Source organism: Peromyscus maniculatus, chromosome 10 (assembly GCF_049852395.1).
Source record: "Peromyscus maniculatus bairdii isolate BWxNUB_F1_BW_parent chromosome 10, HU_Pman_BW_mat_3.1, whole genome shotgun sequence".
Lineage (NCBI taxonomy): Eukaryota > Metazoa > Chordata > Mammalia > Rodentia > Cricetidae > Peromyscus > Peromyscus maniculatus.
In genome coordinates, this window is record NC_134861.1 from 59054882 (window position 1) to 59338346 (window position 283465).

The 283465-nt window shown below is 43.8% G+C and overlaps 3 protein-coding genes across 5 annotated transcripts in view; 2 read left to right on the top strand and 1 right to left on the bottom strand.

Moving 5' to 3' along the window:
* The first annotated feature begins 2102 nt into the window (after nt 1-2102).
* On the top strand, nt 2103-160362 carry Nwd2 (NACHT and WD repeat domain containing 2). The gene is made up of 7 exons (XM_006974590.4): nt 2103-2807; nt 78733-78821; nt 103166-103282; nt 142664-142867; nt 145444-145588; nt 149854-150443; nt 154179-160362. Exons 1-7 carry the CDS (start codon nt 2657-2659, stop codon nt 158109-158111), a joined length of 5229 nt encoding a protein of 1742 aa, XP_006974652.2. The 5' UTR covers nt 2103-2656; the 3' UTR covers nt 158112-160362.
* A 1988-nt stretch (nt 160363-162350) lies between these two features.
* Nucleotides 162351-243479, top strand: Pgcka1 (PDCD10 and GCKIII kinases associated 1). 2 transcript variants are annotated; one of them, XM_042286011.2, is made up of 5 exons: nt 162491-162647; nt 220845-220895; nt 222178-222389; nt 240059-240112; nt 241714-243479. In XM_042286011.2, exons 4-5 carry the CDS (start codon nt 240081-240083, stop codon nt 242627-242629), a joined length of 948 nt encoding a protein of 315 aa, XP_042141945.1. In that variant the 5' UTR covers nt 162491-162647; nt 220845-220895; nt 222178-222389; nt 240059-240080; the 3' UTR covers nt 242630-243479. The 2 variants fall into 2 exon arrangements, with proteins under 2 accessions (XP_042141944.1, XP_042141945.1); XM_042286010.2 differs by lacking the exon at nt 222178-222389 and having other exon boundaries at nt 162351-162647.
* A 15961-nt stretch (nt 243480-259440) lies between these two features.
* The window catches only part of Rell1 (RELT like 1), a 67691-nt gene continuing 43666 nt past the window's right edge, over nt 259441-283465 (bottom strand). Inside the window, exons 4-7 of one of the 2 annotated variants that reach the window (XM_042286013.2) lie at nt 280942-280999; nt 277711-277947; nt 275450-275588; nt 259441-261550 (exon numbers count right to left, since the gene is read on the bottom strand). In XM_042286013.2, the coding sequence (XP_042141947.1) occupies nt 275453-275588; nt 277711-277947; nt 280942-280999 (431 nt within the window). In that variant the 3' untranslated portion in view covers nt 259441-261550; nt 275450-275452. Of the gene's footprint in view, nt 261554-275449; nt 275589-277710; nt 277948-280941; nt 281000-283465 lie in introns of both variants that reach the window. The other variant, XM_006974592.4, reaches the window with a different exon arrangement.

The window sequence follows — 283465 nt, forward strand, 5'->3', positions numbered from 1 at the left end:
GCTAAAAAGAGATAGATTGGGAGACATAGGAAGCGCGGGGGGGGGGGTTGCGAGGGTAGGTGATTCTGTATATTTAAGCAGATGCCTGCCCACTCCTCAAAAGATGTTCAGTTCTAACTCCAGCCAAGGGGGTGATGTGGAGACCGCACTGCCAACAGTGACAAAGCTCTCCTCTGCAGACCAAGTCTGCAGTGACTCGGGCAGATGCTGAACTTCAGTCTGTCTAGAAGTTAATTAGGTTACAAAGGCTGCCAAAAATCCCAAAGTCATTCAAAGAAAATTCAACACCGAAGCCAGATCTGAAACAAAGGTCAGAAGATGCAAACACTAATCTTGATTCTAAGAACAGAGATGTAAATAAGGGGGGTGGGGGGGTCTGGTAGGTGACAATCTGTAAACTTCTAATCCATGTTTTATAACAGCTAGGAGATGAGGCTTAATGTGGTCCTGGCTCCTTTCCTGTCTGTGGTAGATAGGTCTCCACGGGGGCTGGAGCAGAGGCCAACACTCTGTTCGTTACCTGTTTCAGAATTCTCAGTACATAACCAAGGGACACGGAGGGGAGGGTGAGAATCTCGGGACGCGGTTCCCGATTGAGCATCTTCCCACTTGGAAACCGTGATTCTGGAGAAATCATTCGCCACAGGGAATTCATCTAAAAGATGGCTGGGTTACATTCAGGGCTTCTTCGTGGGTTCCTTAAAATGATCACACAGTAGCCAGAGATGTCTGTCCCAGGCTCTCAGGAGTAGCTGGAGCCTTAAAAACCTAGAGACCCATTTCCTCCAAAGAGGTTACCCCAGAATATGTGTTGGGTGTGGGGTGCTCTAAGCCTATAAACGACACTTCACTGCCACCAGCAGGACCCAGAGGAAGTGCAGGCGCTGGGGATGCCAGAGGACGCCTAGCATAGGAGTCTTCAGGTGAGAAGCTAAACTTGTCATAGAGCAAACGTCGTTTGTTGTTGAGACAACGTTGTTTTGTTGAGACAGGACTTCACACTCTAGTTCAGGCTGGCCTGCCCTGGCAGTAGAAACAATCCTACTGCCCCCGTTTCTAAGAGCTTGGTAATTACAAACATGAACCACCACGCCCAGCTAAGCTCTGCACTATCCATCCTCTCCCCAGTCTCCGGGGAGTGGGGGAGGGGGGGGGGTTCCTCTAGCAAAGACTGGTGCTCCTGCCCCAAACTCAGAGTGAGAGAGTTGAAGCCCAGATTCCAACCCAGGCTCCAAATACTCTCTTCTCTCCCGCATTCCCACCCTACCCCCCACAGAATCACACTAATTTCCTCTCTGGGCTTTGCAGGGTTTCAAAGGTGACAGCAATTTTACAACTGGACTGACTTATCTGCATCCCATACCACTTGGGACCTGAAAGTTCAGCTCCCACCCTTGCCCCTGGATGCACGGTTCGCCTCAAGTGAAGCCGACCCAGGCTCCGGCACTGACTTGGTTAAGCAGCTTAAGTGCAAAGACCCCACAACCTCAGGCCAATTTTGATACCGGGACCCCAAACTGTGGCCTCCCTGCACTTGGCGGGTGGTCTCCCTCTCCGGCGTCGTAGCCTCCAGTGGGGCCAAAGCTCACACTCTCTGTGCGGGGGTTCCCCACGTCCTGCAAGCCGCCTGGCTCCTGAGCCCACAGGAGGGCGAACAGCCAGGGAGGGCATCTCAGCGGGAGCAGGAAGGCTTCCCGGGGTCCTTTAGAGAACTAGAGAGAACTGCCCGCAGAGATTTGCTCCCAGAAAGGGTCCCCGACCACGCGGGGAGGACCACGTGAGCGTCGTGGCTTAGCTATAAAAATCCCCTGATTCGCACGAGCGTGGGGAGAGAGCGCAGAGGCGAGACACGGCCTCCCACGCCACGAGAGGCAGGGCGACTGTGACCCTCCTTCCTCAATGCCCGGAGCTCTGATGCTCCAGCCCTTCGTGAGGTGTTGAGGCGCGCTGAACTTTGGGGACTTGGCAAAGGCGTGCAGACGCCCGCGCGACTGGATTCCCGCAAACGCCCAGGGCTTGTTTGACCTTTAGGAGAGTTGGAGGTGGGGGATAGCAGGAATCTCGGGCAGATCGATCTCCTGTCCTTCGCTGAGGGAGCAGCTGGGAGTTCTGGAGCGTGTCCTCGGAGGAAGCCCGGAGGTCCCCGAGCTGCCCCCCAGCCCGCGCATCCACACCGCAGCCGCCCCGTGAGCCGCGTTAATTCTGCGCTACGGGAGAGGCGAGTCCACATCGACTCCCGCCGCCTTCTCCTAAACTTTGACCTGCTCGGGTCGCCCGCCGGGTCCCCGCGGAGGGCGCGGGCGGGGACATGGCTACGAGCTCCAAGAGCCGAATGGGCTCTTCCCAGCGCAACCAGGCGCCGCCCGCGTAGCATCCTCTACGCTGACCTCTCGCGCTGCGGCGCCGAGCCCTGGGCAGGAGCCAAGGCAGTCCTCAGAGGTGCAGGAGGCGACGGCAACCCCAGGACCCGAGGGTCCCTATGGCCACCGCCCGCGGGCGGCTGCTGAGCGCAACGGAGCTTGCGGGCTGCGCCCGGGGCTCCGAGCGGTTCTGAGCTGCGGCGCGGGCCGACCTCGCCCTCCTCGCGGGGCCGCGGAGGTTCAGGGAGCGGAGGAACAGAGGTGGTGGTGGTGGCAGCTGATCCTCCCACAGGGCGATGTGGCCGGCCGGCGCGGGCACCAAGCTGCCCTGTCCCCGGGACTCCGCGCTCCGGCGGGCGGCGTTCTCCGGGAACCTCACCGCCCTGCCTTCTCACCTCGTCCCCGCTGGCCGCAGCGTCAGGGTCTTCATCAGCGCCAACCCTGAAGGTAAGTCCCTTGACCCTGTTTGTCCGTGGGTCGATCCTCGGATCGGTGAGGGGAAAGTGCGTGGGGCCTCACAGCCGGATGCCCTCTACGCTCCCTGCCTCCCCGCTGCAGCCCGGAGCGCGTGGGAATTTCATTCCAATCACTTATTTTTCTTTAACTCATCCGCTTCCCTGTTGACTTCTAGGACACACTTGTCTTCCCCGAGTCAAATTAAGAGATAGCCGAGGCATTGTTAGTAGGCGCTTTCTAGAGAATCCGTTCTGCCTCTTCCACCCAAAACCTTTGCTTTCTTCTATCGGTTTCCTTCGCCTGATAATCACAAACGGTAGCCGAATAGGGGCTACCTGCTGCCGTATGTTCTCACCCAGGCGGCAAGCATGTTCCTTGGAACACAGGTCTTGCAGGTAGGAAGGCGGGTGGAAGTCGAGGGGACACAGACTCTTGGCGGTCCCAGGACAGAGTGGCACTCACCCCAGCATAGAATTAGTCCTGGAACGTTCAGATGAGCTCAACTCTGCTGGGTCTCCTGGGTGGCGTTCCTGCTCCCGGGTCACGCACCTGCTAGGTGCTCCATGGAAAATTGTTGGTTTGGGGTTTTTACAGTTACCATGACAGAAGGAGTCTTCAGTTCTTAAGGTTAATTTTCCTTCCCAGTGGGTGGTGGGAAAAGGGAAGATGCATTTAACAAATTGGGTTAAGACTTTAGGGGGGAAAGTGGGTAGGCTTAACAAGAGGTTTTTTAAGTTTATATGAGACTGGTGTACTCTCACAAGCCTTGGGCCTAATTTAAAAAATTAATAATAATAAAGTTTACACTGAAGAGTTTACTCCGTTAAACATTCAAGGCTCTGGTTGCCTGTAAGTACACTCTAAGAAGACAGAAAAAGTAACTTTCTGGAAACAACCACTTCTAGAGGGGAGGGGTGCATTATTGTAAATTTCTGGTCAAGCTTTTGTGGTCACAATGGAATGAGGAAAGAATCAGATAAATAACACACCGTCATTAATAGGAGAGCATGCTTGGAGGGAGGAGGGCCTGACTGCCCTTCCCTGGATTTACAACTCGCTTTCACAGAACCTAATAAAGGGTGCTTTGAGAGAGAACTGGCAACATTAAAAAAGCATTCTATATCAAGTGTGCCATCCAGGACTTCGACATGAAATCTGAATCAAATAATCATAAATGGGGAGCTTCATTAAAGTTAGGGTGCGAGACATCTGCAAGTCCCAGCAATAATGTCTGAAGGAACTGTACTAGACAGTGTCTAGTCTTGAAATTTTCAATTATCCAAGACTTTCTCAAATGCCACGAGAATTGTTTACCCTGCGGTGGAACCCACTAGAGCATTGCCTTGTCCTTTGAGCAAGTTGCTTCTAAAGTACCACCCTGGGTGTCCTGTGAATGTTATCAGTGGGCAGTTTGTTTCTTGCTTTAAATATGCGGTTTCTAGGATTGCATGATAATGAACCGATGTTGTCAGCTTACTGTGGAAATGGAAGCAAGATTAATCTCATTTTTGTTACACCCGTGAGTGCACATTACTCTCCAAACCCTCAACTGAGTGGCACTAAAAACTTTAACACACACCGAAGCACAGCTTTGAAAGCCAACACAAGGAAGGCATCAGCCATGCCTCTTGGTCACTGATTTTGCTGGATGGCTTCCAGGCTGATCTTAAAGGACCAGAAATGGGAAGATTGCTTGAGAAGCAGGACTTTGAATTTTATCCAGACCGAAGAGCCAAGGACATATTGAAAATAGGCAGAGATGGGCATTTTTAATGCTCTCAACCTGAAGCCTTAAAACTCTGGGAAGTGCTCCATCCGAGGAGGCAGCACTTTACCGTGGCATCTTTATGGATTCAATTTAGAAAGCAAATGCTTGTGTTTTAGTACCATCCAATATTAGATTCTTGGACAATACTAGAGATGAAGAGCCCGTCCACTGTCAAATAAAGACAAAGGACATTATCTCATTATTTCCTTTACAAGCAGAAGCCCAATTTGCATCCTGAATAAAAGCTGTTTTGTGTTGAAGCCATAGTAGTTTTGTTTTCTTCTGTTTTGTTTTGTTTTGAGAAACCCAACAAGACTCTTGTTGGGGTGATTGTTTTTAGTAGGTGCTGCTTTACAAAGCTTGTGTGGAACTGGAATTTCCCCAGTCACAATGATGGCAATATGTGTCTTCAGAATGAGTAATTAGTTTCCCATGCATTAGCTCATGCAACTTTGAGATCATCCTCCAACGCTTCTGAGAGTGGTAAGCAAAGGGATTCTTCCTATTCTACAGGTGAGACAACTCAGGCTTCGTGCAATGAAGTACTGTTCTGAATCCATACAATAGAGTGAAACAGTCAGATCCCATAGAAAACTCAAAATACCTATTTTGCTGCTCTTTGCAAGTCTAGGCAGCATCCAGGTCCCTGTTAATGTCTCATATCTCCATGGCCAAATATGATGGGTAAGTGCTGCCCAGAATCTTCTAGCTCCAAGAATACGAACAGCTAAAAGGGAACACAACTGCCTCTTGTTCCCACTTGTTCCCACTGAGAGATAGTCATGGGACATAGAAGAGAATCTCAGAGCATATTGAACTGTAATGGACTTGTACTTCTTCAAAAATCTATCCACATCTGACCTGTCTTTACTACATGGACGATGCTGGATACTTATCAGGGGAGGCAATTAAGGGGTGTCACTTAAATGGATGGACTTCACTTAGTCTCACTCCCATTCATCTATGCCATCTTTCTAAATCCCTGGAAGTTTTCTAATCATGTAACTGCTGTCTCTGTGCCAGAACAACATTTATACTTCTTTGGAAACATGCCCCCAACTGAATCAGGCCCTCTGAATAAGTGAGACAGTTGATTAGCTTGAACTGTTTGGGAGGCACCCAGGCAGTGGGACCTGGACCTGTCCTTAGTGCTTGAGCTGGCTTTTTTGGAGCCTAGGGCCTATGCTGGGACACTTTGCTCAGCCTGGGTGAAGGGAGGAAGGGACTGGACCTGCTGTGACTGAATCTACCAGGCTGAGCTGAATCCCCAGGGGAGTCCTTGCCCTGGAGGAGATGGGAATGGGGGATGGGCGGGGGCGCGGGAGGAGGGAGGACAGGGGAATCCATGGCTGATATGTAAAATTAAATTAAATTATAAAATTAAAAATAATTAAAAAATGTACAAAATTGGAAAGGAAAGGATCTTTCATGGGTCTCCCGGTTATTAGTATGGAAGAACTTACATATCCCAAACACCCATTCTGAACCAGTTTAGAGTAAAGTAAGTAAAATCTTCATTCAGACAAAAGAGAAAATGTTGCCTTTGTTATTGGCAAAGGTTGATGCAGGCCCATGACCCTTTAACCCATGACCTCCTGGATTAAATGTAAATTGGTAATCTCTCCTGTTTTGGGGGAGGAAACGAGCATTTCCTATTAAATATGTGGTCTCTGGGCTAACAGCAATGCCATGTATGTGTCTCTAAGAACTCACGCCTTCACTTTAGTAAATGTTGTGCAGAGCTTTCCTAAATGCCAGGAATGTCTATTTGCTCTGGTAACATTAGTCATGGGTGAAGGTTGAGTACTAAACAGTGTGACTAAGAATCTAGATTTTATTCATTTTAATAAATTTAATGATATAAACATGACTATCATTTAGTGAATCTAATTATATATGCATGTGGCTACTAAGACAGTGGTTCTCAACCTGTGGGTCACAACCCCTTTGGGGGTCACATACCAGATATCCTGAATATCAGATATTTACATTATGATTCAAAACAATAACAAAATTACAGTTATGAAGTAGCAAGGAGATAATTTTATGGTTGGGATTACCACAGCATGAAGAACTGTGTTAAATGTCTCAGCATTAGTGAAGTTGAGAACCACTGCTCTAAGTAGATAAAGACAATAAGTAGCTTCATGTTAAACAAACTTTTAGTACTGACTTGTGGTCATTTTGGGCTATGCAATCACTCAAACTAGGAACAATCTATTGTTCACTAAGGTTTGGGGATTTTGTACTTTATTGAAGAATGTAGTTTAAACTATGCATATTGAGTTTCCCAAAATCAAATTCACAACTACACAGAGTTCCCAACTCCCAGTCAAGGACAGAGTTGACCCTTTTCAAATCTAAGATATGGATGAGAAGAGGGATTACCGCTTTCCTGGAAATATTAAAAGAAATTTCTGGGCTCCTGTGCTTACATTTTTCTCCCAAACAAAGCCACCCAATGAGGACAGAGTAAGTTATAGCATTGTGTGTCCAGGGCTACTATGCCAGTACACCTCACTTCACATGTGAAAAGAAACTTAGAATAAAGAAGAAATCATCAACATTCATTACTGTACACTTCCACTTAGATCTTCAAAGTGGTCGTCTTTGAGTATTGTGTACTCATATCTAGCTTTGATGGCCAAATAATGCAAGAAATCCACAGGAGTCTGCTTGAGGAGTATAGGGAATTTACTAGGATATAAACTGAGGAAATACACTCATGAATACAGAACCGAGTAGACAGCTGAAGTCATCCTCTAATCTGAAGGGGAACAAATCCACCCGGCAGTTCAATTATACCAGGAAGCAGGAAGCAGGGAGAAGGGACCTCGTGACCCCTCTCCCTTTCTTTTTAAGATGTCACATATAATTGCAAGAAGCACCACCTCCTTTGGGCTATATAGCCCAAGGTCATGGGCAGAGCAAATACCACTACTGTCAAATATTCAGGCCATTCAGACCATTTACTTTTCTTCAGTCAGTGTGACTTTATAGCTTCCCAGACTCTTCATGGCTTAAGACTCTCAGTTGGAAATTTTGTTCTCCATTTTGACAAAGGCACAGAAAAGATGCCGTCCTGCCTCATGTACGCACAGTGTCCACAACCACTGGCCACTCTCATTAGTTTGCATTTCTACCTCAAACAAAGAAAGATCTGGACCAAGATTCAGATGAGACCTGCAAGAATTCTTCCCTACTTTTATTCTTACCTTTCCATCATCCTATCTCATGGCTCCCTTTTTTGCTGTCTTTGTGCACTGCCAAGAAAAAACTATAGCAAAAAGCATATGTAAATCTATATACATACAGACATCTTGATACCCCAAGAATACCTCTAAAAATAAAAAATAAAGAATATTAAATGAGAATATGCCAACTGTGCTACTTCATAATAAGCATGCACAGGACATTCATAATACACAGGCGCTAAAAGTCTCCTGGGTGTGTCTCCTTGGTCCTTAAGCAGACACTGTTGGGGGAAGGGGGAGTATTAGTTACCATTAGACTTTGTAGGCTTATGAGCCAAGCTTTCTGGGTTTGAATTTCTAATTTGCTATTTAATAAACTATTTCTGAGCAACTCCTTTGTTTTGAACATTTAAAGAACTTTATTGGCAATTTGGTTTTCATCTTTTTCTTTTTTAGTTGTATTTTTAATTAAGAAATTTTCTATTCATTTTATATACCAACCACAGATCCTCCTCTCCTCCCTCTGCCGGCCCCCTAGCCTCACCCCCCCAATCCATACCTCATCCCCCCCAACCCATTTCCCAACCCATTTCCCACCTCCCCCAAGGCAAGGCCTCCAATGGGGAGTCAGTAGAGCCTGGTACATTCAGCAGAGGCAGGTTCAAGTCTTTCCCCCTGCACCGAGGCTGTACAAGATGTCCCACCATAGTCACTGGGCTCCAAAAAGCCAGCTCATGCACCAGGGACAGATCCTGATCCCAATGCCAGGGGCCCCTTGAGCAGACCAAGCTACACAACTGTCTAACTTATGCAGAGGGCCTAGTCCAGTCCCATGGAGGATCCACAGCTATTGGTCCACAGTTCATGAGTTCCTACTAGTTTGGTTTGGTTGTCTCTGTACGTTTCTCCATCGTGATCTTAATGCCCCTTGCTCATAGAATCCCTCTTCCCTCTCTTCCACTGAACTCCTGGAGCTCAGCCTAGTGTTTGGCTGTGGATCTCTGCATCTGCTTCCATCAGTTACTGGATGAAGGCCCTATGATGATGGTTAGGGTATTCACCAATCTGATTACCAGAGTAGGCCAACTCAAGCACCCTCATCATTATTGCTAGTAGTCTAAGCTGGGGTCATCCTTGTGGATTCCTGGGAACTTCCCTAGCACCCGTTTTCCCTCTATCCCCATGATGTCTCCCTCTATCATGGTATCTCTTTCTTTGCTCTCCCACTCTGTCCCCGTTCCAGCTTGACCATCCCATTCCCTTATGTTCTCATCCCCCATCCCCACCCTCCATTGGCCCTCCCTCACCCCCAGTTTCTGAGCAACTTCTTTAACTCTTCTGTTCTCAGTTTCCTAACTCGCGAAGGAAGATAACAGCCATAGCTGAGTGGGGTTAGAGAGGAGGGTGAAAAATCGAATACACACAAAGCACTTACACAAGCGCTGGCCACGTAGGAAACAATAAACATGTGCTATGCTTTCATTGTGTCATTTTCCAGCGATATGCAGGTAGTGTCTGGTGTAACTTTGACAGGAATGAGGTCTGTATCTGCCATTAGTTAGAGCTCAGCCTAGAAAAAGAAACCTTTCCACTCCAGAGCTTCCACAGAATTGGGTGCTTCCAAAAATCTTTGCAAAGTTTACAGAACAACAAATAAGGAGTACCACGAGGCATTTGAGTCCCCTTGCAAAAAGCTGCCACCCAGAGGACAGAACGCTGTAGAAGTGCCCCGTGGATACCAAGTAGCCAGCAGCCGCTGCAAAATGACATATCTGCTAGAAAGCAGATGCCAAACGCCATAAGCAGTAGCTGCAGAACCTCCCCATTGTCTTCACGTCATATGCCATGCATCTCCAGGGAGTGATAGCACACGGGTCCAGGGCTACACTATCAGTGCATTGTTCTCCCTGTGCGGAGAGACATAAAGATGAAGAAAAGGAAATTCAGGATTCTTCACTGTGCATTTCTACTTACATTTCTGCACTGGTCATCTTCAAGAGTTTTATTCTCATGCCCAGTTTTGATGGGCTGGTGTGGTGATATATTGTGTACCTTAATAAAATTTACCTGAAGATCAGTGAGCAGAACAAACCACTAGATTTAACATAGAGTTCAGGCAGTGGTGGCACATACCTTTGAGAGGCAGAGATCCTTGGGAGGCAGAGATCCATCTGGATCTCTGTGAGTTCAAACCCACCTTGGACTATATGAGGTTGCTTCACACTAGGAGAGAAACAGAGCCAGACAGTGGTGGCACACACCTTTAATCCTAGCACTAAAACGAAAGTAATATGACAAATCAGATAAAGGTATATAAGGCATGAGGAGACAGGAACGAAAGGCTTTTTAGGCTGGAGCCTTTCTGGTGAGGACTCAGAGGATTTCAGTCAAAGGATTCGTGGAGTTGGCAATGTGAGACTTGGCATGGCAGTGGCTTATTCCTTTGTCTCTCTGATCTTCAGGCAAATTTTATTAGGGAAACAATATATCACCACAGACTGGAAATGCATATGGTCACCTGCAACAGGCAAGGCTAAGAATTTCCATGCTTCCAGCCCATACTCTACAATGGAGAGGATGGAAAGAAGGGGTAATGGATCCAAAAAACAAAGGGGAACACAGGAGAAAGCAGACACAATGCATTCCTTCAACCAAGGAAAGTTCCTGAACGTTCTGTTCCATATGGATGCCATTCCAGTGCTTAACACACAGCTGTAACCATACAGACCAGGTCTCTACTTTGTGGAGTTTATCTAAATACCATAATGTACATGATGAGTGTCATACTAAAGATACAAGCAAAGGAACATCCAAAATGCACCATGGAGAGTTTCATAAACCAGTTTTTTTTTTTTTGGGGGGGGGGTGTGGGTCAGAGTGAAGAGCTGGCAGGTCTCCCCACAGGAATGGATAGAGCCAGAGTACAGAAACCATTCTACATGAAAATCAAAGTGATGATGAGATCTCCACAGAGAACAGAAAGAAACACCCTTTATTACTCAGCAAAGAGCTTCCAGCTCTTTGATTAGGAACAGAGCTGATATCTTGTGATAACACTTAAAAGCATGACTTGGACCATAGAGGTACACTAGCTACAAATCGATCCTGACTTCATGGTTTTATATACCAGCTAACCAATCTTCCAGGATTCTTTTTATACCATGGTATTGGCCTTCTTGTTTTCTGTTTTAAAAGATGTTTGCACGTTTGGAGTCTCTGTTCCAGCTGTCTGTTGCTATTAATCAACCCACTCCAAGACATAAAACCTTAAAACAATGGTTTACCATTTTTCATACTTCTGTGATTGGGAACTCAGACAAGGCTCACTGTTCACAGGTGTTAACACGTGTTCTACCTCATGAAACATGAGTTTGAAGAAGAAGGTAATGTATGCTCTCGGGGCACAGGTCAGCTCCCAAAGGGTAAGAGCGTGCTGGTGTGCTAAGATATCTGCTTTAGTCTTTTCTGGGTTTGCAGTTGTGGAGAAGGGAAATGGGATACAGAGAGCTGAGGAGAGTCAGAGACCATCCGGTTAGGACAGAGAACTGCCTCCACTACCCAGAGTGAATATTTGTTTCCTTTTGAACATTCATATGCCATTACCCAAGACATGTTACAATTCACATGAGAGCTACAGTTTTAAACAGTAAAAATTAAACATTGATGGGTAACAGAAGATTGGGGTATAGCTCAGTGGCTTGGTGTTCACCTTGCAACACAAGTGCTAGAATTCACACTCCGGCAGTGGAAAACTAATATAAAGAAGATGATGAGCCATCAAGAATGTAAGATATTTACGCCAAGAACTACAAACAAATAGCAGAATGGCCTTCAGAATACTCATTCCATCTCTTTAAGTAACTGAAAAATAGAAATTTAAAAAACCTCACAAACATCTTTTTAAATGGCAAGTGTGAGAAGTTCTACACAATAACATGAATTAATTGAATTTAATAAAGTAAGCGAAGTAAGCGTAAGGGTTGATTTAAAAAAAAAATCAGGCTGAGGACATTAGTGTTTGTTGAAATGCTGAAAAATTTGTTGGAAAATTCCTAGCAAGAACTCACATGACAATACATATTTCACTGACTCAACAAGAAAATGTGCACAAGTAATCACGTTTGTGTCTGAATATTACATGAACTCAAATCCAAGGCATCCCAGAAGAGCAGTTATGCAGGCATTTGGACATCAAAGACTATCTGTTGTCAAGCATAGGCCAAGAATAAGAAACAATCCAGCTTCAGGTTGCCTTCCACTAAAAATTTCTTTTAAATTTTTCTGTGTTGTCATGTGACTTAAGCAGATAGAAAAGGTGTGGGTTTGCTCAAAAGTCATGGAAGTGCTGCATTGTAAAATATGTCTAGAAGAAATCAGGGTGATACTGGCATGGAGACACCTTGTATCACTTTACCTTTCCTAACAATAACATGTTGAAGCAAAAGAGTAATTCCTCAAATTAAAATGTGCTGGCTGATGCATAATTGGGCAAAGAAGTCATGTGATAGAAACTTAATAAAAAGATCAGAAACTGCAGCTCAGAATGATAACAATACCTCCTTCTAATTAAATACTTCCCTGAAACCTCGTTTTTAAATCAAAACTATTTCAAAGACTGTGACAGGCACTTTATTCAAAGTAAAGCAGGGGTGACAGGTGTCTCACTCCTATAGGGACTGCAGAAGTGAAACCATCATAAAACAGAAAGAGTATCCTTCACAATGCTGTCACTACAGCAGTATCTTTCAGAGATTCTTGCCACCAAATCCGTTTTTTTCTAATGTTATCCTAAGTATCAGCTACAATGTTTTCTAGATTCCCATTGTGTCCCTGCATAGACACAGTTGGCATGGACAGTCACAAAAGAAACAGGAGATAGGTATTGCTGCCTTCATTTTTTAGACCCGTATGTCTAAGACACAGGGGAAGCACAACTGTCTAAAAACTCAAACACTGCATTTGTAAAAGCCATGCTCACATGAAGAGGCTGACCGAAATGATTGGAAACAAGTGGTTGTGTCTCGTGTCTTCATTAAGCATGAGCCACTCACATTTAGTCAAAAGGAAAGACTTGGGTGAACTGAATCTAAGGATTGACAGTCTCCTCTAAACCTCAGTGGGCAAGTGGTCTGGCTGCAGGTTAGGATAACAAATCCAGATCAAGAAAGGCAAGTTTTTCAAGAAAATGTTGGTTCTATAAGTACCAATAGACTCTAAGGCAACCAACAAATGATCAAGGAATACAACAAAAGTTATTTAAATTTTCCTGAGTGTAAGAAGCAGAATCACAGATTTTACTAAGATAGCCAAGACTCAAAAACTGCAAGTTATAATATGTCAAAAAGTCCTAGAAACTAGTTATAAGGATTGCATGGGAAAGAGAATTACCTGAACGACACCTTTACTATCGTTGTTATTAATAAAATGGGCTTTGGGCACATATAAAGCATAAAGGTGTTGGGAAATACTGTGCTTGACACCCATGATAAAGTAAGGACAGGTAGAAAGGAACAAAAGCAATAAGACCCCCATACTGCAGAAACAAGGGAGGGCTGCCAGGATCGGCACCCACATGCAAGGTTGTTGTGACATTTTGGGTATGCTCTAACTAATAAAGCTAGCCTGAAGATCAGAGGGCAAAGCCAGCCGCTAGTCAGCCATAGAGGCCAGGCAGTGTTGGCACACACCGTTAATCCCAGCACTTGGGATTTCATGCCTTTGCTCCCAGTTCTTGAGAGGCACACATGCCTTTAATCCCGGCACTAGGGCGAGTAAGAGAGGAAGTGATATGGGTGGGCAAGGAAAGGAAATATAAGGCTGGAGGAGACATGAGCTCAGTCCTTTTCCACTGAGGAGTTGGTGAGGTGAGAGGGGGCTGTGGCTTATTCCTTAGTCTCTCTCTCTCATCTTTCAGCATTTAACCCAATATCTGGCTCCAGGTACTTATTAAGACCAATTAGGATTTATGCTACATGAGGTCATAACTGTTCCTTAGCAATGTGACCTGTGAGTCACAGAGAGCTGGGAAAGAAACAATGCTAAGAACTTCCTGGAGAATTTTATGATTGGGCCAATATGCTGGGAACAGCCTCCATTTTACAAAGGAGGTTTGCTTCCAGGTATGTCAGGGTGGATGTAGGAGTTGCTTCCTGGGAGGAATTACTCAGTAAAAATAAGTAATCGTGAGAGGTGAGAAGGGCCTAATTAATAGCCATCTCTGAAGAATAGGAATTATACATACCCCAGAAGTGAAGTGTGCCTCATTTTTGAATCATCAGAGAAGAATCTGGGGCCATATTAAAGCTGAATGAAAAAGAAAGCAATGGTTGATTAGTAATACCTGCCATGGAATGAAGACTAGCATTTATCATTCATTATACTGTACAGTATAATTTTTTAATGTAAACACTGTGGGGGGGGGGTGGGCAAGAAGAGCAGGAAAAAGAGAGTGTTCATTCTACTTCCCTTGGCCAAAGCAGAGAAAACAGGCATACAGAGGGGGGAATTATACTGGTGGGGGAAAAAATAACTGGTAAGAAGTTCTTGCTCAGATGACAGAACTGATAGAATCACAGCTTCCCAAAGGGAGAAAGATGTGTTGAAACTGTTAAATATACTGAAAATGTACTTGCGTCAAGTAGAACCTGCATGCCAGGCTGTTGCTAAGCAGAGTAGCTTCAGCAAAGGATCCTACTCAGTGGATGGCTCTCTAGAAAATGCTAACTAAAATAAGATCCAGACATTATTGAGGTCACTGTATAATAAGAAGATAAACCTTCAAATGATGCAAAAATTCTTTTGTAAGAAAAGTCTTCTAGGAATGCTAAAAATACATGAAAATCCGGAGTTAATTTTTAAGCCCGCCTGCCCTATTCATAAACCTGAATAATCTATTGCTTTAGATCATCTTCTGTTGCTATACAAAGTATCCTACACTGGAGTTTCTGGAGCTCATAGTTCTGGGAATCACGAAACATGGCACCCACATTTGTTTGTCTCTGATGAGGGTCTTCTGTCTACATCACACATGACCTGTCTATTCATGGCAGAAGCTTGTGCAAGAGGGAGAAATCACACAGTGAAATAAAGAATCAGAGTGATCCATGGGCCAGGCTTGTGCATTTTACCATGACTCATTCTCTTGGGACCCAGTGATAATAGCATTAATTTCTTTTGAGGGTGGCACCCTAGTGACCTAGTGACTTAACTACCTCTTGCTAGCTCCCACCTCTTTAGGGGACTACAGTCTCTCAGCACCACCAGACTGGGTCCCAAAGCTTCCAGCAAATCAACCCATGGGAAATTTCTTTATACAAAAACAATGTCGATAATATCGGAATTATGTAACAAAAAGGAAAATGATCCAGACCCATTCCCCCCATGAAAATATTTTTCTGGTATTCTTTTCTGCTGCTATGAGAAACACCATGACCAAAAGCAATGTGAGAAAGGAAGGATTTACTTCTGCTTACAGGTTACCCAGCCCATTAGCAAAAGAAGTCATAACAGGAACTTGAGCAGGAACTGGGGACAGAAACCACTGAGGAGTACTGTTTCTTGTCTTGCTTTCTCACTCACATTCAGCTACCTTTATTCTATGGCTTAGACCCACTGGGCTAGGGATTGCATTGTCCACAGTAGCTGGTTCCTGTGACTCTGGCTCCGTCTTTTCAGAACATGTCCCACAAAAAAGCCCACAGGCTGGTTTCATGGAGGCATTTCTTCAGTTGAAGTTCCATCTTCCCAGATGTGTTAACAACCAAAGCTATCAGAAGTCCACCCTTTGTCAACTTAATACACAACAAACACATTACTGTTAAACCATAACAATTCCTTTTCTTCAAGGTCTCATGTTCTTTAAAAAGTTCAATACTTTGTAAGTCTAAGGTGTCTTTTAAAACTCAAGTCTCTTGTCTGTGGCCACCTGTAACATCAAAAACAAGAGCGAAGAATCGGGGAATAATTGCAGTCAGATGAAAGTGAAACTGAAGTCGAACAGTGTCTATCAATGGCCAACATCTGGGACTTAACCATGCTTTTCTGGTACCAAAAGGCTTGGGTATCACCATTTCTACCCACCACCTGAAACACATGCAGTTTGTCTTACAAGCTTAGGCTAGTTCCAAGCCTGGGGTGTCCTTGGTAGACATTCCACACTCCTGACACCCCCAATATCCTGAGTTTCCACTGCAACTGAGATTGCACCTCCTTTCCTGACCTCTCTTCAGGGACTCTGCACCCTGCCACATGGTGCCAGGCCTCAGCTACTCTCCATGATCCTTCAATCTTGTCTCTCTCATGCCTTTAAAACCAGGTAGGCAACTCTTAGACTTGGCCAAGTTCTGCTAGTAACTTGTTATGTAGCTTTGGTCCCTCCCAGCCTCCATGTGCTAACCTTATGGGAATACTTCCCAGAAAGATTTGACCTGGATGATGCTGATCGCTTACCAATTACAATTGACTCCTCCTGCTGGCCAGAAGATTTCACTTCCACAGTGTCTTAATCCAAATTATCCCATGAATAGCCCTTATGGAGACTTTGTTTCCCCCATGCAACTTCACAAACCAGGCCTTCATTGTCTCTCCAATGTCTCTCCATTGTTCTCTCAACATTGTTATTTACCAGGTTCCCACAGGGTAGCCCACTAACCTCTGAGCATGGCTTTTCCATCCCAATGTCCTAAATGCTTCTATTCTCAAGTCATGGTCAGGTTCATGACAGTAACAACCCGCTCCACTTTCTGATGTAGCTTGTTTTTCTGCTGTTATAATAAACACCATGACAAGAAAAGCAACTTATTTCACCTTTCAGGTTACAGTCCATCATCAAGAGAAGTCTGGGTAGGAACCTATAGTAGAAACTATGATGGAGAGTTGCTTACGGCATTGGTCTCTAGCTCACATTCAGCTACCTTTCTTACTCAGACCAGACCCACATGCCTGAGAAATGCACTACCCACAGTGGGCTGGACCCTCCTACATCAATTAACAGTCAAGAAAATGCCCCCAAAGAAATACCCACAGGCCCCTCTGGCGAAGACAGTTCTTCAATTAATGATCTCTTCTCAGATGTGTCAAGTTGACAACCAAGAGTAACCATCAAAGCTACTACCATTTGCAGGTATCATCTTCACGGTCGTGAGAGAAAGAACATCCTTAAATTAAGCAGTTTTATAACTTAAGAAAAACTGTTCAACAAGAAGTTTTATAGCATGTCAAGAGTTTTGCAAACAGGGCACATTAGGAGGGTGAAGGCTGTGACTTCTCCTTTTGAATTTGGATTCTGTTGACTGTTCCATCTGATAGAACACAGAAGAGGCACAGAACCAGCGTCTGGGGCTAGGCTTTTAGACACCGGCCATTTCCACAATTAGTCTGAAAAGTTAGAACCCTGCCACTTAGTCCAGGGGCCTCAGTAGAGATCCACTAGCAGCCAATACCACCTTCTTCACAGGTAACATGTGTTACATTGGTAGTGGCTCTATACCCCAAGGCAAGATGACTGATGATATACAGGGACTTCCTCTCAACTCTCTGCAAACTGCAGATTCAAGAAGAGAAGAGTGGGTAGTTATTACATAGCAACAAATAAAGCGAGAGTAATAAAAATAAAGCAGATTCATGGGCAGGCTAATAATAAAGAACTGGGCAGTGGGAGTGTCAAAGTCCTGGTTTAAATCTCAAGATTTGTTATAAACTTGAGTACAGCATTTGGTCTCTTCCAGTTCCAATTCTCTTCTGAAAATGGGGGACAATAATAATCACCTTAAAAGGCAGTTGTGGGAAAGAAATGAATGTTGTATAAAGCATCTAAGCCAGTTCCTAAAACATAGTAAGGACTCAGAAATTATATAGCAGAGTGTGTTAAAAGGCCTAGAAGATAGCTAAATTGACTACAAGGGAATGAGGTTTACTTGAATAAATTCTTTCTCCCCCAACTTCTTTTAAATTGTGGCATGAAAGAGGCTGTTAGCCCCCGCCTATATAATCATGAATGCTTTTAGCTGGAAGAGGCCACTTAAAGACATCATAGTTTTAAAATATTGGTTTGAAACATAAATATGACTTCAGCCCAAGCTGGGAGGTATTACATTAATAAGTTATTTCTCTACTAGAGCAGAAACTACCAACTTCCTTTAGAAAAAAAAAATGGGCTGCCAAAAAAAAAATTTAAAGAGACAAGTCTTTGAAATGACAGGTAGCAGACAGAGATCAATAGAATTACATTCAAAGAGAATGAAAAGTTAGCACTTCCACTTTGTAAAGGAAAATGTGCTAATCTCTTCTTCTAAGAGGTATGATTCCTTTCACATGTAAAAAAAAAAACGGTCCCTTTAATGTGGCTTTAAGTCTACATAAAGACTTTTCTGATTTCTGTTAATCTTTTAAACCTTGCTGCACAGTTTGATTACCACCGATGTTCTAAAGCTACGTTTTATGTGAGAAAGACTGTGCCTAATTTAAAAGAAAAAAAAGGCAGCCACCATTGTCTAAGAGGTTTTCGTGCAAATCTCACGCAATATTGAAAAGCTATGTTAATTCCAAGTAGTTACTATTTCAAAAATAACCTAGTCAGTTCTTAATGAAAAGTGATTGTCCTCCTGTGCCTCTGACGGCTGCTGTAAACCCATGTTGTTGTGACAAAAGAACATAACTTTTGTCACAGGTGTGCACGTTTAGGGGTATGTGGACAGGGAATGGGGAGAGGGTTTATAGGCTGAATGTGACCAGGGTCTGCTCAGACACCTGATCATCGACTCTGCTTCGAGAAGCAGAGAGTGAATGAAGGAAGAAGACGGGGCATTCAGGAATTGTGAAGCACAGAGCACTTCTGCTTCTAGCTTTGGAGCTTGGTCTACTTTCAAGCATTGGAAACCGGAGGAGTCCAGCTGCTCTCACAGTCAGGCGGTCAGCATGCCACATCAGCAGGTCATGAGCTCACTCTCCTGTGCAGGTGTGTGATACCTGAGAAAGAGGAAATGTAGAGCTTAGTCAGATGTGTTCATTTTTACTGAGTTTTTAAAAGATATTCAAACACATCAGCCCGTTACTTGTCCTGGGTTCTTATTGTATAATCGTTTTGTTTTTTCTTTACCTGTTTCCTTCTGGAAAATTACTGAGTCTGCCTCCACTAAGTACTCTTTCTGATCACATAAGTGAGAGGGAACAGACCCCTGCTCTGCGAAGGCAGCTGCAATGGAACAGTCAGAAGTGACCCAGTGAACACCCTGTTGTCCTCAGAATGGAGCATTTCCTCTCTGCTGGTGCCTGCATGTGAAGAATGCCAGGGCATGAATTTTATCTGATATCAGAGTATTCTGACTCTCAGCCCCAGGAATCTAGATTCAGTGTTTATCAGCCACGTGACTAAAAGCAGGTGCTAGAATATTCCTCACCAGCAAAACCCAAACCCAATGTGTGTGTTAGTTTCTTTCCTGTTGCTGTGTTCAAATACCCTGACAAGAGCAGCTTGCTGCAGAAAAAACTGAGGCTGCCTCACCGCCCAAGGTGCAGTCAACTGTGGTGGAGAAGGTAAGGCTGCAGGAGCGTGGAGCAGTTAGTCAGTCAAGTGGCACCCACGGTCAAGAAGAAGAAAGCAATGAATGTGTGTGCTCAGCTCACTTTTCCTATTTAAAAAAAAATAAATAAATACCTTTCAAGATAGTAGATATCCTCATGGCATTTTCAAACAAAGCATGTTTTTTAAAAGAATTCTACTTCTCCCTCATTTCCTTTGGATGCAAACCTAAATCCAAACCCTAGGAACAGTGCCACACATAGTAGGCACATCTTCCTACCTCAGTGAATCCATCGAGATAAAAACCCCACAGACACTCTCAAAGGCTAACCTAACCCACATAATCCTTCACAGCCATGCCCTGGGTGATCTAGATCCTTTCCCATTGACAGTTGCCACTAACCATAATATTTATCCTGTCTATCTGGTAGAGTTCTGGGAAGTAAATCCTAATACGGTGGACATGAACCCTAAATAAAAACAACATAGGACTTTTGCGTGGCACTCTTCCAAATGCGTAGTACTTAAGCTCATTAAAATAAAAATAACTAATGAGATTACAGTTTAATTGATGAACTAATATCTACGCACGAAATAGGGGCTAAGAAATGCTTGTCGGAATAGGATGAAAGCGCTTCCTTGTGACTTTATTCCCAGGCAGTCCCAGTCCCGCAGACTCTACTGCATCAAGACCAACTCTAGCTAGAATGTCACCTCCCAACCCTTCATGGCTGAGGAGTTTCCCTGTCGCTTTGCCCCAGGCTGACAGACCTTAGTGTCCTTTGAAATGTTCGCCCAAGGCTGACAGACCTTAGTGTCGTTTGAAATGTTCCCATTGATGTCTTTTTTGAAACCCTGGTTCTTAACAGCTGTTGCTGTTTTAGAAGGTCCTGGAAATGTTAGGTGCTTGTGCTTTCCTAGAGGAAGTAGGTGTTTTTGAAGGGTGTCTTAGATATTTTTCTATTGCTGTGACAAAACACCATGACCAAGGCAACCTATGAAAGACAGCGCTAATGGAGCTTACAGGAAGCCATGGTGGCAGGAACAATGGAGAGTCCACATCCTGATCCACAGGTAGGAGGCAAAGAGAGAGCACTGGCCGTAATGAGCATCTTCTGAGACCTCAAAGCCCATCCCCAGTGGCACACCTCCTCCCACAAGACCACACCTCCTCATCCTTCCCAAGGAGCGCTCTCTGCCAACTGGGGACCACGTACCCAAACATATGAGGCAATTCAATTGGCATTCTCAATCCAAACCACCGCAGAGGGTCTCGTGTTCTAATCCCCTTCTTTTTCTCCCTTTGCATCCTAGCTGTAATAAAATAGGCTGCTTCTCTCTGCCACACACTCTTTTCACCATGAGGGTCTGCCTCACCCCAAGACCACAGGTGACCATGACTGAATCTCCAAAACTATGAGTAAGATTTGTTGTTTAATCTCTCCTCTTGATTTGTTCTCAGGTGTGTTTCACAGAGATAAAGGGAAAAAAAATCTGACTAACCAGGTCCCTAAAAGATAGCCAAAAATATTCAGCCTGAGAGTCTCTAACGCACAGAGGCCATTACTCTCAGCCAGGCACATTCCATGGATGTAGCTTCCCAGTGCTTTGGAGTGGCCACAAGAGGAAGGGGGCAATGAAAAGCAAAAAAAAAAAAAAAAAAAAAAAAAAAATGTCTTTGCACCACCCAAGGAAGCAGGGACTGAGAAGTGAAGTGCTTATAAAATTATGCAGTCACAGTGAATATTAAATCCCATGAATTTCTTATGAAACAGAGAGAGATCAAGAGCTTCCAGTAAACAGCCTGATGACTTCGGGGACCAGTTGAGAACTCTGCTGCTCTCTGTAACATTATTATTATGAAACGCTTCATTCTGTGTAACCATTAAATCACGTACAATTGGGAAGAAGTTGGAGAAGTGACAGCATTTTTTTTTCTCTAAGAGCTTTCTCCTTCTTTTCTCATAGCATTTGTACAGGTTTTATAACATTTTAATTAAGTGGGAGAGGCATAAAACAAATGACTTATACTTCTGGTTTGAACGTTAGCTCTGAACTGTGGGCATTCCCTCTGCATTTGTTTTTCTGCATCTGCAGAATGGAGGGGTTGAAAAGTGGAATCTCCAGGGCAACTTCCAACTGCAATGTTCCATGACCCTGCTTCTGTGAGAGCGGGGATCTCAGTTTTCTTTGTGGAGGGAAAGTGTGCCATCTACCTAACTCTGTAACACACTGTTGCATTGTCTGAAAACAGTAGCAATGTTGCTCTCCTCCTGCTGCCTCAGATGCTCTGCCTGGTTATGGATCAGCAGGTGCCATAGAGACTGCCAAGCAATAAGAGGTAAGATTGAGTTAGTGGAAAACGTTGTTGTTGTTGTTGGGGGTAGGGGGCTTTCTGCATATTTCTGTGAGTAATCTAAATGTAAAGTTAGACTGTGGAAACTAAGCACAGACAATTCTTTTATTACCCCAATTACTGAGACTTTCATTGGGACTTGGAGTAAGGCAGTTTAATATAAACTCCTGGATAGAAGAGATTGTGAGATGTAATCCATTAGGAGAGAGCATACAATACTCAAGACACAAAGATGAGAGAATGCAGAGGCTGAGGGTCAGACTTGGAGTGAAAATGGGGGTCTTGGAGGTCTTGTTCTGTGCCATTTCTGATACAGGAGCCTAAAGAAAATCACTTATCTCCTTGAGTTCCCAACATCTTTGTCTTTGAAACTGAAAACATCATAGGCTTCCTGTGAAGTTGAAATGACACGAAGCTTGTGACATGGGGTTAGCACAAAAGACTGTGCCACGCAATAACTAGATGGCTAAGCATTAGCAGATACAATGCTACTGTAGGTCCCTTTCCTAGGAGATGCTAAAAGTCCAGCTAGAATAAAGACGCCAAGCCTCAACCAACCAGCAGGCTTGAAATAGCCAGGCATCAGCTAGCGGTATCTTTGTGCTATGCCCCATTGGGAAGAGAAAGGCATACAGCACAATGATACCTCGAAGGAACAATTCTAGTCTGTTTGCAATGCAACAGAATGTTTATTGTCACCTATCTATCAAAGATGACATCTTAAGAGGCCATATTTACTACAAATATGTCTAAAGCGCCTTTGAAACCTCACCAGAAGAAATAAGTTATAAACTACTGACGTAAGCATGTCAAACCCAAGTTTTAATGAAACATTCACAAGAGTCATTCAACAAGTATTTACTGAAGGCTTTCTGCATGCAAATTACTATTTCACACAGTTGGGGACTAGAGTTTATAAAGTTCTTTGTGTATTTAAAAATAACTAGAAGAGTTCAAAGGTTCACAGCACCATGAAAGGATAAATGTTTGAGGAGATGGAAATGATTTCAGCATTAGCATCAGGATCTTGAATTCAATATGTGTGGAACTATCACACTCTACCCTATAAATACACAATTGCTATGTGTCAGTTTTTAAGTGGCACCATTAGAACACCTAGTGGTATAGAATGTAAGTGTGTAAATGGCCGCATTAGTAAACAAACATCTTTCTGGCTCCCACCTCACTGTGCTCACTGTCTGGTGAGTGGACAGTTCACAATGTTAATATACAAATACAATGAATTGTGCAGTATTTGTAAAGCTTTTGGAAGCAACAGTAAGTACAATAAAGAGAAATGGAATAAGATAAGGAAGGGCAAATCAGAGTGGGAAATGCTCTTCCCACTTGTTAGGAAGTCAGGGAATGTCTGTCTGATGAGATGAAATTTGAACAGAAAGGTTAACAGTGATAGAGTCAGACAGAAAGATAGAAGACAAACATTTCTACCAAGGGGCCTAGTGAATGCAAAACCAGTTCAAGAACCGTGTTTCAAAGTGTGGCCCCGGATGTTCAAGGAACAGTGAGATCAAATAGAGTAGATAGTAAGTGGAGATGTGGGCGATTTTCAAAAAATTTAATATCCTCTGAGGGCAGACACCAGCCAGCCAGAACAGATGCTATCTGTAAACATCCAGGAAGCTGTATCTGTATATGTCTGCCAGGTATCAGCTGAGATAGGAAATGAGATCAACGGACTAGTGGAGAGCAGATCATCTGAGGCCAGGATGCTATCTCACCATAATTATTAGACAGGCCCAACAGCCAGCTTTATTCACAAAGGATACAGATTTTAATGTTTCTGTAGAAAGTATATTCACCCATTAATTCAACTCAAATTATTTTTATTGTCTTTTTCAAGACAGAGTTTCTCTGTGTAGCCTTAGCTATCCTAGAATTTGCTCTGCCAACCAGGCTGGCCTCGAACTTAAAGAGATCTGCCTGCCTCTGCTTCCCAAGTGCCGGGTTTAAAGTCATGCAACAGCACCTCCCAGGTTAGTTCAACTCAATTTCTAAAGTGATTCTAAGACAAGGTTCCACAATGGCTGAACCAATTCTCACTTCTAGCACTAAAAAAAGGTACTCCACTCTCTCCAATACTTACTTTCTCTGATAATGAAGCCATCCTAACAGATGTGCAGTGACACCTCACTGTGATTGTTTTTTTCACTCACGTTAAGCCCAAACAAATTGTGAGTGCATGCATGTACACACACACACACACACACACACACACACACACACACACACACACAGCCCAGATATCCAACACTTCATTTCACTGTGTGGCCTCATAGCTGTTGAGATTTACTTCTCCTTGTAGATGCCAACCTTTATGAGCTCAAACAGAACCAGATTAATAACATAGTTTTATTTTTCAAGGAAGCAACAGGAAAGTTTCCCTCAAGAACTAGGCTGGAGTCATTGCTCAGTGGTTAAGAGCTCATAATGCTCTTGAAGAAGATCCTAGCTTGGTTCCCCACACTCATGTTGGGTGGCTCACCATCATTTGTTTTCTATGACATTTAGTGAGATGTGGAAAGTATTTGGCACTGTCCTGGCACATAGCTAGTTATTGTCGGCTGTTTTCATGGAAGTAATATCATTGAGGGGAGGAGAGGGAACAGAGTGATAAGGAATAGAAGGAAGGGGAACAAAGGAGGGGAAATGTCTTGTCCTTTATAATCTTTAAAATCAGAGAACTGATTTACAGACAAGGGAGCCAAAGACTGCAATAGTCCCTGAATTATAGGAGGAAGGAAAATGATTAAATGATGTTAAACCAGGGCTTCAGAAGACCACTGGAAGTAACTGGCTCTTGCCTTCTTTCCTGAACATTGACAGAATGCCTTTGTAAGGCTGATGAAGAGCCTGTAAAGAGTGAAGTAAATACTTCCTGGGCATCTTTGGGTCAAGGTAGCAAATTAGTGAAAGCACTAGGATGTATGTGATAGTTACTCAAATGCATAATCCAGTCACTGGCAATAAACAGCTGCTCCATTTATTCCGTATGAGTCCGGAAACCCACTCTAACCAATGAAGACTTCGTACATGGGGTCTTTCAATCATCTGTCCACTCCCAATTAAGCGGTTAAATGTCAGCTTAACTTAGTGCCTGGATGAATTCAAATGGATCGGTGATGCTTTAAAATCAGATCCTTCCTACGTAATAGGAAGATGTGAGGGATTTGAGTGGACTTCTGAAGGTTAAATAATGAGAATAACCCTCTGATTTGCCGAGCTTTTTAGAAGAGATTGCCTTACTGTCCATGGATGTGCCATTTCCAAACTGCCAGTCCCTTGGTGGAAAGATATTTCCTAGCCCCTTCCTCCTGAAGCTGTTCTGTTTATGATTTTGATTTTTGTAACCAGTTGACCTTTTTCCTTAAATAGGTCATTTTATTCCATAACCGGTAAACTTGGTGTTCCAGAGATTTTTGCCTGAGGAAGTTGAATGTATTTATATCTGGATGTGTCCATATGTCAAACAGATATCTCAATCTGTATTTGAAAGCCGTTGAGGGTATAGAACACTGTGAAATTCCCTGCTTCATAAAATCAAATAAAAACCAATGCTCTTGACATGTCACTGGATATTTTCAAAAGATCTAAAGTGAAATATTAAAAGTGAGGTTTTGTCTTATAAACTAAAGTCAGGAACAAAAACAGCAACTAGACTTTTTCACCAATTTGTTTATACTTCAATAATTTGTTTATATGGCATACGTATAAAAATCCTTTCCACGTAAGTTCTACAAAAGACCATATTTGTAGGGAAATTGTATTTTTTTAAATATTTTAACAACATGATAACATTTTCTAGTCAAAATGACAACTATAAGATAGATAAACAAAAGGTGAAATTTTACCTTTGGCATACTTTTTCACTGTACAATTATGTTATCCAGCTATTCTGGAGAGTGCTTAATGTTGTATATGGAGGACGAGAGAAAACAGATGTCCCAGCCGCTAAATGTATAAACTGTCATAAATTTCAACAATATTGAAAAATAGATGATAAGAAATTATTGTTGTATACCAAGCCCAACTCCAACTAGTCCCGTGACTTGATTGAAAGAATTTACTCCCCCCACAATTGTAGAGGGAAAGGAATAATACCTTGTGATAATAATGAGAGCCATGCATAATTATTTTAATAAAAAAGACCTAAAGATCTAGATGTAATGATGTCTAGCCATGTCACTTAAAGACAAGGATATGTTCTGACTAGATTAGTGACAGATTGTGTCATTGTATGAAAAATATAGAAACTAGGATGGTTATGTGTCACTAAGCTATGCATTCTTATGGAACCATCATCATATATGCATTCTTATGGAACCATTATCATATATGCATTCTGTCTGTCACTGGCTGAAACATTAGTTTGAAGCATTAGTGCATTTATGGTTAGTGTGATAAATAATTGAGGTTCATTGATATACAAAGAAAAGTAGGTTACTTCACAGGTTTGGTGACTCAAAGATACAAAGCATTGTGCTGGTTCTGAACCCCTTTCCCTCCACAATATCATGTTTTGGAGAAAGAATTGAGAGAGGACATGAGCACATTGTGAGACAGAAGTCATAAAATGACTCATTCTGGCAAGAGACACCTCAGAGTCCCACAGGAACTGCCTTAAAAGGGCAATACCCCATGAGAGATCAGATGATCTTCCATAACACCCCATTTCATAAAGATCTCACCACCTTTTAGCATGATCACACTAAGGATCAAACTTCCAAAACATAAGCCATTGGTGAACAAATACCAAACCACAGCAGGTATGATGTGACACGTGACACAGCTCTCATAAGATAACCCTAAGTCAATCGTATAAGCTGGCAAGAGTCCGTGGACTTGTACTACACCATCTCTATAGAAAGACACATGAAAATATGGAAAATGAGGTGTATGCAGTAGGATTGTTGACAGTCACATCTGCAAGGTTCAAAGCTAATTACTGAAACTAATAATACACAACAATAAATAATTTTCACTAGTTTCCTGCTGGCAATGAGTGGTTACCAAAAGTTCAGTGGCTTACAGTGTGGATGTATTGACTTGAGGAGGCCAGAAGCCTGAAATGCATTTTATTGGACTGATGAAAACTCAGAGCTGCATCACCTCCAGAAGACGTGAATCAGATCTGGGTCGCTGCCCTTTCTGTCTTCTTCACTCTGTCTGAACTGCTTAGCTCACGTCTGCCTCCTCTACACTCAAAGCCGGCAGCATAGCCTCCACCCTGTGACCTCTTCTGCTTTCATGATTTGCCTCCTGCTCTCACTCTGACCACTTTACATCCCCCAAATAATGCAGAACATTTTTTTTCTTTCCATATACAGATCACTAGCTTAGTCAAATCCGGCATGTCAGGTAACATTCAGAAATTTCAGAAATGTGGTTCTGGCTGATAGTTAGGTTGCCATATATTGGATCCTTTAAAAAAAATGAACATTTTCCACTTTAGATTCAAGGATTTGCAAGGATGGCCCAGACCTCCTCTTCACCTTCATTCCCTACCAGAAGACTTCTAAGTCTATACTTTCTGGCAAGAGTGTCCCACTTTGCATCCTATACTCATGAAACTTCACTCTTCAGAATATTACCTCTCTTTTTAGACCAGTCTCAAAAGAAAAATGTGTTCTCCATTCAGTGAATCTCATGCATTTCTGTATTGGTTAGCTTTCCTGTTTCTATGATTTAAAAAATTAAGACTATTCTGACCAAAAGCAACTTCAGGAGGAAAGGGTTTATTTGGCTTACACTTCTAGGTATCAGTCCATTACTGAGATAATACAGAATATGGAGTAGGAGCTCAAGCCAGAACTAGAGCATAAACCACAAAGGAACACTGCTTCTGGCTCTCCCTGGCTTGCTCAGCTGCCCTTCTTATACATCACAGTCAAACTGTCTAGCAATGGTTCCACAGTCAGAGTGATGGGCTTTCCCACATTAATCATCAATCAAGGCAGTTCTTCACAAACATGGCCCCAGGCCAATATGATTTGAGCAATCCCTCAATTGAGACAAAAGAACTCTAGATTGTCTCAAGGTGATATCTGAAACTAACAAGGACAGTGTCCAGCTTGGATATTGCAATGACATTGTCATCTACAAATGAGCTGGATCACATTCATAACTATCCTAGGACTTATGTGGCTTTCAGGACTCGTGTTAGACAAACCTGACTGGTTGCAGATGATGAAAACTCCAATTACACTCAGTTAAACAAAGAGTTGGAGACGCTGTTAATTCAAGAGACTCAATGGTAAAGGAAAAAGCAATACATGGCCTCAAAAGCAGCTACAGTCAGGAACTTGAAGGACTCACTATCGTCTTTATTTCTTTGAGAACACTGACTAGGTGCTCTCAGACAGACTCTTTAGCAGAAGTGGACACAGCCAAAGATCATTCTAAGCTCACGGTTTTACAGCTTTTAATGAAGTAAAAGGTGTTGTCCCTCAGCTAGAACTTAAAAAAAATTCAGAAGAAAAAAATTTGAGCTAGATGTATCCACTGGGACTGGTTCCCCATTAATCCACTGATCTCTGTGTTGTGTCTAGCTGTGGTTTTATTTGATGGCCTCCATTTTCCATAAAGAGAAGCATCTTGGATGAGGGGTGGTAGCTACATTTAACTATGGGTATAAGGTTAAGATTTATATTGTGCTGGTCTAACAAATTGGGAGTAGTGAATTATTTCCTAAAATTCATGTCACTGGCTCCTGGAAGTTGACTGGGTTTCTGGTAGTAGGCATGACTTTCCCCCATTTGAGTGGACATTAATCCAATTAGACAGATGTTGGTTACCACCCACATGTAAGTGCCATTTCTTGCACCTTTATGCATCACAGTTCTTGTATCTCTGGCTCAGGGAACATCATGAAAGAGGCAACAGAAAGATTGTAAGAGCCAGAATACCAGGAAGTCTGCTGTGAAATGGCATCTCTTAGAAATGCCTACATAAACAAGACCAGAACAATAGCAATAAAGATGGACATGTTAACCCGGAAAGGGAAATTTGGGGGGTCCCACACAGAGACAAAGAACTACAGGCACTTATTGACTACTGGAAGAAGGAGAATTAGCCTATACTGGGATAAGACTCTGTCCAGGGCAGAGTATTCAGGCTTGAAATCATAATAAAAATAAATAAAACTACATACACATAAACAACAAAAACAGATTTAGTAGGTTCTTTTATATATATATATATTTGTTTTATATATATATATATATATATATATATATATATTTGTACACGTGTGTGTGTGTGTGTGTGTGTGTGTGTGTGTAACAAATATAATCAATGAAAAAGAGGTTGTCAATATTGACTTGAAAGTGGGGGGAGTAGAAGTGGTTTAAGGAAGGATAACTGATAGAGATTAGAGGAAGGGAAGGGAGGGATGAAATGATGAAAATCTATTTCAATTAGAATCATTAAAAAACAAAATAACTTTAGCCTAGCCAAGCTCACACGTCCAAACTTTAGATCAGTCGTCATGGCCAGATGATGATATATGGAAGCTAGAGATGAGAAGTGGTAAGCACTATATGACCAAAAAGAAAAAAAAAAAAACTTCTCTGTAGCTATGAATTGGTGTGACTTTTCACACCAACATTGCTGTGGATATCGCTCTATATGTTGTGAATGTGTTGCTCTGATTGGTTAATAAATAAAGTGCCGATTGGCCAGTAGCCAGGCAGGAAGTATAGGTGGGACAAAGAGAGAGGAGAATTCTGGGAAGAGGAAGGCTGAGTCAGAAGTCACCAGCCAGACAGAGGGAAGAAAGATGTAAAGATACTGGTAAGCCACAAGCCAGGTGGCAAGGTATAGATTTATAGAAATGAGTTAATTTAAGATGTAAGATCTAGCAAGCAAGAAGCCTGAGCCATTAGGCCATACAGTTTTAATTAATATAAGCCTCTGTGTGTTTACTTGGGTCTGAGTGACTGCCTGACTGGTGGGTGAGAAAGATTTGTCCTCACCGCAGGCCAGGCAGGACACAGAAAAACTTCAGCTACACAACATACTTATATTTTTCTTAATTTTTACCATTGTTTATTATACCATATCATATTTATTTTATCTTTTCTATTTTTATTTGATGACAGCGATCATATTTTGCTTTATTTCACTCTACTGATGTGCTGAGTCCCTAAATGCTCTGCTTATATCTGTACCCAATGCTCCCACCCAGAACCTTGTGCTGTGCCATACTGATAGATAAATACAGTAAGTGCATTAAATTGGGTTGAAAAGAGTATTTTAGCACAAGAGATATCTCAAGGCAGCTCAAGGTTAATTAAAATAAGTATTAAAAATTCAGAGGAATTAGGTGCATTATGAAGCTTAATGAGTTGAGAAAATTTCATAGCTTAAACTGGCACTTGAAAGATGAATAGAATTCAGGTAGGAAGGAAAGACAGCAGAGGTAATAGTGTGTTCCAAAACCTGTGAGGCAAAAAAAGGAAACAGAAGAAACAGAAAACTGTAGTCTTGGTAGAAGCAGCCTCCGTCCTGGGATCTCTGAGATAACTCTATTACTAGAAGTCATAAATATTTCATGTTCACATTAATTAAAAATTGTCATAGCAGAAGAGCAAATTTTCCATATTTTTCAATGATTCATTCAGTCAGTCATTCACTTAATCACTTATCGGGGGTTTACTGTGCTTGTTTATGCAAATGAAGGGATATGATTCATATTGAATAACTTACTGATTTAAAGACGGCAAGGCAAAAAGATGAAGAAACGGAAAGCTGAAGTAGAATTAGCAGAAATCAGCACCGCTCTAGCCACACCAGGTCCACCAGAGGCAGCAGGTCTTAAAAATGTATGACAGCCTGTCTGTCAGGACACAGGGGCAGCTTCCACCTCTTGTGCAGACTCTGTCTTTATCCTAACTGCCCCTTTTCCAGGCAAAATAGCATCTGTATGACAAGACAGTGGTCCTTGGGTTAAGAACTTAAGGATGTAACTTGCTGCATTCTGTAGGTCATTGAAATTAGAGGCTGAAAACTTGAAATAATAAAACTCCCATGATCAGGGTCCTAAAATGTTTCTTGGACTTAAAGCAAACGTAAGTGTGAGCGCTTGTCAAGCACCAGGACTTGATATTCCTATTGTGACAACATAATTAAAAATAGTAACTGATACAATCGTAACAATATGAAGAAGACTCTGCCTCTAGGGATCTCAAGTCTGATTAGGGAGACCCACACAGAAACAGCGTTTCAACCGGGTGTGACTAGAATTGGGAAGACCGTTTGGTTCTGGTGCTTAGGACCCATGTCGCTGCTCTCAGTCCTCAGTCTTCAAACCTCACCCACTCCTTTCCCACCCTTTCCCACCACTCTCCTTCCCATCACCTATCTGACTGCCTGTTGGCATCTTCTCAGCAGGGAAGAGTGATTTGTATGTGAAAAAACATCCCCTATGTTTCTTATCAACCCAGAGTATCTCAGGACCCTCATCACCTGTGGGATAAAGTCTGAACTCAAGAGTCTGAGGCTCCAAACCTTTCGTAATTTGGCATTATCCTGCCAGATAGATGAGTTCTTTGTATCTGCCAAATATTCATCAAATTAAGCTTTTATGTTTCCGCTCCCTCTCCCAAAGTGTTCTCTTTACTCACTACTCATCAAAACCTGTGGATTTTTCACATTTCTAAGATCTACTTCCTGCCAGAAGCCATCCTGACTTAGCTGTGAAAATCACTGCTTAAGCAATGATTCTTAAACATCAACCTTTCACTCTGCTTTTCCCTCTATCTCTAGTGTCTATGCCTTGTTTCCAAATTCAGTAACTAATGAAGAGCTAGGACTCCACCGTATTCCTTTTTAGATGATCAGCACCCTGGATAGAGCCCTGCCAGCAGGGCTCCATAAATATGCAGTGCTGCTGGCAGCCAGGCCTGAATGTGGATGAGACAATTACACATACAGATTGAAATATGGCACCTTTGTGCAGTACGATTGCTTATTGGCATTGGAGGATGTGCCCTGACATTACTGAGAACCTTAAAAAGCTGTTTCGCAGTATTTACAGAGCAAAAAAAAAAAAAGCAAATAATTTTCATGAAGAAAATGATGCATTAAGAAAATTACTCTGGCAACAACGTACATAGTGGGATCAGAGAGTAGGTAAGATAGGAGGCCAGAAAGAGTCACAAGGCAGATACAGTGAATCAGACATGACAGGTAAGTATCTGAGCCAGAGTTCTCTTAAACACCTAGCATAGTGTAATGGCGTTAAAAATTATCTAAGTATCACCAAAGCTCACTTGACAAATTATATAAATCATCAGGCTGCATTTCCAGTAATTGATCAAAGTACAGTGCAGTCAGGTAATATCTGTAAGAAGGAATTTCAAATTTCCCCCCAGCTTTTAAGGAATCCCTTTGTTATTGAGGTTCTTTCATAATACTTTCATTAGTATTATGCATATGTGTTTAAGAATTAAATATCATACAAGAATCAATGTGATAGCCTATACATTTGTCTATAGCAAAGAGGCCATCATTGCACTACAGTCACAAGAAAGTCTCTTAAATAAAAATCGAACGTATTAAAAATGGCACCAGTTACAACTGGTTTGATTCAGGACATGCATGTGTTTGTCGCTGCCCATACTGCTCTCCATGGTTGCTTGTAATTTATTTCATGAGTGATGCAAGATTGATGTCTACATCAACAAATAGGATGTTAGTCCATAATCCAATAGCTAACAATATTTTTATGAAATAATAAAACAAGTAAATATGTGATTTGTCAGTTTTGAGAATATATTCGTTTGAGTAATGAAACTCCAGTGAAGCTGTAGATCACTTCCGTTACTCAGTCACTACCCAGGAAGTCTACACTTGCCTGGCCATCTTATACAAGGTGCAATCTTGTCATTTCTGTGCATATTGTTTAGTTTTGGTTTTAAGCTTCATTCAAACAGATTGATGCAGTCAATAATATTGTCTTGATCCTGTCATAAAGTTTTCCATACTTACCTGTGGTGGTATTGTGTTCCCCAAAATATTGTGCATGCTAATAAACTTATCTGGGGTCAGAGACAGAACAGCCACAATATTAAACATAAAGGTTAGGCAGTGGTAGCACACGCCTTTAATTCTAGCATTCCAGAGGCAGAAATCCATCTGTTCAAGGATACAGCCAAGCATGGTGACTCACGCCTTTAATCCCAGAAAGCGAGCCTTTAATCCCAGGGAGTGATGGTAGAAAGGAAAGATATATAAGGTGTGAAGACCAGAAACTAGAAGCATTTGGCTAGTTAAGCATTTGGCTGGTTAAGCATTTGGCTGGTTAAGCTTTTAGGTTTTGAGCAGCAAAGTTCAGCTGAGAGCCATTGGGATGAGGACACAGAAGCTTCCAGTCTGAGGAAACAAGACCAGCTGAGAAGTTGGCCAGGTGAGATAGCTGTGGCTTGTTCTGTCTCTCTGATCTTCCAGTGTTCACCCCAATACCTGGCTCAGGTTTGATTTTATTAATAAGAACTTTTAAGATTCATGCTACACTTACCTTTCTTTGCAGTCTGTATCAGTGGCCCAATCATTTTATCACTGTGTTATGCCTAGTTAACACACTGAAAACTATTTCCACATGATCCTATTAATTGATGTTGAGGTCATTTCTAGTTTGGGCTTTACATAAGGGTCAAATTTTTGTTGGTTGTTGATTAAATGGCTATGAGAGGAATTGTTGGCTCAGAAGGTGTATTTAAGCTTGAACCTGTCATTTTCCAAAACTCATTTGTCACCTGATACTCCCATGAAGATATATAAGGAATTCACGAGCTTTACGTCATAAGGTGACAACCAGTCTTCCAGTGAGTAATGCCTTAATTAATATCACTATAAAAGGTACAAATGTTATGCATCCTTTCTGGTGCTTATCAGCCAATCATCTATGTTTTTTGTGAAGTTGTGGGCAAGTATTTAAATCATTTTTAATTAGATTGACTACCTGTATTACTAAATGGTAAATTTGCTAAGTTATTAAAGAGTAGACTGTTAGTCTATAATATTATAACTAACAATCTTTCATAAAACAATAAAAAGCGTAATTGTGTGATTTGATGAGTTTTCAGAATATATTAAAGGTATAAGTTCTGTGTCATGCATCCATGTCTATATTTTCATGCCCTTTTTATTCTCTAAGTGATACCTTTTTAGGAAAAGAAGTTTTTCATTTTGAAGAATAACTTTAATTTTCAGTGCATTTTATGTCCAGAGAACTCTTTTTCGACTTTGAAATAACTATTATTCTCTTCTGCGGCCGCCTGAGTTCACTTTTAGGTCTGTGATTCAGGTTGAGTCGATTAAGGTCAGAGGTAAAGATTTAAGTTCACTTTATGCACGTTCACCCATTTGTCTCTGTGCCACTCTTTGAAAAGACCTTCTTGCCTCCCCCCAAAACTGTTTCGATATCTTTGCTGGATGTCGCTTCACAGTGAATGTGTGGTTCTACGTCTGATTTCATCTTGCTTCATTGATAACCTGTCCCTTACTCATACCACACTGCTTGATTACTACGGTAGAGCTAGTTCACATTGACCTTAAAGATTTTTTTTGTATTTTTATGAAGATAGTTTTAATGGGTATAGAATTCTTGATTTGCAGGAAATTTTTATTAATGACTCTTGTCATTTTGCTTCAAATATTCCACTGGCTCTGGCCTCCATTGTCTCTAAGAGAAGTCAGTAATGGTACTGATTTGGTATGTGGGATTATCTGCTTTCCTTTCTGTGTTCAGTGTTTTCTTTTCTCATTTTCATACTTTTGCTATGATTTGTCAGATGGTTAATCTGTTTGTACTTATCTTGCATCTTACTAAATTTCTTGAATCCATAAACTAATATGTTTCATCAGCTTTGGAAAGTGTTGTCTTATTTATCAGGAAAGAAAAGTTTTCTGCTCTTATCTCCTTTTCCCTCTTCTGGGACTCTCGAATTTTCTGCTGTATTTCATGTAATATTTCTCAGGCTCTGTTCCATCTGCTTTTATTCTCAAGTTTTCAGTTTGGATAAAGCTACTGATACATCTTTCATGGATTCTTCTGATATCTCAAATTTGCCACTAGACTTCCTAGTAAGTTTTATCCATTATTATAATTGTCAACTCTAGAGATTTTAGATAATTTTGTCTCATAATATCTTGTATTTTCACTCACATTTTTCATACTTCAATAATTCTTTAAACATCTTTACTTTTTTACTTTTGTACATACTAGCTTCTTTGAAGTCTTTGCTGTGACACCGGAGATACAGGAAACAATTCTTTCTCACTATTTTCTCCCTGAAATATATTTCCTCACACCTCTCAAAAATTTTATCCAAAACTATATATTCTAGATAACATATTGCAACAATGCTATAGTTTTTCATCACCATGAAGATCATTGTTTTTGGCTTTCTGTTTATTTAATTGCTTAGTAGTAAACTATCTAAGTTAATCTCGTGAAACCTGTGTTCCTGCAGTGTGATTATGATATCGCTGCTTCATTTGCAAACAAAGAGAGATAGATGTAGATATTTTCTTGTTTAAATATTAACTTTTATTTCCTAAGGGTCATCTTAACTGTGTTCATTGCTTGGTGCTAAGAGGTTATTTAGTCTCACACACACATACACAGACACACACACACACACACACAGTATGTTCTCTGCCATCTGCTCATCCTTGCATACATACAAGTATTTCATTTAAAGCTCAAGATATTTTAAATTTTGATCCACCTTTTCACCTCAAAAACCCCAACCTTGAATCTGGACTCTTTAAGGTCTTACTTAGTATACTTACTTACTTCCTTACTTCATACCCACTACATTCAGCTCTTTTGGACAATATAAAAAAATAATGACCACAAAAAAAATATGATGTGGTGCAAAGGGGGACGAGAAAAAAAGCATAACTTAAATATTCAGTTGGCAACTAGCCATATCTTAAACAGAGAAACCAATTTGACCTCTGGGTTTCAGGTCTGTTTGTGACTAGGACATGTATCATTACCTTGCTTTACAGTTTTCTGGTTCCATGTTCCTGTTGTATTCCCCTTCTCTTTTCAACATTTGGGCTTTGGGGAGCTAAAGTAAACTTTAGATGTGGAACAAAGCTTTGATTTTAAAATACTGCCTCACCAAATGGAAAGGTTAATTTATGAACAAAACCAACAAAAGAAAAACAAACAAACAAAAACAGTTCTGTAGTGATACAGCTAGATCTGAAGAAGAAAACAAAACCAACAGAACTGGCAATTTGTTGTGATACAACACAGTAGCATCTTGAAAAATCAGAATTGCACTGTAGTACGTGTTTTGTAGTATAATAACTGGACTACATTGTAAGAAATGTGCAGTGTTCCGTGCTCAAAAGTAAAAACATCTCTATTGGTATTATCTTGGAAATAACATTTACCCCATGTTTTTGTCAATTATATGCTGGTAAGCCTAAGTTTGTTTACTTATACACAGGAAATAAAATGAGTGGTTACAAAGTAAAATTTCTTCTGAAAAATGTACTGGTTTATATGCAGATTTTTTACCTGTTGCTACCTTTAAAGTGTACTATAATTGGTTGAAACAATGCCTCCAAACTCCCACAAGTAAATCTAAAAATAAGAAAGGCAAATAAACGAAGTGTTTTATGCTTATGTCTACAATTCTAACACTCAGGAAGTCAAGGCAAGAAGACTTCTGTGAGATCAAGATCAGCTTCGGCTATACAGCAAATGTCAAGCCATTCATAGTGAGACTTTGTCTCCAGCAAAACAAAACAAGAAATAGGAAATTATGCTTGTTAAGTTACAGTGGTTTTTTTCATTTAAAAGAATTAATTCCTTGGAAGGTAAGAAAGGTGGCTCAGGGGCTAAAAGGCTTGCTGTGAAAAATTCGAAGACCAGAGTTCAGATCCCCAGAACCCACATAAGTCAACTGCAGACATGTGTGTCTGCAATCCTCGTGGTCCCAAAGTGAGATGAGAAGTAGAGATATGGGTTCAGGCCAGCCACTCTGGCTTATGCAGCATGGCGGAACAAGAGACTCTGTCTCAAACAAGATGGAAGGCGAAGATGGACACCCAAGGTTGTCCACTCGCGCGCGCGCGCACACACACACACACACACACACACACACACACACTGTAAACATAACAAGAATTCTTGAAGGACAAGAGTGAATTTAAAAAGTCTTTATCGTTTCGCCGGGCGGTGGTGGCGCACGCCTTTAATCCCAGCACTCGGGAGGCAGAGCCAGGCGGATCTCTGTGAGTTCGAGGCCAGCCTGGGCTACCAAGTGAGCTCCAGGAAAGGCGCAAAGCTACGCAGAGAAACCCTGTCTCGAAAAACCAAAAAAAAAAAAAAAAAAAAAGTCTTTATCGTTTCAGAATTCATAGAGGGATTTATAAGAACTTAGGAGAGAGCGTGCCAAGTCCAAGTGAATAAAAAAAAAAAAAAGAAGGGGAATGTGGGGGAGGGGCTGCATAGCCAGAGGAAATGCAATGCTTGGCATGACTCCTCTTTGATCAACAGTCCTTCAGAGTTCCAGCAGGAAAGGTGGGGCACAGGAAGGGCTGTTTCTCGATGCTCTATGAAAGGGGACAGGCTACCAGGCTACGTGATGAAGAGAAAGAAATGGTATAATAAGAGTGCAAAGCATAGCACACTGCCCTAGGGATAACTGCTAACCAGCCACGCCAGGTTCCAAGGACCCAGAAGAAAGAGCATTCTCAACCCCAGAATGGAAGCCCCATCACGGGGCGTAGCACAGTCAGTCAGAGATGGACAGAATCTGGAGGATAAAACTATAACCACTCCTATCTCTCCCTCCCTCTCCCCCGCTCTCTGCCCCTCTCCAATCCTCACTGTGGCTCACAGTGTCTAAACATCGCAGGAAGCCAGAGGACTTGGCACTCACGGATCTCGCTTGTGAAGGTCAGCATCCTAGCTGGTGGAGAGAGAATCAAAAGAGTAGGAGCTTGTCTGGAGGTGCAAGTGTCAGGAAGAAGGTCTGTGCTGTCTTAGAACTCACTGTTATGGATGTCAGTCCAGTGAGAGACACGATTAAAACATCATCGAAGTTAATCAGGAACACAATGGAGTCAGATAACAATGCCAGTTGCAGAACTCTGATCCGAGCTTTGTCCGCAGATCTCCATCTTCTGTGAACTTTCAGTGTGTCCTTATGGGACAGTCCATGGTCCCTCTCTTTTAACCATGTAGTCTTCCTGAAATATGCCCAGAAGGTTTAAAATAGAGTTAGACAATTTCTTTTTGATGAGCCATTCTATGTCACAGAGTAAAAATATTCAATTCCAGCCTTCAAGCTCTTTCAAAGTCCCCATAGGGTAAATGGAACTAAGAACACTCTTGAACGACGTCTTGTGGACTTGTTAATTAAGACTGTGGTGGACAAAGGGGGCAAGGATAGAGGGATTGGCCTTCTTTCCACCCAACCTCTTCATTTATGAACCATTCATCTTGTTCTCAACTGTAAAGCTGTCGTTTTAGGAGCTCCATTCTGTGTATGAGAAACATTGAGGCTCAGAAAACTTAATCTGCCCAGGCTCACATCCTAAGTAACTTTGAGGGGTGCTATGTGGACTAGACATTGTGACTTTAGTCCCATAATGGTGACTTCCCACATATGTCCTAAATCCCAAACAGCAAAGAAAGAGCAGGTGGTCCCAGCATTGCGTTAGCCACTTTTGGACACTTTCTCTTACCCAGCAAGAATCTGCCTTAGACACCATTCTGTTCCTATGACAAACCACTCAGACCAAAGCCAACTTACAGAAAGAAAAGGTTGGTTGGCTTGCAGGTAACATCTCATCAATGAGAGAAGCCAGCACAGGAAGTCAAAGCAGGAGCCTGGAGGCAGGAACTGAAGCAGAGACTGTGGGGAATGCAGCTCACTGGCTTGATTTCCAAGGCTTTCTCAGCTCACTTTCTCATACCACTAGGGACCATCTGCTCAGGGTTGACACTGCCCACACTGACCCAGGCCCTCCTTCGTCATCATTAACAGAGCAAATGTTCTACAGACATGTCCACAGGCCAATCTTGATGGAGGCCATGCTTCTGTTGAGACTCCCTCTTCTGAGATGGCAAAAACCAGCACAGGGTCTTTCCACAGCAAAGCAGAAACTGCCTCTACCATAAAAGGGCATGGAGTAACAATGTTCTCCATTCTCTCATACAATTTTCATGAACATTTAGAAATAGGGACCCCCCTGTCATCACACATGATATACAGTGAGAGTAAGCTTTATTTGGAATTAGAAGCAACGTTAAGTAACAAAATAGGCACAAAAGATATCAATATGAAAGTATTTGCATTTCCTTATAGATTTTTATTCCATCCTATAGCACTGTAACCATCATAATTATTATGAAAACACTCAAGTTAAAAAACTTATGGATATAAAATTATAAATAATTTAAACACCATTCTTTTTACAAATACAATATTGTTCTCGTATCTAAAACAAGGTAGGGTGAGGAGACGGCCCAGGGGCAAAGTGCTTCCTGTATAAGGGTAAGGGCTAGAGTTCAGATCCCCAGAAACTGCACAAAACCCTGACAGGCATGGTGGCCTACCTGTGCCCCGCCGTGCTCAGGAGGCAGAGACAGCAGAGTCCCAGGGCAAGCTGGCTAGCTATCCTAGAGCTAAGGCTCAGGGAGAAGCCCTGTCTTCATAAACAAAGTAGAGAGCTCTCAAAACATATGCCAACTGCTGAATTGTACACATATGTGCACACATATGCACATGTACATTCACATACACATGGAGAGAGAGAGAGAGAGAGAGAGAGAGAGAGAGAGAGAGAGAGAGAGAGAGAGAGAGAGAGAGAGAGAATAAAAATAAGTAAAGGTTTCCAGGTTCCTAACTCAACGTAACTTCGTAGAACCTCCAAGACCATTTTGATTCCCCACAGAACAAAGAATAAGATGTGTCTTTTCCAAATGGACCCCATCTTCTCTACAACATATACTGTTTTCTTTATCTCAGCCATTTCTTGAACAAGGAATGTAGTTGTGGTTATAAAAGTAATGTCTCTTCTGGTAAACACCAGTAATTCAGTGAGTCCAACCATTGACCTTCAGATCCATAGCAATCTCTGCACAGTCTGAGTTGTGAATAAAAACCTCAAATGCAGCTCTATCATTCTCATTTACTCTCTGTTGGTTTGGCGTTGGGATCTGGCTATTATTATACTAGGCATGTTTGCAAAGCCTGTTGCTGGTTTTGAGTCGTTCAATTCCCCTTACCGGAGTCTCACTCTCAAGACACTTAGTCAAGATAATGAGCCAGGTAGTGGTTGTGCACAACTTTAATCCCAGCACTTGGGAGGCAGAAGCAGGTGGATCTCTGTGAGTTCAAGGCCAGCCTGGTCTATAGAGTGAGTTCCAGGACAGCCAGGGTTACACAGAGAAACCCTGTCCCAAAAAACAAACAAAGTAAGATGATGAGTAGGTCTACCATGAATGTCCTTGGAAAGTTTCCTTAACCCTTCCATGTCCCCATTTCCGCAAATGTCCAAGTTGTGCCATAGCTCTTCCCTTTAGAGTCATTGTTCATAAATGTCATCTGCCACTTACACAGGATGCACCGTGAAAAATTCGTAACTCGGTAATTTTATCACAATGAGCAGGACATGATGCTCTTTAGCCATCTTCATTATGGTTTATAGTATGAGGAGTATCCACTAAAAGAAAGAAACCCATATTAATACATAATCCAGTAAAATGAACACTGGCTGTCCTTGTCAAGTCTTATGTGCCATACATAATTTTGTGCTGGGCTTCTAAAGGAACATCAGTACACTTTGAACACACCATCACCATCACAAGCATGTGAGGAATGTGCTACCACAGTATCACAATGGCCATAGTGCTATATGAATTCTTCAGCCTCATTAGAATCTAGGGCATGACCAAAAAAAAAAAAAAAAAAAAACACATCGTGCATGGATGACTGTAGTTTATAGATGTGAATACCAGGAAATATTTAACAGGCACCCAGGACCTCCCATAGTTATTACTATTCGCAGATTAGTCAGAAGGTGTAATTATGAGCCCTATTTTGCTGATGTGAAAACTGAAGCTTCTGGGTGTGGTGGTTGCTGGGACTCATCTTCTGTCTTCCCTGCCATCCTGAGACTGGAGCTTGCAGTCATCAGCTGTACCAACTCAAAACTACCACAGCATTATCTTTTGTCACCAGTGAAAAGCTTTCTCCAACCCCAAATGTGGAAATGATCAGCGTTCAAATTGGTAATATTTTATTACATTTTTACCTAATTATAGAAGAACAGTAGGCTCAATATGTAATGGGTATAAAAATCAATCAAGCACCGGGTGGTGGTGGTGGTGCATGCCTTTAATCCCAGCACTTGGGAGGCAGAGCCAGGCAGATCTCTGTGAGTTTGAGGCCAGCCTGGTCTACAGTGCGAGATCCAGGACAGGCACCAAAACCACACAGAGAAACCCTGTCTCGAAAAACAAACAAAAAAAAAATCAGTCAAGCTTTTTTGACAGACAAATAATAATATTCTCCTCACTGTGGAGATCAGTCAGCTAGGAAGTCAAAAATCAAAAAGTGCCAGCAGATTTGGTGTCTGGTGATAACCCTTGCCTTACCTCCTTCATGGCTGTCTTTATATTATATCCTTGTATGGTGGAGATGACAAAGGATGTCCCAAGGTCTCTAACATAAGGACCATCCCACGCAGAAGAACGCTATATCCATGCCCTAATTATCTCCTAAAGGTTCTGACTCCTAATACCATCACCTGGGGAGCTGGAATTTCTGCATACTAACTTGAAAGAACATGAATACTCAGACTTTCACACATCCAGTCTGAAGCGCATAGCATTCCACTTGCCTCAGGACCTTATAGCCCATCTTAAGGAGTGTCATTCCTTAGCTACATGAGAGCACCATGAAGTTTCAGAGAGTTTAGACATCCAGTTTCTCTTTCATCTTGATGATCCCATATATCTGACTGTCCTGTCTCTACAGCCCATCTGTAAGAAACTTTCTTTAGCATGATTTACATAAAACTAGGGGTGAAGAAAGACAGTTCAGTGTGGATGAGTAAAGCAGAGGTAGGGAGCACCTACCTCTATGCTGTAGGGAGCACCTACCTCTGTGCTGGTCCATAAGGATATGATTCTGACAGTGTAGTGGTTTGAATAAGAATGGCCCCGGTAGGCTCATAGATTTTAATGCTTGGTTATTAGGGAGTGGCACTACTTGATAAAGAATAGGAGGTGTGGCCTTGTTGGAGTAGGTGTGGCCTTGTTGGAGGATGTGTGTCGCTGAGGGTTGGCTTTGGAGTTTCAAATGCTCAAGCCAGGCCCAGTGTCTCACTCTCTTCCTGTTACATGCCCATCCAGATGTAGAACTCTCAGCTACCTCTTCAGTACCATGTCTGCCTGCACACTACCATGTTTCCCATCATGATGATAATGGACAAAGCTCTGAACTGTAAGCCACCCCCAATTAAATGTTATCCTTTTTAAGAGTTGCCACGGTCATGGTGTCTCTTCACAGAAATAGAATATTGACTAAGACAGACAGTATTGCCATAGCCATTTTGGATGACCGTCCCCTAGAGCCAAGATTGCACATCTGCACTGGGGTAGCTATGTGTTTTCACACGTCCCTTCAGTGGATGGAGTTAGAGAAGCTGGAAATGATGGGAGAGAGTTGTTGACAAAAGTGCTGAGAAAAGGCTGTAGCATTCATCACTCGTTTGTCTTTAGAGATGACACTGTTGTCACCACTTCACCAGGAAACTGTCCCTCACAGCTCTGCTCCACCATCAGACACTCGCCTCTATGTTGAAGAATGGGCAGGACTGTTGCTGGAGGGCTTCTCTCCAGGTTCCACCAATCCCCGCAGTCCCACAATCCATGTATAAAATAATCACTCAGACAGTTATATTACTTATAAACTGTATGGCCGTGTCAGGCTTCTTGCTAACTGTTCTTATATCTTAAATTAACCCATTTCTATAAATCTATACCTTGCCATGTTGCTTGTGGCTTACCGGCGTCTTTACATGCTGCTTATCCTGGCGGTGGCTGCAGTGTCTCTCTCCCTCCTTCTTCCTGTTTCCCCAATTCTCCTCTCTCTTTGTCCCACCTATACTTCCTGCCTGATCACTGGCCATCAGTGTTTTATTTATATAGAGTGATATCCACAGCACAGGACTGACCAGAATCTTAGAACTGTAAAAAACAAAACCTTGGATTGGATAATTTTAACAGTCCTTTTTATATTCCACTCCCTCCTCACTTTTCCAGTGAGGGACAAAAGCCTACTAGAAACACTAGCTACCATCCGAACTTAAATTTGGTTTACCTGGTCCTTATCCTGATGAACTTTGCAGAATCGTATGTAATGTTAATGGAAAGAGAACCATTTTGTAAATTATCTCTCCCATGTGTTTCCTGGAATCAAACAACTTTTGCCTGTTTTCTCACAACTCTTGAATTGTTAGAAGAAACCATAGGGCTGAAAAAACATATTTGTAAACAATTATCATAAATTTCCTATGTACTTTTAAGATAACTGACCTCTAAGGCCTTCTGGTGATACACAAAATATATTGACTATATATATGTTTATAAGATAAAAAAGAATATACTACAACTGCCCTGTGTAGATGTAACAAACCGTCTTATTAAATAAGAAACACAGAAACAATGTAAAAGAGAAAGCCGAGAAGTCAGAGCTCAGAGCTAAAATCTCACCCTTCCTCCTGCTGTCCCAGCTTCGCGAAAAGAGACCTACTTCCTGTCGGTTCGTATTTTTAAAGTATGTTGTTCTGCCTTCTCATTGGTTGTAAACCCAAACACATGACTGCCTCGTCACTGTCTGAATGTACAGCCCCCTAGGTCTTAAAGGCATATGTCTCCAATGCTGGCTGTATCCCTGAACACACAGAGATCTTATGGGATTAAAGGCGTGTGCCGCCACCGCCACACTCTTGCTATGGCTCTAATAGCTCTGACCCTGAACACACAGATATCTATGGGATTAAAGGCGTGTGCCACCACCGCCACACTCTTGCTATGGCTCTAATAGCTCTGACTCCCAGACAACTTTATTTATTAACATACAATCAAAATAATAATTCAGTACAATTAGATTATCACCACATTTCCCCTTTTCTATTTTAATAAAAAGAAAAAGAAAGCAAAAGGTTATAACTAACAAAAGAAAAACTATATACAAAAGTACAATAACTATATACAATATATACAAGTAATAAATACCTAAACAGGTATTTGACAAATCAGAGAAAATAATTCCATTATCTATCCTATTTTGGTAAATCCAAGATGTATCTAATGCACTTTCTATCCTAATTAATTTTCAACTATAACTAACTAATCTTCAACCATAACTAACTAATCTTCAACTCCCTCAGAGACCCAAGAAGGGAATAATAGTAGCTAACAAAAATAAAAACAGGAAGTGCATGCAAGCAACTTCCAAAAAATTTTGTGAGTTGACAGAAACAGCCAGCTGCCTGGGCAGTCACCTGAGGTTTCTCCGCAGTGTTGGGGCATCATCTTCAGCCTATAGGCTTAGTGTATCTGACAGACTCATTTGTGAAGTAGGATGTACACAAGGTCAACAGTTCAACCTCACATTGGGTGAGAGCAGTCCACGTACCAGAGACACCTGAATTCCACTAGTGTCCTGTCATGATTCAGGATTTTAAATTCTGGAAATTGTTGACAGTTTTTTAATTCAGCTGTCCATTCTTCTTGGCTGTGTATATATGGCTTCATCTCAGCATCCCCTTCTTCTCCACATCCCTCTATTAAATGCCAGTCTACTTTTGAGAGGCATGAGCTTTCAGCTGCTCCATTGTACAACAGAATCCATCGGCCCTCTGCCTGTTAAGCTGCCTTCGAAGAAAAGGGCACCGTACCTTTTCCGGATGCGAAGGCCACTTCAGGGATGGGGCCATATTGTCCTGGCCTCAGAAGATGCCTTTTGATAAAGCCATAACCACACTTGTTTTGGCAAGAATCAGTAGTCCCTTGTTTCGTGATCTGTCTGTCCATTTTGTCCTGTTGATTCGAGGATACTTTGTTGTCCAGTGGCTAACTTTTGCCAGAATGAAAGTTGACTCCATATGCAGTTTCTTCAATGCCCATATTTTCTCTAAAGTAGATTGGTACTGCCAGGAGCCGACATGTCTCAAAAAAGAAAAATTTCTAAGTTATTAAAACATTTTAAATGCCATATTCTGTAGATCTCTGAAGGGTTTGAAGATGACCTGTCTAAAACATCTCTGCTCAATTTTTAAAACATATCTAATATGACTACAAGTTCTATGATAATGTCTAACTACTAGCTTTCATTTCTTTATATCCTAATAGTTGATAATAATAACATTCAAGGATCAGAAATTTGCATTACATTGTTAAATGGATGGAATAAATACAATTAGAAATATACATATAGCATTTTCTAACAATATCAGTTTCAAATTTGTGTACAATATAAAACAATTCAATCCAATGTAAAGTATTTAAAACTAGTAATTGTCTTTTTCTTTTCTTTCTTTCTTTTTTTTTTTTTAAACAAGAACCTTAAATCTAATCTCCTTTGCTTAGCCTTTTTCCTAACCCTTGACAATAACTTGTAACCAACCCCCCTAAATACTGAAAATTATCCCAGACCCAAAACCCATTAAAAAGACCAAAAAACCACCCGCCCCACACCACCTCTTTGGGAATGTGGGCGTCGTATTCTTAAAATTGCTTCCTGCTGGGTATGGGCGAAGTTTTCTTTATCCTGAAAGAAAAATTTTAGGTTAATTGTCAAATTCTAGGAGAGGTAACTATATCCTTCATTATCCAGTCTGTGTATAATGCCAAAGTTGAGGGTTTATCTCAAGTCCTTATTCAAGTAGTCTTTGAGACTGGATCATCTCAGCTAGTCATCTCAAATTTGCTCTGAGCACCTTGTAGTTCAAAGCTGATCTATGGATGATGTTTGTCAGCTTAATGATATTATTATTGTCCACGTGGAATTGTTGTTGTTGTGGGGCCCCATCTTCTTTCTGGAGACTTCAGTTGATGTTAGGCCTGGCCATGATTTCCTGCAGAAAACTGATAAGAGACTCGAACACAAAAACATATATATGCAGCTAGCCTTTTTTCTAGAATTAGTTAGTACTCTATGTGACCATTCATATCTTAACAAAGTTTAAAATGTATATATATATACATATATATATTAATCTTGTAAATTTTGATATAAAATTTATACTTTGAGAAAAGTTTAAAGAATCAGAATAGAATCAAAGAGTTGAGATTAGTAATAGAATAGTCCCTTAATTAATTTTGCTTTTGTCCTGTACCATAGCAGAAGATGGCTCTTATTCTGGCATGATACAGGGAGTTTGCATTTTCCTTTTAACAACATGCTTGATTTTAAAGAAGGAGAGAGCCATTCTCCAACTCCAAAGTCAGCTTTAAATTTTAATTGAACTGGGACTATTAGAAAACCAAGAGTGTTAAATCTTTAGAGAAAAGCAGAAACAAACATTTAGGAAGACATAAAATTTTTTTAGATAATATATACCCATACACCGTTTCACTCTGTTTCTTGGGATAGATGATTTGTCCCTTTTCTTCAGTTGTCTCATTTGTCCAGTGTTCTTCAGATTCCTTAACCTTCATTCTCCTAAAAGACAAAAACAAAAACCTTTCCCCAAGACTAATTTTGGGGATGTTCCTTTTTGGCAAGTTATTATCTGATGAAATGAAAAGGCATGTTTTATTGATACAAGTTAGTTTAAATTGGATGTTCATGCTGGTTGATGAACTATCACCTCCTCTAATTAAGAGGTCTCTCTTGTTCAAATCGAACCTTTATCAATTTTGATGGTACCCACAGCTTATCTTCTCCTGTAGAAACAAAAGCAAAACCACGTCCCCAATGTAATACATACCCTGGTTTCCATTCTGAGGTCAGCACATCCTTAAAGTATATAGGCTGATTTAATTCTGTAGTTTTTTCTATTATCCAATGTCTCTCTGCAGCTGTTGTTCCTTTCTCATTGGCATTCAGAAAATTCAAAGTTAGAAGAGCATTATGCAGTCTATTTCTGGGGGTTTTTGTTACCCATTTCTGTTTATTTAGCATATCCTTTAGAGTTCTGTTTGATCTTTCTATAACTGCTTGACCTGTAGGATTATGTGGTATGCCTGTAATATGCTTTATATTGTAATAAGCAAAAAACTGTTTCATTTTAACAGAGACATATGATGGAGCATTGTCAGTTTTGATTTGTGCAGGTATACCCATGATGGCCATAACTTCTAGCAAATGAGTGATTACAGAATCAGCTTTTTCAGAACTCAAAGCAGTTGCCCATTGAAATCCTGAATAAGTATCGATAGTGTGGTGTACATATTTCAATTTTCCAAATTCTGCAAAGTGAAACACGTCCATCTGCCAGATTTCATTTCTCTGAGTACCCTTTGGGTTACATCCTGCTGGTAATGGCGTCTGATTGTAGAAGGAACAAGTAGGACATTTCTTTACTATTTCTTTGGCTTGTTGCCAGGTTATGGAAAAATCCTTTTTTAAACCTTTACTATTAATGTGATGTTTTTTATGAAATTCTGAGGCCTCCAGCACATTTCCTATCAATAATTTATCAATTTCATCATTGCCTTGTGCTAGAGGGCCGGGCAGACCAGTATGGGATCGAATGTGAGTTATATATAAAGGATGATTCCTTTTCCTGATTGTATCTTGTAATTGAATAAATAGTGAAGTTAATTCTGAAGCATCAGGGATAAATTCTGCAGTCTCAATATGTAACACCACTCTTTCAGCATACTGAGAGTCAGTTACTATGTTGAGAGGTTCTGAAAAATCCATTAATACCAACAGAATAGCATACAATTCTGATTTTTGAACTGAATTATACGGACTTTGAACCACTTTACTTAAATTTTCTGATTTGTAACCTGCCTTTCCTTCTTTGTTGGCATCTGTATAAAATGTACGAACTCCAGATATGGGTTTTTGCCGTACAATTCGAGGCAAGATCCAATCAGCTCTCTTTATAAGATCAATTCTATTGCTTTTGGGATATTTGCTGTTAATTTCTCCCAAAAAATTACTGCAAGCTCTTTGCCAAGGTTCACTTTCTGTCCATAATTTTTCAATGTCCTCCTTAGTTAATGGTACGACAATTTCTGCTGGGTCTATGCCTGCTAATTGACGAAGTCTCATTTTTCCTTTGTAAATCAAGTCAGAGATTTTTTCCACATAAGTTTTTAATTTTTTATTTGGTTTATTTGGTAAAAATATCCATTCCAATATAATATCTTCCCTCTGCATTAATATTCCAGTAGGAGAACGCCTAGAAGGTAAGATAACCAAAATGCAATCCAGCTTTGGATCAATACGATTCACGTGTCCTTCATGCACTTTTTTTTCTACCAAGGCTAATTCTTTCTCAGCTTCAGGTGATAATTCTCTTGGACTATTTAAGTCCTTGTCACCTTCTAAGGTTTTGAACAAATTAGTCAGTTCATCATTTTTTACCCCAACAATAGTTCGTAGATGAGAAATATCTCCAAATAATCTTTGAAAGTCATTAAGAGTCTGTAGTCTATCTCTCCGAATTTGCACCTTTTGGGGTCTAATTTTTTGTAGCTCTATTTTATATCCTAAATAATTAATAGAATCTCCTCTTTTTATCTTTTCAGGAGCAATTTGTAATCCCCAGCGAGGCAAAATTTTCTTTACTTCTTCAAACATTATTTCTAAAGTATCTGCATTTGAGTCAGCTAGTAAAATATCGTCCATATAATGATAAATTATAGATTTAGGAAATTTTTTACGTATCACTTCCAATGGCTGTTGTACAAAATATTGGCACAGAGTTGGGCTATTCAACATTCCCTGTGGGAGGACCCTCCATTGAAATCTTTTAACCGGTTGAGAATTATTATAAGTAGGCACTGTAAAAGCAAATCTTTCTTTGTCTTTTTCTTGTAAGGGTATTGAAAAGAAACAGTCTTTTAAATCAATAACTATGAGAGGCCATCCTTTTGGTAACAGAGTAGGCAAAGGCATCCCAGATTGTAGAGAACCCATTGGCTGAATTACTTTGTTAATTGCCCTAAGGTCTGTTACCATTCTCCATTTACCAGATTTCTTTTTAATAACAAATACAGGAGAATTCCAAGGGCTGGTTGATTCTTCAATATGCTGAGCATTTAACTGTTCTTCTACCAGCTCTTCTAAAGCCTGGAGTTTCTCTGTTGTTAAAGGCCATTGCTGGACCCATACAGGCTTGTCTGTTAACCATTTTAAAGGTAGAGCTGTTGGTGTCTTTGGAAGATCATCAGTTATTGTGCCCTGTTCTTGTATAATATGGATGGCTGGTGACCACTCATTAGAACAATATCTTCTAATATTTCTCTCAGTAACATGTGCTAGTTTATGATTTGTTTCTGAGATTGGAGGGATGTTAATCTGAGTATTCCATTGTTGCAACAAGTCTCGACCCCACAGGTTCATAGTTATGTTAGCCACATATGGTTTTAATTTTCCTCTCTGTCCTTCTGGACCTATACATTCGAGCCATCTTGCACTCTGTTTCACCTGAGATAATGTCCCAATTCCTAACAGTTGAACGTTTACCTCCTGAAGAGGCCAAGTTGGATGCCAAAATTCTGGTGCAATTATGGTAACGTCCGCACCTGTGTCTACCAGACCAGACAACAAAACACCATTTATTTTTATTGTTAATTTTGGTCTTTGTTCATTAATAGAAGTTTGCCAAAAAATTTTCTTTATGTTTTCTCCTGAATTTTCTATTCTCTCTGTTTCATCATTCTGACCAGCATGATTTATTCCAATAGGCATTTGGTTATTTAATCGCTCTCCAGAGCAGGCATTTCCTCTATGGCTGCCGGAAAGGTTTGAACTGGATTTGCACTGGGGGCCTGCCTGAGGCCCCTCTGGGAGTTTCCCGAAGACTGAGGCAAAGGATTACCCTGTCTGTCCTTTGTTGATCTACATTCGTTGGTCCAGTGTTTTCCCTTACCACACCTTCTGCATACTCCAGAAGGAAGGGGCATTCTGTTGCCATTGTTCCTTGAAGAAACATTGTTTCTGGAAATGACCTGTCTACAGTCCCTTTTCAAATGTCCTTGCTTTCCACATCCAAAACATCTAACACTCCTCAAACCTTTTGAAATTACTTCTCCTACCCATGTATCATCATGCTCATCAGCTTCAACATTAATTGTTTCTCTAATCCAATCTTCCATAGGTGCAGATCTTGCCCTTAATGGCCTGATTATTCTTTTGCATGCTGCATTCGCATTCTCAAAGGCCAAAGATTCAATTATTGCCTTACCAGCTTCTGAATCCGAGACCGTTCTCTTTACTGCTGAAGCCAGTCTTTGTAAAAAATCTGTAAAAGACTCTTTTGGGCCTTGCTTCACCTTTGTAAATGACTCAGATTTTTTTCCTGGTTCCTCAACTTTGTCCCATGCATTCAAGGCTGCCGTTCGACATAAAATTAGGGTTTGGACATCATATAAACATTGTGCTTGTGCTGAAGCATATTGGCCTTCGCCCATAAGCTGATCTTGGCAAACTTGTACTCCTTTATCCCTCCATTGTTTTTCTATGTTTTTAGCCTCCTCCTTAAACCAAGTCAGAAATTGAAGTCTCTGGCTGGGTTCCAGAACACCTTGTGCGAGGTCCCGCCAGTCCTGTGGTACTATCCTATTATATGTTGACCAAGTGTTTAACATTTGCTTTACATATGGGGAATGCATGCCATAAGATACTATTGCCTCCTTAAACCTTTTTAAATCCAACATTTCAATTGGAGCCCAAGTATTTTGTGTAGCCATTTGATCAGGCATCTGCTGTACTGTTACAGGATAAATTAAGGGTGACTGTGTGAAAACAGGCTTTCTTTCTGCAACCTTATGATCCCGACTTGAAACAACTTCACTGTTAATTTCTTCTGTCTGAATTTTTACAGGTTTAACAAGTTCTTCTAACGCTGTTATCCTGGCACTTAAATTGACTATCTTTTTAAATATTAAAATGTGGATTATTATAGTGATGAGGTGCATAATTCCACCAATACTAATATTATATAGTTGTTCCATTGCCAGACTGCCTAAAATTTCGAACAAAAACCAATTTTCTTCCAATGTACACATAAAACCCATTTGTTTTTTAATGTGGAAAAAAATTCTCTTTTAGATAGTTTCCTTTAAAATATCTGATATATTATGACTTACCAAATCTGCGTAGAACAGTAGAAATCCGAGGGGATTTTCAAAGCAGCCACCTAGTGTCCCAGGTGTAAATCCAGAGAGAGAGAGAGAGAGAGAGAGAGAGAGAGAGAGAGAGAGAGAGAGGAAAGAGAGAACGCACAAGAAAGCGTAGCCGGCTAAAGCTTAAATGCAGCCACGTGTTCCCTCTTGTGCCGAGTCAAGGCTTGGGTCTGGCTTCCTTAAGCTCCGACCACGTGCGTTGGCTTTACAGGCAGGGCCCTGTTCGGCAGGGCAGGTCTGAGTTGTTTGTAGCACCGGCTTTAGGCAAGCTGCTCACAGACCTAGGCCTGGGCTAGAAGTTGCTACCCGGACTAGGACGCCAGCAGCTCGGACTAAGAAGCCGAACGCTGCCGGCCGCCGTGTGCCGCCGCTGCCGCCGCCGCCGCCGCCGCCGCCGCGGGCCGCCTGCCGCCCTTGCGGGAAAGCGGACCTGCCGCCAAGCCAAGCAGTTTTTAATGGATTCTTGTCACGTTGGGCGCCAGATGTAGATGTAACAAACTGTCTTATTAAATAAGAAACACAGAAACAATGTAAAAGAGAAAGCCGAGAAGTCAGAGCTCAGAGCTAAAATCTCACCCTTCCTCCTGCTGTCCCAGCTTCGCGAAAAGAGACCTACTTCCTGTCGGTTCGTATTTTTAAAATATGTTGTTCTGCCTTCTCATTGGTTGTAAACCCAAACACATGACTGCCTCGTCACTGTCTGAATGTACAGCCCCCTAGGTCTTAAAGGCATATGTCTCCAATGCTGGCTGTATCCCTGAACACACAGAGATCTTATGGGATTAAAGGCGTGTGCCGCCACCGCCACACTCTTGCTATGGCTCTAATAGCTCTGACCCTGAACACACAGATATCTATGGGATTAAAGGCGTGTGCCACCACCGCTACACTCTTGCTATGGCTCTAATAGCTCTGACTCCCAGACAACTTTATTTATTAACATACAATCAAAATAATAATTCAGTACAATTAGATTATCACCACAGCCCTGACCAATTATTTTTCTATCTACCCAAGAATCATAAAAAATACCATTAGGAATTGTTTTCACAAATTGTATTCTTATTCTACCCTATTGAGTGCTTCCAATCCACATAAAAGGTGCTGCTTCCTAATATTTGCTTAATTTTCCTTGAGAAACCCTATAAACTTTTTGTTCATTTGGGCTGGGTAATACATTCTCAGTGCTTTTGGGTTAACAATGTATTTTTACTTCACTTGGGGTTCTGGTTATAGTTCTGCAAACTTTATCGTCACATGATTATGTTGAAACTTTTTATGTAAAAGAATATAATAGCTTCACTTCTTGATTGGACATGTATTGTTTTTATTAGTAGTACATGTTTATTGTGTGAAATAACAGGTTTTATTATAACATTTTCATACATGCATATTATGTACTTTGTTTGTATTCAGCACCAATACCTCCTCTTGCAACTTTCCCCCATAAAATGATTCCTTTCCTTGTCCCAAATAATCTCCCTTCTGCTTACATGTCTTTTATATGCATATAGAAGAAGATTAGATATTTGTGTTTCTGAATTGGGCTTATTTCACTTAACAGCATAATATCCAATTTAATATATTTTCTTGCAAAAAATATTTTGGCATTTTCATGGCTGAATAAAACTCCACTGTGTGCATATGCCGCATTATCTTTATCCATACATCTGTTAGCGAACCTCTAGACTGATTCCATGATGTAACTTGATTTTCTTATATCAAAAATACTTAGATGCTATGTTAATTACACTTTTCATTGCTCTGACAAAAATATGTACCAGGAGCAACAACTTGAGAGAGAAAGGACCCTCCATCATCTTAGAGAGTTCAGTCCGCAGTCCTGAGTTCCACTAATTTGGGGTCCTGATGAGGCAGAACATCGTGGCAGTGAGAGCACATGCCAGATGCTACTCCATCATGATAGACAGGAAATAGAAAGAGGACCCTGCCTGAGACAGGACATGCCCACACGTAGTGACTGCCTTCCAGATCCCACTTCCTAAAGTGTGCAGGATCTCCCTCAGTAACACCTCAGGCTGGGGATAAAGCCCTTAAAACATGAGTCTTTTGTGGGGAAGCTTCATACCCAAACTACAACCAGCATAAAATGATCTCCCCTTTGACGTTCACCTGGGTAAACTCTTCAATGCAGTAAGAGTTTATGCCATTCAGACTACTGCCCTTTAGACTGCTACAGTGTCACACTTAGATGGAAGAGAACTTTGCCCTGAATGGTTTTTAAATTATCTATGACTATTTTATGTGCATTGGTGTTTTGCCTGCAGGTATGTCCATGTGAGGGAGCTGGTTTCCCTAAAATAGAGTTACAAACAGTTGTGAGCTGCCATGTGGGTGTTGAGAATTGAACCCGGGGTCCTCTAGAGAAACAGCCAGTGTTCTTAACCTCTAAACCATCTCTCCAGCCCTGCCCTGAATTTTTTTCAAGATTCATCAGAAACATGAGTTTTTTGTTTTGTTTGTTTGTTTGTCTTAACATCTTGGTGTTGAAATAATGGCATTAACTGACCTTAAGCTGTATGTATGTAGGTACCTTGAAAATTTTGACAACAGAAATCTATACAATTGTCTTCTGTGTTTAGTGCATGACACAAATAAGATATTACACATTGCAGAGTATGGCTTATGATGCATAATGGTTATTTTAAAATAACATTGTATTGCCATCTGTAAAAAGAACTTAATTCTTTTATGTGACTGGGTATATGAATCATTTTTATGTGGTGTTCATGTTGTCTAGGATCAGCTATAGACATTCATCTTTATTTATCAGGCTTGTTAATGATAATAGTAGTGATGGTGAGATTCCCAAGATAGCATGGAATTGAAATACTATCCAAATTACCCTTGTGCTTGCTGAATCAGGATTCCCTTGGTGCCTGAGTTGACTTGGAGAAGAGCAATTATTGCCTTGCATCACTACATTGCAGTAAATGGGGCCATGCAGTCCCAAAAATAAGTGGGACTTCACATGACACTGACTTTCGAGATTCATCAGACAGAAGTCCAGTTTTACTGGAGTATGCAGGAGCAAGGACAATTGCATGAGGCAATAGAAGGGTAAACTCTTAAGATCAATGTTTGGAGAGATAGAAAGAACTTGGACTTTGGAGTACACCTACTAGATTAAATCAAGAACTGAGTAGCAGCGATGTTTGTAAGTTTGGACAAGCTACTTAGTAACTAAGATTCCTCAAGGGTAAAATGGAGTGCATTGGACAGCTTTCACACTGTCAGTGGGAGATGTAGTGAGTCAATGTATGTGAAGATACTGAGAAAGCACCAGGGGAGGTTTTAAACGTTAACTATGAATCTTTACACACAGACAAATGTTGAATATGATCATTATTCTCACAAAGCTTAACTTAGTGGCCTTAAAAGGAAAAAAAAAAGATCAATATGAAAAAGAGAGGCAGTGTTTTAGTGTGAAATGTTTTATGTGGAGCCTTTATGTCAACAGGAATAAAGCCAGAGCAAGGAAAATTAATTTCACACTCCGGCCTTCTGTGAATGCCTCTTGTTCCAGGCGCACTTTTAGCCAGTATCACTTAACCCCAAGGTGAAAATGAATACAGCAAGAGAGAGAGAAGCAGTTGTTAAATTTATTACAGTAGCCAAGCTATCAAATTAAACTTGTTATTTATAGTGTATCTAATTGTCAGCCTAATTTATGGATTAATATTTCAAGACAGTGTGTGCAGAAATTTAATCAGCAGACCATTATTTCCATGAAGCTTTAGTGGTTACATTCTAGAATCTCTGCTGCCTTCTTTCTTAGGGGCCACATACACAAATGGGGGGACTGTAGAAGTGGCGATGTAACCCCAAGTTACCTGTTGGCCTCCAGTTTTATTTCCTGAACAATACAACTGGGTAGCTGATGGTTGGTGGATTTTCAGCAAAGTAACTACACCCAAGTGCTTTGAGTTATGTGTGAGAATAGACCAGTTTCCCTAAATAGTCATTTGAAACATCAAATAAGGCTGAGCTCTAAGCAAAAGAGAAGAAAATTGATAATCTGAAAATGACTTAACATTAATTTTCATTATTTGTTAATTCCATCGATGTTTTACACTCAGCATTTTAAATTTAACACAGTGTCTTTTTGACCCCTGGGGTGTTTGTGATTTCATAGTGTGTTTTTGCAGCTTAAATCCTGTTGGAGTTTTAAACAAATGCTCCACTTGGGTGGCATTATTCAGAGTTTACTACACCAAATGTTCAGGTAGTCTGGAATGCTGTGGGTTGGGAATTTCCACGTAACTTCTGCATTTTTCTGCAAGTCAGCAGCAGCCACTCTTTGAAATATATATGATCAACCTCTCTGCCCAGAGGCATCAGTTTGTCAAAAGTAAGCAATTTTACTGTTTAATAAGCTAATTAAATCAAAGGGTTAGTGTGTGTCGGCACCTGTGGTACCAAGGAGCATTATTTCCAAACGATTCGTCGTCTCAGGGTATTGTTTCACATAAAGAAATAAGTCAATTTATCAGGTATATTTTTATTTTAACAACTCCTTTTCCCTTTCATCACCTGCTCTTGGGAATGCATTCTAGAAAACTCCATATTGTCTGTTGTGAATTGATACCATTGGCACTCTCAAATTAATTTATTGGCTCTTTTTCTTTAGTTGTGAGAATTTTTAATTTGCAACAGCTTTTAAAACCCACGGGGGGGGGGATCACTCCTAAATTTAATAACTGCTTTACCATAAATGCTTTAGAGTTTGTTTTTTTTAAAAAAAGAAGTCATTGTTTGTGCAGCATCCCAACTGTCACACCCCCTCTCCCAGAGGATGCAGGCCCTCTATCCAGGGCCTTCAGTTGCAGCACGGAACTCTTCTGCTCCTTGCACTTGGTGCATGCTGCCAGGGCGAACTGAAACATGAGATAAGAAAACCAAAGATGCCAATTCTGCATTGGAAAGCATGTTAATATGCAATCATAAACTAAAAGCCGTCTCAGCTGAAGATGCTATGCCAGAAGGCCATTGTCCTCCATTCCACTGCCACAGTCCATTTAAAGCTGGTGATATTATTCATTATCCCTTTGATGTTATTATATTTATGTTATGTCTTTATAAGAAAAGTCTTAGTCCTGAAACAAATACAGAATCACAACCTTGTATAGCTAGATTTTTCCTGCCTTGCCCACAATCAGGACAAATCTTTGTCACCCGCCAGTCCCACAGCCGCTCAGAACCAACCAAGTAAACACAGAGACTTATATTGCTTACAAACTGTATGGCCATGGCAGGCTTCTTGCTAATTGTTCTTATATCTTAAATTAACCCATTTCTATAAATCTATACCTTGCCACGTGGCTTGTGGCTTACCGGCATCTTCACATGCTGCTTGTCCTGTGGCGGCATCTGGCAGTGTCTCTGACTCAGCCTTCCTGTTCTTTCTTTTTTCTTTTTTGTTAGTCCCGCCTATACTTCCTGCCTAGCCACTGGCCAATCAGTGTTTATTTATTGACCAATCAGAGCAACATATTTGCCATACAGAACATCCCACAGCAACCTGGTCGGCTGCTAATCCTCCCCCTTCCACGGCTAAACACTCCCATTGCCACCTCTTCTCTGAAATTATCATGAAAAGCTACACTCCTGAAACATCAGACTTTTTCCTATGTTCTTCTGTTTCTGTTATTTTTTAATATTTATTTTATTGTTTGTGTTTTATGTGTATGTGTGTGCATGCTTGTTCACACATGTGTGAGGATATATGTGGAGGGCATCAGCTAACCCTGGAGTTGTGAGCTGCCCAGTATGGGTTTGGGAACTGAACTTGAGTCCGCCATAAGAGCAATACATGTCCTTAACCACAGCCCACTGTTGTTGTTTGAGACACCATTTTCTGCATAAATGCAAATGTAGTCCTGAGCTAGCCTTGAACTCATGATCTTCTGCCTCCTGTGTGCTCAGGCTATAGTCTTGAAACACGACACATGACTCTTGGCTGATGTATTGAAGTCAATTTCTATACGTCTAGTAATTCTATAGGCATTCTCTGAATTAGTGAATTAACCCACCAATAAGAGATAATAGGACTTTCCTTGTTCTGACATTTTTAAAATCATTTCATCCTAACCCTTCATTCATGATGGAAACTCTGACTAATTAAAACTGAAGGAGAATTCAGCTCTTAGCTTTTAGGTGCTAATGTACCTTCATCTAAATGAGGCCAAGCAATCATTTTTATAACATTTTATGTTGAAGATTTTCCAACATCCATGAATGTTGAAAGAATTTTACGGCAATCACTTACATAACCTGCTACCCTGATTCAATAATTAACATTTTACATATTTGTTTTATCATAGGTCTGTCTCTCTGTCCAATTTGTTTTTGTTAAATGCATTTTGAAGCAAATTGCAATTATCACTACCCACCACACTTTGAATTTCCATTTGCTTATCATTAGAATTCCATGTACATTCATGGTTCTTGTTTGTGAGGTCAAATTTACATACAATGAAATATGCAATTCCTAAGTATAAAACGTTTTGCCAAATGCTTACATCAGCATAACCCAAAACAGAATAGCCCAAAGCTAAGGATAGGATGTCTTAATTGCTCCCAAATTCTTTCTGGTCTGTTGCCTGTGAGTCCTATCCTCACTCTGAGAGATAATCACTGTTCCCTTTCTTCCCAATGTTCATTAGTTCAAGATACTAGATTTCATTTAGTGCTTTTCCATGGAGTTATTGATTGTATTGATGCACACCAAGGGTATCTTACCTAAAGACTGAACAAATAAACCATTTTCTTTTTTTTTAATTCAAAAAGTTTTTTATTATTTTACACATGAGCACTATATTTGTAACATTTGTACTTTTTCCTCTTATCCTTCCAACTTCTCTCATGTAGCCCCACTTACCCTCTCTTATTCTTTAATTAATATTGCTGCATACACATAACTTATGTGTGTGTATCTGTTTGTGTGCGTGTGTGTAACCAGCTGAGTCTACTTAACATTGTTCACAGGCAAGTACTTCTAGATGACCACTTGGGACAACAACCTATTGGATGGCTTGTCCCTAGAGAAGACTTATTCTCTCTTTCTTGGGCAGCCATTGATTGCCTATAGCTCTTCAATCTACGAGTGGGACCTCACAAAGTTCCTACCATCCATGCTGAGGTGCTGACTGGTTTTGTCATTGTGACTGTCTTGTTAGCCAAGCATACTGTTGAGATTTAATGGGTGTAGCTTCTCTGTCATGTCTAAAAGACACTGTAGCAGCAGGCAGACAATTTTTCCACTGCTTCTTCCTCAACATTCCTTGAGTCTTAAGTGTAGGGGTTTCATTGTAAATATATCAAGTGGGCCTGGGCACCCCATATATTTTTGCCAGTTGTAGATATCTGTAATAGTCTCCTTCTGTTGCAAAAAGAAGTTTCTCTGATGAGGGGTAAGAGCTACACTTATCTGTGAGCATAAGGATAAGTATTTTAAAATATAGTTAGAAATCATATTGGTTTAGGAAAATGACAGGAGTCTGTTCAAGTGTCTATGACATCTACAGCCATGATTAGTTAGTCAGGCCTACAGTACCAAGCATGAACTTTCTCCTTCCAAGTAGACCTTAAGTGCAATTAGGCATCTGTCAGTTACCCCCAAGACAAAAGTGTCACTACTGTAGAATTAGGAATATCTTGTTATGCTGGTTGTCTTAGTTAGGTTTTATTGCTATGAAAAGACACTATAACCACAGCAACTCTTATATAGGAAAACATTTAACTAGGGCTGGCTTAAAGTTTCAGAGGCTTGGTCCATTATCATAGCAAGAAGCATACCAGCATGCAGGTAGATATGGTACTGGACAAGGAGCTGAAAGTTCTACATTTTGATCCACAGGCAGCTGAAGGAGACTGTGTCTCACACTGAGCATAGCTTGAGCATATGTAACCTCAAAGCCCACCCCCACAGTGACACACTTCCTCCAACAAAGCCACACCTACTCCAACAATGTCAAACCTACTAGTAGTGCCACTCCCTATGGGCCAAGCATTCAAACACATAAGTCTATGGAGGACATACTTATTCAAACCACAACATTCCATTCCCTGGCCCCCATAAGCTTGTAGCCATAACATGATGCAAAATTCACTTAGTCCAACTTCAAAAGTACCCATGGTCTATAAAAGACTCAAACTTGTTTTAAAGTTCAAAGTTCAAAGTCTCTTCTGAGATTCATGGAATCTTTTAATTATAATCCTCTATAAAATCAAAATCAAAAAACAGGTCACATGCTTCCAACATATAATAGCACAGGATATACATTACTATTCCAAAATGGAGGAAAGAGAGAATAGTGAAGAAATACTGAAACAAAGCAAGACTGAAAAACAGCTGGGCAAACTCCAAACTCTCCATCTCTCAAAATGCCCTGGATATCCAACTCCTTTCAGCCTTGTTGATTGCAACACACTTCTCTCTTGGGCTGATTCCACACCCTGTTAGCAGCATTCCTTGGCAGGTATCCCATGATTCTGGCATCTCCAACACCTTGGGGTCTCCAAGGCAGTCCAGGCTTCACCTTCATAGCTTCGTACAATAGACTCTCTGAGCCTCTGTGCAAGGACACCCCTGCCACACACCTGACCGCAGCGACTTTCCTTAGTCACAGAGGGAGATTCCATAACCCCTTTCTTCTGTCCTTCACTCAAAAGCCAGAACCACATGACTGAAGCTACCAAATTATGCTGCTTGCTGGTACTAAAACATGGCCCCCTTGTTCAATTACATCTTAATTAGCTTCCTGGTTTCAATGGTTTCCTTTACTGCCTAAAGTTGGCTGTCCTGGAATTTGCTCTGTAAACCAGGCTGGCCTTGAATTTAGAGATCTGCCTTCTGAGTGCTGGGTTTAATGGTGTGCACCACCACACCCAGCTCTAAGCTCTTCTTTAATTCCTTTTCACAAGTCGGGAAACTTGGGTTGTGTCTTGTCCTGAAGTCACCACTCCCTTTGTTCCACTTAACATCTGGCTCTTCTTTGATCTGTTAATCTCCTTGAACACAGAATTCAGCTCCATTCCATTTCCTGGTGCCCCTTTTCTCCTCCATCTGTACATTGTGTATTTTTCCTTGTTCAGCTTGCTCCTTTTCATTACATCTTCCTAAGAGTGAACACTAGTAACCACATAACAAAATCTATATAAAACTGTTTTGAGATTTCTTTTGAGAAAGCAATTAATCCAAATCTCTTCACTTTAGCCTCAGGCAGACTCTTGTATAAGGGTAAAGAGCAGTCATATTCTTTACCAAAATATCCTAAGAATGATCTCTAGGCAACATACTAAAATTCTTCTCCTCTGAAACCTCTTGAGCCAGGCCCCTACAGTACAAAACACCCTCAGCACTACTGTCTTCCATGCTTCTACTAGTATGTCCCATTAAGCCTCACTTAAAGCATTCAACTGCTTTTCTAGTCCAATATCCCAAAGTCCTAATTCCTCCAAATAAAAACATGATCAGGCCAAAAACAGCAATACCCCAGTCCTTGATACCAACTTCTGTCTTAGGGTTTTATTGCTGTGAAGAGACACCATGACTAGTGCAACTCTTATAAAGGAAAACATATAACTGGGGCTGGCTTACAGTTGCAGAGGTTTAGTTCATTATCACATGGCAGGAAGCACAGCAGCAGGAAGGCAGACACGGTGCTGGAGAAGGAGCTGAAATTTCTACATCTTGATCCACAGACAACAAAAGGAGACTGTGTCTCGAATTGGGAATAGCTTGAGCATAGGAAACCCCAAAGCCCATGCTCACAGTGGCATAATTCCTCCAACAAGGCCACACCTACTCCAACAAGGCCACTCCTCCTAATAGTGCCACTCCCTAAGGACCAAGTATTCAAAAATATGAGTCTGGGGTCGGGGGTGGGGGGGCATACCTGTTCAAACAACCACATTGCTCATTGTGGTTCACAGGCTTTACAGCTGGGTAGGATTATTGATTGCTTTTCAGCTTGCATAGTGTCTTCAGCTCCTACAGGAGCTAGTTCTCAGGTAGGAGACTTCTAGGTCAGTTCCATCTCAATTCCTCCAAGTCCTGCATTAGAGATGTGTGGTGTCTTCAACAATAGGGCCTTCTTTTCATTTTCCGGGAAAGCAATGGGAATTTGCTTACGCTTTTGGGAAGTGTTGTGAATCATCCTGACCAATAACTCAAAAGTAGGTTTCCCATGCTTAGAACTGGAGTTTGGGGCATATAGTCTATGGCCCTTTCAGGAAGCATTATCACCCTGTGTGTGGTAACACCATTTAAACTACACACACACACACACTTACATATACATACCTATGGATTCATTTTCTATTTTCACTTCAATGTAACTTTCTGAGCCTGTTTATGGAGCTATTATAACAACTTAGATGCCTTTATCTCTTATAACCCAGCTACATTCTAAAACCTTTCACACAGGTGAAGGTGGGTAAAAGGCAAAGAATGCCCTCAAGTATCTTCATGCATACATGTTCTTGGGAAGCTTGATATATTGATATACAACATTTTGGAAATAAATTCATCCAGCATCTCTTAAATGCTTACTGTATGCCAGGTTCTAGACTAGATGCAGCATACCAAGACAATTAAAACATGCACAAGTTCCAATAAAAAAAAAAGAAAAACACACAAGATAAAACTGTTGATGAAATAATATGCATTGAGCTGTATTTCGGCTAGCTTTCTACCACAGGTTTTTGGGGAGGGCTATTGCTCTGAGAGAGATGACCATGATTCCTGTTCTCAAGAACTGCAGGCTGGAAATGATGGAGATGGTTGGTAGTTTTGAGTGCTCTGAGCAGCAGTACTTAACAGCAAGTGCAGTAATTGAGTTTATGTGGGCAGACATAATGCAAGCCACAGGGGTAACTGTATGTCTATGTTTATTGAAATGCCATTTGTAGTAGCTAAGATGTAGAATTAGCCTGGATGCCTGTCAGTGGATGACTGGAAGAAGGTAATGAAATTTTACACACACACGAGGGGTTAGGGGAGGGGGAGTATTATTCAGCCGTAAAGAAGAATGAACTCATGAAAAATGAAATTAATGGAAATGGAGATCATTATCTTAAAAGAGGTAAGCCAGACTTAAACAAGCATCCCATATTTTAACTCTTTTGTAGAAAAAGAAAAAATATGTACAAGAAGGAGCTATAGCTATTAATGAATAGAGAGGGAACAAGGCAACAGAGAGGTAAGTATAGGTAATAGAGATGGCCCAAGTGCCTTATACACATGTATGAAAATGTCATGATAAAACACACTATTGTATTTGATTAACATATGCTGATACAAATGATAGCATATTGGAACAATGGGAATAAAATGCATGGAAAGAGGAGAGAGGTGAATCTGCAGAGGGTGTTGGCTCATCAAGAAGGTTCCATGTTTCTGTCCAAAGGGTCAGTAGTTGAACATCATCATTTCCATGACTTGGAGAAATCCCTAACTTGGGTTTAGCATCTGACTGTGACCCAATGTTGAATGTGTTGTTATTTCAACAAGAAGCAATTCTAGAGTTAAGAAGTCTTAGAATCAACAATGTGGAACACATGATTCTGACGTCATGGAAATTCATCCATCAGCACCTCTGGTTACAATGAAATCCTGAGGCCAAGCCTGAAAGATACCCTGGGGAAACTGGGACCAATCCAGAAATCAGCCCAAAGCATTAAGTGGAGACCAGCATATTCATGAGGAGTTCAGTGACTCACATGAATGTGGGGAGTTGAGGAGGTGGTTCGGGGTGGGGGGGGGGGGAGTACTTGTATCACAAGTGAGAGGACTTGAGTTCAGATGCCCAGCATCCATGTAAAAGCCAGGTATGTTGGTGAATGTCTGTAACCTCAGTGCTGATGGAGTTGAGGGTGCAGAAAAACAAGCAGTTCCCAAGGGTCAATTCAACAAGCCTAGCCAAAGCATCAGTGAGCTCAAGGTTTCACAAGAGGCACTGTCTCAAAGAATGGTGTGGAGAGCAATCAAAACAGCAGACATACAGCTCGGGCCTCCACAAGAGCACACACCTTCGCCAATACACACACACACATGTACACACACACACACACACACACACACACACACACACACATGCACACACACACACACACACACACACACACACACAGACCACATGCACACTCACACTAAAATCAAAGAATTACAAAATAAGTGTGGACAAATTCATTCTTACCTTGTATCTCTTTACTATTCTTAGGCTTTTAAAATAATTTGTGCCTGGTGGTGGTGGCACACGCCTTTAATCCCAGCACTAGGGAGGCAGAGGCAGGAGGATCTCTGTGAGTTCGAGGCCAGCCTGGATTACCAAGTGAGTCCCAGGAAAGGCACAAAGCTACACAGAGAAAAACCTGTCTCGAAAAACCAAAAAAAAAAAAAAATTGTGATAAAATTATTAATTAGCCCAAACAAAAAAAATAATAAGCTTAAGAACAACTGTTGGAATTAAGAAAAAAATCAAAAACTTAAATGTTAACATTTTGTTTATTCCAGATAAGATTATGTGAGGAAAAATCCACAGTGAACCAGCCACTATTCACTGTGGCTGACATAATCTCCATTACCTTTTTGTAAATATATATTCTAATTACATCAGTCTAGTGGTCTACATGTAGATATTTACTTTTAGCATAATGGGTTTTTAAGGGAAAATGCTCCATGAAAGCACTGAGTGTTGAATATTTTATTTGAAAGAAAATGCTAAAAGTATTTTTATATCATTCAATATTGATACTTTGGGGAAGGTGAGGTGAGAGCATCTTTTGATGGCTTAAGAGGAAACCTTTGCAACCTTTAGCTGTGAGTAGAATTTAGAAGTTCACACTGATAATAATATGTATTATTTATAAAGGCATTAGAGTGGAGAGCTTTACCAAAATTTTTGTTTGCTTTTGCTGTTTTCTTTTGTGCAAAACGGAACCAGTGTTCTTTTTTAAATTTTTTTTTAATTTCATTTTACATACCAACCACAGATCCCATCCCCTCCCTCCTCCCACTCCCCCATCTGACCTACCCCCTCATCTCCTCCTCCAAAAGGGTAAGGGCTACCATGGAGGGACAGCTAAGCCTGGTATATTCAGTTGAGGCAGGTCCAAGTCGCCCCGCCCTGCATCAAGGGTGAGGAAGGCGTCCCACCATATGTAATTGTAAGACGAATTACTAAATGTTCTTATTAATAAAAAAAACCTGGAACCAGATATTGGGGTGAAAACTGAGAAATCAGAGGAATAGAACAAGCCACAGCCAACCTCACCTGATGCCAACTCCTCAGCCTCCAGAGAGAGCTATTTCCCATATACCCACTCCTATATGCCTTTCTGTGCCCTGCCATCTTTCTTCCTCTCTCTGTCCTGCTACATCACTTCCTCCTTCCACCCAGCTCTATCACTTCCTGTCTGTCTATCCAAGCCTCCAGACATCTATGGTTAACTAGCACTGGGATTAAAGGTATGTGCCACCATGCCTGGCTCTGTTCCCAGTGTGGCATTGAACTCACAGAGATTCAGATGAATCTCTGCCTCCCAAATACTAGGATTAAAGGCATGTACTACCACTGCCTGACCTCTATATTTAATATAGTGGCTGGAATTTTCCTCTGATCCCTAGATAAGCTTTATTGGGGTGCACAAATAAAATATCACTACAGGTAAATGGGATCCACAATGCCAATTCATGCACAGATCATGATCCCACTGCCCGGGGGCCCCTCAAAGAGACCCAGCTACACAACTGTCTCCCATATGCAGAGGGTCTAGTCCTATCCCATGCAGGTTCACAGATGTCAGTCTAAAGTCCATGGTTCCTATGAGCTTGGTTCAGTTGTCTCTGTAGATTTCCCCATCATGATTTTGACACTCCCTTGATCATATAATCCCTCTTCCCTCTCTTCAACTGGACTCCCTGAGCTCAGCCTGATGCTTGGCTGTGGATCTCTGCTTCTCCTTTCTTCTATCAGTTAGCCTTCTATGAAGGCTCTATGATGACAGTTAGGGTATTCGCCAATCTGATTACCAGGGTAGGTCAATTCAGGCACCGTCACCACTACTGCTAGTTGTCTAATCTGGGGTCATCCTTGTGGATTACTTGGAATTTCCTTAGCACCAGGTTGCTCCCTAACCCCATAATGTCTCTCTGTATCAAGATATCTCTTTCATTGCTCTCCCACTTTGTCCCTCCCCCAGCTCAACTATCCCATTCCCTCATGTTCTCATTCACCATCCCCTCCCCTCTATTGCCCCGCCTCATCCCCAGTTTACTCATGGAGATCTCCTCTATTTCCCCTTCCCAAGGTGATCCATATGTCCCTCTTAGGGTCCTCCTTTTTAACTAGCTTCTCTGGAGCTGTGTACCAGTGTTCTTATGTGGTATATGATATGTATCAGGTGACTAGATCTTCCTGGCTTGAAAACATCCATATATATGAATAAGGTGTTTAAAGTTGCCCTAAACATTAAAATTAAGGCACTGTAACTATATATAATACCTTCAATGATAACTTTAAAAATAAAAAATAATAAACAAATTAATGCACCGTTATCATGCACCATTGGTACAGGACACTTCTTGAGGTCTACTGCAGTTTATGACATTTTGGGAAGATATGAAAAAGACAGAAAGTGAACAGACTCCTCAGACCCAGACATTTTTCTAAGAAAAAAGAATTTGGCTAATTGTCTGAATCATCACGTAGTATTCAGGTCTTTTTAATGGTGCCAAAGCCACACTTAATGATCCTTAAATAGGATGGGATCATCTTGGACTTTAATGAAGTTCCCCATAGTCCCACCCGCAAGTGTCTTCCCTCAATAGATGCACTTCCAGGACAGGTCCCCAGAGACCCTCAAGTCCCATGCAGGGAATTAAAGCCAGTGAGTCTGGTGTGACTGTTAAATGCCCCCAAATCCACATATTGAGACTTCATCACCACTGTGACGGTAATAAAAGGTAGGACCTTTAGGAGGTAAATAAGTCATAAAGCCATTAGTGACCCTATAGAAATTTCAAGAAAGTGCTTGGCACCTCTGACCTCTTCTTCTATGTGATCATATAAAGACAGCTTAAGTGTGAAACAGAGAACAGGTCCTTACTGGTCCCTAAATCTATTGTCACCTTGATGATGGATCTCCTACCCACCAGGCTATGAGAAATAACTTTCTAAATCTGGGAAAATGTTTCAATGGGTAAAACACTTGCTATGAAAGCATGAGGACCTGAGTTTGAATCCCCAGTATCTGAATGAAAGTTAAATGTGGAAGCATCTGTAACCCCCATGCCCCCTGGGGGAAGTGGAAGGCAGAGACAGGAAGACCCTTGGATGCACACAGGCTAGCTGTCCTGGCACATGCATCAGTAAACAAGGAGACTCTGTCCGAAACAAGGTAGGAAACAAGCATCATCACCTGAGGCTGTCCTCTGACCTCCATATGGGTGTTGTGACACACGTATGTCTGTACTCACACACATGAACCTGTTTGTACATGCATGTCCAACACACACACACAATGCTCTGAAAAATAAGTAGCTTTCTATTATATCATTCATTTTTATTGTTTCTAAATTTTACCCAATCTAAAGTATCTTCTGCAGCACAAATGGACTAAGAATTTTAGCCAGCTCACCCTCTCCTCCAGGCTCCTATCAGAACAACTGGGCAGACAAAGACGTTTCAAATTTCATTCTCTATTATTTCTATATCTGCTATACATATGAAATCTGGCATTTGAAAATATCATAAGCAGGTCAGGAGTTCATGGGTTGGCATAGAGACCAATATGTTTTTGTTTTCACTAAATTGATTGTTTTGAACAAACAAAGACCTTTTTTTTTGGTGTGTGGTGTGTAAGATGCATGAATGTAAGTGTATAGACGTAAGTGTTATACACGCCCATGCAGAGGCCAGAACAGGACACGGGGTGCTTTCCTTTATTGCTTCCCACCTTATTCCCTTGAGACCTGGCCCTTCACTGAATCTGAAACTCACAGTTTCCTCTTGACTGGCTGGCCAGTGAGCTCGAGGGATCCACCTGTTTCTTGCCTACTCCCACAATGGGCTCACTGACACCAAGTAGCCATGCTTGGCTTTTTATATGAGTGCAGTGATTTGAACTCAGATCCTTACGGTTATACAGTGTCCTTGATCACTAATCATCTCCCCAGCCCCTACAGTTCAATATTTACTGAGGGTTTTTTAATCCATTAAGTTTCCCCATTGAGTCAGTTTCAACCTATCTCTCTCCATTAAAACCAACGACTTGGACACAGTGTGCGTCTTCCCCTGCACATGCTGTGTCATAGTCTGCCGGTGTGTTAGACACTGCTGAGCCTAACTGTGAAGACGAGGCAGACTTCAAGGGCCTCAGCTTTGCTGGGTCAGGACTTTTAATGTGGCAAGCATGCAAAGCACAATTGCTAATAATCTTATCTAACAAATTAAAGCCATGGTTGTTCCCCAAAGCAGTTGTTATAGAAACTATTTTAATGCCTATCTGTATCTTCTTCAGAACTTTTTTTTTTTTTTAGAACAGGAATGCCAAGTTTCATATCATCTCATTTGCCAATTTGTTAAAAAGCATTAACTGTGACATATGGACATTTACTATGTCAGAATTCATACTGCCAAAATGAATTAATTCCCTTTCCACTAGCTGGTGCAATATTTTATGTGAATTTCTTTAAAGTGCATCTCTAAGTAATCTACACGTTTTAGATCCTTTTGTAACTGATGGTGGGTGAATTATTTAATTAGACAATTGTGTTGACAATTGTGTAGCGAAATGAATTTACATAAAAAATGAATTAACAATGTCTTCATTAACAATGTCTTCATTAACAATGTCAAGGTTCTAAAGTGCTTTCTTATTAGTGTGGAAAAGTCATCCAGCTATTATTCTTCCTACCAGTCATTTAGTATTGGTTTATAATAACAAATGCTAAGCTCAAGATCCTCGACATGTTAAACAAAATTGGACCTCAGCTCACTCATCCCTGTTGTTGGACATTTATTGAGCATTTCCAGTTCTAAACCCAGCAAAGGCAGTTTTAGGTAAATGACAGAATATGGGTCAAAACTCTTGCACGGGAATCGCAGGTTGCTTCAACCCCATCCACACACCTTAGGAAGAGGATGCTTTCTGTGATGCTGAGTGAGGAAAAGTCATGGAAGACTCAGAGAGTAGGTGCAGTGTGACAGATGTATTTCCAATTTAGTTATCGCCATCTTAATGTCACTTGGGCTTCCAACCGCCATGAGAAGACCATGCATGCAATGGCTTAAGAATTGTCATTTGTTCTCTTGATATTTTCATCTTTGGTGTGCCAGTCATCAACAGTGGGTGCTAGGTTAGTTTAGAAAAATCATTAGAAGATGGCCAAGCAACACAGCTCAGCACTTTCTGTACAAGCCTGGAGACCTCAGTTTGATTCCCCTGAACCACATAGGGTAGAGGGGAGAACCAACTCTTCAGAGTTATTCTCTGGTCACATGAGCCCTGGCACATGGGCCCTACCCTTCCCCCCCCCACACACACACTAATAATAATAACTATTATTATTACTATTACATATTATATAATATATCAAACATTATTATAATTGTGTGGTTATATGATGTTATATGAGATATTATCATTTATTATTTATTTTATTTCTTAGAACAAAGAGCACAGCCTAGAAGGAATTCCAGAATCACATTTTTCAGAAGTCCCACCCTTAAGCTCCAGTTGCTTATTGTCTGGCCTGGTAAGACTGGCTGTAGCTGCCATTGAAGCAGCTGGGAAGGGGGCATCACAGCCCTAAGTGTCCATCCACCCCCCACCTCTTACCCACTAATGAGATACTAGGAGGAGGAGAAAGGGGGAACACACTGCAGCTCTTGCCTTCTTTTGTTCCAGATACTACAGTGGAACCTGCTTTGGTTTTGTCTAGACAAACTCTGGAAGCAAACTAAAAGGTTATACTAATCTGGATCTAGTTTTTTTACTATTTTAGTATTTTATTTTATTGTGTTTTTCCTAAATGCACGTCTGTGCACCATGTATATATGGTGCCCACTGAGTCTAGAAGAGGGCATTGAATCTCCTGGGACTGGTATTATTGACAGTTGTGAGCTGCTGCCATGTGGGTGCTTGGAATAGATCCCAGGTCCTCTGGAAGAGCAGCCAGTGCTCTTAACTGCTAAACCATCTCTTCAGCCCTAGTCTTAATTTTTTTAACCTTTAGATTTTATTTTTTTACTTTATTTTTTATTAAGGAAATTTTTTATTCATTTTACATACCTATCACAGATACCCCCTCCCCTCCCTCTTCCTGCCCTCCTGCCTCTTTTTTAAGGACAACATGAAAACTACTTCCAGAGTGATGACATATACCAAAATAATTTGCTAAGACTCCCAAGTAAAAGGTCATTAAAAACCAAGCAAAAAAAAAATAGAATGATCATGTAGCCAAATATTCCTTAAATGCTTTGATTTCAGTAAGCAACCTTGTACTCCACATATGAGTGTCTCTCAGGGCAGCAGAGACATCTCACAAAGGAACCAACCTTGTGTAAAGCTCTTACTGTGGCTTATTTTCCTCCCATTTCAGTTGGGGTGGTCTCATTGAGAACCATCTGATGCCACCCTCAGCTCCCCACATATGTGCCTGAGAATCCATGCTAGGATGGAGGCAGGATATGCTGTGATCAGTTAATCACCTGTCCACCAGCTTTTGCCACTACAAAGTCAATGGTGTCCAATAGCACAAACCCCACCCTTCAGCGTGCTCCTTGGTGAAACAAAGTCGGGTCCTGCGCTCACTAAAAAGAAGCAAAGACCACATCACATAGAACCAAGATGCATCTCACTGTGAGGTATTAGGGTGCACATGCTGGTGTTGAGCCTGTGTTTGGTTGTTTGAGGAAACCTCAAGGAAATATGGTTTTACTCTACAGATGGTATGGGCAGAACATACACAATTTCATGGTTTCTCATTTCAGTTCTTATTGACCAGGTGACAAGAGTAGAGAGAAATTAAACATACATCTGGCAAAGAAGAGAGAGGCACTGTGTCAGCCAGGAGAGATGGGTGTCTACCCAGTGGGTGTGCTTCACATGGTGTTCTTATTTCACTTTGGCCAGATGTGGCTATGGAGTTGGCTTGGTTTTGTTTTTGTTTTTGTTTTTTTCACTCCACTGTCTTGGAGTGACCTTACTCAGTATTGCTGTTGCATGAAGTTGCATGGAGCTGCAGCAGGAGAGCAGCATCAGGTGACTTTTAGAGTCCAGTCCATTCGATCATAGTCAGGAACTGATTTCTGTCATCTTGTTGGTTAGTTACTGTGGTTTTATTTTTCCCTTTTGTAACTGATTTAAAATCCCTACTGAAGTGGGTACATGGGCATGAATATATACAGGTAAGAGGATGGATAGACAAGTTGAAAGTAGGTCAGTTGATGGTAGAGAGCTCTTTATTACAATTTAAAGTCTGGTAATGAAAAAATATGAAAGAAATGGTAGAAATGAAAATTACTTGGCAACTTTCATAATTTGACCAGATGAGGATCATCAAGGAATGACTGAGAAGCAATAGTTATAGAGTCCCAAACTCTGCAAAAATAAATATCAATTACAAGGAAAAGTAGTTACAAGGAAAGCATCCACCAGTCTCATATGACGTTGGATAGGACTGTGGTACGGCAGCCACCCTTTGCCTAGAAGTTACATGAGGAATGCATTATGATGATATGATAATTATGATAATTGAGTGAAGTACAGGAGGTAGACATCTGCATAGGCTTATAAAGGCTTAGAAAGTGGTCCTGGACATTGGAATTATTCCACCCAAGGCTCAGGTAATATCGCAGGAGAGGAAGCAGAAAGAATTTAAGAGCCAAAGGAAAAGGTGGAATGTTGTAGAACGCTGTCTTCTGGCATGGACCTTGCACCCTTGGGCCCTCGGGAATTGTGCACAAGACCTGCACGAGAATGGACCCCTCAGCATCATTCCTTGTAGGTTCTTTCCCTTCCTGGGGATTTATAGGCTAGTGGTTGCTGGATGATGGAGTTGGGGAGAAGACATTTTCTTCAGTGGTATAGCCATTGGTAAGTTACCCAGTGTGCCTATAAATAATCCCTCACCCATATTCCTGTAAGTAATCCTAATGAAACCCATTAGTTCACACACCAAGAAAAAAAATGGTAGGAACTTTGTAATTAATTGTTCAGTCATCTTCTATGCTGGCTAGTTTTATGTCAACTTGATACAAGCTAGAGTCATCAGAGAGGAAGGATCCTCAGTTGAGAAATGCCTCTATCCAGCTGGGCTTTAGACAATCCCACAGGGCATTTCCTCAATTAGTGATAGATGAGTGAGGGCTCAGCCTATTGTGTGTGGTTCCACTCTGTGCTGGTGGTTCTGGCTTCCATAAGAAAGCAGGCTGAGCAAACCATGGGGAGCAAGATAGTAAGTGGCACTCCTCCATGACCTCTCTATCAGCCCCTACCTCTGGATCCTTCCGTGTTTGAGTTCCTGTCCTGACTTCCTTTGATGATGAACTGTGATTTGGAAGTATAAGCCAAATAAACCCTTTCTTCTGCAACTTGGTTTGGTCATGGTGTTTCATCACAGCAATAGTAAACCTCACTAAGAGATCTTCCTACAAGCCAAGCTACACCATCTCTTTCTTCCTTCTTAGATCTACCACTTTTTTTAGCTTTGAACTCATTTTGCTTTCTTTTTATACTTCTTAAGATGTACACCTACATTACTAGTTCTAGATTTTACATTTCTGGTGTATTTTGAAGTTCTAATTTTTATTTTTCTAGCCATTATCTTCTCTGCCTTTCATAGCCCTTGATGTGTACTTTTATTTCATTGAATTTAAAAAGTTGACCTTATCTCAAGTGTCCTTCTTTGATGTCTGGGTAATAGCATCAAGTATTTAAAGTTTTATTGAAATATAGAAGTATTTTTGATTAATTTACAACTTCCCAGAGTTTGAACTGTCAATTTCTATTTTAATTATGCTTAGAGGATGTACTTGCAGTGATTTCAATACTGTTAAATTTATGAGGCTTGTTTGTAATGTAGCATATGGCCACCATGGGAAATGATCTGGGCGTACCAGACAGGAATGTGCTGTCCTTGAGTATCTTCTGGGTTATATGAGTGCCAGTTCCTTCATAAGCATCTACAAATGTTAGGTCCTACTTCTGAATAGAATGACATTAAGTCTCCTCTGGCCATGTTGATTTAGAATTCAGTTTTTTTTTTTTCAACAACGATTAAGAGTCAGCCATTATAGTTAGGTTACCAAGCTACCAGGCTGTTATTAGAACATTTGTTCCTCCTTTTAATTCCTTAACTTTTTGCTTTTTATTTTTAAATCTTTTACAAATTGCATTTAGTTATGGGGTGGGGTTCACGCACATGTGCATCTGTTCCTGCCACAGCACGTGTGTGTAGAGGTCAGAGGTCAACTCTAGGAGTCAGTTCTCTCCTTCCTACATGTTACCCTAGGAAATCAAATTCAGATCAGCAGGCTTGGCTGTGAGCTCTACCTGCTGAGCCGCCCCACCAGCACAGTTTCTGTAGTTTAAGTAGTTTGGATTTGTCTCTGTGAATGTGTATTCACTATAACTGCCATGTCACATGTCCTTTGGGCTCCAGGAGTATGTATCAAAGCCTGTTTTGATAGTCCAGGTAGCCAATCTGCTTTTAGGTAGTGAATACTGCGTCTTTTCCAATTCTTTTTACTTTCAATTTCTGTTTCTGAACCCCAAGTGTATCTCTTACAGATTGCAGATAGTTGTAGATTATATTAATAAGTTTTTGATTGGGAACCAAACCTTTCACACACAAGCCTCTTATAAAACACTGTCTAAGCCACGGCTACTCTATATTCTTTAAAGCACATTCGGTACTTGCTTTTCCTGAGTTCTTCATTTCGGTGTGCAGATTCATACTGGTGCCTAATGTTGCATCCTTTCAGTTTATAGGCGTTTCTTTGGTTGACTTACTACATTTTAAGTTGTTTTCTTGATAACATTGTCAAGTGTGATTATTGCTGATTAGAAAGAGGACCCACTGTGGTCCTCGTGATGCCATCCTATCGTCTACTGGGTCATATCAGCCCAGCTCCATGAATGATTAATAATACCATCAATGTAACCTGCTATTACTCAGAAGTAACATGAGAGTTTTATCTATGCTAACTTTTCCAAGGAAAAAATTCTAGTTTATTTTAACATTCTTATTATAATAACATCTATTTGTACAGTCATTTATCAAGTATTGATTGTGCCATGGAATCTGCCCTAATTTCCAGAATGTGAACATGAATGAGAAATTCACTGTCTTTGAATTCACAGTTTAATGGAGGGAATAGCTAAAAATATTAATTATAGTAAATTATAAGAGATCAGTATGTGATGTCTTACAGGGTTAAGCAAGGTGCTGCGGGTGCTCTGGAGAAGGTCTGTCTGACCCTAGCAAGAAGTAACAAAGTGTGTTGTCTTTAATTGGTACTCATAAAGGCCAGCCACACAAAGAGGGTGTGATAGATATGAGCTTCTGAGCAGGAAAAGCAGCTTGTGTGAGGACAGAACTCAGGGTCAAGTAGCATGAAAACATGTCTAGAAGACACACGGTAAATGGCAATAGAAAATGAAACTCAACCGGAAGACACATTTTCAAATGCTAAGCATTCTACTCTTCAGCCTCTGGACCACCGATGTCCATTAAGGCCTTAGATGATCAGTGTAGCTTTTGCTTTTGTTTTGCCTTGGGCTTTATCTCTGTTTGTTACATAGTGCATCAGGAAATGGTACCAAAGAAATGCAGGTAACAGTTTAGAGACGTGGGAGGCTTTGGATTCTTCTGGTTGAAAGAAGGAAGGTGTGGAACAGATCAAATTCAGAAGACATTGATGGCACAAAACTGACATGGTGTATTAACAGTGGCAGAAGAAGGGCTGAGTGATGGCTTGGGTGTGGACGATTTATTAGAAGGCCACCAAGAAAGTACAGTACTTGAGGAAGTTAATATAAACTTCCCTGAAGAATCACCAGCCAATGAGCTAGGATACAAGAGAGAATCCAGGAGACAGCCTATGTACAGAATGCTTGAAGACAGGAAACCTTTGGTGACTCAGTGGTAGAATTCTCACCTGCCAGAGACATTGGAGCCAGGAGTCTCTTAGCCCAGTATGTGTGGTGGGTCCTGAACAGATATTCTGATCTCTGGCAGGGTTGGAAAAATGACCTGATCTAATGTCCTCAGACTCAAGTTTGGATGAGGTAGGAACCAGGTGAGGTTCCCATCCAGGATGGTCATTTCAGCACTCAATAAGCCTGGAAATAAATCTTACCTCTTATTGGGGTAAAATCAACATGGTCCAAAGATCATAAAACTTGATTAATAATTCTCCCCAACTAATGTGCTTCCTGTGGATAATTCAAACATTGCACATAGGCCTCTATTAGCTCCGAAGTCACCCAGGAACTATTTAGTAAGAAGCTTCTCAAACCCTAATTGTTATTGGAGCCACAATATAAATGCAGCTTTTCAAAGAAGTGATGAACTAAGCAGAGGCCTAGGGAACCTAGTGACTATGTATGAAAAATAAATCACAAAGCACCTTGCCTCTGATCTACACTTTGAGGTCTCTTTTGATCCATGAGATTCTGTGCATTCCTTTTTCCTGTCTGTGACATTCAAATATTTTTAATTACTAACCCTCCAGATTTGCTGTTGGTGTGAATCAGGGCCTTTTTATTTAATTAAGCGAGCTTATCTGTCAACCCTCATAATTAATCCATCCTATCTTAATTACTTTTCCATTTCCGGATTCAGTCATCATATATTAATATAAATGTAGGAAAATCTGAGTCATTTTAGTGATAGAAGGATGTGGAATGCCTATTAGATACATTCACACACTTCCTTCACATATTTAGAAAGGTTCAAAATAACTTAGCAAAAACACATTCATATCCCACCAGAAACTCACAAATCAGAAAGGAAATCCATATTTCAATTTATTTATTTACCTGATGACATCAAATATTTAAACTCTGCCATAGAGTTTACAAAATTTCACATTCTCTTGCTTTTACATCTGCCCAACAAAGACTTGTAAAGCAGGAAGCCTTTCTAGGGATAATTGCAGGGTCACGGTACCCATTAGTTTACTTTTGTACTGATTTATGTGTGAATTCATAGTCATAATCAGTTATAAATCACTGCAGAGATGAAGCAAAACAAAGTCCAAAGAATACACATTGGCTTCTGTAGTCCGTGAAGGAAGGTAACCTGAGGATCATGGGTAGATGCTGCTGCTCCCAGAAGCTATAAGTTATTAAACAGTGCCAGGTATGAGATTCCTTCTAGTGAGTTATTGGTCAGTGAGACTCCAGACTCCCTGAAAAACAGTACAGGCTGTTGTCATGGCTATTGATTGCCCACTAGAATCAGATGGTAAGACCTTATTGCCAAAGACAGTACATAGGACAGAGAAATCAAGCTGTAACTGAGCTCAAATGCTGTGGGATGTTCTGTATGTCCTGTGGGAGCCCGTTCTTGGGTTCCTCGTGGCTTTACCAGCAGTTCCACATAGAGGATGATTAGGACCATGGGCCTGAGTGCAGGTGTCTGAGATGGTCTGCACTCGGCTGTGCTGTGGGATGGTCTGTATGTCAAATTGCTCTGGTTGGTCAATAAATAAAACACTGACTGGCCAGTAGCTAGGCAGGAAGTATAAGCAGGACTAACAGAGAGGAGAAATAAAAGAACAGGAAGGCAGAAGGAGACACTGCCAGCCACCATCATGACAAGCAGCATGTGAAGATGCCGGTAAGCCATGAGCCGTGTGGCAAGGTATAGATTTATGGAAATGGATTAATTTAAGATATAAGAACAGTTAGCAAGAAGCCTGCCATGGCCATACAGTTTGTAAGCAATATAAGCCTCTGTGTTTACTTGGTTGGGTCTGAGCAGCTGTGGGACTGGCGGGTGAAAGAGATGTGTCCTGACTGTGGGCAAGGCAAGAAAACTCTAGCTACACTCAAAGGTTCCACCCTGCCAGCTAGCTTTTACCACAATAAAGAGTGATATGCAGGCTGTTGGGGGAGAAAAGTCATCAAGGGGCCAACCAAACTATCACACACTTATGGGTGACAACACCAACCTGCCAATCATGATGAGACCCCTGGTGCAGCAATGCATAATAGTTACGGGGGTAACCTACCACTTCCTGGTTGGATTTTAGGCCTGCTGACTCCAAAAGAGAAAGTCATACTCTAAACTTGACATTTTTTTTTACTGTTGTTCTTGGAGGGACTGAGGCTGAAACCAGGGCCTTATTCATGGTACGCAAGGTCTCTAACTTCAGTATTTTTTTTATTTCCCACCTTCCTTAACCATAAAGTACCACAGGGATTATATTCAAAAGTCGATTCTTTTCACCGATGTCTATTTCTGTAGTTAAAGCAAAGTAACCCTTGGTATGGCTGCCTGAATGCAAGTCTGAGTTTGACTACTTAAAGACCATCTAACCTAGGGCACCTTCCTTAACCCTTCTACCATTTGGTTTCTTCTAATTAAAACAGGAAAACCCACACATGTTGCTTTTCCACAGAACCATCATTAGAAATTGCTTAAGAAAATGCACACAGAATTAGTCAGCACACTAACTGACTGTCATAAGCACTCAATAAATGTTAGTAAGTAGCTCCTACATTACTCTTTTCTTCCTGGCTATTGCACATCAAACTCTTAACACCAAGAAATAAGAATTACAATAACAGTTTTTTAATGTTCCTCATATCAAACCATAGTTATTTCATTCATCAAACATCAATTTTTAAAATTTTAATGGCAATAACCCCTATTTAATAATAGCTCCAGACTTCCATGAACTGTAGTATTTGTTTATATTTTGGATTTGGGGGACAGGGTCTTTCTTTGTAGCCCTGGCTGTCCTGGAACTCTATGTGTAAAAAGATCATACTGGTCTTGAGTTCACAGAGATCCACTTGCCTCTGCCTCTCAAATGCAGGGATTAAAGGCATAGGCCACCATACCCAGCTAGGATTTATTTTTTTAATGACCTTTCAGTGATTTGATTTTTAAAATCTACTAAGGCTTTTAAGAGATATTGACTATTATCAGCTTTATTACAAAGTTAATGTTTTCAGCTTTCAAAATGGGTCAAGGGATAGTGGGTTTCTGATCCCAAGATTACATAAATCATACAAAAGCTTAATGTGCTGCCTCCAGCAACGCTGTGACACCACAAGACTTGCTCAGCGTGGTCCTCCTGCATTCTCTTTCCCTTTAGGCTCTGGACCCCATTGACTCTAAGGTGGGAAAAGATCCTATTTGCCCAGGTCACAATTTATCTGAAAACCTTGTATTCCTCTGCTTCCGACTTCCCTGTAAACACTGGCTTCTGCCATGTTGCAGAGCTACAGCTGCATTTTAGACCCATAATTGGTTATTTGCTTCTCAAAATAGGCTTGAGAACAGTAGGAAAAATAGGGTAGGTCAGCACAGCATATGGCCGAGTTTTCATGGACAGATGTGCTGGAGAATAACAAGGATATTCTTTTAAGTTATTATCTTTGTTATAAATGAGATCTGTGGACAGTTTGTATTGTAGCTGGGATTGAGGTACATTTAGCAAATATGCTTTCCATGAGATACCACATTAACCCAGTTCTTGAAGAATGGTTCTTGTGTTTACTGAAGTCAGGCAAGCAAGCAACAGACTCTTGGCAGCAAGAATCTCAAGGAGGTCATCACTAATGGCAGAATTTTGGCGTTTAGCAACACAGAAAGCTTTGGAATCTATCTATCATCTATCATCTATCATCTATCTATCTATCTATCTATCTATCTATCTACCTCTGTAAAATGTTTAAAATTAATCACATAATGCTTATTGAGCAACTCTTCTGGTTTCAGGTTCTCTATGCTTCCTGCATTTTTTAATAACTGGGAATAAAAATATTTTATTTCAGAGCTCTTTTGTGATATAGCATTTATAAAAACAGTTTCTGTCTGTGATACAGCAGAACATCCCTAAGCTCCGGTGAGAGATGTCATCCTGTTGAACAGCTGGACTACTGACTCTACAGACAGTGAGATCTGATAGTTGTTAATAGTGGTTTCCATCATGTATTATTCCTAAATATTGTACTGATTACATGGATTCTGCGCTTAAGTGTGTAAAAAGCTGATTTATTTCTAAACACTATAGGACATAATAGTATAGTCCATATATTTGCATATTTATAACTAAACCAATCAATCTGTATAATTTCAAATGCTTGTGATGTATTAAGCTCACACATCTGTTAGCCCAACAATGTTTCCTTCTCCTTCCTCCAAAGACAGTGGGGGCATGGATATGGAAAAGTGTAAACACCTACCTGGGCCATGAACAATCAACTCTAAGTTTACAGCCTTGCTGGCCACACAGAGCTGGCAGGTGAGGTTTTCAGCCATCCCTTGGGCTTTTTTTGCACAGGCATAGTGGATGGATCTCTGTAGAAACAGTCCAGCAGCCAAAGATCATATCGCACCTGAGGCCCCCATCTTGATTACATTTATATTATTGTTTAGTCCTTCATTTTCCAAGCAATATGTATTGGCATACTCATTTGTTTTGTCTGTTTTCTGTTATAGATACAGGAGCAGAGCGGCAGGCATTAAGAGAAACCGTGTATCCCAAACTGCGAGAATTCTGCAGAGAAAACTATGGGTTGGAATTTCAGGTAACAGTCACCTCTTTTTCTCTCATCAGGATAGGCAATGTTTGCTTCTTATCACAGTGCAGGTGCTACAAAGACATCTTTTTCTTTCTTTAAATATGAGAAAAGAAATGCATGAAAAAATGGAAATGACTTAGTTAATTTTGACAGTTTCATATTTATGCATCTCTTTCTTGGACTCTGCCTGGTATTTCTCATATTTTCCTTCAAAGCATTTTTTTTTTTATTTTCCCTAGTCTCTCTTCTTACCAACAAAGAAAAGTTGCTGAAACTTAAGCTATTGTCCACAGGAATATGTTGCATCTAAAATCAGGATCAACTTTTACAGTACTTCCTTTCAGCAAGCAGACATCCCTCCCCTCCCTTATCCTAGCTACCAGTCTGTGCTTGCGTGGGGATTGTCTTCTTCCCTACATATTTCATTGAGGTACCTTTGGCTAAGCCCACCCCTGTGTGTGTGTGTGTGTGTGTGTGTGTGTGTGTGTGTGTGTGTGTGTGTGTGTGTTGGTCCTTCAACGACAGTAACTATGCACCTCGTTACTAAAGCTCACCGACCCCAGCAATTTTGTTTATTTTGCCGCATGACAGAAAAATGCTGGAAATATCTTGGACACTCAAAACCTGAAGTCAGTGGCTTCTAAAGCAAATAATATTACTTATTCAGAAATGTTCGCCTCATTTGCCATGGAAAGCTTAACTGTCAGGTGCTCTCAACTTGGTGTTTACGTGTCAGGTGATGAATATGTAACAGGGCTTCGAGGGAGAAGAGTACATCACATGCCATTGTTCGAGGAAGAAAATTTCACCCTCCATTTGTTACCTCCTGGATAAAGAGCTTATCTCAGTACACCTCATGATGGTTTCAAATATGGTTTCGGAAGTAATCAGCTCTGAATGGCTTCAATCTTGGTGAACATTGTCAGTCAGCAATGAGCCATTATGACACACACTGAGCAGTTACCCATAAGTCACCATTTCCTTGATAAATGGGAAACCTAAATTAAATCCTTTGACATGACTTCAGCAGTGCCTTCTCTGGGGATTCTGGCCGTACTGATAACAGCTCCCCCAGTCCTTACAAACGCCCCAAACTGTCAAGATTCCCAAGGACTTAGGCATTCTTTGGGGGACTCAATTACTCCAGGGAGAGAAAAGTATCTGGGCCTGTTAACTGGGGCTTTGAGTTTGCGGTGCATCATTTCTGTCAGCAGAGGGAGGAAGGTGTTGAGTATGGAACAGCCTCCACAAAAAAAAAAAAAAACCCGAGGCACCAACCGGGATCAGCAAAGGAAGAAAATAAAAGGAATAAAAGTGTGTTTTGTAAATTAGAGCTAGCCATGGGCAGAGACTGAAGTAGCCAGAGGAAGACTTCAAAAGGACCCACAATAAACTGATGGCTGGTGGGCGGCAGCCCTCAGTGAGGTGTAGGGTGGAGGTGAGTGCACACAGCAGTGAGCACACAGCGGACGTGAACCCCAGAGTGCCTTTGCCCGCCCATGCTAGAGTACAGCATCTACACCAGGCATGGGCATGGGGTACCTGTGAGATGGTGCTGAGCTTAGAGCCAAATACACCAAGTAGCGTCTGCTTCCCAGCTGCTAGCGTAGCAGAAGCCCAAACGCATGTTAGCTGAATCTTCCAAGAATGTACCTCGTGCCGCCGCTCTCTGTGGGCAGTTAATTATACATCTTCTCCTGGAAGGTATGTTTTCTAGGGAACTGTTCTCTTTCCTCAACTGCAACAAGATACGGTCCCACGGAATTCATGAGAAACTGGCTCTTCTTCAGTTATGCAGTGAGCCTAGGAGAAACACAGCTTGGAGTCCTCTGGACACAAAAGCCTCGTCTGCTCCCACGGTCCTTTGCTTTGGATGTTCTTTCCCCTGGCCACATTTCTCTCCCACCCACCCCTCTTTCTTGGCTGGTTCTTCCCATCTTTGCCTGCTGGATCCTGCTCTTCCAATCTAATCTCAGATCTCTCTCCCCTGCTTTCTGACTACAACTCTATGTGCCACTTTGTAGTTCTCAAACCTTGAAGACCACCCCCCCCCCTCTTAAGTTGGCCCTGGCTATGTTCTGTGCCATGAATTCTCACCCCTTCCTCTTCACAGGAATGCTTTCTTTCCATTCCTCTGCCCTCCACTTTTTGGAGGCACATACTTCAGGACCTAAAGTCAACCCCGCATATCCTTTTAAAGTCACATTATTTTAGCTCTCTCCATAGTGTGTGCCACTATCAGATATTTTTCTTGTTTTCTTATAGATTGGCTTTCTTATCTCTTTCCAACTAGATTCTGAGTCCCACAATAAGAAGCCCTGGCCTGTCCTCATGGTGGCTACATCCCTCATGCTAGGATGGTGCCTGTTATCAGGAAGACCCAATAGAAACTTCAGGCATAAATGTGAATGGAGAAAGAGAAAGTGTAAACTTTACCCCATTAAGAAAAACTTCTCAGCTCACCCTGACCCTGACAAGACATGCCACATATCCACCCTGCAATCTTCTGGCTGTTGTACACTGGTTTAATAAAACTCTGATTGACCAGCAGCCAGGCAGGAAGTATAGACACAGGGCAAGCAGACTAAAGGAATGCTGGGAAGAGGAAGAGCAGACTCAGGAGTCGCCAGCCAGACACAGAGGAAGCAAGATGTGAAGGCAGAACTGAAAAGAGGTATCAAGCCACGTGGCTAAACATAGACAAGAATTATCGGCTAATTTAAGTGTAAGAGCTAGTCAGTAATAAGCCTGAGCAAATGGCCAAGCAGTTATAATTAATATTAAGCCTCTGTGTGATTATTTTATAAAAGGCTGCAGGACTGTGGGTGAGAGATTTGTCCTGACCACAGGCCAGGCAGGACACAGAAAAACTTCCAGCTACACCTGTGCATAATAATCATGCACTGAATTCATTCAAAAGGAGTGTATTGAACACTGGTCATGCACTGGTTGACATTCTAAGTGCTAGAAACACAGAAACTGAGCAAACAATCCCCCCTCCATAGAAGGGCCAATATTGGTGAGGGAGGCAGGTGATAAGCAAATTCCAGGGGTAATAAATGCATCTTATTGAATTAAAGCTGTATGAAAAGAAAAAAATGAAGATGGCTTAGGGGACTTAGAGAAGGCCAGGTGGCCAGAAAGGACTTGGTGACAAGATGATATTTAAGCAAATATCTGCAGAGAGTGACAGAGAAAATCATGCAGATGTCTGGAGGAGGAGTCCAGACATAAGGAACAAGAAACGAGGCCTCACGAGGGAAAGGGAATGTTTAGAATAGTCCATGAACAGTAAAGAGGATAAGTATGCCTGGAGTGGGCAAGAGGACTAATTCGAGAAGACATCAAAGTCAGATCACAGATGCTATGGGGCATGATCAAGGACTTGGAATTTTACTACGTGAGAAAGGAAAGGTTCAGAGAAATGCCTCAGTGGGTCAAGGCACTTGCCATCCAGGCTGGCAACCTGAGTTCGATCCCCGGAAACCGCATGGTGCAGGGAAAGGAATGGCTCCCACAAGGAGTCCTCTCACTGCCACCTGTGCACATGGCGTGTGTGTGTCCACATCCACACATGCAGGTGCATATATGAAGTGGGAACGACGACAGGAAAGGCGGCTGCGATGTGGGGTACTGTGCAGAGCTTTGCTCGGAGGTAAAGAGGACGGCAAAGGGAGATGGGGGAGAAGGAAGAAGGTAACACAAACAGTGATCACGGCAGGACCCACAGTAGCAGTAGAGAGAACAAGACAGCGGCCACTTAGATCAGTTCCTTCCACGGCTAGAAGGGCACCCAGCTTCCCCATGCTCAGACAAGTAGCTCACCATAGTAAGCAATTGAGTAAAATCTTTACTGCGATAGATTGATAGACCACGGGACTCTGCTTCAAACAAGACAGAGAAAGGTGGTAAGAATCTTCTATTTCTCTCCATGCCTTTTATCTGTTAGCCTATGGGGCCAGGTATTATTTTTTCATCTACACTGAGATGTCTAATGTAAAGGTGCAAGTGTGTGTCTAAACAGCCGGCTCATTGGATCTGTCAGCATTCGAGCAGTGCCGTAAGCTACTGAAAACTGGGTGGATGCAACTGGAGAGAGGTGGGCTGGGAGGAATACAGGCATGCTGGGGCAAAAGTAAGTGCTGGGGACTCATGCTTCTGCAGGTGGACACCCCTGTTCTCACTGTCACATCTCTCCACTCCCTCTCCTCCAACCCTGGTGTAACTCAGGAGTAAACAGCAAGCACCCTCTCCGGTCTCTTTTCTCCTTACCCGGAAGAGGTCAGAGGTCTCTGAGGAAGAGACTCACTCTTACTTGTTCTTTTGAGGTGTGCAGAATCTGTTTGACATGAAAGGTGTTATCAGAAGTGCATGCCGCAGAGCTACATGGTCATTCTCCTTGAGTGTGTCTACGCACCGTCTGTACCTCTGTAAATGCTTTATTATTAACTCCCTGTTGCTTCAAGTTTTTAATGAACCTGTGGGGGGTTCTCTCTTTAAATGGGCCCATCTCTCTCTCCAACTTCAGCTCCCCTGCTTTCCAGTGAAGCAATCTCTCATGACTCCAAAGCATCCCTCCCGGCTACTCTCTGAACTCATTTAAAGATGCCCACACCTCCCAGGCCGACCGAGCCAAAAATGAATCTGGTTATGTCAGGATCTCTGGAGGAGGTTTTTAATGGACCCGGGCACTGAGGGCAGTTAAAGGCAGGTTTCATGTGAATCCAGCCACTTAGCTTAGGATCACTCCTGAAGAATGTCTTCTCAAAGCCAGTTTATTAGTGAACATCCAGTATTTGTCTTTGTTCACTGGAACAGCTAAAGTTTGTAAACTACTGTTTCCAGTATGTCTACCATCCAGTAAATGCCAAAGACTTGCCAAGTCTACCTCCTTAAATATTTCTCCAGTCATGCTCCTTTGTTCAAGTCTGTGTGACTGTCATCTTGAAATCTCCATAGCTACCCGGTTTGCCTCCAGCCCTTCCACCTGTCTACCCACCTTACCCGCTTAATTCACATTCCACAGAGTTGCTACAGTGGTAACTCTGAACCGTAAACCTGACTCTTTCACCTACAAGACACACCCTACACTTCTTAGCAGGATGTTCAAGGTTTTTCCTTTCATCCTGCCCACCCTGATGTCTTGTCAATTTTCCCCACTGGCAGGTTATCCAGGGCTTTCTAAATTACATTCACTTCCCCAGACTCCTCCCAGAACATTCACACTTGCTATTCCTTCTGACTGCATGCTCTGAAATTACCCCCTAGGAAAATGAGTAGAAAATGTGGATTGATTGATTGACTGTGTGTGCGCGTGTGCGTGTGTGCGTGTGCGCGTGTGCGTGTGTGCGTGTGCGTGTGCGTGTGCGTGTGTGTGTGTGTGTGTGTGTGTGTGTGCGCGCGCGCACATACATGTGCATGTGTGTACAATGCATACATGTCAGAGGGTTGGCTACAATGCAGAGGCCGGAGAAGGACACTGAGTATCATATCCTCTTCTATTTCTCTCCATGTTATTTTTTGATACAGGGATTCTCATTGTCCTGATTAGTTTTGGTGTTTTGTTTTGTTTTGTTTTGTTTTGTTTTGTTTTGTTTTGTTTTGTTTTGTTTTGTTTTGTTTTGTTTTTGTTTTGTTTTGTTTTGTTTTGTTTTGTTTTGTTTTGTTTTTGTCAACTTGAAAAAAGCTAGAGTTTGAGAAGAGAGAATCTCAATTGAAAAGATGCCCCCACCAGACTGATCCATAGGCAAGCCTGTGGGGCATTTTCTTGATTGATGATGGATGTGTGAGGGCACAGACCACTGTGGGTGGTACTACACCTTCATCAGGCAGGCCTGAGCTGTATAAGAAAGCAGACTGAGCAAGCCATGAGGAGAAAATCAGCAAATAGCACTCCTGTATGCTCTCTGCTTCAGCTCCTGCCTCCAAGTTCCTGCCCTGCATAAGCTCCTGCCCTGATACCCTTAGTGACAGACTTTATCTGGAAGTGTAAGTTGAAATAAATTCTTTCCTCTCCACGTTATTTTGACCATGGTGTTTTAGCCCAACAATAGAAACCCTAATTAAGACACTCGCTGAACCCAAAGCTCACCATCTCAGCTAGCCTGCCTGGCCAGCAAGCTCCCATGATGCATCTGTCTCCACCCTACAATGGTCAAATTACAGGCATGCGTGGTTGGCTCTCAGTCAGGTGCTGGGTACTAGAACTCAGGTCCTCTTGCTTTCACGGCAAGTGCTCTTAGCCACTCTCAACCCAAGATCCATTCTTTAAGGGTGTATAGTGCCTTGTTCCTGACTTTTAATAGAATGCCACACATGAAACTTCAATCATGTTTGTAATTCCCCTCCTCCACTAAGTGGGAGCTCTCAGAAGCCAGCAACTGTGTTATTAGAGCCTCATATTATCACCTCTTACAATATCTGGCTTATAGGGCCTGTATAATAAATGCTGGTCGACTGAGCTGAGTATGTGGAGAAAAGGGTGAGACACAGAAATGGAGAATCTCTGCAGAGGTATAGAAAACAGGAGTCACCCTACACATTTCCTGATAATGTATTTAATCCAGATAATGTATATTTAATATTATACTTGAAGCCAACATATCCAAAACACATTATCATTGTAAAAAGTGTTCATGAGATACCTTACATAATATTTTTATCCTAAGTGTTGAATCCCAGTGTATAATTTACACCAAAGCACATCCCAGTTTGGACTGGCCTCTTATCAGGGGTTAGACAGCTGCATATGGATAGTAGAGCTTCCAGGCTGGGCAGTGCAATTTTAGATGGTAATGAGCTCCTGGTGGGATATCCTGACGGGAAGAGGTCAGGCTGCCCAGTGACAGACTTCCAGCTGACAGCAACAAAAATAGCAATTAGGTAGATGAGCAATAGATGGAATGAAGCTCATTTATACTTGATAAGGATCCAGAAAAATTAGAAAGAAAATAATTGTCCACCAACCAAAATAGTAATTTAAAATTTCCCAATTCTGTTTTGTCATCACATTGATAGAACGTATCATCTGAAGTGGTTGATGTAGTTAATTCGACTTTCAAAGGCACTGTTTTGTCTTGACTTAGTGGCTATGGACCATGATGCAAAAGGACTAAACCTTAGCGAGTCAGAGGATTATTGCTTGAAATTATCTCAAGTCAAAAGAAGCACCGGATGGTCACACTAGCCCCTCTTATTTCTAAGTCTTAAGTTAATATCCCCTGTCTTATGAATGCCATTGGCTACCTTTTGCACTATTACTAAACACTGCTGCCAAGGTAGATTTCCCCACATGCCTTTGCCATTAAGTGGACTGATTTGTTCTCCCAGAAGAACTCCTCCCCATGTGCTGGCTCTAGCCTTTCTTCACTTCCTGGGACCAGGTGGCTTCCCAAGAATGCTAGGAAATCATGAGTGGAGCCATCCCCTGCCAGCAGGGAGATCTTACCCCCATGCCTGCTTTTTGCCTGGGGATGACATTGGGTTGGCACTCAAAGACACATATAATGGATGTTCATCCCTGGTGTAGGTTCCACCTTGGTGCCCCTGGCAGCACAGGTCTAGATCTGCCCTCTTGATGGCCTTCTTTCCTCAATCTTTATCTCTTTAACCTTCTGTCAGCATAGAACTGTTTTTTTTTTTCACAGCATCATGCAAACCATCATGCAACCATCCATAGTTGCATGAGGACATTTCTGTTTTGAATATTCTATCTTCAAAACAGAACCCATTCTTTTTCTTTACCTAGTTTTCCAACTGCTACTATTTCCCAGTCTCTTAAGACATAAATACCTTGCTCGTAGTCAGTCTACTCTTCCACCTTTCTAAGCCTAGCTCTAAGCTGCTAGTGCTCCCTTTGACTCATCTGCTATGGTACTCCCAGAAGGTCATCTTCTTTCCATTTCATAAGTCCCTGCCTGGCTTGGGCGTGAAAGTCCAACAGCTTTTTCCCTGACCTCTCTCTGCCTTTGTCATTTTGTTGATCGTGTCTAGACTGTACACAGCTGCTCAGACAGTCTTCCTTGAAACAATACTCACCAGATTTCATTGATTCTCAGATGCAGGGCTTTGCACATTTATGACATTTGAAATTAGAATTCAAGACACATGTAGCATCTTTTAACTGACAACACATTTCTTTGTTACTGACATATATGATTCCAGAGCTGCCTGCATTGATGCTACTGTGCGGTGCAGCCTGTTACATCATGTACAAACTATAGAAGCAGCAGCATGGATTTTTTTCTGTTATATATACAAAGGTTGAAATGCCAAATCTGCAGATTTCCAGTCTTGTACTCTAGGCACATTGCTTGACATATGACCCGTGGTTGAGTCCTGCATAAAATGAATGAGTCAGTGTCTACCTGCCAGCAGCCTTGTGGGAATTAAGTGGAAGAACACCGAGTGCCTGGCCCATGATGACACTTGAGCAATGCTAACTTCCTTGTCTTTCACACTCTTTGCTCTATCTCTTCACTAGGAACCAAGTATGGAGAAGGGGCATACAGTCCTCTCTTGGCTTTTTGAGTATCGTAAAAGAACTTTGATCTAGTTATCTCAAGGCATTTGTCTCTCTAAGGCAGTAGTTCTCAACCTCCCTAATGCTGTGAACCTTTAAGATGTTGTGATGATCCCCAAGCATAAAATTATTTTCAATGATACTTCATAACTGTAATTTTGCTACTGTTATGAATCATAATGGAAATATTTGATATGCAGGATATCTGATATTCCACCCCTGTGAAAGAATCATTCAACAACCCCCAAGGGGTTATGACCCACAGGTTGAGAACCACTCCTCTAAGGGTTATGTTGTATCCAGTGTAGAAGGAATGTTGATGGAAAGAATTTTCATAAAGCATTTATTACATCAAATACAAGAAGGCTTGATGCAGCAAAACAAAAACTACTGTAGCCTGTCCTGGTGCGACAGAATACCTAAACAGACTAATTTATGAAAGATAAAAATATTTCCTTGCTGTTATATGATCTGGAAAAGCCAAAATCAAGAATGTAGCAGGTTTGGTTCCTGGTAAGGGTGCAGCTTCTGTCTCCAACATGACACCTTGATGCCTGCATCCCCTGGGGAGGAGGAACACTATGTCCTACATGGTTAGCAGTGGAAGAGCAAAGAGGTACCTCCCCTCTGCCAGTGCCATTTTAAAGCTTTAACCTATCCAAAGAAATGGAGCCCTCATGGCCTGCAGACCTCTCAAAATCCCGCTCCCCGCAGCAGTCATGGTGGGAGTGAGTTTTCAGCACGCAAACTCTGACCTTTATTTCTAATCTTCTGAACACTCTTTAGCAGGTTGGCCAGTCCTGTGAGATGCTGCCTCTGGAGCTCTAATTTACAGAGGAGAGGGTGGAGGGTTTTGTTTGTGTTATTTTATTGTAAGAAGGCAGAGCTAGGATCTACCCAACATGGCTATTGAAGGAATAGAAGGAGATGAGGGGCTGAGTTCAACAGACTTGCCCCATTTCCTTTCTGTGAGCTTTCCTTCAGAAGGGAGGTGAGTTAGGTAAGTGAAAGTAAACATATAGGTCAGTAACTCCCTGCTCTGTTCTCTACAAAAGACACTAGAAGGAGATCACCCTACAACACTTTGCCCCTACAATGGGCACACCAAAGTCTTAGTCAAAAATGACAGGAAGCTGTATAGTCAAACTCTCCCGAGATGCCCTCAGGTACTAAGTATCAAATGGGATAAAATGACCTGGGGTGAGTCAGATGAGAAGGGCGAATGGAGCGTGATCCAAAGGCTTGGAGGCTCTTTATCCAGGGCAGAAGTGGGGGCTGGTCAGATGAAGAACACCAGCCCCTACCAAGCTGACGGGAAATGGCCAGTTCATAATCTCCCCCTTCCCCAAACACAGTCCTGACTATCTGCATCCAGATATGCACTTGGCATCCACTGCAGCTGTGCCCAAGAACTCCCATGTTTCCCCTTCAGGAGGTGAGGTCCCCTGGACGTCATCTTAGTGAGCAACGGGGAAGTCAAGGCTTGCCACAAAGGCTCCATGAATATGTCATTCTTAACTAAGTTTTAACAAGACAGAACTAAAAGCCCTCTTTATCCTACTAAAGCAGGGCATGGAGATTTGGGCAGGAAGCCCAAACTGGTTTTAAGCAAAGTAATTAAGCAGCACTGTCTATGTACATCAAAGTTGCAGGCTGCATTAAATTTTGTGAGCCTCAGATTAGCATGGCCTTACAGATGCTTAATGTTTTTCTCCCCTTGCTTCCACATTCTCTCACCAAAGCCTTCAGGCTCCATCAAGACAGTCTCTTCTACACACATTTTTCTTGTTTTGTTTTTTAACTACTTGTTCCATATACAACATTTATTTGATGTATCTTGGTCATATTCATCTCCTACTCTCTCCAGCCCCACTTTACCCCCAACATATCTCCTATATCCTCCCCAACTTTGTGTCTTTTAAAATAACCCACTAAATGTGATTAGTTCTACCCATACATTCACGTGTATGGAACCAGGCACTGAAGTGTAGGAAACCGACCACCGGCCAGCCGGAAGAATTTCCTGATCCATCCAAGACTTATTTCTCTATGTCCTAAAGACTCATGGTGTCTTCAGCCATAAGGTCTTTTCTAGCAGCAGTGGGAAATTCAGAGCAAGAGCAGAAGCCTGTCTTATTTGGGGTGACATCTTCATGTAATAACCCATGTCTTCAGGGATCAGCGTTGTTTACACTTGTGGGACATCTCTGCTCAAGCTCCTTCTTTTGTAGTGCTTTAATTAGCTTAAAAACTCACGGGGTTTCACATGGCTTCTTCATACATCCTTAATGTTTGGGCATCTACCCCCTACCTCTCATTTCTCTCACCTCCTGCTCCCATCTCCACTTAAAACTTTAGCTCCCAATACTCACAGATGATCTACTAACCTCTTTTATTATAATTTTTTTTTTCACTTTGGTTGCAAGAACATAGATTCCCATGTCATTTCTTCATGCACACTTCATTTCTGTTAACCTCTCCCCATATCCCACCACCAACTGCCTGCTCGGGAATCTCAAGATGTGCTTTGTCCCCAGAGTTACCAACAGTCCTTGCAGGCTTTGTAATTGACACAATCTGTTATGGTGCCCTTGGTCTCCACTGCACCTTGTCAACTAATCACCTTTCTCTATTTCCTATTTATCTAATGGATGCTTCTGTCTACCGGGAAATGCACAGCTCTTCATTGAATCGCATCACTCCACTCGGGCCAGAGGTCTAATTTGTTTAGTCACTTCACATTTTGGTGCTGTCCATCAGAGCCGAGCCAGACCTTCCCAAGTTGATATTCTCTGGGAGTATAAATGTGTTCCATCATCCATCTCCCATCATCGCGAGAGAGCCAGCTTATTAAAGAGAAAATAAATAAGGATGACAACAGGCAAGGGGAGAAGGAGAGTGTGTGTATGACCTTCGTTGTCTAGATTTAATCACAGTTTCTGCAGCACACAGTGGCTCCTCGGCATGGTCAAGCCTGACTTCTTATACAATATTAATACTGCTCATTTTTGTTTGTGCTTAGGGGCAATCTTGATATTTCTCCTAAACATAGAGTTGTGGCATTGTGGGAGATTCAGAAGAGCAGTTATTCCTTGCTAAGCATTCATTTCTGTTAAACTGTGACTGACTCATTTATCCCCAGCAGTGGAAATCCCCCAAGAGAATTTGTCCTTCGGTAAGCAGAATGAGAATAGTCCCCAATTTTCAGATGACATTTAAGTGTCTCAATGGGATGCACTCACCACAAAGCCTTCTGCAAATCCTAAACATGTAGTCATCATGTTTTTCATTGTTACTTTTCCTATGTTTACAGGAGGACACTTTAACAAACACTCAAAGAGTAAAACTTGTATGAAAGGTTCACTTTGTCAATAACTAGGTAGAGACCACTGAGAAGCAGCTAACTCCACTTGGCTTACCTATGAAGTAAAGCACTGCTTCTATCTGATCCTTACGCTCTTCTGACCCCCCAAAGTTTATATCATGATCTTAGTATCTGTACACATGCAGGCTACCACACAGACTTGTGTCTTTACATCGCTGTCATGTGTATTAAAAAAGTCCATTCAACCTCCAACCCTCTTTAGAGAAGAGGCTACGTAGCTGTCCTTTAAGGCCAAACATGCACATGCGAGCACACACACAAACACACACACACACACACACACACACACACACACACACACACACACACGATATATCGATACATCTATATATTACCTCCTCGCAAATGTCTACTCTTGATCCCATGAGTCAGGCTTCTTTGGGGGGGGGGTCCTCAGAGCCCTATCCTCATACCTTTGGATACTTACTCTGATGATTAATATTGTCAACTTGAAAGAATCTAAAATCCCATAGGAGACAAATCCCTAGGCATGCTTGTGAGGGATCTAGATTGGGTTAATTAACATGGAAAGATCTACTGTAACTGTGGGTGGACCCATCCTCTAGGCTACATTCCTGGACTACAGAAAAAGGAGAAAAGCCTGCTGGGCACCAGCATTCATCTCTACTTTCTAACTATGTAATGCAATGTGAGTAACTGTCTCAGGCTCCTGCCGTGATGGATTTCCCCCTGAACTGCAAGCAAAACTACACCCTTCCTTCCTCCCTTCAATTGCTTTGGTCAGTTCTTCTGTCACAGCCACGAGACAAGTAACTAAGACCTTTAGTGAGCCCACGCTGCCTCAGGAAGAGTGATAAGTATAGCAGTGCTAGTGTCAAACAGTGTCTGACCCAGGGTCGCTGAATCTCACAGGGCATGGAGTCATGAGCTGGCACTGACCCATATGAGACTGCCAGGGAGATTCAGGTGCTGTGGGCATGCATCATGGGTGAAAAAGGCCAGTGCATACTGTCTAGAACTATCAGAAAGGCCTGCCTATGTCAAACCCTAAAAGTTGGGTGGATGAGGAAGATAGAAAAATACTACAGAAAGAAGAAACACATTCTCATGGGCAAATTTGGAGAATGACAGAGAGTATACTACTTATCATGGACTCACCCTGTATGTTGTGCATTAATTTGCTTAATCCTTGCTAAGAGCCTGGACATAAATTCCATATTTCTTATATTTGGGTGAAGAAACCTAGAAATATGAACATAAATAGTGGCTGAGGACCTGCTATAAATAAGAAGCAGAGTCAAGTTGTAAACCAGTCGGGCCATGCTCTTTCTCTCCCTGCGCCCAGCAACCTCTCCCACCCTAACATTCATAGGAACTTGCGTATAAACCTACCTAAGTATACACGGAGTAGTTTGCCAAACACGTTAAGAGCCCCAGCTCAAATCAACCCTTGCTACCTCTCTGACTCAACAAGTTTCTTAACTGATCTATCCTTCCACTTTTCCTCTCTGAAGCAGGAAGCCATTCTAGGCTGTGTTTGGTAGTTACAGTTTGGATATAAAACGCTGTGCTTTGGTTTGTGTGCTTGAAAACTCGGCCTGTAGCCAGTGGGACTACTTGAGGGAGGGTGTGGAACCTTTAGGAAAAAGGTTTCTACCATGTAGGAAGAGCCTACATGGTAGATGTCTGCCACTAGCAACAGACTTTGAGAGCTATAGCTTGTTACTCTCAGCCCCCTCCCCGGTCCCACCCCCTCTGCCTCTCGCTGCCATTTAAGAAGCCACTGCAAGATCCTGCAGCCATAGACTGACCCAATCCAATGTCTTCCCCACTACTGTGTCTCCTAGTCTGTGAGCCAAAGTAAACTTCCTCTCCTTTAAGTCGTTCCTGCCGGGCATTCTGTGACACTGACAAGAAAAAACAGCCCATCAATGGCCGAGTCATGTGATTTTGATCCTCAAAAGCTCATCTGCCTGTAGAATGGTCAGCGGGCTAGAGGGCGTGGTGGTGCAGAGGCAGGGAGAGAGCTTTGGGGGCTGCAGTGGTAATGCAGGTGTTTGTGCAGTCAGGCAGAGTCTACGAAAACCCCAATGATGAGCAGGAACACAGCCAACTTTGGGTTTTTCTTTGGGGTATGTCGGTGTGCTCCAACATCCTGCCATTTGAAGGAGGGTAGTTCCTGTTTGCAGCCAGCCCAGCTTAGACACAGCACACATGCTTAAAGCTCCCATTTTGTTCCTTCCCTAGCCCGAGAAAAGTCGAGTCTCTTGCCTGTTACCAGGTCCAAAGAGCTCTCACAGTTGTGGGCTTCTCATGAGTTTAGGCTGAGTTCTTCTTAACACACACACTTGCTAAAGCTGTCCAGAGGCTCCACCCCTCAGGATGTGAGTGGTCTGTTTTGCCAAGAAGTTTTGATAGAAGTAGCCTCCACCTCCACCCTCACACTGGTGAACTCTTTCTTTCTGGTGGTCACAGACACAGCCAATGGAGGGTAATAAACTTAAATTTTGGGGCCTGCTTTTTTATAATCACCCATTTTTATCATTATAATATAATGACCCTTAGTCACTTACCTCATGACCAAGAACCTAATTGCAGGTGATGAAAAGTAAGTTTTCTCAATAGTTCTAGGAAGAGCAAAGCCATTGCTGGTAACTACCTCGCGTTGTCTTATGGCCACTGCAGCTACACGTCATTCTACACAGAGGATTATTATGTAACTCATAACCCACCATTGCTAAGAGGGTCCCATAAACCTAGTCTGAACTTCAAAACTCTCTTCCGCCTATTCTCGTCTGTGAGATAAGTACTCTGGAAATGGGACGTAAACTCGAAGCCAGCTCCAAACCATGTTGCCTCCCGCACTGTGGCTCTCCTAACATGGTAATGCTGGTCCCATTCGAACTTCCCACACCTGCTTTGTCTTCTTTGAATACTTGAGTTGTGGCAAATGTTAATGCTTTTAAGAATAGATGTGTGTGTGCACACACAGAGATCTTTTTAAGATACTAACTTTTTAGTTAATGTGGAATAGTGGGTCTCGTCGTGCCATTTCATAAATATTTGCTCATATTTACCTTGTCACAACCCTCACTCTCCTCTTCCTCCTACTTCCTCTCTTAAAATGTTTCTGTTCCCATATCTCTCTCAGACACACAAACACACCTAGCAATATATATTGCTGAATCTATGTAGCAGGAATCTTAAAGAGTCTTATTATTAAAATCAAACCTGAGGCCAGTTGTTGGGGTGAATGCTGGAAGGTCAGAGAAGCAGAACAAACCACAGCTACCTCACCTCATCAGTTCCTGTTTCCTCAGACTGGAAGCCTCTGAGTCCTCATCCTGAATAGGTCTCAGCTGAACTGCTGCTCAAAAGCCTGAAAGCTTAACCAGCCAAAATGCTTCTAGTTTCTAGTTCTCACGCCTTATATACCTTTCTGCTTTCTACCATCACTCCCTGGGATTAAAGGCTCGCTTCTTGGGATTAAAGGCGTGTGTCACCATACCTGGCTGTTTCCAATGTGACCTTGAACTCATAGAGATCCAGAGGGATTTCTGCCTCTGGAATGCTAGGATTAAAGGTGTGAGTGCCACCATTTTCTAGACTTTGTATCTAGTGGCTGTTCTGTCTCTGGCCCCAGATAAGTTTATTAGGGTGCACAACATTTTGGGGAACACAATACCACCACAAATCTAGATTCTACAAGATAAAATATGCTATCTTCTCTTCATACCATTACTCTGTCTTGTTCCCCCTCCATTTCAACTCCCTCCACCTTGTGAGTTCATAAGATGACAGATAGATAGATAGATAGATAGATAGATAGATAGATAGATAGATAGATAGATATACATAGATAGATACATAGATAGACAGATAGGGAGAGAGAGATAGGTAGATAGATGATAGATAGATAGATGATTGATAGATAGATAGATAGATAGATAGATACATACATACATACATACATACATACATACATACATACTTACATAGAGATAGAGAGATAAAGAGATAGAGAGATAGATTCTTCATATGAAAAGAAACATAGAAACATGTAATAGTCAGCTTTGTGAGTCTGGCTTATTTCATTTAATATCATTTCCCTAAAAATGGCATAATTTCATCCTTTATAGAGGAATAAAACTATATTATGTATGTATACCACATTTTCTTTGTTTGTTCTTCTGAGAAGGAGCAGCCCAGGCTGTTTCCCTATCTTGGCTGTAGTGGATAATGCAGCAGTAAACATGGATGTCTAAGTATCGCTGTGGTGCACCTGCCCAGCTTCCTTCAGTTGTATTCCCATGACTGGTATAGCTGGATCATGTGCTAGTTCTGCCTTTCATTTTTTGAGGAGCCATCATACTGATTTCCAAGGTGGCTGTACAAGATTTAATTCCCAAAGACAGTGCACACAGATCTCCCTTTCTACACACCCTCACTTTCATGTGTCATTAGTTTCTTTGCTGTTCTGACTAAAGTGAGACAGAACTTCAATGTAGTTTTCATTTACATTTCCCTGAGGTCTAAAAGGGATGAGCATTTTCCCTAGTTTTTTGGTCATTTGCATTTCTCCTTCTGAGACTGTCTATTCCCTTGATGTACTCAGTTATTGGTAGGGTGATCTGAGGAGTCTGGTCTTTAGTTTCTTAATTCTTGCCAGGTTCAGGCATTGTCCCGTCTGATGTACAGTTGGCAAACATTTCCTCCCATCCTCTACACTGTTCCCTCCGCTGTTGGTTTCCTTTGCTGTGCAGAAGGTTTTTTAATTTCATGTGCTCCCATTTGCCAAGGTGTAATTGCTGTAATTATTTCCTGAGCTCTTGGAGTCCTTAAAAAGAGATCCCTAAAAACTGTGTTTGATGCGTGTAAAGGCCAAGAAAGCTAGAGACAACCATTTTTAAAATCCAAACTAACTACAATGTAATAAGATTGCTTTTAAGTGTAAAATGACATCATTCCCAAGGAGGAAATGCCCGAAGCAATACAGATCCACCAGATGAGTGTAGAACCTCCCCCTATGACAAATAGCAACAGTTTTCCTTCTGTTTGGAATTTGTTTTAAAAATAATATAGGAGTGGGAGACATGGCTCAGTGGGTCAGTGCAGGCATGGGGACCTGAGTTCAGATCCCAGCATCCACGTTAAAAGTTGAATGTAGCTACAAGCATGTCTATAATTCCAGTGCTGTGGTGGGCAGAGGCAGGAAAAGAATCAGGGCTTACTAAGGCTGCCTAACCTCCCAATTTAGTGAGTGACCCTGTCTCAAGGGAACAAGCCAGGAGGAGTCCTCCACCGGTCTCCAGCCATGCACAGGTATGCACACCCACACATACTAACTCACACACACACACACGCACACACAACACCATATACAAACAATATCAGTCACGTAATCTCTGACTTTTGTGTTTTATATCCAGATAATGCTCTATAATGTGGAGAGTTTTGTCAAGAAAACATTTTGGTGAACATTTTCTCAAAGGCTCTTTGCAAGTGACTGATAGTGTTAGGGCACTGTAAATTCCAATTTGATCGTTCTCCTTTGGAAGGCGGATAGCAGTTGAAACATTAGGTTACTAACTGTTTCTTACAAGTTGCTTGATAGTTTTATAATGCTAGTGTTTAAATTAATTTTGTCTTATTGCTAGGGAGGATTTTTAAGGGCTTTCTTGGTGATTATTTTGTTTTCAGGTCAATTGAGTGTATTATCATTAGCAGGATAAATCAGCCTCCCTAAGAATTTAAAAAACCAAATGAGATGGTTTTAAGTAAAAAAAAAAAAAAAAAAAAAAAAAAAAAAAAAAAAGATAAAAGTCGAATAACTTCTCTAAGTTTTCCACTTAAGTGATTCAATAAATAAAGGCACATAAACGTGCTGTTGACGAGACAGTCAGGCAGCAAGTGCATTATGGGGGCTGCAGCACCTGGGCATGAAGCTCAAAGCTCAACTTAATTTCTTTAAGTGTATAATAAATCTTGTCTTGTCGAGCACTTTAGCTCCAAGTGGTTTTTCCCAGTTATTGATCATGTAGATAGACGGCAGGTCTGTTGGCCCAAAATGGAGTTTTGCATTGCATAAGCTCAATGTTTTCATGTATTTATTCCCACCCCTCATCTTTGCAGTTGCTTGATTTTATCTTTTGTTCATCATTTAACGCCTATGAAGACACACGGGAAAGCACAGTTTAATGGAGAAAAATTGGAGGCAGGAGAGTATTTCAACAAAGCTACTGAAGTGAGAAGGGGGGCAGCTTGTGAGGGCCTGAAAGAGGGTACCAGTGAGCAGACTGTCAGGATAATAGATGCGAACACTGTGACAAAGACAAGGTGACACCTAAGTCATGGAATGCTCTACCTCCTACAAGGCATGAGACAATGAAAGGAAGACCCCTGTTGGACTTTTTTTCCTGGTCATTTGCTCCACACCTCCTTAGATCCTAATATTTATCCTTTAATAGTCTAGGTGCTTGGCTTAAACATCTATTATTCTTGCACCCAGCTACACTATGGGCAGGGAATATAAAAACAGTAGAAAACTACAATGTAAGTAGATGTACAAAGAATGGTTTTGAAACAGCTTTATTGAGGTGTGGTCTTCAACTGAATGACTCGAATGGATGTTTTTGTATGTTCACAGTTGTGTGGCAATTAGGAAAGCCAGTATTAGAACACTTATGTCACTCCAAACAAAACCCTGTGCCTGTGATACAGGCACACCTCTTCCCCCTCCCCACTGACCCTAAGGAACCACTCTTTTGCATCCTGTCTGTATGTGCCGACTGTTCACATAAGTGGATCATGTAATCTGGAGCCAGTGTAACTGGCCTCTTTCCGTTAACGTTTTCCAAGTTCACCTGCACTGTAGCCTGTAACCATATCTCATTGCTCCACTTGCTGCCGAACAATCGTGTGGTAGAATGCCGGTTGTCTCTGCATTCTGGCTGCTGTAAATAATGAATGCCCCTATGAACATCAGAGTGTGCGTTCTCATGTGCACACATGTGGCCACTATTCTCGGGTTTGTTTCTCTGGATAGTGGGTCATGTGTTAACTCTGTTTGACTTCTTCACTAGTTGCTAGACCTTCACAGTGTCTGAGCCACTGTGTTTCCACCCAGAATGCACAGAGATTCCAGTCTCTCCTCATCTTCAGTCTTTTTGGTTACAGACACCCTGCTAGATACATAATTGTGATCTTCTCTTGGCTTTGACTTATGTTTCCCTGATAATAAATAATACCGACTATCTCTTTATAATTGTCAGAAATGCATATATACTCTTTGGAGAAGCATCTACTCAGAATTTCTGCCCACATTTAATTATTGTTTTTCTATTGTTGTAGAGCCATCAACATTCTTTATGTATTCTTGATATTCTGATTTATGATTCTCTTCTTTTTCGTGAGGTTATTATTTTTATTTCTTTGTTGTCTGTTGCTGTTTCGTTGGTGTGTAGTTATCATACATAGTACTGAGTTTTCTTAAGGATATTGTCACACAACCACATAACATATCTGAACATATTGCCCCATATGCTCCCATCCTCCCCCTTTGTCCTCCCATCAGTCATTCCCACTCCCTAGATAGTTTTGCACATCATATATACATGTGTGCTGTGAGATGTCTTGTGTGCTGTAAAAATATGTTGCTATGATTGATTGATAAATAAACGCTGATTGGCCAGTAGCCAGGCAGGAAGTATCGGACAGGCAGGACAAACAGAGAAGAGAAGCTGGGAGGTGGAAGCCTGGGGGAGACACCAGCCTGTCGTCCAGGGAGCAACATGTAAAGGCAACAGGTAAAGCCACGGAACACATGGTGACATATAGATTAACAGAAATGGGCTGAGTTTAAGTGTAAGAGCTAGACAATGGTAGGCCTGAGCTAATGGCCAAGCAGTTTAATTAATATGAGCTTCTGAGTGTTTATTTTATAAACGATTGTGGGGTCGGTGGGGCTGGGCAGGACTGGAGAAAATATAAAAATAATCAAGTGGTCAGCCAGATGGCTCAGCAGGTAAAGTCATTTGCTGGACAAGTTTGGCAACACGTATTTGATCTCTGAAGTCCACACAGAAGAGGCAGGAGAGAACAGACTCCACAAATGTGTCCTTGAATCTCCACACAAATACCATGGCATGCCCATGCCCATAGCCACCTTCACATTTTAGCAGATTCCTCAGTATTTCATTTTACAAAAGTATGTCATGTGTATGTATTTTATTTCTTTTCTAATTATCCTGGTAGATACTCCAGTAGAGTACTGAATAGAAGTGGTGAGCGTGAACATCTTCTCTTCTTTTTCATCACAAGAGGAAAACTTTCAGTTTTTCTCCATTAAGTGCAATGTTGACTGTGGAGTTTTCACAAATGTGTTTTACCTAGCTGAGAAAGTCTGTTTCTGTTTCTACAGTTTTAGGTATTTTATCATGAAATGTACTTCAATTTCATTATGTTTTTCCTCTGTCTATTGAGATGATCATCTCAATAAATGTCCTTTATTCTGTTAATGTATTGCATTAACCAGTTTGTCTAACATTTTAACCAACTTTGGATTCCAAACAAATCTTACATGGTTGTCTTGTATAACCACATTTCTATGCAGCTAGATTGGACTTTCTAATACTGTTTGTTGAGGACTTTTGCCTTTAGTCAGAAAAATATCAATCTATAATTTCCTTAGGATTTTCTGTCTGATTTTTGTACTTGAGTCATACTGTACTTAGAAAGGGCCCCCTCTCCTTCACATTTTTGGAAATACTTGTGAAGAATTGATATTAATTCTTCTTTAAATGTTTGACAGACATTACCAGCATATCTATCCGGAGCTGGGCATTTCCTTTTAGCAATATTTAATGCATTATTTACTATTTTATCCTTTTTAATTAATTAAATTTATTCATTTATTTTACATCCTAACCACAGTGTCCCCTCCCTCCTCTCCTCTCATCCCCTCCCCCCACCTCCCTTCTGCCACCCCCAGAATCCTTTCCTCCTCTGTTTCTGTTCAGAAAGAGGCAGGCCTCCTATGAATATCAACAAAGCATGACATATCAATTTAGGGTAGGACTAAGCTCCTCCCCTCATATTAAGTCTTGCTAAAGCAACCCAGTATGAGGAATAGGTTCCCAAAAGCCTGCCCAAGTGTCAGAGACAGGCCCCGCTTCCACTGTTAGGAGTCTCACAGATAGATCAAGCTACACAAGTGTCACACATATGTAGAGGACCTAGATCAGTCCCACGCAGTCTCTTTAGCTGTCAGTCCAGTGTCTCTGAGTTCCTAGGATCCCAGGTTAGTTGTTTCTGTGGGTTCCCTTGTGATGATCGTGAGCTCCCCACCCCAGCTTGTACAATCCTTCCTCTCTCTCTCTCTCTTCAACAGGATTCCTGGAGCTCTGCCCAGTGCTTGGATCTCTGCATCTGCTTCCATCAGTTACTGGACGAAAGCTCTCTGATGTCAATTAGGGTAGTCACCAATCTGATTACAGGAGATGGTCAGTTCAGGCACCCTCTCAACCATTGCTAGGAGTCTTAGCTGGGGTCATATTTGATCTCTTCTTAAAGATGCCTGTGCATTGTATATTCTGTCTGAGTCAGCTCTGCTCATTTGTGTCTCCTTGGCAATTTTCTCATTTCATCTCAGTTCTAACTTAATGACGCACGGTTGTTTCTAGTATATTCCTTTGTACTTGTTATTCGTCTAGGTTGGGTAATAATAACATTCCACTTCTGGTGTTAGTGCTTTGAGTCTCTTTCCTTTAGCGTCATTGTAATTTTCACTAAAATTTTATTCCGTTAACCTTTTCAATGACGCTTTATTTTGTTGATCCCCTCCATTTTTCTGGTTCCTAAATTCCTGTGATGGGCTGTTCTTTCCTCTTTCTGATTGGTTACATTGTTGGTGTTTACTCTTCTTTTTCTAGTGGCTTCAAAGGGAAACTTAGGCACTGACTGGGGAGGTGGGGGAGTGAGAAGAGTGGGTGGGAGAGCTGGGGTCAGGATGCATTGTGGGAGAGAAGAATCTGTTTTCAGTTTAAAAGACAGAAAACTTTAATATAGTTCTTCTTAGCTGCAATTTCTTTCTCAATGCTACGTCGACTGCCTCCCATAACCTTAGTATGCTATGTCTTTATTTTCATTGTCTGAATTTTTTTTTATTTCCCTTGGGATTTCTTCCTTGACCTGTGTGCCTTTTAAAAGCGCTGTCCTTCTCATGTGTCACCAATTTGGGGAGTTTTCTTACTAGTTATGTTATAGCATGTGCATCTCTACACGGTGCGTCGTCCACTGTGACGTTGTCCTGCAGTGAATGACTTCATGTCCCGCCAGCGTCACATGGTCTGTGTGTGATTGTCACGTTGTACGAGGCACGGTCAGGAGTATCATCCACACAGCAATGAATCTGAGTGCTTTTGATGCTTGGTTGACTGATAGCTGAAAATGCCCTGTCCTAGAGGCTGAGAGTTGAGTCAACAACTGAGAGCACTTGTTGCTCTTGCAGAGGACCTGAGTTCAGTTTCCAGCACCCACATTGGCAGCTCACAAGCATCTGTTAGCTCCAATCCTTGGGAATCCAACACCCTCTTCTGACCTCATGCCTGTGGTACACCAACATACATTCCAGCAGAACACTCACACACAAAATAATAAAATACATAAATTTTAAAAGTAAATAAAAACCATTTTTAAAATTTCCTGTTTTGACATTTATTTTATATATTTTATATGTAACAGTTTTTTATATTGTAACCATTTTTTACATTGTAACAGTTTTTTGGCAACGGAAACTGAGATGTCTACAACAGAGGCACTTTCTAAATCACACAGAAGGAATAAGATCAAATTACTTATCAGTGACTGACTTTACAGCCCTGTCCGTTCTATTTTCTTGACAGATGAATTCTGTGCCCTCCTGAAACTCAGTAACGTACAGAACTGTTCTCTGGAATTTGGTGATGGGGCATATGCTGTTTCTCCCCTGGCCAGCCTAAGAGTCAGCAGCTGCAAGGAGCCAGAGAGCCCTTGAGAAACTGAACTTTACATCTTCGTTTATTTGTCTTTAATTTTCAGTACCCCCCGGCTAGAGAGTCTCCAATTGGTCAGTCGAGTTATCACCTCATTGCCGGCTATCCCCCGCTAACACTGAGTGGTTAAACCTTACAATGTAGTGTAAGTAGAAGAGGTCCCCAAGTTAGCGCGGGGAGTTTCAGATATGCTAGAAGTTCTGGAATAAACTGGGAACATTTTTTTTAAGATTTATTGTCTGTATGTCTTTCTGTGTGAGCTTTGGAACTGGAGGTACAGGTGTTGTGGCTCATGAGTCATGGTTGCTGGGATCCTAACTCTGCGATCCCCTAGCTTGAAGAGCAAGCATTCACTACCAATGAACCATCTCTCCGGATCACTCCCCCCTTTCTTCCTGGGAATGATTTTTAAAGATATTATCATGGGTCTGTCAGGCCTTCTGAGAACTTAAATTCAAGAAGTCAGATCTCTAGTAGACGCCCAGGCTGTGTGGGAGCCACAGGCGAGAACTGGGATGCACACATAGTCGCTGGAGTCCGCCTGCATCACAGAGAACTGCCATTCTCCTGGCTGCCTCTCACCCGAGGCCAGCCAAACTACAAGGAAGGCAGGAAGCTTCTCTTTCCCGATGTGAGGAACTCAAGGGAAAAGCAGCGACCTTCCAAGCCTCAGGCGGGAACAGTTACATTATGCAGTCTGTGCTGAGTAAAGGGAGTGGGCCCCTGCTGCTCTCCGTGGATCTTTTCATAGAACTGCCTTCTGAAAGTTTTGACAGACTTACAGAATCTTCCCAGGGAGTGTTTGAAGTCGGGAGATAGAGGGCCCTATTATCCTCCTCTCTCAGGAAGGCACACCTTTCTGTTTTCCAATAAGGTTCTTCAGATATGCATTGATGAAAGCCAAATTGTTCATAGATAAAACAGACATAGCCACAATATCTATCCTCTGTAATAAAATGTGATATTAACAGAAGGGAGGTTTTTTTTTTTAAGTTTCTTTTCCTTTTCTAAAGAAATAGCATGTTTGATGTCAGATCAGCATCTTTTTTTAGATTAGTATGTACAGTAGATAATATCTTACAGTGTGATTTGTCATGAGTAATATGGTAAGTTTAATCCCAGACACATCCAGTTTTGCTGATTCAATGTAATTAAATCCTACACTCCAGAACCTCCTACATTCAGCATTTCCATTTCTCTGGGCTCATGTGAGTCCTATATTAGAAAAAATAAATTTAAAAAATTACAGTGCTCATTCCCAAACCATCACGGTATAAAACCGTGTCGCTTTAGATAGATCTTGAAAATCGGTGTCCCTCTCTAAGGGAAAGCATGCGGCAAAGAGGAAAGTTGAAAGTCACATTAACTTGACATTGTGAGCGAGACTGAAGCCCACAGGTAAATTTAATTTCCCTGCAAGGGAATTAAAGCTGCTTCATCCATTTGTCTGCAGGTCATAGATCTGTACTGGGGAGTTGATGAAGATGAATGGGACAGCCCCGAGCTGCAGAAGATGCGCATGAAGCTGCTGGAGGAGTGCTTGAAAACTTCTGCAGGTCCATGCTTTGTTGTGGGTATAAAAACACTAATGTTCTCTATTATGTCGTAAGAATGTGAGAATAGTATGTGCTGATTTGTGGGGGTTGGGTTGTTTTTTTAGTGCCAATGGAAAGACTTCTTACGTATCTATTTTAAAAAATGTTAACTGTCTCCTTACCCACATCTGTGGGGGAAAATAAAATCTCTTCAGGTTTTCATGAGACACATTGCAAATTAATGATGAATATTTTGAAATGTTAATGGACGAAATGACTTGGAGTCAACCAGTTTTCCAACTTACCGTAGGCAATAAGGATGACTGTCTCTGTCCTACAGTAACTAACATAGTTCTTTCCTCATCCAGCTGTATGATGTATTCCATCACTGCATCTTTTTATTCCCCTAATACTAAATGTCTGGCATTTTTTTAAACACAATGGCTGAAACATTTGTTGTAAAGAAAACCAAATGTACTAGTCAAACCCAGAAGGAAATGGTGCTTCTTGAGAATATGTCTACAGTGATTTCCAGCCAGAGGCTCACTATAAGCATCAAACATGTCAACAGAGTCTTTTCAAGAAGAACTTCACTATTAGCTAGGTGTGTTGCTCTGAAAATGGTACCTTCTTCTATGTGAGCATAGTGGAAGTGATGTAAGGGAATGGTTCTGTAGTGGGTAGTTGTGCAAAATCACTTCCACGCCTTTGTAAGAAAGCCATGTCTTGAATTCAAACCATGTCTACCCATCCGTGGGAGCTGAAACAGAGGATGTTCTGAAGAATGACCATCATGGTTGAAAGGACCATGGCAGCAAGAAGACAGATATGGTGCTGTAGAACTAGCTGAGAGCTTACACATTGAGACAACAACCACAAGAAAAAAGAGAGAGCCGACTGGAATGGATGAGGTTTTGAAATCTCAAAGTATAACCCTCCCAAGTGACACACTTCCTCCAACAAGGCCACACCTCCTCCAGCAAGTCCACATCTCTAATCCTTCCCAAACTGTTCCAGCTACAGAGGACTAAGCAGTCAGACATATGAGCCTATGAAGACCATTCTCACTCAAACTACCACTGTCATATATGTGTAAGAGAGTTTTTAAGTATAGTTTGCCTGTCCATCCTTACTCAGCTCCACATTGTAGGTCCTGCAGCAATGATTTCAGACCTGACTAACTGGTAGGACATTCTTCCCAAGGACAATAAATTAAATCAAGGTCTGTATGGGTCATAGGTCACTCTTAGTGTTGGGCACATGCCAGGGTATAAAGCGTGTGGGAGTGCCATTTGGGGTGCCAGCTTCTTTTGATTCAACCTTTGCAATGAGCTATGGCAATATATATTTCCTCACCCTCTTGGAGCTTGCATTCTTCTGTGGCTGGAAGTGGAAAGGGGCACGCAAAATAAATAAAATAGGAAGTCAGATGATGATGAGCACAATGGAGGATGTATTCAGGAAGAGGAAAGGGAATACACAAAAGGGGAGAGATGTGCTATGTTTAATAATAGGTGGCCATTAAAGGAAAATGGAGTAGGTAACAGGGTGGGAAAGAACTGGGCAGATATTCTAGATCAGAGCCCTCTAAGGAGTGGGTGCCCAGGCATGTCCTTGGCTTGTTCAGGGAACAGCAAGCAGGCCAGTGTGCCTGGAAGAGTGGGGACAAAGGAGGATGCAGAAGTGAGGAACACCTCTCAGGCCTTTGGAATTCATTTTCACATCATTATGGTCAATGTAATTGAAAGCCGTCAATTGGGGGAAGAAAATTTTATTAAAAGAAACAAATCTTTCACTTTCACTCTGGGTAACAAAGGAAGTCAAAGAAAATATACTGAAGAATGGAGAGAAATGATCCTGCTGGCATCTTAAGAACCATCTTGCTGTGGGTCCAGGGTGGGCCTGGGACGTGCAAACCTTGGAGGGGGGGCTGCAGTAATAGGGAGGAGAAGCATTACCTGGTTCAGGAGTTTGCAGGACTGATTACGAAAACAGTGACCTAAATCCGGGGGAAACCTATCACCAGCCACACCATCGTCATGGTTCCAATGAGAAATGCCCCCCAGAGGCCCCCTTGGCCCCCTGTGGGAAGTGCTGTTTGGGGATGTTCTACAACTCTTGGGAGGTGGAGACTTGTAGAGGAAATACGTCACTAAGAGCCATCTTGGAGGGTTTATAGCCTTAGCCCCCTTCCAGTTCACTTTCTCTGCTCCAGCGTGTGACTGAGACGTAGGCCCACAGCGGCCTGCTCCTATCACCCTGCCAACTCCCTGCTGCCATGACTCCCCACCAGGATAGACCTTCATCCCTCTGGAGCCATCAGCCAAAATAAACTCTTCCTTCCCTGAGCTGTTCTTGGCCATGGTATTTTTCACAACAAAGTACCTAGCGTGCCTGTCCTCAGAGCAAATAACAGAAGCCTCTCAAGCAGCGGAGGTGTGAGAGAAATTCACACCCTGGAACAAAGCTCAGTCAAATTCCTTCATGCTCAGAGAGCTGGATTTGAGAAGCCCATGGCTGTGTCTACCTCTTGGCAACTCAGGGGCCATGTTCTCAACAGCTCTGTCTCAATCCAGCCTAGGAAATTCAGAAGTAACAGACACCCCCCCCCCATTTCCTAACACTCTAGAATGTTGTGCCTAAACTAAAACTACTTGTAGCTGTTAGTTTCAATAGATTACTAGTGGGAGAATGAATAATTTAAGGACTGGAAGTTCAGCAGGTTCTGAGAGCAAAAGTTGACTGACAGGACATCATCAACAACATTCCTGGGTCTGAACTGATCATGTATCCCTCCTTCATTCCCCTGTTACATATTTAAACTCACAGCAGCCGCAAGGAAGCCCTGCAGACAAGTGGATTATTTACTCTAATGCTCCTAAATTATACAAGGCTGGCCTCCGTGTTTATAGGCAAGAACATCTCATAGATTTTCCTGTTGTCACTATGGTAACTCCAGTGGTAACAACAGGCTTATGTCACTCATAAGCTACAGTTTCTTTGCCTCATACTTCCTTCAGATATCTCCACAAATCCTGGTGCCGCTGTGGGATACAAAGCTTAACATGATAGTTCTCTGAATGGTAAAGACTTTGTCGAGGAAATTCACCATTGTTGAATAAAGATGGCTTTACGTGAAATACAGAAAAATCCAGGGCCAGGCAAAGCTTTCATTTGAAATAGCCAGGGAATGAGGAGGCCCAGGGGATAGGGGCCCAAAATATTAAATGTGTTTGACTCTTTAAATTTTATGTTCCAATGACATGTAGGCTATGCTTCTGATAGTAGATAGTCATTTTTACATATTTTTATTACAAAGAGAACAAGAGGCTAGAGCTGGAAGACTGAACACAGGTCTGTTCCTGCCCTTAGAGATTAACTCAAAGACACAGTAGAGAGCATACATCAGCGCTGAAGGAAATGGCATTCGAATAATGAGTAAGGGGGAAACAGCCCCCAAAGCTCCATTTCCGCTGAGGTTCCCCTCTGGTTCAGACAGGTGAGCACAGGCCTCGCTGTGTTTATTATCTCCATAAAGATGGGGAGGTAATAAGAGAAAGAATTAACTTCAAAGTTTTATGGTGAGGCTTAACCTGCTAATACTTAATGCCTGGATTCTTTGGAAAGTATAAAGCTTTAGAGAGTCTATTATCAAACTCTGAGCTCCTGTGTGGTGAACAATTATGTCATACTGAACATTTTTCTTTTTGAAGATGTTACTGATACACGGTATTTAGACTTTATTCCCAGGATGATTGTGTAGCTCACAAGGTCCATGGTTAATCCTTGCGCCATAAAAGCAAACAAATGAAAGAAAAATTATATAGAATAAAAGCAAGAATGGCAATGAGATTATATCAGATTAGAAGTTTCTGCACAGCAAAAGAAAGTAATAGAAAAAAAGATACTATATATAGAATAGTAGGAAAATGTTTCCCTGCTATTAATTCAAAACAGGATTATCAGTCAGAACTCGATTTTAAAAATCAAGACAGTCCAAATAAAATGTTAAATGATCACAATAGATACTTCTTACGAGAAAAGAAAATTCACATGACTAATAAATACATGGAAATGCTCAAGACCATTAGCCACTAATGGGCACAAATCAAATCTACAGTGAAATTTCATCTTATCTCAGTTAAAATGTCTACTATCAAAAGTAAATATATAAAATTACAAATGCTGGCATCAGCTTGGAGAGGAAGGAAACCTAAACATTGTTAGTGGGAAAGTAAACAGGCCCAGCTACTAAGGAAACCGGCAAGGGAGTTCAGTTATAGGCGGCAGGGAGAACTCTTAAAGAACTACAGACAGAGCTTTCATAGGTGACGTCTGCCTGAAGTGGGTTTCACACATAAAATACTCATTAAAGCCCAGTGAGATGTCTCTATTGGTAAAGCTCTTACTGCACAAGCCTGACTTCACATAGCTGTCCCCGGCCTCCATACATGCATCATACTATGTGTGTGTCCATACACGTGTATCATATACATGCACATACAAGGGGCTAGCTGTCAGTCAAAAAATAGGAACCTTGTCAGTTGCAACAAGATGAGTAAACCCGTTGGACGTTATGTCAAGTAAAATAAGCAAGATACAGAAAAAATCAAACCTTGCTCGTTTTCTTTCATATGAACAAATTTTAAAAACACAGAAAAACAGAAAAAGGAAGAGTATTTGAAGTAGAAAGTGTTGACTACTGCCCTTGAAAGGGGAAAAGAGGAGACCAGCATAAAAGAATAGATCAGTGTGACCATCTCACCATGTACGCGTGTATGGAAATATCAAAGCAACTTTCACTAATTCGTACTTTATAAATGTTAATTCCCATCATAAAATAGGATGCATCAGGTGGTGGCAAGATGTCTCAGCAGGTAAAGGCAGTTGTCTTCGACCTGAGCTGGATTCTCAGAATCCACATGGTGGACGGAGACAGCTGACTCCTGAAAGTTGCCCTCTGTCTTAGTTAGGGTTTCTATTGCCATGGATGTGGCAACTCTTACAAAGAAAAACATTTAATTGGGGATGGTTTACAGTTTTAGAGGTTTAGTCCATTATCATCACGGCAGGAAACATGGTGGCATACAGGCAGACATGATGCTGGAGAGGTAGCAGAAAGTTTTACATCTTTATATGAAGGCAGCAGGAGTCTGTATGCCACACTGGGTGTAGCTTAAATTTATGAGTCCGCCTCCACAGTGACACACTTCCTCTAACAAGGCCACACCTCCTAATTGTGCCACTCCCTCTGGGCCCATGGAGGCTATTTTCTTTCAAACCCCCACATCCTCTGACCCCCACATACAAGCTATAGGGTATACCAACACAATAAATAAATAAATGGTGTTCATGGAGTAGCATTCATTCTTATCTATTTGAAAACTGTAAAATATATGTAATAGATATGACTTTGCTAGGTATAAATTCACGGTAATTTTTAAATTTTTTTTTTATTTTATGTGTATGAGTGTTTTGCTTGCATATATATGTGTGTGTGTGTGTGTGTGTGTGTGTGTGTGTGTGTGTGTGCACCACATGCATGCCTATTGCCAGTGGAAGTCAGAAAAGGGCATTGGGTCCCTTAGAACTAGAGTTAAGGATGGTTGTGAGTCACCATATGGGTGGTCGATTCCATATCCAGGTCCCCTGCAAGAACAGGTAGTTAAGAGCACTCTCTCCAGCCCTGATTTATCAGATCTGACGATGTAAAATCCTCAAGTTTCCAGAGAGTAGCAGAGCTAACAGGGAGACAGCTCACAGTTGAGACCACAACTATCATTTTCCTCAGCTTTTAAGGATAGAATATATTGTTTTGCCTGTGCCAAGTGTGACACATTCAGCAAAACTTGTCCTCCCCCATCTATTCCACCCATAACATATCCTGTGGAAACAGGAGCGGAGGCCACACACTGCTAATAACTCACCCCTAGCCTTCTTCCTGGTATGCTTCCAGAGAGAGGGGGGCGTTTTCTTCTTGTCATCGTACAAACTTGGGGTTGCACCAAAAGCTACCCACAGTGTTTCAATACTGACACTGGACCCCCACATCAGGACCAGCTTCTTAGCAAAACGAATGATTTAAATTCCCCCTCAAGATGCCAGGAAAGGAAGATGTACCAAACCAATGGAGATCAGAAGAACAACAACAACAAACAAACAAACAAAAAAAAACATAATTATCAACTGGAACAGACTTTTAAATACTTCCAGAAATTCTCTGCTTTATGTGTGTCCCGAAAAATACAAGGCTGACAGGAAAAGGCTGAGGTACCAAAACCAGATAGTACCTAAGCAGTTTACAAATCTTGATTTTACATAGATGGAAACTGAGATCCAAAGAAATAGAAGAAATCAGTCTTTCCCAAATTCCTGCCATCTGCTGGGTGCTATGCAGAGTTCCTTGCTAATCTTCTGAGGCTGTGGCTTTCCAGGTTTGTCATTGAGAATGCTGAGGTATAAGTGATTTTTGTAAAGAACTAATAAAGGATATAGTCAAGATCAAAAACCTCCCAGGTATGTGGGAAGGTGTGGGGGTGGGGTGTGCATGTATGCAAGTGCATATGTGTGTACACATGGAGACCGGAGGTTGATTTCAAGGTTCTCCCTCAGTCATTTCTCTACCTTATTGTTGGAGACAAGGTCTCTCACTGTACTTGGAGTTGACCAATTCTGTGGACTGGCCAGCAAATCTCAGGGACCCTCCTATTCCTACCTACCAGTAGTGAGATTCCAGGTGTGTATTGCCACACCTGGTGTGCTGGCTCATTTTCTGTCAACTTGACACAAGCCAGAGTCATTGAGAATGAGGCATCCATGGTTGAGAAAGTGCCCCGCCAGAGTGGCCTGTGGGTACACCTGTGGCGCATTTTTCTGATTGATGGCTAATGTAGGAGGACACAACTCACTGGGGGTGGCATCCTCCCTGGGCTGGTGGTCCTGGGTGCTGTAAGAAAGTGGGCTGAACAAGCTATGAGGGGCAAGCCAGTACGCAGCACTCCCCTGTGGCCTCTGCTTTTGTTCCTGCCTCCAGGTTCCGATGGACTGTTGTCTGGAAATGTAAGACAAAATAAACCCTTTCCTCCCAGGTTGTTTTGGGGGGAGTTGTATTTATCATAATAGAAACCCTAATTAAGACATCTAGCCTTTGTGGGGGTTCTGGGAATCAAACTCATGTCCTCAGAGTTGCATAGTAAACACTTTACCAATGTATCTACCTCCCCAGATCCCACAACCTGGTCTCTTTAGTTTTTATATGTGTGTGGTGTGTGTATGTGTATGTGTATATGCATGTTTGCATGTGTGTGGGTCCACATGTGTGCATGTGTGCATATACCTGGAATCCTGAAGAAGGTTGATTGCCATGTGTCTTTCATGATCGCTCTCCACCTTATTCTTTGAAACACAATCTTTCCACTGAACTCAGAATTACAGGCAGGTCGCCATGCCCACCTAGCATTTATATGGGATCTGAATATTCAAGTTCCAGACCTCATGCCAGGCAAGCACCTTATCCACTTGAGCCATTTTTCTAGCCCTAACCGAAGTCTCTTCAACTCCAAAGCCCACATCTTCCTACTCCAAGTTCCTAATGGTTTAATGAGACTCTGTTTAGTTTCAAAACCCACGTTCGTTTCCAGCAATCTGCTGCTGCTTCCTCTACAGATGTATAGGAAGTTTATCATAATGTCCCGTCTCAGCTTACTTCGTGGTGTTCTCTCCCATACACTTGAATGATTTAGACAAAATATCCACTAGTCTAATGAGAAAAATATCTTTCTCTAGTAGAAATTGAAGCTGTGTTGCCCATGGACTTATTAAGATTATTTGAATCAACTATTACATTTCATAATTAACTTGGACATTTCCATCTAATGTCCCTGGGAAGAGAAACTTGAAGCTTCAAAAAAACCTATACTAGATAATGCCAGAGATTCAAATTACAAGAACATAGCAAAGATTTCTTATATATGCCCAACTCCAACCCCCTGCGTACTTCTCTCGTATCTCCTTGCAAAACATAAGTCAACCAACCAGAAGTCTATATATGATTCTTGACAAACACATTACACAATGGTGTTCATTAGAACACAGTTGGTCATATATAAGACCCTGTTAAGTTCTCTGATCTAAAACCGAGTAGTATACCAAAGTCCTCTTATGCACTGGCTAAATGTAGAGGGAGTACGGATTGAAGTTAGTGGGATAATGCAGTGTTTTACTGATGCTGTGATGAAAAGTAGAGATAAAAAAAAATGTGTTCTGGCCCCATAGTTCTGAGGATTCCCCAGAGGAACCAGAGCTTGCATTGATACTGAAATGATTAAGAGCAAGCCCAGATCTAGAGCAGAAGAAAGGAAATATTGATTCTCCAAAGACCAGAAATTCCTGGATGGAGGCAGTATATGGAGCACAGTGGAACAAGAAATGTAGTTTCAGGCCACTCCCTGTGTATTCGTTACTTTTCTGTTGCTCTGATAAACCCCATGATCAAGGCAGCTTAGACAAGAAAGAGTTGACTGAGCTTGGGTTCTTATCCAGAGGGATAAGAACCTATCACGGCAGGAAGACATTACAGGCAAAGGCAGGCATGGCAGCAGACACGGGAAGCTGAGAGATCACATCCCCAACAGTAATCATGAAGCAGAGCGTGAACCCCAAGTAGGATGAAGCTGTGAACTCTCACAGCCCACTGCCAGGGACATGTTTCCTCCAGCAAGGCCTCAGCTCCTAAACCTCTCCTGACAGTGCCACCTGCTGGGGACTAAGAATTCAAATGCCTGAGCCTATGGAGACATTTTGAATTCAAACCAACACACCTCATAAGGAAACTCCAGCATCAATTTGTAACGTGGAAAAGCTGAAGATGAGGGCCCTAACTGGGAACATTACCCATATTCCCAAGCCACAGGCATGATCTCGTGGAATAAAAAGAGCTGAAATAGAGAGGCAGGCACATATGAGAGATATTTCACAGAGAAAGCCAGTGAGAATTTAAATCTAGTTGAAAAGCTAAGGTTGAGTCAAGAAGACCATGCTAATACCTCAGGGATTAGCTCTATCTCCCATCCCACCATCACAGATGCTTAAAACCACACCAAAGCATGTGTGGTGGCGTGAGTTGCAATTGAAAATTTATAAAACATAATTATTTGCTGAAAGTAAAGTCTATATTATCTGACATGAAGCATGCGTAAGGTTCCTTACCACTCACACTATCTGTGTTCTCTTCATAATTCTCTTGAATGAGAGGGAAGTGGAACCAAGTGTGCAGAACTCCCCCGCCCTACCCAGTTCTGGTCCATAGTTTGGGTCCTTTCCCTTTGGTTCCTGTATGACTTTTTTATTGCTGTAATAACATGCCTGACAGAAGCGAGTTGAGGATGGAAGAGTTTCTTCTGACTTATGGTTTGAGAGGACATAGTCTGTCAGGCCAGGGGAAGTTATGGCAGTGTAAGCATGTAATAGCTGGTCATATTGTGTCTGCAGTCAGGAAGCAAAGAAAGATGAGCGCTGGTGCTCTGTTGACTTCCTCATGAAGTATAGAAACCCATGAAGTATTCATAATACAAGCCTGAGTATAGTTCCATTGTTTTTTTTTAACATTTTTCACATTTTTATGCAGTCCAGGATACTGATGCATGAGATGCTATCCACTCAGGGTGAATCTTTCTTCCTCAACTAAACCTTTCAAAATATGCCCAGAGGTGTATCTCCTAGGTGATTCCAAACCCGGTGAAGCTGACAATAACTCAGAGCTCTGTGTATACTTTTCATAATCCCTTGAGGGTTTATGGACTCTCAGAAGAGATCATATCTCTGTCTTTTATTCCTCAGACCAAGAATAAAGCTTGAACCACATTAGACACCTGTGCCTACTGAAGTGGGTACCCTATTGGTTTTGCTGTTCTTCTTTAAAACTCCAAGGAAGGAATAGTTTTGTGCATCCACATCATGGGTTCAGTGTGAAGAAAATGCTGGAGATGGAGGTCAGAGCAAGTGATCTCACCCTGGGGAAGTATGTGCAAACAGGGGGTGGAGCTTGTGAGGGGTTCTTACTCTACAGACTTTTATTTAGAGCTGCCTGTAGAAGCCCCAGAGTGCTAAAAAGCCCCCTCTCGCTCACGCGCATGCTTCTTTAAATAGCACCCTGGTTGCACAGATACAACTGCAGGAATGCAAATGGCTCCCCACCTCTTTCTAGAGTTGGTGTGAGACATCCTGCGTCACCTGCAAAGCCACTCTGTAGATAGGAACTGCACAGTTCAAAGCAATTTGAATTTTTGAATATTTTGAATTTCTTACCCCAAAGTTAGACCAGGCTCATGGATTTTTATCAGCCTTAAAGGAGACAGCTGAACAAGCATCTGGAAGAGTCTGGATTATATTCCTGTGAAAATAGTCATTAATTGGCTCCCAACTTGAATCGGTTATAAATACAGAGGTGACCCTGATTAGCCAACAGCAGGGAAGCAATTGTATCTTAATTGACTATGGCAGTCTCAGTGAAGTACTGTACTCAGCTTCCTCCATAATGTAGTAGATGAGACAAGCTTTAAAAGAGTATCTATTAGTCATCATATCTGTCTCCATACCTCATTTCTTCAAGGCAGAAAGAATAATGAGGCTAAATCCTGACAATACAATGTTCAAGCTAACTTTCATTTTTACTTAGTTTTATAACTACATTACCTGAAATGAACCTGCCACAAATTAAATTCAGGAGACATCCCACTTTAGTCCACCTGTCTCTAATGGTGGGCACTACACAGTGCAAGCCATACCCAAGGTCTTGGTAACATATAACTTTGTCTACACAATCATTACACAACACAGTAGAATAACCCAGAAGCCCAAATTTACTGAAGGCCAGTGACTATACACACACAGACACAGACACACACACACACACATACACACACACACACACACACACACACACACACACACACACGTTTGATATTGCAATCAATAAGTAAAGCTTTACTTTTTATCAATTTGTTTTCTAATCATCTCTGAATATTTGACCAGTAAACTCTTAACTTGTTTATTTAATAAAGTTCAAAACCCAGAAGGCTATTCCTAAGAATTTTATCTGACACAGTGTGCCACCCTGCCCTTCTTCTAATTAAGTCTGTTGAAGTTTCTCGGGAAAATTAGGAGACGGTGAGTCTCATTTTTCTGCATAATCCATGAATACGGTGACACCAGCAAGCCCATGTCTCTGCTGGTACCAAACAGCTCCTTCAGTTCTCCTTTTGATATCACAGAAAAATGGGAAGTGTTATCTGCTTCTTCGCTCCAGTAGATAAAATGTAAAATGTATATTCAGTTTCCCTGCTGTGTAGAATAATGTTGTTTGAAAAGTTTTCTTAGGGCAAAGAAAAAATTCTTACAATAGCAAGGTTTTTGTGTTTTAAGAATTTTCTTTTATAGTTAAATAGATTAGTAATCATGGCATTATACTCACAAAATAAAAAAAAAGATTGCACGTAAATTTTAGATCAACAGGTCAGTTCTGCTTTTGAAATGCTATGCATTTTACTAAGGCAATTAGAAATGTCATTATATAGCATATACTAAAATATGAAACTATGGAATCTTGAAATGACTAAGATTAAATTAAGTTTTGTCTGGATAATTTGCATTTAAATACCTTTTATTCATATCTCATTTTACTTAGTACATTTATTTTCTCTATCTCAACACTATATGAAAACTAAGCACACTTAATTTCTCTGATTCCTTTATTTAAAAGGAATTCTGGCTTCTCGTGTTTGAAGTTCTGAGAATTTTTACAAACATAAAAAGTGAATGGGACACTTATTTGGATTGTATTATGAATATTTTATGTTGATTAATTCATTTTTTCCAATAATTTATGAGCAAGTTACTGTTATAATAGCCAGTGTCGAGATAAAGTAACTATGTGGAAAGGAAGATTCCTGCCTCTTGTCAGTACCCACAGCTAATGAGAATTAGTTCAAGACATGATCCCAGGTAGCGGACTGCTAAGATTTATATAGTCACATGCTATAACATTGCTTCCCAATTCCTCTTTACTCAACTTCTGTTTTCACTGGATTAAGATGTATTTATTTCAACATATGAAGTTCTCTGAGTCAATGTATCTTGATTTCTCTTTTGAGCAGCAATGTGTATACTAGTAACTCACATACATAGAATGACTTCTCTCATGCATGGCAAAGTCAAGGATACAGAAACTAAACACCAGGAGGTTTTTTGATACGCAGAAAGGAATGAAAATAAGGAACAATATAAACATAGGGGAAATCCAAGCCTAGGATTGGCAGTTAATTCTATGAAGGGAAACACTATACACTATAGTCGGAAGCAGTAAATAACGATACCTAGATGGCTCAGTGGGTAATGCCACTTGTTGCCAAGACTGATGACCTGAGTTCAGTCTGCAGGGCTCATGGTAGAAGAAGAAAACTGACTTCCATAAACAGTCTTCTGACTTCTACATCCATGGCATGTACACACCACACACACACACACACACACACACACACACACACACACACACACATTATAAAAGTAATTTTTAAGATACCGAGAGAAAGGGATCTAGACAACTTTTAATAATGATGAAGCATCACTGAAGAATCCAACAAAATAGAGGAAAACATATGAGCAAAATTGTAGGCAAAGGGGTTACTTAGCCAGAGCAACAGAAATAACATTGATAACACATACACCAATAACCATGCATCATCTGTCTGACTCAAATATATAGAATTTGAAACATGCAGTAAAGATAGACTTGAAAATTGTAAGTACCTACAAAACCCCATGCTGGGCAAGTTTCTAAGCCAAATGATATGAATACATTTCTGGGGGAAAATGTTATTATCAAAGTCAGTTCAAGAAAATGTGGATAAATTGGTATTTGTAAAGGAAAGGAATGAAAGTCACCAGAGCATAGCTCTGAAACTTCAGCTTCCTCTTGTTTCCAAAATGCTGGCAGAGATTTTCCCTGTACATTCTTAGTCTTTAGGTCAGATACGTAGTACTCCATTGCTTTGCTGTCGATATGGAACAAGAGAAGAGGGGCTGGAGAGGAGGCTCAGCAGTCGAGAGCACTCACTGCTCCTCCGAAAGATCCAGGTTTCGTTCCCGGCACATATCAGGCAGCTCACAGCCACCTGTAACTCCAGCTCCAGAGAATGTCAGGCCCTCCAGCCTCCAAGGATGCTTGCGCACATCTGATGCACATTTTCTTTGTTAAATAACTGACTCAAAAGAATATACACAAAATATACAAGGATTTAAGTGGTAATGTTTCCAGACAGAGCTCCATGCTTTTTTTTTTTTTTTTTTTTTTTGCCACTTACTGAGAGTCTACACAGACTAATACCAGAGCTCTATGTGTGCTTATAACAGTCCCATGGGGGGCTGTGAATCCTCAGAAGGGATTATATTTCTGTGCTCTATTCTATGACCAAGAATAAAGCCTGAACTGTCTGAGAAACATGCGTCTACTGTAGTGGGCTTGAATGTGAAGTAACTCAACTTCCAGAGGACATTTAGGGATGTGAGCTGGTACTCCATCCCAGTAGCCTCTAAAACGTCGTCATTTTCCTGTTATAGAATTTGTCCTGTTTTCTTGTTTCAGATTTTTCTAACAGGAACATTCAAATTTAGGTTCTTTTTTAAAAAGCATTGTGTGTGCGTGTGTGTGTGTATGCGCGCGCGTATACCACAGTGAGCATGTGGATGTCAGAGGACAACTTTCAGGAGTCAGTCAGTTCTCTCCTTCCACCATGTGGGTCCTGGGGATCCAACTCAGGCCATCTGCCTTGACGGTGCCTTTACACAGTGAGCCCTCTTACCAGCCTGTCCCCAATCTATAAATGAAATTTTCAGAGGTGTCCTTTTGCAATCTCTCAAGTGTTCACAGATAGTAAATGATGGAGCTGGAAAGTGAGCCCCGGCAGATGGAATTCAGAGCGTTGTCGGCATTGCTCATCAAATTTGACAAATGAGTTCAGGCAGACAGTCCCCCGGGTCTTGATGGAACCCAGAAACTAAGGGCTCAGAGGAGGCTCTTTCTCGTCCAGCTTAAAATTCAAAATCAGTTCAGGGGTTAGGATGGCTGTGGCCGGGGGGGAGGGGGGGTGGTATTCTCTCTCTGTGACTTAGTACTTTAGATTGGGTTAGGTTCTAAGCCATTTCCCATGACAGCTCTATCATGGAAAAGGTGGCATTTTAATCTCCCTGATGCCTCTGAACTGTTTTTTTATCTTAATTTTCAAATAGACAGATGTGAAGTCATGTGTACTGCATTTTCATATAACAAAATAGGAAACACGGCCTCCCTGAACTTGTTACTGTTGAGGGCTGAGGACCACTTCTCTGTGAAACTTTCCCTTTTTAGGGAGATGTGAGTGAATTTCTTCACTGTTTAACCTAAGCCTTGATTTCTTTCTTTTTCTAGTGCTCATGAGACTAACTCTGTTAATGAAATTTGGAAGGCATTTTCCTCTTCTCTTTATAACCAAAATAATTGGTTTCTAAGATACCTCTTTAGTTCTCATCATGCGAGACTGCCCCTGGTTTAAAAAAATAAAATAGAAGTTCTTGGCACGCCAGCAACTTCTTGAACAAGTCTCAAATATCTCTAAGCTAGAGAATTCCACATGTGTGACATTCTCCCCTCAGAAACTGAGGAATCTGAGACGAGTTCCATCATTGTCCTGTCTGTCCACAGACCACATCACGACTCCACCTTGTCTTAGAGTTTTAACCTCATAAATTGTTTGAACATAACCCTCAGAAAATAAGAAGTACTTGCATGCTGCCTTACATGTATCTATCACTTAAATTTGCTAAGTATTTAATGTTGCTTTTGACCACGTCTATCCACCCATGAAATCCATCCCCCAATTTCATCCATATGAAATCCACCTACCAGTATGACTCCAATACTTTCTATTCCAACCCAAAGCATCAGAATATGGATGAGTGTAGCCTTCAAGCATTTTTTTAAGTGTTTGCAGAACTTTTCTGGATTCTAGCATCCTTTGGAGAAGTGATTCTGAGATCTTGCCTTCTGGTCTAGGTTAGATTCCATTGGCCCAGGTCAACTTTTCTGATCAAACAACAGTTTAAGGCCTTTCTCACTTTGCCAACCTTTCTATTAGGAGCAGGTATACATAGGCACATCTCATTTGTTCCATTTATGTCTCTTCGGGCCTTCAAAGATTGTGTGTGTGTCATGACCTGTCTTCTAAGATGTCAGCCTATCTCTCGTGGAGACCTTTCTTTCCTTCAAGTTTTGATGGGTTTGCCTTTGCTGATTTCCTTTCAATCTTCCCCTACCATGATGAGGTTCTTTATATATATATATATATATATATATATATATATATATATATATATATATATATATTATGCTTATATTTCCATTTGCAATTAGTATGCAATCTCTCCAGGGGTGACATTTCAGATACAAAATTATACAGTTATAACAAGTTACCATATTAATTCCCTTTTCTCAAAAGTCCATCCTGGATTCTGAGGCAATCAAAAATAATACTGCCTTCCTGGGCCTGGTAAACGAAAGTTAGAAGGTTGTGAATGGAACTCAGCAAAACCTGCTTTGCAACAGGCCAAACTGGAAAAAAAAAAAAAAAAAGGTGAGAAGTCATCAGCCAGCTGCTGTCCATCCTTCCCCCAAAAGTTTACTTTGCACATCTTGGATTCTATTTTGACACTCTTCTAAGACAGACAGCTGAAGCCCTGCCCGCTCCTAGTAGAGACATGGCCACTGACCTACAGACAAAACCACCATCAATCAGAGGAGGATTCCCACAGGTTTCACATTTGCCAATGACTGATGTCTCCTTAGCCACACCAGTTAAAATCTAATAATAAAGCCTCTAGAGACCGATTACTCCACTTTGAAGAGGATTCATTGTTAAGTGTCAAAAGGGGCTAAAGATGGTTCAAAAGTTGAGAGCATTGGCTGCTCCTCAAGAGGACCAGGGTTCAGTTCCCAGCACCGACACGAGGACTCACAACCACTTGTAACTCCAGTTCCATGAGATAAGACACCCTCTTCTGGTCTCTTCAGGGACTACATACATGTGGTGCATATACATACATGCAGACAAAACATCCATATATATAAAATTAAAATAAATAAAATTTCAAAAAAATAAAGAAAAGATGAAGAAACCAAGTATTACTTTGAGTCCTTCCACATGGAAACAACAGGAAGGAAATTTCCACCGCTAAGTGGAGGACATACAAAGCTGCATTCCTGTCATGAGTACAAAGGGACTCAGGGAACAGCACTGACATGTTGCCAATGACATAATTGTCTATTAGAAACTAGCCAGTTTGGGGAGGATATCTGATTTTTCTAACCATGTCAACACCTATCAGAATGGCTACCAAGGTGAGAAATACATTGAGCAAGAACAGTAATTGTCTATGTATGCGTTTACGTTGCTCTTGGAAGAAGGGACACTAATACACACACACACACACACACACACACACACACACACACACACACACACACACACACGATAGCCACCATGCCAGGAACTCTTAACACCTCCACTCACGCAGACGTACCTGACCACAGAATTTAAGCTCTCAGCTGTAGGTCACTGGTCAGGGTGGTCCTAAAATAAGAGTCCTATTAAGAAACACTTCATGTGGGGCTTAAATGAATTTTTAAAAATCTGAGAAAACCTTCCCTTGTCTCCCCCTCGCCCTATCCAGCAGTTGCCATAGAGATTGCCCCACCGGATTCAAGAGGCTTTTTATCTTCTCTTGGTGTTGGACATGTGGGGATTTGCTGAGATTCACCCACAGGACTTGCTTATCATACTCAGTTTTGTCATTTTCTGAATGAAGAAAGCTTTTCAGGGATTTCTGCAGCTTAACTGTGCTGTCTATACAGAAGGAGGAAAAAGTGATCCTCAGAAAGGATTGAAATAAAATGGGGTTGGCACCCAAGAAAAACTAAAACACATGAATTCCACCAAGACATAAAGCCAGAGGAACGTACAGATATTTCCCTAGGTTGATAATTGAACATGGAAATATTGGGTGGTATCTAAAACACTTGTCCTCCCTTTCTGTCTTCTTCTGAATGGAGGGTCTTAGAGTTTACTCTCCGGTGCTGACTGGTGTCTCCCTAAATATACGCTCTCTAGAGACCCCTTGTGAACTAACTCTGCCACTCTGGGCATGGTAAGCCACCTGAGCATGCCCCTCCCAGCTCACAGCTCTGCTTTGATGTAGCTCTGCTTGGATCTCCTACCGGCATCTCTAATTCTGCCCATCCAAACCAGAATGGTTATTTTCATCCTCAGATGGGCCTTTGCCCCGTCTTTCCCAACTCAGTAAACAAGCTGTCATTAGTTACATTTTTCAAGCGAGAACCCACACCAGCCAACAGAAACGTGACAAGGAAGCACACCGGTCATTTATATGTTTTCTAAAGGTTGCGTTAAAAAAAGATGGAATTAATGTAATAATATTTTGCATTTAAACCCCTCCCCATGCAAAAAAAAAAAAAACAAACATGCTACATACACATAAAAATTGAGGATTGGTGAGATGGCTCAGTGGGTAGTTACTTTCATCTAAGCCTGAGTTCAATCCCCAGGAACGTCGTGGTAGAATAAGAAAACTGACTGTTGCAGGTTACCCTCTGACCTCTACATTCATGCCCTGGCAAGCCATACATACACACGCACACACACATACACACACACACACACACACACACACACACACACACACACACACACATTAAATAAATAGGAAAATGTTATAAAGATTTCTTTACTTGTTTTATGTGTATGTTTTGCCTGCACACATAGTTGTGGACCACGTGGACCACATGCATGCATTGTCCTTGGAGACCAGAAGAGGGCATCGAAACTGGAATTACACAGGGTTGTGAGCCACCGCGTGGGTGCTGGGAACCTAACCGGGGGTCCTTTAGAAAAGCAGCCAGTGCTCTTACCTGCCAAGCTGTCTCTCCCAGACCAATAAAAAAAAACTACTCAAGTGTGATTTTTACCTTCTTTGTATATGAAGTCTTAACATCCACAATCTACTTTAGATTCAACAGCATGGTCTAGACTCGTGAAATGTGGATGGAAATGGTACCACAGATGATCAAGACATAACTCACTGTGCAAGAGACCCTGGACCACAAAGGGGACTGATGTGACTGTGTTGCCTATAAACACGGTGCCCTTTACATATTGAGTCCCTGGGGGACCTTCCACTTTAAATGAAATAAGCACCATTCTCATCAAAGCCATGGTCCCAAGCCTCTTTGTCTCTTTCTTCTCCTAATTTACCTTTCCTTTTTTTTCTTTATATGTTTATATTTAGAATCTTACATTCACTGGAAAGAGAGAGAAAATGTGTGTTCATTTTGTCCACACTGACCCATACTAATGTGATGAGCCTCAACTCTTACACCATGACTAGCTGCAGGAGCCCAATGCGTTGGGATTTAAGTTCTGCCTCCGTCTCTTGAGAATTCAGGGTGACTCAATTTGAGATGCATCCTTCCCTCGGCTGCCTCCACAGTGACAATGGCTGCACTTTTCTGAGTGCTTTACACATTCTCCGACCTTCCTGGGACTCAGTTTCCTCAGAGGGGAAAAATATGAAATGCCTGCCTCTGTGTGTGTGTGTGTGTGTGTGTGTGTGTGTGTACAGGGGCTCACTACTACTGTTACTGAAGTTCTCTCCTTTCCAAAGGCCATGCCCTTTTTTTGTAACATAAATAGCTCTTTGGGCGTAAAATTAACACTAAATAGATGCATGTTAAGTTTTACTGAGTTCAAAACCTAAACTTGCGTTCACTTTTTTTCAAATGTGAGAGCGCCACCTAGTGGCCAAAGAGCAGAACATAAACCTGTGGCTAAGAAATGCTTTTCAATTTTGTGGGTCATGAATTTAAATGTGGGGGGTGTTTGAGGGAGATAGAAAAATAAGAAGGAAGGAGGGATGAAAAAAGACACACAGGCCTCATAAATTCCCATAGACTCTAAAAACTGGAGCATAAGTTAGCCCGAAGCAGAGCACTGGGATCAGTTTCACAGCTCAGCTCTGTTCATCTCCCAAGCTGGATGGGCCTTGATGGGTGCCCAGCAGAATGACTGCCAACATCTCTTGTTCCCATCAGGGACCAATGCCAGCCCCTCCACCACCACCATGTGCTGTTTCATTTTTATTTTTATTTTCTTACTCTTTTGGCTCCTTGTGGGGGCCACCATCCAGCTCCCAAATAAATGCTCAGAGTCTTTGTCTTACTTATAAATGCCTGACCTTAGCTTGGCTTATTTCTAGCCAGCTTTCCTTAACTGAAACTATCTTGTCTAGCTTTTGCCTCTGGGTTTTTACCTTTCTCTATTTCTGTATATCTTTTCTTTCCTTCTTATTCCATATCTGGCTGTGTGGCTGTCTGGCTGTGTGGCTGTGTGGCTGTGTGGCTGGCCCTTTCTTTTCCTGATCCTCCTTTTCCAGCTTCTTGGTCTTTCCTTCCCAGATTTCTCCTCCTATTTATTCTTTCTGCCTAGCAGCCCCGCCTATCCTTGGCCATTCAACTCTTTACTAGACCATCAAGTGTTTTAGGCAGACAAAGCAACACAGCTTCAGAGGGTTAAACAAATGCAACATAAAAGAATGCAACACATCTTTGCATCATTAAACAAATATTCCTCAGCATAAACAAATGTAACACATCTTTAATATTGTACAACAACCATGTGTTCTGGAAGAAAGAGTTCCCCTTCCCCCACTGAGAAACATGGGTAGAAGCCATTAAGACCGTCTTGGACATCCAGATCAGTTCTTTCAGCCGAGAGGAGGTGGTGAGAAGGGAGCAGGGACAGCCAGCAGCGTTCCTCTGAACTGTGATGCCAGCTCTGTATAGCTTGAACTTAGGCTTCCCAGTAATTGCTCTCACAGAGCTTTGTGCTCAGGAGGACGCCCAGCAGCTGGCAGCCTATTCACCTTGGTGTTGTCCTGCTGTGTCCACCAGGCCCAGCTGTCTCACACTTCTAGTCTTCTTTTTCTGTTTTGTTTACATTTGTTTGGTTGTTGTTATTATTGTTTTGTTGTTGTTGATGTTGAGAGAGGGTCTCGATGTGTAAACCAGGATGGCCTTGAACTCCCACAGATGCACCTGCCTCTTGCTCCCAAATGCTGGGATTAAAGGTTTTGCCACTACACCTAGAATTACACACCTGGTCTCACTCTTGCAGAATCTCCAAGAACCATGTCAAGTCTTTTTTGCCCTAGGCTAGTTGTGAACCTCTGGACCCATCCAAATCATCCTGACCCCAATATCACTCCAACATAAAAGCATGTCCAGCCATTGTCAAGGAAAGAGCTAACCCCCATGACCAGCTGGAGGTGAGCAGGCACTGACTTCCCTTTCTGGAACCATTGGCTGTGACCCACAGAATCCTGGGAAGTAAGAAGGCCTGGCCGAGAATGTTGGCCTTGTTTCTTAGAAAATAAAAGGCCCACTTCAGGCTGGTAGCAGCATCCTGGGAAAAGAGCTCTGACCTTAATTATCATCAAGTTAGATGGAATTCGGAGAAAACTGTCATTCATGTTGTGAAGAATCAGCATCGCGCTGGGCTTTTGCTGTAACATTTCTCTATCATAAATTCTACAAAACAAACTGTCAGCCACAAAGCAAAATTTTGGAAACCATTCTCCAGGAATTCCAGCCATCTTTAATTTTTCAATCTAAGCCTTTTGTTATTTCCTGCGCTTTACATTGTCGTAAGAAAAATAACATCTGAAATTTGTCAAACAATAGAGAAAAATCTGTCAATAGAGATGTAACGTGAAAATTCCCAGAGAAGAAAATGCCAGCATATATAAAAACACAGAGCGGATGTGAATACCACCACAGAGGTGAGACGAGCCTCTGGGCTTCTTAGCAGAGGCCACTGCGTTTTCGTCTCTCTTTCAAACTTCACAGCTGGCACTCCTCTGGCTTGAGTCTGGGGGTGCTGACTTCCTAACTTCCCTTTGTCTGGACTCTTTGCAGCTCCCAACATGACCAGGACTCTGTGAGCCCCTAGTCCTTCTGTGGTTGTCCTCTTTGCCAACATCTGACCCCCCTGTCAGGCCTTGTGTCTCCATAAAGGTTAGATCCATGCCCAGGGCTGCTTAGAACTAACGGGATTCCTTTGTTCCTTTAGGCAGACAGAAGACTTGCTACATCTTGAAAATTAATCCATTACTTTGGGAAAGAACTATGGAAAGAATAGTCCTTCAAACATACGATTCCGTTCAAATATCCTCTGATGAAAAATAAAATAAATGTGACGTGAGGGAGAAAAGCATGCCATGCTACCATGGAAGCCTTTGCAGTTCTAATATGGCATTGTGCTTTCTCAGTACACTACTCAAGCGAGTGGAGTGTATGCTCTCTCCTCTTTGTTATTGGGTCAGTATCTGCCTGCATTCTGAGATTCCCCTTCTTAATATTTTCCTTTTCTACTCTCTGCCTTATTTTCATCTGATTAAACAAGAAGTCTCAATAGGGACAGCGAAGCATTGCAAATGGTTAAATTATTTAATGGCTGGCCGGTTCAGTACAGACGCTAGACGTGAAAACCAGTTATTGATACATAGAAGCTGATGAAGCATCTCTATGGTATAAATGGACATGTGACCACTTATTGAAGATACTCTCAAATTAGGATACGGTGAGAGGGGGAGATTCTCCCATTTCAATTAATAGCAAGGCTCTGTACTAGTCAGAGCACTGATATTAAGTGTTCTGCAATCATCACAAATTCACTTTTCTCCTTCACTTACCTGAAAGTTAATGCCGGAACAATCCCAATAGTAAGTATGGATCTGGGAGTGTTCTCTCTGCCTTCATGCGCTCATTTCCTCGGAACATTATACAGAGTGGCTTGTGTTCCTCCAGCGAAGCCTTTACTTTAATTCTCCCCAGACACCCCCCACCCTTCCTCCTCCTGGACTTTGTGGACAGAGATAGAGTTTGTGCATGACCATCAGGTTCGTGGCTGCACACAGGGAGCTCTCTCTTTAAATTTGCTTAGCTGGCACACTGATGATGGTAGCTCGGCTTTTGTCAGGAAGGGGGGTGGGTTCGCATCATTACCTGTCAACCTACTTTGCTGGGTTCCTTCTGCCCCACCCTAGCATCTCTCACAGGGAAATCCTGTCATCACCTGCTCCTAAGTCTCAGAAAGCCCAGGCCATCACCCCCAACATCCAGTCTACCTCTCATGGGTTCAGGCTCTCAGATCTGCCCTGGTGAAGGGGCCTGGACAATTCTTATGCTAGCCCCTGTGGTCTTCCTTCACCCACTCCTAGCCGCTGGTCCTCGTTGCTTCTGCATCCTTCAGATCGGAGAGGGGAATGGAGAGAACGGACCAGACACTGAAGAGCCTAAGCCAACCGCCCGCCACCTTGTACTCATCATGTCTGCTGACAAGTAACGGCTCTTCCCTGGAGCTGATTGTGAAGAGCCCTCTTTCGGATTCTCCACTCTGACACAAGCAATGTTCTCTAGTGTCTTAACTGGAACTTCTGCCCCAATTCCTCTCTTCTACCCTGTTGTTCACCGCATGTCCATTGACTGGTAGAATCCCTGACTCCGGCCGGCAGCAGTGGTTACTGGGCAGACGACTGGAAATGGAGGACTATTAACTAGAGACCAGAGGTACGACACTTGCCCAGCTCGTGGGGGGGCCCTAGGAGCTGTCCCCGGCCCTACACATGCTTCCCCTGGTACTTGGGGTCTTTCAGTCTTTCTCTTAAGGTCCCCTCCCCACCATGCGGCTGCTTGCCTACTATGTGGCGGACCTCCATTCCTGCTTAACTCACATGACTTGATCATCTCCCTTCTCTGAACAGCTGTCGAGATTTATAGCTTGTCTGCCCTGGGATTTTTCTTTTAAAGTGTAATAAAATTGTCCTCAAGCTTTAAAAAAAAATTAATTAATTTAAAAAAAAAGCTGCCTGGAGATGGGCTGCTTGTTGGAGCAATTTATCTGAATACTGAATACTTACGCCCATGAGAAGCTCACACTTCCCATGTCCCTTGCCATGTAATTGCCCGTCAGCAATCGCCAGTCACTGAGCGTGTTGTGCTTTCCAGGCCTGTCCAGGACAGAGCTGTCCCCAAGGCCACTGCCTTCACGAGGTCTCTAGAGTCACACAACCTTCCAGAGCTCCTGGGGCTACATCTGTTTCAACATCCCACCCCACCTCCATGCCCCACCACCTCCACCTCACCCACACCCACTGCTGCATTCATTTGAGAGGATTCTGGGAATCTCTTTAGCTCATCAGGTAATGAAACCTCCCCTTAGTCTCCACATGAAGTCTCTCCTGTGACTGAGTTGAAGATGGGGTGGGGGGCGGGGGGCATTCCATTCGGGAAAGGAAAAAAGTGAAGGGACTTCTCCGGGTACCCACACACGCTCCCCACCCCAGCCAAAGTCCCTTTAGAATGTCTCATCTCCTGTTAAGCTGGATGGATGGGAAAGGATGGAGATGGCAGAGTTGAGGATAGGGTGTGCAGTTATCATTCAGGGCAGCCGCTACATCATGTCCCAAGATCCAATTTCCCTTGCTGTGGGTCCCAGCAAAAATCCTGATATATCACAGAGACCTTGGAGTGTTTAGTTTTATGTGTCACACTGGCCAGGTCATAGCAAGCACAAGGCATTGATTCCGTTTCTTTTTTCTTTTCTTTTTTCTAATGTACCGAACAAAGTACCGAAATATTTGTTCAAACAGTAGCCCAGCCAACATTACGAAGGTATTGTTTAAGTATGGGTAGCATTTAAGTCAATAGACCTTAAGTTTCACAAATTACCCTCTGTTAACTTGAGCCTCATGCATCAGCTGGGGCCTTGGAAGACAAAAAGCTGAGGCCCCCACGGATATGAGGACCTGCCTTCAAATACCTCCTGAGCAAGCCAGCTCTTACCCCTTGGAGTTCTAGCCTGCCCACCCACCCTCTGGTTTTGCTGTCCCCCAAATCCCAGAATCGTGTTAGCCAATTTTAAAAAAAAAAAAAAAGATTTTTAAATACATGAATGTACACTTCCCATTTGTTTCTCAGGGGAACCTTGAGGATCACAGCCCTATCGGCATTTCACATGAGCCCTTCCAAAGACTGGTTTTGCTCGGTGTAGGCACTGTTATTTTACCTCAGGCAGGCAGCGGATTCCATCCGTCATGAACAACATCCATTTATCAGTACCTGGTGTGTTTCTCGGGACTTGATAAATAAATCAGAGCTGCCACGGTGGGGACAACACACAGGAATGAGGAGACTTTAAATACAGCCACATGCACTGTCCATCTGATTGTGAAAGGAGTCTCCAAGGTGCCCTCCCCAAACTGGAAATTAAATCTATCACGCTCAGCCCCGATTTCCTCTGGTGTCACCCAGACCAGTAGTGTGGGCGGGCGCGAGAGTAAAGTAGCTGGAGAAAGTGACTTCAGAGCCCTTATTACCAATACCCCAACATCCGCAGTCTCTCACACTGTCTGCAGCTCACTGTAAGCACAGAGTATTTTCATTAACTGTTGTTCAAAGAAATTGTGATTCTCCGGCATGCTTTGCCAAATGTTTGTCCCTAGCAACCAGTTACCGTGGGAACAGCCTCTGCCTCATCACCGTACTGTATCTTTCTTTTCCTTTGCTTCTGTGTTGCCCATCGGCCACACTGCGGTCCTAGAAGGACCTCATCGCCAGCATCCATCTGGCGGAAGCCTGTCTTCCCAATTAATCCCAAATTGAAGATAGAACTCCCCTTACCCATAAGGACAGCCCGTTGATAGAAGCACTCCTACATGTAATTCCATAATTGAGTGAATGGCACAATTTCATCGCCACTGTGTCTAATTAAAGTAGTTCACATTTACTAAATGTTTGCTATGAGCCAGGCTTTGTTCAGATCACTCCATTCAAAGTACTTAGTAATCCTCATAAGCCTTGAGAGACTGGTGAGGGCCTGACGCCGCTGCTGGGAAGACCTGGCACCAAGAGAGGCTGGCACTCAGCCAGGGCCACCCAGCCACTGCGGACAAGCTTCGGTTCCTAGCAGTTGGGTTTCAAAGCCCGTATTCTTTACCATAACACGTCACCCTCCCGAAAGAACAGCCTGTCTGGGAAGCCACCTTATCTTCATTGCCTGTGCTTCTGTATTTTTTCAGTTTTTGGTTTTTTGACTGATAAACTGACACTAAAACAGACAGAAGCTTCCTGGCTAAACTACAAGATGCCGAAGGCGAATGGCTATCTCAGATACATTCGAGGAATGTACTCAGACTGGAGCCGAGAGTTGTTGTTTTATTATTATTATTTAAATTTTTTTATTCGTTTTATATACCAATACAGATTTCCCTCTCTTCCTACTCCTGCTCCCCTTCAGCTCCCTCTCCCCCCACCACCACCCACTCCTCATCCCCCTCCTCCAAAAGGGTAAGTCCTCCCCATGGTGAGTCAGCAAAGCCTAGTACATTCAGTTGAGACAGGACCAAGCCCCTCCCCCCTGCATCAAGGGTGAGCAGGACTTCCGACCATAGGTAGTGGGCTCCAGAAAGCCAGCTCATGCACCAGGGATGGATCCTGAGCCTACTGCCAAGGGACCCTCAAACAGAACCAGTTACACAACTGTCTTCCATATGCAGAGGGCCTAGTCCCATCCCATGCAGGTTCACAGCTGTCGATCTAAAGTTCATGAGTTCCTAATATCTTGGTTCAGTTGTCTCTGTAGATTTCCTCATCATGATCTTGACTCCCATTGCTCATATAATCCCCCGTCCCTCTCTTCAACTGGACTCTGCCTGATGCTTTGGCTGTGGATCTCTGCATCTGCTTCCATCAGTTACTGGATGAAGGCTCTATGATGACAGGGTATTCACCAATCCAATTACTGAGGTAGGTCAGTTCAGGCACCCTCTCCACTATTGCTAGTAGTCTAATCTGGGGTCATCCTTGGGAATTTCCCTAGCAGCAGATTTCTCCTTTATCCCCTAGTGTCTCCCTCTATCAAGATATCTCTTTCATTACTCTCCCTCTCCACCCCTCCCCCAGCTCGACCATCCTGTTCCCTCAGGTTCTCATCCACCATCCCCTCCTCTCTATTGCCCCACCTCATCCCCAGTTTACTCATGGAGATCTCATCTGTTTTCCCTTCCCAAGGCGATCCATGCATCCCTCTTAGAGACCCTGGATTGACCTTCAAGCTATAGAATCCAATGCTCTGGGAACAGCTCTGCCAGAGATGCGGAGGCAGGAGCTACTTTGAGCATGCCTGCTTCAGGGCTGCCTCCCTCTAGCTTCAAGACACCTCTCTTCAGTCCCTTCCAGATCAGCATGTAGTGGGTCACTGGAACTAAGCCTGGTGCTAGAATCAATACCCTCAACCATCTCAAAGCTTGAAGCTTTGGAAATGGAATCTAAATAGACACATAGAGGCAAATTGCTTCTCATGAAGCTTTTATTGCTCTGCTTCTTATCTATTTTAACACTGCTGGCATTTGTCTCCAGACATGTTGCTCCCTGTCCTGTACATCTTACTCAGTGAAGAAGCCCAATGCTAACAATTCAGTTTCCCTTGCCAGTCCTTTCAGTGGGAAACAGAGAGAAATCACCTTTCTGGGTTGTGTTTGGGGGCATCGGGTTCATTCCGCACAGATTTTTCCACTTTCCTTTGGCACTTAACCAGAGCACAGCGGGAAGGAATTGCCCATCCATAGTCAGAAAATTGGAGTGGTGGCACTTGTTTCCTCCCTCAAATGGAAAAGAGTTCTCCATCATCATCAATTCACTGGGAAGGACCTTTTTTTTTTTTCAATGAACATTCCTGATGCTTGCCAAGGTTTAGAAAGCTAGCTGAGAATTCTCAAACACTTCAACTGATTTCCCTGTGTGCTCACTTTTGACAAATGGCCATTTCAAAGAAGCCCCCACGGAGTGTTTTTCTTTGTGACTATTAATGCATCATAAACACAGTGGGCTGTGCATGCAGTGAATCTCAGTCAGTTTGCATTTCTTGAAAAGGAAATTAGAAAAATCCCTTCCCTAAAGAACAATAGCTTTAATTTTTTATTTTTTATTATTACTTTATTTTTGCTGTTGTTCTGTTTCCTGTAGCTACGCTTAAAAGTGGGACCGCATGAGCCTTCTAGGACAGATGCCTGAAGGAGTACATCATCATCAAAAGATGGGCATTACACCTTTCGGAAGTGGTTGCCCTCATAACCCAGGCACCTTTTGGAGGCCCCTCCACCTCCCAGTGCCATTACAATGGGAGCCCTCATCCAGGATGAGTGTTCATGGAGGCAAACCGTAGTCAAACATACCGGGATGCTCTCCCTCTTTACTGAGGAATGAAAGAAGTGGCTGTCATCCCCACTTGAGGCAATCCCTTCACCTTCACTTAGCCCAGTTTGCTGACAGTCTTGGTGTCAGGGAAAGCATAGACACTCGCCAAAGACACTGCCTCGGCCTTGAGCAGTGCTGATTTGCTGAGAAAAATAAAAAGTCTAGTGTCGTCTTGCCATACTTCTTGCTGCCTGTCAAAGGCACTGCCTGCTTCTCTGAAGTTTTGCTAGGCTACTGACTTTCACCTAACCAGGTCCGTCTCCATCCCCAAGCCCACCCCAGCGGGCCCAATTAAATACTTCTCTGTAGTGGGTAGCCATTTCAGCTTTGATCTGGAAGTTCCAACCCCCATTGAGGCTTCGGTAACTGTCACGCCTACAAGGCGGGGCCAAGAGAGGACCCCTGAAGACCCGAGATCCGGATGCTCCAGCTCTCTTGGTTTCTGGACCCAGGATGCTGGAGGTAGACCGAGCAGAGTTCTCCGGAAAACTGCACAACACCTTTCCCAGACCCTGTAGCCTGTCCCTTCACTTGTAAGTTACCCCACAAAATAAACCTCCCTTTTAACTACATGGAGTGGCCTTAATAATTTCACCAATACTTCTCATCCCATGAGGCCACTTCAAGTTTTACTTCTTTCCCCATCCTTCATTTCCCCACAGACAGCGTGAAACTTCAGTGACTCCAGAATGTTCTTTGTCTCTCGTGGCTGCTTGTCTTTCCTCTCTTCTTTCCCACCCACACCTGCATCCCCACGGGTAACGAGAATTATTCACGAATAAATGTGTGACATCCTGCTCACAGGGGGGAGCCTTGCTGGGGCCTCTCGCTCAAATCAGCGGCTCTCTACCTCCAGAAGCCTATTCTATGATGCCATCACTCCCTCCCAGGGCAGCTCACTGTGTGGCGGGGAGCAAGGGGCACTTGCCTGCAGCAAACAGAACTGTAAGGGAGAAGCGATCTTAGGGGAGTGACTGTAATCTCTGTAAGAGAGGTTTTTGTCTTTGAAAGATTACACCTTTTTGAACATGAAATCCTTTTTATCCAGCAGAGGCCAGTTCGTTTTGCAATCTAATAGCGGATCAAGAAATCATTCTAGCCTAGTGGATTGCCACCAGAATCTTTTTTATTCCATTAAAATGTAATTACATCATTTCCTCCATCTTAACCTTCCCTTGCCCCATCCCCAATTCCCTCACAAATCTGTAGCCTCCTCTTCTTTAACCATTGTTGTTATCTATACATATAAATAAATAAATAAATAAATAAATAAATAAATAAATAAATAAATAAATTCAACGTGCTGAGTCAGCTCAGTGTTACCCATACGTAATATGCACAACCATGAAGACCTGAGTTCAACTCCTCAGAACCCATATACAAAATAAAATAGCCAGGCGATGGTGGCACAAGCCTTTAATACCAGTACTTGGGAGGCAGAGGCAGGCGGATCTCTCTGAGTTCGAGGCCAGCCTGGTCTACAAAGCGAGATCCAGGAAAGGCTCCAAAGCTACACCAAGAAACCCTGTCTCAAAAAAATAAAATAAAAAGAAGAGAGAGAGAGAGACAGACAGAGAGAGAGAGAGAGAGAGAGAGAGAGAGAGAGAGAGAGAGAGAGAGAATAAAGATAAATTACTTCGATACCCTAAAGGTAACTATACTAAAGCCACGGGTCTCACCTTATAGGTGTCACTCATGTTCAACCTCCAACTCTACAAAGCTGGTACGTTGAGGTTCTCTTCCCCTGTTTGATCTTGCAACGGAAGACATCTAACATGAACACAATGACAGAGGGGAGGGTGACAGCTCGCAGCTTGACATTTATAGAACAAAAACAGCATACAAAAGAATTGGATCAACATATTATGTAATAATAAATTATTGACTAAGTCATCAATAATAAAAAAATAAAATAAACCTGGTCCTACAGCATCTGTGCATCGGTCTCCATTCTGAGTCTCTTGTTTGTACTGAATCTGCCGATCCACGTTAGGACCCTCCACCTGGCTCTGTTGCCATCAGCACACTGCAGACGAGGGCCCTGGAGGACGGAGCGGTTAAGCAGCTTGCCTAAGCTCACACTGCAGAGAGCTTTTGCTTTAACCCCTGTAGGTACCACCTTGTTTGTGAGAGATGGACTATACACAATGTCTTCTGCTTAAGAGACAGTACACAAGTGTCAGCATTTACAAAAAAAAAAAGGTTGGCTTTTTCTTTAATAGGAATTCATTTTAAGTGTTCCCAGAGTGCATAAAGTGATCCATCGTCTAGAGATCTCCCTAGAGAAGGGCTGCTCTGGAAGAACTCGGACTTGAGAATGACAGAGATCTGGTTCTGTACCTGGCTCCATGCTTCACTACCTGTGGGTTCTCAGCTATGCTGCTGATCCTTAGAGATCTCAGTCCGATGTGTGAGCGGCAAATCACAGCACTGTTATAAGGATCAAGTAAGTTAATGGTATATCCATAGTTCATAGCCTCCTCGTGGGCCAAGTCCAGAACAGCAGAGAAATGGTTTGTTACTTTATAAGTAGGCAGAAGATACTCAACATCCAGAACTCATAAATGTGAAATTTCAACTGAGATTAGGCTTATGCTAAAGGGAACACTTGTCAATTGCGGCAGGCCTTCGTGAGCCCTAGATGTAGTTAAGAATACCTTTTAGTAACACTGCTGTCGTTAAAGACAGTGAATACTCAGTAAGCCAATTTTCCCTGTACCAAGAAAAGCCTTTCCCTCTGGGCCTATATGATCCATACCTAGCTGCAAAGAAGAAAATGGCTCTAAGATCTGTGGACCAGTGTCATGCTTGGTCAATCCAACTTTCTGTTCAGCTTTCAAAGCAATGAGATGGGCCCCCATAGCGCCCATACACACAGACCTGTTGAAAGAATCCTTACAAATGATGAACAGTGCTGACCCTTTAAGGCAGCAGGATGAGAAGCCAGAGCCTGCTGTGGGCCAGATGTGCCAGGAATCTGATTAGGGATGACATGTGCCACATAACTGTACTAGGACAGGAAACAGAGAAGCCAGCTTCCATGGGCAAGAAGTCTGTGCTAATATGTATGGAATTAGAAACTAGGATATAGTATAAGACTTCAATTTTGATGTCTGCTGGGTATGATAGCTCATGCTTTTAATCCCAGCACTCGGGAGGCAGAGGCAGGCAGATCTCTATGAATTCCAGCCTGGTCTACATAGTGAACTTCAGGTCAGCCAAGGCTACATAGTGAGACTGTGTCCCAAAATAAATAAACTGAGGAGGATGTGGGGATCGGAGGGAGACTCTAACCATCATAGAGTCCCTGTTCCCACCTCCAAGAATAATTTTTGTTTGTTTTTCTAATTTTAAAAATCATCTGAAAATGCAACAAGATATTGAATTACCAAACTGGTCTATGGAGACATAGTAAATCCTTTCATTGATTTGTTTTGTTCTTTGGGGTTTTTTAAAATTATTATTGTTGTTGTTTTGCTTCCTTTTTATTTTTTTTCTTTATTGTTTAATTTCCCAGAAATTAGAAAACCGCAAAATTCTGTCCCACAAACTCTGAGAGCTGTAATCACAGTGAGCGATTTCCTCCCCGTTTTCTCATTTATAACAAGTAGTAAATCAGAGCTCCCATAGAGCAAAGCCAAGATATAAGCAAAAAATTGTCTGACATGCTTGTACTCAAATCTGTACACCAGCAGTAAGATGAATTTCCAAAAGTAGAAATGTATAGTGCCTGCCAAACTACATGCTCAATGTGGCTATACCCATTTTTATTAGCTCTCTCTCTCTCTCTCTCTCTCTCTCTCTCTCTCCCCTTTCCTGTTGCCAGGAAACCTCTAGGTATTCTCATTGTGTCCTTAGTTGACTTAATCATCAACATGATCCTGTCTTGCCAGTGTTTTCTTTTGCAGTTTTGTGGTTGCAAATAGAGGTGACCATTATTATTTTTCCTGCTTATTGGAATTTTGTTTTGCTTACACAAATGGTCTATTTACAGCACGGATCCATTTTTCTATTTCCTTATTATAGTTCTGCCTCAATTTTTTTTCAGTCTTAGTTTCTTCTTTCATGTCCTCTACGAGAGAGACCACGCCACACATTCTATGTGGCTACCACAAAGATTGCTAGCTCTGAGCCCTGCATCCATGCCATCATCCCCCTGCCTCAACTTTGGACTCTCAGTCTGTACACTTAGTAATATGTGAAAGGAAAGGAATCACGGCAGTTCTGTTAGCATAGCCAACTGCCCTGGTGTGCCAGGATCTGAAGAGGGTCCTGAAACGTCAGTGTTCAGAGTAGGAGAGCTCTGAGAAAACCAGAACTATCGGTCACCTGCAAGGTAAATGGCACCTTCAGTAAATATTGATTGAATAAATATTTTCTGGCTTCCAAGACTACTTTTCTAGCCAGATTCCTCATCTGACCTACATTTCCACATTCCTAACTGCTTCCTGGGTGCACTTGAATCCACAGAGAGACTTCGCTTCTGATAGGTCCCAAGAGCTCTCCCTGTGACCTCTCAAAAACCTTGGCTCCTGGTCTGTAGCCACTTCCTTGATTATCTTTCTCTAGACTTTGGGATTTCAGTCATCCCCTGTCCTGCGGTTCTCCATGGCTAAGGTTAGGACTGTGATCTGTACTGCGACACTGAGAACTCGGAGATGACTCCACCCCACATGGTTCTACTAGCCAGCTCGTCCACCCTATGACCACTAAGTACCCTTCTTCTGATGCTCTTGAGAGCAAGGGCCATTTTCAGCACTGTCCAAGGAATGAAGCTGCCTTCCAGACAAAAGCACCCTGCAACAAGCAAAACATAGCAGAATCATTCCTGATAAAAGTTGTTCCACAGTGAGTGGAAGTATGTAAATTTAATAACCATAATTAAATGATGAATGTCAGCTTCCAGAAAGACTATCATGTGATTCTGAGAAAGCTAAGAATTGTTAGCTGTCAAAGAATTTTTACTGAAACATCAATTTAATTATTCTACTCTGCCAAATGTGTTAGCAAATCATTTAGTCTTTGACTTCGCTCCCATCATGCTACAATTACCTAGCATGTCTCATCTTATGTTAATGCTTTCCTGTTCATTGTGTGCTTTGTGCCTGCATCACTCATGGTATGTGTGAGCGAATGTCTTTGTTGCTATTATCTTGTTTCAAGGAATTACACTGTGGCATGTGAAATCATAGGCTCACTATATATAAATTGTAAAAAAAAAAAAATGAATTTTTTGCTGTAGACAGTGACAGCAAATATGTAATCATTATAACTATCAAGCCCATCATAAATTATCAGTTACCTGGATGATGAAATACTTTGAGATGAAAAGTACGTACATTCATGTACTAAACATATCCAGTACCACCCATTCTTAACATAGTTAATCTTCATTGCCATCCTGACTGGATTTAGAAGCAAATCCTCTGGGCATGGCTAGGAGAGTTTCCAAAGAGGTTTTCCTGAGGAGCCAAGCAAGACCCAGCCTGAACGTGGGTGCCCCCATCCCATGGACTGGGCTTCTAAACCGAATGGAAAGGGAGAAGGAAGAAAGTAAACTGAGAAGCAGCAGCAGTCAACCCCTCCTGCTTCCTGACTGGGCACAATGTGGCCAAAGGCCCCCGTGGTCAGACCTATTCTCACCACCACACGGTGCCTGCTCTGATGGACTATGTCCTCAAACCGTGAGCCAAAACAAATCCTGCCTTCCTTAAATGGCTTTTCTCGGGCATTTTGTCAGACTATGGAAAGAGGGTTCAGCTATTAAGAGCTTGCACTGCCCTTGCAGAGAACCCAAATTTGGTTCCCAGCACCCATGACCGGCAGCTCACCACAGCTCCAGGAGATCTGACACCTCTGGCCTCTGCTGATACCTGTACTCCCATGCACATACACCCATGCAGACATACGTGCATACACAAAATTGAAAATAAATCTGAAAAAAAAGAAAAGAACTCTAATATAGAAATACGGACAACTTTCAAGACATTATCCTTCTATCAATTGGTGCCTGTGGTAGTTGGAATGAAAGTGACCTCCAATGGCTCATGTTTGAATACTTGGTCCCTAGTTGGTGGAATTGTTTAGGAAGGATTAAGAGAGGTGGCCTTGTTGGGAGAGGTATGTCATGGGGGGTGGGCCTTGAGACTTCAAAATCCCACAGCATTTGCAGTTAGCTTTCTCTGTCTAGTGATTGTGTCTAAAGATGTAAGCTCTCAGCTTCTGCTCCAGCGCCGTTCCTGCCTGCCTGCTTCGCTCACTGCCATCATGGTCATGGACTCTCTCTTGAACTGTGAGCCCCAAGTTAAATGTTTTCTCTTACAGGATGCCTTCATCGTGGTGTTTTAGCACAGCAGTAGAAAACTAACTGAGACGGTGATGGCAATCTGGCCTTTTTACAAGGTTACATCTGGATTGTCTTTGATGTGGACATGATTTAGTTTGTAACTAATTTTAGTCACTTGTCATTACTTCCCAATTCACTGCCACTTTCCCACAACCCCTGTGCTAGGTCACAATTCTCCAAAGAAACAGAATGAAGTGTGTGTGTGTGTGTGTGTGTGTGTGTGTGTGTGTGTGTGTGTGTGTGTGTGGTGTGTGTGTGTGTGTGTGTGTGTGTGTGTGTTTGGTTTACTATAAAGAATAGGCCCTTGTCTTGTAATTACGAAAGCTGAAAAGACTCACAACTGCCATGTGTGAGCTTCATGAAGCTCGGGAAAGTGGGTGGTATGATTCTTGCCCAAATCTGAAGTTCTGAGATCCAGGAGAACCAACAGTGTAGGACCTAGTCCAAGGATAAAAGAAAGTCAGTGTCTCAGCTCAGGAGAACAAATTCTCCTGTCTCTGCCATTCAGTACTCTTCAGTTCCTCAAAGTACCAGGTGGGGCACACCCAGTTAGGAGAAGACAATCTGTGTTCATCAGTATACCGATTCCAGTGTCAGCCTTGTCCAGATACACCCAGGAGTGATGCTTAGCCAGGTATCTAGGCTGCCTGTGATTCAGTGAAACTGACACCCAGAATTACCCATCCACTTACTTCTTCTTCTTGGAACCTATGGTACTTTTACAAAGTTTGAGTAAGCTGTACTTCTTCTAAGCCTTACCTTTTATTAGAAATTTAAATTGTTGTGTAGATACTTTTCTATTTTCCCATCACTCAGAACATTACATTAAGAAGCTGCTGCTGGTAAGATTTGGTTGCTCCTCGGCCAGGCGACGGTGGCACACACCTTTAATCCCAGCACTTGAAAGGCAGAGACAGGAGGATCTCTGTGAGTTCGAGGCCAGCCTGGTCTACAGAGCAAGATCCAGGACAGGCACCAAAACTACACAGAGAAATCTTGTCTCGAAAATAAAAATAAAATAAAAAAGTTTGGTTGCTCCACAGTGAAGCACTAACAAGAAACATTAGTTGTGTGTGCCCGAGAATTCACCAAACCACATTGTCCCAACCCTCAACCGTATATTGGATTGAAAGAATACCAAATCCAAGGCCATAGACCTCATAGACTGTGCAGCGCACAAACCTCACTGGGTGACCCCGTGAAGGGCACTGGCTAGCAGAGCCATCACAAGGAAACCAACCAGTCAAAGTCACTCTGAGAAGGGAGAGCATGCCTAAAGCCGGATGAACAGGAAGAATGGGGTGATTAAATGTAAAGTCCCCTGGTGCTGCCGTGTCTTCCGAGAGAAGTGGTCTGGGGTAAACGACTGGAGGCCTGTGAACCCTGGGGATCCTTTTCAGCCACCCTCCCCAGCTTACAGCCTCAAATGCTAATGAGACCTCCTGGAAGGGAAAGTTACATTTAAAGTGGGAATTTTTCTCCTAAGAAGGAGAAGAGACTCTTATGAAGGAGGGGGTTTGTCCTACCAGTGGTGATTGAGGCGGGGAATGGGGCATTTGCAGAGTATGTGTTTTTGCCAGCACAGGGGTCAGGGTAGGGTAGACACCTCTCTTCTTCATTCCTGCTACTCTCACGAGTGCTGGCTCATGAGCAGCAGCCCAGGGAGCACCTGCTGCCTCCCTATAAAGAATGAAGCCCATAACCCCATAAAGGGTCTGTTTCCAGACACATAGTTCATCAAACCTTTCAAGGATCCTTCAGTCTCTCTACTGTCTGCTCCAGTAAAAACTCCATACCCTCATACCCAGGCCCATACCCAAACGTGCTCAAGCCCAGGCAGAGTGAATCATACATACAGAGCCATGGGGAAGGGAGATCAATATTTGCCCAATGGAACAGAAATGTCAATCAATGGAGAGGAAAGAAAATGTTATCTCTAAGCCTTTGAAAGCAGTGGCTTAGATGTGTCCATACCACCAGGTACAGAAGGAAAGGAAGGAAGAAAAAGAAATCCTTTATCTTTATGCCCTGAAGCTCATAGTTAGGAAGAGCTCAGTCTTCGGGGGCCATTTCTTTCTCCTTTTTTTACCTGTGATGAGATTCGCATAGCATAAAATGAGCCATGTAAGGGGCCTGGAGAGATGGCTCAGCAATTAAGAGCACTTGCTGCTCGTCTAGAGGACCAAAGTTCAGTTCCCAGCTTGCACATGGTGACTCACATCTATAATTTCATCTACAGGGTATCCAAGGCCTCTTCTGTGCACCACATCAGGCACACATGTGGTGCACATGCATGCATGCAAGCAAAACACTCAGGTACATAGTATAAAAATAAAATACTGGGCTGGAGAGATGGCTCAGCGGTTAAGAGCACTGGCTGCTCTTCCAGAGGATCCGAGTTCAATTCCCAGCAACCACATGGTGGCTCACAAACACCTGTAATGAGATCTGGTGCCCTCTTCTGGCTTGCAGGGACACATGCAGGCAGAATACTGTATACATAATAAATAAAAATTTTAAAAAAATAAATAAAATAAAATACTTTTAAAGGAGCCATTGTAAAGCAAACAATCCAGCGGCATCCGATACATTTCAGTGTTTTGTAATCACCACCTCTGACAAATGCCAAAGCATCATGATATATTTCTTACACTAGCATTGCTTGTGCCAAAACTATGCCTGAAAGTGCTCAATTTTTTTTTCTTACACTTTTCTAGATTGCATTTGAACCACCAAATTCTTGCTCCCCACCTAACTTACATAAGTTACCTTCAGTGTTTAAAAATGGGCCAACATATATTCTACATTTGATGGGGTGGGAGAGAGAGGTGATCATGGTGTTCTGCATGCAGGAAAAACTCATGTTTCTGCTCCTATGTATACGGACAGACTGCTTACACCATGCAGTGAGACACTAAAATTTATTTTCTTCCTATGCATTTCTTCTGCTTCATTGCTAATAAAAATGCAAAATGGCACGAAGTCCCTCGGTTCCTCAGCAAATGTTTGTCTAGACAAAACAAACTTGGTGTTTGGAGCCAGAAGGATGCAGAACATGGGAGGTGGAAGGAACCAGTAGGTAGAGAAGCTGCCTTCTGTTCATCATGTCTGCAGCTACCTCAAGGTCACTCGTGGGTATTTCCCATGGCTGCTTAATCACAAAAAAGCCTCACTGGGACTCCATTTTGCCAGAGAGTCTTCCTGCAAAGCTTGTGATGATGTGGCTTCCTTGCCTGCTCCGCCCTATTGATCACATTAGACTTGGTAACTGTGTTAGGCTGGCACTCTACACCGAGGCTCTCCATCCCTGATAAATACCTGTGCTTTACAAACAACTTGTGTGTTACCTTAGACCTAGAAATACAAAGAATCCAAAATGTCTTCCTCAAAAATGTACCAGCAAAGTTCTTTTTTTTGTTTGTTTGTTTTTTTTTGTTTTGTCTCTCAAATAACAAGATAAAACGATGGTAGACTCTTGTCTTAGATTCCTGAAAAAAATAACTAACTCGTGATCTATAAGCATTCCACCTAAAAGAATAATCAATAGATGAAAGGGACGAGGGCAGAACAATCCAATAAGTAATTTTAGACCTATCCAGCCTGCTATTACTTCTATAAAGTTCTGTGTTACCACTCTGTAGTAGGCTCCCAATATACACTTATTATTTGAACTGAATACGGAAATTTTTCCATTAGTCATCTTTATGGTGCATTTAGCCTTACTCTATTGATCAAATAACTATATTGTTTGGTGCCAGGTGCTCCACTCAAAGAAACAATTATTTTTAAATAGATTTCGATTTTTGTAATGATCCGCTCTGTTCCCAGCTCCTCTCCTTCAGTACCTGCCAAACATCGTTCATGAGACCATTGATACTCCCAGTGCACACAAGCATGGCCTCTTGAAACTGAGACTCGCTCGAAAATCTGAGTTCTGGTAGGAGTCTTAGCTGGGGTCATCCTTGTGGATTCCTGGGAGTTTCCCTGGCACCAGGTTTTTCCCTAATCCCGAAATGGTCAGCTAAGACTCCTAGCAATGGTGGAGAGGGTGCCTGAACTGGCCATCTCCGGTAATCAGATTGGTGACTGCCCTAACTGTTATCATAGAGCCTTTATCCAATAACTGATGGAAGCAGATGTGGAGGTCCACAGCCGAGCACTGGGCTGAGCTCCGGGAACCCTGTTGAAGAGAGGAAGGAAAGATTATCCAAGCCAAGAGGGTCAAGGTCATCACAAGGGAACCCACAGAAACAACTTATCTGGGCTCATAGGAGCTCACAAGACACTGGACGGACAGCTAAGGAGCCTGCACGGGACCAACCTAGGCTCTACATATGTGTGACAGTTGTGTAGCTTGATCTATTTGCAGGACTCCTAGAAGTGAGATCAGGGTCTGTCCCTAAACCGTGAGCTGGATTTTGGGAGCCTATTCTCCATACTGGGTTGCCTTTCCCAGCCTCAATTCAAAGGGAGGAGCTTAGTCCTACCTTAACTTGATATGTCATACCTTTTTGACACCCATGGGAGGCCTACCCCTTTCTGAACAGAAACAGAGGAAGAGTGGATGGGGGAGGCAGAGGGGAGGCGAGGGAGGGAACAGGAGGAGAGGAGGGAGGGAGAGGAGAGAGGGGAAACCGTGGTCAATATGTAAAACAAATGAAGAAATTTAATTAATTAAAAAAAACAAAAGAAGGAAAATGTGAGTTCTAGACTGGTTATCTTGAGAAGCCTGCCCTGCTCCAGGGTATGCGCTGCCTTCCTCTTCGTCGATGTCTTCCTCCCATGCTTACCGCCTGTGCTTAAATTTAATTCCATATTAGTCTTTGGTTAATAAACTCTAGTTTTGCTTTTTTAAAAAAAAAAATCCAAATTCCTGAACTTCCCCCATGTTCTCCTGCAATGTTTTATGTCTGAGAAGGGACTAGGAATCTCCATTTCAACAAGTATGCTGGGTGACGCTAAGGCACATTATCTTCAGAGCCAACATTAGAAACCAATCCACGGATTTGACTGCTCTCAAGTCCAATGGGCGAGTCCGAGAGCCCAGGAAATCGTGGCTTACTTTACCTGTCCATTTGCACTGCGTGGTTATTTCTTGCCTTCGGGTGGCACTAAGGGGATTTTTTGCTTATTTGTCTGTGGGGATTTTTGCCAGTCTAGTAGGGGCAATGCTTTCCGTGTACATTTGAGTTGTATAGGGGACTAGTGGTAGCACTGTGCCCAGTGATGCTGCCTTCTGGTCCCCCTGGCGGTGTGGATCTGGGGCTGAGAGTCACACCATCATTCTTGGCAGAGCAATTCCTGTGTTGGAATTTTTTTTCCCCAGCAATTCCTGTGTTTGAAACTTTTGTAAGGCTCAGCATGTTTCTTTGGCACCAACAAACATCAGCATAGAGCAGCTTCTGTTTTGTTATATAAACTGAAGAAATTGCCATAAAACTTTCGACCTTGTCATCTAAAAGAATATGCAAACTAATTGTTCAGTATATTGAGTAACTTATTATACTTATAGTTGATCTAATTGTATTTGTGAAAACAAGCATACACCGTGATGATATGGAAGAAAAACCGACCTAACAACGTGTCTTGCTGCTTATTACTATTTCCTGAGTGTCCCCATGCTGTGGGTATAAAATGAACTTTCTTGTTGATACACAGGGACTTTTAGGTGAAAAATATGGGAACATTCGAATCCCGGGGGAAGTCGAAGCTTCGGAGTTTGAGATGATTTTGGATGCTGCTGTAGAGGCAAAATTAGAGACGAAGCTACTGGAAGATTGGTACTGTCGAGATGAGAACTCTGTGCCGGCAGCATATTACCTCAGACCCAGGCTAGAGGTGACGAGAAGCAACAAGAACTCAGTAAGTCTGCCTTCTCTGACTGTCCTCTAGGGTAATTTTCCTTCCCTCTGGAGTCTATCTATTGTAAATTATACTAATGAAAGTCTATCGGTTATGAACTCTCTCAGGGGATAGGAGAACATCATGATTTAAGTTGCTCTGGTTGGCATATGTCATGCCTATCATCTGTAAGTTCACATACCCTATTAATTCTCAAAATGATTCCACCAATATTTTACCAAATGCTAACTCCCCTCTTTCCTGGTTAGTTCATATGGTCAACTTGGCCCAACCTAACATGGCCTGGAAAGAAGGAATCTCAGTTGCAAGATGCGCCTCCATCAGATTGGCGTCGGTGCAGATCTGTGGAGCATTGTTGTAATTGCTAGCTGATACATGAGGGTTCCATGCACTGTGGACAATACCACCCTAGGCCAGGGACCCCAGGCTATGTAAGAAAGCTGGCTGAGCATAAGCCAGGGGGCAGCGTTCCTCCGTGGTTTCTGCTTCCGTTCTTGCCTGAGCGTCTGCCCTAACTTCCTTTGATGGTGGATTGCGACCTGGAAGCGTGAGCCAAATAAACCCTTTCCTGCCCTAAGCTGCTCCTGGTCATGGTGCTTATCACAGCAGCAGGATGCACACTAGAGCACTTCATATTTCCCTTTCGGTTCCTCAATCAGATTTCCACAGGGCAGTCTCAGTCTCTCTCGGTATCTCAATTCTCCCTCACAGTGTTAATTTTCTCCCCCCTCTCTCTCCTGCTTTCCAGAAAAGTACTTCGGGTCTTTATTCCAATTTACTAATATTTTTTTAGCTGTTTCTACTCTATCAACAGACCGATTTCCAAATTCAACAGTTGTATTTTCTTTCATGAAAGTTTTGTGTGTGTGTTTGGTTTTTATTGTTCTTTGTGTGTTTGTTTCATGGATCCTTTTAAAAAATATGCTTCACTATTTTATGGACCCTTTGATAGTACATTTTTAGTGCATTTTTGATAGCACATTTTTAGTAAATTGTGGATGGTTTTCCTTGAACGGTTCCAACAGTACATGTTCTCGTAGCTTGTGTAGAATCAGAGAGTAAACTGCTTTATGCTTCACTCTCTCCTCCTGTCCAACTTGGCTTCTAAGTAGATCTATTATTTGTCTTTTAAAACTGAGCAAAGGACAAAGAGGAGCACAGTGAGTCTGTTTGTTCCTCTGAATGCTTAGAGGGATTTTAAGAAGACGCATATCCATCTGTCCTCCAAAGCAAGCATCCTGGATATAACTGGTACCCAGACAGCTTCAAGAGGAGAAGAGTGATAGGTTACCCACGGATCTTCATTCTTGTGTGTTTGTCTTTCTGATATGGCCTTTGTGCTGAAGAAATCAGGTCAAAGTCCCTGATTTACACACACACACACACACACACACACACACACACACTGCCATTACTTAACATATCTCCTAGATGGGGCTATTAGAGTAAACTCACAGCATCCCAGAGCTGAATAGACAGGAGTAAATGTAGAGAGCATGGACAGTGAAACCACAAGGAGCTGTTTTACACAGTGTTCTGGGGACTCTTGCTCCTATGTGACTATTTAATTGTTTGTTTGCTTTGTCTCCATTTATGTCTACGGTCCTCCAGGGAAATGTAAATCAATCTCAAAATGTCCAAAGCTTTTTATGCATAAATCATTCATAATTATTGTTGAAGAAATAAATGTGTGAATGAGACTTTTTTTTTTTTTTTTTTTTTTTTTTGGTTTTTCGAGACAGGGTTTCTCTGTGTAGCTTTGCACCTTTCCTGGGATTCACTTGGTAGCCCAGGCTGCCCTTGAACTCACAGAGATCCACCTGGCTCTGCCTCCCGAGTGCTGGGATTAAAGGTGTGCGCCACCACCGCCCGGCTGAGACTTTTAAATGTTTTGAGACTACATAAATATTTTTTTCTTGTTAAACAGTCCTCCCATTTTCTTAGCCGATTATTAAAAAAAAAAAAAAAAATGAAGCAAAAAAAAGAAAAAACTAAAGACATATGGTGGCACACAGACTCCCCACCCCCTTAACTCTTCTTCTCTCCTCTTCAGAGGACATTATAAAGATTATATTGTTATGACATTTAAAATCAAAACGCAAGAAGAAAAGCTATGGTAAAATAAAAAAAAACCTGTCTTAGTCCTATTTACTGTTACTATCACAAAATAGTAAAATAAAAGCCTGGCTGCTTTCTAAGGAAAAGAATTTCCTTTTAGCTCACAGTCTGGGGCTTTGAAAATTCAAGGCAGACACTGGGCTTTGAAAGTTCAGGGTGAGCACCTCCATCTCCTCAGCTCCTGATAAGGGACCTCTTGGCTATATCACCACAGGAGGAGCTCATACAGACGAAACCATATGGTAAGACAAGAAACCAGAGAGCCTCAGAAGTTGGGCAAGTTTGCATGTAACATGAGGACGATCTCTTACTCCAGGACTATGGAGGGAGGAGGAAGAGGAAGTGAGGCGTTTGGAGAGACCAGCTCTCGTAGCATGGGCGGACCCAGTCTTGCTCTGAAATCCTGGCTGATCTTCCCTGAGTTTGAGACTAACTTTTCCACTTTCAACTTTTCCTAGATGCAGCCTCCTGCCGGTCCTGAAAATGAGAGGCCGTGGCAAGAAATATCAGACGAAATCAAAACAATATTTAAAGCTGCCGTCAAACTGCTCCACGAACAGGGTAAAATGAAGCACAGCCAGGCTAAGAGGTACCTGTTCTCAGGTAATTCTCCTGTGTCTTCAGTCAATTAAGAAGCGGGTGAAACATGCATGCGTCCACGGCGTCTACAGGGTTCTTTAAATTTAACCCCATTTGGAACCAAACAAAGTTGATTGGATAAATGTTTTCACATCCCAGAAACACGTGTTAACTCCAAGGAAACCCTTTCCGTAGCTTCTCGGCTTCTCTAGCGAATGTGATTTTAAAAGGCGTTCAGAGGTGGCTGGGTATAACAGCCAAGACTGTCATTGCTTCTCAGCGGAGCCTTCCTCTCCTCTTAGTCCCCCGGCAAGTGTGTGCGGACCTGTCTTGGTCAATTTGAGACAAGCTCTGGGGAGACAGCAATGGATAAGAAAGGTTACTGTTCTCCTGGAAACTGATCGCAGGGAGGCAAAGGCACAATTGTCAAGTAATAAACAAGCAAGTTCAGAAATAAAATAACTTGTCACTGGAATAAAACATAGTTATATAGTAGTTATATAGTAGTAGGCAAGGAGGGATGCTGGGGCTCTGGTGTGCATAGGGTGGGCTGAGGAGATGATTTTTGAGAGGGAAGATGGGAGGAATCAGAGTTAGTAGCGCCATGACCATCTAAGTGAAGAATCCCAGGCAGTGGGACTAGCTGGTTAGAATCCCTCAGAGGGAGTGGCCTGGGTGAGGGCGCATAAGCATGGCCCTCAGCCAAGGGCCTAAGGGGGTTGTTTACTCTGGAACCAAATGTGAATGACCATGGCCTGGGAACACTGGTTCAGGTTACTCCAAATACCCTGTGTAACATGGTAGCAGGTTCCTGAAGCTTTTATAGTTACAGAACAAAAGAAAGCAATAAATCAAGGCATTTCCAGATACATTGGTAGAGACATCAGGTAGGTGGGTTACAGCCCAGCAGAGATTTCCCTGCTATGGGCATCAGATACTGTCTGACAACGTTCTTAGCCTGTAAATCAGTGGAAGCTAAGGGTCTGTTTGTATTTACATTCCAAAAAAGATTTTCCCCAACAGCTGAAAAGATGTTCAGTTGGTGCAGAGGTAGGCAGAAAAAAAATGGTTATTCATGGGGCTAAAGGTAATCAGTCTAAGATAATTTAGCCCTGGACCTGCAACATTCCAGTTCCCCGCAATCACAACATTCTAACCCATCAAGTAACCTCTTAGAATGTTCAACGCAGGCAAGGCTTTATTCTGGGAACTCTCGTGAACAGCAAGAAAGTCAGGTTTGGAGAGGATGACAGGAGTTCTGAAGGCAGCCATCTGAAGAGCTTTATACTAAGCAGTAGGTGACATGGGAATCCAGCGGAGAGGGTAAGGGACTGGAGAAAAAATGTGCCAGGACTCCATTTTATATTAAAATAGCACACACACATACATACACACAGGCACTCACACATACTCTCATACATACACACAAACACATACACACACTCACACATGCACACACAGACACACAGACACACTCACATACATATACTCACACACACTCACATACATACACTCTCATATATACACACCCATACACACACTCACAGACAGACACACACACACACACACACACACACACACACACACACACACACACACACCTTCCAGCTCCTTATTACAGAGCAGTTTGTAGCCTCCCACAGGCAGGCAGAGGAAGTCCCATTGTCAGAAACTGTAGGAAAGCCCAGATCTGAAGGAATAAGGCAGTCACAGTTTTGACAAAACAAACACCATTGGGCAAAGGTTATCAGATATGTGGAATAGAACTTCTTTTTAAAGTTCATGATAAGAAATTGTTGAGGAAAAGCAATAATAATTGCACTTTCAGATTACTGTTTTGAATGCTGTGGCTTGAGAAAACAGATTCCCAATGCCATGTTCCAATGTGGTGAAAGTATCAGGAAGCTTTTATAGTTACAGAGCAAAAATCATCTGTGAAAACTCAAAAAGCACTTGACCCTCAACCACTGAATACACCTATACAAATAGCTTTTTCAAGCTGTCAGTCATTCTGGTGAAGTCCAGTGGCGCAAGCGCAAAGACAGGAAGTGAAAACGGTGTCCAGTGAGGACAGGGGAAAGTCTGGAATATGTGTGCATCAGTATCAGGAATTCTGTTCTGCAGCTTTCTGCTTCTATCACAAATGCTGAGGGGAGAAAAGTCTTTATTTTGGTTCCATCTTGGAGCCTCCAGGCCATGATCAATCAATTAAATGCCCCATTGCCTTTGGGCCTGTGGTAAGGTCACATACCACAGCACTAGCTTGTGGCAAAACCATTCACCTCACTGTGAGTAATGAAAATGAGAAACAGTAGCCTAGAGTCCCGTAAGTCCCTTCAAAGACATGCCGCATCAACCTGAGACCTCCCATTGGACCACACCTACCTCCTAAACGTTCAGCCACCTCCCATTAACGGACTCCAGGGAACACCCCTTTAGAACACACAACATCTGAGGGCACTCCAGATCTAAACCACAGCAGGAACTATGAACACAAGTTTCCCCTAAACTACGAAGGTGCACGGTGCCTCCAAGATCGGGAGAATGGACTTCGTGTCACGTTGCTCCTTTATTCTGGTTCATTTATACGGTCGCAGGCATTGCTGGCTTTTTCTCTTAGTACTGCCTGCTTCCTCTCAACCCCGCACTGCACACAACTAGCAGGATGTATAGCCCATTAGCACATCGTAGTTGCTCAAGAAAGGTCAGTTTATGAAGAAGGAGCAAGGATGGCTGGAAGGAAGGGATGGAGGGAGGAGTGGAGTTGGTATTCTTTAATCTCTGCTTCTTTATCTTTGGGGGCCCACCACCCAGCTGCCAAATAAATATACAGAGACTTATCCTTTCTTATGAATGTCCAGTCTTATCTTGACTTGTGTCTAGCCAGCTTTTCTAACTTAAACTGACCCATCTACCGTTTGCCTCTGGGCTTTTATCTTTCTCTAGTCTATATACCTTTCTTTCCTTCTCACTCCATTGCTGGTTGTGTAGCTGGGTGGCTGGCCCTTGATGTCCTCCTCTCCTCCTTTTCTCATTCCTCAATCCTGCTTCTTTCTCTAACTATTCTCTCTGCCTGGCAGCCCAGCCTATCCCTCTCCTGCCCAGCTATTGGCCATTCAGCTCTTTGTTAGACCAATCAGATGTTGCAGACAGGCAATGTAACACAGCTTCCCAGAGTTAAACAAATGCAACATAAAAGAATGCAATATGCTGGGGGGGGGGGTGGCCCATGCCTTTAATCCCAGCACTTGGGAGGCAGAGGCAGGCAGATCTCTGTGAGTTCGAGACCAGCCTGGGCTACAGAGTGAGTTTCAAGAAAAGCACCAAAACTACACAGAGAAACTCTGTCTCAGGGGAAAAAAAAAGAGTACAATACATCCTTGCATCATTAAATAAATGTTCCACAGCATAAACAAATATAACACATCTTCAACTAATATTTCACAACAACAGACTTATCTACAGGTTAATTGAGTGGAGGGGGCATTTTCTCCATTGAAATTCCCTCTTCCCAGATGACCTGTGACTTGTGTCTAGCTGATAAAAAGTCTAACCAGGAACAGAGGGAAAAAGGACAGAAGGGAGAGAGAGGGGGAGGGAGGGTAGGTGGAACTAAAAACGCATACTTTTTTCTGTCCCTCTATGTACTATGGCCATATGTGGTTTAGTTCAGAAGAAATTATGTTTTATACTAAGTCATTTTCTATACCTTTCTGAGACCATGGAATTGAGCAGTAGTGTAGAGAATTAGCATTGATCAATATTCAGAACATGGCTACATTTTTTTTACGATGTGCTTTTTCATCTCTAGTTCAGCACATCTGTCTAGGGTACAATACACCTCAGACTAAATGATGATACTACACTGTAAAGGGTGGCCTGACAAGGAACCGGGAGCCTGACTATATCACTTGGCTGCCTCCGTGTTTCCTGGCCCTGAAGGGAGCCCGCTGTTTCCACATTTAAAAGGGTAAAGTTGGAGAGGGAAATTCAACTTAGAGCTTAGAGTCATCACTATGAACCCTGCATACTTGCTTTATCAAGCTGTGTTCAACTTCTGCTTCCCATTGCAAGGGAAATAAAATGTTTTATGAAAAAAAAATCTATTCTTCTGGGTCCTACCTGCTTAGGAAAAGACTAGTGTGAACTTGGAAATCATCCCACAGGTTGCATCACTACAAATTATACGCAAAATAATCTACCCCAAAGTGACTAATAGCTACATATTAGGAATTAGGGCACATGGCTCCCTCATTTAAGGTGATAATCCCCATCTTAACTTCTTCCAGCTATCGAGGATGAGTTTGACTTTGCTCTAGGCAAGCAAACTCCAGCATTCCTGAAAAAGTGTGTGTGCTACATCAGGAAGATTGCTAACATCGAGCGCTTCGTGAAAATCCCAGAGATGGGAAAATACATGGACATAACTGGAACCGAGCCAAGAATCATCCGTGACCCAGAAGCTCAGGAGAAGCTGATAAAACTCAGGGATGAATTCATTCCGACCATCGTCGCATCCTCTAACCTGAGAGTGTACACGTCTGTCACCCATTGTGACATGAAACTGGGCTATTCCCAAGAGATAGAAAACCATTACATAGAAGGACTTGGTAAGCAATTTTATGAGGACATGATTGACATAATTCAGGCAACAGTACAGCAGAATTTTGACACAGAGACTGATACGCTGTACGATGAAATTCTTCAGCATTCTTCGCTCTGTAAAACATACGCCTCCTTCTATGAATACAAGTGCGAATCGCTAAACATCTTGCATAAGTACATCCTGCCGAGCAAAACCGGGCACATCAACCCTCTCGTTGTGTATGGTGGGCCATGCACCGGGAAGACTCTGCTGCTAGCCGAAGTGGCAAAAAAGGTAAAAACAAATAAATAATAATCTGCTCTTTCCTTTCGCTGTTGGTAGAAATATTATTCTTTGGGGGAAAATAATAACTTAATCAAATTCGACTCTCATGTTCTGTGTTTGCTATCTGAATTATAAGTAGACCTTTTGGCATGGATACATCTGCGTTTCTTTTTTGCTGGTGTGATGGCTGTGCTGTGAGAACAAGATGCATGGGATGGAACTATACAACCATTTTCTTTTGTCACTCAGTATTCCGACTCACCTGCCTCACTTGGATGAAAAGGGGAACCAAGTCTTCAAAACTCTTCTCATGCCCGTCAGGCAAAAACAAGCCTTCTAGTTCCTCTAGTCACTAAGTCAGGCTCAGTTCAGCCGTAAGTGTGTCCAGTCTAAGGTGATGGGGAACACTTTGGTCTCTCTTTTTCTCCTCCATCTGAGGCCTACCACAGTCAAGGCCCTCACTGTGGGTGTGGGAACATAGATGTCTTTATAGACCTAGCGCTTCTTCCTCCCTCCTTTCCCGGCCTCAACCACATTTATGATCCCTACTGAGTGGTAGTCTAGTGGCTATAGGAAGATGACAGCTGGGGAGTTCTTACATGACTCCCATGCTGCTGTAAGGGAACGCTGAGCTTTTCTCTGAATAAGCATTCAAAGCCACCCACCATCTCTTCTGCACCCTGCCCATCATTTCCTGACCTTCCCCTCCTGCACCCCCAACCCCGAACCCACTGATCACCTTTCACTGCAGCTTCCTAAGAGCAGGACAGTGCATCCTTTCCTTGCTAATTGCTTTATCACTTCCTAGACACCCAATAACAAACTTCCAGAGTCTTTTAGGTAAGATTTTATCCAGGCAAACCCTGGGAGGAGGAAAGTACCCAGCCTTACCATTTTTCTTCTCAATGCTTCACGTTGGATTCATGGGAAATACTCGGGTACTCTTTGGCCCACAGATCCAGCCCAGAATAGCAGCCCTGTCTCACTCTTCCATCAGAGCTGTTAGCTAGCCTGTCACTCAGCCCTGTGTCTCTCAGATGTCATCAGGCCCCAGATGACCTTGTCCACTTGCTTCACAGGGTCTCTACTCAAAAGTCTACTGAAGCCACTTTCTCTGGCTAGATGTGAAGAATGAGCATTGTTCTGCCTTCTCCTCTGAGGATGAGGGGATGAGGGATCAGATCCATGGCTCCTTCATCTTCAACTTTTTCTTGACCCCACCCCCAACCCTGCCCCCAGCCCTTTTTGCAGGCTAACTGTGTTATCACTAAAGTGACTTCAGAATCCCCCCTTTCCCTACATGAGTATTTGTGACCTCGTTTTAAAATGTATTATATATTATCTTGCCATGTCGGCTTAAGCTGTACTAAACTAGATCGTTTTAATTTCTGTTCCACTTGGCATTCAAGTGGAACGACTTCTGTAAGTCTAATGATCACTCAGAACTGTCATGTCATTATTCTGTACACTGCCTAGCAGAGCCTTCTCTAACTCTCTGAATATTCCTGTAGTCTGTCAGGGGCCACACAAAATCAAATTGATCATCCTGAATACAAAAACAGGTTTGGCAGGATTACACCTGTTGTGGGGTATTTGGTGCCAAATCAAATTTACAGGTGAGCATCAGGTATATCATTCTTATCCTAACTGGCTATCTTTTAGTAGATCACGTTCAGCTGCTTTCATTCTTTTGCTAGAAGATGCAACCCTTTCTTTAGTTAAGCACCAGCTGAGGTAGAGACCTGACCTTAGGCACCATATCTTATCAAAATAAATAGAGACAGAGACAGAGACAGCAAGATTTTAACTCTGGTTTAACTAGTTTGTATGTGTGTCTTCAAACTTGGGGATTATTTCTCACAGTCACACTGATAACACTGTGAGAGGCACGTAAGAAGTTAGATGAGGATTTCCTTCCTGTATAAGGAAGGATATAAGGAACAGATATTGTTGAACTGGTTGAGTGGAAGGTTCATGTGATGTGCCTATATGTGCATGAGAGGTCATAGATTGTCTGAAACAGGCTGGTGTGCCCATACAGAGAAGCATCTCTACTCTGCAGTGTGCTAGTCATGCGAAGTTGATCTTGAGTGTCGGCTGGGCTCTATGTCTTCTGGAGACCTGGTCCGGTTGTGTGTATCCAGATACTCATAGTACAGGGTTCTTCTTATCAGTTTTCTCAGCCCTTCTCACCACTTGTCTTTCTTGGGGAGTGACTAGCTGTCTGCCAGCGACGATTTTCAATGTCTTATGTCCTTGTTTCCAACAGGATCTCATAATGTCGTCTGTGAACCCAGCTCATACTTATAGGGCAGTCTCCATAGACGCCACATGAACAGTAGCCTCAGCACATGAGCAACCAATTGAGAACCATTATCAAACAGACAATGTTTGGGTTCTGATCAACCACCAGTGGACGGTGGAGCATGGCATTACTGTCATCTCTAAACCCAGCTTCTGACAACAAAACTAAGTAGTCAAGTGCTCCTTAAGCGATGCCACCAACCAAACTGACATCCATAGATCTTAAATCTTACTTTTTTATTCATCTGAGCTATCTCAAAGATCGAAGTTTCCTAATTTATTAAAAAAAAACTGTATATAATAACTATAGAATTTATAGACTAACTCCTTATTTTCTCAAGAGTATTCTTGGTAATAGAATGGCTAAAAAGCTATATCTCCCTAAAAAATACTCTTTGGAGGGCTGTTTTGTACTTTGATCATATTTCTTCCCAACTTTACTTTCCAGGAGAAAAATACTACATTTCACTGATTTCTATATGTTTTTCCCCCTTAGCTCTACCAGGAAGGAAGGGAAGAGAGGGAGAAGAGGAGGGAAGGGCATGTAGAATGGAAGTCAGATATGGTCTCTACTTCAATTTTGCTTCTAATGACCATTCAACTTGAAGCAAGTTAGTGATTTCGCCTGAGTTTTGGCTTTCCCTCCCACTAAATATCGCAGTCAATCCATGTGCCCTTCATAGAGATCATGTGAAATGATGACTACCTGCCTACACAGTGGAGTATTAGAACACACAGCAATTAATTAACCTCGTAACCAGAACTTTGGACTTTTTAAAGATTTATTTTTATTTTTAATTATGTGTATTGTGTATGGGTCTGTGTGGGGATATGTGAACTTGAACGCAAGTACCCTCAGAGGCCAGAAGAGGATGTCAGTCTCCTGGAGCTGGAGTTACAGGTGGTTGTAAGTCAACTGATATGGGTGCTAATAAGATATTAAGAGCAATTGCTCTTAATTGTGAGCCTTACCTCTAGTCTCAAATTTTATAAATTTTTGTCATAGAAGTAATAATCACAATGATGACCCTGTAGCATCACAAAACATCTCTTGGTTACAAAAGATTCTATTCAGCATAATATATTGATGGTAAATATTTTATTACATTCTGATTAACTAGAAATTGGTCAGCCATGTATGGAATTATACATTCTCAATTAATGAAAACATTTACTCGATGTGATTTATAAATCATTACTTAAATCAGCCATTAAACAAACACTAAGTATATACTGTGTGCTAACAGCTACCAAAAGTTAGGGATTTAGATGAAAAAAATGATCAGACTGTGTATCCAGATTCATGGTTATTGTGCATTTCTTGGATCAGAGCTTCTTTTTGCATGGCTGGTGTTAGTCTGAGCTCTAGGGGGGGGAACCTCATTAATTACGATTGTGTTAAGGCACAGCACTGTTCTAAACTCTGCTTGTATGTTTTAGGCTTATGGCTGGCTACATGAAGACACAGGACCAGACTCTGACCCGGTTGTCATTGTGAGATTTCTAGGGACGACAGACATGAGTGTTGATCTGAAGACACTCCTTCTAAGTGTTTGCGAACAAATGGCCGTCAGCTACAGGTGTCTGGTTCAAAGCTATCCTAAGAAGATCCATGACCTTCGTGACTTATTTATAAACCTGTTGAATGAGTCTTCACTGCAGAGGCCTCTGGTGATAATATTTGATGCCCTAGAGCAGCTCTCGGAGAACGATGATGCTAGGAAGCTTTGGTGGCTACCTGCTCACCTTCCCCGGTTCGTGCGGATCGTCCTCTCCACACTGCCCAACAAACATGGGATCCTGCAGAAACTAAGGTGCCTTATCCATGAAGAAGACAACTACATCGAGCTGATTCCTCGGGACAGAAAGATGTGCAGCCAGGTCCTCAAACACCAGCTGCTGAGAGTCAAAAGAAAGGTCACATCAGGCCAGCAGATTTATGTAAACAATGCATTCTCCAAGTGCACGCTGCCTATGTTTGTGAACCTGACTTTCAGGGAGGTGAGACATTGGAGATCTCACAAGGATGTGGATGAATCCTCCCTCTGTGTGACTGTTCATGAAAGTATAGAACAGTTATTCTGGTCCTTGGAGAAGAAGTGTGGTCAGAAACTGGTCTCCAGAGCTCTAGGTTACATCACCATGGCCAAAATGGGTTTGAGTGAGATGGAACTGGAGGATGTGTTAGCTCTGGACAACAGCGTTATGAATGAACTCAATGAGAACACCAGACCCAGCAATCCCCTGAGAGTACCTTACCTGTACATCGCAAGGCTCAAGGAGGGGCTCAATGGATATTTAATAGAAAGACACGTGAAGAATGTCACACTCTTAGTCTGGGCCAACAGACACCTGCAGCTCATAGCCCAGAAGCTCTATCTGCAGGAGGACAAAAACCTTCGTGAGATGCACACAATCCTGGCCGATTATTTTCTAGGGGTGTGGTCGGGAGGCAGGAGGAAAGCTTTCTGCCTGGAAGACCCCTACTTGAACGGCTGCCTCGACTTAGAGAATAGGAGCCTGCTCGAGGAAGAAAAGCACTTCATGGAACAAGCATCCTTTGACAGGCAGGCCCCCGACCAGCCCTGGGTTTTCCAGTGTAACCCTCTAGAGCCCGATATCTTTTTTGTCAATCACAGGAAAATGTCTGAGCTCTTGTATCATCTGACAAGGTGTGGGAAAACCGATGACCTGCTCTACGGAATCATCATGAACTTCAGCTGGCTTTACACCATGATCAAAATTGGCCAGTTCGACAAAGTGCTCGCAGACATAGAACTGGCTTACAACTACTCCCAAGAAAAGGAGCTGAAGTTCCTAGCCAGCACGCTCCGTGGCATCAGAAACAAGGTCATCACATTCCCAGGCTCCCTTTCAGCAGAGCTCCAGCAGAGGCTGCTGCCTGTGGTGAGGTCCCTGCCCAAACTCAGACATCTTCTTCTAGAATGTGACAAAGACGGACCTAAATACTGCTCCATCGTTCCTCTTCACTCATCCATGGATGTGACGTACAGCCCAGAGCGGCTCCCCTTAGCAGCCAGCCACCTGCACGTTACGGAGATTCTGCCCACCTGTAACCCCAGCACTGTTCTCACAGCTTTAGAAAATGGTTCCATCAGCACGTGGGATGTCGAAACGCGCCAGCTACTCAGGCAAATCACCACAGCCCAGTCTGTCATCCTGGGCATGAAGCTCACCAGTGACGAGAAGTACCTCGTCGTTGCTACAACAAACAACACTCTGCTGATTTACGACAACGTCAATTCCTGCCTCCTGTCTGAGGTGGAGATCAAAGGGACCAAGCATGGAAGTGGCTCCACCTACATCAACGGATTTACACTCTCTGTCAATCATGCCCTTGCATGGCTGGAGGCCAGCAAAGATGTCACTGTCATTGATCTGCTCTATGGATGGCCCCTTTACCAGTTCCACTGCTGGTATGAAGTGACCTGTGTCCAATGCTCTCTGGATGGGGTGTATGCTTTCTGTGGCCAGTACCTCAACAATACCACCATTTTCCACTTAGGGAGTGGAGAAAAGTTGTGTACAGTGACATCAGAATTTTCAGGTGGCTTTGTAAAGTTTCTTCTCATCTTGGACACAGCTCAAGAGATGGTCATGGTAGACAGTGAGGGGAGCCTCTCTGTTTGGAATACAGAGGACATATCCAACCCCCAGCTGACCGAAGACTTTGACTGCCGAAAGGATGACAGCGAGGTGGTGAGCATTGAACTTTCTGAGGACCAAAGTGCAATTCTGATCTGTAAAGCTCTAAGCATTGAGCTCTTAGACACCGGCATGTGGAAGGTCGCTGAGAAGTTCAGAGCCAGGCACAATGAACGATTTATATCCGCCGTGCTATCCAAAAATGGAGACTGCATCATTGCCACCATGGAGAACACCCCAGCGGTGTTCTTCTGGAGGCGGGACACAGGACAGTGCATGGCAAGCTTGCAGGAAGTCTCAGGGACCATAGTGAAGCTGGTCAAATCTAGTCACCACAATATGCTACTGTCTTTATCAACCAGTGGTGTTCTTTCCATCTGGGATATAGACATCATCACAGCTATGTCCAACATAGATAAAACTGGGAAACCCATCCAGAGTCTGGTGTTGCCTGCCAGAGGGGAAATCATTTACTCTCTTGACGGCTCTGATTGCGTTCATAAATGGAACTTCAGCAGTGGGTTCATTGAAGCGGTATTTAAGCATGAAGGGATAGTGGAACACTGTGTGTTAACTTCCGCTGGAGACCTCATGGTGACATCTGATGACAAAAGCAGCCAATATGTCTGGCATACCAGCAGTGGGGAAAACCTCTTCCGAATTAATGGGCAGAGGATATCCCAGCTGCTGATCACACATAATGACCAGTTTGTGGTCTCTCTGTGTGAGGAAAATGCCTCCAGGGTTTGGAGACTGGCCACAGGCCACAGAGTCTGCAACATCTTGACCACTTTGCAAAATGCCTTCATTACCTCTGCAAACACCTTCGTGGTTGGAATGACCAAAAGCAAAGTGCTGGCAGTCAGTCTTTGGACGGGGAGTATCACCAAGAAATTTTGCTGCGAAGATGGGATCACCATTGTGAATTTCAAGTTGATCCCCGACTGTCCTGACATCATCGTGTTTATCACATCAGCTGAGACTGTAAACATCTGGAGTCTGACCGACGAAGTGATCTGTCGACGCGTGCAGCTTCCAAGCAACTTCTTGAAAAACCTGGAGGACTTCGAAATCTCTCCCAATGGGAAGCTAGGCATTCTATCCCGGGGAGATGAAAACATCAACGTGCTCGATTTACACAGTGGAAAGCTGCGGGTGGTTCATGCCTCTGGGGTCATCTGGAGGCAGAGACTCTCTCGAGATGGTCGCTACCTGGTATATATTTGTTTTCGGAATGGGGAGGAGGAGGAGGAGAATGATGCCACCTCCAGCTTAATCGTCATGAGACTGGCTGATGGCAAAAACATCGGTGCTTGTTCCCTTTACAAAACACCAACTTTCCTTGCGCTCTCACAGAGACACCTGAACATCATTGTCGGCTTTGATGATGGGAGTATAGGAATATACACAGTCGTGGACCGTGTCGATGCTGCGCTGAAAATCAAAATTGCCACTTCCAACAGCAGGCAGATCTTCAACAATGCAACGCAGACATCCAGGCCAAAGTCGAACAGTTACTCCTTTAAAGTGTCCGTGGACTGCCTGTGGAGAGAGTCCACTGAGGTCTTTGCAAGAGACAGCCCCATCACCGTGAGTGACTCCTCAGAGTCCAACGAGGCAACGCCTTCCAAGAAACACAACTCTTGTTATGACCGGGTGTGCGCTGCCCTTGAATCCCGGAGCCACAGCTATACACCAGATAACTGACATGATGTTTATCCTGCTCAACGGAAATCCACACACAACAGACAAAAAAAAAAGCAAAGTGAATCTTCTGCATCACAATGATAAGCTGCTCGTTTCTTAAAAAGCAGGAAAGACGCTGGAATTCTGAATTGACTAATGTCCTTGTGAAAAGAACAGAACTCTGAGACTTGACTTGGGTGCCATCTTTTTGTCCAAATGTGTTAGGCAAATAGAGAGCTTCCATAAGTGTTAGTGAAATGGCCATTTCACCTAGAAGAGAGGGGATACAGTGTTTTAAATTTGCTGTATAATAAGAATCAGCACAATTCACTACACTGATTCAGATGAGAGAAGCTAGACTTATAGGTAGACCAGTTGGACTAGAAATAGTTCTACCGAAGTCCATTGAAATCATGATGGCAAAGAACTATCTGTCTCTGAATGGTGGTGTGATAGCAAATTGCAGCCTTAATCTCTCTTTACGTTTCCCAATCCTGACAACTGTGTAAACTTAGTCTGCATACAAGAGGTCTAATGGTGCAAAATCATGTCTGAATGATGTCCAGATGTGTTCCAGTTTCCCAAGACACCACATACAATGTGAGATGGTGAACAGCCTGGGAGGAGAACTAACTACCACTATTATAGGGCTACTGAACACAGAGAGTCAGTCTTCATCAAAATACACTCACAACAACTGCATGCAAAGGTTTCTGTGTCATGGAATATATCCTTTTTAAACCGTTTCTTTCTTGGATTGCAAAAGAACCCACTTAATAAGAAACTGCAATCTTTTTACACTTTTTCTTGAGATGCCTATTTGTGATGAGTGTAAAGAATTATAGAAAGGGCATTACAAACGTGGTCAAAACACCTGTTCCTTTCTTTCATTGTACTAACAAGAGTCTGTACTCTTCAGTCAGCCGTTGGGGAAGCCTAAGTCATTTCCCAGACCCCTGCAGGATCTCTTAATAGGAAGCAAGCTTTTTCAGCACGCCATCTCTGACACACTGATGACATTGCCTTATTCTCATTCCTTCTCTCTCCTGAGTAAAAGTGCAGATACATGACCAAATACTCTGGGACAAACTGACTATGCCTGTCTCTGTGCTAAAATATCCCGTATATCTTAAGGGTGTCCAAAGGTTCTTAGCATCTCTGTTTGTAATCACTTTCTTACTTCTATACACTGTATGTATGCTTCTTTACCTGTTCCACTTCCAGACTGAGGACTTTCCTAGTCTTACCATTTCAAAGCAGAAACTATGAAATGGTACTTTTTTTAAAAAAAAAAAAAAAAAACGACTTTACCAATTTGAAGGAAAACACATCTCAGAAGGTGAAAGTGATTTTCTTCCTTCCATGTCCTCCCCATGGCATGTCCGGGAAGAACTTTCAAGGGGGTCAGGAGCAGTGGTTGGTTTGATTTTCTTTGAAAGTGGAAGTTCCTTAAATCAGGCCAGTGGACAAGGAACTGGCTTATTTTCGTCCCAGCTCCACTGCGAACTCATCATGCTCCTGTACCTGATCTTTAACCTCACCAGTGTATTGCTTTTGTGGACTGCACAGTAAAGGAGGAGATGGTTTCTGCTCCAGCCTGTAGGCCTGATGGGGATGCCGGGAGGAACATGAGAAACACGTCACTGCTGTGACATATTGATTGCCGACATAAAGGGAAAAAAAAAATTGTCTAAACCCATAGAGAATCCAAGTCAATTGTATTTCACCAGTGAAAAGGTTTAACATGTAAGCATTCAAAGGTGTCACTCAGATATCAACACCTTACTCCATGGTGAAACACTTTTTAGGTGTGTTCCTCATAGTGTAGCTACCAGCCAGTAGGTGGAAGCCCAGGGAGAGCTAAGATCCATATACCCATCATCTGGAGCCCATACTTTTAGCTCTTCAGCCAACACGTTCTTATCCCTGTCCTTATCAGTTGAACCTCCATGCCATACATTTCTAAGAATTAAATGCCTAGATGGATTAAATGTAGTGTGTGAGTGTCCTGTGTAAAAACTAATAGAGTATAATCAAGTGACCTGAGTGATTTTTTTCCTAACATGTTTGCAACTGATAGCTCATACTGAATGTTTTTATGTAAACTTTGTATTGTTGGGATGAACTACCCAATCAGAGATTTATATTTTCATAAATGTTACATTTAGTTCAATTTTGTTACAGAGTTGTTACACTAGACAATTATTTCAGTGTTCGAACAATATACGGTCTTGTGTATGTATCGTTTGTATGAATAAAAGATGAGCTACTTAGGCTTGAGTGCCGCTTGTTTTTTCACCGCTGAGGTTGGCCAGACATAGAAGACCTCAAGCACCAGTGGTTATTCATATTTACCAAAGGTACACTAGAACTGTTCTGGGAGTTTCCAGGCACACAGCCATGCCATCTACACCACAGCCTGGTGAGTTTGGTACTATTACTACTCCACGTTTCTAGGTGATAAAGCTTAGACATAAAGACGGTGGGCATGACCCCAGTGTACGGGCAACATCTTCGATAACTTTCTCAACGCACATCAAAATACTCAGTACCCAGCAGTCACTCGGTGATGGTAACTTCTAAGATTTTGACTAATTTGCAGGTGAGAGATTCGGCTAGTTTGTTAAAGATCACGGGAAGTTACCATAAATGCCTGAGTTTGGTTTGTTTTGTCTTGTTTTCCTTTTCTCCAGTATTCAGGGAAAGTTGATGAACTCAGTCAACAAATATTTACCTAATCACAAATTTCACCAAGAACACAGAAGTCAGTAAAATAACTCTTGCCTTCTAGAGTTTCAGACTCAACAAGAAAACCGGGAGGAAATAAGTTCTCTGTGTACATGTGCAAGAACACACAACTTCCTCTTGGGGCTGAAGAAGGGAAAGATGGTGGCCAAGGACTGGAGCCGCTCATAAATTCTGAAGTGAGTGAGCAAAACGTAGGAGAACCTTTCTGGATACCTTTGTACACAATCACACACACACATCACATACACACATATATCACATACACACACACATATCACATACACACATACACCACACACACCACACACACACCAAATACATCACATACACACACACATCACATACACACCATACACACACCACATGTACACACACCACATACACACACACACACACACCACCACCACCACCACCACCACACCACCTACACACATACCACATACACACATACATGCATGCACATGTGCACGTACACACACCACACCACATACACACACACACACACACACACACACACACACACACACACACACACACCTTTGGTCTGAGAATTCCCATACACATCAAAAAAAAAAGGATATCTTTAAACATGACAGTATTGGAAAGCTTCAGTGATATAAACAATAATCAGATGAAACCTTGTATATAGTTCTCAACAAAGCAAACATTCTCAAAAAAAAAAAAAAGACAACTCAAAATTCAACGTTTAAAAGAAAACTAACTTTTCTTACCCTCATCTCTTTCTGGTTGAAATGAACCTCCAAGTTTCCCCCCACTGACTCCAATACCCAAAACAAATTCCAAAGTCTTTGGACCAGTAACACCATGAATATTTCTGACAAGGCTGGAAATTGAACCTGAGAATCACTTATTGTGACAAGATTTTTTTTCCTTCAAATCAATAAACAGCATTTAACAACGTATAAATTCCCTCATAAATGTACCATTTAAAAGCGCACAGCTACCTTAGTGCAAGAAAGGGCCGAAAATCATTACGTGTTCTCCCATAGAGCGTAGTAAATGCCTGTGAAGGCAGGGGGTATCTCGAACGCAAACACTCTAAGAAACTACCGGTCTTAAGGTCTTTGGAAAGTTCTCTGTCCAGTTCCTTCTCCAGCATCGTGTTTTATCCTCTTTCACTGCGAGCCTTGGGGCGTGGAGAGGAAGGCGAGTAAGCTAGATGGCGCAGTTGCTCAACACATTTTCTTGGCAAACTCCAAAGCCAGGTGGAAAGAAGACCCAAACCTTAACCCGAATTTCAGGATTAAGCCACCAATTCTCCAGCCGTCCTAAGTAAAGCTCCGTGCGTTTGATGGAGCGTCCCACATCCTGACATCCCCAAGGGAAGGGGTCTGGAACCAGGGTTCTTTCACTCCCCCCCACTACAGCCTTTTGGACCCAAGCAAGCTTGCAGCCCCTGGGAATGACCGTCGCAGCGGCGTCTGGGCTGTTTGTCCAGCCGCCAGGCAAGGCGACCAGCAGTGTGCGCGCTCGCGCGCGCGATCTAGCAACTAACGCGGGCTGGCTCGCTGACCCCTTACTCAAGCCTGGATCCTGGGACAGTCCCCTGGTCCCTGCAGCCTGCGTCCGCCGGGACGGGGCGCAGGTAAAGGGTTACGCGTGGCTGGGAGGCTCGCCCGCTGCCCGCCCACGTGACGCGCCGGCCCAATGACCGCGGCCCGGCTGTGGCTGCAGCGCGGCGGGCTCCCGGCGGCGGCACTGAGCCACACTCGCGTGTCCCGGCGCGGACGCCCGAGGCCCCCCCGAAGCCATGGGCGCCCCGACCCTGGAGACGCCGCCCCGCCGCAGGTAAGCAGCGTCCCGGCCCGCGTCGGGCTCCGCGGGGAGGCGGAGGAGGGTTGCGGGTCCTGGGCGGGAGTCCCCGCTTCGTTCCTCGATCGCTCTTACTTCTCGGTTCCCCTTCTCCTGGAGGGACGCGGGGAGAAACGAGGCGAGGCGAAAACCCGTGGTTTTGGTGACTTCGGGGAAAAGTCACGGAATTCAAGCAAGGCGCGGGAAGAGAGGCAACCTGGAGGGAGGCGCGGTTCGGGTTCCCAAACTAAAGGCGTCCGTGCTGGTTGTGGGAAATGGTTGGGTTTTGAAAACTCCCAATTCATGAACTCTCAGCCGTGCCTGGGAACTTAAATTGGACAAATTGCAAGAGATTTTTCCCATCTGCCTGTGTACGGGGTTCACCATATTTTAGCATGGGGTGGGGGGCTTTTATTGAATAAAACGGGAAAGGGAATTTGACCGCCCCCGCCCTTTCTTTGAAATGCCCTTGGGTTCTGGGATTGGATCTAAGGCGATGGCGACGGTGCATGGAGGGACTGCCACACCGCGGTGCTCCCCAAGAGCCTGGGACTGGGAGCGTGGGCGCCAGATGCAAACGGTTAAAGGGTCTCGCAGCTGTAAATATTTAAATAGGCAAGTATCTCCCAGGTCAGTCACCTGGGGCTCCGTGGCCCTGGGCAGTCCTAATGAAGTGATATTTTTCATCAAGTCACCAAGGAAGAATTTTCCAGTCATCCCAGGCAGATAGCAGTGGGGCGTTTATCCTTTCCAGAGCCGTAATTACCCTGAGAAGCTAAACAAAATAACCCCATCTGCAGTGGCGCCGAACGTTTTGTTTCCCATCGTAGTGTGGCCCCTTGCGCGATGAATGTAGAGGAAGTGGCTGTCCTGGGACACGCTTCAGATTAAAGACAGTGATTCTCGTGTCCCCGTCGCTGTTGATGCGAACGTGTTGGTGGTGGCTTTGTGGACGGATGCTTTGGGTGCTTGAAACTTAGCTATGGTGAAAAAGAAAAGCCCGAAAAGTGGACGAAAAAAGAAATGGGAGTCGTCGTTTTTAGAGGTGGTAGGTTCTGTATTTGCTGGAGTTTTTTCCTCCCGTGTAATTTTCCAGTTAATACTATTTTAAGAAGGATACAATAGTATCTCCCACAAAAATTCCCAGCTAATTCTATTTTAAGAAGGAATTCTAGCCCCCCACACCTAAGCACCGGTGTCCTCTAAACACCGTGTTAGCCCCTTTGGTAAAAATCTCTGTCTTGGGGAAGATCTCTGTAACAATACTACGGAGCTCCTATCATCAAGGCGAGTCCTGGGTTGTTTGTGTTTCTCCAAAGTGTGAAAACTCGGGAAACAGGCAGCTCCAAGGCCCACTGATGAGAAATAAAGGTGGCAGGTGGCAGATCCAGGACGGTGACCTGTGGGTTCGTTTCTCCTGCTCACCCACTCTGCCCATCTTTTGATCCTGTTCCTTGACTTATTCTACAAATAAATGTTTATTTTATGTCCCCAGAAACTTATTGTCTGTGAAGATTTTGATATCTGACAGTGTCCGAATTTAAGTGTGGCCCATCTAAATGTGCTTGCTACATTCCAAAGAGATTTTACACACCCGGATGTTGAAAGGAAACAAAACCAAGCTTATCGCTTGAGCATGTACTCTTTCCTAAAAATGGAAGGAGTCCCTCGCTTCTGGCCCTGCCCTCCTCAGAGCTTGAAAACTGTGTTCTCTAAGTCGGGGCCAGGAGCCAGTCTCTGCCCAAGGGCAAAGCAGGTGCTGACCCCTTTCCCCTCAGAACTGCCTGGTGGAGCCCCAGGAGCCCATTGCCTGGGTTTCCTAGAAAGGACTCTGGTTTTCTACTAACTGATGACTAACCTCCTTGTACCTAGTTTCCTCTCTCTAAACAGTGTCTCACATGTTCCTAGTTAGACAGTTTCCCAGTGACCCTGAATCTTGGGCTCTTTCAGGTTCCTGCTTAAAGAACCTATTTCGTTTCTAATGTGATCATTAGAGTGGTTGTCTGGATCGTCTTCCTAGATAATTCAGAAAAGACGAGCTGGCAAGAGCTGACTGGACCATCGTAGGGGAAGGACAGGTGTGGAGAATTTCCTGTCTGCAGGTCAGATGGGGGGGGAGCCCAGTCGTGGTCTTTTTAGTGCCTGCTCTTAACCCCAGAGCCATGCTGGCCTCTAGCTGAACCTTTCTTACTCTGTTTATTTCCTGAACACTCCTGAAGAGAGCAAACTGAAAATCAAATCATTCATGTTTTCTCCATGACTGGGATCTTCAGAAAGATGCTAGACCATCAACATGACCCTGTCTTAAAAATATACTTTAAACAATGAGCTGTGATTATGTGTTCTGAAGCAGATAATGAAATAGCTTAGCCTGTGATTCGGTGTTGTTAGAAACCCTAGACACTTCTGAGCTGCAGTGAATGTTAACCGAGATCAGATATGGGGACCTTCGTTACGTGGTTATACCTTAGTTAGTGTGATGTCTGACATTTCACCGCGAGCGATGAGCTCTACTCAGCACACAGGTGTCTCTCTAAAATCAAATGAACTCTGTCTGGCCTGGCCTTAGAGATCACACGTGTGTGAACCCAGACTCTGGGCCGTTGGCAAGGACACAGCTGGGGCCTCAAGAATCTAGTCTTGGGAGAATCCTTTGAAGCAAGGCCCATGTCTGTTCTTCCAAGTTTGCTCTGGCTGCAGTGAGAAGGATGGGATGAGAGAGACCCCAGACGTGGCTGAAGGCAGCCGCTGCACGGATTCACAGAATCGCCGATGGAAAAGCCAGTCAATTCAGAAGCTCTTTAGGCACCTACAATCTTAACTGTGAGAAAGTTTTAGTGACTCTGGTCTTTGATGTTGGTTTGCATGCCCTTTCCAAATTAGTTCTCCCCACCCCCACCCCAGATGGGTAAACCTAAGCCCGGCTTCCGTACAGTGCTCCTCCTATGAGTACAGTGACCCTGCACTTGACATGGTTTGTTTCCATCACAGAAAGAAGGCCAATGAGATAGATAATGAGGTGCAGATTCTTAGCAACTTACTGCTTCTTTATGTAGACTTTGAAGTGTTAAGGCAAAAATGAAGATAAACGATTGCCTCACACATAGCCTCTCTCGTGTACCTTCAATTTCTGTAGGAATAAAAGTCTCCTGACTTTGAGTTGCTTAATCCCCAAATTGGCCTGAACTTGGGCAGCTCTGTGTCGCAAAAAGGGCAGACTGTGTTTGGAAGAGTATTAATGGTCTATGAAAAACCTTTTGTGCTGGGGAGGGGAGTCTTCTTCGTAGTTGACTTCCAGCTGCACACAATGTGTCCTGGTATACATTTTTAATATTTTTGGAAACTCACCGTTCATTAGCCACGGGAAAGATCGCTACAGAGAAGAATTTTGAAATTTCTTTTCATCTCGTTCTCCATGCCACCCCTACCCCATCTAATAGCTGAATACCTAAACTGGTCATTCATGAGCAGGAAATGCAAAGATTTGACTGGAGCGATTGAGCAGTATACTTCTTGTCTCATGACTAGACTGCTGGCAAATTATCGCTTCACCCAAACATGTACTGCAACCTGGAAATGAATGCACAAATTTGCCTCCCACCTGTAAATCATTGTCATCGTTCTACAGCCTTGGTTCTTCTCTGATCCCTGCTGAGCTTAGCTATTTGGGTCCATAGTCCACAAGGAACTTCCACCCTAGTGGTTCAATGTATGGCTATTATGGTAACAGTGAGATATTTTAGTCACCACCCACTGTGAGCCAGCAAAGAAGTACAGGGAAGTTTGTCTGTGATGAAACTATCAAAAAGTAATAGGATGGTTATTGTTATTATCAGAGTTCAGAACTGTCTTTTAGTAAATAAGTATTTTTGAAAAAGGGAAACCTAAAGAATCATTTCTTCTAAATAATTTACAGATGAGGAAAAAAGAAACTAGATCAAAGAGTTTGTCAAACAATATTATGGAAGTTCCTACAGCTGCCCACTAGGTCCAGAGGCCTGGTTCTTTGTGCTTCCGGCTGCTGACTAACCAGCATACGTTTTAGGATACAGAAATCCCATTTTCAATTAACCTTTGCCCTAACATATAGTTAGCCTCTGTTTATTGAAAAATTGCTTGGCTATCCAGCATTAGTTACCTGTTGCTGTGTAACAAATGAGCCCAGGATTGTTAACACGTGTTTGTAACAAGCATCATGACCTCAAACAACCCCTCTTGGTTGAGTTTATGATCCTGTAGGTCAGCAGTTTGGGCTGAGTTCAGCTGGGTGAGTCTTGTCCAAGCTCTTTCATGTGTCCTTGCTCATCAAGGTGGCACTACCTCGGAGTCTTCGCTGACGATCGACTGAGTCACCTGGGGAGCATCTGAGCCTGAGTTCAGTGCTTCACAGACTGCTTACCTGTTGTCTCTCCTCGGTGTCCCGAGGGAGAGAGAAGCAAGGCCCTGTGTGGCCTGGGCTCAGCTGATCCCACTTTTTTTTTTTTTTTTTTCTATGAGTGAACTTTGAAAAGCAAGTCAGGGAGCCAGACCTCACTTCTTAATGGGAGAAGATACAAAGTCACATTAAAAAAAAAAAAAATTCCGGGTTGGGGATTTAGCTCAGTGGTAGAGCGCTTGCCTAGCAAGTGCAAGGCCCTGGGTTCGGTCCTCAGCTCTGGGGGAAAAAAAAAATCATTGGATTTAAGGAGATGTGGACACCTGTGGCCGTTTTCAAAGCCTGCCTTATCAACCCCACACTTCCCATCACTCACCAACTCCTGGTGCCTGTAGCTAAGGTAGAAGAATTCTACCTGACAGGTAAGGAAGCTGAGAGCCAGACTTGTTAGTCAGGGTCAGGCAAAGGACACAGCTGCTGAGTGCTGGATCAGCCTTGGTTCCTAGACCTGACTGGAAACTACCATGCAACACTGCCTGTGTTCTGCCACAGTGGGAGGCACCACAGTGTCTCACAGCTCACACTATTATGCTGAAAAGCCTTAAGAATGCTTGTGTTTAAAGAAAAACATCGCATAAGACTGCATCCTTTAAGAGCACATGCTTTAACTTCTCTGTATGTGCGTGCACACACACACACACACACACACACACACACACACACACACACTACTGAAGCAGCTAAGCCTCGGACTCAGGAGAAACTGGATGCTTGCATTATCAAAGAAGCTTAGTGGAGGAGGACAGGGAGCCAGGAGAAGTACAGAATTGAAAAGAATGCTTCTATTATTATCTCAAATTTCCTCCCATCTTTGTTTTTAAGTCTTGTTTATTTTATTTTACTTATTTATTATTATTTTTTTTTTTTTTTGGTACTTGAGAGGTCTCGTTGGATATTCTTGGCTGGCCTGAGACATGTTATGTAGATCAGGGTGGCCTGGAACTCACAGAGGCCCACCTGCCTCTGTCTCCTAAATTCTAGGATTAAAAACATGACACACTATGTGGTCATATGCCTGACCTTTAAGTCTTTCTTAAGTAACAATGCTGAGGCTTCACAAAGGTCCACAGGTGATAGAATTGTGACCAAAAGGGTTATTCAGGGGCCTCAACCCTTCTCACTGTAGGTAAGCATGACCCCAAAACAGCTAAGGGAAAGGTTCGAGGGTCTGCACAAGCCTGCATCTCTGACCCCAAACTATTGTGCAGTGACAGGTCCTTCAGAGCAGTCCCTTCCGAGAATGGCTTCCTGGTGGTTTTTCTACCCCTGACGGGCAAGGTGAGGTAGCTGAGAGAACTCCTCTTTAAAGCTAAGGTGACCTGAATTTGAATCCTGGCTTGCTAACTCCCTGGCAGGTCACAAAATGCATTTAATGCTCTAGTCACTTCTAAAGAGAATCATAAAACAGAAATAATTGACCAGACAGTCAAGATTTGGTTCACAGAATGCAATTTGTCTCTGTTCCCCTTGAAACTTGACAGGACAAGTTTTATGGTTGGCACTAAGATTTGGTTTTGGTAAAGAGAGCCAAGTGTTCTACATGTGGATTCAATAAAAGCTTCAGAGATCTGTCACAGCCCAGGCCAAGCCCACTCCAGGCCACCAGTGGAGGCCTGATTCTCAGGCCCACTCTGAGCTCAGGTTTTGCCGTGTGAGATGCTTGCTGTCTCCAGAGGAGAAAGGCCAGTGTTTCCTGATGCCAAAAGCCAAGGCCTAAGCAGTGGCCTCTGGGCTGGTGCACCTGAAAACCGGAAGGTAGCAAAGTCACAGCTCACTGGGGTGGATCGAGCTAGAGGGTTGTTTTAATAATACCCCACCTTCATTCCGGGATCTAATGGTGGCAAGAGGAGTGTTCATTTTATGTGATCAAGGAAAAAAGAAAAAAAAAAGCTAAGTAGTTTGGGAGGGGTGAAATTACCAAATTGAGACACTTGACAGACACCATTCTTCAGCCCCCTCAGTGAAAGCCAGATAGACCCAAAGCTAGTGGATTTATCACGAGAGCACTTTGCAAGACCACCAAAGGTGGGCGTGTCTAAGCAGGACACACATCATCCATCCATCACTCAGGAACCACCTCAGTCACTCCACACAGGGTACCATGTGCATGGTGGATGGGCTGTCCCCTTCAGCTCCCTCTGCCTACTCCTGCCCCTCCCCCACTTCTGTAAGCCCTTGGAAAGAACGTGGGGGGGGGGGGGGGCGTGCATTTTCCTCTATCAGGAAGCATTTGTTCCACCTCGATTCTTGCTTGAGTCGCAGAAGAGCGTCTGGGACTGGCTGTCCCAGAGGGGACTGCACTGAACGAAGGCTCATGCCTGCTGAGTCTCACCTCATGCCCTGGAGTCCAGTCTCCTACCCTGTGCAACACCAGGACAGTGACTACTTCCTAGCGAAGTCTGCACAAGGCCATGATTGATGTATCCGACCCTTAGCTTCGGTGACCTCAGTTTTCTGGAACCGTATGAGGCCTCTACCCCAGAGCAGCCTTTTGAGTCTGGCATGGAAGGGGAGAAGGGAAGGGCTGTCAAGCTTGAAGTATCTCAGCTCACCTCACTTTCACCCCTTTGTAAAGCCACACCGTGAACTAGCAGGAACTGTCAAGCTTGAACACAAGGGACTTCCCTGTGTTTCTAACGACATATATTTCCTTATCATGAAATTTCCTACTCAAATACCTGCCCGGGGATAGTTTTAAATGCTTCTAGTAATGACTCGATGCTCGCGTCTGTGCCAAGGGTGCCAAGGCTCCAGTGTGAGGAAGGAACATAAAGGCGTTTCTTGAGAAAGCCAACCTGACTTTCCTGCCGGTTGGCTGTGGTAAGTGTGGAGACTAGAGAAAAATGGCAACATGGGGCAGCTCAAGAGCTCAGAAAAGTGACCCTCTCTTGATCCTCATTTCCATAAAGGGCTTTCCCAATAAGCTGGCATTTGTAGCATTTAATTAAAGAGAGGGACATGGTCTCACTTTTGGCCTTTTGTATATTCTTCATGTTGTAGTTTGGTTGGTTTTTTGTTGTAAGATTTTGTTTATTTATTATGTACATTGGGGTTTTGTCTTCGTGAATGTCTGTGTGAGGATGCCAGATTCCCCTGGAGTTACAGACAATTGTGAGCTGCCATGTGGGTGCTGAGAATTGAACTTGGTCCTTTGGAAGAGCAGCCAGTGCTCTGAACCTCTGAGCCATCTCTCCAGCCCCTTGGTTGGGTTTTTAAGAAGAATATCGTTGTATTTTGACTGTGAAGGGTGCATTCTGAGTTGGTGAACCTAGCAACTATAAAAAGCAGTTTGGGTTTGGGGTTTTGCTTCTTTGCTTGAATCTTAGTTATTTTTGCTAGTATTGCTGAATAACACTAATCTAAATGTTTTGTTTGTTTGTTCTTGTTTATTGAGCAAGCCCTATGCTAAGTGTTAGGAATATAAAGGTGATTAACATGGGCTCAGACAGTCTCGTAGGAGTAAGTAGTAAGAGAAGCTATGCCCAAATTCCCAAATATACCAAGCTGGCAGGATGTGTCCAGTAAACATCAACAGCACACTGGGAGCTTGGCCTTGTAGGACAGATGTCATAAACTGACCTCCGCAGGCGATCCAAGATTTCAGAGTTCTTAGTTGTTCTTGGTGGATGTTCTGGTCTTTAGGGCTGTGTGGTGGGAAACAGCTCCTTGTCTGGCCTCAACGCTTGATCTTAGATCCACCCCAGCCTTGCATTCCAACATGGAGTAAGAGTGGGCATGAACACAGCTCCTGTTCTGAGCACTCATGAATTCCCTCCTGCCTGTTTGATTTCTCCACTAGCACGTTTTGTAGAAGGTTCACTTGGGGACAAATGGGACCCATCTTGATGAGGGGTTGGGCTCGTCAAAGAGTTTAAGCAGCACGAGTCCTTTGAACTAGATACTCACTCTCGCCGGGGCATTTTTCAGAAATAAGTACTGAGAGCTGCTAAGAAAGACACAGGCTCCGAAGCCACCACCAAGGAGGTGTGGAAGCAGCCCCACACTGCTGCCAGCCAGGGGCCACGCTCACGTCACCAAAGCAAAACAACTGCTCACATCCGTTTCTACTTCATAAAGTCCTTTGTGCTGATTGGAGATAAAGCAGCGAACAAAGCGTGCAAGCCGCCTCTGGGTTGCAGCCTGCCGGTAACATTCTTGCTAGCTAGCCATCTCCAGAGGACGTAATTTAATCTCCATACCAAAGTACAGGTTACAAACACACCCCAAAACCCCACACCGCCTGTGCCTGCTCATCTCGAAGCACATTCTGGGTGAAAGACAGTATTGGTCAGTGAGAAACTGTCAAGGTTTTAAACCGGGGTGTACTAAGATATGCAAATGGCTGGAGTGTAAGAAACAAGAAGACATCTGGTGAGACATTGATAAGATTGAGAGGATGGCCCAGTTGGCAAAGTGCCTGTCTTAAAAGCATGAGTTCAAGTCCCATAACTCATTTAAAAAAAAAAAAAAAAAAAAAAAACAGGTAGGATGTGGTGTTGTGTACTTGTATTCCCAGTGATGAGGAGGAAGAGACAGACAGAGGACAGATCCCTGGAACTAGCTGGTCAGCCAGTCTAGCATACTTGGTGAGTTCCAGACCATTGAGAGACCTTGTCTGAAAAAGTAGGTTGATGGCACCTGAGGAAAGACACTTAGGGTTGCCCTCTGGCCTCCATGCATACACACACACACACCAAGATGCTGTTGACTTTCTAGTTGAATAGAGGCAAGAAGTGGGTGGGCTCCTGTGATGTAGGATGAGATTACAAGTGTTGCCATTGGTTGGAAATGAAAAACAAAAGAGGAGGTGTCATGTTTGAATACAGGGACTTTTGTTGTGTTCAGAAACCATCAATCATATCAGGAAGTACCAGTTAAATAAACATTTGTAGGTGTCCTGTGACACTCAACACTGACTCGAAGCAGGACAGGTGTCCATGTGATAGTCTTGATAGTCATGACAGTCTTGAATTCTAGAATTTTTTTAAAATTTATTATGTATACAGTATTTTGTCTGCATGTATGACTGCAGGCAAAAAGAGGGCACCAGATCTTGTTACAGATGGTTGTGAGCCACCATGTGGTTGCTGGGAATTGAACTCAGGACCTCTGGAAGAAGGTGCTCTTAACCTCTGAGCCATCTCTCCAGCCCGAATTCTGGAATTTTTATTGAAGACAAATAGTTTCATTTAATAAATGAATGATTACAGGAACACCTAACACAAAATATCAGGAAGAATCAATTCCAAACAGATAAGAGTGGGGGTCATAGGGTCATCAGAGTCTACATGATCCGCTTCTGCACTCTGACCTCTGCAATTCTTACCTGTCGTTTGGTAATCAGAAAACAGACACGGCAGAAAATGAACCCACTCTCCCACTTCTGCTGTGGAAACTTTTGTCACCCTATCCCCAAATGACTGTGCTCTCTTCTGAACCCAGATCTCATTCTAGAATGTTCAGTCCCAACAGGTCTTTAGAGACTATTCAGTTCAGTATCCCCCAATTCAAAGGCAAGGAAACAGGCTCACTAGAGTTCATGGTTTGGCTAACCGGATGTGAGCCCAGACTCAATACCAAAACCCAGGTCCACTGACCTGGAGTCTCTGATTCTTTCTGCTATGAGCTCAGTCTCCTCAGTCCCCAGTGTCTGGGAATCACTTGGCTTTTATTAGACTGTCGAGTACATTAGCTTCTTTTCTCCTCCAGAAAATGATGAACTCAAGCTCAGAGTGAAGATATAATGTTTAACGCGGTATAAGATGCTCGTTAGAACAAAAGGTAGACTTTACTGCGGCTTCAGAGCCAGGAAGCAAGACTACATACAGTTCAGGAAAAATAGATTGCACCAAGCTTGTACTCACATAAATATAACTCCCAGTATAATGCATATTCTCTCTCCTCCCCCCACCCCACCCCCGTGTGTGTGTGTGTGTGTGTGTGTGTGTGTGTGTGTGTGTGTGTGTGTGTTGCGCACACAATAAAGAATTAGTTAGGAACACTCTAATTAGTTATTGTGGGGAAAGGGAAATGGACTTTGGATGCAAGGGTGAATCCATCCATAAGTAGGTACACTCCCCCTGCAGCATATATAATACTCTTTTCTCCCTAAAGGAAATGGCATCACTGCTTAAGACACACTTTTAATTTGTTGATAATCTGAGGGATCTCTATAGCAGTCTGCTGATCGCCTCTGACGTTCAGGGCCCCTCTTCACTCTGTGATTCAGGACTTAGTGTTTAACTCACAGAAACACAGCCCAACTGTCCCGACTGTGGTCCACAACTGTATTTCAGAGCATCAGCCCTCATACTGAGGGACCCAGCCATGTGGATGCTGCTAGGTCACCATCCACAGACCAGGGAGATCCTCCCAGAAAGCAGCTCTTAGCTGGGGCAGGATAAGCTTTGGGGCATTGCCAGGTCTGGAAGGCTGTGTTTGCTCTCTCACCTCCAGGGCCCAGCTCTTTTCTCCTCCTCCCCTGAAGCTAATCAGAGCACTTTTGTCTCTGCTCAGTTCCACCTGGCATCTGGCGCTCATCACCTAAATGAGCCACCCGTCTTTCGGAAACTCTTGTGCTCGCTGCCCCCACTTTACAAATTTGCCGAGCTTGTTTCCAGTGTTGTATTAATTCCTTTCAAGTGAACATTTTCCATATCCTAAACATTGCCATTTTTTTTAATGTTGCCATCTGCTGGAGTCTTTAGACTGAATTACCCACTCATGTTTGTATGCGTCTATGGATTTTAATTTAAACACTTTCAACCCAGTTTTTATTGCTGCCATTGCTGATCTTGTGTGATCTGTGGGCTGTGGTGCTATCACTGCACCACAATGTTGGAGGGATACAAAACAAGGTGTATAATTGATAAGCCTTTAAGTTGAGTAAACTAGTATTTTGACACATATTCCCCTCGGTCAGTTACAGGGTTGCCTACTAAATATTGATTGTTCTTTTCACAAACGCAAAAACTTTGTTCTCAGTAAAGTTACCAAATTCCATTTGAATAACCTTACATCCAGGCTGAGTGCGGTCAAGGGGGAAAATGACAGGAGAGTGCAGCCCTCCCTCGCCAGTAGAGCAGGAAGGAGTGGATTGAACCCTAACCCAACACCTCTTAGCGGCAGAAATTCTGGATAACAGCAAAGAATTCCAAGGTAGCGAGATTGTAGGGCCCAAAGGCATCATGGGAGAGTTGGTATTATGGGAGAGTTGGGAGGGGGGGGGCAGGTGTCCTGTGTGTGGGCACCTGTAAAGGTACTTGGAAGAACTGATGTTTTTAGTTGTTCTTTTCAGCCATACCCAAACAGAGCCGTGAACTGACAAGTCTTGATATGATTACTAAATTTTCTCATATATAAAAAAAAAAAACAAAAAATATATCGGCCGGGCGGCGGTGGTGGCGCACGCCTTTAATCCCAGCACTCGGGAGGCAGAGGCAGGCGGATCTCTGTGAGTTCGAGGCCAGCCTGGGCTACCAAGTGAGTTCCAGGAAAGGCGCAAAGCTACACAGAGAAACCCTGTCTCGAAAAACCAAAAAAAAAAAAAAAAAAAAACCATATCATTTGGCCAAAGGATGCACTTTTTGAATCAGCCTGCCCTAAAACTTCAAGATGGCAGCTGTCTGTACCGCATAGACACATCACCTGACTTACCACAGGACCACTGATCATATTCGCTCCCAAACACAACCTACAAGCATTTCTAAGACACTGCCGTGCTGTGCCTCTTTAGGCGATACATTGCCTATGGCTGAGCATCATTGGGATGTTTTAGTTGTTCAGAAGGATATTCCATTAGAAATTGAAATTTCCAGGGCTGAAGGGCTGACTCAGTGAGCGAAGAGCTTGCTTCACAAGCATGCGGATCTGTGTTGTGGTCCCCAGCACTCGGGTGAAAGTTGGTACAGCAACACACAACTGTAACCCCAGTACAGAAGGTGGGGTACTGGGGTGTGCATAGATGGGGTACTAGAGTGTGGTGGGGCATAAGTGGTCCCCAGGAGCTGACTGGCCCTCAATCTAGCCAAAAATATCAAGCTCTAAGATCACTGAAAGAGCCTACCTCAAATAGCAAGGTGGAAAGTGATAGAGGAGATCTCCCAACATTGATCTCTGGCCTCTACATGTGCACACACGTGGGTGCACTGCGCGCACGCTTACACACACACACACACACACACACACACACACACACACATGCACGCACGCATACACACACAAGAAATAAGCAAAAATTGAAATGTTCATGAGAGAGAACAGATCTGTACATTGATCATGTGGACTTCCTTTCATTTCTTAATATCCACAATCAACAAACAAGCAAATGCTTTCTCTACAGGTTTGTTGTTTTATAATGGTCTGAGAGTAAAAAATGGGGGAGTCAGAGGAGTCAGGTGCCTCACGATGTAGAGGAAAGCACCTCTCTCTTGCTAGTCTCAGCTGGGACAGATTAAGAAACAGATCTTTCTGATGAAAAGTACAGAGGGAGCTGGAGGGTAGGAGGGCCCTGTCGCTTTAAATCTGGGGATATTTTATAATTGTCCTCGACGCTTCTGTTTTCATTTGTTTGCTTTGGGTGGCACATGGAAAAATATTTGCCTACTGGACGATACTAATCTTCATGTGCTGGCAAATGACTTTCTCTCTAGAAAAGGTGGCAGCTAATTCATTGGTGCTGCGTGTTTGTTTTAAATGCTTGCAAACGAAGAAGGTTTTGCCCGGAAATTGGCATTGCATTTTTTTATACCTGAGGGTCAGGTCTAAGAGAAGATGCACCTGGAAACCTTTCATAGCATGAAACTGTAGGAGTCAGATGCTGGATTTTGTAGTTATAAATCATCCCAGAGCTACCTTAGTCAAGTGACTGTTTTCCCTATAAAACAGTTTTCAAAGTTTGAATGAACTTTAATATTTCATATAAATAACATTGTTTGGAAACTCTGAACTTACTTGTCTAAATAAGCATTTTTAACATTTAGACAATATCTCTAAATTGTTCTGAGTGGGTGAGCCAAAGTGTGTTTCTTTTCCCTAAAGAAATTCAAATTCCAACTTGAGAGTTAAAATTCTTATTCACTCAACAAATATGTATTAAACATTTCTTATATTTTGCATGGATTAGAATGTATGCCGGCCTCCTGAAACGCCCCCCCCCCAATGGATTTCAAGTGCAGAATTTCAATTTGCAAATAGAGTTCTTGAGTACTCTTCCTCCACATGTGCACTTGACATTTTGAAAAGTAAACCTTGGAAAATATCATTTCAACAAACTCTATTGGGAGCCAAGAAGTTGTGAATTGGGCTACACTTTGAACCAGAAGATGAGCGGTGAGCATTTTGTTCTTGGTGATGGTTTTGGTTTTGAGGCAGGATCTCATGTACTCCGGCTAGCACCAACTCACAACGTAGCCAGGACTAGCAAGCACTTGACCAGCTCAGCTACATCCCCCAGTTTGGCCATGAGGTTTTATTGGCTGAAATTAAAAAAGAAAAAAAGGAAGACAGAAAGAAAATAATGTGATTGGTGACAGCCCGGGGTTACAGGGGCATGCATTTATGAGTTGGCTTTCTCTGATTGGATGAAACTGAAGTATTTATTAAAAAATAAAATAAAACTCCGAAGAATTATTCCCTTTGCTTTCTTACTTGTGCTATAGGTTGTTCTGTAGGCACTGAAAGTGTAAACACAGCCTCGAGCTGCTGGCCTCCTGGTTATTTCCAGTTAACAGTACATGAACGTAGACTTCCCGTTTCCTGCACACTAGCTACCTAAGCCTTGTGCTCTGCTGACCCGGATCCAGAAGTAAACAGCCTTTGTATTCCTCTCTGGGCTAATACAGTCCTCTGGGATAGAGAACTTTGAGTCACCCTCAAAATGGAGTGCAGATTATACTACAGGGAGGGAGAGATGAAAGAGGTTACTAGAGCCCTTAGGGGTCACTGTATGCCAGGAAGGAAGGGGCAGGACTTCTCAGAGAAGCGGGTGCTCAGTGCAGAAGAATGAGGAAGCCATGAGCGTGGAAAGAGGTGGAGAAAACTGATTATAAATATTTATATTTTAAAAAGCAGGGAAGACCAAGAACCCCATTTCTAGTAAGAGCTGCCAGCGACTGTTCTGGTACCTATGGAAGCTTTTGGCCTGACTTCTTTCCCTGAGAATCGGGGTTTCTTGTCTGGTCAGTGATTAATAACTGTGAACTGTCCCCTTGAGGGGGTGCAGGCACATTTCAGAAGGCATTAGCCTTCTCACCCCATCTGTCCTCTTGAGTGCTGGCCACATTTGGGCCTCGAGGCTGGGTAGGCACAACCTCCTACCCTACCCAGGCCCACAGCTCACCCACACCTGTATCAGCCCCCCCCCCCCCCTTCAATCAGTCCGGGTGAGGTCTACCTTCTTCCAGGTCAATCTTTTCTGCGTGGATTCCTGCTGCGGCCTCCTCATCCTCTGGGATGAAGCATCACCAACCCTCTCCTGAGTTTTTAAACTCTAGCAAATAACAGCAAAAGGCAAACAGGAGTCAACTCTCAGTAAATACCCATCCTTTTAAAAATGAAAATGAAGTACGGAATGAGCATAGTCTCTAATTTGGAATGGTTTGGCTGCCTCTCCGCTTGTTTCTCTTGTTCTTTATGTTTTTGTTTTATTAGTTCTTTGGGAGTTTCAATGTTTTGATCACATTCACCCCCTTTCCCAAATCCTCCCCAGTTCCCACACCCAACTTTGTGTTCTTTTTTTTTTAATTCTTTATCTTTCAAGAGCAATTTGTACTACCCCAGTATCCTTGGATGTGTAGTCTTCTACTGGAGTGGAGTAGACTCATCAGGGCTAAACTCTTAGAGAAAACGACCTCTCCCTTTCCCCTCCCCCACCTCTCCTCCTCCCCTCCCCCTCCCCCTCCCCCAGTAGCTAACAGTTGCCAGTAAAAAACTCCACAGCCAGGTATAGGTTTGTGTGCCCAGCTCCTCTCTCCATGGTCAGATGTGGTCTGACTTGAGCTCAAACAGATTTTTGTGTCCTGATTAGAAATCAAAATGAGGGGCTGAAGCTGTGACTCCGAGGTAGAGCACTTGCCTGTCACGTGCCAGCCCCACCCAGGTTTGGCGCTGCTGGGAAACTGTCCTTCCAGCTCCACACCCTTCCTTCACTCTTAACATCCGGAGGTCCACTCATTCAGTTCTGCACACTGTGCCCTGGAAATTCCACTGATCATAGCTAATGATTATACTTCAGCCCGGGCCCTATAAACTTCCTCGATACATGTCCATCGCAGATCCTGATGACGCTTTCTGTGGAATCCGCTTTCCCTTTACTTCTGTGATGTGTGCTATGTTAGCTCACATCCTTGGCCCTGCCTTGACCAGTCACTGTTTCTCAACCACCCATCTTCAAACTATAGCCTGAGGTTTTCATCAGAGAGACCAATACGTGGGTTCTGGGCACAACTATAAATATCACTGTGCACAAGGTAAGGTGTAGAGGGCTCTAGAGTGATGTTGACGGTGAACAGATTCATTGATTTGGGTCAGTTGGCTGGGTAGCTTTCAGGAGCTTGCAGAACTGAAGAGGACAAGAATTAGGTAATCTTATGAACACAGATGCAAATAGTGGGCCCTTTTTAAGTTTACAGAGCCCCTGTTCGACCGAGTTTATGGGAAGAAAACTCAATCCTGATCGCCTGATTACTCGGAGAAAATGTACTTAAGAAAGTAATACCAATGCTCTTGAAAAAGCAAGAATTTTCCCTACAGGATAATTTTCACAATTAAGTATAAACTTGATGAACCGAATAAAATACAAAGTATACTTTCAGATAAGTTCATGGGCAAGTCTTTTAATACTTTCAACATTCATGACATTTAAGGCATTGTATTTATTAATGATTTAGTGTAGCCTTGTGAATTATAATTTAAAATGTCATTGAGTGACTGAATTAGACTTCAATTTTTTTTTTCTTATAAAGAAAACATTTAGTTGGGTGGCTAGCTTACCGTTTCAGAGGTTCAGTCCAGATGAAAACATTGACGTAATTTTACTGTTTAAGACTATGTTGAAATGTTTAAGAAAACTGAAGATTCATGAGTTTGAATCTTTTGTAGAGTAAGTACCGAGGAGAGGATTGTTTATTGGTCACAGCTCCGAATTGATTAAAAGAAAAACCAAATAGCAGTTGGTGAATACAGAGCTGATGGAGTCTTGCTATGTAGCCCAAGCCGGCCTCAAATCTAGTCTGCCTTCTCAGTCACCCAAATGCTACAGGTGAAGTCCTGTACTCCCACACTTACTTTGTCATAGTGTAAAATGTCTGTTGCTGAATAATGATTTTCCAAAGGATTAGTAGAAGCATGATAGTACATGGTAGTGTATGCCAGTGAACCCGGCACTTAGGAGGTTGAGGCAGGAGGATCCTGAGTTGGAGGCTAGCCTGAACTATAGACTGAGACCCCATCTTAACAACAGAAAAAAAATCTTAATTAACTACAAATAATATCATTGGGGGGTGCTAAGGGATACATCAAACCCTTTGTTACTATTTCCTATTTCCAAATATTGATGTGCCCCAAAGTGGGGTAGGTTCTGCACCCCATGGTTCTTTCCAATTTTCCAGCACCCTAACCTACCTCTGGTGGCATCTATGTGTGCACTCCCATAGCTCATATGCATGTAACCCCAAATACTTGTCCCTGGTCCAGCTCCCCAAGGCTGTCAGTCATTCACATTGGCTGCCTTCAAAGCAGGGAAACGTGCAGGTTCCAGACCCTGTCAAACTAAACTCACCTGAAATGGAACCCATTGCGACTGCTGTGTTCTCCTTCCGGGTTCCGTTTCTGTGGATGACCTCATCAGGTTTTGTTTGGTTTTTATTTTTGTTTTTTTGACTAGAGGCCAGGCCAGGCTCCCAACGCTTTCATTCCTCAGTTCCCATCACCTAACCACAGCCGGTACTCAAAAACTCAGTGGATGAAAAGGAAACTCAAGTGGGAGACGACATGGATGTGTATTTTAGAATAAGTAGAGCTTCCATGTTGGAAGTGGCTAAAGTTGTCTTTGTCCAGAGAGCAGAAATAGTTAACACACGAAAGCTATGAAGTGCCAGACACCTGGGTGGAAATAGGTATTTGTACATTAGTTTCATGGAAGGTCAAGGCAGTTGTTCAAGAAGACCAGACCCATGATGGGACAAAGTCAAGGTCTGTGTGGTGCCAGAGCATCTTTGGTCTGTTCTGTGTCCTGGCCTCACCTCAGAGGGGTTGCTGACATGATAGGTCAGATTTCCTGACTGGCGATTGTCTTCTGGCAGAGGTACTACTGATGCCCCTCTGAAGAGCAAGATATATTTAGAAACTCAGAAATAAAACATTTAGTCGATTTTTTTTTTCATTTCCTGATATAGAAGACCTTACTTCACATCCTCACGCAGAGCAAAATTCCAAGGCCCCATCATTTAAAAAATCAATAGCAGGGACTGAAGAGATGGCTCAAGGGTTAAGAGCACTGGCTCCTTTTCCAGAGGACCCGGGTTCAATTCCCGGTACCCACATGGCAGCCCACAGCTGTCTGTAACTCCAGTTCAAGAGGATCCGACACCCTCACGCAGACATATATGCAGGCAAAACCCCCATGCACATAAAATCATAAAGCAAACCTTTTTTTAAAAAACCAATACCATCACTTGTTGGCAGAGGAAGCCCTAACTTTCCTGATTTACCTACTGAGGTCTAGGGAAGAATCCTTCTCTACCACTCCACACACTGCTAACCCAGGAAGGCTGGGTATCAGTCAAACTGGACACAGAAAGGCGACCTGAGAGGAAGTAGAACCACAAGAGCGTCTTTCAAGAAAAAGTTGAGAAATCGTTGTAACGTTTCCTCCTTCCCTCTCTGTCGTACAGTTCATAGAAACAATGGTCCCTTTTTTCCCTGCTGAGTACCACAAGCTCAGCTCAAAATTATTGAACGTAGTAAAACCAGAGCTGCTATCTTATCGAAGTCCACCCATCCACATCCCCACCCACCCCAGCAGTGGGGAAGGGCCCTTTCGATGGAGGCTGCCAAGTTCAAGCCAAAGACTGAGATAACAAGAATCCTTTGCTCAAAATAAACACTTGAGAATAATGAGCGTTGTGGGGGTAGATGCATCTCGTTTCCGAATTAACCGTGCCACCTTAAGACTCACTTATGTCTTAAGAGTCTTTATGTGGGAGGAATTTTTGTATTCAGGAAATTACATATAAAAATGCACCAGTCCCCATGAATTAGTTACTTAAAGGAGCCGTTATTTGCACTCCTCTGTTTAACTGGGTCCTGTATACAAATGGTAAATTGGAATACAAATGGTAAATTGGAATGAGCCTAAAAGATCTAAGATCTTAGTGTAGCTACATTGCTGTGACTATGTTTCTAGATAGGGGCTCAGCGGGGAAGAGACTTTTACTAAGGTTTAACTAGCGCCTGCACGATTTCCAGAATTGCCCGTGATTGTTGGCAAAATTCAAAATGGTTTTATTATTGCAGAATAGTCTTTCCTTAACTGCAGGCCCGAAAGAAAGGCTCTGTTTTGCATGAGATGGAAAGTCAACCCCCAAAGCAAATAAAGCGACTGTTCTCAAGAGGAACTCACTTTGCTCTTGCAAGTGCCAGGACCGAAAGACAAAGAAATTTAGCATGCTCCCATCCAGCTTGTCACCATAAACCTGGGACAGTAAATGTTTGCATTTCCGAAGGGGAAGGGAAACCATTTACCGGAACCAACAAGACGGAGGTGGACGGCTTCGTCTCAGGTCTCCCTTTCAGCAGCTCCGTAGTCACAGACATCGGTCCTGTGTCTTCATGTCTCAAGAGATAGCATTGCCTGATCATACCACACAAAAGCCACATCCCACTGGCACGTTATGCGTCGTTGTCTGCTACGTTAAATTTACAATTGGGGGGGGGGGAATAGCTCGGTCGGTAAAGTGTGCAAGTAAACTGTGCCCACACGTGGGCCTGAGTTCATCCTCAGAACCCACATAACAAGCCAGAAGTGGTGGCACACACTTAACATACGTGAAGGCAGGGACCGGTTGATCCCCAAGGATTGCTAGCCAGCAAACCAAACCTAACTGGTTAACCCCAGGTCAGTGAGAGACCCCCCTCCCCCATCTCAAGAAGTAAGATGTACAGCTCTGGAGATATAATAGCTGAGGTTGTCTTCTGGTCTTCAGGCATGTATGCACCCCCACACATGAACGTGCACAAACACACACACACACACACACACACACACACACACACACACACACACGAAAAGTTCCTCAATTGGCTCCTTTCACTGTCTCAGTATGTGTGCATGTACGCAGATGTCACTGAAACAGGGCTCTCAGTCCCTCCCTGGGTTCAAATCTCAGCGCTGGAGCTCCCTAATCTCTGAATGACCATTTCTTAGTCCGTAAAATGGGAACATGAATTGTGCTGAAAGCTGAGCATGGTGGCGCACGCCTTTAATTCCAGCACTCTGGAGGCAGAGACAAGTTGATCTCTGTGAGTTCGAGGCCAGCCTGGTCTACACAGTCAGCCAGAGATATACATACATTGACAGATTCTCTCAAAAAAGGAAGGGTGAGGATGCTGGACAAGAATTGGGCTGTGCCAACACCTAGACAGGATGGCTGTTGTCCTAGAAAGTAGGAATCAGCACATGTCTCTGGCTTCTGTAATTAAAAAACAATTTAAGAAAAATAATGGTATATACTACCTCATGAGTGCCACCAATTAGGATGACTTTAAACAAAATGATGGCAATCACCAGTGTTGGTGCAGAGCAGAGGGGAAATAGCCTTCCATCTCAGCTGATGGGAGTATAAAAAGGTTTACTCGCTTTTGAGAAGAGTCATTTAAATATAGAATTACTACATTATCTAGCAATTCTATGTCCAGATGCATACCTAAGAAAAATAAGAACCTATGTACACACACACACACACACACACCAAAAAGACTCTGTATACAGATGTTCACAGCAGCATTGCTCACTGACCAATGTCTAAATAAATCAAATGTAGACGTAGCTGTACTATAGACCACAAGTCATAAAAAGGAACAAAATCATGGTAACTGTGACACACCATGGACAAACCTTGGAAACATCATGTTAAGTGAAAGAAAGCAGACACAAAAAGCCATCGTGTGTGGTTCTGTTTTAGACTGGTGATCACCTAAGAGAATGGAGGGCTTGTTAGCGGATGGTTGAAGCTGATGGATGTGGAAATTCTTTGCAAGGCGATGAGAATGTTCTAGGGCTGGGTTTGCAGCTGCTTGAGTGCTTGCCTAGCATGCCAGAGGGGCCTAGAGGCCCTGGCTTCAATCCACAGCCCAGTGTTGGACACCCGTGCTGCCAGCGCTCTGGAGGTGGAGGCGGTAGGATCTGAAGTTCAAGATCATCCTCAACTGCATAAGGAGCAGTTCAAAGCCACTATGGATTACATCGCACCCCATATTTAAAAAGAGAGAAAAAGAAACCGAAGGGAGGGAGGGGCACGGGAAAGGAAGGGAAATAGTGGGTTCTAAAATTGATGATGGCGGTGCTTGTGAAACTGAATAGGCAAGGGTTACAAAAGTGAATGTACAAACGTCCCAGTGCTAAGCAATAGGTGTTTGGGTAACTCCAGTCACCTTCTACGCTTAATTGTTTTTCAGTCAGCCCAATAATGTCTAATCAGTTTCCTTACTCCATTCCAGTCATGCCCCAGAACCCCGGACTGTGACCTCCCACAAGCTTTCATTAAAGGATCTCCCTGGCCTACGGAAGCAGTTTCACCAAGCGTGAAAACAAAAACAGCAACTTTGGTTTTTAATTTTTGAGGGGGGTGTTTGATGGGTGATGTCGTTCTGTGCGCTGTGGATATGTGTTGGGCAGGACAAAGGAACACGTTCAGCAACACCCCACCCCCATCACGAAACTAATATGTACACATTGAGAGAAAGGAAAGTATAAATCCGAAGCATGAATTAACAGACACAAATAATCCTCAGATCTGAGAGAATATCCCTCCCTAACTCATTCCAAGGTAGAAAATATCATTTGGAACTTGGAGCTTAGGGAATTATGTTCTCACGCCAACTACACATATGAACTGCTTCCTTCCAGAACCATCTCTGAAATAAACCCTGACATCTAAAGATCTCAACTTTCTGCAGATCCTTTTTTATGTGGGTTTGATAATAACCAAACCAAGTAGATCCTTTTCTTTTAACTTTTATTTTATTTATTTTTTTTTTTTGAGACAGGGTCTAGTCCAATTTGCCTGGAACTTAGAATGTAGACTAGGCTGGCCTCTGCCTAGTGCTGGGATTAAAGTCCTGTGCACCATTCCTAACCTGTTTCTCTTTTAAAAGCATACCCACACACTTCCTTTACAGCACCATCAGTGGCCTCCCTTACCCTGACCCACCACTGGCACGGCATTTTCTTCCTATCTTATCATTATCTACTTCCAATTTCTCTAGCTCGAGCTGGCTCACTGGGACTCACACTCGGTCAAAGCAGCACTTCTAATGCATCGGTCCCGCTGAGTCAGGGGAAGAGGAGCCCATTCTTTGTTAAGAGAAAATACATGGATTAGTTACTTGGCCTAAATCGCTCAAACTAAGACTGACCTTGAAAAGAACAGATGTGTTCCCTGGTCCCCGTAAGGAACTAAAATAATTGTCACTGTAACTTAGGTAAGGAATGAGGACCCTTTCCACTTCTGTTCATTCAAAACAGAAATGCCGATTTCTAGTTTGCTGTTTGTAGTTCGTTTCTCCAGGTGGCCTTTTTGTCAAGGAAATTAACTGGGAACATCTACCGTTATCTCTCAGGAACCCGTGTGTATAACAAGGAATAGGATGAAATCTCATCTTCTCATGTCTCAGCTCAGTCTGGCTTCCCCAGTTCAAACCTTATCACTTACTGTTCTCACTGGTTACTCCTTCCTTCAGAGAAATAACTTTGTGTCTGTGGTTAGAGATCTTTCAAACTGCATGCTATAGATGCTTTTATCCCACACAGTACCTGACATAAGGTTGAGCCCCAAGTGCGTCTGGGTTTGTTGTTTGCCAATACACATGGCTGGGCTTCCTGCAATCTGGGCATGGGAGAGCTCATTATTTCTTCTCTGGCCTTTCCGGTAGTCTAGTCAGAACTGTACCATCCACAGCAGAGCAGGAAAGTCGGGCCTGTGGAGTAGATATCTCAGAGCACGATAGATCATTAAGCAGTTCAGTTAAAGATGTACAGCTGTTCATTGTCTTTGAAGTCCTCTGTAGGCTGAAATTTTTCAAATCCATAAGCGTTTTTTTTTTCTTTTTTTTTTTTAAGAGCCAGATGCCCAAGGATATTTCTAGAGCTTAGACCAGACATCATATCCTTTCTGTATTGACTTTGAGAGGTGGGTTGTTTCATAGGGTAACTATAGCAAACAATTGTCTCTAAAGACTTCTAACCTTTCCTGTTTGATCCTGTTCACATTCTTTCTTTGTTTAAAAAAAATATTTACACTGTGCTTCAGGTATGTCCTCACTAACCCAAAGGAATAGATTAGGAGGCTAGATTGTCTCTCAAAAGATGGCCTACAAACTTGGAGGGATTTTTGTGTAGGTTGGCTAGAAGGTTTACTTCTGAAAGCTTTCACTGAATGATAATGCAAAAATGTACATTTTCAATGCAGTGTGAATCAGGATTTGACCTAATACGGAAGTAAAGTAAGGCATCCCTGAGGAAGCTAGGTGGCGTTAACCAGGAAAAAAACTACAGCATGAGTCAAAGCCCTGTGGTGGGCAGGAGCAAAACAATGCAGGTCTAAAAGAAGATGCATGAAGAAACTGGAGCCCCGTGGAAAAGTAGTTCAAGGTCAGAGTGGAGAAAAGGGTAGAGAGCATCTCTTCTACTACAAGGGGCCGCGGGAAGCTACTGAAATATTTTCTTCAAGCAGGGATCTGACAGAATCACACGTGCGCTTGGGAAAGAGATAACTGCATCTGTACTGTGGGTCATTGATTGGATAACACCCAGTGTGAGTAGGGATCAGATCCATCAGAAAGGCTTCGCTGAGGCCATGTGCCTGAGGACATCATGGCACCTCAATAGCAATGAACTCATTCAAGACATACCTAGAAAACAAAAATGCCGGACATTCTTTGTGTAATCCATCTTTCAAAAGGGGAGCGGATAGACGTGAACACATCCAAAGCATAGTTAGAAGGGCTAGACATGGTGGAGCAGGTCAAGGCATTGATGACTTGAGGTCATTTGGATACTCCAAACATATACTGTAGATGAAGAGTTCTTACTCTCACAGGCTGTCCTCTGACCTCCTGACCTCCATACAAAAAATAAATAAATAAAAGTAATCCCCCCCCTAGACATTAGAAAAGGTTTTCAGGAGCTTGCAGGGGATTCCAAACGTAAGATAAGAACCAAGGAGGTACAGCCGATGATACCCGGTTGAGTGAACCTTACTAATGAGACCTACATATGCACATATTCAGGCCACTGGGAAACCTTACAGCAGAGCCCAGGCTTACCATCTAATCCAGTATTGCTCAAGCTTGTTTGAACCCAGAGCCTCCCCCTTTATTTTTGTGGTAACAGAGACTAACTTTCCGGGGCCACACCTGAGGCGAGTCAGAGGCAGCCCAAGCTTTTTATGAGCAATGCCAAACATTGCTCGCATTCTTTAAACCTCACATCCATCTTCAAGGGCTGCCAAGGAAAATGGCAGGAGCTCAAGCAAAGATGCGTCTGCTCCCGCAGAGGTGGAGGCTGGACGTCCACGATGGAGGGGTCTCCATCTCGGGCTTGCAGGCAGCCGTCCTTCCACTGCCTGGTTACAGGGCTGTCCCTTGGCCTTGGGTGTTGTCTGTGTCCTGTTCTCCTTACGTAGGATATCCGATTGGGTGCCCAACCATCTAGTTCTACCTTCCTCGCCTCTGTAAAGGCCCTGTCTCCAAATGTAGTCCCATGCTAAGGGTACTGGCCAGTTTTCTGTTGCCAAGAACACCGAAACACAGACTTAATAAGCTATTTAAAAAGTTTATTTTGGCCCAACAGTCCATGGTGAAGGTCTGTGTCTGGCAATATCTTGTGAGCAGAGACACAAGACATCACATGGCGCTTGATGAGAGGCAGAAAACATGTCGGGTGGGGTAGGGGGGATCCATCCAGGTCAGTGGTTCTCAACCTGTGGATCATGACCCCCTTTGGGGGGTCGAACAATTCTTTCACAGGGGTCACCTAAGACCATCAGAAAACACAGATATTTACATCACAATTCAGAACAGTAGCAAAATTACAGTTATGAAGTAGTAATGAAAATAATTTTATGGTTCGGGGGTCACCACAACATGAGGAACTGTATCAATGGGTTGCAGCATTAGAAAGGTTGTAACCCACTGACCCAGGTTCTCTGATCTTTCTCCCTCTTCTTGTGATGTCAGTTGTGTTCTGTCATGGGACACCATCCAGCGACATTATCTAGCCCCAGCCACCTCCCAAAGATGTAAACACCATAGTGGATTCAGTTTCTACCTCTTAACAGATAAGCAGGGGAGTGAACTACACTGAGTGTTGGGGAGAATAAACCATAATCCCAAGGAATTATATTAGACTGGTAGGCATTTTGAAGGGACAGAATTCAGCCCATAAGAACCCCTGAGGTAAAAACCTACTTACAACAGATACTGACAGTCCGCACTCGGTCCCACATTCAAACTCTTAAGTCCTGTGTGAAGTGGAGCCAGCCATTCTACAATGTCTCTATCCTTAGTGCACACATGCCTGCAAGGATAAGAACAAAAAGAGCCGGCAACATTACTCCCAACCCCAGACCTGGTTATAGCAAAGCAGGAGCTAGTGGTGGAGAAGATAACCTCCAGGTTATCCCGCAAATCCTGAAGGTGTAAATCCTGCAGATTCAGGTTGAAAGCCTAAGCACTGAAATGAGATGGAACTGAGGGTGGGTGCCTCCAGGAGGGGATTCTGTCACTGGAGAAGCCCTCGTCAGTAGGATGAGTGGGTGCCCTTACTCGAGAGAAGAAGCCCAGACGGCTAGCTGGTTCCTTCTGCTACATGAATAGATAGTGGAAAAGGTACCTTCTATGAACTAGAGTCCCAAAATCTAATAGTGTTTTGATCTTGGATTTCTCATCCTCTGGAACTGGGAGGAATAAATTCCTGTTGTTTATAAGCCATTTGGTTGCCAGGTGTGGAGGTGCAGGACTCTGGAGGCAGAAGCAGAGGCAGGCAGATCATTGTGAGTTCAAGGCCAGCCTGGTCTACAAAGTGAGTTCCAGGACAGCCAGGGCTATTACACAGAGAAAACCCTGTCTGGGGGCAGGGCATTTGGTTTGGGAGTTTTTGTTATAGCAGCCAGTGCATAGTAAGATGGATAGGAGGTAGTCAGGGCAGTATGGCCGTACTATCCAATCAGTCAGAGAACTCACCCAAGGCATGGCTGTTTTTGTGTTACATGCTATTTTATGTTTCTACATTTTCCACTGGCCCCAAAAATGCATCTTAGGGTTTTGTATATTTCTAATTTCAGCCATGCCTTTGAATGTCATCATATCATTGAGTCACAGGCCAATGAAAACCGCTGGTTATTTGCTCATTGGATAAAATTTATGTGAAAGAAAGAGCAGTTTGAGTTGTTTTGGTTTTTTGTTTGCATTTTTTTGTTTTTCCTAAATCCTATTACATCCAAGAGTCTGTCCCCTGTCTTTAGAGTTTGGATATTGCTAGATTTTTTTTAAATGTCCCACTGTCTTGTTTGACATGGCAAACAGAAGATGCATAACTTGCATTATGAGCTGTAGAAACTACGATTCTGTCCTAATCACAGCACAGGGAATTCCCTTCACAGCTCTGGATCCACATGAGGTTCCTGGGGCCAGTTTGGTGCCATGAGGCTTGCTCTGGAACTAGCCAATAGGTAGACATGGTTGTATGAATCAGATTTGAACTGTGGTCTTTCTTAATAACAAAGACTCATTTATCAGAGACAGATGTCTTCATTTGGGAGAAGTTAATAGCCTTTTCCTCTGGTTTCATTCACTCTCCACTTCTATAATTGGTCACAGAGTTGATCAACATAGGGTTCAGAATATTCAGAAACAGAATGTCACTTTTTCCTTGTCATCATTCTAAGCAATATATTATATCTATATAATGCTTACCTTGTTCTCCTGGCCCTGAGTATGAACCCTAGCACAGCTGTGTGTGTGTGTGTGTGTGTGTGTGTTTAATTCTATGGGAGGATGTGCATGTATTCTATGCAAATATTTCACCCTATCACGGTTTGGAGCATCCATGGATTGCATTGTCACCAGACATCCTGGGACCATCCCCACAGATACTAAGGGACAGGAGAGCATTTACAGAGCTCATTCTTCCTAGTGCTGCCATCATGGCTCCTGAGATCCCTGGTTGAAATGCAGTTTCTGCTACTTCAGCACATGTCTTGTTTTATCAGGGTTTGGCTGACATTCAGAGCTCCTACCGCCTGCTTTTAGGCGGTGATCTCCGCAGCCACCGGCTCCCCGCCTCCTCTCCTCATTACCCTGTTTACTCATCAGTTTCACACAAAACCCGAACTAATCCCAGGCATGCCACCAAGCAGGCTTCAGGGAGCCAGAGTGTAGAAAGCTACCCCGAAACCCCTTCTGTACTGACACTCGGAGAGGTTTAATCATTCCGCTGAATAAGGAACACCTAGACCAACAGGAACAGCCTGGCCTCTCCGACACCTACGCTTTGTCAAAGGGTTATTGAGAAAGGAAAGCCACAAAAGAGCAGAAGGTGCCAAACTTGGACAGTCTGTGTCACACACCCCTGCCAGGGGACAGTGTCATATTGCATCAAACATGATCTTAAGGGGGTGAAAAGGGGAAAGGAGCAAGCTTCTCTGTGGGACGTGTGTAAAGTCACTGTTCCTTTTGTGATTTCTAGAGTGTGTCTGTCCTCTTTCTAACATGTGTTTTCCTTCTCCGGCTTCACTTTATTCTCCCTAAGACACACACACACAATCACAGAAACACACACATTCATGTATACACACACACTGATATATACATGCACATAGACAAACATGCACAAATATACCTACATATATACAATCACAGAGACATACACACAGAGACACAAGCTGGCACACATACAGACACACTCACATATTCACGCAGACACACAGATATATACATATGCATAAAACACAAATATGCACAGACATACGTATGCATGTAGATCCATATAGATATACACATGCACACAGACACACACACATATAAACACACATACGAGTCCTCATGCCTTCACAGAAGGAGTGATTCAGTCTATTAAAAATACCCCTAGAAGCCTATCTTCCTCTTGAACACCAGCTTGTTCTGGTTCTTGGCTGTCCGGGAGTTCGGTAGCTGTATCACAGCCTGAACTGTTTGTTAAAGGAAGAGCAAGAGGCCGTGTTTTCATTGCATGACAGCGTGCAAGAAGTAACCCGTGCAGTGCCTGACCCAGCCTGAGAAATGGTGTAGCCTGCAGTGGGAGTGAGTGATGGTTACCACTCAAATATGACACGGAAATCTGCGTATTTAAAACAGCGCAAAGTCCTTAAGAAATACTTTGCATGTTTTGAAGTAGCCTTTTTTTTTGCATGTAGACTATTGAAATGCTTCAAAAAGGAAAAAGAAATTAAGCCGATACACTGTGTGGGGGCCCACAGAGACTCCCAAGTAAGGCCTTACTCAAAGGCATGGTTACCAGGTGTTTTGAAGGGTCTACACTTGTTGATACTTTATACCCTGACCTTGAAAGGGGGAGGTCTTTTGCCCCTCCCCTTGCTGATGTATAAAAAGCCCATCATGAATAAACTCAGGGCGACTGGGTATTGACCCAGGGCCCTCCCGAAGCTATCCTGCATCTCCGTCTTTCTCTCCGCCTACGTCTATACTTCTTCCTATTATTTCTCAATTCCTCACTCCTCCTTCCAAGAACCCTTCGACAGGTCAGGGCTGCCCCCCCCCCCCCCCGACAACACTGTGTATCATTACAAACTATAGAATAGTTGAAAGAATTATATATGGCTCACACCTGCCAGCTAGGCTTGGAGCATGCATGTGCATGTGTGCGTGTGCGTGTGTGTGTGTGGTATCTGTTCATGTGGACACCAGAGAACAATGACAAGTACCATTCTTCAGTCAACATCCACCTTTTTTGGAGGCAGAGTCTCTTGCAGGCCTGATATACTTCATATAGGCTAGGCCACCTGGCTAATGAAACCCAGGGATTCCCCTCTCTACCTCCCCAGGTCTGGGGTTACATCAGCATTCAAAGCTTTATTTTATGTGGGCTATGGGGTTTGAACCCAGGTCCTCACACTTGCAAAGTAAGTGCTTTATCGATTGGGCTGTTCTCCAGGCCCTCCCGCCAGAATTCTCAGTGAAAACTTCACGTGTTTTCTTGGTCACAAGTCTACTAACAACTATGCATTAGTACATCTTTTTAAAATCCAGTGCACATTTCAGAGGACAGTGCCAGCCTCGTGTAACTCCACCCCCAACACTCCATCACATTAACAAGTTCAGTTTGGTTTTGATGATTGTCTTCTTCTTCTTCTTCTTCTTCTTCTTCTTCTTCTTCTTCTTCTTCTTCTTCTTCTTCTTCTTCTTCTTCTTCTTCTTGTCCTCTTTCCCCTCTTCCTGAGGCATAATTTACATACAGGGAAGTGTACAAATGTGAGCATCCCATGTAGTGAGTTTTGACAACCGCACACAGCTGTGTAAGGCACATGTCTCTGAGATACATGGAGAATGTGATCATGACTTGAAACCCCCTATTCCCCCCTCCCAGGCCATTCCTGTCTCCGGGCTCCTGAAGTCAGATGCTTTAATGATGTTTTAGATTTATCCTGCTGGAACCTTTATAGAAATGAGTCATGGGATGTGTCCTTGTTTGTGTAAAGCTTCTCCTATTCAGCGCCCTTTAGAGTTTTACCGTGTTGCTACATGGATCTTGATCGGTAGTGGTTGTTTTATTGTTCCGTTGCATTTCATGGTGTGAATATATTTTGAGGCAGTGTTTAATACTGTGGATGGACATTTGGTGTATTTCCAGTTGGGGAACCATGATGAATCAGTTTACTTCTAATAACTCTGTGAAGTCTTTATGTGGATATGTCTTTATTTCTTCTCGTGGAAACGTCTAGAAGCCAAATTGCTGGCTTATGGCATTGCTTTGTACCTTGCATCTTCTGGCCTGTTGGGCTCAGATTTTCTTGGAGAAACAACTTGCAAATCCATTCACATTCAGAATAGTCTTTATGAGCATAAGCACTATTTGAGATGTGCTATAACTCTAGTGTCGTATGAAACATGTTATTTCTACTGCAGGAAGTCACAGGAACTTTTGTTGATGGTGTAGTTTTTATACTTACTTTCGAATTGGAAGAAAATGCTAAATTTAGTTAGCAGTTACTGAAAATGGAGATAATGGCTTTTCCTTATTTTAGTTCAGTGACTCTAAATTCTACACATAAATTTGTTGGGTACTGTTATAATTCCAAATAAAAACTTATATATCTGAGGAAATACCAACACTAATCTTGCAGGTAATAGGAAGTCGACTGACTGTCACACTGAGTGAAGCTTGAGAAAAATAGACTTCAAAACCCACCCCCACAGTGACACACTTCCTCCAACAAGGCCATACCTACTCCAACAAGGCTACACCTCCTAATAGTGCCACTCTCTCTGGGGCCATTTTCTTTCAACCACCACAGATGGTGGATATCAAAAATACAAGCAATAATAAGTGTTGATGAGGACGTGGGATGTCATTGCTTAAATGTGAAATATCTCCCACGGGCTCTTATCTTGAATGCTATTGGCACTATTTGCGGAGGTTCTGAAACTTTTTTGGAGGAACTACACCACTGGGGGTGATGTCATTTGGGGCTATATCTTGCCCTCATCCCCTCTCGGCTTCATGGCTACCACAATACAAGCAGCTCTTCTCTGCCACGCCCTCCATTCCATGGCAAGCTGACACCTTTGAAACTAGGAGCCGAAATAAACCTTCGCTCTCTGTTAGCATTTGAGTGCAAAATGTCCTCCACAGGCTTAACTAACTGTTTGGATACCTGCTTTCCAGCTGGTGATGCCATCTTAGAGGCTTGAAACCATTTGGACATGGGGTCTAGCTCACAAATACAGGGCTCTAGAGGCAGGGTTTGAAAGGTCTACACCAGTCACACCTCCACCCAAGCACTGGGCCTTGGTCAGCACCATGTAACAAGGAGCCTGGAAACAGTTTGCCACTTTAGCTCCCAAAGTCATGTCTTCTTCACAGTGATGGTCTATAACCATTCAAACTGTTTAGCCCAAATCAATCACTCCATCCCCAAAGTTGCTTTAATCAAGTATTATATCACAGGGAGGAGGGCAAAAACAAGCACATTCTCTTTTAAGTAGGAATTTTGGTCACAGCTACACAAAGTAACTAGCGTGGAAATCGCAGCTCTTGAGTAGCTGCTGGTGGTGAACAGTGTAGAGGTGTCACAAAGAATTAAACACAGAACCACCATATGACCCAAGAATGCCTTCGAAGGATATATCCAACAGACCTGGGATCTAGATCTGGGTGGCACACCTGCACTCCTGTGTTCCATGCACTCACAGTCGCAGAGGTGAGGGAACAACCTCAGTGCTCATCAGTGGAGAACAGATAAGGATGACAGTGTGTGCAGCCTGAGAGAGAAGAGGGTCCTGCCGCTTGTGATGGCGTGGATGGACACAGAAGATGTACGAAGTAAAATAAGGAATATCAAATGTTAACTTCTTTCCTCTTACAAGAGATAGCAGAATCCTCAAAGTCACAGATATAGAAAGAATGTGAGAACCAAATAGTTCTTAGCTATGCAAAATAAGTAAATGCAGAGCTGGAGAGATGGCTTAGCCATTAAGAACACATACTGCTCTTCAGACCTGAGTTCGGTTCCCAGCACCCATGTCTGGCAGCTGACAACTCCCCGGTAGGATCTAACACCTTCTTCTGACCTCTATAGGTACTGCATTCATGCATGTACAAACATATACACAGGCATACAGACATGCATGTACACAAAAATGAAATAAACCCTTTTTTAAAGATAAGTAAATGCATTGTGTCTACACTGACAATACTGTGTTGAGCACATAAAGTTTGTTAAGAGATTATTTTAGGCATATGTGTGGTATTGTATTCCCCCAAATATTGTGCATGCTAATAAACTTATCTGGGGTCAGAGACAGAGCAGCCACAATATTAAACATAAAGGATAGGCAGTGGTAGCACACGCCTTTAATCCTAGCATTCCAGAGGCAGAAATCCATGTGTTCAAGGATACAGACAGGCATGGTGACTCATCACGCCTTTAATCCCAGAAAACAAGCCTTTAATCCCAGGGAGTGTTGGTAGAAAGCAGAAAGGTATATAAGGCATGAGGACCAGAAACTAGAAGCCTTTGGCTGGTTAAGCTTTTAGCTGGTTAAGCATCAGGCTTTTGAGCAGCAATTCAGCTGAGAGCCATTTGGGATGAGGACACAGAAGCTTCCAGTCTGAGGAAACAGGACCACCTGAGAAGTTGGCCAGGTGAGGTTAGCTGTGGCTTGTTCTGGTTCTCTGATCTTCCAGTTCACCCCAATACCTGGCTCAGGCTTGATTTTATTAATAAGAACTTTTAAGATTCATGCTACACATATGTTCGAATCATAATGAAATAAATAAAACCCCTCTATTAGAAAGCCTCTTCTGCACTAGATTCCTACATATATTTTGGTCGGAGATCAGAAATGTTTGTTTGATGTCATTGTTATGTCTCTGTGCCAGATTTTGAGACAGTTTTGGGGGGAAAGAGCTCACCGCTTCAGAATACTGATTTCCCAAGACAGCAGTCCTTGTTGTTTTATTATTTTTCAAATGTAGATTACACATGTGATGTGGTGGTTTGACTCTAAACCATTTCGTATAAAAGCATGTGAGAAAGCAGCTGCATTCTTGGATGATGGGAGCCAGCATGAGACAAGGTGATAGAATTTGTAGAAGCGACACTAATTTCCTTTGCCTTTGCATTTGAACATTTATTGGCACCTTCTCTGGGTTCCAGACATTGTCAAAGCCCTGTGAATGAGAGCGTGTCTCTAAGTCGCCGGCTGGACTCATCGACTTGGTACCAGCATGATTTTTCCACTAAGTCCAGAGTGCCAATTAAAGCTGGCATGCAAGTAAGAGCATGAGCATCAGATCCAAAACGTCAGCACAAACAAACACAGCTTGAAATCGCACCCAATGGGATCGTGATATTCAGCACAATGTGTCCCTTGACCTTTTGAAGATGGACTGGACAGAATCTGCCCTGGGAATTATCTCCTTGTCCTTGTCCGACGATTCTTAACACTGAGTTACGTAATTTGCAAAAGGAGAGAAGGCAAAGAGGGAGGGCATGCCGCGAAGCAACTCAACCCCACCCCCAACCCCCACCCCGGGAATCAGACTGGATGCTGTGTCTTGAGGAAGCTGATAGCAAAGCTCCCGTCTCAGCGCTCTGCAGAAATTAACACGTTATTCTCATAAACATATGGAGTGGATTATCTTCAGTTGGTGGATAAGGAGCACTAGGCAGAGACTGGTTAACTGACCCACCCTCATCACAAAGTTGTAAATAATGGTCCGAACTGGGAAAAGCCCCATTTTCATCCTTTAATTCAGAGCTCCTACCCCACCCCTACCCACCCCACTCCAGCGCTGGAGTTAATAAGGACAGTTCGAGTTCCTTCTTGGTGTGTCCTAGAACTGCACAGTGGGGCTCTGGCTTGCTTGTGTTACCCAGAGTCACAGCCGAAAACACACACACACACACACATATACACACACACACACACACACACACACACACACACACACACACACACACCAGCATCTGTGGCACTTCCTTTTCTTTATCTCCCTACCAGGTTCTCCAGCAGAGCTTAGCTGGGGAGATGGGTAATTATTAACTTTCAGGTCAGCACTGTTTACGTCACAGGCCAGAGTCTAGGCAGCAGGGAACTTTGGCCTCCTCCTGCATCTCCTCCTGTGTGGACAGAGGCAGCCAGAAACATAGCCTCTTACGCGTGTGTGGTTCCTCCACAAATCAGCAGGTGCTAGATTTGGATTGTGTCTTTAATGGACACTCAGTTCCAACTGTCCGAGGAATTAAGGAATTCGCTTCCGTTATCAGATTTCTATTTGTCCATGTTCAAAAGGCCGGGCATATAAACAAATACTAGAAACAGATAGGTGAAGGTCAAGGGGCATGAGGAATTACCTAGTTCAAGTTGATTAACTTACGAAAATGGAAACGGAATGTCCCAGAAATTATTTACTGAAATCACAGATTCTACTTCAATGAGACCTACTTTTGTATGTGTTCATAAGTGTGCATGCGTGTGTGGTACAAATGTATGGGCATGTGTATGTGGAAGCCAGAGGACACCCTCTAGTGTCATCCTCAGGCACCGTGTACTTTTTGTTGTTGTTGCTGCTGCTGCTGCTGCTGCTGCTGCTGCTGCTGCTGCTGCTGTTGAGGCAAGATCTCTCATTGGCCTGAGATTCACCAAGTAGGCTAGATGGGCTGACCAAAGAGCACCAGGGGTCTGCTGTCTCAGCCTCCCTGGAGCTAGCACTGCAAATGTGCACCACTCATGGATTTGTTGTTGTTGTTTTGGTTTGGTTTTGAGACAGGGTTTCTCTGTAGTTTGGGTGCCTGTCCTGGATCTCACTCTGTAGACCAGGGTGGCCTCAAACTCACAGAGCTCCACCTGCCTCTGCCTCTCAAGTGCTGGGATTAAAGGCGTGGGCCACCGCTGCCTGGCCCAAACTCAGGTTCTTTTGCTTGTAAAGCAAGCCTCTTACCAACTGAGCTATCTCCCCGGTCCCCAAAGCCTTCATTTTTGGCCCATCTCTATACCATTACACTTGAAATCATTTCTAATAAGTTTGACCAGTTACATACTAGAGCATATACTGTGTATTCTATAGCTGTACACTCTATATCATGGGGTAAGAAGAGTCTCTAGGTTGTACAGGGCTTTTTTAAAAAATATGCACTACATTTATGTATTGTGTGTGTATTGTGTATTGTATTTGTGTGTGCACGGGTGTGCTCTGATGTACCTGTGCCCATCAACTTGAGGGAATCAGTGCTCTTCCCACTGTGTGTTGGACCTGATTGAACTTGGAGCATCAAGCTTGGAGGCAAGGACCTTTACCTTGTGAGCTGTCTCACTGGCCTTACAGTGCTTCTTAAGAAAGCCTCCAGCTCTCCTGATGCCTATTCCCTTCTCCAAACTCCTTGCCTGGCACTTAGATGGAGTACTTTGCTGTGCAGTATGTACTTCTGCCTGCTGGTTGTTGGTTTGGGGGGCAGTGTCCCCTCACTGTCCCTGTGGAAGGTAAGGATGTCCTGTTCTCTGTCCATGCCATGTGAAATCTGCTCTCACCCACACCTTGCAGGTACAACTTGGTTTCAGTTTATACTATTGGCATCACGGGTCTGTAGGCGATATTGTGAGATGGGGGCATACCCTAAACTATTATTTTTCTTCTTGGCTTCCCATCACAGCCTGGAGTAATGTTTTGATTTTTACTTGTATGGTTTTTGTTTATTTTCTTGGGCATCTTTTAAAATATGGGTCGTTTTCATTGAATGCTGGGATACTTATTTGTCTCTTGTCTAAGTAGTGTTTCAAGCTCTTCAGAGTCCCTTTGTTCCCTGTCTGCTCTGTGAATCTGCCCTACTTGTCCCCGAGCTCTTCTGACACCGGTTTCCCTGTGTCACAGTTCCCATCACTGGACCCCGTGTGTCTTAGAACATTGTCTGCAGCTGTAACAGAACACCTGGCTGGGACAGAGGTGAACACCAGAAGTGTGTTTGCCTCATGACTCTGGAGGCTGGGAAGTCCAAGAACATGGATAAGGGTCTTTGTGCTGTATCAAACCACGCAGGGGGATGAGCAAACACAGACAAGACAGGAAAATCAGACAGACGACTGCTTTTACAGCCAGTCGACTCTCCTAAGGAACCCACTCTCATCGTTAGCCATTCAAAAGGACAGCACCTCCTAACAGCTCCTCTTCTTCTTCTTCTTCTTCTTCTTCTTCTTCTTCTTCTTCTTCTTCTTCTTCTTCTTCTTCTTCTTCTTCTTCTTCTTCTTCTTCTTCTTCTTCTTCTTCTTCTTCCCTTTACAGTGGGAATTACATTTCAGCAGGAGTTTTCAAAGGGACCTTCACACTGTAACATCCCAACTTCCTCTTGCTTGGCTTTTCCCTCCCTTTTTTGTACATCTGCTGCTATCTTCCTAAGAAAAAGTATATGGCAGTAAAAAATAAGATCCCAGGAGCTGGAGAGATGACGCATTGGTTAAGAGCTCTGTGTGGCTCTTCCAGAGAACCTGGGCTCGATTCCCGGCACCCCCATAGTGTCTCACAATCATCTGTAACTCCAGCTCCAGGGGATCCCATGACTTCTTCTGGCATTGGCACGAATCGGGCACGTGCACGGTACACAGACATACATGTATGCCAAACACCCATTCACACTAAATAAAAAAATAAATCCTTTAAAAACAATTTTAATTAAAAAAAAGAACCCAGGCATCTGAAGGTAACTACATCCTGCCTTTCCACTTAACTTAAAGAGTGACCGTGAGCAGGGGCTACAAGATTTGAATGTTTTAGGAACTATGAGAATGTTGTCTGCTTGGGGCATCATCATGCTAACCCAGGGTGACTTTGGCTGTAATAACCTGGCTGAGCTAGTTGTCAGGAACATAAAGGATTCAGCATTTTTAGAGCTCTCTTCCTGGGACAGTCAGATCCCCCTCAGAAAGTTCTTCCACACTTTGGGATGGAGGATGAAGGCCTGACTGGGGGGGGGGGGGTTGTTGAGAGGAATCACCGTGGGCTGTGTGCTGCGTGTTGGCTTAGTCTACCTGTTAAGGGTTGGCTGTAAAAACTATCCCAAAAGCTTTTCTGTTAAAGTCTCCAGCTGGTGGCGCTATTGAGAGGAGATAGGCTGATGAAGGCACTCACTTTCACCGTGGATGAATCCCTTGAGGGGCTTGATTCTGAGTGGACGACTAGGGGGTGTGGAGACGATTAGAAGATACAGTTCAGGGGGTTATACCTTCAGAGACTGTGTCGTGTCCCCAAACTCGTTCTCTCCATCTCTGTCTTGACTTTCAGGCTGCCATGAGATAAGCAGCCATTTCCTCACCAGGTCCCTGGTGCTGGTAGATTTCTGCCTCATCTTAAGCCCAAAGCAATGGAACCAGCCAGCTCTAGGCTTAAACCAAGAGCCAGAGTAAACCTTAAGATTGTTTCCCTCCCAGCGCTGAGGCGGCAGAACCGCACGATCAAGGCTAGTCCAGCTTAGTGAGTTCAAGGACAACCTTGGGCATCCTAGTGACAACCTATCTTTAAGGAAATAATAATAATAATTGAAGTGAAAGGGAGTCTGGGGATAAAGTCCAACAGTGACTGATAACCTGGCACGCACTAGGCCCAAGGTTCAATCCTCAATCCCCACCCCAAAAAAATCATTCAAGTTTCTCCCAGGTGTTTTGTCGTAGTGACAGACAACAGTATCTGACCTTCGATACTGCTGATAGAGCCCCCACCTCAGAGGCCTTCTGGATTAGCTCTGACTACAAGATAAACTTCCAGACCTCTGCTGGGGCGGAGGAAGTGTAGTTGCCAATGGCTTACAGGAAGGGAAACAGAAGTGTGACTACTGCTCTCGAACACAGTTCAACCCTCTGCATCCGGGTCCCGCCCCCACCCGAGGCTCACACTGATTGCACAGCCTCTGAGGATCTCTTTGGCACCCCGCCCTAGATCTAGCTCAGTCTTCGAAGGTCTACCGAGTGAGGGGCCTCTTACCTACCTGCCTTCTGTTTTCCAAATAGACTGTTATCATCTCCCCCAGTTCTGTTGGGAGCGAGGAAGAGAGAGAGAGAAAGCCAGGAAGAGGCAGAGTCATTGCTTAGATATGAAGTAGCCCCCTGAAGTCTGCCCCCAGCTGCTGGATCAGATCATAAAACTGTGTCTCATCCTGAGGGGAACTAAAGAATAGGTGCTGTGATGGATTAATTATATGGCAGTATTTGAGGTGGGAGTGGAAAACTAGAAAATTAGAGGCACGGTAGAAGGAAGGAAGTCACTGTCACATCCTGGAAACCTGCCTGTCCCCACCCCTTCTTAGTTCTTTTGCTCGTCTGCCATCTTGGGAGCAGCTTGGTCCTCTAGGGTATCTACCTCACTACAAGTGCAGGCCAAACAGCCCTGACCGGAAATCTCTGAAACCAAGAGTGAAAAGGGGTCTTTCCTTCTTTTAAATGATCTCCCTGAGCTATTTATTGAAAAAAGGGGGAAAAAATGGCCAACAGAATGTATGCGTATACACACATACATGCACACACTCAAACACACACACACACACACAATCACACACATCTCATATACTAATTTGACTAAGATTTAGGAGAAGGCAAACATCGATTGACATGTTCAATCCATTGCATTTACTTGGTGTTCTACAATACACATGAAAATAAAAAAAAAAATAAGTAAATAAGGATGGTATTTATCAACATACATCCACACAGGGGTCCAAGAATATTTACCTATTTGTTTTAATTAGTGGTAACTTTCAGGCTTCCAGTGTTACTTTAAGAATTATTGTCAGAAAATAATAATTCACTTGTGGGCATAAATAATGTGAATACTATGTTTATTATCTCCTATTCAGACACTTTTTTCTTCCGTTTTCTCAGTAGGGTGCAATTGGCATTCTGAGGAAGAGAATTCTATGTAGTGCTAGGTGAACCCAGGCATTATAGTTTGATTAGGACATCGCATTGAATGCCACTCATGTTTTCCTGTCATTAAGACACTAAAATTCAAGTCTTCTCTTATCAAAGAAGAAGTTGACTAAGGAGTCAGTGATAAGTTTTTTGCACCCTGATAGGCCTCTCCGCTGATGTAGCAATCCAAAACAGACTGAATTAGAAAAGCCCTGGTTCAATGGGTAAAGCGTTCCCATCCCCGGCCCCTCAGAGAAGAGATAGGGACCAGAGACCAGAAGAATCACATGTCTGTTTCCTGGGATGCAGCTTATATACCCTGTGGGAGTGGTCTTGAGCCTCTCTGGGGGAGGAGCTGTGTTTGGCGGGCTTTGAAGGGGTGGGTTTGGGGAAAGAGATGAGGGAGGGGAGCTGAGATGGATCTTCCACCAGAACAGTAAGACCCCTTTCTATTGGGGTCCTTAGTCTCATTAGTAACAGTACTGATAGACACATGCAGCAGGTCAGCCAGCCAAAGTTTTATTTAGAAGAGGAAGCAGAGTTAGATGAGGAAGTGAAAGCATACATGCTGGGGAGCAGTGTGCGCAACCTCCCCTAGGACACCCCCATTAGGTGCTCTGCTATGGTCTTGGAGAAGCTGATGAGCACAGAGTACTAGTAGGGACTACACAGAGACGCTTCCAGATCAAACTCCTCTGGCTTGCAGCTTCCATGTTGGTGCTAATACCTGATTTCAGAACTGAGCAGAAATTCAAATCTACCTCTCCTTAGTGTTGCTGTTTGGTTTGGCTCTTTTGGGGGAGCCTGCCACCCAGCTCCCAAATAAATCACACACAGAGGCGTATTCCTACTTATCAATGCCTGGCCTTAGCTTGGCTTGTTTCTTGACAGCTTTCCTTAACTTAAATTAGCTTACCTACCTTTTGTCTCTGGGCTTTTCCCATTCTCTTACTTCTGTAAATCTTACTCTTAACTCCATGGCTTGCTGTGTATCTGGGTGGCTGGCCCCTGATGTCCTCCTTCTCTGGTTCCTAGATCTCTCCTCCCAGATTCCTCCTTCTGTTTATTCTGTCTGCCTGCCAGCCCCACCTATCCTTCCTCCTGCCTTGCTATTGGCAGTTCAGCTTTTTATTAGACCATCAGGTGTTTGAGACAAGCATAGTAACACAGCCTCACAGAGTTAAACAAATACAACATGGACAAAAGTAACACACCTTAAAATAATATTCTCCAACAGCTTAGCTTCTCTCAGTTGCTAAAAGATGTCAGGGAGTCTGCCTGGGCTGCTGTAACCAAATACAGCAAATCACATGACTTGAAGTACAGAAAGTTATTCTCTTACATTTCCAGAAGCTGGGAAGCCCAAGATCACAGTTCCAGGAGGTTTTGGTCTCAGAGGAAGCCTTTCCTCCCTAGCCTCCAGATGGCCCATCCTTGCTATGTCTTCGTATGGCCTTTCCTTGGTACAGGCGTTCTGGGTTTAAAAGACACTAATCCTATTAGGTCAGGGTCTCATCCTTACGACCTCCTTTAACCTTAGTTACCTCAGTTAGTAGTACATCGCCAAGCACAGCCACACTGGGGGTTATGGTTGCAGTATATGCGTGAAGGGGGTCACAAATATTCATAATATTTCAGAGAGAATGAAGAACAGGTTGTTCAATTTAGATACAGAGAGCACAGCTTAACTTATGCAGCTTTGTTGTAGTGGTAGGACCAGAAAAGAATGGAGACAACAGAAGGATAGATTCTCACAGAAAATGTGGTCTTGGCCCACATCTACCAACAAGGAAGACGAGGGAGACGAAGGTCCCTTCAGAGCTGAGAACATACTAATCAAATAAATAATGGTGTCCGAGCAGACAGGAGTCAACACATCCTACTAAATGGGATGTTTCTGTTTGTTCTGGGCTATAGGAGAACACCTGAGACAATTACTTAGAATGAATTAAAACTTACTGACTCCCAGTTTTGGAATGCGGGAAGTCTATTAGGAAGAAGCTTATATCTGCCATCTATGGGAAGGGGTCTTTTCCTCCCCATCTCTTGACAGAAGGCAGGGAGGCAGGGAAGATGTGGAGATGTGCAGGGTGATTTTTAACATTGAAGTCCAGCTCACAGGGAGAGTACTCAACCACATCTTTAATGTTGCAACTCATAACTGGTAGAACGACGGTTAAGTTTCAATATGACACCAGGTGGTGGTGGTGGCGCACACCTTTAATCCCAGCATTTGGGAGGCAGAGCCAGGCAGATCTCTGTGAGTTCGAGGCCAGCCTGGTCTACAGAGCGAGATCCAGGAGAGGCACCAAAACTACACAGAGAAACCCTGTCTCAAAAAAAAAAAAAAAAGTTTCAATATGACTCTTAAAGGAGATACAGATTCAGGCCATGGGATCCTGCCTCTGACCCTAAAATGCATATTCTTCTCTTATGCAAAATATCCTCATTCCATCTCAGTAAGTCTTCACTGGATCAGCATCAACTCAACTGTTCAGAGTCTCCTCTGAATCAGATGTGGGTGAATCTCCTGGTGTACTTCATCCTGAGGCAAATCCCAAAGCCATGAGGCTGTGGAATCAAAAGAGGTCTGTGCTGTCAAACTACAGAGATGGCACAGTTGCAGGATGAACTTTGCCTTTTCAGAAGAGAGAAATCTAGACGAATAAATATTTAAATAACAAGTCTGGGTGGGGGGAGTTGTGGGGGTCCAGCTCCCACCTTTTGAGGCATTCTTAGGTAGAGGGATTAAGAAATGATAGATAGAAAGAGCAACCTAGCCGTCAAGAAGAAAGAAAGAAACACAGGATAGCTTCGGGAGGGCCTGGGTCAATACCCAACAGCCTTGTCCTTTATTGAAAAGGGCTTTTTATAATATGGCAAAGGGAGAGGAAAAAGACCTCCACCTTGCAAGATCGAAGCACACCGTACAGCCAAGTGTAGACCCTTCCAAACACCTGGTAACCACACCAGTGGCCAAATGATCTCCTTATGCAGCCCTGCTGAGTAAAACAAGTTCAGATTCTCTGACCCTGAGTAAGGTCTCACTAGATAGCCTCTGTGGGCTCCCACTAGGAGTGGATAGTAGGAGAGAGGAACAGGAAACAATCCTGAATTTTAAAGTTTGAGAATAACCTTTAACTCCTTGTCTCACCTGCCAGATACAGAGGGCAGAGGTTGCCCCTCCCCAAGCCCTGCAGCTCCACCCCCATGGCTTTTCTGGGCCCCGCCCACACAGTGCATTTTATGGCTTGGGGTTTCCTGCCTACAGCTGTTGTATTCTGGTAACTCCAAAGCTCTGTGCCTGGCCCAGCCCCACCCCGGGGGAAGCTCCACGACTGTAACAAGTTTCTGCCAGGGACCTCAGGCTGTCCAGTGCACCCTCTGAAAAACAAGGCGAGGGAAGCCGTGCTCGGAAAGCATTGCATTCTGTGCTCCATGTGGATGCCTCCAGAGTTCACAGCCCTGAGCCCTCCAGAGCAGAGTGGGAGGCTTCAGGCGGGCTGGCTTGAGTCACTGCTGAGCAACTGAATGTAGAGAGCAGACACTTGAGGTCTCGTGCCCAGGGTATGTAAGGCCTTTCTTCGTGTTTCCTCCCTCTAGGCCTGTGATGAGCAGGGGAGTGCAGACACTTCTGATGTCCCTTCAGGGTCATTCATGCAGCTCTGGAGGAATAGCCTCTGGCTTTTTTTTTTTTTTTCTGCCAACAGTAATTTCTTTCTCAAATGGTGGCAAGGCCACATCCTTGGTTCTCCTCTCCTGAACAAGTATTTTCATTTTCTCCACAGGGCCAGCCCGATAACCCCTTAAATCTTAACGTTCTGGTTTCCTTCTGATGATCAATTCCATCTCGAAACACTTCCCTCTCACACTTGACTGTGGGCAGTTGAAAGGAGCCGTGCAGAACCTTGAATGCTTCCCTGCTGGCATGTGCCATCATCACGCTGAGTTCCACTTCCGCAGAGCCCTGGAGCATGACACAATTCAGCCCGAGTCTTTGCCGCAGAATAACAAGGATGCTCCAGTTTCCAGGGCCTTGCTCATTTCCATCCGAGGTCTCATCGGAGTGGCCCTTTCCATTCACATTTCTGCCAGCATTCTAATCACAGTCACTTCTAAACGGTCTCGGCCCTTCTCTGCCGCTCTCCACTCCCAAGCCCTCGCCAGCATCTCCCTTCAGTCACACTCCATTTATAGCAACCTAGGCTTTTCCAGGCCGGCTCCCCTAACTCCTTCCAGCCTCTCTCTCCTCATCACCCCGTTCCAAAGCTTCTTTTGGATTTGCACCTTCACAGGTTTGCAATATCAACCTCACTCTCCGCTTCGGTTTCCAGGCTTCATCTATTTTGTGCTGCTATAGCCGATACCACAGATTGGGTAACTTATCATGAACAGAACGTTACTAAGACACTGTCCTTAAAAAGGGGGAAGTCCAAGAGCAAGAGAGTGGCATCTAGCAGGGCCTTCTGGGTAGAACGTGCCGTGGTAAACAGGCGAAGCGGCAAGAGAAAGCAGGACGAGGACTGAACTTTCTTAACAGCACCTGTCTCACCCCCAAACCAGGTCCTGCCCCTCATATCATCACGGTGGCAGTTCAATTTCAGCCTAGCTTTAGAGGGGAAACACACCAAGTTAGGACTCAAGATATCTAATTTTGTTTCACGACTCTGTCTATTGGCCATAGATGGAGGGGCTTTTGAATCATCTCACCCCGTGATCCTCCCTATGACTCTGAGACACCCCCGCCCCCCAGTTAGAAAACACATTCACATCAACACCGGAGGTACACACCCATGTCATATTCTTTTGAATTGCACATTCTATCGATTGTGCAGGATTGTGCACATGTGACGGGCAGGATGACTCAGGATTCAGGTACCTGCCGGCGCACCTGATAGCCTGACTTCAGCACCTCGAACCCACATGGTGGAGAGAGAGAGACTGACTCCCTCCAGTTGTTCTCAGATCTCCACATGCGTGCTATGGCTTGTGCGTGCACAGCACACGTACACCACATGCTTCCACGTGCTCCGAGTTCAGTTCTAAAATAAACCACTTTAAAAATCGTTTGCTTTAGGGAAAAAAAAAATGCTCAAGTATCTACAGCCAGGTAGGGCTGATGAGCCCTACGAAGGAAGCAGAGGACTTTGTGTGGTGCCCTGTGCTAGCCGTCAGTGGAGTCAGTGAGGACTGTGGGTCACGTGTTTTCCAGGCACGCCTTAGTTTCGAGGAAGGAAGGTAGAAACACGAGGCGTTTTTATGACCCGACTTCAGAAAGCACTTCCTGTCTCATTTGCCAGTGCTGCGGACTGAACAGTTGGCTTCCCTTCCAGACTGCCTGAACTCCTAACTCTGTGATTAGGTACTTGGAAGCAGGGCCTCTGAGTGGTGGCTAGGTCATGAGTGTGGAACCCTCTCAGATGCTCTCAGTACCCTCACTAACAAGGTTTGCAGAGTGAGCGTTGGCAGGCTTTCCTACTCCCTTTTCCTCTCCCGGCACCCTTATGAGGACACAGCCATCTGTGTCCATCTGGGAAATGTCCCTTGACCAGAACTGGGCTCTTGCGCCATTCCCGTCCCCTTCTTGCAACCTCCAGAACCGAGACGGGTGGAAGTCTCTCCTGCTTCGGAGCCACCCAGTCAGCAAGAGCGTCACCTAGACACGGTCTGTGGACGGAGACAAAGACCCCACCCCTCCCTCGGTGGACAAAACATCGCGTGAATGTGTGAGAAGAGTACACAGAATGGAAGCCAATGGGGCGTCCATAGGAAGTATGGCTTGCCACACTAGCCTACCTTGTCCTGAGCTGAGCAAGACTGCACCACCCCACAGCGTAGTGCAGCACAGGCAGCAGGCTTCCCATAGATCCTCATAGATCCTCGTTGACTCTTTTTTTTAATGCTGATTGTTACTCACTAAAGTTGTGAGTAAAATACACACAGACTCCCCAGCCTCCGTTTGAAAAATACTATTCTGTTCAGTTGTAAAATAGAAACAATGGCCAGAAAATATTTTGTACATTTAGAAAGTACTTTATTTTTTTTTAAAGATTTATTTATTTATTATGTATACAATGTTCTGTCTGCACATATCCCCACAGGCACCAGATCTCATTACAGATGGTTGTGAGCCACCATGTGGTTGCTGGGAATTGAACTCAGGACCTTTGGAAGAGCAAGCAGTGCTCTTAACCTCTGAGCCATCTCTCCAGCCCTAGAAAGTACTTTAATAATAACCGTTAGTCTTGCTGGAATGTAACATAAAGGTTAAAACAGAAACATTCTTGAAAATGAACTGCGAACTTTTAATTGCATTTGTTTTCTGCATGTTCATGTGGAGAAAGTATTTTGACTGTGGACAGTTAGTTCCTTGTGACCAGAGGACTAAGCAAATACCTAGTGCTAAAACATCGTCTAAGCCAGTGGTTCTCAACCTGTGGGTCACTACCCCTCTAGGGTCAATTGACCTTCTCACAGGGGTCACCTAAGACCATCCTGCATATCAGATATTTACATTACAGTTCATAACAGTAGCAAAATTACAGTTATGAAGTAGCAATGGAAATAATTTTATGGGTGGGAGTCACCACAGCGTAAAGGTTCACAGCATTAGGAAGGTTGAGAACCACTGTATTCTAAGTCTCTTCTGGATTGCACTGGGGGCGGGGGGTCTCTTGAGAGTTTGTTGAAAAGCAGAATTTGATGCCACTTCTAAACCTGACACATCCACATTTTAATAAGATGCCTCAGTATGTATGTTCTTGAAAACATCCAGATTTTGGTATGAAAAGGTGTCAAATGGGAAATTATGGGCGTAAAAATACAATAATACATTTTATACAGGAAATAAAGGTTTTTATAATCATTTGGTTGACGGTTCATTTTCGTCAGAATGACTTCCAGGTGAGCCTCATCCCACACTTGGATCTGAATTCTGAAACAAGTGAGAATAATAAAGATTTGAGACTTCTGGTTCACACAACCAAGTGGGGGGTGGGGGGCTGGGGGTTGGGTGTTGGCGACACAGACTGCAGACATGCACAGGGAAAACTGCTCTGAGACTGAGATTGGCCTTCACCACACCCCAGCGGGGGCCTCTGATGGGGAGGATAACTTCCTCTCACGGACCTCAGCTTCCCCAGGGCTGAGCTATCTGTATTTTATGCAACAGACTGATTTTTCAATGCTCTAAAGACCTATTGTAATGTTTAGGGCAATCTTGGCCTTGATTGAATAGCTATGTAGAGGTTGACGCTTGACTTTGTTGAGCAAACCGGAAGTCTCATATCTTGGATGCAGTCATCCTTAGTGTGTGCACAGGATTCGTGTTACAAGGCCTATGCATACCCAAAAAAAAAAAAAAAGGTGTTTAAGTCCTTTATATAAAATGGCATTGCATGTATGAGCATCTTCCAATGTACTATCGTCATCTCTAGATCCCTTGTATCCAGTGTAAGTGCAATGTGAATAACTGTTAGAATTGTGTTGTTTAGAGGGTGCCAAGAAAAAGAAATCTACACCTGTTTAGTACAGGTAGAGTTGGAGCAGCGAACTTTGGTTTCCACCGATGTGGATATGGACCACTCTCTGTATTTCAATCGGTCTGACAATATTCCAGACAGAGGATTCTGTTAGTCTCCTCTGCATCTGATTCCAGACCCTGTCATCTACCGGCAGATCACAGGACCAGGATTGCAGCCTTCAGACACACACCTGTGGGTCCTGGTGTGGCTCTACTAGATTCTTAATCCGTTTTCTTAGAAGACCAGAAAAGCGACTTGCGTCCCTGAATCCCACACAAGGAGTATCTATTTCCTAAACTGAATTTCCTGACTAGTAGGACTTTAATTTCATAAATGAAAAGCTGTTTCTGCCATTCATTAGTTCATAATAATCAGTCGATATCGGAGTTATCATTTAGTCAACCACTTCTGGCATGACCATCGTGATGAGAAACAATTTGAAGTGTGCATTTCTTACTATCCCTGGGGTGTGATTAACAAAACCCCGCATTTGTACATAAACACTATGCGGCCATGGAATTATAAGGTAAACAAAGGAGGCCTGTGAATGAACTCAGAGAGTGTACATGATGGGAGCTGAATGGGACACTGAGTTGCTGTTGAGGAGAATCCAGTGCCATGTTGTTCCGGGTTAGTTATCACCAAGTTGGTGTTCAAATTAAATTTGGAATTGGTGCTCACTATAAACCCTTCTCAATCATTAAAATCTGCAACAATACCTTCTAAGATATTCTGTCCTCCAGATTAAATATTTACTATAAGGTTCTATAGTATTTCAATTGTCTAAAAGCCTATGGACTGGAGAGATGGCTAAGTTGATAAAGTGCTTGCCACATAAACATGAGGACCTGAGTTTGAATCCCCGGAGCCAGGCAAAGTAGCAGCAGTCTGTGTCTATAACCCCAGCACCCGAGATGGAAATGGGAAGCAGACGGAGGGGAATCCCCAGAAGTTCACTGGCCAACTCACATGACGTACGCACCTTGGGAGCAAACAATAGAGATTCATTGCCTCAAAGAAGATGAGGACAACAGTTGAGGATGCCCTCTGACCTCTATGCATGGCACAGTGCACACACACACACACACACACACACACACACACACACACACACCCCTACACGTGTGTGAGTGAGCGTGCTTTATTAATGTGTTTTTAAAAAATCAATTTAGGCAATCTAGTTCCATGTTTATAATGAGAGTTTTAACTTGGACAACTTCACTATATTTTATCACATTTTTTTTTCCATTTACAATGTTTTCTACCCCCAAAAAAATTCAGCTTGATTTTTTTTTTAATAAAATGTGATGCTAAAACAGGACTGAAATCTCTAAATTGGACTGGAGCTAAATTTAACAGCACTTTATGTCCCTACACACTTAAATGCTTCTGAGCTGAATCCTGCAAATTCCACTGTAAGCACATAGTGAATTATCTCTGATAATGTGTTGTGGAAACATTTTAGATCTAGATACGGTAAATTCTGTCCATTAACAATGTTTTAATATTCCTAGTTTTGAAAGTCACATGATTTCTTCCTTTGTATTTTCTTCCAAACAATATGATTCCATGTTGTTGATGCCCGACATACAATAAACGTATTTTATTTATTTATTTTTTTTTCAAATAAGTAGTCAGGTAGACTCCTGGTGGTTCCTTTAGGTACTTGAAGCTTCTACCATTTGCTGGAACTGTCCGGCTCATCAGTGAATCCTGAACATCCCGGAATAAGATCCATAAATATATATAAAATAAAGGACAAGTGAGAACTTAGAAGCTCTCAATCCCTTGAGCTTTAGTTTGGTTAATAACAGTTATAGGTGGGCTATTTTCTTTGTTGTTTATTCTTCGACTGTGTTCTAGAAAAGAGAAGTGGAATCAACTTGCTTAAAGTGCATGAGGCGGCCTCTTCGTCCTCTGGGTTTTGTCTATAATCGCCAGTCAACCTTGAGTTGATTTAAAGCAAAAAGAATAGTACTGCCTACCACGGGCCCATTGGGAGTTTACCCGACACATCTCGTCACATAGCAAGCCTATCAGAAAGCCACGGCCCTGACTTCACATGTTAAAATAAGCTTTTTTGTCTGTTTGTTTTTTGAGTTGTTTTTCTTTGTTCCTTAAACCTGTGCTACCAAAAAAAAATGGAATAAGAAAGGATCCAGAAAAAGTCTGCAATCCCCACATTAATGATATCTGTAGCACAGGATACTTTTGAAAGTTTCAGAAACTCTTTAGTTTTTTTGTTTTGTTTTTGTTTGTTTTTAATCTAATTTGGGTCCTGTTGTCTGTGCTGTCTACACAGAAAGCAACTGAATCATCTTTTGTGTTTAAAATTGAAAAAAAATAAAACTATGTGTATTCCTGTGTACCTGGGTGTATGTATGTTCACCATGTGGCCAGAAGAGGCTATTCCAGAGCATGCTGTTGGCCTCTGAGCCATCCCTCCGAGCCCGCAGCTGAGTCTCCTCATCTTCCAGCATCTAATGGAAGCCCCTTGATCCCTATGTAAAATACTGATCCTGGGAAGTTATTCTTTGGCTCTGTACTGAAACTCACCTATACGTGCTCACTTCCGGGGAAAGAAAGAGATGGAATCAGTGACCCTGTGTGCCAGGTGTGAGAATTCCATGTACCAGGCTTTCCTCAGAATCATAGATGAGTGAGGCACACCTGAAAACCACATCTCTGTTTCGGGAGAGGCAGCAGCTCCCTAACGGACCTATGTATGACCAGCCTTGGATTCCTACATTTCTTCTGAGGTCTCAAGGCCCGGGTGTTTAGTTACTGATCACGGGCTACATCTGAGGCACTATTCATCACCTCCCATCCCACGGCTGCCCAGGAACTACATTCTCGCCATTCTCCTGTCTACAGGGAAGGCAACTGAGGGCTTCCTCAAGGTCACATGACCTGGAATTGGTTTCCCCACATGCTTTTCAACAGCTGTTAACCTTCTCCTGGGAACATCCTACCCTCTTGAGACTGATTAACTCACAGCGGGGGGAGTCGGGCCTTAAGGTGACTGTTAATGGGAGGTTAGTGGCCTGTGGCTGAGGGAAAATTGCCCAGGTAGTGTTTTTGCCCTTCAAGCACAAAACCCAGAAAGCTTGTGCTACAGCTAGCCAGGACTGGCTGTCGGGTTCTGGAATTTCAACAACTTGTTGAGATTTTAATAACATGTACAATTGAATTATTTAAAAGTAGAGTTAAATAAATTATATTTAAAAATCAAGTTGATAAAGACGAGAACCTCATCATTTCTGAAATGTTTTAACATTTCTACTTAGGGGTTTTGTGTCTGTCGAGCCTGTTGGGGAGGGGCAGTCTTCCAGAGTGGGGTGCTCTGAGTTGTCTTAAACTTTGTGTTCAGGGGCTCAACATGACAAGCCTCAAATCAGCCACCCCAGAAACATTTACACCACGAAAGTTGACAAATGTTGTGAATTAGGACTTGATTTTTTATTTTGTTGCCTGTCTGTGATTAGGAATATAATGAAGAAAACATTATTTTAAATTAAACTTGAAAGTAGATTGAATCTATTGCCATCGAATGGGGAAAGCATTCCCCCCCTGCAAAAAAAATTGCATGAAAAAAATTTTCTTCTAATTTTTAAAAATGATCTGACTTGGGCTGGAGAGATGGCTCAGAGGTTAAGAGTTCTGAGTTCAATTCCCAGCAACCCCATGGTGGCTGCCAACCATCTGTAATGAGATCTGGTGCCCTCTTCTGGCCTGCAGGGATACATGGCAGCAGAACACTGTATACATAATAAATAAATAAATAAATCTTTAAAAAATAAAAATGATCTGGCTTAGCAAAGACTTGCTCATGTTATCAACAAGTGAAGTTTCCGCCTGTGGCCATTCTTTCTCTTTATTCTGAACTATTCAATGGAAACGCCAACCTGCATTCGTGTCAGAACTACACCTGTGCTTCCAGTTGTGGCCATGGGGTTGCATGTGCGTAGAAGAGTGTGACAAAACCTTTCAATCATTCTATGAAGATTAAATCTGTGTGTGTGTGTATGTGTGTGTGTGTGTGTATACATGTATACATGGTACTTGTGTGTGTGAGAACATGTGTACATGGTGTGTGTGTGTCCATGTGTACATGGTGCTTGTGTGTGTGTGTGTGTGTGTGTGTGTGTGTGTGTGTGTGTGTACACATGTATACATACACATGTGGGGGCTACATCCATGGCCATGCCTGGCTTTACATGTGTGTGTTGGGGATCTAGACTCAGGTCTTCATATTTGCATAGCCAGTGCTCTTTCCCTGTGCAGCGCCCCAGCCCGCAGTTTATTTTGTAGAAGTGTGTTTAGAGTTGTGTACAGTTGTGTATAGTTGTATAGTTGTGTACCATATGCTTTGTGCTCCTTATTTATCTGTGTTTTTCGGTCAAACCAGTTGTTAAACATTTGCCGGCACACCACTGCCTGTAAAGTATAATTGCTTTGCAAACTTTGCACCTGCCTGAGCCACAGAGTGAAAAACCTTTCCAATAGCATCACTTTGAATACAGTTTAAATAGCAATGTGGTTAAAAAAATAATAATAATAGGGACTGGAGAGATGGCTCAGCGGTTAAGAACACTGCCTGCTCTTCCAGAGGTCATGAGTTCAATTCCCAGTACCCACATGGCAGCTAACAACTGTCTGTAACTACAGGATCTGACACCCTCACACAGACATGCATGCAGGCAGAACACCAATGCACATAAAAAAAATAATAATAATAAAATAAAATAAAAACTACAACAGACAAACAAATATATGCTGGTTGTGTCTCGTGTGGAACTTTCTATGTGTTTCCTCTATTAAGAGTGAATACTATCAAGAGATCTACAAAGAACCCAAAAGCAGGTTGCAAAGAAGTCTTATGTTTTGTTGCAGTGTATACATAAAGATTAGAGAATCCCTTTCCAGCCATCTCTGGCTTAAGGAATAGGATTTTCCCATGAAGAACAGTAAATGGATACACTCCACAAATTAGTGTGTTCCGCTAAGAAAATGTTAAGGATTAAAATGCAGTCATTTAACCGTCTCTATGTTTACTGAGAGTGAGCTAAAAAAAGAGTTTATCAGTTCCTAGATTTAGTTTGCTTCCACCCTGAGCCACTTTCTGGAGGTGCCCTTGTGATCTGAGGTTGCCATGCTTCTTTTTATATGCTGAGTGGTGTGTCTACATTAATTCATTTTGAATGGTTCCCACAAACTGTTTCCGCATCCACATTCCACACCACACAAGGTGGGGCTATTGGTTGCTTTTCCCATATAAATAAGCAAATGTTCTTTGATCAGCAGGATTTTGAAAATGTCCCTCCTTCCCAATTTGTACTTACAAAAATCTAGTATTTGTTATTAAATGAAAGCGGGGGATGGAGTGGACGGGGAGGGGGTAAGGAAAGAAGAGAGGAGGGGGGAGAAAAGGAGATGAGTGGAGAGATAAACAGCCAGGAATTCGTGCAGTATTTTCTGGGAAATTGCTTTCCTTTCATGGGAGTTGAATTCTCAAGAGGGAGGGATAAAAATAATACCTGAGCAAGTTGTATTTGATTCAAGGATGACAGGCTTCTAATGGAGACATACGTTGTATGCAAAGCTCTTGGTTCCCTTAGAAAAGTAATCAGCTTGCCAGACTGCGAGTGGAGAGTACTTACGGAGCACATTTTCCTACTGGTGATCAGGCAGAAGTTTTTTTCCTTCAGGTTTTAAATATTCAGATTATGTCAGGCTCTTTATTAGTAGGACAACCATTCTTACCTAACTCATCACAAAGGATGCTAAAAGGCAACTTTAGTGAAGTTTTGCTCTCTTGGGATTTTGCTATTGGAGAGGTGCATGCCATGTGAGATTTTTGTTTGTTTATGTGCTCCCCTGACATGGCATCTGAGATGAAATACTTGATCCGTACAAAAATGGAAATTTTTTTTAGGTTTTGTCAGCATATATTAATTAGATAAGTGGCTTTTATTATGACATTTCATACTTATACATAATATACTTTGATCATATTTGCATACATATAACCTTACCCTTTCTTGTCCCTCTCCCATTCCCAGGAATCTTCTTCCTAAATTGTTCTTCGACTTCCGTGAGGTTTTTTTTTTTTTGGGGGGGGGTGGTTAGGCAGGGATAGAGAACTGCCACACATCAAATGCACATAGTATTGATAGCCCTATAGACTTTGAACTTGAAAGGTGCAAGAACTTTACCAAAAATGAAAAGTTTCGAAAATGTCAGGCTCTAGAGAAGAATGGTTAATGAACTGGCTGGGAATCACCCTTGGAACAGTTTGTAGTTGCTTATAATATTCATTATAGCCATCATATGTTGTCAGAGAGATAGATAAATGTGCCATGTTGAGTGGGGGGGTAGGACATGAAGTCACTTATCTATTATAAAAAATTGACCTGCAATTGGACATAAAAATATACCATATGTTATGATTTGAATAGGAAATTTTCCCTCACAGGTTCGCGTGCTAAATGCTTGGTCCCTGGTTGGTGGCCCTGTTTTGAGAGATTCTGGAAATTTTAGGAGGTAGGGTCTAGTTGGAAGAAGTAGGTCACAGGGGGAGGGTGTTTGGACGTAACTCTTGGTTGTTTCCTCACTCTGTCCACTATGAGAAGATCAGCCTCTACCATCCATCTGCCAACATGCTGCTCTGACCACGCCACCAGAGACTGAAGCCCCTGAAATTGCCAGCCAAAGTGAAGCCTTCTTCTCTGCACTTGTTCTCTCCAGGATTTTGGTCATAGCTACATAAAAATTACATCATGGGGAGAAAATCGGGCACATATCACAAGATTAGCTTGCTATGACTAAGGCTAAGCCTTTTTTTTTTTTTTTTTGCTTTTTCCCAAACATTGTGTATTATGCATATGTGTATATGTATGTGTATATATGTCTATTTTATATGTATATTGGTTCTATCTATAAATATATACATATATTATTTTTGCTTTTTGAAGCAGGATGTTGCCATGTAACTCAAATAAGTTCTTTAAAACTTTTGACAATATTTGAGATGTTTGGGAACAAAACAGAGGATTTATTGCTTAAAAATATATGCATATATGTATATGTATTTGTTACTGGAAGAAGCCACAGGAATGAGGAGGCAGGAAAAAAAAAAAAAAAAAAACCAGTCGCTCTGGGGCTGGCCAGCCTAGCCAATCAGGAAGCTCAGCAACCAGAGACCTGCTTCCAAGAGAAGTGGAAGACAGTAGAAGACACTGACATAAACCTCTAGCCTCCACACCCATGCACACATGAATGTATATTCACACACGTACACACATAAACACACATGCACTCACACCACACACATGGACACAAGAAAAAAAAAAGACAGAAAATCCAATTGTACAGATACTGAGGACTAAACTTTTAATATCCATCAGAGATGGCTCAGCAGTTAAGAGTACTTGCTGCTCTTGCAGAGGCCTAGGGTTTGGGTCTCGCCCACATGGCAGCTCAGAACCATCCGGAACTCCACTTCCAGGGGCCCTGACTCCTCTTCTAGCTCCTCCAGGAATGGTGTGCCATGTGGCACACAAATAGAGAACGCAGGCAAACACTCAGACACCCTGGTTAAAAATAAATACATCTTGGCCAGGCGGTGGTGGCGCACGCCTTTAATCCCAGCACTCGGGAGGCAGAGCCAGGCGGATCTCTGTGAGTTCGAGGCCAGCCTGGGCTACCAAGTGAGCTCCAGGAAAGGTGCAAAGCTACGCAGAGAAACTCTGTCTTGAAAAACAAAAAAAAATAAATAAATACATCTTTAAAAATGCAATCCATCAGGAGATGAGTGAAAGGCAGGCTCTGTGTCGAGCCGATGGGGCTCTGCTCTAGGACCAGGGCCCTTCTTGGCACTGTAGCAATTCTAGATGTAAATCACCACTTTGTCCTCCTGCTCTCGCTCACGGGTCCTCTTTGATCATGACTTCACACCATGAAAAGATACTTCCTTGTGCGAGGCAAGCGGTTAGCTTCTCATAACCCCGGCCGACAAAGGCCCCTCTGTGAGGACCAGGAATTCCTCTTGGAATACGGAGAAGGCCCCCAGCTGAACCGTATCCAGGGAAGATGTTGCAAAGCTTGCAAAGCCTGTTGGGAGAAAGGAGCCCTCCCTGCGTGAGATCTTTTCTTTCTGCTCAGATAATGACCTTGCTTAGGGTTGGGGGTGGGAAGCCATCAAAGGAAAACAGAGGCCCCGACCTGAATGTGTTTGCCAATTACAAGGAAAAGCGCCCAGTGCCAACTCAGGCTTATCATGTTCAGAATTTAATGCCTTTTGGAAAGAAATCGGTTTCCCTCTCGCGAAGCGAACAGAAGATTATTGGGGAAAAAAAAAAAAAAAAACCCTGTCCACTTTGTGATCCAACTGAGGCAAAAAAACAATCTACAATTAAGTCCCGGCTGGCTCAGTTCCCCTCTGTCATGCCCACCGAGGAAGCCAGCATAGTGCTACCAGTTATAGACTGCCAGCCTCGTGCCCTGGCATTCAAGGCCCCTCCTGACCTAACCTGAGCCCATCTTCTAAATTTGAATGCTACCCGGCTTCCTTTTCGCCACCCACAAATCTTCTCCACGCACCATCCTCGCATCCTTCCGCTCTCCCCAGGCCTCGTGGGGAGGGTCTATGGAAGGATGCTACGCTTCCTACGCGTGAGTCTGCCATGTCCCGGGCCTCTAGGAAACAGTAGCTCTTCTTCCTTCGCCCTTCTTTAAGCGAAAACCCCCCTTCCTGTTACAAGTACTTGAGCTCTCTGGTAATGGCAAACACTTCATGAAAAAAACAGAAAATTGGGTAGTGATGAGCAGGAGAGGTAAGGAGTGCTACCCCTGTCCCAGAAGAGGGCCTCCTGGAAACCAACCTCTTCATTGCCTCAGCAAGGAACTGCAGCGGAAATGGTGGCTGCCATATCTGCACCTTATGGCCTGCCAATCCTGAGTTGCCCATGATCTGCAGACCTCAACTGAGGGCGCAAAGGCCCAGAGAGGCTGGGAGATCTGCTCCAGGCAATACAGCTCGTTCGTGGTGAAGCTAAGATTCCAATTCAGAACTTTCTGGCTGTGGGGCTAGCCCCGTCTTTCCAAATGAAAATGCCTTTTCAAAGATGTGCGAACTTTGAGCCACCTTTGCCACACATCCGTGGGGAGTCCAGCGGTGTCGGGAGAAGTAAGAAATACCTCTTGGGAGATCAGGTGTGGCTCCACCTGAGAACCAAATGGCAAACGGTACAGATTCTATTCCGTGGGCAGTGGCTGGGGGAATACCAGCAATACAAAACGGTTTACCAACAGATAAGGGACGTGATGCCTCTAGGGGTAATGTCCTCGAATGTGCTGGGAGAAAAAAAAAAATCACTAAAGAGCTCTAGCCAGTAGAATATTCAATGTGCTTCGTCCCCGAAGCCTGGTGTGTTAGCATCTACTCACACACATATTTTAAGAACATGCAAAGTGGCTGGGTGGTGCCGCCGGGGAACCAAGCATCTAACTATTTCATTCTCAGTAATTTAAAGTAAAATAGCCATGTGTGGGCAGCAGTTATCATTATTGGACTGTAGCTCTGGAACATTTGGGAAGGTTGACAGCACTTTGCCGATAGTCTGTATTACATCACCGGGTCTCACGCTGATTTATTTACGTTTTGACTGTAAGCCTTATGTCTTGGAAGTGTAAAGGGAATTTTTCAGGGTATTGATGGGCAAGGAGGCCCCTAAGGAAATGATATGTGTGAAAGGCTTGGAAGCCTTTGAAACACTGAACACACCAGGCTGACTGGAAATGGAATTAGAGTTTCAGAGGTTACTGGGGAAAGCCGTGGGTGTTGTGTAATGGAGGCCCTGGAGTCAGAGCTGAGGGTGGTAATGATTTGATGGGCAGCGCCAAGCCACCCAAGGCTCCCTGCCCGGAGGAGCTTGATGAGAAGAACTGTGCACTCCAAGACTGGTCTACCCATGTATTTGGATCCTGGCTTCAATCCATTTTTTAAATGTTTCATTCTTGTGAGTGGTGTGATGTATACGCTGTGTGTGTGGAGGTGCCCATGGAAGCCAGAAGAGGGCATCAGACAGATCACCTAGAGCTGGAGTTACAGGCCATGTGAGATGCCCAGTGTGGGTGCTGGGAACCCAGCTCCGGCCGTCTGGAGGAGCAGCAAGACTCTAACTGCTGGGCCATCGCTCCAGCCCTTGTTAGTGCCAATGCTGCTCTCTCGAGGGGTCTGTCTATCCTTCGCTCAGACGGAAGCACACCTGTCCGTTAATCACTTCCAGCTCTTTCCTACGCCGTTCTGTCTCTGGTTGCAGTATCTGTCTACCCACCATGTGACATGCCCAGTGGTGGGTCCAGGAGAGTGACCTATTGACCTTTCATGTTTTTAGTCCTTAGCAACTGTGTGACTCAGTCACGTCTCACTGTACACCTGTGAGCACGGAAGAGTAGCCTCCAACAGATAGTTCGATATCTTTTTCAAAGCAAGAGCATCACTTCCTCTGAGACAGCACACCAGGAAATAAGGCTGGGGTCCTCGGCACTGAACCCCTGCTGGGTCCTCCTCTCAAACGTCCCCACTGCTCCTTCTGTTTCTTTGGCCCCAAACTTTCCAGTCCATCCATGCAGAGGTGTCTTCCCTCTTTACGACCTTTCTTCACGGAGTGCTGCAGACCTCCAAGTAAACCCTTGGCCTGCCCAGGCTCCTCACTGATTTGCTCTTTAAACATCAAGAATCTAGAATACTCCTTCCTCCTCACAGGAGGCTGTCGCCTTAGAGAGCAAGCCGCAGAGTATTTGCCGCAGCTTCCTGGTACCTTGACACAAAGCAGGAGTTCAGAATTCTTTGTTGGCTAAGTAAACAGCACCCCTTGCTTCCTCTTTGTCAACCTCGGTCTGCCTGAAGGCCTTCCTGTCATAACTGGCCATCACTAGTTTCCCGTCTGCCTGACTCGGAACCGGCAGCATCTCAGAGCTGCTCTGCTCGGTGGTGCGGTCTCAGTGCTGAGCCTCTCCGGGATATGTCCGGTGTTGTTTATTTTATACACCACAGACCATCGGAGTGATGTTACGTGTGCTCTTGCCGGTATAGGTGGACCGCTCCCTGAATGCATACACTTCACCCTACTCCTGCTGTGCTAACCAAGGAATATGTCCTCAAAATGCTCGTGATTAATAATGAGGGGTGCAGGAAAAATTAAGAACAATAGAATGAGGGATAGCCAATGAATGTTTTCAAGTTTTAGGAAACTATTGCATAATAAACATAGATTACTGACTGAGAAGACATGGCTAACAATATGAAATTGAATCACTGGATGTATGTAACCGTCTGGTGTTAGATGGGAGGTTGGAGCTCATTATTTTATTAGTTACTTGAAAGTAGAATAAAAGCATGTCTTAAACGTGTCTGTATATAGTGAAGTATTTTACTAAACAGAGAAGTGAAAATCTGAACATTTCTTTGCCTTCTCAATTCTATACATCATTTTCATTATAAGCAAAGATATTTTCTAAATTATGTATTTTATTCAAAGGTTATACTTTTACTAGTTGAAACATTGCTTGATATACCCCCAAAGATCAAATTCATTTAATTCCTCTCCCTGTCTCTCTTCTTCCTTTTTTAATTGAAACTGTGTCTATCAGAGTGGAGGCATATTGATAAGCAGTGTTTATGGGCACTACCCACAACAATGTTAATATGTTTAGGCTACCATAACAAAACACCCTAGACTGGGTGGTTTATAAACAACAGAAATATCTTTCTCACAGTTCTGGAGACTGGGAAGTCTAAGGCCCTAGCAAACTGGTCTCTGCTAAGTTCCTATGTCCTAGATAGTGGCCTTTTCATTGGGATCTTGCTTGATGAAGGGCCAGAGGCGCTCCCAGGGCCTCTTTGTAGGACCCTGCCCTCATGATCCACTCACCTCCCAAAGCCCCACCTTTTGATGCTGGGGATTGTTTCAACATCAATCTGAATTCTGAAGGGAATGCAAGCATCCAGATCTTCAGATGTAGTCCAACATGCCCAGCGTGTGATGAACAGTTTACATGTTATGCCGTTTAAATCTCATTACAATCTCATTTTATGAATGGGAACACTGAGATGTTAGTTAATTGTTGATTGATTGCTAAGTGCCCGGAGCCGGGCTGCCAAGTCAGGCCTAACAAACCTCAGACCTCTTGCCTGCCTGGGCTGTTTCAGGCCAGAAACCCCACAGCAACATCACTGCCCTGCGCCCCTCGGGAAATGCCATCTTCTGTCATGTTCTCCACGCAGCCCCGCTGTGAAAATGCGGCAACAAGTATCCCTCAGTGTTCTGCTTTGTTTTGTTTCAGGAAGAGAAGTTAAACACCCAGAGAAGCCCTAATGGACAAGCTCCCCAGCAGGTAAGCTGGCATTTTCCATTTTATGCTCTGTGGGGTGGTCTGTTTTTTATACTCTCCATTAATGTTATATCACTCGGCCTAGAGATTTTCTTTTGTTTCCTGTAACACTGAAGTCAGCGGACAGAGCAAGTCCCCAAGTCTGTTTCTTTCTGTCTCACTCAGCTTTCAGTTCAATGGTATGATTTAAAGTTTTTTATGTTATTCTTGTTGTTTTAACATTTTTTTAAATTTCTACGTTATTTTATATGTGTGTGTGCACATGTGCCTGTGTAGCAATCAAAAGACAACTTCTAGGAATCGGTTCTCTTCCTCCACCACATGAGGCTTGACCTGGGCCTTGAACTCAGGTCCTCAGTCTTAGCAAACGGTGCACTTACCTACTAAGCCATCTTGCCAGCTCCCCTCTGCAGCTCCTTGTAATTATTATTTTTTCTTTACTTTTACTGTTGGGAAGAGAATTTGAAATGTGTGTGATAAGACAGCAAACCAAATCTTCACAGTGAAAGATTTCCGCTTGCCCGAGGAGGTTGGAGCATCTCTAGTGACGTTCACATTCCCCAGCACACTGGCTCTAAATGTCAATCATCCCAGACTGCAGCCTCAGGCCCCTAGGAATCTGTCAGGAATGCGTCTTATTTAGGCCTCACCCCAGACCCCTGAATCAGAAGCTACCCACAGTGGCCAGACCTCAGGCGACTCTGGTGTATCAGTCAAGAGAGGGACCAGGTCCTGGGCTACACCTTCTGCTACGGTTTGAATATGAAATGCAGCCCTCAGGCTTGTGTATTAAAGCCTTGGTACCCACCCAGCTGCGTGGAAGTGTTTGGGGGAGGTGCTGGATATTTTAGGAAGAAACTCCTAGCAGGAGGAAGTAGGTCCCTAGGGGCATGTCCTTGGGGACTCTATCTTGCAGCATGGCACGTTCCTGACTCTTTCTGTGTCCTGGGCTGCTTTTGGGCACATGTTTCCACAGCCATGATGTTCTGCCTCACCTCACGCCCAGAAGAGACTAGAAAACTAAGCCACAGTAAATCCTTCCTCCTTTTAAATAATCGCCTGGGTATTTGTCACAAAGATGGCCCAAGCAGCCCATCACATTTTCCTCCCGTTTACTTCTGACTCTCCTCCCTGTACCAACTAACTTGCGGGGCCATCTCCTACATTTCAACTGCCGGGCACCCAGCCTGTTGCTGCCCTGCTCCGTGTATCCCAGCCATGGTGCATCCATTATCCTTGTTCCTTCTGGAATGCTCTAGACCATCATGCGGTCCCATCTCTGCAGGGCTGCTTCATCCTTCCAGATTCGTGCTGTCTACCTGTCTACCCTGCCTGCCACTGAGTTGGATAGTGTGAGGACCTGGCCATCTAGCCACTCTGTATCCTTCACTGCTGTGGGCCCACATGTGTCCAGGGACCTCGTTTCATCTCCATTTCAGTCTCCTTTCATGGCTACGTCCTGGACCGTTCCATCAACCGTGGGTTCTCAATAATAAGGTCAGGCCACCGTCTCTTGGCGCACCAGATTTCTCCTGCTCGAAGGTGTTGTGTGACTGGTTCTGTTTGTTTCTATCCATGTTAAACTCTCCAGCCCCCAGGACTCTCATTGAATAACCAATAAAGTCAATCTATTTAAGTTTATGCTAAAAAGCGCACCGGGAAACGTCAGAGGCAGACGTGATGATACGTGTCTAAACTGGGAGGTGAGATGAAAAAGCAAAGAAAATAGCCTATGGCTGGGTCAGGAAAGAGCTGAAGGAAGCCGTATGGCAGGAAAAGAAATAGGCAGTGGTGCATTGGAGGGTGTAAGTGTCTGCGCATGCCCTTTTCTCTCCGAGGCTCTTAGCTTAAAGGAGTCATTACAGTCAGGGCCGTCAGCTCACTTCAGGCCCGTGCCTTCCCTGTAAGGGGCTGTAAACAGGGGCTTGGTGGATTCCAAACCACTGCTCCCAGGTCGCTGCCCCCTTCCCTCACATTTTCAGTGGCTCCTCTGTCCACCCGACCTTGTTCTATGTTTCTCTTTCAAGGCACCTTATTTGAAAATGTGGCTCATTCACCATGTAAGCTCATTGGAGGCTAGCAGCCCTGACGCTCACTCCAGGATGAAACTTAGCTATTTCATCTGTTTCTTCTGTGAGGCACACCACAGCTTTCTTTAACTAAGCACCCACGGGACAGCACCTCAGGGCTGGGCTCAGGGGCCTTTAAACAGTGAAACAAAACAAAAAGAGGACACAAAATGGACTGTGGAGAATGCACTTATCCAGAATAATAATTCAGCCAAGGAGACAGAAAACTACCCTGTGTGAGCTTCACAAGAAACACGGAGGCCAGATGATTCTCATTTTCGCCTCTTGGCACATGCCCGTGTGTGTCTGCCACACAGCATCGTATAAGGACTAGTGTTTGGGTTACTAATAAATTTTGTCATGTGAGCAACATTTGAAAATAAGGACAAGAAGTAAGGATCAGGCCGGGCGGTGGTGGTGGTGCACGCCTTTAATCCCAGCACTTGGGAGGCAGAGCCAGGCGGATCTCTGTGAGTTTAAGGCCAGCCTGGTCTACAGAGTGAGTTACAGGAAAGGCGCAAAGCTACACAGAGAAACCCTGTATTGAAAAAAAAAAAAACAAAAACAAAAAAAAGAAGTAAGGATCAAGTCTAGCTATAAAATGTCAATTGGTATATAAGAAGTGCCATGTAAACTTGGTGTTTTGACCATCATCTTCATTATTGCATGGTATTAAATATCCTGAGGCACATCTGGATCCTCAGACAGCAGGAAGAGCAAGTCACTAGGCCTGGCTTGAGCTTCTGAAACCCCGAAGCCCACTCCTAATAACACACTTCCTCCAACAAGGCCACACCTCCCAACCCCTTTCAAGTAACACCACTCCCTAATGGCCACGCATTTAAATAGATGAGTCCACAGGGTCATTCCTATTCAAAGCACCACACCAGCCCTATCATGTGTTTGTATGGAGTCATCTTCAGAACAACCCTCTAAGGCTGGATGTTCCTCTTTCCCCCACCTTGATGATGGCGAAACTGAGATGGAGCGAAGGTTTGTGGTGAACTCAAGGCCCCCCAGCTTCTAACAACCCATTCCAGAACCCACTGACTCAACCATAGCAGCAGACCGGCTTCTGTGCGTCACTACCAGGGCCCCCCACCCCTCTTCTAAACCCCATTAGAAAACAGCACACGACTTTCCCTTCTCTGCGATCTCTCCCATCGCACCTCACTTCGGAAGTAGTTGTCTAAGTTTTGCACATGGAGCAGTTCTCCACCTCTGCACACCAGCTGGGTGTAACACAATCCGACCAACTTCCTGCTTTAGCTGCCCGGAGGCAGCACCAGATGCCACAAGTTAAGGGCCACGGCCACGAGACTGCCCCCACTTCGCATGCTGGTTTCGAACCTGGACCCCGAACATGTGGCCCAGCAGTCATAAATCAGGTACCTTCCTTGGACTCAGTAGGTCTGTTTGAATGGCTCACAGAACTGAGAGAAATTGTTGAGTTGCATTTACTGGTTTGTTCAAAGGATATTTTAAAGAATTGGATGAGCAGCCCGATGATGCGGGACAAAGGCAAGGTCTAAGAGGACCACAGAGCAGAAACTTCTGCCCCATGGAGTTGAGGAACACCACCCTCCCAGCACCCAGGAGCGTTTATACACTACACAGGGGCATTTACACACTACCCAGGGGTATTTACACACTACACAGGGGCATTTACACACTACCCAGGGGTGTTTATACACTACACAGGGGCATTTACACACTATCCAGGGGTATTTATACACTACACAGGGGCATTTACACACTACACAGGGGTATTTACACACTACCCACGGGTATTTATACACTACACAGGGTCATTTACACTCTACACAGGTACATTTATACACTACCCAGGGGCATTTACACACTACCCAGGGGTGTTTATACACTACACAGGGGCATTTGCACACTACCCAGGGGTGTTTATACACTACACAGGGGCATTTGCACACTACCCAGGGGTGTTTATACACTACACAGGGGCATTTGCACACTACCCAGGGGTGTTTATACACTACACAGGGGCATTTGCACACTACCCAGGGGTGTTTATACACTACACAGGGGCATTTGCACACTACCCAGGAGCGTTTATACACTACACAGGGGCATTTGCACACTACCCAGGGGTGTTTATACACTACACAGGGGCATTTACACACTACCCAGGAGCGTTTATACACTACACAGGGGCATTTGCACACTACCCAGGGGTGTTTATACACTACACAGGGGCATTTACACTCTACACAGGGGTATTTATACACTACACAGGGGCATTTATACACCACACAGGGACATTTACACACTACACATGGGCATTTATACACTACACAGGGGCATTTACACACTACCCAGGGGTATTTATACACTACACAGGGGCATTTATACACCACACAGGGACATTTACACACTACACATGGGCATTTATGCACTATACAGGGGCATTTATACACCACACAGGGGCATTTACACACTACCCAGGGGTATTTATACACTACACAGGGGCATTTATACACCACACAGGGACATTTACACACTACACATGGGCATTTATGCACTATACAGGGGCATTTATACACCACACAGGGACATTTATACACTACACATGGGCATTTATACACTATACAGGGGCATTTATACACCACACAGGGACATTTATACACTACACAGGGGCATTTACACACTATCCAGGGGTATTTATACACTACACAGGGTCATTTACACTCTACACAGGGGTATTTATACACTACACAGGGTCATTTACACACTACACAGGGGTATTTATACGCTACACAGGGGCATTTATACACCACACAGGGACATTTACACACTACACATAGGCATTTATACACTATACAGGGGCATTTACACACCACACAGGGACATTTATACACTACACAGGGGCATTTATACACTACACAGGAGCATTATACACACTACCCAGGAGTGTTTATACACCACACAGGGGCATTTATACACATTTTGGCAAACCATACTGCCTGTGGGATTTGCAGAGTTTAATCTCTATCTAATTTCCAGTATCTACCCTCACTTCTAATGCGTGCATGTGCGTGCACATGCACGCACACACACAGAAATAGATAGATAGATAGATAGATAGATAGATAGATAGATAGATAGATAGATAGATAGATGATAGATAGATAGATAGATAGATAGATAGATAGATAGATAGATAAATAGATAGAGATAGAGAGAAGAGAGGGAAGAGAGACAGAGAAACAGAGATATCAGTGGATGATACTGAACCAACCAAAACCTCTCCTTGGTATTGCAGTGATGGTAGCATCCTAAGACTATCCAGGGAACCCAGCCTAAATCATCTCAGCATAAACTCAAGTGTGGCTAGCAGGGTTCCTTATGTCAAGAAGCCACTAGGACTTGGGAAATCCCAGGGGCTTTTGGAGCTCTGTGCCAGGAACCAGAGACAATGATCCAATCTATTTGTCATAGCCCCTATATGATTTTATGTGCACCTTGACAAGACCTTCTGGTGAAACAGCCTTAAAAGCAAAACTGATCATAAAAAATAAAGGCGAGGGACAGGTGCTGGAGAGATGGCTCAGCGGTTAAGAGCACTGGCTGCTCTTCCAGAGGTCCTGAGTTCAATTCCCAGCAACCACATGGTGGCTCACAACCATCTATAATAGGATTTGGTGCCCTCTTCTGGCATTCAGGCATCTATGCAGACAGAACACACATGGGGGGTGGGGAGCAGGGGCAAGAGGGAATGGGTCAAACAAAGCAGAGCATGTTTTGTGACTTAGATCAGAAGCCGGGCGTGTGGTACTTGTCTGTAAACTAGCACTCGGGAGCCTAAAACAGGGATGTCCTGAGTTCAAGGCCAGTCTTGGCTAACATAGTGGGACCATGTCTCTGAATAAACAAATAAATAAAATTTTATTTATAAAAATTTATTTATTAAAAAAAATCCTATTTGAACTATACAGGATAAGTGGGAAACAGGGTCATCTCTCTTTCAGATTTTAAAAATTACCTCAAGAAAACTATTCTCTGAAAGCTCTTCAAAGTGTATGAGTCCATATAGTCCCAAAGATGAAATGTCATCTAGGGGGTCATGGCCTGGGTCCACCTAAAGCTGCGCTTTTATCTCCACAGTAGCTGATTCTCTCTAAACATAATTAGTTTGGATGCCATTGTCTCTTGGGTCTTCTAAGCAACAGGGTTCATCACTGATGAAAGTCCATGGGGGTGTATGAGGGTCTGTGATGATCATCTGAGCTCTGTATGAGAGCTCTCTGTACGACTTCCTCCACAGACACAGTTGGCTCTTTGTGTCCGTGGGGTGTGTGTCTATAGATTCTGCCACCTGCTGCTGATGGGAAGTATTTAGGAAAAGTCGTCACAGGGCTGTTTACACCTACTGTGTAGTCTTGCCTCAAATGGTAGTGAGCGTGTGGAAACCTGTCCAGTCTTCCCTAAGTAACACAGAGCAATAACTGTACACAGCATTCCCACTGTGCTCAGTGTTATAAATTATCTAGAGATGGCTGAAATGCTAGAAGCAAGGCCACCACCAAAGAATAAAGGATATAGGAGAATGTGTGTGGACTATATGTAACTACTACACCATTTTGTGGAAAGGATGGGAGGAGGCAGGGGTTTGAGGAACATCCCCCATGGATTCCAAGGGACAGCTGTCCATCAAGGCCAGTGGGAAATTTGCATCATCCACTCGAAGAGCTGTAGGCATTTATCTTCAGCAACTGACTTGGAGCCTCACAGAGGCCGTCCTGTGCCTAGTGAAAACCAGCCTCACTGATAACGGGCCCAACCCCTGTCCCAGTACCAGAGTGCCTTCCACACCCCAGCAGAGATAAGGGCCATCTAAACTTGTTCACTAATGTCACTCACACCTGTTGGTGATATTGGGGATTCCCTAAGATCACTAAGCATGGTGTGAAGGTCCTATGTCCCTTATGCTTTCTCTAGGGGGAAATTTAGGGCGTCTACTACTAAAAGGAGTCAAAGGAGGTTGGGAGGAATTGAGGGAACCTGTCCTGAAGTGACATTACAGGGCAAGCGGGCTCAGGTGGGAAAGAAAAGTCACTAGAGATAAGTCCAAGACTAAAGTCCTCCATCACCACCCTTGGCTCCGCCCCCTGTGACCCGCCCCACACGAGGCACTCGGCACATGCGCCATGCACGTTACAGACACTGGTTCTTTCAGGACCAAGACCAGTGATTATCACATGACTAGGTTTTAGTCATGTAGCCAGTCTCCCTTTGACAATGAGACTGTCTGTAATAGGTAAGGGCCCGAAGGGGATGGTCACACCTCCTTGCCAACCCAGGAACTCCTACGTGGCATGTGGTCATTTTGTTAGGCAGGCACGGGGGAAAACTGGGAAGCGAATGAGACCACGAGGTGACCCAGACCGTCCACACCGGTAGATCTTTCCACCTGCTGCAATTTGAATAGTTGTCCTGTCCAACTCATGGTGAACTTGAACCCCAGTGCCACAGTGCTGGGGTTGTGGGATCTAGAGAGGTGCTGTTAGGGGTAGTGGAAGACCACAGGGGGCGGGAGGGATTCCTGACGTCTCCCCTCTTTGTCCAGTCCAGCACTGCCACGGGTGGGCTCTAAGGACAGGGGAGCTGCAGGAACAGAGTTCCCTGAAGAATAGCTGGGCAAAGGAAGAAAAGGAGTCTTGAGAAGAAGCCAACCCTCCACGGGGTGCTCTTCAGATGAATTCCACAGTTTATGGAACTTGATTTTCTCAGTTCTTTCCGGTTACATGCCACAGCCGGGGGAGAAGAGGCCACCCATAAATGAGAAAATGCACTAGCATGGGTCTCAGTTGGTAGGGTGCTTTCTAAGATACACAGAGCTCTGAGCGTGATCCCTTAGCACCACGGGAAAACCAGGCGTGGCGGTACATGCCTGTAATGCCCGCACTCGGGAAATGAAGGCGGAAGGATAGGAAGTTCAAGGTCATCCTCCGCTGTGTAATGAGTTGGAGGCCAGTCTGGAATACATGGGACCCTGCCCTCTCCAAGCCCCCTCGCAAAGAAAATGATAAAAGGTTACAAAGTATAGCCAGGCATGGTAAAGCCTATCTTTAACCTCACGACTTGGAAGACAGAGGCAGGAGGATTGCAAGTTCAAGGCCAGCCTGGGCTACATTAGTAAGATTATGCCAACATAAAGGAAGCAAAGGAGGGTTAAAATAAAGTGTTATGAAGCATTTTTTTAGAAAATGAACGAAAACTTTAAAGCCTTAAGGTAATTGTAAGATGGCTGACTTTGTGTTGGGATTGAGGATGGTGATGATGTAGTAGTTTCTGACCAAGTGAGCATGTTGACTAACTTAGTTTGAGCCATGTCGTTGGTCCCTAAAAGGATCCAGCACCATGCAGTAGCCTCATTGATTTCTAGGGACTCACCAGGATACAGTGTTAAGATACAGGCATCCCGCTTTGAAATAAAGCTGCCCTGACCCAGCCAGGGACAAAACCACACAGGCAACTCACCTGCCTCAGCATCTCTGAAGCAGTTGTCAGCAACCTCTGACAGCAGCATCTGGGAGCTGGTAAGAAATGCAGGTTCTTGGGCCCCCGCTCAGACTCAGGTGGATCAGTGCAACCCAGGGCCCTCTACTGCTATGTCTACCAGAAACCTCCGCTTCTCCGCGGCTTCCTGAAACAATCCCCACAGGATTGTTCCATTTTATTCCCTCATGCGCATTGTGTCTTTTTCCCATAATGCTCTGTGTTCTACTGAAGAAGCTTCTCCTCCAAACCCTTCCAGTCGGGACCTGTTAACTTTAGGGTACATCTTTACCTCCCAGTCCATAGCCATGGACCGTCAACCAGAAGGCGGGTGACTCCAGGCCAGCTCATCCACAGCCTCACAGAAGCACTGCTTATGAACAGGCCTGAGGGAGATGTACAGAACCCAGAGGGCCTAGAACCCTGCATACCTCACAAGCTCCTTCTTCACTCAGCCTCTGCCACAGAAATAGATGGCAGAGAAAAAAACCTAGACTCTTCCACTTCAGGGTTTCTTGGGCAGTTTTGTGTGAAAGGGGGCCTCTGTAGGATTTTAAGAGCCTTTCCCACGCCCATTGTGGTCTGGATAGACTAAGGAATAAAGCCTTACCTGGACAGAGCTGCAAGAGCCACTGTACCATGGCCGCTAGAACTAACATGACAGAGGTGCCTGGAATATTTCCCATGTTCTCTGCTGGCCAACCTTACCATGGCAAGAACCTGCACTACTTGTAACCTGACTCGTGTTTCTGAGGCCTTGCCTATCCCAAGTGAGTGCCTTCCTTGAAATTGAACAATTAGTAACTACTCAAGCCTGCCATCTGGTGGTAAGAAGGTGAAATGACAGCTGGAACGTTCAAGTCGAGAGAAAAGCAAATTCCATTTTGCAAAAAGCTACTGAACACAAGCTGAGGAGAAAGGTGTAGGAAGGCCAGACCCTACCAAGATAGATAATAGGAAGTGGTCATGTGGAAAACAATAGCCACTTCATTAGTAATGGTGTCACTATCTCACCAACCTTTATAGCGTTTATTCCCACTTGAAAGGCTTGTTGTAAAGTGAAAAAGAATTAAAATCAGAAAGTCCTTGAGCCAGCATTGGATGCATAGTAATCACACACACGTTAACTGTGGTGTTTATTACATTTTATTTTTAATTACATATATGTATTTGTCTTGGGCATGTGTATATGAGTGTTTATACCCGCAGAGGCCAGAAGAGGACATCAGATTCCCCCAAGCTAGAGTTACAAGTAGTGAGCTACCTGATGTAGATCGTAGGAACCAACCTCAAGTCCTCTGGAAGAACAGCAAGCTCTCTTAGCCACCTGGAACCACCTCTCCATCCCTTGCATGTTTATTCATAAGTGCTGGTGGTCCTCGGTCATGGTAGGAAATGCTCTGTATCAGAGAACTTGGTCCTCGGTCATGGTAGGAAATGCTCTGTATCAGTGGTTCTCAACTTATCAGTCATGATCCTTTGACGGGGATTGTCAAATGACTGTTTCACAGGGGTCTCCTAAGACCATTGGAAAACACAGATGTTTACAATATGATTCGTAACAGTAGCGAAATTACAGTTATGAAGTAGCAATGGAAATCATTGTATGGTTGGGGGTCACCACGACATGAGGAACTGTATTAAAGGGTCGCAGCATTAGGAAGGTTGAGGACCACTGCTGTCCATGCTTTCGTCCCATTATCAACCCTGAGAAGCAAGAACCATTGCTCTTCCTGGTTTGCTGATTAGACAAGTGACTCTCAGAGGTAAAGAATGTTGCGGGAAGAACTCCTCCGTGGAGCAAAGGAACTGGAGCTCATCTCTGACCTGCAGCTGTTCACTTGTGTGTGCATTCCACTGCCAGGGTGATGGAATGAGTCTTCTCAGTGCTTGTAGAAACCTGATACCAGTCCATGCTTTTTACCCACTTCCACCCTGCATACATACCTCACCCCCTCCCCCAACACACACAGGGTAGGGGGGAAGGAGAGCCTGAGAGCATGAGAGACTGTAAGCTTTCCCAGGGAGCAACTCACAGTACTGTTGTATTCTCCAGACCTTAGCACAGTGACTGGGAGGTACCAGAGGCTTGGTGTATACTTTGAAAGAAATGAAGATGCTGTACAATGCTTACCTGCCAATGGTTCATTAAACATCTATCATTTTATTGTATGTATATGTGTCTGTGTAAGTATATGCCATGTGCCCACAGAACGCAGAGGCATCAGATTGTGTGAAGCTGGAGTCACAGTAGGCAGTTGTTAGGCTCCCAACGTGGCCACTTAGAACGGAGTCTAGGCTACTGTGAGAACAGCCAGGGCTCTTAACCATGAACCTTCCCCCCCCCCCCCCCCCCGGGCCCCAGTCAAGCATTTGCCTTAAAGACAGTGAGCTAATTACTAAATCAGAAAGGAGGATGGCATCAGATTTTAAACAGAAGACCAGACCAAACTAAATGTTCTTAAGATCTGTCAAAATAACTGTCCTATGGTAAAGAGCACAGCAAGACAAACAGTGGTATTATCAGGGTATTTGAAGGGAATGTGTCCCCACGTGCAACATGAAGAGCCAAGGTCCTGTGGACCCCCAGCAGTAAAGTCGGGGGTCAGGACCTGGCCTGTTCCTCTTGAGTTCTGAAAGTGGAAGCGTCACAGTAGTGGTATAGACACCTCCTCACGTGGACATCCCTGCCGAGGCCAGCTGTGGAGGCAGCCTTCTGAGTGATGCAGTTCCAACAGGCCCGAGGCAGTCTTCCACTGAGAAGTGCCCGTGAAAATTGAGCTATGTCTCCTGAGGGGGTGATGACATTGGCTCCCCAGTTTCCTAGTCCAGATGTGTGGTGGTTTGAATAAAAATGGCCCCCATAGGCTCCTAGGGAGTGGCACTATCAGGAGGTGTGGCCTTGTTAGAGTAGGTGTGGCTTTGGTGGAGAAAGTAGGTCGGTAGTGGGTGAGCTTTGAGGTCTCAGAAGCTTAAGCCAGGTCTAGTGTGACATTCAGGCCCAGTGGCTCTCTCTCTTCCTGCTGCCTGCCAACCAGGATGTAGAACTCTCAGGTCCATCTCCAGCACCATGTCTGCCTGCGTGCCGCCATGCTTCCCACCATGATGACAATGGACTAAACCTCTGAAACTGTAAGCCAGCCCCAGTTAAGTGTTTTCCTTTATAAGAGTTGTCATGGTCATGGTATCTCTTCACAGCAATAGAACCTCTAGTTAACACAAGGTGTTTCAGAAGGCCCAGATGTCTGGACTTGCTATAAGCTCCCTGGTACTCATCACCTTCTCCAAAGCCCACCACATGAAGAAGAGGGTTCATCAGATGCCCCCCCCCCCCCCCGCCTCAGCGGGTTCCCTTAATCTGAGACCCTCATTCCTTCCAACCACTCTGCTTTTTGCACCTATGTCCTTATCTCGGAGTCCTGGGGCCCTAGTTGAAGAGACCTAAGTCAAAATACCATAAGGTTAGGGAGTGAGATGGAGAAGTGGGGCAGGAGGAGAGGACCCTGTGACCAAACCTTCCTCCACTGGGTCGGGATCATGACTTGGGACCCAGTGGGTCTCGCTGGTCTCTCCATGAGGTTATGGGCTCCTTTGCAACCACTGAGCAAGTTCCTCAGTGCAGGGTAGTACAGATGCCACCAGGACTCCACTCCAGCATTAACAAGTGCGTAAGCCAAAGCAAATCACAGGCAGATGGTGGTGTGTGACGGTTCTCCTCTCCCACTGCCACATCTGGATGGTGAGATCTGGAAGAGATGCAATAGGTTTCTGATGACAGACAAAGACATTAAGGACTCGGGAAGCAGCCCTCCCCTGTCTGTGACGCTGGAGATGGAGTTGTGCCTAGGGTGCAGACTTCTGACATCCAGGCATGAACTACACCTGGGTAAGTGTGTTAGCCCCACGGTATAGCATCGATGTGTAAGACTCCTGACGATAAGGGCCATCCTCTCCATCATAGTTTTTCCCAAAGCATCCCACAGCATGGGTTCTAACAAGTTTACTATGAAAGTAAGTTGTGTGAGCTAATATTTTAGGGAAATACTGGGTTAACTAAGTAACACTCTTGTTGCTGAAGTTTTTCCTGTGTCCCGCCCAGTCATCAGCCGCTCAGACCCAAGTAAACACACAGAAGCTTATATTAATTAAAACTACTTGGCCATTAGCTCAGGCTAACTACTGACTAGCTCTTACACTTAAACTCAGCCCATTTTTGTTAATCTATATGTTGCCACATGTTCTGTGACTTTACCTGTGTGCCATTACATGCTGCTCCCTGGATGACAGGCTGGCTCAGCCTTCTTCTTCCTAGAATTCTCCTCTCTGCTTGTCCTGCCTATACTTCCTGCCTGGCTACTGGCCAATCAGCATTTTATTAAACCAGTGTACAAAAGCATTATTCCACAGCACACTACCCTTTGTTGTAACTCTGAATGTATTCATCTTTATCTCTGCTCTCCCCAAGCCTGTTTGACCAGGGAACCTCTTTGGGGGAGAAAACCTATAAGTATGTCTGTAGATGGAAATTTCTCCTGTCTCGTTTTGCCCAGCATTCCGGATGAATCTCTCCCACCTGCGGTCCCACAGCTGCTTATAAATTAATCACTCAGAGGCTATATTAATTACAAACTCTATGGCATCTGGCTTCAGCTTCTTGCTAGCTAGCTCTTTCATTTTTAGATTAACCCATTCTTATTAAGCTATATGTTGCCACATGACTGTGGTGTTACCAGTCTGCCAACATCTTGTTGCTCCTTGGGCGACGGGATTCCCATCTCTCTCTATTCCACCATTTTCTCTCTATCTCTGCTTGGATTTTCTGCCTGCCTCTAAGCTGCCTTGCCATAAGCCAAAAAAAGCTTATTCATTGGCCAACCAGAAGAACTTCATTCACAGCATACAGAAAGACATCCCACAGCATAAGTCTCTCTATACAAATGTCCCATCCGACCCATTTCTCAGCAGTACTTACTCATATCTAAAGCATGCCATCTAGCGAAGGTGTAAAGTGGAGTATTTATGGGTGTGGATAATAGGAATTGCCCTATATTCTTTCCACATCTCAAACGTCACAGAAGTAGAAACAAAAAAAGTCATCCCTGTGAGATTCTGAAGCCCACAGCTCATCTTCTAACCCCTCTTCACGTATGGAGTCGGCGTACTCTCACGTTGGGCCGGCTTCCCTTGTGTCCTCCGTGAACAGTCACACCTGCTGATGTTTCGTCCATTCCTCCCGAGACAGAAGCTCAGGACCCAGGAGTGGCTCCCTAAATACCTGGTCACTTTGCCCTCTGGCCAGGTTCTGGGAAATCAGATTTAGAAAACAGATTCTGTTTTCTAAATATTAGCAAGTTTTCAAAACAGAGTTGAAATATTAAGTGTTTCAGTTTACTACAGCTTTCTCATAAATACCCCAGTAGCCCCCTAAAACCTCAAACCATTTTTGGGGAGCATCTTTAAAGTCTCATTTCACAGGACCCCTGAAGCAGCATGTCCTTGATGCTTGGGAGTGTACCACAGAGGAGGACAGTGACTGTGTCCCATCCCTCTCAGTTTATGACTTGTGATAGGGACCTGTGGATAGGGACCTGTGAGAACTGAACCTGGAAATGAAAAGACCCTCGGTTGGAATGGCTTATCCAGTCTGATATCCCAAGGATAGTACACACATGGAACCCCAGCACTCAGGAGGCTGAGGAAGGACCCTAGTGAGTTCCAGACCAGACTGGACTACACAGCAAGACTGTTTCAAAACAAAACAACAACACACAAGATAGCCAGCCCCGTTTTTCCCACCTGTCACTCACCCGTCCTTCCTACATTTGACTAGTGAGGGCGGAAGTGTTCCGTGCATTTGTATACAATATTTGAGGTAGATGTCCGGGGCTTCCCTCTTGAGGGGAGGGTCAGCCTGAGGACAAGAGCCCCATCTCTGACTGCTTGGTGCCTCTGTCTTGTGTAGGTTAGTTTGTGAGCTCTGCGGCTATGGCATGTCCAGAAGATAGCGTTTCACAGCCCTGCCCCCCATCATCTGGCCCTTTCATTCTTCTAGCCCCTCTCGTTCCCTGGGCCTTCATCAGGGAGTCTTACTTGGATCCGTTATTACTACGAGGAGTAACAAATGGCGATCTTCCTAGTTCCCTTACCCCGTGTATGTTTGTTAGCCGGCGTCCTACTTGCGTGACAGACCTGGCCCACTCTCTTTTGAACTCATCTCACCGTGGTCTTGTTGCTCACCTTTTCTTCAGTGGGCTAGAATTCTTGAGAGTCCTATTCGTTTTCATGGTCGGACGACTCCAGACTTGGCCAGTAGAGCCCCCGTAAGCTGGATCCAAGCAATCACTCTCCACACCAGCTCTTACCCCTTGGCGCCCCGATGAATACGGTCAGTTTTCTCTTTTCGAAAACTCCAAGGCTCCCCCTGTCCTGCTCTCCCCACCCCCACCCCCACCCCCATCGTAGAACAGGATTTTCCTGCCTGGAGATTTCACCGCTCACTAATGCAGCCCTGACCATCCTCAAACACAGGGCTGTTTAATTTCAACACGAAACATGGGACAGAGTCACAGCAGTCATGTGCGAGTCCGGGAGCAGGCGGCGCCAGCAGTAGGTCGACTCAGCCACCCTAATGGTATTTGCTTTTCCCCTGTGTAAACCAAACCCTGGCTGCCCGAGATGTGCCCTCTGCTTCCCTGTAGCTGTTTATATCACTCCAAAGACAAAGCAAAGGTGGATTCCCCTTAGCTCTCCAGGGCTCCCACTGTAAGTCAGGCAACTGCTTCCAAAAGACAAGCAGGAAGAAGGTGGGTAGCTCGCTCCTTCGGAACCCAGTCTTCCTTCAAGGGCTGGCATTTTTCTAATTCCATGCATGATGCCGGAGGAGGGACGTTTCCCTTTTGCTCAGAGACTTCCTTTTTCCAGGCAAGAGGTGGATGGGCTATTGACATAGGCACGGGGAATGGACTGAACTTGATCTAGTGTGTATAAGGAAGAATAATTGCAGATATGGGGGTGGGGAGGGTGAGTACATTCGTCCCCACCCTGTTCACCTGTGGGTCATAGAACCTTGAACATTAGAGGCCAGTTGAGAGAAGGAATGTCACCAGGAAAGGAAATCACCAAGTGGAAAGAGAGGGCAGGACCTGAACCAGGAAGCGTGTCCCACAGCTAAGCCTGATACCTGACTCAAAAGCATGGCTCTCAGGTATGAGACTAGACGTGAAGGAAAGCCAAGAGGTGGACCCTAAGGGAGGAGGTTTGGGGAGAAAAGGCAGGAAGCTGACCCTAAAGAGGGAAAAGCTACTCCAACATCCTGTAATTGCAGGGTTTGGGAGAGCAGAGATGGGAAGCCTGAAGACATACAGGAAACATACACGCAGTTGAAGGACTTGGCTTCAGTCTCTAGCCTGCCCACCTCTGTCTGTCTGCCCCCCCCCCTCCTTGGGATATCGGTGATTTGGGAGGAGGAGTGTTAAATCCCAGCCATTCTTGCATTTCTAAGCAACTTAATCTGTGGCCTGAGCCCAGCAGAAGGTGAGAAAAGGCTTTCAAGCTTCACTAGGTAATAGATCCCCAGGATCCAAGCAGCTACTAGGAAGCTGGGATGGACCAACACCCCCAACCTCCCCCCCCCCCCCGTTCTCCCCCCCCCACCTCCCCCCACACCCCCGGGTGCTTCTTTCTCCCTCTCTTCTGGCTGCTAAACTAGAACTCCAAAAGCTGACCTACTCATCATAATAATCATTTACAGGGCTCTCTGCATTCTGTACTTTGTGGTTTCACAAACACTGCTGAGCGCCCCCCCCCCTTTCCTTTTCTTCAACTTTGTCTTCACTAGTTACCTTCCTATCTGGATTGTTTTTTTTTTTTTTTTTTTTTTTAAACAAGACTCCAAAGTAAGCAAAAGTACAGCAGTCAGGATTTCAGCACCAGTCCTGAAATGGGGAGGGAAAGGGTGGAGGAGGGGGGAAATGGGCATGGTACTTTCTAATCTAACCCATTTATCCAGCTCATCTATGAGTTAGAGCAGAAAGTGAGGCAGTGGGGAACTAGAGCTAGGAGCATAATCCTAAGAGTCGTGTGTGTGCGTGTGCATGTGCACGAGCGTGCGTGCGTGCGTGCGTGCGTGCGCGTGTGTGTGTGTGTGTGTGTGTGTGTGTGTGTGTGTGTGTGTGTGTACCGGCTGCTACTTCAGCATCCCATTCCTTCTTTCCCTGCAGGGCTGTTGTACTTGGGTCTATGTATGTTTTGCACTTGATGTCATGATTGACAGACGTGCACCATTGGTCTCTATTCCAGAAACAGCTACTTCTTGGTGTGGCTAACGCCTGCGACATGGCAACTAGATTGCATGTCTTGTGAGTCCAAGATGTGTGCCTTTTAAAAACACAAATGAGGCTTGGAGAGCTGACTCTATCGGGAAGATGGATCAGAAATGAATCTGTGACATATCCAGATGAATCTGTGACAGGTCTAGTAGGAGTGCATGCAAGGAGGACAAGCGAGAGAGAGTCCAGAGGGAGGCCGAAGAGAGATGGCTGTGTGGCCAAGTGGACCTGCACATTCAGGAGCTCAGGGATTCGGGGCTTGGGAGAAGTGGAGTTGGGTCTATAAGCACTTCCTGTGCTGCTGGAAAAACTGCTACAAACTTGGGGTTTTCAGACAAGCAGCCAGAGCTTTTAGAGCTGGCATCAGTGGGTTGCATTAAGGACACTGAGTGTTACCAGGGCCCTGTTCCTCAGGGGTATGGCCCCTCTCATTTCTGCCTCTATAATCACATCGTCTCTCCCTCTTCTGTCTGGGACCAAATCTCCTTTGGCCTTTGGCCTGTCTGGGACCAAATCTCCTTTGGCCTTTGGCTTAGGAGCACAAATATAACTGAACTTTGGAACATCCCCATATTGAGGTCCATAACTTGATTACCTCCACATTTATTTGATTGGTTGCTTTGGCCATGGTAACATTCACAGATCCCAAGGATTCAAGTGTGTATATCTTTTAGGAAATGACTTTTCCACTTACTTCATAGGTACTGATTTTATTACCATAGTAAATTGAAACCCCTGTAACTAACCAACCAACCAACCTGTTGTTCATAGCAGCTGCAGACGTTTTCCTTACTGATGGAGTATTGTTATATTAGTATATTATAGAATATCATCCTGGGGAGTCTATAATTGAAAGAAGGAAGGAGGGAGGGAGGGAAGGAGGGAGGGAGGGAGCCACAAGCAAATCATCTCTCCTCCAAATGAACTTTGCAGACAAAGGCACTAGGTTGAAGGTCCTGGTGTCCATTTGTCTTCTGAAAGGTCGTACACATAAGAAACAGAAAACCACTAAGAGGTCCTCCCGTTTCAACACTTGGGATTCACTGAGGAATCCAGCAGGCCAGGGTGGCCAGCTTTGCATGAAAAGAAGATTTTGTTCAAAGGGAAGCGATGGAGAAAATCCAACCTGGGAAGGAGCAGGGCACAGTGAGCAGGTGGAAGAGGACTCCACCACCTTCACTAGGAAGCCCCAGGGAATGGTATTGCAGGCATGGTGTTGACCAGCAAGCAAATGGAACTCATGACTGATGACTGGGATTGTCCTGGCTGTGGAGATGGCACATCAGGAGCACACTGGCTCAGGCTAAGCTAACACTGGCATCCTGCTCAGGCTGCACCACCCCAAAGGGCTGAATCAGGAAACACATGGTCAGCCATCTTTAATTCTCACTGTCTGTGCTAGCGAGCTTTCCATTTCTCTGACAAATCCCTGAGCCAGTCAACAGATAAGAAAGGATGGTTTATTTTGACTCCCAGAAGGGATGGTTCATTTTGGTTCAGAGTTCTGGAAGTTTCAGTCCATAGTCACCTGGCCCTGTTATTTGAGGTTGTATCAGTATGGTACATCATGGTAGAATCATGTGACAGAAGATACTTGGTCACCTCAAGGCAACTGAGAAATAAGAAAAATAAAAAAGAGAGTACTGGGTCCAGATATGCTCTAGGCACACCCCCCTAATGATCTAACTTTTGTCCACTAAATTCCACCTTCTAAAAGGCCTACCACCTCCCAGTAGTACCACAGAATGGTGACCGAACCTTCAACACATGGGCCTTTGATGGACATTCAGGATCCAAACCATTGCCTTCTTAATACCTAAGGAGGTGACAAGGAATCCTCTAGGAATGTTTATACCTCCCGCTGCTGAGCGGTGCTGTGTCCAGGAAGATTCATGGGTCCCTGGAATCTTCACTAGGGAAAGGCCACAGGTCACTAAATATCATGGGTCCCTTTGCTCCCTGACATTATCCCATCATGCTTTTCTCATCTGCAGATGGGGTTGGAATATAAAGCTTGGATGTCTGAAAAGGAGTTTGTGTGAGTCAAGTGTAAAGAATGTTTGGGAATTCTGAATCCATGACGTCAGAGACACGAGGGGGTTCTGTCTTAATGATTCACGCGCTATCCTTGGACCAGAACTTACAACTCTTCATTTTGAGTGTCTCAAAAGGAAAAGTAAACTTGATTCTCACTAATAGGACTAATGACATTCCCTTTTTCTTACTCTTTCTTTTCCAGATGGTAACAAAAAATAATCCAGATGGGGTGCAGGTGCTGTAAGATGATACAAAGGTAAAGTGAACAGAGATTGTATGGCAAGGGGCGTTGGTAGTCAGTCTTGTTGAGACCACGCCCATAAAGTAAGACATGAAAGTAGAAGAGGGACACTAGGGAGAGAAGGGGACGAGTGGGGGTGGGGAGGACACACTGGAGGGGGGGGATGGATACGACCAAAGTCAACTATGTACGGGTATGAAAATGCCATCTTGAAACCCGCTGTTTTGTCCAACGGCAAACGCTAAAGCAATAGCGAGACCAATAGAAATAAATAAATCCGTAAAGACAGGATATGTGACAGCAGCAGCTCAAGAAGTAACAATGAGGGGCTGGAGAGATGGCTCAGAGGTTAAGAGCACCGACTGCCCTTCCAGAGGTCCTGAGTTCAATTCCCAGCAACCACATGGTGGCTCATAACCATCTGTAATGAGATCTGGCGCCCTCTTCTGTATACATAATAAATAAATAAATAAATAAATAAATAAATAAATAAATAAATAAATAAATAAATAAATAAATCTTTAAAAAAAAAGAAGTAACAATGAAATTGTGACACCATCAGGACATTTAGCCAGCTCAGGTTTGACCCACATTGCCAAGACATGAAGCCTTGGCTCCATTTGACAGCATTTAGAAAACTAGATTTTTTTTTTTTTTTAATTTTCTCATTGCTCAAAACTGTTAGACATATCATTACTCCTGAGGTCAAATTCCATTTCGGTCAAATTTGCATTTCTCACAAAGCTCAGAGGATTTCTGAAGTGAATGATACTAAAGAGTCCAGTCACCTTTCTTGTGACATTTCATAAAACTTTGAGTGGTGTGAATCATAAGGAAGACAGACTCACTGGGGACATGACTTCCTGGGGGTGGGGTGGGAGAGGCAGGGCGGCGGGAAGCTCTGACTCTATTTGAGTCCAAACACACACTTACACTTTACTCCATCAGAGCCATGTGATGTTGGGCTTTGTTCACAAGTGTTTATTATCTATAGTATTAGTTCTCTACATCCATGGACTCTACAGCCCTAGAGTCCACCAACCATAGATTCAAATATTCAGAAAGGAAACCAAGTCTGTACTGAACATTGGGACTTTCTTCTTGTTGTTCCCTAAGCAGTACAGATTGAAGATAATCTCTATGGCATTTATCTTGCCTTAGGTAGAATAAAGAACCTAGAAATGACTTGAAGTGTAATGAGGTGTATGCAGATATGCCACAATTTCATGTGGAAAATTTGAGCATCTACAGATATTGTTATGTATGAGGGTCCTGGAACTAATTCCCCCGTGATTGTTTCTTTTATTCTACCACATACTTTATATTTATCATTTTCATGACTACATAATATTCCATTGGAGAAATATACAGATGATACTTGGTACTTAGCCCCTTATTTCCCTGTTAGTGGATTTTTTTTTTCATTTTTAAAGTCCATGAACTACTTTATAATTCACCTATCCCTTCCTTTGGGGTCCCTTTAGCTCTTTTCATTAGCCAACGATTTCTATGCCAAGTATATTTATTCTTTTAGACACAATCACAGGAGCCAGTCCCTTCCCCAGCTCCTCTGTCCCGAGGCCAACTTAACTGATGCCTTCTCCTCTCACCCCCAGCTATCTCTTTGATCCAGTTCAAGTGCCCTCCCCTGGGTTCGTCAACGAAGTGAACACCTGCAGGTTGGAGGAGGAGGATGACACTGTCAGACTAAAAGGCACCCAGAACAGAGAGGTTGAGGTGCCCGGGAATGCCCTGCATGGTGGGAGCCTGATCAAGACGGAGAACAGAGACGGTACAGCTGGTCTACCTCGCCAAGGCCCGCTCCCTCCGGAGGACTCGGAAGAGAGACACTGTGCGGAGAAGCATGGTATTGTCAATGGTATCAGCCCCACTGCCTCTCTGCATTTGGTCAGGAGTCCCAGGCCCCACCAGGTTGACGGTGGCTCCTGGGCCAGCAGCTCCTGGGCAGGCACCATAGACGGCACTCACCCAACTCAACCCTTCCTTGAAGGAGAGGCCTGCAGGAAGCAGAGCTGCACCGTGCCCACCTCCTCGGAAGAGACCCAGGTGGTGGGATGTGGAGACTGCGGGGTCCCCGCTGAGGTCTTGGCAGGGGCAGACCACGTCCTACACTTACCAGCCCCGGATTACCCCCAGCTCTGGAGCCCCACCCTAGACCATGCAGACCCTGAAGAAAAGGATTATCTTTTTGAGAACCACTCTGAGGTGGAGCCCCTGCCGGGAATTCACCCCAGGGTGAGTGAGCAGGATCTGAGCCTGCCCTTCTCCCTGAAGAGAAGCTGGGACTCCCTGAATGAGGCGGTGACTACGGAAGTTCTGAATGTCTACTTTAAAGAGGAGGGTCCCACTCACCCCCCGCCAGCGGCTGATTCTCGGAATGAGCCGGAAGTCCCCCACAGCTACAATGAGGACAGAGATGGGGTGGTGGTCGATGAGGACGCTGAGGTGGCCGAAGCCCTGGCAGCATTAGAAGCTGCGACTGCAGGAGAAGATGCAGAGGAGGCAGATTAGGGTGAGGGGCTAGGTGAAAGGCTGGGCGAAGCAGGGGCGGGGCAAGTGAGGTGCAGTCACACGGAGCAGACAGAGGCAAATGGACGGAAGCAGAGCTAACCACTCAGCAGGCGTGCCCAGGCAGCCTCGCCAGCCGCACCACGTGTTTACATCCGTTCTCTTCCCATCGCCAGGACCTGCGCCACCCTGCCTGCCTGCCTGCCGTGGGCAAGCATCCCTCTGGGTAGCTGGACCCTGATTCAGAACGCTAGGTTCAAAGTCAGCGTGGGCCTCCGTGTCCAGGTCCACCACACATGCAGACGTTAAGCAGCTTGCTTGCCGGCCCTGGAAGCTCCCCCAGAACATCTGTCCAGATGTGCATGAGAATGCCCTGATATCCCCACACCTGATCCCAGGGGGGGCACACAAATATGGGCCATGCTGTTTGAATGTATTTCTTTACCTTGTTTTTGAGAGCCAAATACTTCCCCCAACCTAGAAAGGGTAACTATCCACTTAAAGTGCCTACTGTGTGCCAGAGCTTAACTTCAGGGACAGTCCACCCAGGGAATCTACTAACTAACCACTTGTTGAATGTCAGGTTAAGCTTTGTGGCCTTCGGGGTGGAACAGATGTGACCAGTGAACCAATGGTTAGGCCTCAGCTGTGCTATGAAAACACCTTGACCTTAACTTTTTTTACACTATTACTTTTTAATCTCCTTTGGGATGCGGGAGGCTGGCCAAACTACTTCTTAAAACGAGTGTCGTGTTTTAGTTTCAAGTTCATGAGTGTCTTGGAACAGCAAAGCCATTTACGGAGGGGTTTGGGTCATTAAATGTCTGGTTCCCATTAAAGCGTCATAGCATTATGTGTGTGTGTGTCTGTCTTGTCTCAAAGCTGGATAGGATGGTCCCAGACCATCAGCGATCACTGGTGTTTCCTCCAGTTTACACAGATAGACATTCATTTGCGCTAATAAAAAAGGAAGGGCCAGACATGGCACCCCCTCTATGTTAAGGTGGTATAGTCCCACTTTCTGTTTACACCAGGCTGGTTAGCATCTGGTCACTTGGCCACATCTGGCTGGAGAGAAGAGAGAATAGAAAACATAATCAAGCTGTGTATTTGGGTATCCCACATCAATTTGGGATCTAATCCCTGACACACAGGAGAAAATGGACATTGATTTTGAGGTGAGCAAAATCTCTCTACACTCTCTGCCACATCAGCACTCCCAAACCCACAAGCTTGTGGTACAACTGATGTGTGAGAGGTCCAAGGATGGCACTCAGATTGAGTGTGACATATAACATCCTTAAGCCTTTGGATGAAGTCCAGGAGAGGGAAGTCTTGAGAGCTACCACCAACCCAGCTTCAGTCACATCCCCAAAATGGACCCAAAAAGGAAATTCGGACAGGGCCTAGGTAAAGAAGGGATTGACGCAGACAAGGCTGTGTGTCCCGGAAGCAATTAAATGAGTGTGCACATTCGTTTGCTCTCTGAATGGCCACTAAGTTCCACAGCCCCGACGGCTCGCTCAAGCTGGGAGGCCTCGTTTTGCCAAAAGCTGCTTTGAGAAGGTTAACGGATAGCCAAGAATTCCGACCTTTTTTGTGAAACAGTCTTGGCCCCATTCACCTTTACCCCACATGCAGGCTTCACCAGAGGACCTCAGAGGGGATGCAGAGCTCTGAGACCCAAAAACGAAAATCCTCCCCAGTCTGGTCTTCTCTATGAGGTGGTCTGCCAACCACCAGCGTCATGTGTGTGTGTGTGTGTGTGTGTGTGTGTGTGTGTAGTGTGTGTGTGTGTGTGTAGTGTGTGTGTGTAGTGTGTGTGTGTATGTGTGTGTGTGTGTGTGTGTGTGTGTGTGTGTGTGTGTGCAGTGTGTTCCTGGGGGCAACATCGCAAGCATGATGCTGAAGACAGGGAGCCCTTTGGAACGTTCTGAACATTTTGAAAGCACAGGCACACCCACAGTGAGGGACCAACTGAGGTCAGGCTCAGACATCATGGGTCTCTACAATCCACAGCTAACTGTAGCACATGGAATTTACAACATTAAAACTCAATTTTGTTTTTTTTCTTTTTTTATTATTAAGAAATTTTCTATTCATTTTACATACCAACCACAGGTTCCCCCCCTCCTCCCACATCCACCCCCCCCCTGCATCCTTATCCTCCAATCCACCCCCCCATTCCCATCTCCTCCAAGGCAAGGCTTTAAATCTCAATTTTGATTTTTTTTTTTACACTGTGTGTGTGTGCGCGCGCGCGCGCACGTGCGTGCATGCGTGCGTGCGTGCGTGTGTGTGTGTGTGTGTGTGTGTGTGTGTGTGTGTGTGTGTTGCATGCATATGGAGATCAGAGAACAACTTGTGGAACCATCGTCATGCGTGGCAGCCGGCACCTTTACTGACTCAGCCTTCTCACTAGCCCAGGATTATTTTATTTATTGATGATGACATACTGCTTGCTTTCCTGAATTAAGACTTCCATTTAACTTTTCACTGGTAGAAACTGAACTACCCTGTATATGAATTGTCATTTCTCAGTTGCCAAGGCAGAAGAGTTGCAGATTGCTACAATTGTCAAGGCAGGTCCTCAAAGGAATGAAGAGAATTTAGGTGTCTTGCACGGCACACACCTATTTGTCAGTGACTGATGCCACCTGTCATCTGCCCTTTGGGCCTCTCTCATCAGTACATCCTTTCAGCTTGAGAGAGCTGTCAGTCCTGGGGAGCTCAAGCTGCAGTTCTTATGAGTATGTGCACAAGGAAGTACCAAGTGCAGGACGATGAGCAGAGATCTCATGACTTGCCTGGTGTACTCACCGCTGACACACCATAGCAGGTAGGACAGTGCCTACTGGAGCCTGGACTTGAGATGTCTTCCCATTGAAGGCACTCTCATTTGCACAGGTCTTTGTTGAAAGAATATTATTTTTGACAATTCATATACGTTTGATATACACACATATTTTTCTTGTTTTGTGGTTTGGTTTTTTTTTTTTTTTCTTTTTTCTTTTTGGGTTTTCGAGACAGGGTTTCTCTGTGTAGCTTTGTGCCTTTCCTGGCTCTCACTCTGTAGCCCAGGCTGGCCTCGAACTCATGGAGATCCTCCTGCCTCTTGCCCCCCTGAGTGCTGGGATTAAAGGCATGCGCCACCACTGCCCGGCTGTTTTGAAACAGGGTCTCCCTTCATAGCTCTGGCTGTCCTGGAACTCTCCCTGTAGCCCAGGCTGGCCTCAAACTCAGATATCCCCCTGCCTCTGCCTTCCGAGTGCTGGGATTAAAGGTGTGCCCCACCACACCAGCTTGTTTGCCATACATACTGAACATATCCAGCCAGGCCTCCATCCCACCCCCTCTGACCCCACCATACATCCCCTCTGACCTTCATAGGTGTGGAAACATCTTAGGAGACTGGGCAACTTCCAAGTGGCCATACCCCAAAAGAAGCCTGACTCTACAGGAGCCATCAACTGCCAGTAGCTCCGTGGCTAGGGATGGGGTTCCATGAACCCTCTCCTGTCCATACTGGAATATGGACTGGCTTTATCTTGCACTCATCTTTACGATGGAAAAGAGAATTCTCCCTCTCTGGTTTTATTTTACTTTTTCTCTAGCATAAACTCACCCACTTAAAGTTATTCTGTTATAGAGACAGTAACAAATACACAAAAGCCAACATTTGCTTAGGGTAAGTGCTTTCCCAGATCATGGAAAAGTAAGCTTGCATTTTTACTTTGGGCTTTTTGAGACAGAGTCTCATGTAGCCCAGGGTAGCCTTAAATTGACGGTGTAGCCAAGGCTGGCATTGAACTGCTGATTCTCCACCTCTTGAGTGCAAGGAATCGGGTGTGTGTTACCTGTTTATTTATGTATGGAGTGTGCAAGTTTCTCACACAGGTCAAGTTCCAGAATGTTTAGGAAGCAGACCGCAGAAGCTCACCAGCCTCTGGAGGAAAAAAAAAAAAAAAAAAAAAAGCCTTTGGGTGTCAGCCAGGATGCTGACTGAAGTCAGTCACCTGCACATGAAAGTCAGCTCCTTGAAGTCAACTGTCTGCTGTACTTCCCACTAAAGGAACTACCAGACAGGTGCCATTGGCCATGCTCTAAGATCATGCATGGCACAGGTGGAAACCAAGTTCAGTCTTTGCTGAATGAAAGAATAAACACTCTGCACACGGCTTGAGGAGACGTCAATCGAGACTGCTGAATGATGACTGTGCGCTCATGTCCCAGTGATATACATGTATGTTCGTAGCCTGGAGGAGCTAAGGCCCACATGAATCAGGTTTCCTGCAGGCAGCTCACCCCACACTGTTGGCTCTGTTTGAACCAGGCTGTCTGTGAGCTAGGGAAGGGTGGCCACAGAGTAGAGCATTGACTCCCTCTTCACCTGACAGTGGGAATCCCAAACACAGTCAGAAACCTTAAGAAAGCCAATGTTTAGGCCAAGCTGTTAGGGGCTTGGTGACCTCAGTTTTCAGTCATCTTAAATTTAATTTTTAAAATCCTGAAGAAGGAAAAGCAAAGAACAGGTCCTGATGGAGAGCCCCCCCCCCACCCACACACACACACACACACTCTCCTTTCTCTTGATTCTAAATGGTGAAGAAAGTACCTCGGGCTGGCTCTTTACATAAAGCTATAGCCAAGCCTCATTAGTCCAGAAATTCTGACCCAGGACACTTGCTCAGCACCTCACACACACATGGGATTTAGTCACATTGCTCCTGGAGTCCCCTGTGTGTCTTGCGATGAACCAAAGGTTTAGATTTCTTTTTCTGAGCCTCAGTTTTCTTGTCTCTAAAGTGGAGACCATTCTTCTTTTCTAGCTTGAAAACAGATACTATCCAGCTTTAGTGTGCCCTGTAAGCATGCACTATGCTTACCTTTAAAAAGAAAGAGGAAGAAGAAAACAGATTTCTAGACCTCAGAACTTAGAGACTTGCTGGACTTTGAGTGGGTCCCTGGCATCCACACTGTGGATACAGGCAGGTCCCTAGGCTTGTCTAGGACATTGAGGTGGTGGCATCGATGGCCGCCACCTTGTTGACCTCACACTGGTCATCAAGAACAAATACTGTACACTCACCCCTACATAGACATGTTACAAATAAATGTACTGTCTTATGGATTCCACTTACAGACCAATGGTAAGAGGAAGACATAATTAAAATATCAGAGTTGAAAATTGCTTTCCCATAGCACCAGGACCTATGAAACCTACTTAGGAAAACACTGGTTTAGAAGACCAAATGAACGCACAGTTACAAAAGCACTCTGTAAATAAATAAAATGGGGCTTATATTGACACAATATACAGCGTCCGTGTGTGTGTGTGTGTGTGTGTGTGTGTGTGTGTGTGTGTGTGTGTGTGTGTAAGCCTCAGCCTGAGCACACGCACGATTGAAAACACCCCACGCCAGCTGCCTGCAACTGTCCCCTCTCCCAGGCTGCTGGGGAGCCACTTTCTGGCCCTTGGAAATAGTTAATATGAAACTAGATTGAAATGTGACCTAAAGGCCAGAAAACGGGCAAAGAATTTCACTCATTTCCCTTATCAAAACTGCACATTCCAAACCAAGGTGGGGGAGGGGTGGACTAGTCTCATTAGAGTGATTAGTTAGAACCTTGCTACTCTGTGCTTTCCACTCTCCCAGAGGAAGAATACCCACACCCCAGCACCCACATCAGGCCACCACTCTAACTCCAGCTCCAGAGGATCTGATTCCATCTCCTAGCTTCCAGCTTTCCACAGGCACATGCACACACACTGTGGACACAGGCACACGCATAAAAATAAATCTGAAAAAAAAAAGGAGAATCTTGACATTTTGGCATCAATGCAATACAACGAATATCTCCTTAGAAAATAATAACTTAACTGCCGGGTGGCGGTGGTGGTGCACGCCTTCAATCCCAGCACTCAGGAGGCAGGGGCAGGCGGATCTGTGAGTTCAAAGCCAGCCTGGTCTACAGAGTGAGTTCCAGGACAGCCAGGGCTGTTACACAGAGAAACCTTGTCCTGAAAAACCAAACAAATAAATAAATAATATACTACCAGCTGGGCCTCCATGGGAAACTGCACTCACATGCACACATACCCACATACAGATGCACATACATACAGATAATTTTAAATAAACATTTTTAAAAATTCAAGGTCATCCTCAACTACATAGCTAGTTTGAGGCCAGCCTGAGCTTATAGGACACCCTTTCCAGAGGGGGAAAAAAAGGAAGGAAGGAAGGAAGGAAGGAAGGAAGGAAGGAAGGAAGGAAGGAAGGAAGGAAGGAAGGAAGGGGGAGGGAGGGAGGGAGGGAGAGGGGAGAGAAAATCCCAGGAAAACAAGCCCCTGATCTCCAGGTTATAGTCATCCTTTTCCATCTTCCAAAATACTCCTAAAGCTCTAGGAAAGGATGCATGTGGCCCTCAGACAAATATGAAAGGAGGATTTCTCAGGTTCAAGAGAGGCAGTCTGTGATCTCGGGTCCACCTGAGCGGCTCTCCCAGTCTAAAATGTTGATGGCTGAAGAGAAACAAAAAGGTTTAAATGACGAATTTGCAAATCCATGAGGCTTGGACTCAAAAATTTTCATGACATTGGCCATAAGCCAGGTGACAGTCTAGCAAAAAATGAGTATCATATTTAAACTATAGAGTATTTATTTGTTTAGAGCTTATTATTTATCGCAAGATGAAATCACTACATAGACACTACTTCAGAATAATTCAATGAATTAGATGGTAATTGATTGAACTATGGACTGAAATCCTCTTCATCTGCCGTCTCTGGGAGCAAATCCAGCCAGCGCATGTTGAGAGTCAATCTCCCCCTCTTATCACGTGTACAGCAGAGGTGATAGCCGGGCCTCCCACTACACCAGAAGACACGATCCCGGGAGAATGTCAACACTAGCCGTCATTTGGACACTCAGCTAAGGTCACTGGCTCACTTTCATGAGTTGCATTCAACATCTTTTTAGTAACTGTCTTAACTGCCATGCACTAAAGCTCTCTGAACCACTTTTGATGACATTCATCTCTAAAGTGATAAGCCCTTTCCCACCTACATCACCAATTATCACCCAACATTAAAAATACAGCACAGAGGCACTTATCTGGAACATTCTTTATTCTCCTGCAGTGATATATTGTGCACATCAATAAAACTTCTCTGGGGATCAGAGGACAGAGCCAGCCACTAGATTAGACATAGAGGCCAGATAGTGATTGGCACACACACCTTTAATCCCATCTATCACTCAGGAGGCAGAGATCCTTCTGAATCTCTGTGGGCTCAAGGCCACACTGGGAACAGAGCCAGGCGTGGTGGCACACACCTTTAATCCTGGCACTTGAGAGCTCATGCCTTTGTTTGGGAAGCACCCGTTCCTTTAATCCCAGGAAGTGATGGCTGGCTGACTGTTCTGATCTTTCAGCTTTCCTCCCAATATCTGGCTCTGGGTTTTTTATTATAAGACCTTATAAGGGGGCTGGAGAGATAGCTCAGTGGTTAAGAGCACTGGCTGTTCTTCCAAAGGTCCTGAGTTCAATTCCCAGCAACCACATGGTGGCTCACAACCATCTGTAATGAGATCTGATGCCCTCTTCTGGCCTGCAGGCAAAACATGCAGGCAGAACACTGTATACATAATAAATAAATAAATCTTTTAAAAAAATTAAAAAAAAAGACCTTATAAGATTCATGTTACATTCTCCTTTATTTCCTCCCTTACTAGCTAAAGCACACATAGAGGTATATGCCCACTTACAACTTTAGTCACATTGATCTTGACATGAGTGTCTTATTAAAAATGGATCTTTATTTTATCCTTCCTTGCCCCCAAATAAAATTTCATGCAACAAAATGCATATTTGATGCATAACAGGAACCTCGAGAGGGCCAACAGGGTTGGATGGATACTCTGAGGGGCTACATTTGGTTTGGTTTTTATTTAATATGGCTTATGTTTGATATGGCCAATGTTAAGATATCCATATATAATACACTAACCCATGGTTGCTGCAATTTGAGCAGTGTTGTAACTCTGAGGATATTCTGCTTATGGTTTCTCAGGTACAATAATTCAGAAGTAACAATAAATCTAGTTATTTCCTACCCTACTGACATGCTCATCTCTTTTTAGTGACAGAATAAAATTACAGCTAGTCCCTTCTCTCATACTTACAAGTCTACTCAACCTCAGGGAAAGACAATTATTTACTCAAATAAGATGTGTGATCTGCACTAGAAGACTCAGACCCAGCAGGGCTGGAGTCTTGCCTTCCGCCTAGCCTTTCCCTCAAGTCCCCAGTCCATCTTCAAAGGCAAAGCATTGTGGTTGGGAAAGAAACATCAGCTGGCCAAACTCTCAGCATTTAGTCTCAAAAAAGAAGGTGGGAACCTAATTTTGTGTAGTTTTGGTATCAAGTGAGTTGAGTGTCATCTCTCTCTGGCCCTAGACATGACACACTCAAGCTCGGGTAGCTTAAAAATGCCATCCAAAGAGCATATTATCTTCACACAGAGTTTGTAGGATGAGCAAACACATCTGGATGTCCAACCTGTGCTCTTACTGGATGTTTAAGAATGAGCCTTGTGCTAGATCAAGGAGAGGGAGCACAGAGGGACTGTGCTAATGTGCTCGATGACAGGGAGAGGCATTTGGTTCACAAGAACTGTGCATGACCAGGACTCCTGGAGATGCACCCAAGGCAGCTCTGGAGTCTGAGCCGCTGAGGGCTTCCGAAGGTATGTGGATCTGGGACTCCTCACTCATCTCCCTTTCAGGAGGTAACTGTATTAGTCACCCACTGTCTTAGTCAATGCTGTGAAGAGTCACCGTGACCACGGCAACTCTTGTCAAGGAAAACATTTCATTGGGGCTGGCTCACAGTTCAGAGTCCACTGTCTTCATGGCAGCAGGCAGGCAGACATACGGCTGGAGTAGGAGCTGAGAGTTCTACATCCAGATCCGCAGGCAGCAGGAAGAGAGAGACACTGGGCTTGGCTTGATCTTCTGAAACCTCAAAGCCCACCCCCGGGACACTTTCTTCAACAAGCCCACACCGACTCCAACAAATAGTGTGCTGCTCCCTTAGCATTCAAACATCTGAGCCTATGGGGGCCATTCTTAGTCAAACCAGCACACCGACCATATTTCAGTGAATAACTCCATTGATATTTGGAGTCTGTTGTTTGTATGTTTATGGCTACAAATAACAAGAGCCCAAACTATGTAAGGCAAAAGGGATGCTTCCTTGAAACGTTCATGAAACTCAGAACACCATGCCGCAGGGTCAGGCAAGTCTGAGATTCCCGTCTTCCCTCTGTGTGCTTCCTTCTATCCCTCACACCAGTTGGTCTCTCACAGGCTCCTGGGCCACAGCTTTAGCTCCAATTTGTAAACATCTCACGGAGGGGCTTCTTTAGGCCAGGGGTCCACCCTGAGCTGCTATGGGCAGAGGAACAGGGTACCCCACGGAGTCCAAAGGAGGAACCATCGGTCCCTAAAGGGACAAGGGCACCGTTGATGAAGCCTGGGTGCCCACTGCACACTCTGCCTTTCCCCCTCAGCTCCTCATTTTATCCTGGGCTTTCAGCATCGTCCACACTCAGTCCCTTCTCTGGCTTTCCAAAGGCCCAGGAGCTCTAACTTGGCTCACTTCAGAATAGGGAACTTGCTGGCACAGCCAGACTCTAGACAAAGCTGCGTGCACTTGGCCAATAGACAGATGTGCACAGACCCACTATCGAGTTTCATGGTTTGGCTAGGGTTTATCGCCACCAAAACAACAAAAACGACTTGCAATGTAATCATGTCAGGGGCTCGTGGACATTGTTAGGTTATGGGGGCTGAGCCCTTGTGAATAGACTATTTCTTTCTCAAGTAACTGCATCAGGTCTCGAGACAGAATTAAGGGATGCACTGGGTCTTGTGGGGCTGCGTCAGTTACCCTGAGAGCAGACTGCTATACAGCAAGGTCACCCTGGAGTTGGGCCTCTTCTCCCCATCTTCCTTCACCCCTCACACACGTCCGTGCCATGGTGATGGTGCATCTGCCATGTTACAGTGAACATTAAGGGCTTCGCTAAATGTGGCTGTCAAGCTTAGACTTTCCACCACCACCCCCAGACTCGGGACCAAGTAAGCCTTTTCTCCTTTTAAGGGATTCAACCCCGGGTACCGTATTTATAGCCGCACAAAAGGCACCAGTAGCCACTAAAGCAGCACTACCCTCTGGAAGTGGGTGGGGAGATGATGGCAGGCATCATGGTTTTGCATGCATTTTTTAATTCCCCATAGGGGACCCCTGCAGCAAGCTGCCTAGCTAGACTAGTTGAATCAGTGACCTCTGGGTTTAGCAAGGGATCTTGCCTCAGTCAATGATGCGAAGAGTGATTGAAGACTCTCAACATTAACATATGCATGCATATACTTGGGTCCACCCACACATGGGAATGCACAACACACAGGCATACCACAACACACACACACACACACACACACACACACACACACACACACACGCACACGCACACACACGCATGCATCCACATCACACGCACATATGCAAAAGTAAATCAATAAATCCACTGTGAGAGCAATGGCTCCCGAAAATGCTGAGCCTCCAGGAAGCCAAGAGCATGGTTCCCAACACACAGCTTGAGTGGTGGAGCTAAGGCTTAACACCAGGGCAAACACCAGGCTGCCTCTCTGAGTCTCAATTCTTTACAATAGTCACACCATTTCCATGACAGGACTTAGGGCCTGAAGTTTCCTCTAGAATGTGACATGGTCATGCCTACCTTCATCCAATACAACGCCTTTAGGAATGCAGGTGTCCAGGTAAGATAAGAAAGCATTTTGATGGGAAAAACAAGATAGACTGACAGATCAGAAAAAAATAGATCAGGACAAAAAAAACCAAATGTGGTCTTTTACTCCTATTAGACATCTAGTGATATCCTTTTATTTTATTTTATTTATTTATTTTTTTTTTGAAGGTTTATTCGTTCCACAAACACATCCTGGGGGCTCTGCACACCAATGCCTGAAAGAGGCAGCAACAAATGGCCAGACCATCCTCCCTGCAGTTCCTACATCCAACCAGAAGAGGGAGGCAAAGTGTCAGCCCTGTGTAAGGCGGATGCTCAGAGCCCAACGGTTGCTACAAACCTCCAAGTTGTAAGGATCCCACTTCCAAGCAACCACACTCTTGCATTTTGGACTGTAAGTTTTGGATAGAGCAGGGCTGGCCAGCAAGACAGGATTGAGAAGGGAACGCAAAAGCGTGGAAACCCATGAACAGCTGCCCCTCTGAATCCACAGATGTTCCGGGAGCCCAGGTACAGAGAGCACTGACCGGGCTGTCCAGGCTGGCCATGGTTTGCCACATTCCCAACATTAACAAACATAAAAGCCAAACAATGCCTTGGCATCTCCAATCTGCATCACATGTGTACCCCAAAAGGCTGATTAAAAACAAAAGATGCCACCCCAAGGAACCTCTTTTGACTATGGAATGAGGAACCTGGGCCATTTCCAGGATCTTCCCTGGTGCACACAGTCCAGGCTTTTGGGTTTTCATGGGGCAAAAATTATGTGAGCCTTTCCATTTCCCCAGCCTACGCAAGAGTACATTTTCCACACTCCAAATCAAAATCACTCAACTCCACAGAGAGTGAAGTTGACTGAATAGTCATTTGAAACTTTCAGCCTGCATAGAAAGGAGAGCTGGGGTGTGGGCAGTGAGTGACAAATGCCTCTCTGTGTCCCCGATGAATCCTATAACACACTGGGGAACAGGCACCAAGGAAGCTGACCCAAGGAACCAGCTTTGTGGACACCCGAAGTCCAAAAGGAGAAAGAGCTGAACCTAGTACCGTGTTCTGTTAGTACAGGTGGCTCCCCCGGGGTAGTTTCCAACTATGTGCATGCCTGCATTAAATAAGTACATAAGATTATTGTCTGGTGAGAGCCGTATGGTCTACAAAGTTGAAAATAACAGGTTAACAATGAATGTCATGGAGCAAGTCTAGAGTCAGGGTTTCATGTGGACTTAGGCTCTTAACATACAACCACACAAAGATGTGTACCCAGACATGGGTTACCATACAGTCAAGGCTGGGGCAACCAGCATCAATGAGCACAGCCTGTGTGTGGCCTCATTTTCATTCCCCAAAACATCATTCTCTAGTAAAATGATTTAAGGCTCCTTGGAGAAGTAGTTGGTCCCAAGAAACATGAAGATAAGAAAAGCCTGGAGCATCTTCTGGGGCCAGAAAGTAATAGAGGTTTAGAAAAGGAGGGACAGAGGCCCGTGAGGAAAGGAAGAGGGCGCCACCTCAAAGACACCAACCTTAAGAGCTTTCATTTGTACCATTCCCTAGGGAACAGAACCATTCCCCACCCCCCACCCCCCAAACCTATGTTGATACTGAAATCCCAATTTCTGGAGCAGGACTCATGTGGACTGTACTCGGAAGGAGCATCTTTGCGAATGTAATCAAGTTAAGAAGAGTTCTTACGACAGATTTTTTTTTTTTTGCAGCGGGCCCTAAACCCAAGGGCAGATAGATGGCCTTATAAGGAGGGAAAAGACACCCAGAGACATCTCCAGACACAGATCTTCAGTGACCCAGTCTCTAACCAAGACATGCTGAGAACGTTCTAGCAACCACCTCAAATTAGGAAAGAGGCATGAATCACCTCCCTCAGAGCATCTGATGCACCCAACCCTGGGGCAAGCTTGTTTCGGGCTCTAGACTCCTGATCTGAATAGCCTCATGTTGTTTCAGTCACCAAGTTCTTGGTGACCTGTTGATGGGAGCCTGGGGAAGTCAACTCCAGTGCATGGTAAATTATCAGATGAGTTGACCACAGGGGAGTTACTGGCCTGATCTCCAAGTATCTCTCTCTCCTTTTCTTTTTTTTTTTTTTTTTTTATGTTTGTGGTTTTCTTTTTTTTTTTTTTTTTCCAATCACAGGCAATTTATTTTGTTCTATTCATTCACAGTTAATACAGAAAATACTTGGAAACATTTCCATATAATGTTTGACACAGAAATCATCAAATAGAAGTATACAATGTTGACAGGAGGCAGTACATTTATAATTTATACCCCCAAATGTATTTATAAATTAGAAATGGAAAGATCTACAAATGAAATTATGAAGGTTCCCCAAAGTCATTTAATCTGTCAGTTTCTCATTCATTTTTATGTCTTAAAATATTCTATTGTATGAATAAGCCACATTTTATTTCTCTCCAGTATTTGATAGCTATTTGAGTTGTTTTAACTTTTTTACTATTAGCAACACACTGCTGTAAACTTTCATGTACATGTTTCATAGGTGCACATTTTCAGTAGTTTGAGGATATATTCCTAAGGGTAGAATTGTTGAGTAACAGAGTAACAATGTTTTGCATTTTGACCAACCACCAAACTGTTTTGCCAAAGTGGCACACCATTTTACAATCTCACCAAATCCTTGTTTTTAAGGCTCTGATTTTTGTACAAAAGCATTCAAGCATTCTGTCAGACCAAACCAGGAAAAGTAAGCTATAGTTCAGAGCTGTTCTATTCCATTTACTATGCAAAGCCATTCTTGGCATTTGCAACTCTCAGCCCTTTTGAGTATTCTTGCAGTGTTCACCTTTTCCTCCACCACTTTTTTTTTCTGGTTTATTTCTATTACAAATGTATAAAAAATCCTCCATCAACGCTGCTGTTAGCAGCAGAACTTTGAGAAATATACCTTTGGTTTGCCTCAGAAAAGGAACACATATTGCACTGTAAAGTTTATAAAATTGGCGCAAAACATTGTGATAATGTTACAATACCTGTTTTAAGAGTTCAGTGACTAATGGGGAGCCCATGGGATACATGCAGAACTGTGAAAGCGATCTCACTTAGCCAGCTGTACACGTAGACTGTAAATCTACATTCAGATCATTTCTGAACTAAGACTATCATCTCAGTGATAATAGTGTGTTTTGTGTGTGTGAATGAGAATTTGTAAATGTTGAATTCTAGGCTTCGACAATCATTGTCAGTGCAGATCAAGCTGCAAGTATTTATGTTTTAAAACTTAAATTATAAAGCTAGTTACGTCTTTCTAACAACTAGTTTTAATGTTTATGAGCATATTTTACCTACATTACCTTTTCAGGATGTTGAGAAAGATGCATCATAAGCACAGGCTGGAGGCTGGGGGCTAGATGGTTTTGAAGAAGAGGTCTTGGTGGACTCTTTCATAGAGCAAAGGGAAGCAATGCCTTCTGGGAAATGAGCTAAGTTTTAATCTAGTCTTTAAGATTAGAAGTCAAAAACAAAAATATTAAGGAAAGGAAAACCTAATTGATCTTTGAAGTATTGTTATGTGGAATTGAGTGGGACTTTTGAGGCCTTTCTTCCAGAAAACAAGGACTTGGTTGTCAGGCCTATATTAGGCCTAAACCTTGATGCCATGTAGTTGTACTTAAATCATTTCAATGGAAAGTGTCTTAGTGATTGGAACTTCTAGTGCAGTTTGGAGTTCTTCCATTTGAAAAATGTGATATTTGCATGGGATTGTTTGAATCTTGTTTTCTAGTCCCTCCCCATCACCACCCTCATAGTCTGAAGGTAGATTTTTCTCTTGATAAAGGAATAAAAAAAGTGAACATCTTGTTTGTAAATAGGTATCTAGTAACTAGTAGTAAACTTGAAATGGTAGAATTCTTTAAAGTCTAATTCTAGGTAGCCTTAAGAAAATGTATCTTAATTATTTTTGAACCTGTATTCACCTTGTTTTTTTCAAATATCTTAAGTTATATTTTCTCTTTCAGAGCTGTTTCTTATTTGGGGCTGCTTTTTTTTTTTTTTAATTGAGGCGTAATTCATAAAAGGGTATATTGTTTTGATGAGACTTTTTACAACTGTGGCTGGTTGTCTTTCTTTAGTCTTCCAAGAAGGGCCATTTTACTTTTTTAGAGTTACTTTTTAAAGTCATGAGGTCAACAACTTGGACTACTATGCATGTAAGTGCTAATGCAAATTAAAACCCAAGTTGACCTCCAGCAGCAGTTCATTCTATGTTGACAGTGAGAGAACACTTTGCCTGTTAGGATACTGTTACTCCTGGACTGAAATGCTAAAGAAACCCCTCCCCCTATTTTGTTTTTTGCAAAAATCAAGGTATATTCTTGGGTTTCCTGGTTGACCTCAACAGATAAACTGAGATGATAGTCTTAGTTCAGAAATGATCTCTCTCCTTTTCATTACAGAGGAAAAAAAAAAAAAAAGTAACTCTACTAATGTGTTTATCTAATTCTTTTTCCTTTGGGGGGAGTGGTTTTTTTTAAGACAGGGTTTCTCCTTGTAGCTTAGCTTTGGAGCCTGTCCTGAAACTCTGTAGAACCAGGCTGGCCTTGAACTCAGAGATCCGCCTGCCTCTGCCTCCCGAGTGCTGTGATTAAAGGCGTGCACCACCATGCCCAGCATTATCTAATTATTCTTTAATTATTAATAAAAAGTTATTGTCAATAAAAAGTTGAGTTAGATATTGGGGTAAGAACCTGAATGATGAGAAGCAGTGGAGAAGTGACCAGTGACCGCCTATCTCTTTTGTTCCTCCATCCAAAAGGGCCAAGGGCCCAGACCCTCCCTCAGACCTGCCCTACTACTTCCTGTGTCTATCTGTCCTCAGTCCTCCAAAACCTCTATGGTTAATTTTGGTCAGCTAGTAGCTAGCTCCGCCCTGATTCAAAACAAACTTTATTGTCAGTCTTGGGAGTGTCAGAATGCAATTAAAGTATCACACAACACTTTACCATAGTGAAACCTGATGGACACACATCAACCAAATGACTGGAAATCACAAAATGGCACTATCAACTACATGGTCCCTGACATGTGCTGTGGGATGTCCTGTATGCTGTAAATATATGTTGCTATATGCTGTAAATATATGTTGCTATATGCTGTAAATATATGTTGCTATGATTGATTGATAAATACAATGCTGATTGGCCAGTAGCCAGGCAGGAAGGATAGTGTAGGCAGGAAAAGGAGAATTCTGGGAGGTGGAAGGTTGAGAGGTAGGGAGACACTGCCAGCCGCCACAAGGAGAAGCATGATGTAAGATATCGGTAAGCCACGAGCCACATGGCAAAGTATAGATGTATAGAAATGTGTTAAGATATAAGAACAGATAACAAGCAGCCTGCCACGGCCATACAGTTTATAAACAAGCATCTCTGTGTGTTTACTTGGGGGATGCGAGTAGGAGAGATTTGTCCTGACCTTTGGCCAGGCAGGACCAGGAAAACTTCAGCTACAGACATGAAGCATGGAGAAAAAACACATCACCCAGGTAGCATCCTTCCCAGTGTAAAAGCTCAGTCTATCCATGAGAAACTGCTATGAAGGACACTGTACAGAGCTGAGCAGCTTATTACCAAGTGTCATGATCAAGACACTAGACTAGTGAACACTCTTAAGGTGATACAAGGGGAATATTAGGGCAAGGTGGGGAGGCCCCCCACCCCCAAGTTCTGGTTTATTCATCAATCTTGAATCTATGATTTCTTAGTCCTGATCATGTTCCTATGGAGATATAAGATGTGGATGAACATTAAGGGTAGCAGAATGAAGGGTACCCACAAACTCCACACTATATTTACTTCCCCATGTCCAAAATTATCCTCAAATTCAGATAGAAAAAACAGTTGGGAGGCAGAGGTGCTATGAAGGGAGAAATCCAAGGAAGACCAGACTAATGATCTTTCAACAAGCCAAGACTTAGGACATAGCTCACTCAGACACACTGGTTTAACACTTTTATTTTTAACCCTGCTTTGGTAGTACAAAATTCATAAAAAGTACAAACCAGACAGTTAAAAATACATTTGACACTGGAAACAGTGAAAATTTTTCTTTACAATTTTTTTTTTACATCAAGGTGGCAAGTGACTCCTTTGTCACACCAAGAAGCTACCCGTCATTAGTGTTGTGGACAGTGAGCTTGTCCCGGATCCCCAACCCTTCTCAGGAAGAGGAAGAAGGTGGTACCCATAAACGTCAGGGGTGCTGGGAACACTCAAGATTCTCACCGGACGGTATAAACCAGTACAACGCTTACTTACTGAAAAGTGTTGAATGCTGAATTTTTGGCATCTCTGGAAGCCAGTCACCCAACTGCTCAAATATTTAAAAATGTTTAAAATGTACTCTTGGTATATAAATACGATTTTAAATATCTTTGCGTATTCTTGTTTTTTTATTGCTATAGAAAGTGCTCTCTAGAGTGAATAAAATTAAAAAAATAATTAAAGCTGAAGAGTATCTTACATATTAGCCCATCACCACTTAAAGGACATTATGGTTTTTTTTTTTTTTTTTTAATGCAAAATGTATGTTTTGTTTAAGTGAAAATATTGGCGTAGCTGCACAAACATTACTCCCACGAACACACAGTCCTGTTCCTGGACCACGGTGAATCCTGCATCCACACCGGCTTCTCTGCTTTGTAGACACCACACACACGCCAGACATCAGCGGCCAGTGTGGTCACATCAAACTGCATCTACCACTCACATAAAACATTAGAAAAAAGTTAGCTTGTTTCCAGAAACAGAATCAATCATATCTACAGAAAATACCCTGTGGTATACTTTTACAAAAATCTGGTTTTTTTTTCCCCCCTTTTTTTCTTTTTTCTTATTTTTGTGGAGCCAAACAAACACAAAAACAAACCCTTTCTCTCTGAAATAAATGAAGTACTCAATGCGTCACACCAGTGGAGGCAGGGCACGGAGCTTGCCCCACCCCCACCCCACACAAATACCAGCTGTTTCTGTGCACTTCCGGGTGTTCTATAAACAAAGCTACCAGAGAGACCAACCTCTAAGAGTGGCTGAGCATGCCGGGAAGGTGCTCTACCACTGAGCAACATCCTAGCTCTCTTTTCACTTTTTTGTTTTGAGACAGGGTCTGGCTCAGTCACCCAGGCTATCCCTGAACTCTCTCTGCAGCCCACGCAGGCCTTGAACTTGCAGTCTTCCTCAGAAGCCTCTACTGAGCATCAGTTACAGGATGAACTGCAGGACCCAGAGTAAAACTCACAGAGGTCTCAGCAGGGGCTCGTTTACTTAAGGAGTGTTTTGTTTTGGTCTCTGGTTGTCAAAACGGATTTTTTTTAGAGTGACTTTAGACCATTTCCCCTTTTACTCAGATAGACTAAAGGAGAACTGTTTAGATTAAGTTAAATAAAAACAGTAATAGTCTCTGTATTTTCTAAGTGACCCAAGAGTGACAGGCGTGGCCAGATGGCAGCAGGAGTCAATGCTGAATTCTTGGTCCAGGCATCCGAAGTCTCCAGGGCTCTGGTTTCCATCTGATTCCATGATCTCCTGGGGGATGGGCTTCTGAGCACTCACTAGATGTTTCCAAGGACCCCTTTCAGGGAAGGGTCTTCTGTAACAGCCCAACTGTGTATACGAAGATCTTATAACCAGTATCAAAATGGAATCTGGCTTGAGTAACAGATGTGAACACAGCAGCTCAGGCTGTGAACGGCTCCGCTGTTCATAAGGTCGTGATTCCAAGGGAGGAGCCGCTTGTGTACGGAACAGCCGGGAATGGGCAACTGGGAACCATGGTGGGTGGCTAGGGACGGTCCACAAGTACAAAAAAATAAAATGAGCTCTTCCCCTCTGGGAAGCTGAACTAAAATTTTCGTCAGACTTTTAAGTCCCAAACTTCTTTCAAAGCAAACTGAATTCTGTGTTCAGCATAGCAAAAATATTCCCTTTTGGGTTTGAGCCACATGCCCATTGACTTCATGATAGAAACTGTAAAAAATATATAAAAAATATTCCCCAGTCAACTTCATATCTTGCAAGTTTGGAGTCTCTTAGAACTCTTCAAGAAAGCCACTGCTGCAAGAGAAGACAAGAAAAAATGTAAAGCTGTAATAAAAGGGAAACATGCCACAAGCTGATCTGCCTGAGGATGCAAACCACAGGAAAGCTGTGATCCCTCCTCACCCCAGCTGACCACATCTCACTTCTCCCTTCCCCATCACACCTTCCTTCCAGAATTTAGTCTAAGGATGTTTAAGTACCACCCATGCAAAGGACCCTGTCACAGGGGTCACCTAAGACCATCCGAAAACACAGATATTTACATTACAGTTCATAACAGTAGCAATATGACAGTTACGAAGTAGCAATGGAATAATTTTATGGTTGGGTCACCACAACATGAGGAGCTGTATTCAAGGGTCGCAGCATTAGGAAGGTTGAGAGCCACTGTCCTGGAGTCTGAGAACCAAGGAAACAAGACCGTTTTCATACCAGCTCCCCCTGTGATCCCTGCTTCACGTCTCCAGGGAAACAGGCTCTTACGTCCTGCCCTCAGCTGCCAGCCACTATCAAGAGCTGCAGAAGGATGACCTCAGCCATACTTAGAAAATGGCTTTTCCTCCAATTGACAGCTTTATACCGTTTTATTCTGAAGACTGAGATAGCCCAAGGCAGGACTGAAATTCTAAAGATGTCACTGTATACTGAAACACGCATCCTGTGCAAGAAACCTATGCAAGGTTCAGGAGCAAAGCAGTTTCTTGTCTACCACACGTTTGCTGTCTACCACACGTTTGCCTATAAACACTGAACAAAAAAGCAGAGGCTAGCTTGCAGAACCATGAAGGACTAACAAGAGTTAGCTGCTAAGTCTTAGTTTAAGAACATACTATTAGCTGGGCGGTGGTGGTGTACCCCTTTAATCCCAGCACTTGGGAGGCAGAGGCAGGCCAGCCTGGTCTACAGAATGAACTCCAAGACAGTCAGGGCTACATAGAGAACCCCTGTCTCTAAAAACAAACAACAACAACAAAAGCATATTGTTTACAAGGCAGGTCTGGGGGCACAGATTTATAACCTGAGCCAGAGAGTGTGGATAACACAGTAAGTTCAAGACCAAACCAGGCAGCTTAATGAGACCCAATGAAAGGTAAAGAGACCTCAGGGGAGAAGCATTTGCCTAGCATGTGTAAGGCCCCGGGTTTGATCCCCAATAACTATCATATGGGGGAGGGGAGGAGAAAGAGAGGAAGGAAGGGGAGGAAGAAGAGAGGGAGGGAGGGGAGGAGGACAAAAATTTACCCTTTAAGATATGTACTCTAAGATGATCCATTATTTTAAAGATATATTTATTTTTATTTTATATGATGAGTGTTTGCCGGAATACATGTTTATATGTGGAGCTGGTGCCCATGGAGGGAAGGAGAGGGTTAGATAACCAGGAACTGAAGTTAAGGATGGACACAAGCCACGCTCAGAACTGAACCCAGGTCATCTCCAAGAGCAGCTAGTGCTCTTCACCACTGAGCAAGGAAATAAAGTTAAAACTATATTAGAATTTTAGGGCATTACCCAGGAACTATGTACTGGGCTGTTTTTATGTCTCCTCTTTAAAGTGACATTTTTATATCCAGGAAAGTAACAAAGTCCAGGGCAAGGAGGTCAGGCCTGGAATGCAAAATTTCATCAGAGTTAAGAGGGTGTGGTAACTCATGCTTGTAATTCCAGCAGTCAGAAAGCTGAGGCAGGAAGACTGCCACAAATCTGAGGTCAACCTGGGCTACAGAGACCTTGTCTCAGAGAGAGAAAAGGGAAAAAGAAAAAAAAAATCACTACAACCCAGAATTCATCACTAAAGGAACCATACAGTAGATTCCACTGACCTCTAGGGGTGGGCACTCAAGACCCAGGGTGGCCAACGAGAGTGAAGAGAAGAGACAGAGGCCTCGATTCCAACCTAGATCCTTAGCTCAAGCTGCTGAAGGGGTGCCGTCCTCTGGCCTCTCCAGCAGGGTCACTGGGGTTTGATCTATACTGACACTCGGCTCAGCATGGCACCCAGCAGTCAGGTCAGCATCAGGTCCTTTGGCGCCATCCAGTTCCCTGCTCTAAACCATTTTTTGTTGGCGTTCTTCAACAGCGCTGTCTCCACAGCTGACTAAAACTGCCCTGTGCAGAACAAGGATGTGGAAAATCCACACTGCTGTTTAGAGACCTCAGACACCACACGCAAATATGGGAAGATGCCCTGACAAGAGCCCGTACAGTCTGGTCTTTGCTCACTGAACGGCAGCTTTGAGCTTCCAGGTGAACACCTGCCTCATCAGAATGATAATTTAGAGGGGGATGTGGGGGAGACACCACACAATCACAGATGTGTCCGGCCGACAGGCCAGAAGCCACAGGCAGCTCTATCCAAGGATGGCTATGGATGGTCCAACATAAAATCATACACTTCCTTAAACATCAAGAGGGCGTGTCCTGTCTTGTTTTGGGTACCATTCTCAATTATGGGTTGTGTCAACACCACCACGCAATGTCAAAAGGTTGGACACACCCAGCATGGCTTGCAAAGGTCCAACTGTGGTCCACTCTGTGGGGGAAATGAGGGACCTAAAAGATGCAGACTGCATTCATCATGTTTTAACAACACCAAATTCTTTCCATATGTTATTCGGTGGGAACGGATCCTTACCGGCAAACAAACCCACTCTGAATCAGCACTTCTTTACCACTAGAAACCAAGGAAAACGTTCAAGGTGCTTTCCACACTGTCCAACAGAGACCAGAGTCCCGTGTAGCTGCCGCAGGAGCCTGAAGAGCCCAACAGGAATGGGCAAAGGGCAGAGGAAGGAAATGTGTGCTGTAGCTCATAAGCTGCCTGGCTTCGGGGAAAACGTGATCACAGATTTAGACAAATAGATGCTCAAACTGGAAGAGATCGAGCAAGACTCTGCTGCATGGAAAACAAGCCAGAAATCCTAAGAAGAACCACTTCCCTCACCAAACAAGACTGGTGGGAAGAACGAAGGACTTCATTCCCTAAAGACTCACCGGAAGCAAAGGAAAAGATCGCCAGTTCTCTGAAGCTTGTAGCATATATATGTATGTATATATGTATGTGTATACACACACATATCTTAGTTGTAAAGACGACAGCATAATGACAATATCAAACAATAAGGCATAGCTCACAGAATTGAGCCTCCCTTGATGGATACACTTAAAATTCTCTCTAGTGGCTGGACATTAAGGAAGCTACAAGGAACAGCTTCCAACACTATCGTCCCACCTCTGCGTGTTATCTACAATTGAGATTCTTGGGTCAGAGTCCACCTTTAAATTTCTGCCATTTCTAAATGGCCACCACAAAGATCTCTATCAGTAAGGCTCTCTGTGTGATTCTCGCCAACTGCCTTCACCCTCTGAACCAGTGGCCAAGTTAACTGCTGGCAGCCAGACACGGTGACACGTACTTATAATCCCGGCACTCAGGACTCAGAGGCAGGAGGATTGCTACAAGTTCAAGGCCAGTCTGGGCTATAGAGTAAGAATCTGTCTCAAAAAACACAAAATAGAACAAACAAAACCAATCAGTTTGACTGGGGGGGGGGGGTCTCATTCCAATATGTTCATCCAGATTAATTATTCATTCAGTGTCCTCTTGGACCTCAGAAGACTCTTTGGATGTGAGTTACATGGTCAGGCTCATGTTCACATCCATCTTCGTTAAAAGAAAGACAAAGATGAAGCCTTTTGAATTTCATTACTAAGAAAGATGGGTTCTGTGTGTGTGTGTGTGTGTGTGTGTGTGTGTGTGTGTGTGTGTGTGTCTGTCTGTCTGTCTGTCTGTCTGTCTGTCTGCTGTCTCTCTTTCTCAGACAGGGTCTCACTGTACAGCCCTGGCTGGCCTGGAATTCACAGAGATCCCCCTGCCTCTGCCCTCTAAGTACTGTCATACTCTACCATTCTCACCCTAAATCGGGCATTTTTCATATTCACTGATCACTGTACTTTCAACAACACATAGCACCCAGATTGTGATGAGGGGGTTAAGTAATTAAAACCTTAACTTTTAAATAGCAGTAGGGAGCAAGTGTTTACATACTTGGATTAGTTTGGGAGGAAAAAAAAGCACTTATAAATTTTTTTCCATTCAAAAATGAAATTAAAACAAGCAAACAAACAAAACCTAACATGGACATCAGTGAATATTCCTGCAAATTCTATTTGTCTTCTTTTCTGGATAATGTCCATGAGAAATCAAGCCTTATCAGAGCCTCAGCTTCTGGTGCTTTGGCCATTCTGGGAAGTCTGCAGGCTGTCCTGAACTGGGTTATACCCTAGTGGCAAATCACGTACTTAGCAACGCGAGCCTACTCAAGCGATGAGAACTGGGCACTTAAGATTTACCAGCCCTTGGACAAGTGAAACTCAGGGAGGAAATTACACTATGTGACATGCCACTGGTGTCTAGGTGGCTCTGCACCTGGAGGAATAAGGATTGAACAGTCCTCAGAGTCTCAGCTCACCTCTGACCTCAGGCTCCACTGAGCTACCCTTGGACTCCCCAAGGTCTGTCTTTTGGGCCTCCAGAGTCCCTAAGCCTCTGGTCCTCCAGAGTTTGTGGTGAACAGAGCAGATACTGTGGCCCCTTTTCTGTGTCTTGTCAGGGCTAAAGGGAAGGACAGATGAGCTCTCTATGTGGCAATTCATGGTCAGTTACAGAGCAGGGCCTAGCACAGGCCTACCCACGAGATGGCTTGCTTTGCTGGCAACAAAACAAAAACTTCTGGTCTCTCAGATCCTCTGACCCAGAAAACACTAGTAATGTGTCTCAGGATCTTCTGTGAATAGGAGCAACCTGTTGAAGAAAGGCTTAGGAAGAGCGCTGACATGGATAACCCCAAACTCCCAGATGATGGCCGTAACTACCGGGAGGGATCTACCTCCAACGATAAAAGACAGTGTTAACGGCAGCCAGCGTGTGCGAGCACAGCCATGGCTCCAGCAAGGTGGAGGGGAAGACTGGCTTCTTCTCACGTACCTGTCGGCAGAGGTCCAGCTGCTCAACAGCTGGACCCACAGAGCCTAAGCCAACAGCTGCCACAGAAGCCAACTGCCGGGGAGCATCCGTGCTCTCAAGTGGGCAAAAGGACACAGACACGCTGCCCAGGCGTGCACATGCGGGCGGTACACAGGACACTCAGAACCACAGTCCCTTTTGGGGAACAGGACGACGAGATGAGTCAGGGCTACAGACGAAGATGGAAGGAAGGCTTTTGTTTGTTTTTAAGATTTTTCTTTTTTCTCTAATCCTGCAGCTCTTTCCATTGCTTGACTACTTTACCATGGGTACACTTAGAATTTACTGTTTCCGTTGCTTAAAAAGATGACTGCATCTGTAGACCGGAGCCTAGCATAACCATCATCAGGGAGGCTTCATCCAGCGACTGATGGAAGCAGATGCAGAGACTCCCAGTTAAACATCAGGCAGAGCTCAGAGGATCCAGCTGAAGACGGGGAGGAAAGATTGATTGTAGGAACCAGAGGGGTCAAGGACACCACAAGAAAAAACTCACAGAATCAACTAACCTGGGCTCACAGGGGCTCACAGAGACGGAACCGACAATCCAGGAGCCTGCATGGGACGACCCAGGCCCTCTGCACATGTTCCAGTTACGGGGCTACAAACATGAGTAGATCTGGGGGACAGGGGAGACGGGGAGGAGGACTGGGAGGAGAGGAGGGTGGGGCAACTTCAGCTGGGACATAATACATGAGAGAAGAATAAACAACAACAACAAAAAACGACTGCATCTCACACCTTATAATAGAGACAGTCAAGGGTCCAAGCCATCAGGGTGCCAGCCATGTGTAGCCTGCTGTCACCACGACCTTAAACAGTATCGTGGCGTCCCAGCGGTCCGGCCTCTTAGCTCTGAACCCAATGGATCAACATGCGAAGGGAGAAAAATCTACTACAAAACCAGAACAGACCATGAGCAGAACGGCATGTGTAGCCATGCGCACGGCTGTTCCCTAGGGCCCAGCCTAGCGCAGTGTCTGGCACCAAGGAAGGGCTCGGTAGACTCTTGAAAGATAAAACTATGTCTGAGTTGGACTGCGTCCGCAATCGCTGATCCTTTTCGATCTAAAGGTCTGTGACTTTGGTGTCTCTGGGTGAGGACTGAGTCAGGTGCTCACAAACCAAGGGCCACCTTGTCCAGGCAGAGCTCTAAAAGCTAAGGACATCAGATGACTCCATGGGGGGGGTGGGGGGGAGGCGGCCCATAGGCTCCTAGGTCTGAATACTTGGTTCCCAGTTGGTAGAACTGTTTGGGAAAAATTAGGAGGTATGGCCTCGGTGTGTCACTGGGGGTGGGCTCTGAGGTTTCAAAAGCCTATGCCATTCCCAGTGTGTGTGTGTGTGTGTGTGTGTGTGTGTGTGTGTGTGTGTGTGTGTGTGTGTGTGTGTGTGTGTGTCTGTCTGTCTGTCTGTCTGTCTGTCTGTCTGTCTCTCTCTCTCTCTCTCTCTCTCTCTCTCTCTCTGCCTCATGCTTTCGGATCGAGATGTGAACTCAGCTGCTGCTTCAGTGCCTGCCTGCCTACGGCCATGCTCCCCACCATGATGGTCCTGGACTCAACCCCTCTGAACTGCAAACCCCTAACAAACTGTTTCTTCCGTAAGCTGCCCTGGTCATGGTGTCTCTTCACAGCAACAGAAAAGTAACTAAGACACTACCCCTTAGTCAAAGCCAGAGGGTTTGAAATGCTCACTACCGTGAGGCCATAGGCATGTTTCTGGTTTTTTTCTTTTCAAAGAGAGCAACACTCCCTCACATCCCACCACTACTGAGCATGTGAGCTCCAGCGCTCCAGAGCGTGGATTTCTTTCCACCCTAAGATCTAGGAAAAGTAAGTCCTAAGCCTGGCTCCTCATCTATAGAATAGGGGTGTTAGTACTTCCCACAACTCCCCAAATCACTGCCGTCTCAGACCTTGACTGGACTTCTTGTCTTTCTGACCATCCCTGCATAGTCTCCACAAGGGGGGGAGGGGCTGGACAGATACGGCCCCCCTACTCCTCAGGAAACATCATGGCCACACCTCCCACACACAGCATGCCCGGCACCACACAAGGGATGGCCTAACCCTGGAAACCAAACCAGGTGACCTTATCCAAGCAGTTTCCTTTGATAAATATGTATTCAATGACCCTATAAGGCCAGTCAATTAAACTAAGGGTCTTTATTCTACCTGAAACTTCTTTATTTAATAAATAATGTCTTTCCCACAAAAACTCTAAAAGCTAGGGGGGGTGGGAGAGACAAGCTGCTGATTGCTGCTGGCATTTCCCACCATCATCTTTCTCTGTGGAATTTGAATGAATGAATGAATGAATGAATGAGAAAAAGCAATACCAAGAACGTGAATGTAAGCAGGGAGAACATGCTCTGGAGAAGACCCCAAGTATTCTACCAGGCATTTGGCAGCCAGCAGAAGGGGAGGAGAGCTGGCCTCTCTCACTGAGCAGGGTCAGCTGAGGGTCAGGAATGCTGACTTGGGATTGGCTGGATGCTTGGGAAAGCAGCCTCTCATCCCAAAGCACAGGGACAGCCAGTCAAAAGAGCCTGGGTCAGCAAAGCCTTCCCATCCCCTCCCTTCTTGGTTTTGAGGCCGTACAAGGCGTGGTGATTTCTAAGCCTCCTCAGCACAGACAAAAAATGGTTCAAATTCCTGAGGGACTTGTCTACATCTGGGTGTCCTGAGAGTCCAAAGCTGTTTTGTTCTTAAGAAGGGGGAATTTACAATGCTCAAGAAATAGCCTAATAAATAAATGGGAAGGGCAGGACAGATTTCAGTAATAATAACGACGCCAAGGACTGATTTAAGAATTATACATATTCCTGTCAGCAAAGCCGTCTTAAGAAGGTTAGGGATCCCTGTAATCCCAGCACCCTGGACACAGAAGCAGAAAATGCAGATTGAGAAGGCCAGCCTTAACTACACAGTAAGTTTAAGGCTAGCCTGGGCTACAAGTTTAAGGTTAGCCTGGGCTATGAGAGGGACACAGCTGTGTGAGTATGGTGATGTGCACCTGTAATCCCAGTTCTTGGGATGCTGGGGGGAGAGGGGTTTGGGGGGGGGGACTGGGAATTCAACATACAGCTTGGGCTTGATAGTAAGTCCCAGGTCAGCCAAGGATGCATAGCAAGACCCTGCATCAGAAAGGTAAAGTGAAAAGGACAGAGGGTTAAGCAATTTGCTTATAATCATCAGCAGTGAAGTGACAGAGTTTAAAGGAAATCTATACAGTTTAAAATCCAGCTTTTAATCACCAAAGTAAATAACCAAAAATAGAGTACTTTCAATAATAAAAAAATATTAAAAAAAAAACAAAAAGATCTCTACAGGGGTGAGGGGGGGATAGAGGCTGGGGTGAAAGTAGTCAGAATGCATTATACACGTGTGACGTCCTCTGAGAACAAATTTAATTAATAAAAATAAAAACAGAAATGCCTAATAACTAACTTGTTTAATTTTAAAATTCTACTGTAAAACTACTAGAAGAAAACATAGGAACAAACCTCCATAACACGGCCTAGGCAGGAACCCCAAGAATCCACTCTCAACAAGGCACCCAAAACTTGTACTCAACAAAGCACTCCAAGAATCACACCCAACAAAAGAAGAACAGACAAGTGAGCTTTTATAACCCCGAAGCTTCCACACAGCCAAGGGAACAACAGAGTGAAGACCAACTTCCAGAACAGGGGAAAATATTTTAGATAGATAGATAGATAGATAGATAGATAGATAGATAGATAGATAGATAGATAGATAGATAAGATAAGATAAGATAGTATGTGTGACAGGTAGATAATATACAGAATCTATACAGAATTCCAACAATTCAACAGCAAAAACTCAAAATAAAACTAAAACACTGAAACCAATTTTAAAACGGGATGAACGTTGAAAACTAGTTAAGATTAAACATGTGTGAAATGTTGTGCAACTTTCCAAGTCGGTGTTTTCAATGAGGAGCGATCCGAGTGGGGAAGGAGAACACACCTCAGAGACATGCGCCAGAGGATGCGAGCCGCAGCATCATTTTTAGAACAAGCCAGAGGAGAGCAAGGACAATGAAGACAAGGCTGTGGTATCTGGAGACTGAAAGCAATCCGATTTATTTAACTTTGAAGAACAAAAGCTCATTCTTCTAAGGGAAAAATCAAAACACATTTTCTGTGGGGGGAGAAAAAAAAAAAAAGAAACCATTTTGACGGCATTGCCAAAATAAACCAGGCGGAATGTAAGTCAGAACGAGCTACAAAAAGGAGTTCAAGCCACAGGGGCAGGGAGGGGATAGGCAGAAGGAGAGGACAAACAGACTTTGTTTTTAAAAGGGGGAAGGAGAGAGGGAAAGAGAAACCCTACTCCATCTAATGTGCTCTATCTAGAACACGCAGTGGTCCTCGGTAGCGCTAAGGGTCAGCTCCAGGACCTCCATGGACATGAAGGGCTGTGGGTGCCCAGTCCCCTGTATAAGAAGGTACAGTGTTTGCATATCACCTGCACATGTCCTGCAAATTCTAAATCATCTCTAGAGTGCTGACAATACCAAACGCAAATGCAAGTAAATGCTATGTAAATCGTTATTGTGCTGCGCTGTTTAGGGGACCATGGCATGGGAAGACAGGTGTACGTGTGTGTGCGGTACAGAGGACTTGGTGAGAGACTTTCAGTTGCATACTGGATGAATCCAACAACCGAGAATCTGTGGATATGGGAAACTGACTTCTCCGAGCTTAGGTTCTGTTAAAAACAAGAAAGAAGTTGGGGGAGGGTGGTGAGCAGAGAGGAAGAAGCCTATAGTGAATGTACAGCAAATTAAGGTACTGTGGTTAAACCCAATTTAAACAAGACACCTTTAATGGGGAAAAAATACAACTCTAAAGACTAAGTCATCTATATAAGAACAGGTCAGCCTCGTACTACTGTATGAGCTACTTTTTCTCCCCCAGACTGGGTCTCACTGTGTCGCCCTGTGTAGCCGTGGAGGACAAGAAGACACTATAGACCAGGCTGTTCTCCAGTTCACAGATCTGCCTGCCTCTGCCTCCCGAGGACTGGGAATAAAGGCGTGCGTGCATCATCACGTTTTAGGGCAAATCTTCTCACTCTGTCCAGAATCAGAGATTTTAGCCGAGATGAAAACTCCCAGGTTTTCTCGGTTGAAAGTCAAGCCCAGTTAACTGTCCTGAGCATATCTTTTTCAGAAACATAAGAAAATTAGTAAGAAAATGTTAACTAATATCTAATACTGTAAATACTAATGACTATTGCTTTCTTCTTTTTCTCGGTCCATACTCTGTATAACTCAGCATGGACACAACCCCAGACCTGTTTTTCTTGGACCAGGTTGACAGCTGAAGCCAGGCTACCTGGGTTCCACCCTAAACGCCACCAATTCCAAATGAGTTGTTTCTGAACCTCACCTGTAAAGTGAGGTACTCAATTGATTCCGCGGACTGTAAATACTCAATTATTATTCTCTCTGCTTTTGATTTTTTTAAAATTCCATAATAAAAACTTTTCTTGTTAATTTCAAAATTAACTAATTAATTAACTAATAAACTAAGTAAATTTCAGTCTCAGAGTATACGTCCCCGTCTTAAGACTACTAGGTGAATTTGACCCATTTGGACAGCACACCACAGTATGGCTGCCCTCCACTGAGAGTCAACTTCATCCTAGACACTCGCTTGGCACTTGCCTTGAATCAATACATTAATATCTTTATTTCATATAAAAAGGAGGCATGGGCAGTTAAGAACTATTTATTTCCAAATGGACTCATGATGGAGCTTGAGACTTCTGGTAGAACCCAATTATGTAATCCTGGTAGATGTCAGTGTGCATTTAGAGATTATCAAACTGTCAACCAGTTCGCTGTGGTCAGGACTTGGGGTAATTAGATCAATTTCCTGAATCTGATACAGACAGAAGTCGGGCCATGAAAGCCAGCCGAGCAATCTCAATTCCTTTCACCTTTCTAAACCTTGGTGTGGCTGTAACCAGGGTGGGGTGTGGCAAGAGGGTGCCCTTGCAGTCAGTGCCTGCCTGCCGCTGGGCTGTGCTTCTTAAGCAGGCAACTGCTTCTGGGGGTGCTGGTGGTCACACGCACACTCAGCATGAGCCCACACTTCTTGCTGGGCTTTCATCACCTGAGACTTCAACAGCAGGTGCGTCCCTTCCCAGACAGGGACTTCAATCAGCTTCTCTGATTTACCCAGGTCACTCAGCAGTCCACGTCTAACATCAAAGGTACCACCAGCTCTGTTCAGTACTGCTTATCTGGGTGATGGGCATGTCCTGTGTCTGAAACACCCAACGGGGCAGACTCCAGCCTTGGCTATCATTTGAAATGTGACTAGTACATTAACCCTTAAAGGTGTACTCTGAATTAATTTACATGTAAGTAGCTGTGGTTATTTGAAAGAAAATGGCCCCCAAAGGGAGAGGCGCTATCAGGAGGTGTGGCCTTGTTGGAGGAAGTGTGTCACTGTGGGGGCGGGCCTTAAGGTCTCTTTTCTCAAGCTTCCCTCAGGGTGACTGTAAGTTGACTTCCTGTTGCCTGCAAGATGTAGCACTCCCAGCTCCAGTACCATGTCAGCCTGCACGCCGCCATGTTCCCCACCATGATGATAACGGACTGAACCTCTGAAACTGTAAGTGAGCCACTTCAATTATTATTTGTTTCTTTTATAAGAGTTGCCTCGGTCATGGTGTCTTTTCACAGCAATAGAAACCATAACTAAGACAGTAGCCTAGCTGACTAGAAGCTTCCCTAATAGACAATGTTCGAGAATGATCTGTAGTAACATTCCCCGGCCTAGGGCCTAGGGCCTAGGCTTCCTTCTCAGGAGCACCCTAGGCCAATTAGTCTGGCCCACCGTTCTTACAGCCAGAGACCTGGGTACAAAGCTTGGATCTTCTCTCCCGTGACATGACCATCCCCCTGTGTACCAGTTTCCTCATCTGGGGTGACGGTGTGAACCTCGTCAGGAAGCATTTATAATGATGACATGGTAGACGTCAGCACTATGTCCAGAAAACTAGAATTCCAAGCTAGCGGCAACTGCGGCTACAAGCCATTTCATCATCCTCTTTCCCTACTTTCCTCTCAGCTGAGAAGCCGAACTTTTCTGCCTTGCTCTTCCTCTTTAAAGAAAGTCCCTAAGCCAGGAAAGGCAGCTCACACTGGTAATCACAGCAGGGGGCGGAGAAGGGACTTGTGAGTTCAAAGCCAGCCCAGGCTACATGGTAAGTTCCAGGCCAGCATGAATATAGTTCAGAGATTCTATCTCAAAAAAACAACAAAACAAGGCCGGTGGTGGCAGCACACGCCTTTAATCCCAGCACTCGGGAGGCAGAGGCAGGCGGATCTTTGTGAGTTCGAGGCCAGCCTGGGCTACAGAGTGAGTTCCACGAAAGGCACAAAGCTCCACAGAGAAACCCTGTCTCGAAAAACTAAGGAAAAAAAAAAAAGCCCGTTTAGCCCCTAAAATAAGAAGGGTCCAGATCTCTCCCAACACAAGCCTACAAGAACCAGCTCTAAAGAGGAGCCAGTACCTCCATGCCTTAGAGAGTTAAGGAACACAACTCCTCCAGATGACTTCCAGAATGTCTTCAGCCTTTTGGACCTGCAGACTATCAGAGACGATTCAACCAAAACCTCCTCTCTCCCCTCCACTCACCCTCCCCCACCAAATGCGAATTAACTCGGGATACCAGCAGCACTGCCCAGCATGGCCAGGGTCACCTCAAGGCAGGTAGTGACGTCTCCACGTGCCAGTGAGACATAAAAGGCTGCCATGCCTGGTCCAAGCCTCAGTGTTAGAGTAACAGAGAGATCTGAACCTGGCAGCCAGATCCCGGCCTCAGGCTCAGCTCTGCCAGCTCGCTGTACTGTTCGAGGACGTGCCTGATGTCATCTGCCCTCACATCCTTTATACGCGACAACCCTTCCATCCCGAAGTTCAAGCCTTGGCCTTTTACATACAACAGGCAGAAAGACAACAGACACTCCTCAAGCTGGAAAGGAAGGACAGCTACAGGAAGTCAGTACAGCGTAGTGGCTGACTGGAGAGCTCTGGAAACTTCTGAACAAAGCAGAGAAGCGGTCACCCTGAGTTCTGAGTGCTTCAGAACAGCCCATGGAAAGAGCAATGTTCCCTCCTGCTCGGGGTGGGGTCTCAGAATAACGTCATTACTGAGTACTGCAGAGTAATATTCCAACTGGGGGTATTCTCCTCGATACAATAAATGAGGGAGCACTGTTTCCAATTCAAAACACCGGCACGCTTGTTCCAATCTTTTTCAAACAGCGTTTCCTTAAACACGCACGGTAAGAACGCACATCCTTTGCTCTGCGGCTTTTGTTTATTTTGCTTGACATAGGGTCTTGCCGGCCGGTCTCAAAGTCACAATCCTCCTGCCTCAGCCTCCCAAGGGCTGAGACGGTCCTGTACCACCATTCCAACCTGGGGGTTTTGTTTTCTTTTTTTCTTCCTTTTAAGCAGAAAACTTAATAAGCTTCCAACCCTTTAAAAAGCTTACTTGCTGTAGCTTCTAAAATTCTGGATTTTACCCTCTTTTGAATACGAAGATGCTGGAGCGACACTGGGGACTTCCTCCCTGGAGGCGATGCACCCGCCCCCCCCCCCCCCCCAGCATGCTGCGTGACTCCTGGCTCACCAGTCCCCACCCCTCTCCACAAGGGGCCCTGGGCAGACAAGTAACCGCGAGGACTCGCTGCCCCACAGTCATACCGGCTTCAGGGACGTCCTCTCATTCCCCTCCAGGGTCGTTCCCATGTGGCCACAGACCCCAGAAAGACTCCCAACACCTCCTCCCTCCTCTCCCACGCTCTGCCCCGATGTCCCCAACCCCACAGCTCACCTGCTACTCCGTGTCACTCCGTTCTCTCTTCACGGGCGTCACGGGCACGTCGCCGTTGACGCTCTCGGTCCCTCCGACGGACATCAGACTCCTCCGCTCCTTCTGGTTTGACTTGTGCTCCACTTTGGTGACTCTAAACCTGAGGAGGCAACGGGAGGTGTGACGGGGTTTCCCTTCCCAATGAGCAGGGACTATAAGTAAAAAAATAAATAAAACAAAAATCACTCGCCTGGAGGACACCAAACCAACTCAGCCTAAAGAGAGAACAGCAACCAAGCCGCTGCCGGACAAGAGGGAGCCAATTCCCCTGCAGACCCTGAGCAACCACCCCTGACAATTCACGGAGCGTGGAAAGTCATCAGAAAACACTTAGTCTGAACTGCTGAGTGGCCCGGGAGCTGTGGTTCCCAATGGTGACATGGGCATTAACCACAGAACCCCGGGGAACGGGAAAAGTGGCTTACATCGCAGATGGACATAACCAAGATGGCCACCGCATAACCTCCTTGAGCAAATCCACACCTGCCAGGCGGAGGAGCCCAGGGGTGTGCCTTCACCCCTGTAAGCTGTTTCTGCTTCTCAAAGCCAAATTTAGGTTAACTGTCACTCGAGATTGGAGGAAAAAAGTAAATAAGTTGAAGAAGAGAATTTCATGGAGGAAAGTCAAAGCTATCTATACTCTCTGCTTTTCTAGAACAATACCATCAAATCTCCAGTCTTCCAATACCAACATTTGGACAGCTTTGGTCCTGCTCGCCTTTAAAAGGACCTAAAATAAAAATTTCCTTCTTTGTCCAAAATGAGATCACCAGCCACCAAGAGGAGGAGTCTGGGAAGCAAAGAACTGTCCAGTGAAACTGCTGAAAACCAGCCTGTGATGATTAAAAACCCACCGTACCCAACATCGAGGAGAGGGGGGATTCTGAGCCCTGACCAATGCACACTGGACCCGAGCGGAGAACTAACTTTCCGCACATTTCCAAAGAGAAAACAGAATGTGCTTCTTCTAACAGCTTCAGTTCTCGTTCACTGCACTCAAAGTCCCGTGACTCGGCCTTTTAATGCGGACCTTTATTAAGTCTGCTCATGAGCTGCGCTGCTCTGCTGTGAGTGGCAGACATTCCTCAGCCTTGTGGTTGCCGTTAACACAGGACGAGACTGAACCAAGTGAAAATTACAATAATAATGTTTAGCACTGCCAGTGTCGCTTGAATGCTTATGAGCCCCAAACCATTCTGAGACCTTTAACTGAGTCACCATTTTTAGTTTTGACAGAAGCTCTCAGAGGTGGGTGTGACTGCCTTCTCACTTGGGGCAGGGGGAAACTGAGGCACGCTGTGACATTAGAGTCTGTAAGTGGCGATGCCAGGACTGGATCAGGGTCCATGCAGTGAGTCCAGGCAGCTCTCCCTCGAGCTTTGTCCTAACTTAACTGCATCGCTTACCTTGCCTGACTCCTGCAGGGTGACCTTTCCCCATGTGACACATTCCTGGGCAATGCACTTCCTGTATGAGCTCAAACTACACACGTGTCCCCTGCAGACCTGCTCAGGTCAAGTCTCACTTAAGGTGTCCACCAAACAGCAGGAGCTTCACCTCACATGTGGGGCACAAGGAAATGATGCTTTGGAACTGAGGTGCCCAGTACACACAGCAGAGGTGACCTCAAAGAAAGCACTCAGTGTCATTGGTGTGGCTCTTAAGTGGCAGAGACTGGAAAGTTCTGGACCAACTCTGTCTTTCTATATTCTTGATGCAGGGCAGCATGACATTTCCTGACTGCCAGGAACTCTGGTGAAGACAGATGATCAACAGGAGCCAGTGGCAGGTGAGTCAAATAAATGATACATTTCACCCACCCTCAGGCCGGTTTCACTAAGAACCCCTTCAGAGCGTCTCCCCCACCATCTCTCTGTTCACAGATCTGCAGAGTCATGAACACAAGGGGCCTGGAGCTCTGGATAGCTGTGTGAAAAGCCACACCTTGACCTGATCACCTCTTTTAGATTCTCACCAGAGAAACAGAAACGCGTGTGTTCTGGGCACAGTGGAGAGTCTGGGCTCCAGCTATTGCAGAGATTAATTGCCTTAAAACGTGTTCTATCCAAAGCTGTCTAGTCTGTCAGAAACACCCAGGATTCAGACCAGGACACATCTAAGAAGCCAGGCTCATGGGAACTTACCTTCAAATGAAAAGTTAAGTATAAAACCTGTAACCACAGCAACCAGGTCCCACACAAGCAACACCAGGAACACCTTACCTGCCAACAGAGAGGACCGTGACCTCCCCTTGACGCCGCGGCCGGCCCTCTTTGGACTTGTTGGTGGGTCTTATGAAGTGCCACCGCTTGTGCCGACAGCGCTGGCACACGTCCTGCTCAACGACACCTCCCACTGTGTGCAGATGGTGGCCGCAGACATGCTTCCCTGGGGTGCCCCCTGGTGACAAGGGCCCAGGACTCACAGGTGGGCTCCCCGGGGTGCTAGGGGTCACAGGGCTGAAGGTGGGGAGGGAAAAGAGAAAGAAAAAAAGATAAAAATGGCTGCTTAGACGAAATCCCCGTGAGGGCAGCTGCTCCCTGAGATGCAGGAAGGTTAAAGCAAACAAACCTTCAATTGTACAAATGAACTTTGGGAACCGGCCCTCGGGCAGCAGCACGTAGCTCTCACGGAACAACTGTTCATTCTAAACAGTGGGCTGGGGAATACGCCACTGTTTCCAAAGACGATACACAATTTGACTTCACAATACTAGATTTCTTTTCCGATACTCCCATCCTCCTTCCCATGCAATTACACTGATTGCTCACACACAGCCAATCATCTGCCTGGAACTCCAAGCAAGATGCCCGGCATGTGCCATGGGGCGGGGGACGGGGGACCACAATTATCAAAAGACTCAAGATTGTCAGAAGAGAGAATCCAATCTGTCTATTACATCAAAGGAAACTCTTAGGTCAAGACATAGAAACTGGTGCTCGAAATAGATGCTGATGTGGCTGACTGGAATAGGAGCCAACTGTCTCCTAAGAATGTTTTGTGTGTTTTTAATAAATCCTCATAGATCTTTATGATGTATGCACTAATTTCCTCATCATAAAAATGAGGACATTGGAGCTCAAAGAGCCAAATATCTTACCCAATATAATAAAGAGCACCTAAGCGGTTTGGAGATCCAAACCTAGAAAATCAAACTGTCGAGCTCCCACACTCAGGCCCACAGCTACAGACAGTGTTTCAGAGGCAATGGTGATCACCTGGGAAACCCAGAAGACATTTGGCCAGACTAAGATATGCAAAGGAGAACTATAGATGTAAGATGTCAGTTACATTCAGAAGACACATACCAAGCCTATTCTAGAAAAGGAGGGCTCCAACCTAACAGGGCAGGGCCGGACTGACCAGGAGTCTGCCCTCCGCCACACCTGAGACCAGTACTTAATACCTGCAATGTGCAGCAAGAACTCCAAAGCCACACAGACGGCTGGCAGAAACCAGCCTCTGGGCTGCTGGCAGTCAGTGGACTAGCACACCTCAAAAGCAGTCCGGGCCACGCTCGAACTGAGGGCAGTCCAAACAGTCCAGACACCTAGAAGTTCCCGCGTGCTCTTTAGCTATGTCCTTAAAGTTGTTCAAATACAAACACACAGTAGGACCTCCCTGGAGGAAGACTGTTAGCTTGGCACCATGTATTTGAAAACCGAGCTCAGTTAACTGCATCCACTCAACGAGTATTTACCAAGTACCAATGAATACAAAGTCCAATTATAGGCCCCGAGTCACCTGAGTCCAGGTTCTGAGGAGTTAAGGAGCTAATATGTAGTGAACACCAGCTATCTGGCCAAAGGCAGGAAACATGAGTCTTTATGTCCTGTTTTTACATCTCCAGAGCCCCCTGGGCATGCAGCCTGGTATTCTACAGGACCCCTCTAATGTGCACATCCAACATCTGGCAAACACATGCACATTAAAGAAGGGTTAGGTGCACTGTGCAAGGGCCACACAAAAAGCAGATGCTCCTTTTCACGCCACTCCACCCTAACCCAACATCCTGCCACTTCCTGCATATCCTCTGGCCACCCAACCCGCCATTCCCAGCGGGACTATGTACAGGACCTGTCTACACCAACACCTGCTTGGAACACCGGGCACAGGTGGCACTTCTTCCTTATTGACCTTCTTCTGGTCCCCAGAACCCCCCAAACTCCAGTCTGCACCTCTCATAAGACCTTACGCACCCACCCATCTCTATGCCCCACGGGCTGAATCCCTTTAGAGCGAAGACCTGTGACTGCTGCCCTGCTCTATCCCACACTGTATCCTGCACCCAATCAATGCTCCTGATTGGCGAAATGGAGACTTGTCTAGACATCTCATCATCCATAGAGAATTACAATGGAATCTGGTGCTCCACAGCCATACCCTATAACCAGTAATACAAAAACAGATGGTAGAGCAGGCACTCTAAACCGACCAGGTTATCACTTAGCTGTCGCTGTTGATAAAGGTCTTTCAGCACCTGAAGCGTCTGTGTTCCTGGTCATAACCCAGTGAAATTGGCACAGTGGTTTGCGAGCAGTGGATCCGGAGCTGAGCCGGCTCAGTTACCTTGCCCCCCACAGAGAGGCAGGACACAATCTCTCTGCAGCTCTGAACCTAGGCTCTCACTCTTAGCCACTCACTTCACTTTTCTCCAGCAATAGCCTTGAACACACAGTCGTCACGCAGGGCTGCTGGGAGCTAGGCTGATCCCAGCTTTCTCTGAGGCCCTGGTGTATGGAGAAGCAGCATGGCTCCTCTTGTCTAAAACCAGGAATATGCTTGGCAGAGGCAGCCAAGGCCTGGGGGCAGGGCCCTGGGGGGAGCCTCAACTTCATGCTGAGAACCCAACGCTTGCCAGCCTAAGGAGCTGTGGTTAGCAGTCCCCTGGCCGCTGTGGGCCCAGCTGTGGCGCACTGGAGTTTCCCTTGTGCAACACCCTTGACTGGCTTCCCGCTGACTGCACCCCGTCGTATGATCGCTTTCCACCGACTGTATCCCATTTTCCACACGACAGCTGCAGATAAGACGCTGCGCTTCTTAACAGACTTGCTTGGCACAAGCCATAGGCTTACACAAGAGCTCCTGGTCCCAGCTTTGTCTTCTTTATCTTCTAATCCCCAGCTCTCGCCCTCCACACCCAGTGGTTCTGGACCCTATTCCTAGAGTGCCAATCGCTGGGTGATGGTCTCCCAGGAAATACTGGCAGTGTGTGGAGACATTTTAGGTCTTCGCACTCTGAAGGCGGGGTAGCGCTCTGTCACCCAATGAGGAGAGATGAAGGACTCTGTTTAACAGTCCTCCTCGTACCAGCCATTGCTCTCAGCAAAGACTTGCCTGACTTCACACGTCACAGTAGCCAAGGCTAGAGGCAAGCTCCAGCTGAGCAGAATACCATGGCATCCAGCTGAACAAATGAAAACTGTCTCCATCCATAGGGGAGAGACACTCACCTTTCAACATCGGCCACGCTGTTGTCAGCTACCATGGCTTTCAAAATATCTGCATTCGCTGAAGAGAAAAAGAAAAAGAACTAAATGAGGTGAGTGAGTAATCCCTGCCACCACGTTAGGAAAGCTGTCACGGAAACACCTCAGGCCTCCCTTCAGTTCACAGAGGAGTTCCCGGAAGAAGGCTGAGGAGATTCCGGGGTCCCGGGTGAAGAAAGGGGTAGGTTTCCTCTGCAGGCGGCCGAATGCCTTTGCTCTCCACTTGGACTAACAAGAGCCCCTAAGTCAGGACAAATCATTCACATTTATGTGACACAGGAGGTCTTAATTTAGACTTACAATGTTCAGACTTTAACATCCCAAGTATGTGAGTTGTCAACAAAAGCACACCCAGCCTAAGCTTTCAGGCCTGACCCACACCCACGCCCTCCGTTCCTGCTTCTTACAGAGTGGCCGGTCAGTCAAAGCTGCTCTGAATGCCAAGTGTCTTCCGGCTACTTAATTGCCAGGGCCGAAAGCTATTACCAACTCCTAACCTTTTCCATTGGTTCTTAAAGCACTGTTCTCATGACTGTTCTCACAATAAACTCTCCAGAGAGGAAAGAATAAAAGAATTACTATTTACCCTGTGAGCAGATGGTGGCATGTAACATTTTACATTCAAATGACATCCCCAGAGGACAATTACCTCTAGCTCCATCTCTGATGCTGGACGTGTTGAGAGCTAAGGATTCGCGTGTGATGTGTGCCTCACAGCCTAACTTCCTTTTAGCCCCACCCAGTTTGGTTCTCTATCCATCCCCTCATAAAAATACAATAACAAAGATCCAAATCTACTTATGACCTGTGGCACATCTGTTGCCTTATGTATAAGAGAGAATAAAGTTCTTGTTGTTTTCATTTGGGGCTGCTCCATGGTCTCCAACACCTCACTGCAACTTTTAGAAATCCATGAGGATGAGGGTTATTTTTAAGAAATACTTACACATGTCACCCCTTTCTTTCAGCACTCGGGAGGCAGAGGCAGGCGGATCTCTGTGAGTTCGAGGCCAGCCTGGTCTCCAAAGCGAGTTCCAGGAAAGGCGCAAAGCTATACAGAGAAACCTTGTCTCGAAAAACCAAAAAAAAAAAAAAAAAAAAAAAAAAAAAAGTACTTTTTTTTTGGCCTTCACAACTGTGAGGGTGTCTAAAAACCATTGCCAAACACAAGTTTTGATGTAAAACCAAAAGCTTTTTTTTTACTAAAAAAAAAAAAAAAAAAAAAAAAAAAGCACTAAAATTAGATCCATAATTCCACCCACACAACAACAACAACAAAACCACATTGACTCCGCAAAACACACTTCATAATCCTGTGATACAAGTCATTTTCCCTTGTGACTGTTCGTGAGGAGTCAGGAAAATAGTTTTTTCAGATAACAGGCCTGGGTGTTGCTTTGGTTTGGATGTGGCTCGTCCCTCACCTGTATTGAGAGCTTGGTCCCCAGGCCGGCTTCAATAGGTGTTACCATAGCTACCCTTGGTCCCCAGGCCGGCTTCAATAGGTGTTACCATAGCTACCCTTGGTCCCCAGGACGGCTTCAATAGGTGTTACCATAGCTACCCTTGGTCCCCAGGACGGCTTCTATAGGTGTTACCATAGCTACCCTTGGTCCCCCAGGACGGCTTCTATAGGTGTTACCATAGCTACCCTTGGTCCCCAGGACGGCTTCTATAGGTGTTACCATAGCTACCCTTGGTCCCCAGGACGGCTTCTGTAGGTGTTACCATAGCTACCCTTGGTCCCCAGGACGGCTTCTGTAGGTGTTACCATAGCTACCCTTGGTCCCCAGGACGGCTTCTGTAGGTGTTACCATAGCTACCCTTGGTCCCCAGGACGGCTTCTGTAGGTGTTACCATAGCTACCCTTGGTCCCCAGGACGGCTTCTATAGGTGTTACCATAGCTACCCTTGGTCCCCAGGACGGCTTCTGTAGGTGTTACCATAGCTACCCTTGGTCCCCAGGACGGCTTCTATAGGTGTTACCATAGCTACCCTTGGTCCCCAGGACAGCTTCTATAGGTGTTACCATAGCTACCCTTGGCTACCTACCCTTTGATGCTATTCTCTCTGGAGTTTGGGACAGGATGGCAGCACCCTGGCCACGTGGGAGGTGGTGCTATGGGAAGTGGTCCACCCTTTGAAAACCGAGTGAAGGTGATTAGGTTACTGGACACTGCCCTCAGAATTCAGACAGCTCCTGAAGTACCCCCTCTCCCTCAGTTCCCAAGAAGGGGTCGGTATAAAAATGAGAGGGGGGGTGAGGGGGGTGTAGCTCAGTGTAGAGTGTGTGCTTAGCATGCCCAAGTCCCTGGATTTGAGTCCTAGCCTGCACAAGGAGGGAGGCGCTCTCTCTCCCTCTCCCTCTCCCTCTCCCTCTCCCTCTCCCTCTCTCTCTCTCTCTCTCGCCCTCTCTCTCTTGCCCTCTCTCTCTCTCGCCCTCTCTCTCTCTCTCTCTCTCTCTCTCTCGCCCTCTCTCTCTCTCTCT

Bases quoted from the DNA above. Each gene is read 5' to 3' on its own strand.
- Nwd2 (XM_006974590.4), top strand. From the start codon at position 2,657: ATGTGGCCGGCCGGCGCGGGCACCAAGCTGCCCTGTCCCCGGGACTCC. The intron at 78,822-103,165 runs GTAACAGTCACC...ATTTGTCTGCAG, and splicing joins ACTATGGGTTGGAATTTCAG to GTCATAGATCTGTACTGGGG. The intron at 142,868-145,443 runs GTAAGTCTGCCT...AACTTTTCCTAG, and splicing joins CGAGAAGCAACAAGAACTCA to ATGCAGCCTCCTGCCGGTCC.
- Pgcka1 (XM_042286010.2), top strand. From the start codon at position 240,081: ATGGGGTGCAGGTGCTGTAAGATGATACAAAG. The intron at 240,113-241,713 runs GTAAAGTGAACA...TCTCACCCCCAG, and splicing joins TGCTGTAAGATGATACAAAG to CTATCTCTTTGATCCAGTTC.